Source organism: Aythya marila (assembly GCF_965140915.1).
Source record: "Aythya marila genome assembly, chromosome: Z".
In the NCBI taxonomy this organism is placed as follows: Eukaryota; Metazoa; Chordata; class Aves; order Anseriformes; family Anatidae; genus Aythya; species Aythya marila.
In genome coordinates this window covers 74,435,907-74,698,067 of record NC_139080.1, presented here as the reverse complement: position 1 = coordinate 74,698,067, position 262,161 = coordinate 74,435,907, and the positions used below count along the sequence as shown (strand labels likewise).

Here is a 262,161-nt window from a genome sequence, read left to right as displayed (position 1 = left end):
TCTGAGATCCACTAGAGTTCGTTGTGGTTCAGTTTCCTTGGACTTTTTGGACCACACGTTAACGGGTAAATCCACTCTGTTACTCAAAGTTTGATTAGCACATTGAAATTCATAAATCTTGCAGTTTGGGAAGGGAAACAAGAACAAAGGTTTAACACCAGATCAAATATTAGGCCGGCAATTTAGAAATTCTGGTATTCCTTCTGCCAGATAACTGAGACCAAAGTGTATTTCTAGTCTAGAATAAAGGTTGGTTCTTATTAGGGTTTTGGTGTTTCTTGTGGTGGTGTTTTTTCTTATATTGTTTTGTTTTTTCTCCCTTTGTTAGTACTACAGTCTTTTTCTGAGGTGGAAAGTGTGTATCTGCTTAAGCTGATGTTCTCATGAAGAATCCTTTGAGAACAAGGATCCTGAAGTAGAGAGCGAGACCCAAAATAGTCTGCAATCCACCTCAGGAAATAGGATATTGCACAGTGAGTTTTCTAATGGCAAACTCCTTTGCCAGAGCAACAAGCTTGAAGAGATATTGCTTTCCAGGTCTCCACTTGTGTAAAAGATTAGTAAAGCAGCCTCAGGGAATCACCATGACAACGCTCCCGTGAAGATTTGGAGAGGCCCAGCTCTTCACAAAGCAAAGGGGCTGAACTAGACAAAGGGAGGTAGGCAGGCTAAGAAGGGAGGAAGGGAGGTGGTGGTGGAGGGATCATTATTTTCTTTTTAATTCAGGCCTACAGATCAATGTTTTAAACGCCAGTGGAAAACGTAATTCTTGTTATCACTCTCCCAAGTTTGTTTGTGGTAGACTGCATGTAAACTTGAAACAGGGACTGCATTTTACCTTGGTTCCACAGGGAAGGAGGGCTTACACTGTGCAAGCTTCATATGTATGCATTTCATTTTCAATTAATATTTTCTGTAGGTGATGAACTTTGAAACAGTAAAAAAGATGGAAGAAGAAACCCTGGAAGCGCCACGGTGGCTGAAGATATGTGCCTTATGAGACACTGGGAACATCTGGGTGAGAAAGCAAGAGTATAGAGGGAGAGAAGGAGGAAGGAAGGAAAGCAGGACAGGAAGATACACAGATTGTCTACAGATCATAGGAAATGTCACTGACTACTTCAGTAAACTTTGACACTATCAGCTGTTAGAGACAAATCTGTCAGCAGCAAGCATCACCAGGGGGATGGCTTGTCTTTTGTGGCATCTGGGAGGCCTAGGACGGCGTTATCCAAGGATGCTCCTGTTCTCTTATCCTTTAATCTGTTCCATGTATCTGTTTCAGTCTCCTTAATACAGATACACTGCGATGGTAATGAATTTTTCTAACATGCAGACCTGCAGATAACAGATGTGTCTCAGGTAGGCTGAAGCAGTGAGTTTCCTTCTTGAAGCTGGTTACGTGTATCATGAGCAGGAGCTCATTCAAAGATGAATCTGCACTTGTAATGTTACAGAAATTCAGAACATGGCCTCAGAGGAGTTGCAGGCACAGGTAAGTATATGTGTAAATTCCCTGATGTGTACTCAAAGCAGTACAGCAGAGAGGGCCAGAGTTGTCTCATTAGGGCACTACAAGGGTCTGGGGTGCTTAATCTTTGTAGAGGTAAGTAATGAACAGCAGAAATGAGGGAGGGAACCCTCACCTGTTGGGTTTAGTTAGCCTTGAAGTTCTGCCATGACTTTACAACATCAAATACAAGCCTCTATCCTTCTCCTCTGAAACAGAATTCCTTGTTTGAGGTAGTCAAGTTTAGAGTTTCAATTAAATGTTGAAATCTAAGGTGAATGTAACTTTAAAAAAAAAAAAAAAAAAAAAAGTTAGCTTTGGCAGCTGTAAAATAAAGCAAAGGAAACATTTCTCATGCAGACATGTCCCTGCAAATGAAGGAAGCTGAACTGCTGATAGACTTGTGCCGTGGTATGTCTCAATAGTTCTGATGAAGTTTTGCAATTCGTGATGGTGCAGCATGTGTTTGGACTGTATCAAGGGACAGTAGAGAAAGCTCTATAAAGAAGCCTTTGGTCCCCAGGAAGTCACGACTGAGGACCTTTGGCACTGTTTGTCCGTCCAGGTCACCTGCAGTATTCTCGCTTCGCTCTTACCTGTGGGCTTCTAAGTTATTCTTTCCTATCGGGTATTGTGTTTAATATTTTCATCTTGGTTGTGGAGCCAAGGACTTTCCAGCTTTGCGTGCTGCCCTGCCAGGGAGGGAACAGCTGACCTCAAATGGTCAAAGGGGTGTCCCATGCCACAAGGTGTTGTGTGGGGCAGTAAAACTAAGGGGGTTGGCAGGGGGGCTGCTGCTGCTCAGGGACTGGCCGAGCATTGTTTGGCGGGCGGTGAGTAATTGCGTTGTGCATCACTTGCTTTTTTTATTCTGTTATCCTTGTTTTCCCTTCATTTTCTGTCATTTCCCATCGTTACACTGTCTTTATCTCAGCCCATGAGTGCCACCCCTCTTGGATGTGGCAGAGCACTGATGTCACAGAGATCGCTGATGCTCTCACCGACATGAAACGCTGCTTTGCAGCACTGAGGCATCAGTCCCAAGCAGGGTGGCAGCTCTGTGGGTACAAAAGCTGAAGGCTGAACCCCAGGAGTGTTGTGACGGAGCAGCGATCCACCCGGTGAGGCCAGCAGAAACCCACACGTGCTTCTCAGAGGCGCAGTGTGCTGAGAGAGCCATGTCCCCAGGCCCCCTGAAACGCCTGCTGCGGGCAGGGGAATTTGGCCTCCTGCGCAACGCGCCGTTGTTTGAGAGCAACTTCTTCCAGGTAGGGCCGGGCAGAGGTTAGACATCCTGCCTCTGAAAGCAGGCTCCCGTGCTACCAAATTGCACCCACGCAGGTTGGCCCGCGAGGGGAGATGCTTCCAGTAACAAACCGTGTCCACCTCATCACCATGGGGGTGGCCTGCACTGCTCCCAGCGCAGCGATGCCCGACACCTTGCTCCTGGCTGCCCCTGCGGCCCCTCCAGCTGAGGGACTGGAGCTCACCAGGTACCGCCTGGCCCCATAACTAACCTTCCCTGCCCTCCCTGCTCTGATGTGGGGCAGCCCCAGAGGGGCTGTGTCTGCTGCTGTGCCGTGTCCCCTTGGCACTGGGGGGGAGCACCCCAGTAACTCGATTTTCCTCCAGGCTGCTTCCGCTGCGGTGCGTAAATCTGGCCGTGCAGGAGCTCTCCGAGGAGCGCCTGCAGCTCTGTTTCCACACGGGCCACAGGGTATTTCTTCAGCTGTGCCCTGGCCCCGGTGCTCAGGGCCTCTTCCTCTGCTGGGCCATGCTGGCAGGCGTGCTCCACGCGCCCAGGGCGCCTCCTCTCCTCAACACACCCGCCGAGGGGGCCATGCCTACGGAGGGGGCCTCCTCTACGTCAGAAATAGAAGAGGAGGACAAGAGAGCTGGCATTGTCCTGCCCACGGACCGAGAATCATCATCTGCAGAAATTGACAAGACCTCGCCGGCTGCCAGCACCCCAGAGGTGAGGTCTGACACTGGGGGGGGGAGGACCTCTGGCCAGCAAGGACTGGTCCTAGCAGGCCCTAAACTTGTGCCCCGCTTTGGTTTCCTCGGCCAGGACATCCGCGAGCAAACCCGTGCAGAGCACCTCAGCAGCAACCAGGATGCCCTGCTGACCAGCACCATGCAGCAGACAAAGTTGGTCTGCCACAGGAAAGGTGACAGGTGAGTGAGTGAGTGAGTGAGTGGGGCCATTCAGCCAGGAGAGGGGTTGAAGGAGCCTGAAGCACCGCGTGAGGCCATGCAAGAGTTGGGGGGGCACATTGCTGAGGGCTGTTGTTTTTGCAGGCTGCGGGAGGTGCCAGCAGCACAGAAGAAGCCTTCCTCTGGTGAGATCCTGCCCCTTGGAGCCTGGGTGCACCCCCCAGAGCCAGGCTTTGTGTGCGGGGGGCAGGCTGTGCCCCCCTTACGTGTGCTCCCCCTCTCCGCAGGTCGCAACCGCAGTCAGAGGATTAGGGCGTTCTGGAGGCGGTGGTGGGCCCACGGGCGGGCCTCCGTGGCAGGTGTTGCTGGAAAAGCAAAGCCTCCACGGGATGAGCAATAAACACGTTTTGTAGGATTTGTGTCTGTGGTTTTGGGGTAAGGGCTGATACGGGCCTTGGGCACTTTGCTACTGCCCTGCGGTCGTTCCAGTCCCCATGATGGGCCCTGCGTTTGGGTCAGGGAAAGGGACTGGAGCAGTGCAAGTTGCCCCTGTAACCGAGACAAAACAATGGGTGAGAAAGGGAAAGATGAGAAATGGATGAGGTCTTGCCTGCTTCCAGCACTGGAAAGACCCCTGCTGGGTCTTAGTTTCACTTTCCCTGCGCAAGCTAATTCAGCAGAGCAGCTGAACCTCTCAGGGTGACAGCCTCACAGCAGGGTGCACCGTGGCATAGTCTTTTTCCTGTGCAATGACTTCTCACCTTTGGTCTTTGACCTCCTTCTAGGGCTCGACAGCTTTGCACAAAGGAGTGAAGTTGCAGCTTTCTTTCACAATGCAGCGTCATGCTTGCTCAGATGTTTGCAGCATAGTGCCTGCCAAACCTAGCATGGGAGTGGTTTGCCTTTACCTCATTTATTTTTTTTTTTACTACAGGGGAAAAAAAAAATTGGACAAATAATTTTAATAGCTAAGCCTGAGAGGATGAACAGGTGATTTTTGCTAAGACTTATTGGCATTTACAGTTAGAGGCTGTATTCACTCCCAGGTAATTGGGAGTCCTGTAATATACAGGGAATCCCAAAGCAACTTCTGAGTTATGACTGCCTTGACAGGCTATACAGCCAGGAATTTACTGCCAAGAAGTCCTTTTGAAGGAAAGTGCATATTTAAGTATTTAGGAAGTTCCTTATGCTGATGCCTGGCAGATTCCTTTGAAATGCTGTAGAAAACTGCCTGAGGTGGATCTGTAAGAGGGGACTGGATCGGATGCTGGCTTCCTGAACAGCTTTGTTGTCAGGGTGGTTGGTGTCACCGATCTACAAACTGTCCCTCTTGGCTTTTAGGCATACCCCTGTCGTTCAGTGCAGATGTTTAGATGTTCCTGCTCTAAGTGGAAATAAAGGAAATAACTACCACAGCCATATCTGCATATTAATTGTGACTGGCAGCAAGATGAACTATTAGCCTAACCCCAAATTTGCATTGGACTTGCTTGCTACTGACAGGCTTCTGAGACAATTTTATACTAAGCTGTCAAGCACAGGCTAGGAAACCATACCCTAAAGACACAAATGTTTGAGGTTATTTAGGGAAATTTGATGTTTTTACTGTAGCTTTACTAGTGTAACTTGTGCTCCCTGGAGTTTACTGTTCCTGAACTTTAATGTGAAGGTTTTCAGGTCAAGGTCAGGAATCACCACCAGCTCTTCAGCCTTTGGTATAACACAATTTTCTCAATCTTGTCTGTCCTCTTTTTTATTCCTGACCTCTTTTCCAGTTGCTAGCATCTACAGTGGGATTCCAGTTTCCACCTCTCCTTATTTTCTTCTCCCATTTTCCATCGAGTGGTGAATCTCCTTCCCCATTCTGATTCTGGGGACTGAGGTGTGATTCCCTCCCCAGAGGTGCAGGATCTGCACACAGGCTGGATCTTGGCTTTCTTACGTATGTGGTTAGTACACAAGGCTGAGATTCCCCAACTCATTCTTTCTCTACCAGCTGCTTGGTTTTATGGAAAAAGCTGAGGGAGTTTAATGTAAAGCTTTACTCTCCCATAACTTGATGGGCTAGACCAGAGGATAAGGAGGATTTGAAGGACATCATTATAAATGTCATCTTGGATTGCAATTTCACTAAAAGCTTTGATGATTCTTTTTCAAGACTATCAGGCAAATTTATTTATTTATTTATTTATGGAACTTGTTAGGAATGAGTTTAGTCTTTTTGTAGGTCTCATGGACTTTCCCTTTTCAGATTTTTATTATGGCTGGTTCTTTAGAGAAGTGATTATAGTCGTTTATGCAGCTTGTTATACAGAGAGCGCACAAAGTAAACATATTATTGAAACCCATAGGGACTGACAACAAAGACAACAAAGTCGATTCACAGTACAGTGGTTGCTGGTCTTAAAGCTGAGACAGTGGCTATGACAAGTTCAGTTCACTAAAGGCTTTACTGAACCACTACAAAATGGGTCCATTTATCCTTTAGAGTCCTTTAATCAGAGTTGGGCAACTTCCTCCTTATCAATTCATGTCTAAGCACAGAAGAATCAAGCTATCAAGAGATAATGGTGGGAAGGTGAAGAACAGGGCTGGAGCCTTGAGGCACACAAAGGAGAGACAAAAAACAGAGAGCAAGTCGTTAATGACTCAGGAGGGTGGGACAGGACGGCTGCAAGGTTCCTATGCACGTGTGGCTGCTGGCTGAGCCAGCACCACTGACACGGAGAGTCCCTGGCTGGAGTGCCATGGGATGTGTGCCTGGGTGCAGGACACGCTGCTAGGAAAAACACGCCTCGGTGCTCGTGAACATGGGAGTGAAATCAGAAATCAGCTTTGTGTTAATGCAGACTCAGCTTTTCCCCCTGTGAGCCCTGTTACTGGGCTCGCTGCGTTGTTGCTGCGGCGTTGCAGCATGATTTCGGGGGGCACAGGTGAGCACAGCAGGCACCACAGTCAAGAGCAGCAGTGGATGGAAAGGGCAGGGAGTGCTGCCTGCACTCCCAATAACAATAATCAAAGAATGTAGGCCAAATGCAGCAGCTGCTGATAAATTTCCTCTGACCTTTGCGCTGCACGCAGGGTCTGGGCGCTGCTTTCGGCCTCGCTCCTTAGCACGGAGAGCTTTGGCACGGGGCCCCGGCACCCTTTGCATTGTGCAGGGTTATTTGCACGGGGAAGTGAGGAGCAGGAGGCAGTGGAGCTCTGGGACAAAAGCATTGCTGCAAGCTGGGGCACGATGTGTGTTTTGTTTTCTTTTTTCGGGGTTGCTGGGGATCCATGCAGGAGGAGGGTGAATCACGGTGGGTGCACCAGGCTGCACAAGGTTGGCTCTGGGCCCGGGGTGAGTGGACGGAGGGCGGTGCTCCCTCTGCTGATAAAAGCCACGAGAAACACTGTCTTGCCTTCCAGGACGCCTGTCGAGGAGCCCAGACCCCGGCAGCACCAGCTACAGAAGCCTAGGACCTGGGCTTGGCAGCAGAAGACAATTTTCCAGCCGCCTCTTCCAAGTACGAGCCCCTCTTCCTCTGGCTTTGTGCATGTGCTCGCTTACAGGCAGGAGAAAGGGAACGAGAGGGTAAAACAAACACAAGCCATGTGTTTGTTTCCACGTTGCACAGAAAATGCTGGTGAGGATGTGCTCCCAGCTCCAAGCCCTGAGCTTGGCAGCCACAGAAGCTGTTGATTTAGACACGTGGGGCGTCAGCGGCAGGCTTAGTATGAAGGAGTGCTTTCTTGCCTTCATATTCCTGGCTTGCAGGAATTCGTTTCAAGCTTGTACAGGTCCAGATTCACCACTTATCTCATGTGACCAGGGCAAAATAGCAAGTTCAGCAGTTTGTTTTTTTATTTTTTTCCTTCTCTCTTTTTTTTTTTTTTGTTTGTTTGTTTGTTTTCTTTAAATCAGTGGATTTTCTTTAGCGCGGGAGCTGTGCCTCCCGCTGGGGCTGACCTCCCACGCCTGGCTTGCTGCCAGCCAGGCTGCTTGGCAGTGAGCATGCTTTGCAGAGATGTGCTGGGGCAGATGCTGCTGCAGCTGCGGGGTGCAGGCAGAAGCCTCCTGGTGTGACAGCAGGCAGTCAAGCTTGGGCTTCTGTGCTCCCTGAAATCACAAGCAGCCCCAGCTAGCGGCTTGCCACTGTTCGGTGTCTCTTTGGCAGGCGCTCACCGACTGTGCTGCTTGCTTTCCAGAATGGTGACTGCCAAGGTGTGGGTGCTGAAGAAGCATTTTCAGGGGTTCCCCAAGCCCAGCGACTTTGACCTGAAAAAGATCGAGCTGCCAAGCCTACAGCATGGAGGTAAGTGGAGCGCCATCAGCTGTTGCCTGGAGGATGTTGTGCATTTGTAGAACTGTCCACGTGTTTCTCGAGCTCAGATTTTCACAAAAAAGGCTTGGCACGGCGTGTGGCAAACCATGTGCCTCGGCAGAGCCGAGCAATTGCTCAGGGACATGTGTGCTGATGGGTTTAGTGCATTTTCAGACGTGCTGGCATCCGATTATACACATGGAATTAGGAGGCTGAACTTTAGCCCCAGCATGTGGTGGCTCTGGCATGCCTTTCAAAGTCCCATAGCACTTAGTCACACGTGGTGCCTCATGGCAAAGGTTTTCGACTCTGTTTGCAAATAAACTTTGCTGGAGAAAATTGCTGAAGTGATACACCCTCAAAACCAACCGTTGCAAGGAAGTGGAATTCGTTTAATTTAGAAGGAGAAAGAGAAGTGAACCTTGGCCACAGCAAGTGATGTAACTCTAGTAATACACAAAGATGCTTTACTGCTGTAAAATTGTCATCTGCTTTACCTTGCAAAATCCTTTGCAGGAAGCTGGGGAAGACGGTAACCTCTGGCAGTGGGTTTTTAAAGAATCTTTTAATAGAATCACAGAACGGTTTGGGTTGGAAGGGACCTTAAAGATCAGCCAGTTCCAGCCCCCTGCCATGGGCAGGGACACCTCCCACCAGCCCAGGCTGCCCAAAGCCCCATCCAACCTGGCCTTGAGCACCTCCAGGGATGGGGCATCCACAGCTTCTCTGGGCAGCCTGTGCCAGGGCCTCACTGCCCTTACAATGAAGGTTTTTTCCCTAATGTCTGATCTAAATCTGTCCTCTTTTAGTTGAAAACCATTCCCCTCCGTCCTGTCATTATCTACCCGAGTAAAGGGTCCCTCTCCATCCTTTTAGGGTCCCTCTCCATCCCTTTTATAAAACCCACTAAGTATTAAAAGGCCACAATGAGGTCTCCCCGGAGCCTTCTCTTCTCCAGGCTGAACATCCCCAGCACTCTTGGTCTTTCTTCCTGGGAGAATGAAGGAGAATTCATAGGAGAGTTTAACCTGGAACTTTTTTTGTATTGAGGGATAGTCATGGGGGCCTCCCACTGCAGTGAGAGTGGGGCCACAACTGGGAGTAGGTAAGGCTGGATTCAATTGGGGCTGGTCTTTCATTTAAAGAAGTAACAAGGGAAGTCTTCTGGGAAGATTCTGCCTGCATTCAAAATCTACTTTTTAACAATGCTTATCTATGATTGTTGACCATTGTAACAGCATGAGAATGTGAATAAAAAGAGAGAAAAAATACACAGGTTTTACATATGTGTTTATGTTTGGAAAAGGGTGGAGACTTTAGTAACTTGTTTAACGCTGGAGATGTTGATAAAAGAATCAACCTTGATTTTTGGCTTCACATGCACACCATGCTGCTCATCACTCCACTGTCCTTTACAAAGTTTACTCCAGTTTATCAGGTGTGTCAAAGAAAACTCATTAAACTGCTGATAGTACTGTTTAGGTTTACAAGTTGAAGTTTGAAATATGATCTCTCTTATAGGTACTTTTCAGCAATTTTATAACGTGTAGTTCTACAGAGTTCATACACAGTTAAGCAAAAAGAATGATGCATGCAGGTATTTAAATGACACGGAGTCATTTTGAAGAGGCAGCCTTTCCTATGTCACACAGTTTTCTTCCTGCTCACTCTGAGCTGGCTGTGGAGGAATATTTATGCCCAAATATATTTCTAGCTTATGTGAACTTGGCTGCTGCAGCATGGGCAATGAAGAGCATTGTTAGATGGAGGTGAACAGCTAATGCATGTTAAGCTACCTAGAAAATGTGTGCTTTCTGTGCAAGGGAGCAAAGTGGTGGTTATATATGACGTGCCAAGATCTCTTACCACCCTCTGCTGGATGAATCCTGAAAAGGCTTTTTATATATAAAGGTCAAAAAAGTTAGTGTTCTGCTCAGGGGTTCTGGCCTACTGAGTCTTCTGCAGAGAGAGGAGGCAGATAAAGAAAAACAGGACAGAAGAGAAGCCAACTTTCTAGAGAGACACTTCTGAGAGTGTCTTGTAAGAGCACAGTGGTAATCCAGACAAAGCTACTGAATGCCATAGCTGCTTCTGGGTATTTTTTTATGCTGATATATGGGGTTTTTGAACTTTTGGGAATCCTGAGGTTTTGTTAAAAGACTGGCTTGTGGGACCTATGCTTTATTGTACCGCTGATGCCCAGTAATTTGCTTTGTCTTTTGTTTCAGAGTTGCTGCTTGAATCAGTGTTCCTTAGTGTTGATCCGTACATGAGGTATGTCGTCTTCCCCCCCTTTTTTCTTCCCCTCTTTTTGGCTAAGTTAACTCACTTGAGCTCACAACTGAACCTTAAAAGAACATGTACTGGGAGTGTGCCACATTACCCGAGTCCCAATAATTTCAGCAAGCTTGTTCTTAAGGATACATATTCTAAATAGTCAATTGCTGATATGCCTGTGTTAATAGCCAGTAATTCCAGGAAGAGACTGGGAAAATTTACGCAGAGCTATGAGGAAGTCTGGTAGACTCTAGTCTCAGAAATAATTTTTTGGAGTCCCAAACTTTTCATAGTGGTGGACCATGCAGGGAAGATTAACACTATCCAGTCCTGGACACTTTAGCTCAGTGTGCAGTCAGGATGGGATGCTTGAGTAGCTGTCCATGGAAAACGTCCAATTACCTTGTTACCATGAGAAGATCTTTGTGGTCTGTTTGGCTTTACTTCTTATGCTGTTTCTTGGTCAGGCAGTAGCTACTACTTCACAGTACACTTGGAAGATCATTGAAGTTGCTTACAATAAGCTGTGTCTCTGCCTGTGTTACAGACCTTACAGTCAAAGGGACATGAAGGAAGGAGACGTAATGATAGGCACACAGGTTGCCAGGTAAGATGTTCAGTTCTTGTTTTCCATCCATGTGGCAGATGTCAAAGAAATGTACTGACATTTGGGACGTTGCAGCCTATGTCATGTTGTTTTTTTCTGACATGAGTCTACATACTGCTTAAACTGTATTCCTTATCTACATTGGAATGGAATATATTTTTTTCTGAAAGAACCTCTTTTGCCTTCTTGGAGGACATCTGTGCCTCTGCAAACTATATGTTATTTCTGGAGTCAAAATTACAAGGAGAGGCACAAAGTGCCAACCTTTGTGCATGATGTGAAGGGTCAACTTCATGTTTTAAAATCTGATGTGCAGAAATTGCAAGCCCCAAACCATGCATGCTTACAATTCCAGCTGTGACTATCTCAGTGTCACTTAAGATGCAACTCTAGATGTAGCCAAAAGGCTATCTGATCTTAAATCTATCCTTTTCTAATCTTGTGGTAATGATTTAGCTATACAGATGGTTCCCTTTGTCTGCTTGTTCCTGCTGCACTGCCTCTAAGTAGCCGTCTGAGAACATCTGTAGCCTCTGACTCTTGTGGTTCTCTGCAGGAACACTGAGGGCTGGGATATTTTCAGTATTTCAAGGGTGCTTACCTACTCCTTCCCAAGCTAATCTTCCTGTTGGGATGAGAAAGTGGAATTTCTGTTTTACATGGAGATATCCTAAGTGTGAACTTCTGTTATTAGATGCTGCCTTCCATCTGTTCCTAAGCAGCCTTTTGTTACCACAAGAGGTTCCCTCTTCAGGATCTTCAACTTTTAAATGAGGTGCAGGTGTTCTGAAAAGGGAACTGCTTGTTGTAGCCTGTTTGTGATTCAGCTTCTTGCTTTTCCATCCTTTAATCCCAGCATCCTCTTTCCTACCTTTCTGCTGATAGGAGCCCAGTCTGAATTCATTCCAGACTGATGCTAGTCGTTTGTCACGGGTCAGGCTGAGTTTAGAATCCTCATGTCCAACTTTCCTATGCTGATAAGAGACAGTAGCTGTTTCAGGGAAGGCATCAGAAGCCTACAGCATCAGTAGGGTATGGACTAAATGTCCTGACACGAAGTATTTATTTTCTTCTGCATCAAAGGGCAACAGGAATAAAAGAGGAGAGAGACAGTTAGGATTTTCTCTCTCACAGGATATTCTTTTTATTTTTTTTCAAACCTTTTTTCTTTGCTTGAACAGGATTGTAGAAAGCAAGAATCCAGCTTTTGCGGTTGGGGCCTTTGTTGTGGCTAATAGTGGCTGGAGAAGTCATTTCATCTCTGACGGGAAGGGCCTCCATCTCCTTCCTTCAAGCTGGCCAGAATCACTCCCCAAATCTCTGGCTCTTGGGACAGTTGGCATGCCAGGGTGAGTATTATGATCCAAAGGAAGCTGTCCTCTGGATTTTGCTCTGCAGGGTGTTTCTGATCTTTTTTCCATCATCTTTTTCTACTACTATGCAGTCTGGTCACTCTGCTTTAAAAAAGGAAAGGGAAAAAAAAAAACAAAACACAAAAAACATGTTTGTGTCAGGACGCCCTCACCCTACAGAGGGTCTGAAGTTCTTTTGATCAGAAATTTGCCTTGGATTAGGGTGCCTGTCCTTGAGGATTTGTGATAAGGCAGGAAGAGGATCCAGGAGGGGCTGGAAAGAATCAAGTCCAGTCTGGATTAACCAGAGTGGATTATTATTTATTTAATATATTTGAAATTAATTAATTCATAATTAACTATTATTTAATTAACTGAGCGGATCAAATTTCAGTGGTTTATTGGCCATTCTTCTGCCTATTGTGCTTTTCTGCTATCAATGTATTTCCAGAATTGTTGTCAAGAGACAGCTGTGTAAGGTGGAGGAAAATAGCAGTCCTTTAAATCACACTGATGAAGACAGAGCTATGATGCAGGAGAAGCAATAATCATACTATTGCTTTCTCTCAGAATCCTGCTCATATTTCTTGTCTCCTTCTGCGTAGTTTTTACAGGAGCTCAGGACTCCTTTAGTCTTGCTGACACAGGAGGCTTTAAAAATTGTAGTAGTATTCTGAGCGATGCAGAACTCCTGAGATTTCATTTTGACATCACTCTAGATGCATCTTTTTCTAGACAGCAGCAATTCACCCTTTCAGTTAGGAACAAGTCGGAAGCTCTATACCTGAAGTTAGAAAAAATTAAAGAGAAACTTCTTGGGATTCTGGGCCAGTTGATCTCATTACTTCTTACTCCTTCAACTTGTGAGCCCAAGGAAAGCTGTTTTCACATAAGGCAAACTTCTACCACACCATCCAGCTTCCCACTAGTGTGGCTTATTTTTCTGGAGTGTCTGTAGCCTTATAACAGAAGTGAATGTGCTTACAAGCCAATTTAAAAAGTTGCACTTTTTTTTTTTTTTTTTAATAGTATTTTTTAAGGAATGAGGAAAATTGAATCTTGCTCTGGTTGTGATGATATTTTGATTTATCGTGGTCAATTCAGACCTCTGTGTCTGTTTTCTTTTATTGCTTGTTGAGCATCTTTCTTTTTCTTCACAGCCTTACTGCATATTTTGGTCTGTTTGAGGTCTGCAAGATGAAGCCAGGAGAGACAGTGCTGGTTAATGCTGCAGCGGGCGCTGTGGGCTCTGTGGTTGGGCAGCTTGCTAAAATTGGGGTGAGTGGCATGGACTGCTTGTCCTTTCACCTCAGAAGGCTGACCTGGCCTTCTGAGACCATGAATGATCAAGGCCATGAATGATCAGGAGGGCAAGCATCCTGTGTTGTGAGGGCCTTTAGAAATGTTTCTCTTTCTTTCCTTGCAGGGTTGCAAAGTGGTTGGCTGTGCTGGCTCAGATGACAAGGTTGCTTATCTGAAAAAAATAGGCTTTGATGAAGCCTTTAATTACAAGACTGTTACATCTTTGGATGAAGCACTGAGTAAAGCCTCTCCTGATGGCTACGACTGTTTCTTTGACAATGTGAGTTCAGACAGAGGGCCTGGCCCTGAGCAGACTATTATTTTCCTTAGACTATAGCAGAAACTCGGTATGGAGTTTCATCTAAGTCACACATAGGTTCTGTAAAAGCTTACTGCCTCCATGTTCCCTTCCCAGATTTTTCTGCAGCTGCCTTGGGGTGGTAACAGACAGAATAAACATTGAAAGGCAAAGCTGGATTGTTAGTGCTAATTGAGGCTGAGCAGAGAGGAACAGGTCTACTCCTGGCCCCACCTTGGAACACGCAGTCCTCTGCTGTTTCTGGAAAAGGAGAGAGGATGAATGTGGTTATGTGGTCCAAGAGGCTACAAGGGTACCAGTAAACAAAGCAGTTGCAAGGCAAGCTTGTAAAAATTCCTAGAGTAGTCTGTCTATGGTTTCTCACCTCTCGCTGTTAGAACAGGTGTTAACAGGCTATGTGGACTGGTCTCAGTGGGCTGTTTGAATGTGGACATCGTGTTCTATGGGCTGGGAGAGTTTAAAAGTTCAGATGCAGTCAAACCATGTCAGTTCACCCTCAAGCCAGAGAACGAGCCCACTTTTTTTTAATTTCCTAGTATACCTGTTGTATGTATTATACCGAGCTTTGTGAAGCAGATACAGAGTTAAAACTGGCTCCCTCTGTTCATAAATAATTTTTAGAAAGATGATGTAGTCCTCGTAGGTGTTAGCTAAGAGTAAGGGTTGCTGCAGCCACAGTCTGGAGGAATGGAGGTCAACTTTCCACCTTTGATTGAACCCGTTCTTTTCAGCACAACATCTCAATGCTGGCAAGTTTTTGGCAAACAATGCCAAAGAGGGGATTTTCTCTAATGCTGCACATCCTCTGGTTTGTGTAGGTGGGCGGAGAATTTTCCAGCATTGCCATCAACCACATGAAGAAGCACGGGAGGATTGCAGTCTGTGGAGCCATCTCTCAGTACAATGACTCCGTGCCCCAGAAAGGTGTGTGCCTACTTCCACGCCTCTAAGTTTAGTTACTATTTGGTGATGGCAGAATGGGACATAGTGGGAGATTCTTGGTATTTTGCTGGTTGTTTCAGCATGCTAGTTGAGTTTGTGTGTGTGTGTGTGTATTCAGATAACAAACCACTGCTCCAGGGCAGCTGTTGTGTGACCACACTTACATGTACACGCAGTCACACTCCTTAGTACACTCTCCTATCAGATGGAGAACATCAGCTGATTAGAAATGAAGGAGAGGCTGAACTATGTGAAATAAGAATCCCCTGGGCTCTGAGCAGATACAGATCAGTGGAAGGCAGCAGGTGTGGTGGAACAATGGCATGTGCACAATGCATACTTTCAGATGAGAAAATGGATTTCCCCCAGGTTTTTCTTTAGATGCGACAGCTCAGTTTTAATCTGTGTGTATGAGTGCTTGTTTGTTTCTTTCTTCTCCCATCTCATCAGTGCTAATGTTTCATGTACTGGTGAAAGTGTTGGGAAATATGTCTGAAATTAATATTCAACAGCATTAAATTTTCCAGATTTGCATTCTAGAAGAAATGAGTGTTCTTAGCAACTGCATTCTCTATGACTTTAGACTCCCAAATCACTTTAAAAATGGGACGGGGTTTTTCAATGGGGAGATTATCACACATTTCTATTACTGAGAGAACTTTTTCTGAGCTTTAGCCAAGAGCACCAGAGCTCAGCAGGCTATCTAATAATCAGTTAAAACAGTACTTTGAGGATTAAGCTGAAGCCCCTCAGCAAATGGGATTTTTACTTCTGAATGAAACTTTTCACAAGTGCTGGGTGTTCGGCCTCACACAGCTTTAACAGCTCAGGACTTTGTTTTCCTGGGTGGCCGTGTCCCTGAACCCATGATCTTATTATTCTGGAAATTCTTTTTGGAAAGAATTGAGGCTACCTCTGGCTGGAACAATGTGATTCAGTGTCCTTCACTGGCTAAAAGCTCTCTTTATGCATTGGGTCTCATTTTAAATGAGACTGGCATCACAGGCAGCTTGGGGGTTGGTTCCTTTCTCCTACAGGACCGTATGTTCAGATTCCAATGATCTTCAAGGAGCTTCGTATGGAAGGGTTTATTGTCAGTAGCTGGAATAACCGCCGGGAGGAAGGTCAGAAGGCACTGCTGAAATGGGTCCTGGAGGTAAGAAGGGAAGGGGTAATTTTCTTTACTGTGTACTTGCACCATGGCTTACCTCTTTGCAAGGGTGGGTCTCTTGTTGTAGCTGGTGAAGTGAGGTCCTGGTATGATTTTCTTCTATCTGACGTGATCTTTGAGCCTTTTGAGGACACTCAAACCATACTGAATATGCCTGATGCCTTCCACTTCACTGAGACTTGCGATACTAGCCTCTGGTCTTAACTTAGAATCCCAGAAAAAATATAAGCTTTGGAAGAGGATCCTTCCAGAACCATTCTAAACAATTCTCTGGCAATTGAGAGTTCCTTATTTAGAGTATTTCCTCTATTTCTCCTTCAGAAAACTCCTTTCATTTCTAGTATAAGCAATTGTTTCCATTGTACTCATGTGCTTGAATTACTGGCAAAAATCAGTGCCCTTATGGAACCGGGAGCTGGGCTCTAAAGGGAGTTCCCAGGATTTTTTTTTCTTTAATTTTTTTTTTTCTAAATGGAGGCTGAGTTTAAAACTTGATTCGTGGCTGTGAAAAATATGTGTGTGTGAACATGGAAGGCTAAAAGGCTTTTTATCTTTTACAAATTGACGATTTGGGGAGGCTCGCTGTTTTGATCTGACATTTTGATTTGTAATTCCACACTTCACTACAGACAGAAACAGGCCTGGCTTTGAGGAAACAATCTCCTTGTCCATTGTTTGGGGACTGAGAAGCACTAAATCTGTCCTGGTGTTTTTTTTCAGCAGTGACTTTTGCTCCCTCTTCTGACTCCAGGCTGGGGGAGGGAGAAATCTTGCTACAACAGCAGATTCTTGTATGGAATCGCTATATCCAAACCCAGCTTTGCAAAGCTACCCTGGTGTGCACCAGCTTGCATGTTTCAGATGGAGCATACAAGCTGGAGAATATTTGTTGGTGGCAATATAGACTCATGAAGATCGTGAAAACTAAGCAGCTGATGAATGAACACTCAGCAGTTTCCTTTCTTCCTTCTGACAGGGAAAAGTGAAGTTCCACGAACAAGTCACTGAAGGATTTGAGAACATGCCAGCAGCTTTCATTGGAATGCTAAGGGGAGAAAATCTTGGAAAAGCTGTTGTAAAAGTCTGAAGGTCGCATATTCCTGGGAAGGCAGGCAAAGGAGAATGTGATTCTGTTCAGATAAGTGCTTTTAACTCGCTGTTCAAAAGGCATATTTCAATATTTTTGGTGGACGGTGGTGAAGATAACCTCTTAGTAATTGGTCAGATAACTGTGTGTGCGCCAGTGGCTTTGCTCTCGAAGAACTTGAGACTTGCTTCCCAAAGCTACACAAAAAAGCCTTAAAACTGTTCAACCTTATCAGAATTGTAACTGATTTAATAGTAGTTTGAGCAAATCTAAGATGAGTAATAGGAAGAAAAAGGCCATTCTGAAAGGTTTCTCAGCTGATAGCATATCTGATTGCTAATGTTTACCTATTGATTGGGTCCAGAACTCAGCAAGAGGGAATATAATTTTGTAAACAATATTAGGGAGCAACGATCAGGCTAACAGTGTGCAGTTGTTCCCAGTTTCCTCACAAGGCTGGCAATTAAAAAAAAAAAAAAAAAAGTAGGAAATATAGGCATCTTAGTTATTCTGGGCCTATGGAAAGAAAGAAATAATAAACCTATTAATGGAAACTTCGCTTGTGTTACAGTTCTCTTTCCAGGTGAAGAATAAACAAAGATATGGAATTTGTGGTTGATTTTTGTTTTCTTGTTATTGGTCTCTGAAGACAGACTGTAAAAGGCCCTAGAGTCTTTACAAGGGCAGAGTTAGATGATCTATCTGTCAACAGGAAGAGATCATTTAAGATTTAGAAGAACTACTAGAGGAGAGGTGCTTGTTGCTTTATAGGGGTTTCTGAAGGGAAAAGAGCACCAGTGTGTGTTAGCTCCAATGCTGTGGCTTTCAACTGGCCTCTGAGAAAATTAATACCACTGCACAGTGTGGAACAACATAAAAAAAAAAAAGGGAGTTTGTTGCCAGGAGGTTTCAAATCTTCCATCTAAGAAGCCTGCTTCTGTTCCACCGTTCTTTACTGAGAAATTTTCAGAAGACTTGCAAGTCCCAAATTACTGAATTGTTTTAAGGTCACTAATTTTGTGATCTTTTGTTTCAAGTAAAGCTGAGAGTTGTAGCAAACTAAAAACAGCCACAGGGGGTTCCTGTCCCTTGTAAAATGATTTGTCAGAAGAATTCTGTCTTCAGCCTGCTTTGTAATAAAACGCTGACCACGAGGGAAAGATACAGCTCAGCGTACAGATCTTACACTTCATGAGCTGCAGTTGATTTTGCAAGGTAGCTCTAATACAAAAACAGTGTTATGTGTAAAACAACAACAACAACAACCCTGCTCCACCTCTGAACTTCACAGGTTGAAGTTCACAAAAACTTTGCATTTTTCTGCCCTTTAACAAGGTGCCAGGGTCCCCTGGAGAGCAAAAGTACAGCTGTGCAGTGCTGGGATAGGCCCTGTCTGCCAATAAATGAGTTGTGTGCTTATAGGCAGTGTTAGCAGTATCACTGCTGTCCAGCCTGTCTTCCATCCAATTGCACAAGGACTGTGGGCCGGCAGACACTGTTTGCTGTCACTCTTTGTCTAACATTAACATTCTGAAACTGAAGATAGAAGCTTCCCGGGAAAGGAAGAGGAGTTCAAGAGTTTCTAGAAGTTCTAGAACGCCCTCTGCTCTCCTCCAGCCCATTACCTAGAGCTACCAGCACCCCAGCACACAAAGGAAAAGGCACAGGGCATTCCCAGAGTGCGTGTATAAAAAAAAAAAAAAAAAGTACAGAAACAGTCACTGCCACCTTGTGGAGACTTGCATGGTACAAACTTGTTTTCTCAGCCAGCTGCAAGTGGGAGCAAGTCCTCATGCAGCTCTCACACTGCTGCATCCTCTCTGTTTACCAGCCTGGACCACCTCCAGAGAGGAGGAGAAACACCACTTGCATTTCCCCAGTGTCACCACACAACTTTTTCAAAGTTCCCCCAGCTCTTCTGCGTGATCCTTACCAAATCTGCAGGACTAAAGGACAACAAAGTTGTTGGGAAGTTGTCTGCTATGAGGTTGGCATTAGGCAAGTATTGAACACCACGTAGCTTGATAAGGTATTAGGAGCTGTTTTTTGTCCCTGCTACAGCCGGTTAGCTATGATGAACGAACACCAAGAAATCAGAACTATTTCAAATGCTATTCTATCAAATCCAAGCCTAACGTAATCCAGGTCTGGGAAAGAAGGAAAAGGTAATGGTCAGCTGGAGCTGAAGTTAGGCTGAGTACTGCAAGAGACATGGCAGTGATGTGCTGGTGCTCAAGAATTATTTCTCAAGTGCATATCGCAGGGGGCTCGGAGCATGGCTGGAATTAAGGAGCACAGCTATTTCACCGCAGTCTAACCCTGCATTTTTCCCTTGTCCACTCCCTGTAACCCCTTTGTCTTGGTTTTCCTTTCACAGTTCCCCGGTAAAGCCTACTCATCCCAGCCACATGTACAATTTCTGTGCATGAGGAAGTATTTTTCTTCCTGTCGGCCAGTCCACTCTGAGGCTGGAAGCTACAGAACAGGCGCAAGGAAAAAAGCTTCTTGCCCTACTGGTTTGACAGCAAGGCACAGATCTCAGCCACTTAATGGCCAAATAAAACGAGACTGCAGTCATTGCCTGAGGGGAGGATAACTCCTTCCCTGGAGGAACCCTTGCTCCCAGAAGTAGCCTTTATATGTTGTTTTATTTTTTTTTTTTGCACCAAATATGTAAGAAATGTGGTGTGCATTCAAGTCAGTTGGTCATCTACTGTCTCCCCCTTAAAGGCATTTTCTCAGATCACAGGATGAAAGCAGGTCACATCCCTGCTTCTCACCAGAGCTAAATGATTTCAAGGAGACTAACCCAGCTGCTGTATGTTCTGAAATATGGTAATACTGGTCTCGTTCCTTCAAATGAAGGACAGAGCTCCGTTTAGCCAGCAAAAACCACGCTCATTGAGTTCTCACTGAGCACATTGAGGCCAGTGTTTGGGTATATGCCCCAAGTTTTCAGCGAGGTTCCTTGGAAGCACTGCATTTGGGTGGTGTGGTTTAACCCAGCAGGCAGCTATATGCAGCACAGCTGTTCCCAAACCACATTCCCCTCACCCTTTATTCCCTCTCTGTAGGACGGAAAAGAGAACCAAGAAAAAAAAGGTAAAATCTGTGGGCTGAGATAAAGACCACTTAATAGGACAGAAAGGGAAAACAATGACAAGAGAATAAAAGCAAGAAGAGCATACAAAAGCAAGAATAGAGCAATAAAAGCAAGAGTAAGAGCACGAAGCAATTGCTCACCACCCACAGCACCAATCCCAGCCCCCCTCAGCAGCATCCCCCCGTGTTTGTCCCACATGACACCCCATGCTGTCCTGGCTGTGTCCCCTCCCCGCTGCCTGCGCACCCCCAGCCTGCTCCTGCTGGGGCAGCACAAGGAGCTGGGCAGGCCTTGGCTCCCTGTGAGCGCTGCTCTGCAACAACTAAACATCGGTGTGCTGTCAGCATTGTTCTCATCCTAGAGAGGAAACACAGCGCCACACCAGCTACTTGGAATAAAATCAACTATTCTAGCACAAATTATGACACTAGGGCAACATACACATTCTCAGCAGGCTGAAGCCCATGCTCCTGCCTGTAGAAACTGAAAATACTGCAGCAGAGGAAGCTGAAGATTTGCTGTCCTTGCAAGAGCTACTTTGCAGCCTTCTGAGCACATGACATACTCACAGGACCTTCCTGATCCTGCCCCATTCCCAACTGAATTTGCCATCACTTCTGTATTACCTAAATATTTCAGAGCTGCATCCTGTTAAACACAGCATTACCTCAAATTTAACCTGATCATGATTTCTGAATAACAGTTCTTTTGCCTGCTCTTAACAGGCATTTGTCAGTAAAACAACCAGAGCAGCAGGGAAAGTATTCTGCTCCTCATTGTATCAGCACAACCCAGAGCTTACATCCACAATTCTTGATGGCTCATCCTCAGCCAGAGGGTGCGGTCACTTCTTGGGAATGGAAAAATCCTTTGAGCAGGGAGCAGAGGCAGCAAACAGCCCTCCTGAGCAGCAGGAAATTCATGCGTGCCTGTGATGTGAGTGTGATCTGAGTCACTGCTCACCACAAAGAGGCTCACTCATTCCACATTTGTGGACAGATGTAGCAGGAAGGCCTGCGTTTTCATCCGTGACAGCCTGTGAGCAACACAGCTCCCCAAACCGCTGCGTTAGGTGTAGCTGCTAGCTACAGCCCTGCTTCCTTGTTTACTGAGCCTTACCCAGGAGACAACACCCAGGCCAGCAAGAAAGATGTTTTGATATGGAGGGGACAAGGCAGTCCTCAGTAACTCTGGAAACAGCGGTTAAACAGTACACACAGACTGTCATGTTAATTAATTAATCTAGACAACTGACAGGTCTGGAGGACTGCCGAGTCCAGTTTACAGTCTAGCACAGGGTGTATCCAGTGCAGTGTGAGAATGCAGTAGATCAGTTAAGTGAAGACAAGAACATACAGATTTAAAATATCTCAGGTTTAAGACATGATGAGTTTTGCCTCATTAGTCCTTCGCCTAGGCAGTAATCTGGAACAAGCAAGTGGCCCAGCCCAGAGGCTATACGCACACCACTGCCAACAGAACCAGATCATACCCCAGTGGCAAGGCAAAATTGCAATGGCAGGAAGGCAGCAGCCCCAAATCCTACCTTACTTCCCTGGCAGAATTTGTAGCATGTTCAGGTACTTGTACCATGCTTAATACACACATAACCTTATCTTCTAAGCCTAAAATAAGGCTTGAGAAATGAACCTTTAACTAAAAAGAAGCCATCCGTATCGGTGATACCCACTTTTCTACAACTCCCAATCTGACCTTTTTGTACCTGCAAGCCAGACAGCGACCCTTCAGACAGAGGGTGGCAGCTACCACCTGGGTGATGTGCCAGCAGCCTTCTCCTAAAGAACCATCAGTGATACCTTTCAACACCCACTTCCCATGCTCAGCAGTAACCCCGTATTGGATTGTTGCTTGTCAAGAGCCTTTACACCCAGACAGTATTCCTTTAGCACAGCAAAACTGGCACCTCAGTGACATTAAGAACTTGCTCACATCTTCACCCAAGCACGAGGCAATAAGCAAAAGTGTAGAATTTACACTTTATTGTATTCATTTACATAGATCAAGAAGTTTCCACCATTTAACCTAGATAGCTTGACTGGATTTCTTTTTAAGTAGAAAAGTTACAGGCTATAATTTAGCCGAAGCAGGCATGCTCCAGTGTCCCCATGGCTGGAGATTAGACTAGACTTTTAATGGTCTCTTCCAGTTTTTCTTTATTGGCCCCAGAGAATTCCTGCACCTGTAAAGAAAGCAATTTTTAGAAGTGCATAACATCTAGTTGCGTAACAGACAGAAACATAGGTCTATTCAGCCCTGCTACCACTAAGATTTCCTTATGCCCAAAACAGGGAGCATTTTGCATGGGCTATGCTATTCACCTCTCACTCAGCTCACAAAAACTGGTGCACTCTATTAAGAATCACTTTCAGACTACCACGGTTGGGAGGCTTTGACATGTGAAAGGAAAAAACAGTTGATCCTGAACCAGTGCTGCATAAAAACTAAAAAAAATACAGGCTTGAAGGAACTCTGGGTGTCACCTCTCAGCAGATGCATCTTAAAGTTACCTTGGATCGCTCCAGACCCTTTCCTATTGTGTTCTGGAAGGATTGGTCAGAATGACCTGCCCCAGAGCCTGACTTCCATGAAAACTGTCTCTGTTGCAACGTAGACAGCAAAGACATGCTACATTCATGTCTCAAAAACACTGGCTCCTTCCACTGCCTGCTGGGGTGCAATATATGTATGGCATTACACAACAGGCCATAAGACAGCTTGCTTGATACTCGTGTCCAGAGAACACATTGATTTTTCCATTTTTTTGTTTGAAGCAGTGGAAGTTTATCCTGAGAAGACCAAAGGTTCATTATGACTCACCATTTGGCCCCATATTTATCTGAATGGAAACTCGCTGAACATTTAATGCCTGCTTTTCAAGGAGCAATTCCATTGCCTTCAGCCATGATCTTATATCAGGCATTTTTTAGTATTAGAAAAGCTTATCTTCGGCTTCCTCAAACTATAGCCCCAGATTACACATTTATCTCACACTGTCTTTACTCCAGGTGGATAACCAGCACCCTGTGCTGTCACTACCTTGCATCCCACCTGTCCACCTTGGCAGAGGATGCAGAGGGGCTCTGGCAGAGGGATGACCTCCCCTCCACAGGTTGTACAGTCTATGTGAAAGCACCAAGCAGCTGTTTCAGCTGGGTGTACATCCAGCACAAGCTAGGCTTCTGTTAGGGCTGCATAAATTCATGGAATCCAGTCATGTCTCTGCTTCAGCATGATTTCCATCCAGATAACAAATGCTAACCAAGATCAGTAAAAGCAGGGCACTGAGACAGTCTAGGACACTTAACGTGGTATCTCCTGAAGATCCACCTGTACAACCTGTGACACTCAGCTCACTACCCTGCTCAACAGGGCTTGCTTCATCAGTTAGCTGGTGGCCCACGCTACCATTTGCTGCAACACTAAGATAAACCAACTGCTCTCCTGACTGTCCCAATGCCAGCTGTGCCCCAGATACATTATAAAGAGAAAGCACACCACGTGATCTAATACTCCCAATCCTCTCTGTTAAGTGTTTGAAAGAGGCCTGCCCCTTCCAGGAAAATGAACTCCAGGAGTTTAGCCTACCATCTTTCCGTTCTTGTAGAACTGGAATGTTGGCATGCACTTCACCTCACAGTGTGTAGCAACATCCTGGAAGAGACAGAAAGCAATTTTCAGTTGTGCACATCTGAAGGATGTTCAATTTAGAACCCACTAGTCTCCTTCTGATTAGGGAAATAGGGCAAAGCCATTACTGTTCAAAAAGAAGCAAAAGCATCTGATATTAACATCTCCCTGAAGCAAACCTATCAGATCCTCTTCTCAGCATCTAATTCATAGTTTAGCAAGAACATGTTCACTATACCTGGACTATTTTTTTTTTTTTTTTAAAGGCCTCTGCATCAAAACACTATTTGTAAGGCTCTAGAGCTCTACAGCAACTCTCCTGTTTCAACCTGACGTTGTTCAAGTACTTATTGAGTGTTGCTTGAATTGCTATAGAGCAGACATTTTGTTGCTCTTAATTCAAGATATAAAAGGGGAAACAGTGCCAATGGCAGTGTAAAGACCAGACACTCTTGCAGTTGTGAGCCATTAGTTTTAGGAAAGATTGCATCAAAACAGATTAAGGCCTTTGAGACTAACACTCCCTCCCAAAGCACAGAGCACCAGTGTTTGCAAGCTATCTAATGCATGCCATGGGGGTTAGACTACGCAGACAAAGCAGCCTGAATTCTTAAAGGACACCTGAGAAGAACATTCTTTTCAGTATAGTTGCTAAGCCCCTATCTCATTTTGTTTTAGCATCTCCAAGGGCATTTAAAAGACATTCTTCACTGTCACATGCGTGGATCTCATCAGCAACCCTCTCTCAGCATACCCTCCCTGACCATACCTGGGCGTCATCCACGTCGATTTCGATGAACACCACATCCCCAAATTTCTCACACAAACTCTAGAATGAAAGAAGAAATTATGTAGTTAGTGCTCCAGGAAAGCTAGCTTGTAAGAGACATGTTCACAGAAATTGCAACCCTGCTGCTCCCTCCCCCAGTGCAAGTTGCCACATCGTCTTAAAGCAGCTATGTTACTGACCAAAGCAGAAATAATTTTCTGCTCCAATATCCGTAAGACTGATGAAACTTGTTGAAACCCATTCCTTATAGAGAAGCCTTAAATAAACACAGGAGAAATGTCTCTACTTCTCTTACAACCTTCAGCTGATCACAGAAAGGTGCTGCAGCTTATTTCCATGCATTTGGAAGAAATTACAGCCAGTATATACACAAAGAGAAACATTGTTTCAACTCCACTATTCTTGAAACAATGCAACTATTACACCCCATAGGCAGATGTGTATAAGACTTAGGAGAGCAGCAGCTCAGTGTCAGCCCTCAGCTGTATCAAAGACCAGTATATTTTACTAAATAGTAACAGAGTAGATACTTCTGCAATTTCTCTCCCTTCCAGAAAATAATGCAAATTATGCGGACAAAGGAAGTTCCCTCCATATTACTGACAAGCAGCACAAAATATTGATATATTCTTCAGCACAGCCACTGACAAAAACAGGTCTTAACAATGGTACTTACATGGAAAAATGGCTTGATCATTTTGCATGGTCCACACCATGTGGCCGAGAAGTCAACTACTACAAGCTTGTCACCAGCAGACTTCAGTTCTGTCTCAAACTCAGACTATAAAAAGAAAGAATTGAACATGTTAAGGACATTATCTTGTGTGCGAAAGGAAAAAGTCTAAACCCAAAGCTAGCTTTCCCTCAGCCTTCACACACTGATTTCCCTTAAACTAAGCTATTTGCATCATCATGCACATGCTTCTGTGTGAGTTGCTTTCATCAGGACTAGCATCCACCGGTGTCTGACTCATGTAGGACATACCACAACGCCCAGTCACCACAACTCAGTGAACTACTGAAATTAGCCTAGAAATTAATCTGGCCTATAATCCTCAGCTCATACTGAGTAGTGCTACGCTCTTAATGTGATCCTCATGATCTTGAAGATTTCAATTTTTTTCATTTGTGGCTTGATGAAAAGACTTCATTTTCTCCTGGAACACCTTCCTCTGCAGAATTTGAGGGCAAGCTTTTGCACGCTCATCCAGTTTGATACCTCTTCCAGCCAACAGAAAGTACCAAGTTGATGTTGTGTGGTTTACTCTACAGCGTATTTTCTAGAGCAACAGCTTCGCAGGATAAGTAGCTTGCTTTGCCAAGTGAACCGAAGCATAACTTCAGTAGCCAAGCCAATGCTACACATGTGGACTACACAAGTAACTAACAAGTCTGTTGCACTTGGTCACACCAGTCATTTCTGGATTATGTTCTGTGCAATTTAGGGCTCCTTATGTGCCATTAACTGTATTTTCAAAGACTGAATGTTTTACCAGAAATGCAAGACATTAAAAGCAATAACTATTTGCATGCTAGCAGAGGGCAAACAAGTATCTCAGGCAGAAGCAGAAAATGCTGATGCTCATCAGCTACTTCCTGACAGCTTCTTTCTAGAAAAAGGACAAGCCACTCCAGTATTGCTGAACTCTGCTCTCACAGCAACGCAGCCTTCAGGAGAGCTGCTGAGGTGGGCTTCGTTTCAGGTATTGCACCCAAAGAGTTGCTGCTTCACTCTCCTCAACCCCACAGGGCAGCACACTGGCATGCTGTGAGCAGAGGCTGACTAAAAGCAACATGCGTGCTGCCATGCCTGCCGTGTTTGGTCCTACCAACGTCAGCTAACTTGAGACTGGAGCTTAGTAAAACATCTCCCCACTTAAAGAATGCCGTGCAGGCAAGAAGCCCAGAGCACAAGCAGCCTAATTAGTCAGAGTTTTAACAAACAAGGAGAGGAACCCCCACCAGTATTCGTAAGCATATGGAAGTTTTCCTAACTTGCTGCAAATCCAAATACATCAGGCATCACAGCTTCCCACTGAAGCTCTCGCAGCCTCCCAGTGCAGCTATCTTCAGACACGCAGCCTCCACACGCCGAGCTCTTCCACCCTTGCACCTTGGCTGCTCAGAGCCTACCCTGCTGTAAGATCAGCAGCTAACGCTCCCTGACGCCTGCTCTCGGCCTGAGAGATGAGAGCAGTCAGTTTTCCTGTCTCTCCACACTGCTGTTCTACCACGGAATGAGCTCCTGCAGCCCAACCTCAGAAACACCCTGTTCCCACCTCCATGTTATTACCTCCACGGTCATGCATGTCGCAGTCCATGCGATCTGCTCCCTGCAGCTACTTGAGCCTCAAGTTCCTCAGCCACGCCTCGCTCCTCACACATCCAAGCCATACAGCTAGATTTTTTGGTATGGCTTCCCACACCTCTGCATTATCATCACCAGCTCTTCGCTAATTCTAGCTCCTGCACCTGCCAATCAGACCACCTTCCTCATTTCTGGTTCTTCTATCCAGTTCCATAATTGTTGTGTTCTACAATGGGAGGTCCAGCCCAGGGATGCAGTGGTCACACAGCCGCACATCCCGGGTCGCTATTGTGCGGAACAAGGACGGAGTGGGAGGACAGGATTCCTCCTGTCTGGTCTGCAGTCAGGGGTTACCCTATGAGGCACCTCCACTATCAGATGAAGCCGCTGTGGGGAGCCCAAGGAGAGACACAGGGTGCAAAGGTGCTGGCTCTCGTGAGCCAAGAGATACCAAACTGGGAGAAAGTGTTGATTCTTTCCCCAGAGAGCCTAAAGACCCTGAAGACAGCAGCGACAGAAAACTACTTGACCTTTCTGACCTGCATTCTGTGTTAACTGTGTGAATTGACAAGCTTTCATATGAAAAGCTTTGTTAACAGGCAGGACACCTCCTACTTGGTCACACTGTCAAGAGGATCTTTACAACTTCCTTAGCAATACTTTCACCTCACTGTGGGGAAAACCTCTGACCAGTTTTTTGAATATTCAGCTACAACCTCCTCCCTGAGCACATGGAGAGCCTCATTTTGCTTGCAGCCTCCTCCAGCAGAATTATGCATGCTGCATTCTCTGCTAATGAGTCTCAGTTTCCAAGGACCAGGTCAGAGAAAACAGGTGGCGATGAGAGGCCCCAGTGCAGCAGGGATTCCCAGGACCAGCAAATACCTCAAAATGGAGGCTACTGACCACGGAGAATGCTGTGAGAAGTCTACTGCCCCCAGCAGCACGAGACAGCTTTAACACAGCACCACAGTCATAAACACTTCCAACACTTATCAAGTCACCCTTGAACTTGGATTAACTCCATCATCAGCTGACTGCCAATGGCTACTACATAATTTAGTGCTTTTTTTTTTAAAAAAAAAAAAAGAACTAGCATAAACAGACCAAAGACTAAACTGCCCTATCACCCAAACCGCGAGTCGCCAAGACTTGCTGTGACTCAGGTACTAGAAGCAGCTGGCACGAAGAGGAAGGCTTCAGCAACGCCAGCTTTTTAAACAGGTTATTACATCCTGTTAGCTTCTGCTTTAAAAGGCTTGGATGACGGGGCCGCGGTGCCTGTTAGTTTCCACAAGTCATCCATCTCAGGGTGACATACTTAAGTCATGGGTGCACTACTGGGAACCTGAGGCGGACTAGCGGAGTGTGCTGCAGGCAGCCACTCCTCGGGAGCTGGTCAGGTTTTGAAGACATTTTTAGGTCACAGACCGTATCTAGGTAGGTGTCATGCTCATGCTGCTTTAAAAATCACATACAGAACAATTAAATTTTGCAAGCCGTACAAAAAGGGGTTTGAACAGAACAGCTTCTGAACAGAATGCAGGTTTGCCTCGCTGCAATTCAGAATTAATCTGTAAAGCTCAGCTGCACTGCACAATGTTTTACCCACATTAAGACCTTGTTGTCAGCATGACCCAAGTCCGTGCCCTCGGTGGACAAGCAACACAGCTGTGCTCTGAGTCCAGCTCCGTGCTTAAATCAATGCGCACAGACAGCAGGGGAGGGAAGCCCGCATTACCCTTTACACTACAGCACACTCCCCTTGCGAAACCAGGTCTGCTGACTCCATTTTTAAGCATTCCAAGACTATACCCAAACCCTCAAATCTTACTCAAAGCTCTTCTGCAGCTCCGTAGGGCAAAATGGGGGGGGGAGGCTGCAAACAAAAAAGAGGCTGAATTTCTATAATAACCCATTTTGGGGAAAATACGGCAGTTTATTGGCTTTAAGCTCTCTGCCTCCGCAGGTGTTTGAGGTATATTCGGCCACGAGAGCTGTCAGACGTCAACACCTCCGAGGTTCGCCACGGGAGGAGCGCGGCGCTTCCCACTGTACTGCAGCAGGGCGCTGCCCAGCAGGCGCGGGGGGCAGCACCCCCCCACAGCCGCATCCCGGGCTGGCAGCACGCGGCCAGCCCCACAGGACCCCTCCTGTCCCAAAAAAGACCTCGCTCGGAGGACGCTGGCCGAGCTCCGCGCCCCCTCACCGCCCCTTAAAACCTCAGCGCCCGGCTCTCCCTTGCCGCTCACGACACGCCCCCCCACCCCCACCGCGTGGCTCCCCTCAGGCGGCGCCCAACGGCCGCCCAACGGCCGCCCAACGGCCACCCAACGGCCGCCCAACGGCGCCAACGGCCGCCGCGCGCGCAGCGGCTCACCAAGCTGCCCACGCTCTTCACCATGGCGACGGCTCACGGCGGCTTCCCCGGCGGCAAGAAAGGAGCCCGAGGGCCAAGATCGCCGCGTGCACACGCGCGTCCCGGCTGCGCTGCTCCGTGCCTGCCACCCGCCCGCCGCCGCCCGCCCGCCTCAGCGCTCTGCCGCCGCTGCCCGCCCGCCCGCCCTTATATAGCCGCCGCCGCCGCGCGCGCCGCCGCGCAGGCGCGGAGGGCGCCGCTCGGCTGCCCGCGGGCGAGGATGGCATCAGGGGCGCCGGGAGGAGGGCGGGGGGAGAGACCACTACGCCTCCCTGGAGGGGGGGGGGAGGAAGGGAGAGGGACGGGCGAAACCACTGCGTGGAGGGGGAGGGGGGGAAGGGGGGGCGCATGTGGCGGCGGCAGAAAAGTGCTGCGTAATGGCGGGCAGGAAGTGCCGCGCCTCAGGGCCCGGCGGGCACGGCCCCGCCGTGTCAGTCCCTCACACTTCGCTTTATATCATTTTACTTCGTTTAATTTCACCGTGTTTTGTTCCATTTTTATTTTATTTCATTTTACCTCGTTTCGTTTCGTTTTACTTCGTTTCATTTCATTTGTTATTTCGTTTTTCCTTTCCTTTTTTTTTTTTTTTTTTTTTTTTTTAAATTTCGTTTTATTTCGCTTTATTTCCTTTTATTTCGCTTTATTTCCTTTTATTTTACTTTATTTCTTTTTACGTTATTTCCTTTTATTTTACTTAATTTCATTTTACTTTTCTTCATTTATTTTTCCTTTTCTAATCCCATTTCCCATTACTTCATTTTCCAAAATAAAAATTTCACTATCTCCCGTCATTTAATTTTCTAAATTTCATTTTATTTCGCCTTATTTCATTTTACCTTTATTTCATTTTACTTTTCATATTTTAATTTCCATTTTTTAGTGTCCATTTTAATTTCCATTTTAGTTTCCATTTTTATTTCACTTTTGAAATTTCATTTTATTTCATTGTTTCAATTTGTTTCATTTCAATTTTCTTTTTTTTTACTTCAGCGTCCATTTTTTCATTTTTTTTTTACTTCAGCGTTCGTTTTTTCATTTTTAAAATTTATTTTTATTTCATTTTATAATTTCATTTAATTTTAATTCCCATTTTATTCCCATTTCATTTCTATTTCATTATTCCCATTTCATTCCCATTCCATTCCCATTCCCATTTCATTTCATTTCATTTCATTTCATTTCATTTCATTCCATTCCATTCCATTCCATTCCATTCCATTCCATTCCATTCCATGTTCCACCGAGTCTCCCACCGCCACAAGCACAGGGTGCAGCACCAAGCACCCCTCCCACCCTGCGTGTGCCCAGCAACAAACATTTTTTTTTTATTTTTTACTCTTTATCCTCCTCAAAACCCCATTTTGACGACTCCGGCATCCTCCGCGGTTCCCCCCTTGGCAGGAGCCCAGCGATTGCCCACGTGGAAACAGCCGGAGGGGCCCCGCCGCGGAAGCGCTTCAATCTGCATTTATTGCCTCCTGTGCTTCCCGGTGCCTGCCCTGTGTTTTGGAAACACATCCTCACAGGCTGCCCAAAACACATCCTCACGGGCTGTGAACACCCTCCGCGGCCCCAGAGCCAGCCCCGCATGGTTTGTGTCTGTGGCTTGGCAGCGTTGCCTTTTCCTCCCTCTGCCCCCCTGGCAGAGGGCAGAGCAGGCAGGCCACAGAGGCCTCAGAAATCCAGCCTTTTTGTATTGTTTTTGCAGGAAAACCTGCTCCAATAAGGGTGAGTTGTGGCTTTCTGATGCACAGGAAGGCTGTGGGAGAGAGTTGTCGGGTCTGAATTTAGGTGCCCTCAAAGTAGATTAATCAGCACCACCTAGGAGTAGGCAGGACTCAGGCATCCCTTGGCCTGTACTAGCATCCAGGTAAAAAAGCATTCAGTACTAGCATTCAGTAAAAATTTGGTGCTGGGGCCAAAAGACCTCAAAAGGTGTCAGCAGCACCTGCAGGCCACAGGACCACTTCATCCATCGGGCAGGTAACCTGGTTGTGAAAGGACATGAAGTTAGATAGCCATGAATCCCCCTTCCTGAACCCACGTTGGCTTCGCCCGATGACTGGATTGCCTTTCAAGTGATTTTCAATATCCCTCTGAGTAATCTTCTCTGTTGCTTTGCCAGGCACTGAAGTGAGATCCAGCAGCTTGTGCTAACTTCTCACAAGTCTCACACTCCCCTGAGCATACCCAGGACACAAGAGTCTCCCCAAAACACCATGATATCTGCCGATATCCTCAAGCGTGTGAAGCAGTAGAAGGGACAATTTAATGGAAAACATGATTTTGGCCTTGTCTCAGGTGGCCAGGCACATCCAGCATTAAGCAATGGTGGAATGGAGGAATCTGCAGGAGGCAGTGCTTACAAGAATTAGCCACATCACATTTATCATAGGAAGGCCAGCCCCTTTCAATGGAAAGTAGGAGTGTTTCATCTGGCCCTGACACTGCAATGAAACAGGAGCCTTTAATTGCACTTTCCCTTTCCTTCCAGCCTGCTCTTCGGGAAGATACTGCTTTTGTAACTGACCCATTAAAGGCGCAATAAATATTTAATAATTAGATAGGTGTGCTGCGTGTTGTGCCAGCCTAACTCACAGAGCGAGCACGCTTCTCTCTCCTAGGATAACACACCGGCAGCGCAATTACCCGGAGTCTTTTAAACACTTGGCACAGCATGTCTGGTTGAAAGATGAGATGAGACACTGAGAGAAAAAAAAAAAAAAAAAAGGGAGGAGGAGAAGGAAAGCAGGCTGGCACACACTCTGCTTCCCAGGATCAGCCCTGCTCTTCCAGGGAACTGGCAGAGCTTGTCCCGGGACTGGTGGGTCCTGCTCAGCCCCACCACCACCTGCCAGGCCCCCTCAGCACCCTGTATCCCAAGTGCACCTCCTGTGAGTGAAGTGTCCTGGGCTCAGTGACCACTCAGCTTTCCTAAGCATGTTATCGATGAAGTGGCACCTGCATCTGGGCCAAACGCAGCATGCAGGATCCCTGTCACGCCTGGATGCTTTGCAAAGTGACACAGAGAATTTCAAGCCGTAATTTCCCTTAACTGCTTTTTAAAAGCTCAATAACAGAAAGCAAATAATCCATGCATGCTGGAGACAGGCTTATGTAGTTTCACCTTGTGCTCTCTCTGGCTACTGCCATTCAGGTGTCCTAATGTCAAATCCAGTCTCCAGGGTAGACACTTACTTGCCTAATGCCTTTTGCGGGAAGCTGCATCTGAGAAGCAGTGGGTAGGTAATGGAGCTTCAGCTCTTAATTTCACTCCACATCCTATCCATATTACTAACTGGTGTACTTTACAAACTTTGCTTCCAAGGACTTGACACCCTCCTCTTTTCACATGGCTGGTTTGCTTTGTCTCCCTTTCTCTCTCTTTAGCCTTTTCCCTGTGTTGCTTTTCACTTCATTCTTGACCTCTCCTGTAGCTTTTGTTTTCATCTTTTTTAACTCTTTTGTCTCTCTCCTTTCTGCAGGGAGAGATGCTGGCACCTCCCAGCTTTTCTTCTGCACAAGGTACAGAGCTATTGGAGGACTTGGGCCTTCAGCAGCAATGCACCCACCATGGATGATTTAGTACTGCTTGATGTGGTTTGCACGCTGAGGCTGTAGAGTTGTCCAGGGCCCTAAAAGGAGGGTGTGATATTCCCGTATCACCCTGTCCTTCCAGTACCGCATGTTCCCCTGGAGCATCTCAATTCTGTACCCAGAGACAAGTGTGCTGCACCTCCTGATGCAGTGGAAGCTGACTCGGGTTAAGAGGTGTTTGTGTGCAGGCACGCAGCTAAGCTTAAAAAACACAGAGCCTGTGATATCATGGAGGTTCAGGGACAGAAATGTAATCCTCACTGAAGGGACGTGCAGAAGCTCCAGTCCCCCAAAATTACACATGCAGTTGCATTTCTGTGTCTGAGCAGGCGGTGCTGGAGAGCCTGTGTTTACACTGCGGAAGCGCTCCAGCTGACAGGTTTCAAAGCAATTGCATTTTTGGATGTGCAAATTACGCAGCGTCAACCTGCAGAAGTCTCACACAACCAATTTTAGAGCGAGGAGCAGGGTGGGAGGATGGCCACCACATTCCCACATCCTGAAAAACCCTAGGCTCCCTGAAGGTGCCTGTAATAAAGCGTTTGAAAACCAGGGCAACCAAAATCACTAGCCAGATCAAAACAAGCTGAGGACTCGTCTTCGGCTGGGATGCCCTAAAGCAGACAGGAAGAAACACCACTACCGGCCTCATGAGACATGCACCTACTCACTTGCCTCTTCACGTGCTCAGAGGTGGCTGTGATTCATGCAATGAGGAGAAGGCTGGAGGAGGCACACAGCCAGACCCCCGGGACGGAGAGGCTCCCCTTCAACCTGCCTCATCCATCGTGTACCTCGAGCACGAGAAGGAAACAAAACTTTGGCTTTCCCCACCAAGTCTGGACCTCTGTGGCCCGAGCCATGGTTCTTCAGAGCTGTGGCAGCGCCTGAAGGAGAGAGAAGCACTGGGTCTCTTTCCAGCCTCCCTGTGAAGCTGGGCTGAACCTCGACCTCTGCCTGAGGTTTTGGGGGGAGGCTTTCAAGTTGACCATGGTGCTTGTGCTGTGTGTGCAGGGAAAGGCAGGGGGCCTTGCCTTTGTTTTCTGCAGACACCAGAGAGCCCACCTCCAAGAACAGGGCCCCCCAAAATAAATAAATATATAGATAAATTAAAGCCTTCATCTGGGACCTAACCATCTACGTGCATCACATGACCCGCCTGCGTAGTTAATGTTTACTGACTTTGTGGCTAATTAAGAGGAGCCAAACAATCCGGGTTTATAGCAGCGCAATTCTTCTCCGGGCAACACCTCAATGACTTCTGAGGGCTTTCTGAGAAATGTGACATTTATTAACAGGCCCTGGGCATCCCAACTTGACGCAAGATGCTTCTGGCTGAGGGCGAGAGGGCTGGGCACTGACACTGGGGTTTAGGTGACCTTCTCCAAGGTCTTGTGTCCTGGGATGGTGTCAGGGTTCCTGCAGGGCTTCACCTGAGTGATGCCTTGGACTGGTGAGCAGCTTTTCTGAGACCTAAGAAGAGACCTAGGGAAAGGTTCTGCACCCAGAGGTTGTCGGGCACTGGGACAGGCTGCCCAGGGCAGTGGGCACAGCACCGAGCTGCCAGAGCTCAAGAAGTGTTTGGACAGTGCAAAAAAAAAGAGAGAAGAAAAAGCTGCAGAAAGGAAATAATGAGAGCTGGTGAAGCAACACAGAGAAAGGAAATTCTGAGTTTGAAAAACCATGCTCTAATTTCGACATTTGCGAGAGATGCTGCAACAACAGAGGAGAGGCAGCACCCAGACACTGCGCTGGTCTAGACAGGCAAATTAGTTCTGGAGTCCTTCAAGCTCTTAACGAAGTTAAGGGCTCTCCTGACTCACTGCTCCTTTCAGTGCTGGAATAAAGGCCCAGTCGCCATCAGCATTCTCAGACAGCAAGCATGCTTATTGTGTGGCAGGGTGGGTTATTTCTGGAAAAGGGAAGGAACGGCATGGGACCGTGAGGAACTCCTCACTGGAGAGCCTGGCCCCCTTCTCTGGTTGCTCCCCAGCTTTGCTCCCCATCTCCCAGCAAAACCCATTTCCAGCATCACAGGACCACATGCTGGTCTCTTCCAGAGTGGCTGCTGAGACACCCAGTGGTGCATGGGCAGTGGTTGGGACGTTGATTTTGGGGCACATTTCGGCAAATCATCAGTGCTTGCATGCCTTTGCAGATTCACTTCACTTGTTGCTGTTGTGTTTTGTGATCCCTGGACCCGGAGGCTTGCTCCTGTTAACAGTGAGGCCGGTGGGCAGCTGGCTGAAGGGTTCTGGGGAAATTTGGCAAAGGAGCCAAAATGGAGAAATCAAGGTGCTGAAGGCACCCGGCTCTGGGCTGTCACCCCAGCATCACCACAAAGCTGGTGGCTCCAGCAAGACCTCTGGCCTTCATCCACACTTTCTGGCCACCAGTATGAACGGGGCAGGAGGCAAAGGCTGCTTAGAAAATGAAGGGGAAAGCAGGTGTGTTATAGCTGGTGTGTTAGTATTGCCTGCTTAGTCTCTCTACGCCCTGTTACCACTCAGTGACGGGGAAAACGACTGGCAAAAATGTTAGAGGCGCACACTGAGAGCCCCCTCTTATGTAGAAATGAGTTTGCCTGTTGGCCTGGCTCTGGACATGCCAGCCTCTTGCAGCTGATGGGGCTGCTTTACTTGGGAGAGCTGGCGACATTTCACATTCCTACAGTCTGTAGGGGGGGCAGAGATTTTTTGTTTTAATGTTTGAGACCTGATTTTGTCCAACATCATAAGTAAAGATGACTCAGCCGCTGTTTTCCTCCACTTAACCACTGCCAAACTGACTTTGGGGTTGCAGGCCACCACATCTCCCAGTCTCCTCCTGGAGTAAATGGCATAAATGTGCTTCCCACAGCCGCCAGCAATAAGCCAGCACTTGTCAGCACTCTGGTGAGCACCGTGCCTGGTGACCTCCGCAGCCCTGCAGGCTCAGTGGGGATGTGTTGGAGGCAGGGGGTGTGTATGGATGGGATGTTCTGCCCCAGGTCTACCCCCTTTAAATTTCACCAAATTTAAAAGCCCTTTTTACATCCTTTGCTCTTTAAGCACAAACACAGCTTGCAGTTGAACCCAGAGGGACGTTTCCTCTCTGGGCGTCCCTGCCTGAGCAGGTGTTGGAGCAGGCGATCTCCAGAGGTGCCTTCCAGCCGTTCTGTGGTCCTGTGATCTGTGATTTATTCTTCCTCAACATCAGTTGTCTTTGTTAGAGAAGTCCTGCACATGGTGAGCTGTGCAGGACTCCATCCCGGGCCCGCGTGCTGCGCAGGGCACAGGACAAAGCAGGGGACGTGCAAACAAAGTGCATTACGAGGAAAGATCAGCGAGGCTACCGAGGATTTTGCTCATTGAAGCTATTCTCTGTCAGCAGACTGGAGAGATAGTCAAGGTACACGATTTTATCGGGTGACTCAAAGCCAGTGTTTGTTCCTTCCGAGCACCCTTGCATCATTCTGACTCAGCAAAACAAGCCCAGTGTTATGTTTTCTTCCTCTTTAGCCAATTTCCTGAGGACTTTTTCTCTTTAATGAGAAGCCATGGTACAAAGCTCCATGCACACGCTCTGGAAACCTTATCCAGGAGCAACACCATGCAGCAAAGTCCAGTTTTCTCAGCAGTCACGGCCTCAGACAACATTTTTCCTCTGCAGTGAGGTGTCTCCTTTTCCTCTAAAGCCACCTCGATCACAGTCTGTGAGTTATTTGCTTCCTCCCCTGCTGGGTCAATATTAAATTATTCAGGGCTTTCTGTGCCATGCTCCACCCAGCGAGGAGGTCACGGCCAGTGAATGTGGCATGGTGAGATACACCAGGAGCCTGCAGCCCCCACTGGAGAGCACAGGCCTGTCGGGAGATAAGGCTGCCTTTTTCTTTCCCACATCCTCGTTTTGGTTGCTTCAAAACCACCGAAGACTCCTTTGCTTGCAGCCCAGGAAGCCAGCCTCGTGTACCTGGGCATTAACAAAATGCTTTTCTTCCCTTCTGCCCGTCTGAGGTTTAGGTGTCTCCAAGGCAAAATCCAGAATGCATAATGCACAGGGTTAGGCTCATTTCCCCCTTTGAGTCCTCACCGAGTACAGAGGTCAGCCTCTTTGCAGAAAATAATCCCTTTTGTTTCCCCAAATCCTGCTTATTTTTTATTTTTGCTTTTTTTTTTTTGTTATTTTTATTTATTTTTTATTTTTTTGCTTTAAACTTATTTTTGCTTTTTGTTTCCCCAGATCCTGCTCGAGTGTGGGCGAGCAGGATGGGGACCCCGAGGAGGACTCTTGAAGCACAGCCACCCCAAAACGGGGAAGTTAACAAGTGAAAGGAGATGAAGAACGGAGGAGCTGCTGACTGACTCAGAGAAGGGCAGTGTTTTTGCTTGGTGTTGGCTCTTCGACGTGTTCTCCAGCGGGGATTTTCCATTCCACTAGGGATGTTAAAAAAGGGATAGGGAGCAGGTGAGCTTGCTAGAAAGCTGTTTCTGGCTCCTCCATCTCTGGGAGCTCCTGGAAAGGTGCTGGAAAACAGGGAGAGGTTTCAAAAGGAAGCTGTAGGAGCGGTGTGAGGCTGGTGGCAGCGCTGTACCCAAGGCCTGGGCACTGAAATGGCCAGGCTGGGCTAGCAAAGAGGCTCAGAGATCTCGCTGCCTTGATGCCAGCAGTAGCCAGGAGTGCCTGCAGACAGGGACAGGAGACTCCACTTGGGTCCCCAAGTTACAGCCCCGATGATGAATGTTTCTCACCTGCCTCCTGTTGTCCATATTCTCCTCTATTTCTTGCTGTTTCACTACCAAGAAAGCAATTTAAAGAAAAGGCCAGCCCCTTCCTCTTTTGTACAAGGTTTGTTTTCTTCTAACTCTAAAGCAACTTGATGGTGCAAGACAGGGCACCGTCACCCACAGCCGCATCACCACTGTATTTTTCTGCAGTTATCTGAATATTTCTGGCCGGTGCAGTAATACCTCTTCATCCCTCAGCGGCAAATTCCTTTGTAAGCCTGGGTCACCTTACCCTGCTTGTACGAGCACAAGACAACAAGGCAGTGCCTTTGCATGAGGAAAAACAAGTTCTGAGCCTCTTGTTTTAGAGCTGAATGGGTTTTTGGAGAAGTGCGTGTGCTCCTTCTGTGCGCGCTCCCAAGCAAAGCCCTTCTCCGGCAGAGGGGATGAGTTTCTGGGGAAAAACCATTCTCAAAACCATTCAAAACCATTTCCTCCTGAGGATAAGTGGCTCGGCTGGGGGACAGAGGCTGTTCCAAGGAGGCGCCGGGTTATTTCTCAGGCACCTTGGCTCCAAGGAGGAGCCCCGCCGGGCGGCACGCGGAGCTGCTCTGCAGCCCGCAGATTTCCTCGTGCCCTGACATGCTACTGCTGCTCGCAGGGAGTGCCGGCAAGCTTTTTCCCCTTGCAGGAGGGGCAAAAGCCCTTCAGAAATGCGGCCGGCCCTGCGCAGATGCAGCCCGGATGCACCGGCAGGGCATTCCTGCGTGGGGCTGGGGCCTCTCCTCAAACAGCAGCTTTTTGGGAGAGCACCTTGCAGCACCCTGTCCCCGCAGCACTGCCGGCCAGGAGCTCCCTTGTCCTCGAGGCAAGGCTCTGCAGGATGGGGACGGGACCTCAGCAGGCGGTGCTGAGCTGGGAGGCACTGCCCTGGAGCGCAGGAGCAGGGCTGACAGCGAGCTGGGCAGACTGGAAAAGCCATCTGAAAAACAAAAGGGATCGGGCTGAAAAGGGGCAAGCGTGAACACCTTGTGCAAACCATCCATTCCTGCCCTGGCAGCATAGCTGGGGAGCCCCAGTCCCTCCTTGCAAGCAGAAAAAAAAGGGAAAAGCACCTACATAGGGTGTGAAAAAGCCATCACCTCTCCTGTCCCAGGTGCCTGGGGGGTGCTCAGCCACAGTGGCATGCCCCGAGCCTGCCAGCCGGACACCATCACCCCCTCCATGCAAAATAATCAGGCGGGCAGTGGAAGAGTGGTTTTGGCTCCCTTTGAAGGCTTTTTTGACTTTTTATTTATTTATTTTTATTTCTTTCCACCCCTGTTCCATTAGGGGTCTTCTTTGGCAGCAGATGCACATTTGCCATCCTTCCCCATCTGTTGGGGATGTGCCATGAGACTGTGCCAGTCCCATGGGCAGTGCTGCTGGAGGGAGCCCGAGATCCTGCCCCTTTCCTCGTGGCTCCACAAAGATCCAGCAGCCGAGAGCCTGCCCTGGCTCACAAAAGGGGCACAGCGAGCTTGGGAGCCAGCCCCCTATAGCCCGAGAGACCAGTTGGTGCTGTGAAGCCCCAGCACAGGCTGGATGTCCCCGTCTCCACACCACATCAGGGCAGATCACTCAGTGCTAGGGCATCCCTGGGCAGGCTGTCCACATCCCTCCCCTTCGCCCCTTCTCCTCTTTCTGTGAATACCCTGCAAGGATCCAGAGAGCAGCAGCAGCTTCTTCAAAGCAGAGGCCTGCCCTCACGCCTGGGGCACATTCGTTTTATTTCATTTATTTTTTTATTTTTTTATTTTTTTCTCAGGAAGCACCGACTTGTCATTCCCAACTTTAATTTCACGTCATTTCCCCCTTAATACGATCATCCTCCCTTTATGTAATTTGTTCCCGCAGCTGCTCGCAGCACCTCCCTGCTCATTACCAGCAGGATTAATTAATGAGCTGTCTATCCCTAACCCCAGATCGTTACCCCAGCTATTTAATAAAATCCAACCAGACTCCTGAGGTGAGCTGCTGGGGTGGCAAGGCCGTGTTCCTGCCCGTGCTTTCATCCAGCCCCCAAAAAAGCGATCTCAAGTCCGGAGCTGAGCCCCTGGGCTCCCCCATGGGAAAACACTCCCTGTCTGAAGGTATTTAGGCTCCCCTCAGGGCTCTGCAGGGAGGCCTGCCCTGAGTAATGACGATAATCGTGCTTAAATCTCACCTGCTTTCATCAGCAGGGCTTTGGTGGAGAAAAAAAGGGTCGTTTTTCCCATGAAAGGGGAAGATGAAGTGACAGCCCAGTGCTCGCAGGGAAGAACCGGGTGTCCTCTCCACCAGGCCACACGTGCAGGGCGAGGGGGTCACCCCGGTCCGTCCCCAGCCTATCCTGCACCCCAGATCCACATCCATCACCCTGTGAGGAGCAGCATCTTTTGTAGAGAGGTACAAGTGTCAGCAGCTCCCTCCAGCTTTTCAGCCTGTTTGACTTTCAGGGCAGGGCGAGAGCCCTGCTCTCACTGCTCCTCCTTTTACCTAGGGCTGTGATCTCTGCTTCTACGGCTTGAGAGCCCACGCGCGAGGGCAGCCCACTGCTGTTCCCACTCGGGATTATCAGCAGTATTTGGGGGATTAATGTTGTTTGTAGATTTGTCTCTTTCCTATCAGATGCACATCAGATTTTAGGGCCTCATTCGCAGCGCTCTCCGTAACCTCATGTCTCCGTCTGGGCTGGCGGGTTACGGGAAGGCTTTGAAACTCTGCTTTGGGCACTCCGAAATCTCCTCTTACTACACCCATCTATCAAAGCATGGAAAGGCTTACTAATTTACCTGAAAAAAAAAAAAAAAACACAGAACCCACACCCTTAATCTTTTCACTGCGATGTCGTATAATTGTGTGGAGGTGTGGTGTGGGAGTCACAGTTTCCTTTCTGTTATTGCACACTTTCTACCTCAATCGCCTCTCAGTCTCCGTGGCTTTAAAAATTCCACTGCCAGTGCAGAACGATGTGAGCTGAATCTCCATCTGGAGTCAGCAGTGAGTGGAGCAGGTTTTATAGCATCTGTTGGTGCCAAGGATATGCTCAGCCCCTACGGGTTTCGGAATGCACTCTAACAGCAGAGGGGATCTGAAAAATCACCTGCTAACTGCATTTTAATCTCAGGATCTGGGATAATCCAGCACACGTATCTAAGATTACTGGCAATTATTTCATCTTTTCCCCTGAGCGGAGCTCTGTTTCCACAGTGCTCGTGATCTTCCAGCAGGTTCAAAAGGGTAGCTACACATTTTTGTTGCTAGGTGCTATGAAAATAAAAAAGCGATGTTGCTTCTATATGGGTACTAAACAGGGTGCAACTTTATTTACAGTGTAAAGTGCATCACACAGAAGTCGTTTAACACACACAAGCAGTGACATAAATGACAATACAGCACAGAACGGGGAAGGGAAAATGTTCCAGCGAGTATCAAAGCATCATCAACAGCACTAATATAACAGCCTATAGTTTCAGCTACTCTGTCCTACCACCACATCAGCTTATGAAACGTATTGACTGAGTATATCCCCAAACTCCATGTACTAGTCACTAGTGTGAAGCTGCAGTGCTAAAAGCCAACCCTCAGCCCCCAAAGTCTCCAGCGATGTCCTGCCAGCTCCGAGCACCTTCCTAACCACAGCTGTCTTGCTCTGGAGATCACCAGGGCAGTGAGGGCACGTACCAGAGAAGCACACTGAAAACGGGACCACCGACTTTTTAAAAACGTGAGAGTGACATAAATAAAGATCTGCTTTTCTGGCCGAGGCACTCTTTCCCTTGACGTATCCCACGTTGCTCACTGCGGCGCCCGTTCATCCACTGTTCACAGCAGCAAGAAGGTCAAGGAAAGTAAGTGCCGACACGTGGTGGCGACTATGTGATGAAGCGTGGGTATCATTTATTAAACACCACCTTGAACCAGAGTTGTAAACGCTGATGGCTGTCGAGCTGGGAGCCAGAAGATTGTGGCTACGTGTTATCCATGAGAAAAAAGAAGCTTGCAGGAGCTGGAACGACTCTTCAGCTGGCTGCAGCTCCCACCGGGAAGGAACCTGCAGAAAAATTTGGCTCGTCCCCTTAACAACTCCTTTTCCTTACCTATTTGCTTTTCTTCCAGCTGGCTGAAAGCTGTTCCTGGCTCACAGCTTGACTTGTTTCCTCTGGGGTTTTCACGTTCACTTGTTTCGGTCTTGGTCTTGTTTGGTCGTAACAGCCATCAGTTATGTGTCAGTATTTTCTAGTGGCCTACTCCCGTAACTATTAGCTCATTTTTGTGTCATATCACATTTCTCTCATGCATTCATAAAAGGAAGGTAAATTCATAAAGGGGGAAAGGGTGGGGCAGGGTGTGCACACTCATAATCCAGAGGGTAACTAAGCAGTAATGTTGCAGAGAACAAAATTTATTTTCTTTTATATTCTTACTCCTTCTTTTGTGGTGTTGGCTGCCAGTCATGCTTTGTTATTATTACTGGGGAAAAACTGAGCTTCTGACAAATGGTTCTCAGGTTCTCACTCTAACACCTTCCTTCACAGGTCAGACTTGCAGCTATCTGATGACAATCAGCAAACATTTGACCTCAACACATGTGTGTGATTTCCACCTTACAATTTCACCACACCGCTTAACCGTGGGTAAGCCTGGGCACCTCGGTTCATTAGAGCACGACTTAATGACGGCGCTCAAGTACGCGCTGCTCTCACATGCAATGGGATCGGCAGTGTGCAAAAGAGAAATCTGACAGCATGTGAGCTCTCAGTATTTCTTTTCCCTAGCCGGGCATTCCTGCCCATGTGTGTGTGTTCAAGAGAGGCCTTTTCCAGTTCTCTGAGAGTTCTGCATGACGCAAGTACCACCCTTCTGTAAGCACATTGCAAAGTTTCGCCTGTAAACACTACTGTGCCTTCTCTCCCTCCTCCAGGGCTAGCCAAACTTCAGGCAGCTGCTAGACATGTGCTGCGTAGTTTACTCAGGAAAGGGGTGCTGGTTGCAGGCAGGGGGTGGTGAGTCCCCTTCCAAGTGGGACGCAGCGGTTTCAGCGGTCTGACCGCTGCCCACTGCTGCACCCTGGATTATCCAGCCCTAGAGTGAAACCTGAGCTGCCCGTAAATCAAAAAGCCTCAGAGGCTGTTGTTGCCTAGACATTGCCTGCCTTTCTCCAGATGAAATGATGTTCTCTCATCTCTTTTACACTTTTGACTGTTTTACCGACAAGTCTCAGGTAAAATCCACGTCAACGCCTTCCATTAAGTCACTTTCCAAGGACGTTAGCGTCACATAATGAACATTACAGCATGTTCTTATGCCTACCAGAAACTCTGGTTACAATATGGGCTTTATCAGATGTACCTCTAATTTACATCAGCGTTGAGTTCAGAAACAGGCCCGACGCGACGTTTAGCTGCCTGGTTAGCCTTACGTAACTACTCCTTACTATTGGATTGCTGGACTTCAATGTGCCGTGGCAGGTGATAAGCAGATGATTGCCACATTATTCTGTTTAATCATGGTTGGCAGTATAGTACTTTTTAATTAGCTTACTGTGTGTAAGAAATGGGAGGGACCATTCGCCATACACAACTCCTTCCTCAGCGGACAGGAGGAATCTTTGCCTTGGTATGTGCATGTGTGTATGGTGTGTGTGTAGCAGCATATATTTGATAATACTTTTGTAAATGGAAAATACAGAGGATTTCTTTTAAAATGGAGTGTATAGAAAAAATATATCACAAAAAAAAAATACAAAACAAGGGAGCTGGGGGGAAGGGAAGCAATGGATGTGATTTACACTGCATTAGATTCCAAGCCCTGGTACCTAGGTTGAAGAAAGGTTTCTGAGTGTAAAACTGCTGCTCTGCTGTTAAAAGGGATAGAATCCAGCCTTCCGTTTCCTGTGTCAAAACAAAACAAACAAAATAATATCAGTGCTGCGGTGAGCATGCAGAGGAAGATCAACAGCGAGGCATGTGGTGAAGGTGTCTGAAACTGCACCTGGGATTAGAGGGCTGTAGCTCAAGGCACTACATAGAGAGGGAAAGGGAGGGAGATGATGTCTAATGTAAACCGTGACTCATCATGGACTGGTTTGGAGCTCGTCTACTCCTGGATGCTGATAAAAGCTTTTGGCCCTTTCAACTTCCCCTTGTAAATCACACCTAGTTAACCAGCAACAGTGAATCTTTGCTATCGTGGCACTTACTCCTGTTCTGCCTGTATAGTTTCTGAGTCCTCAGCACAGTATCCTACGCTGTAAAGAGCCACAGGGAGCGAGGCCAATGTTTAACAAAACACAGAACAGATCCGACTGCCTGTTTCTGCCATCTTCCCTCATCCCCTCCGGTTCTGTGTGGGAAGTCTCCTCTCAAACAACCCTTGAAGGGGTGAGCTATTGGACCACAAGCCTACAGGGCCAATGGTCCACCTTCTCTTGGGTTTCACAATGCTGCTGGTAGCTGTGGACCTGCACAAAAAAAAAACAAACAACAAAAACCAAACCAAAAAAAAACCAACAACCAACCACACCACAAAAAAACAATCAGACAACAACAACAACAAAAAACAAATCAAAACCAACCAAACAACACGCACACACACAAAATAATAACAAGAGAAGTCCAGTTTGGTAACAGCCTGAAACTCTCAGAGAGTTATTCTCAGTGTTAAACTCTAGAATTTTTGGCAGATAAATCCAGTGAATTTGGGCTCACCTGCCTCTTATACTAAATGGAAATATTATCAGACTTTGTATCTGTAACTTTCAGCCTAAAGCCAAATACTGCTTGTTGGCAGTAAATTTAAGCTGCTTCGCTTATATATATATATATATAAGCACAAAGGAAAGCTATTCATTTTGGACAACACAATTGCTGAAGCAGGTACCTCATCCAGAGCCTTAAGATGAATGGCAGATCAGTGAGACAGGCAGGCATGGCTGGAGAGGAGTTGAGGTACAGATATTTTTGCCAGTATGTGTTTCATGGCCCTCAATAATCTTCCATGTGGGGAGCAGAGACCTCGTGCTGCATGTTGTGTTATTATATCTGATTCCTGACCATAACAATACCCTTACAATTCCTCCTGCCTTCTGTCTCCAGGGCTGTAAATGGCTCTTAATGGCAGTGTGGAACAAAACAGCTTCCCAAAGGTAAGCTGGGTCCTGCTCAGACTCCCCTGGAAGCCAAATGCCCAAACTTCACAAATCATCTTTAAAAAACAAAGCTGCAATTAAGACTTTTAAATGCTGCCCTGCATTGTGATGGCAACTCCTGGTTTGAAGACCTCCACTGCTGGCCCTGTTAGACATGAATCAGCAAACCAAAGCACAAGCACGGGTAAAATTCTGCAAAAGGCAGCATACATGAACAAGATCTACGCCCAGTCCTTGTGGCTCCTGGCACAGGGATGGCACTGTCAGGCAATCTGAGCTGGGACTTGACTCAGAGGGACTGCATTTTGCTCCACACAATGATACCACCCAACACTGAGCGTAAGAAGAATTATCATTTGTAAGGCCGGTTGCATGACCCTAGGCTTCAAGCTGAGGCATACAGAGTTCAGACTGAATGCTTGCAGAGAGCAGGCAACCTGACTTTCCTGAAGAACATCCTGTATTACATCACAGCAAACACCTCCATTTACAGCATTACAATAAGGCTAAACCTTGCAGGTTTGCCTGCTTGCTCACACATAAATGCACCATTGCCTGTGATTTCTGTATGTTTGGCAACCACTTGGCAGAGCAGTCTCTAAGGTCTTTCCAGACTGCCCATAAACAGCAAGTTGTCCAGTTACCACAGATTTACAGGATCTAGAGATGCTCTGCTGCAAAATTAATTGCAGTTCTTGAAAATTACTGCTCAGTAAGAGCCAAACAGCATAGCCATGGGAGAGCGCTCAGCAACACTTACCTCGAGCAATCATGTCCAGTCCATGATGAGGGGCAATAACATCGATTTGGCCGTATGCACTTCCCACCGTTTAAACAAGGCGACTGGCAAACAGCTGCGTACAAATGCACACACAGACTGTGTTAATGAGAACACCAACTCCAAGCTGTTAAAGAACGGCACGCTGGAAATCCAGCCTGCATTGTTTTGTTACAAACAGACTGCTCTCAAAGCTACAGCAGTAAATGTCAGCTTTGGGTTTCTTGTAAAAGATGGTTTGCTCTGGGAAGGGCAGTGTTAGAGGCTCACTTCTGCTGAATGTGATTCAAACCTCTCTGCTGCTTCTGCGGTCTGTTGCACTGTATGAGCTGCATGGAAGAGCCAGTACACGTTTTTATCTTGCCTTTAAAAATTCTGTTCTTTTTGCCCCAGATTGAGGCAGAAAAGGAATGCAAGTGGGAGCAGGAGGAGGGATTAGAAGAGAAAAGTCATAAAATCAACAGAAAAATAGGCCTCATTTCTAGGAAGAAAATGTAGATGTTTATTTGACAGGAATGTGATGGCTGAGCAGCAGCCAGGAGAAGCAGAAACCAGATGTGGTAAAAAGTCCAGAAAGAGGTAGAACAAACAGGGAGCTAAAGGTCAAAAAGCCATTTACACATCAACAGCAGGCAAGGAGTAAGAGTTCATTCACACAGTGACACCTCTATGGAGACAGGGAAAGTAAGCAGAGTGTGACAGCAAGTTCCTGACAGGCACTGGATATCCCTAAGACGTGTGACTAGGTGGTACGGGGCATTTGAACTGGAGAGCAAGCGCTAGCCTTCCTCATATGACGGTGCTGGGTCAGCTGGGAAACTGCTGCATCTGCTCCTGTGTGACAGCCAAACCCAAGGTATCAGGCAGCCAAACAGAGAAAGTGAAAGCTTCAAGTCTTCCTATCAGTTTTGAGACGAGGAGATAAAAGCACCACACAATTTACACAACAGATTCAGAGACTCTCTTAATGAGCTCCTTCCTACACAAACATTTCTAACACCAGGTTGCTGAAAAGCATGAAGTCTTTTAAGCAGGTAACACCATATTAAGAGGATAGACTTAAAGACACCAGGGAAGACAAACTTTGGGTGTTACTTCTGCCAGTAATATGCATCACTAGAAACACTGATTAGAATAGAATTACAGGAAATGGAAATGAGTAATCCCAGGAATGTGTAAAGGAGATGGAAATACTCTACTCGTTTCCTCTGGGCCAAAACACAAGCAAACAATGGCAGGAGGTTATAAAGAGGGACCATCCCTGTGCAATTAAGTGTGCCGGGTTTCTCATATTGAAAATGACTTCAGATTCTGGAATGAAGAATATGAATGAAACATCTTCACCTCTCACCTCATGTATCTAATTATTCCCGTGAGACCAGCAGGTAATCCAAATATTTCCCATTTCACTTTGCTCTGTTATGGTACAGTGTCACAACCAGGAAGTGAAACGAGAGTTGGTGTAGTAACTTCATAAACGGTGCTTGTGTACTTTGTTGAATGGATTTTGGCACAGATAGAGTTGTCCACTAGATTTTTTTCTTGAGCTACTGAAAAGCAAGTCATCCTGAACAGATTTGAATTGCTGGCCCAGAACTAAAAAAGCCATCTGTTCTCCTCAAGTACTTATGTTGTTACAGCTGCAAACTTTCTGAAATACTTGAGGAAATACAGCATTACGTGCTAGGCTAGTGTCCCTTCAAACAACAGCAGTTCTGAGTTAAATTGGTTACTCTGAAATTCTGAACATGAACATTCATTAACAATAGCATGCATTCTTCCTGGAGTTCACCCAATTAACCACTCGAAAGACCTACAGGAAAGCAGCGCCCAGCTTTCATGTCAAGGCCCTGTTAGCCTCAGTTAAGGTGCACCTGAACAACAAAAATACAGTGAGCAAACTCTATAATAATAATAATAATAATAATAATAATAAAGTAGTTAACATCTACTAATGATTGAGATTCAGTAATGATTGAAAGACATTTCAGTGATCACTCTGTCACTATGAGTTTTGTTGGCTACTTCCATAGGGATAAGCCTTTAGGAAGCTGCCTTTTATTCAGAGTTGTTGTGGAGGCAAGTATGCCAAACCTTGGTTCAAAATGTTACCCCTCATTGCAAATCAGCTTCACCTGCCCCCACACCATACAGCTATGTGTTGAGAAGCCTCAGCAAAACTTGCAACTTGCTTCTGAGTCCAGTGGTGAAATCTGTACAATGATGAGTGAGTACATAAAACAATGTACAGGCTCTTTTTGAGAAGCTCATATACTATCTTCTCTCCACTGTACTACTTTTTGCAGACAGCCCTCTTCTGAATGCTGTTTGTCCTTTCTGGGACTAAATTTCTCTGAGGATTGTTAAGACGCATCATGGACTACTCTGAAAATAGTTTGCAGCTGAGGACAGCAACGCTCAGGGAATATTATTGTAGGGCTGGGTTTTCCTGAGAGAAGCCTGGTAGTTGCTACAGAGTCCTTAGTAAACTGTGCTAAACATTGACAGAGGAGTCACAAAAAGTGTGGAGAAAAATGTAGGTAAGAGGCGTTTTACCCGTATGGCATCGTGCTCCAGTCCATCCAGCAGGGCAGTCACACTGGTAAGGAGCCACACAGCGACCTCCGTTGAGACATGGCAGAATGCATATTGCTGAGGAGAAGGGAAGAGAACCAGTAAGAATAATAACCTCTGGCAAGTGAAGAGGAGGGTGTGTAAGAAAAGAACCTAAGGTCCCACAGTGTGACATCCAAAACAAGGGAACTACACGCTGCTCGTAGGAAAGCCCTGGTCTGGGCCAGGGAAAACATGCTGGGACAGGTGACACCACAAGCCTCCCAGTCTCCAGCAGTACAAGGCATTTTGGGTGCAACGGGCTGACTGTGGCTGCAAGCTTTGGGGAACAAAAGCACCAGAGAACTGCTGCGTTATACCAAGTAGTTGATGGCCCATGACCAACCAACCCATGCTGTGCCAATGAGATCTACAAAATGTTGCAATATGCAAACTGCTTGTGATTTATCTACTTTTGTACATAAAGGTTTATGTACATAAAGGATTTAAGTACCTTTCAGTACTTGAAGGGGACTTATAAAAAAGATGGGGAGCAACTCTTTGCTCAATCAGATAATGACAGGACGAGGGAAAATGGTTTTAAACTAAAAGAGGGGAGATTTAGATGAGAGGTTAGGAGGAAATTCTACCCTCATAGGGTGGTGAGGCCCTGGCACAGGCTGCCCAGAGAAGCTGTGGATGCCCCATCCCTGGAGGTGCTCAAGGCCAGGCTGGATGGGGCCTTGGGCAACCTGATCTAGTGGGTGGCATCCCTGCCTATGTTAGGGGGGTTGGAACGGGGTGATCTTTGAGGTCCCTTCCAACCCAAGCCATTCTGTGATTTCTGTGATTTAAGGACCTTCATAAAATTACCATCTCTACTACCCTAACTGAATGGAGTACCTGTGTGAACATGCTCTCACAGGAGCAAGAGTTGAGCTGGGCCTCAAATTTGGACCCATGTGAGGCACTTGCAGGGGAGTTTTATTCTGGGAGGATGAATGGGGGCTGCAGAGGACTGATGGACACAGTTTATTCTTCTTCTGCTGCATAGCAGAGATCAAGCTGAGCAGGCACAGTCAGCTTGGGTAAGAAAGGAATAATGAAATTATGGGAGTTCACGGGGCTAATCTATATCACCAAGATTTACTCTTGTCTGTATCACTAAATGAGTAGTGCTCTGCACATTTTTTCAAGGTAGTCAGGCCCTTCTCAGGAAGATGTACCTCTCTTATTATCTGTGAAATGTACTGTGAGGTAGGAAGCGAATGAATTCTTTCCAAATCCTGTGGCCTCACCTGGGGCCTGGCCCTGACAGATCAGTGCTCAGTGCTAGCACTCAAAAAGCCCTCTGACTTCCAGAACAGGCCATCAGCACCAAAGACTAAACCTAACTTTTCTGTTCACCGCTGTACCTTGCTTGACAAGCAATAACGCAGAATCAAGGTGGCATTAACCAATTGTGGGAAGCCTCTCCTCCTCGCTACCTCTGTCAAAGAAAAAAAAAAAAAAAAAAAGTGCTATTGCCTGTGTCTGCCTGAACTGTAATCTAACCAGTCAGCTGTCTGTTCATTTTCCCCATAAAGGAAAACAGGGTCAGAACTGGGATGACAGATCAAAATGTCTAGGGGCATGTCTTCTGGTTCTGACGAATGCACTAGGTATCGTTGCTAACGTTAAGGTAAGGAAATCGGTTGTGGCATTCCCAACACAATGCTGCCAGGCACCGGGCTCAACCCCTCTCCTGCTGAAAATGCCCAACATACAGGGCCGAGTCCGCACGCTTGGCTGTGGACCTCACCAATCCTTTCTGTAAAGAGCACTGCCAAGGAAATGGGAAATATGGCAAAACCTGGCATCTCCAATGCTGCCCATAGAATTTCTGACATGCCCAGACGTCAGATTTGGCTGTTCCCAACCAGAACAGATCCAGTTCTCTAGTTACACAATGGCCCAGGCCAGGAAAAGCCGGCCCAGCGTTTGTGGGGCAGTGGAACACAGGTCAGGAAGGACAGGATGGAAAAGGTGCCCCAGCCATATTACCTGAGCAGCTATTATTATCACAGCTGTATTATCTTTTTATGGGTGTTAGAGGATGGCCATTTGTCTAGAAACAAGCAATTGCTTAGTCATTTCTAGTCTAATTTGTCAAGCAGAACAAAATTATGCTTTTTATGTTTTTGGCTCTTAGGCCTGTAATTTTCTCACTTGGCAGTAAATTCATTTGTCCTACCTACAACATCCTTAAAAATTACACTTAATGGATGATACATACGCTCTTCACAGAGACGACCCATCCAGCCATCCGGACACGAGCAGGCATTTGGTCGCTCACAGACCCCACCATTCTGACACGGGAACCGACAGACAGCTGAAAACAGAACAATTTCATGACCACCTCAAGAAGGTTAATTAGAAAATCAATAATTCAGAATCTTAGACAGATTTTTGCAGTTGTAAGTTTTCACATAGGACAAACAAACACAGTAAAGTTCAGAAGTTTAACTTGTTTTTGATTTCAAGGGCGACATCGTTTCCTAGCTGTGTGCATGTGACTAGGTACGGTGAGCAAGAGTACAGAGGGAAGCATACAATACATAATACTTTCCTCTTTATTTACCATTAAAACAACCTAAAAATGTCCTTGAACAATGACAAGAATGAAAAATAATGTTTTTAGGATGGTCTGGTAAATTATCTGGACAACGCTTCAAGGCTAACACTGTGCTTTACTTGTTTTTTCTCCCCCCACAAAAACTATTACCCACTTTTTTCCTCCTCTTGATAAAATCAAGCTTTCTTCTAACCTTGGTATGAAGCACCAAGATAATGCTGTCTGGCATAACACAGGGTTTGTCAAAAGCGAGATAAAACACTGTGGTTGCACATGGAATTTTTATTGCAGTATCATCCAGAGTAATGAGGAGTGCCCTACACTGGGTGCAACAGTGGCACAGCAAAGTGTTTGCCTGTGGAGCCAAAAGTATGATTATAAGCCTCATTCAGCATTCATGCTGACTGTTGCTCCATGGCTCACATACCTGCTAATAAATACTTGATCACACAAGGGATGAATTTGAAGCGGGCTCTAACACACCACCTCAATAAGTTGCCTGAACTCAACAGGCTTTGGACTCTATCATCATCTTTTGTACAACATTGTGCTGTGTCTTGGCTAGTATTTCCAGGAAAACCAGGACTACTTTAAAAAACTGGGTGGCAAGCTAAGTACAAACATATTAAAGATCATTGGAGCAAGTACAATCCCTCTCATGTTGATGTACATGCCATATACATAAGATCAAAAAATGTGGCTTCTAGATGGTACTACAGAACAAATAAGTAATCAGACAAACTTCTAATTAGTGGTAGTTATGAACACAGAGTAACCTCAGGAAACTCAGTCTGAACTGTTAATTGCATCCTATCTTTAATTAGTTACTAGCTGAGCAAAATAATGTGTTTAGGCTTTGAAAGTATTTCAGATCTTTTTCAATGTTAGTATTAACTACAAGCAGTGGTTTAGCACACTGGTTCAGACCTGACTTCCACACTGGAAAGAATGCAAATCTTGCACTGACAGAGCAGAGCTTGAGTCACTCTTGCAACTAAACCATGCCAAGCTGCAAGTTACAGCTTGGAGTCCATTGAAAGCCTTAGCTGAAGCTTTAGCTTTCTTAAAAACTCAAGAACTTTCCCATCAAATGTCATCTGGTAACGAGATTGGGAAGAGACCTTATGCCCTGACAGGTTCACAGAAGTTGCAGTATTTTCAGAGGTATTTGGAATGATCTTTGTTGTAAAGATATCTAAGAATATACAGACAGTTCATCTCTAGGTGTTGACTGAAGTGGAGTAGTGCGCCAAACAGATTTCTTCCGTGCAATGAAAAATTATGAAAGTTGAATCAAAAAGCATTTGAAGTTTTGAAGGCATCTGTGATCCAGAACACTGAAAAGATATTCAATGAAAGTATAATGGGATGGTAAGTAAAGGTCTGGTATATAAATTAAAAGCCAAGTTAAATTCAAGGCTGCCCCCTACGTGGTTTCTGGAATTTATTCTCTCTCACACTGTTGATGGAGAAGATGTGGACATTTCATGAGTTACAGAAGTTGCTTTGGATTCAGGATCTCAATCCGAGGTATGCTTCTATTGGATTTCTGCCAAGGACCCCTCGTTGTGAAACTCTGAATTAGTAAGTACCATGCCTAGGTGTGCTCTTGTTATACACCAGTTTACACAGAGAGAGGCTCTATGTGTCTGTAGCTGTAGGGATTATTATTCACTCAGCAGACAAAAGTAGAGAAAAGCTTGGAGTGAGAAGTTAAGCTTGGATCTCATTCTCTTTTTCTGCTTCTGTGAAAGCAAGCAGGAGAAGTGCAATCCTGATCTACTAGAGAGAAAACGGCAATCATTAACTGCAGGTTCTGGTAGCACAACTCACATCCATAGTATCAATCTTAATCTTTGAGATTCCACCCTTTATAAATCCATGCTGATAGTTATTTCCAAGCATTGCACTGCTGCAAGACAAATTTGGGTAAGAAAAGGTAAAAAAAAAAAAAAAAAAAAAAAGATTTCTGTTCTGCCAAAAAGATTTTCTGTGAACAGTTTCCTGATGCCTCTGCTGCCCCTCAGAATGCTCGCCTGCTAGCTGGGTACCAACTTTTTGGTTAGCTGCACCATGCCAGAAGATCTCTCCCAGCCAACAAGATGCAGGCAGAAAGCAAATTCCTGACACAGATTTTAGAGCATTTCAGAGAGGAGAGAGAGGAGTTAGTTCGACAAGCTGTGTGAATCTGTGAAGGCTGATGAGTCCCACAGGTGTTTACATTTGTCAGATCCAGCCTAATACTTCTCACCCCTGAAACTCAGATCAGAATCTGGCCTGCAATAGCCAAGTGCAGCTGTGGTTACAGCTCTCCCACAGAAGCCAACAGAGTCTGCTTTTTAATTACAATATTTACGTTAACTAACCTGTTCAACCGGGTCAGTATGTTTCAAGCAGGCTTAGGACATACTAATAATCAGCTCACAGAGCCAAAGAGAAGAAATGCAGGATGAATCATTGCAAAGAGTGCTTTCATGTTGCTTCTGATGTGCACCACAAAGGCTTGGGTCCTGTAGGCCCTTTTGTTAGGCAAATCCCCCAAATGAATTATAAAGCAGTTCTGAAAGATTATTTTGAAATGTGTCATGAAAACACATCAGTCCCCTCAGAAGCATCTTTGGTCCTTTTTAGTTTCCCTTTTAGGTGAAAGGGGGGAGGGGGGAATTGTTATTTTTCTCCCTTAATATACCACAAGACAGGTTTTTCCACTTCGTTTACTTGCACTACCCTGATCATCTGTCCACCTCATCACTTTGCATTTCAAAATAATTAATCCCAACACTTATTCCTTTGAATTGTCCCATGAATTCAGTGGTATTGGAAACAGGATGTTTGACAGTTTTTTTGCATATCATCCCTTTCGGTTTGTTAGCCAACAATGTCAAGAACCTCTTTTAGCAGAAGACTACAGCCCTTGGCATAAGGTAACTAAATTCTGTGTAACTAAAAACTAGTAAATAAGAATAAAAAGTAAAACTGATGATATTAAGGAGGCAGATGAAGAATGCACAGTGTTATAGTCTGGAGATAACATAAAAAAGATAAATTGCTAATAAATACCTAGCTCAGATAGAGTAGCTATTGTGCAGAGATCCCTTGAATTCTGTAGCCACCACAGTTTAGAAAGAAATAGTAAAGTACTTGGTAAGCTTTTCAGAAAGGACTTGATTGTTTGTGAGGGTTAGTTTCCAAAAGGACTTTTGGATAACTCCAGGCATCTGAAATAACTCAGGTGCTTTTACCATAAATCTCCTCTACTTGGCTGCTCAACAGCCTACACTTTGGGGCAATGCCAAACCATGAGCACATTACTAGGAAAAAGATGGTTTTCAGAAGCAGCTTCTCTATTCCTGTAATGCTCAGGAGTTACAATTCCACTTCAGAAGGCAATGTGCCTTCTCAAAACAACCTGCCAATCTGTGATTTTTTAGGCAAGGAAATTTTAGCTATTGCATTTGGCATTTTAACAGAGTGCCTGCTTTCACACAGGAGGGCAACTCAAATTATCTGGGTCTTGACATTCATGTTTTGTTGGCAGAATTCCACAACAAAAAAACACTACCAAAGGGACCCTGGTTACTCAGGCTAAGCACTGTATAGAAACCTCCAGCACCAAGGGGTTTCTGATCCAAACAGAAAGATGGCGATGGAGGAAGGAAGTATTTCTGCTTCAATTTTAGACATGGGATGCTGAGACACTTGCAAGAGCAGAGGCAGACCTGACAACTTCGATTGCGACTCTGATGTTCCCAGATCAATGTTCTGGCACCTCTTCTCTTCTGCAGGAATTCTTGAGCTTTGGGAATGTGACTTCTAATGCTCATGTTTCTGAACAGAACACCTCAGGCTCAGTTCATATTGTAATGGCTGTAACACTATCTGAGGTAAGATTTCAGGCTGTAGCTAACTCACACAGCTACATAGTGAGCCGGCAGCAGGAGGGCTAGTCAAGTTCCTGGTGGGGAAATGGCAGATGTCAAGGTCTCCTCCATGACAACTGTGTGACCTTCGGACACTTTTGCTATGCCTTACCCTTTGTTTTCAGTTAGGGCTCGAATATTCTTATCTCTGTTTTTAACTGTATAGTTTGTCTATGGTTTCCCCCATTTTCTGCTTAAACTGATACTTTATATGAATCTTCAGTGTGAAAGAGTTAATTCTGTAATTTATAGAAGTCAAGGATGGAAAGGTAAGGCACCCATTTGATCTCCTACTTGTCTTTTATGCAGTGCTTGAAAAAATGACCAGGAGTGCTTTATTTGAAACAGTCTAGCATGTCAACAAGATGACTAGTTAGTTCTGTATCCTTCTTACAAAAGATGTGGCAAAGAGAATCTAAAGTGTGGGATACAACACTGTAGGAAGAGAAACCATAGGGTTAGCAAGGACTAGAGAGAAAAATTCAGGAAGTCCTCTTTTTAACCCGGAAATAAAAAGTGACACCCTGCACTTAAAATGCCTGGGGCGAAATCACAGCTGCATTGAAACCAGCAAGAATTTGGCTTTTGTTTCTGCTGCAGCTAGGATGACACCTCCATGCTTATGGCTAGTTAAGAAATACTTTACTTCAAAAAACTACTTACCTTTGCAGGTAGGTGGTGTTGTCCATGTTCCATTTTCTAGGCAAATGCTTCGCAGGGGCCCCTCCAGCATGTAGCCACTGTAGCAGGAATAGGTGATCACGTCTCCATACTGATAGAAGCTACCATGGATGAGAGCATTCTCTATGTGAGCTGGGGGCCCGCAAGATATCTCTAAACAAAAGAAATCACCCAGAGGCTGGTGAGCTACAATGCCTGCATGACATGTTTTCCAACTCCGTGCTTTGCCCACAGGACTCAGGAGATGCTAAGACACCTCTGATGAAAATGCAGGGCTTCTCCACAGTGCAGGTACCCACAGGGTGAAACTGTATGTACTCCCACGTGCGTGCCAGCAAGCATGGAGAAGACCAAAGCATGGAGAAGACCAGCAACAGCAATTTTAAGTAATGCAACAATGACTATATCTACCAGACAGCGCAGAAACTTTCAGATGGTCCTAGGAAATACATGAGACTGGGTTTGCAGGGGGAAGTGATGCAACTAATCAATACCGCTTCTAAGAAGCCAAAAAGCCTGAAAAATGACTTCATGCCTTGTATCAGTGTCAATGAATACAATGAAGGAACACCTCTCCCTACAGCCCTTGTCTCAACATAATCTCACTGGAATCATTCCGGGTATGCAATAATCAAGCCCAGCTGCATTGCTTGCAAAAGGTAAATGGAAAAGAAAATTACAGCAGAACCTAAAGGCCAGTAGCATGAGTGCATCTAGGGCATCAATTTGTAGACATATTCTGGATCTTCTTCCTGAAATAACTCTCTTAGAAAGGAGATATAGCTCTTTTACACAGCTTTTAAGAGCCAGGGTCTCTAGAAGCAACCCAGCTCTCCATAGGACAATTGTAGATAAAAACTCTGTTCTTTATCACAGATTCACAGAATCATCTAGGTTGGAAGAGACCTCCAAGATTACCGAGTCCAACCTCTGACCCAACGCTAACAGTCCTCCACTAAACCATATCCCTAAGCTCTACATCTAAACGTCTTTTAAAGACTTCCAGGGATGGTGACTCCACCACTTCCCTGGGCAGCCCATTCCAATATCTAACAACCCTTTCGGTAAAGAAGTTCTTCCTAACATCCAACCTAAACCTCACCTGGCACAACTTTAGCCCGTTCCCCCTTGTCCTGTCACCAGGCACGTGGGAGAACAGACCAACCCCCACCTCGCTACAGCCTCCCTTGAGGTACCTATAGAGAGCGATAAGGTCACCCCTGAGCCTCCTCTTCTCCAGGCTGAACAAGCCCAGCTCCCTCAGCCGCTCCTCGTAGGACTTGTTCTCCAGGTCCCTCACCAGCTTCGTCGCCCTTCTCTGGACTCGCTCAAGCACCTCCATGTCCTTCTTGTAGTGAGGGGCCCAAAACTGAACACAGTACTCGAGGTGCGGCCTCACCAGAGCCGAGTACAGGGGGACAATCACCTCCCTAGCCCTGCTGGTCACACTGTTTCTGATACAAGCCAGGATGCTGTTGGCCTTCTTGGCCACCTGAGCACACTGCTGGCTCATATTCAGCCGACTACCAACCAATATTCCCAGGTCCTTCTCTGCCAGGCAGCTAGAGAGCTCTGCCAATACGTCTGTGCTGTTACCCTCCTGTGTGACACAGACGTGCCACCAGCCCTACAGAGGCAGACCGTGTCCTGGCAGAACCCCAACACCTGTACTTACTTTCGCACTTAGCCGTTGTTGGAGTCCAAGTCTCATCAGCATTGCAGGTGATCACAGCCTGCCCTTTCAGCTGGTAGCCTTCCCTGCACCTGATGGAGACATTCTGCCCAACATAAAAATCCACCTCGGAGAGAAGGGCGTTCTCTGGGATTATGAAAGGCACAGGGCAAGGGTTTGCTGTTCAAAGAAAAGGTGCGAGGGAAGAGGAAGGAAAAAGAGAGGAAAGGAAGGAAGAAAGAGAGAACTTTATTTCTGCAAATTTCAAAATCAGATCATATGAAGAGCAATAGAAATGGATGCTACTCACAAGTCCTATTTGTAATTTAATGAAAAGTTACGAGATTTGGGTTATAAAATAATGTTAAAAGATTTGATTCTCTGCTGTCACATGACTTTCTACATACTCTGTTGAAGTCAGTGGAAGATATACTAAGGACTTAAGTGGGGAGTATCATATGTTACAATCACACCATTCTCTCCTGTCCTTCCTGGTTATCATAGCCTTTATATAAAAAAGTGAGACCTACTCCACTTTTAAAAAGAGTCAAACTTATTCCACTCCTTGTTCTGAGGGCCTGGATCAATAGAAAACAGCATAAAATCCAGGTGTTTGCATAGAGACATTAGAGTTCTGAATTTCTCTGATAACCTTATTTATTACTGCCTGCAAGCTTGCTGAGGTCTTATTGCATGGTTTACTGCTCTCACCATGAATGTGGAAAAGGCTGGACCTTACCTGCAGCACAGATTAATGCCACATTCCTCAAACTAAAATCCTCTGAGTCCTTTGTTGTACAAAAGCTAAAATGTCTCAATTACTACCTTGAGACAAGAGTAGATCTTAGAAGTAGTTACAAACAGATACAGCAACAATGATGGCTACTGTGGCTGTGCATGCACGGTATACACGTGTATAAGATGCTGCTTCATAGAATCACAGGATAATTTATATAGACATTTAGTCCAACCTTCTTTTCAAAGCAGGACCAACTAAGTCAGGCTGCTCTAGGCCTTGTACAGCTGACATTTGAGTATGTCTGAGGATGGACATTTCTCATCCTCTGCAGGAACCCTGTTCCAGAATTTGACTGCTATCATAGTGAAAAGTTTCCTCAAACACTTAATTGGACCTTCCTTTGTTGCAGCTTGGGTCCACTCCTTCACACCCTACCACTGTGCCCCTCTGAAAGAAGTCTATTTCTTTTTTATTTACACCCTGCCAGTAGTCATTTGCAGACAACGATAAGGTCAGTCCTTGCCTTCTCTTCCAAAGGCTGAACAAATGCCTTTCTCTCACCTGCTCCTCATATATCAAATGGCTGAATCCAATCGACTCCATTTAATGTCAGCTTTCCAACCAAAGGGAGTTATGCAGAACACAGCTTGTTATTTTACTGTCAGAAAAATACGCTCAGACAAGATAATGCTTTAACATCTCTCAGCAACTGCTTCCTTTGTTCCTTTGTAAAAACAGGATGCACACCAATGTATCTCCTAATGCGGGTCAAACCAATTTTTTAAACTATGAGTGACAAATTCTGCTCATGGCCACTCCAGAAGAAAATTACAGTGCATCTCCACAAATATCTGCAGAAGTTGCTCTCAATTACTGTCGGCTTAAATGAAGAGCAACCTAGCCTTTAATGCTTAAAAGTTGAGACCTCTTTTTCATTACAAAGCAAACACACACGTTTACAGAGAGGCAAGGGATTGCTCCATCTTCCATCCCTTGTGCACTCTGCTGCAGGTTCTCCTTCCAAGCTGTATCCTCTCTTGCAGAAATATGCTATAGTACTGCCAACTGTATTGTTTTCATAAATCGCCTTCCCATTCAGCAAGGAAAGTGGAACTTTGCATCTGGTCTCTGCAAAGGAAGAGCTCTCATTAACTCAGCTTGATATCAGACCTGGACTTCCAACAGTTCCTGAGTTACTCACACAGTATGTTTAAAGTAGCAGCCACAGACTAATAAACCATGAAGAGCATTGAGGGACAGTTCAGTAGCCCCAGTAAGGCACCGCAGTCAAGTCAGGGAAGGAGCTCCTCCCAGTGATAGAGAAAAGCCACAGCCACACGTTTATCAGGTCAGCAACATTGGGCAGAGAGAGGGAAGGACACATTTATGGCCTCGTACTGGGGTTTTGTAGGGCAGAACATGGAGATGGTTCCTTCTCACTGCTAAGAGAGACCTCAGAAACTTGCAGCCCTTTGCAACCTCCTTTTTTGACAGACAAGAAATACCAGATGAGATGCAGGATGGGTTTGATGGAAGGTGCTGACACTTAAATTTCTAATTGCTCCCCTCAAGATTCTCTGCTGTGTTTCTGAAGCCAGCAGGCAGACAGCCCAAGGAAGTGAGATGAGCAAAAAATGGACAAATGTACTTCTGAAAGGAAAGGAATAGCGTGAAGCCCAGACTTTGCCTTTTCATGGCTAAAAGGCCAGGAAAGGAGAACACTCATACTTAATGATACTGGAATTTACTATGCTTCTATACACTTTATACGTTGAACAGAGTCATACAACAACAGTGGCTACCTGTTCATGTTTGGGACCTTAAGTTTTTGTTCCATTTTTATGTTGACAGCCTTGCTTCCACCAACTCTGTATGACACTCTGTATGACACAGACAGTTTTTGCTCGACACTTACTCTGCTTGGCATAAGCTACAGGACCTACCGAGGGAGCATCTGAAAGCACTAAAGGGCAAAATGGTACATCGTTCACTCACAGCATTTATTCAAGTGAGGAGAGTGGAGATAAAGGCAGAGCTGCTGATATTGTCCTTGAGACAATCCTGTTGCTGGGTTTGGGGCCCAAAATTCAGAGGAAGAATATCAAAGTAGCAACTGACTTCAGAAGGCTGCTGGGAGAAATTTCATGTCCTCACAGTCCATCAACTTTAGTTAATGGTTCGATTTTCTCAGATGATAAGCAGTGTCATCTCTCACTAAGATTGTAAAACTGCAGATGAAGACCTAAAGAAAGATGATGTCTAAACCTCCTTATGGTTTGGTAATAGGCACTGTTCCTTTTGAGATGTTTCATTTATCATGCACAATTTTTAACACACATTACAGAATTGCTTCCAGAAAGCAGCTTACTCCCTGGATTATGTGATATACATGCATGTGGGGGGAGGTACTGCTTATCCCAGATCAGAATGTGCCAGGCCACGACACCAAATGTTTACCTTCACACGATGGTAAAGGTTTACTCCAGCTCCCATTGGTAAGACATGTGATATTCTGGGGTCCAACAAGGTGATACCCAGCGCTGCACACAAAGGTTACGTTGCTTCTGTACGTGCTTCCTGTAGAAATGGCCTCTGCTTTTTCTACTGAAGGATGCAGCCCACAAGTAATTCCTATAAGAGAAGAAAAAATTTTGGTTTTATACAAACAACAAAGCCCATTCTGTCTGGCTGGCATACACTGTCTGCAGTTCTACTCACAGACTGAATTAAAGGAAAGATGGGAAGAAAGAATCTGTGAAGTACTACATGAGAAAGGTTATGTAATGCCTTGCTCGCCCTCTCTCCTGGGGTTCAGGCTGCAGACACCTGAGAGAGACTCTGCCCTGGTGTATCTGACAGTGTTGTAAGTGATCAGTGATCCAGCGACCCAGAATATTTCTTCTGACTAACCCAGAGGATGCATCTCCAGACTTCTCTGCTCCCTGTACAGTGAAAGACGATCTCAGGATGTCCCCAAGAAAAATGACAGAAGTTAAGGAAGATCTTGTCCCCTGTCCTGTCCTTATGGCACAGACCATGCAAATTGGTCAAAGCTAAGAGAAAGGAATACAGGCAGTAGGACTATGACATCACCATGAAAAGATGGAAAATAATTTATTGGTAGAAATTGCAAAATTTGGGGATTTTATTTATAACTTGTATGAAATAAGTCATAGATCCTGCTCCTGCAATTAATCACCTTCTGCTTCACAGGACCAAGATTTGATCCTAAGGAGCAGAGTCTCGATCTCCAGACATACCAGGGACCAACACATATTAGCCTTGACATTACAGAGACAAATCACCTCAGTGCATGGTGTTCAAGGCCCTGCAACCCACAGTGCAAAGCAAATGAAATAGAGCAGGACGCACTCCTCTAGTAACCTGAGCACAGCTCTATGGTTGTTCATTTTCTCATGTCAAGAGGAGCTCCCTTCAGATGGGAGAGGAGCTGCTGGTGAGAACCTCTCAGCTGGCTTTTCTGCTGGCTCCTCCTGTTACACCCCCAAATGGAGCAGGAGATCAGGTGGAAGACAGCAAAAGTACGATGCCAGTTAGTTTCCTGACCCTCCTGGGAAACTGCCACCGTGTCGCTGTGCTTGCTACTTACTCCTGCATAAAGGAACAGAGGGGCTCCACTTTTTGTCAACGTGGCAAATCCTTTGGCTTGGTCCCTGTAGTTCAAAACCTGGGTCGCAGCTGTAAAAAACCTCACTGCCAAACAAGAACTCCTCTCCCTGAACAGATCCATTTTCTATCTCCTCTGGGGGCCCACATGATACCACTGTAACATAGGAAATATACTCCAGACCCAGTGCATACAGCCTGTCCTGCTCCTAGCTCCTCCATGATTTTTACCCTGACAAACAGGGAAAGAACACTGTGTTTATATGGGCATTCCCAGCTTTTTTGCTCCTGAGTAGCAGAACAGCAGCAGAATAATATTTGGTGCTCTCAGATACTGCTCAAAGACAAAATCCATTGTGACTTTATTGGCAGGAGGCCTTGAAGCCAACAGCTGAACTCCATGTAAGTATTTCTGTTGACAGCTTCTGTTTTGGCACTGCAGGCAGAGGGAATCAGACATCGCACAGAGCTGAAGTACCTTTGAAAATGAGCATCCATAGAGATACAGTTCAGGATGTTGAGTATCCACAGCTCTGGGCAACTGTGGTTCTTAGGTTCTTAGCAAAGGTTCTTAGCAACCTGAGAAACCATGACCTCAAATGGCAGCATTGTTTAAATTTCGGATATTACTCTTCCAAGATGGACAATAATCTGTTAAAGTAATATGACCGTAATCTCTTGTATCAATAACCTGATACAAGACAACAGCTCTTCAGGTTGTCATTGCTACTCTTTTTTTGTGTAGTTTCAGAGAAACTCTGCTGTTTCTCTGAACCCCCTGTACCTCATCTTATTTAACCATGCAGTTAATAGAAAATGTTTAAACTTCTTAACATCATTAACAATTTCCATTAAACTTATCTAAAGATGCAAAAAGCTGAAACAACAGAAGGAATGTGTCAAAGGCTCCTCTAAGCATGCAGCCCTATGTCTGAAGTAAAGTATACGTAAACGGAAGGATTGAACAACAACCCCTTTGCTACCTGTTTGCCCAGCTTTCTTAGAGGTACAGGGGCACAGTAGTGGAAAGTTGTAGTGATTTCCTTAACACAGGTACCTGTGCACACCAGCAATTCTGCACGTCTCCCAGTGTGCTATCAGTGGTACTTACTGACAATTTTTAGACATATGAAGACAGTATGAGTTATAAATTGGGCAAAATGACCACAAGTGTCTTCAGGCTAAAAGCACCCTCGACCAAATTCATCAAGTGACAAACTCAGATGGAACATACTTCTGCATGCTGGCACTGTGCCACTCCAAAGCTTGTCTTCTTGGCAGGTCCGTTCCGTATCACCCTACAAAACAAGAGACATTGCTCAAAGAACAGCTTCACTTAGCAATCCTTTTTTTTTCCCAACAGCTCTGGTATACAGCAAGGCCAGCATGTCTTCCCAACGGGTACATATACCCACATAAAGACAGAATTAAATGCTTGTAGCCCAAGCTGATGAGGAGAGTTTAGGCTAGAACTCCTTCCTGCAAACTGCAGGGTACTGTTTACAAACCAAATGCTAGTGGGTCAGTCAGTTTCCTTGTCCTTCTCCCTGGAGTATCACTGTTTTTGTCAGTTTTGCCATTCTTGTTCCCAGAAATTGTCATGATAGCACGTTTTCTCCTTCCAGTACTCACTTAATGAAAATCTAACTTGCGTTCTTTTCACCAGGCATTACAGCCAATGTATTTTCTTTCTGGAGAGAAAAACACAGGACCTCTAACAAGAGGGAAACACACTGACACTAGGTGGCGAAGCTGGCCTACAAAGCACACAGATCGACCTTTTTCACTATACAAAAGCACTGATTTATTACCACCAAAAATACAGCAATTCTACATATCTGTCCTCTGTCTCTGTTTCTGTCTGGAAATTAGATTTATTGTTACCCGTGAATTCTCTAAACTCTTCTTTTTATATATACTGAGAGACCAAGTGAATGCAATCCTGTCTGGGTGTATGAAGTTTGTATTTATTATCAGTCACCACTGCACGAAGGAAGCACGATACTGCATTTTGTTTGGTACTCATGAAGTGCAGAGTTAAGAGACAGCACCTGTCACTGCTACCTCATACATCTGGACAGGATTATCCCACATCCTGCCATCACCTGGGGATGGTGAAGGCCATGCTGTACCTCAGCAATGAATTTTCAGTTCTGAACTCACTGTGATTTTGAAAATGAGGCTGCTATGAATTGGCTAGCATGAGTCCCGATAACTGGGTATCAGTAGTGCTCCAGAGCTAAGCAAGGAACAATAGCCCAATGCTCATAGTAAAAACAATAGACAGGAAAGGACTTTGTTCACATCTACACCACGGAATAAAGCTGCCATTAAACAAACTGCAATCTCTGTGTTTTATCAAAGAAGACAAAACACTTCTACATCATCTAGCAATATCACAGAACTGAGGGCAGTGCCATTTATCAGGAGCTTTGAGTTTTGAAGGCAGAATGCAGAAGACATAGAGCTTGGAATATTATGGGACTGGAAAAGGGAAGAAGATGATCTAACTGAGAACAGAGAGCGAGCTCAAGAGAGCACATGCGAGAAATTTACTCTTCCATGATTTATGGTCACAAGTATGTATAATTATGCACAGAAAAAAAAGCTGTACTTTGAGGATTGAAATAAACTTCAGCTATAAAAAACAACAACACTGAAAGGTATTTGCTGAATACGTGCCTTTGAAGAGGATGCTTATATTTGCTTCAGTTGTACTGTTAACTAATTCAGGTAATACCTCAGACATACCATGAGCATTCTATAGACAACAACAAAAGCAGATATTGAACTTCTATAGCAGCTAAGGAAATATATCAATATGGAGCAGGCATAATACGTTCTCACAGTCATTATGTCAGAACAGGTAAGAACGGACAACTAAAGCTCTGCAGTGCTAGAGATTGAGCTTGCTTACTTGTAATTCATAGCCAGGATTGCATTTATAAAGAACCACGTCTTTATAATTGAATTTGGTGCCAACCACAAATCCGTGCTCTGGAGATTCTGGGGTCCCACATGACACAGGAACACAGATGTCATCAGAAAACACTGGCACCCAAACACCACTCTCCTGAAAAATAAGCAGGATAAAAAGTGTGAATGCATCAGTCCATATGCTAAATTCGTATCTAAATGAAAAAGTTAGGAAAATTGTAGCAGAAACATCCAATAGCTGTGGGCATACTGATGTAGTTAATGTAATACTATCTGTGAAATCTTTAAAGAAACTCAGTAATATAAGTAGACGTCAACAAAAACTGGAGCTCAGTTATGAAAGGAATGCCCAGCATTGAAAGACAGAAGGAACAAAATATAAAAGGGGAAATAGAAACCTGAAAAGCAAGTTCACTTATACAAGGTCATCTAATAGTTCAGGAACCCATCAGGAGTGGAATGAAACTGCAGGTGCTCAGTTCCATGTTTTCTGTACTTTTCTCTTGGCTGAAAGTCTCCTACTATGACTAAGTGCTTCAGCTGCCTGCCCAGGTCCTAAAGAAGGTCTAATACCTGAACAGACAAGCATCAAACACAATTGCTCTTACTTCAACAAATCTTTGTAAGAGCGAAGAGGAGATCCTTTGCTTACAAAAAGTACTAATCCAGTAAAAATGATTCATGATTTACTCTCCTAAATGTGACAAAAGGAATGCTTTTCTGAAGGACAGCATTAGTTATTGACAGAAGAAGTTATTAATTTCCAGTTCTGAAAGTCTATTATGTGTTTACTGGTGAACAAGAAGGCATATATATTATATTTTGCAGGACATGCTTTGCATTTTTTTTTGTTGTGTGCAATAAAGAGCCAAAAGCTAATGAGTGTAAGAGGATGACTCTTGAATTCAACAGAGCCTGCAAAATAGAACAGTGCAGATAATACTATACCTTGCATGTAGATGTGCTCGCTCCCACCAGAGTATAGCCTTCTACACATGACAAAGTGATGTTTGCATTCACAGTGAAGTTGTCCCCAAGTACTATTACATGGGTGATGTTTCCTGGGAGTGGACACTTTCTGGGGCAACAGGAAATACTTTGAGGAGACCACTGTCCATCTTCCTGACAAGTGCATACATCCACCTCTGTCACCATTGTGTAACCTTCCAGGCATCTGCAACAGAGTATTAACACCTGAGCACAGGGAAACAGCTAGGGACAAACTGATCCACAAGTTACAAAGACATTTTTCAACATTATTTGTTCTTAAGCACACCTAGTGACTTTTCTTTTATTTCAAAGGAACCTTTCAAGAAGCATGCCTTGACTGAGTTTATTCTGTTGCAAGAGTTGGAAGTTTCAGACTTCATCTCCAGCTGCTTCATGTTGCTGAAGCATAATGAAAGTGAGTTGGTAGCTTTAGTGCTTAGACAATACCAAATGCCTTGGTGCAGTCCCTGCCATTCCCTTTGTGAGGAGGGCTTTTGGTTAAGTAAACTGTGAGTGCCAAATGCTACTGCAGCTTCTTGATTCCCGATTGCTGGATATCCCATTTGCAGCCAACAATTCTAAAGACAATCTCATTTTCTTCCAAGAGTAAACCAAGCCTTAGGCTGACCACAGATTGCTTGCTTAGAAGTTTCAGGCTGATTTACTCTCTGCCATGCAGTGCTTCACCAAGATCAACTCAGCTGGCTTGCAGGGTCTGGCCAGCAGTGGGTTTAGTTGTAGGTTGGCAGACCCCCTTCATCTTGTTAAAGATGCACAGCAATGTCTGATTCTGTTAAACCCATCCACATGCAATCTCACAGTTCTGCCTCCTACTGTTTATTGTTTTTACGGCCCAAAATCTCCCCTTCTGCCAAGGAAGTCCTCACCTTGGAGAAAAGGATCTGCAGTGTGCACCCTCCAAGAAACCAGCAAAAACCCATTTTTCTTGTTTATGACAAAGGAGTAACTGCATCAACAGCACCTGTCGACAGTGCAATGCTGCAGTACAGAAAATGGGACTTCAGGAGACCAGCCCTTCTGTGTTACATTTGGTAGCTGAAGCAGGAAGGAGAGGTAAATGGCATGCTAAAAGGGATAAAAAAAATAAAAATGCCCTACAGAGCAGAGTGTCAGAGGTGGAGAGGAGGAAAGCAAAGAAGAAAAGGAAACTAAGGTGGTGGAGGAGTGCGGCCCAACATGCTGAAATACCTTGCTGGAGTTTTATCAGTGGTCCAAATAAAATTTTTTATGGGCATGGGAATGTGGGCTTTGTCTCTCTACGCATATAATAAGGCATAACTTTTCTTCCAGGTCTTCTAAAAAGGGTGTATAAACTTCCCATCTTCATTGCTTACGAGACTCTACGGAAACAGAATGGCAGCAGTGTTCCTACCTGTACTGGACCTTGCTCCCATAGGTATGAGTGTTCCCGAGAACCTCTGCGTTGGGGACAGAAGGTGGTGGGCCACAGCTTAGCAGCTCACAGCTTGGGTATGGCTTCTTCCAGACACCTGTCTCCACACAAGTCAGCTCTGGGCTCCCCCGCATGACAAAACCTGTCAAGCAGGTGTATACGATGGTGTTCTCATCTGCAGAGCTGCTCCCATTGATAAACGTGTTGGGGATGACGGGTGGGGAGCCGCAGGAAATCTGCCCACACCGAGGAAACCCAGAGCTCCACCTGCCAGCTGCCTCACAGGTGATTTCGGAAGGCCCTAGCAGTTTAAAGCCCTCCAGGCATTGAAACTGGGCGCTTTTCCCACAGCTGAAATCTTCACCAAGGACAACCCCGTTCTGGATCTGTGGTGCAGGACACTCACAGGGGAGGCAGGATGGAAGGCTTCCACTCCAGGAACCATTGGACAAACATTGCCGTGAAGGATTACCATGCAGCTTATAGCCAGGAAAGCACACATACTGGGCAAATTCCCCGTAGGTGAAGTCTGAGCCGTTCAGAAAGCCGTGGGAGATGTCTTCAGGAGGCCCACAGATGACTGGCTCACAGCGTGGAGCTTCTGAATCCCAGGTACCATCACTCTGACAGGTAAGCGTGGATGCTCCTTGCAGTTTATATCCCTCGTTGCAGTGATACTGCACTTCCTTCCTAAAGCCAAAATCTGAGCCAATAATTCTCCCATTGGCAAGAGGCAGAGGCATGGGGCAGGTCACAGCTTTGCAAACTGGAGCAATTCCACTCCAGCTCCCATTTGCAAGGCAGACTCTACTCCTGTCCCCATCTAACAGGAAACCTTCATTGCAGCTATACTCGGTGTGCCTCTGGAATGTGTACTCCTCCCCAGACACTTGACCGTTCTCCAAAACTGGCGGTGGGCTGCAGGAAACGGGGATGCAAATCGGTTCACTGCCATCCCATTTCTGGTTCTCTTGGCACCTCCTCTCTGCGGGGCCATTTAACTGGTAGCCAGGATCGCACTCATAGTAGACAACGCTCCCATACGTGTAGTTTTCCCCCCTTATGCTCCCGTTCATCAGCTGGGCGGGTGAGCTGCATGTTACTGCTTTGCAGTACGGAGCACTGCTGCTCCACTGCCGATTTGGCAAGCACAGCCGCGTGTCCGAGCCAACAAGTGTAAACCCTGGCTTACAGGTGTACCGCACCACGCTACCCAGCGTGTTCTCCGTGAAATATAAAACTCCATTCTCCGGAGGTGATGGCATTGTGCACTCTATGGAAACACAGGAGGGGGCAGTGCCATTCCAGACCCCATCTTCTTGGCAAGCTAGAATGGGGTTTCCCAAGAGCTCATAGCCAGAGTAACATGAGTATAAAATGATAGTTCCAAACAAGAAAGTGGTCAGCTGCATTGCACCGTTCTCCTTTGAAGAGCTTTTGAAGTCCTTCATATGGCCAGCCAGCAGCATGTGTGAAAGGGAGGGACTCTCTGTAACGCCCTCCTGGTCTGAGCGTCTTTCCCCGTGCCTCACCTGCACGTACTCCCCAAAATCAATGTGAGGAGGTAGGCCACAGTCGGTGGGGAGGCAAGATGGAGTGGAGCTAGACCAGCCTGATTCTTCACACGTCTGCATGGCGAGGCCAGAGAGCTGGAAGCCAGGCACGCAGCTGTAAATGACCATGGCCCCGTAGCTGTAATCTGCACCCTCCACAAAGCCATTCTCGATAGGCTGAGGGGGCTGGCAACTTATGGCTTTGCAGGAGGGAACATCTGTGCTCCACTCTCCTGTCTCCAGGCAGCTCAGCGTTTCCTCCCCTTGGAGCTGGAAACCTCTGTCACAAGAATACCTAACAGTCTGCCCATAGTGGAAGTTCGTGAATGAGTATTTGCCATTGAGGATCTTCTTAGGCCTTGGGCATTCAATGGGTTTGCAAGCTGGCCTTCCTCCAAGCCACTGGCCATCTTCTCCACAGAGGATAGTTGTGTTCCCCATCAGTTCAAAGCCCGGTTTACAAGTATAGAGAGCTGTGCTGAGGAAGGTGAGGCCCTGCACATCAACGATGCCATTTTGAATTTCTTCTGGCTGGGGGCACTCCACAGGAATACATTCTGGCAAAGGCAAGCTCCACGAGCCATCAGCCTGGCATCTGATAGTAGATTCACCCTTCAGTAAAAACCCATCCACACAGATGTACTTCACAGTGCTACCAAAAAGAAGGGATGAAGTCAAGGGGTCGCTGAAGGGGATGTACGGAGGTGCAGGACACTGTACGACCTTGCAGAAGGGAAAGGAATCATTCCACTGTTGAGAGGGCAAGCATTTCAGCACAGGGGAACCATGCAAAACATAACCCTCTTTGCAGGAGAACTGCACGACACCAACTTGGTTAGTCACCTCCCTCAAGACTAGCTGGTTTTCTGCCAAGGGTGGTTCTGGACATTTTGTTGGCACACACTTCGGGCTTTGCTTTTTGTTCCATTTCCCAGACTTCTGACATGTCCAAGACACATCTCCAATCAGCTCGTAGCCTTCATCACAGAAAAACTCGACTTTGGAGCCCAAATCAAAGGTTTCTCCTTTGGAGTAGCCATGCTGGATGGGTGGTGGCTTTCCACAGCTGAGGGGAACGCAGCGAGGAGGTGATTCACTGTACCACTGCCGATTGGCTTGGCAGATAAAGAGCGAGCTCCCAACCAGGTGGTAGCCAGACTTGCACTGATAATTGGCCTGGTTCTCAAAGAAGCGCCCAGTTGTTTCCTGTAAAACAGATGAGACACAGACATATCTGAAATGAAGATGCATGACTGGCACACAGGGAGAACGATAGCATTACTTTTGTTTTCTCACTCTAGGTTATAGCTGGATCCCAGGCAGTGGTCAAGGCTGTCTGCAAAGAAACAAGCGTAAGTAACAGGCACAGCACATCTTGCCTCAAATACTGCACTCTGTTGTCAGGGAATCTGACCACAACATCAAAAGAAAAGAGAAAATTCAAGGCTTAAAAGGCAAATCTAGAAAGTATTTCCTCCTGCTTTCTCCCTCCCTGACCTGTAAGGTTAAAAGTTATGCAGACAGGAAGACAGAAAATAAACATATTGGGAGAAGCTGCCAGGAAACTATTACCCTCTTGCCGCTCAGGTTCCTTAGTTTACAGGTGTATTCAAGGCTGGAGCCTTCAGGTGTACTACTGCTAGGAGGCTTTTATAAGTGCCACGTGTGCAGTTGGAGGGTCCTGAGCAGTCAGCTGAGAAGCTCCTCGAAGTTGCAGGATGAGCTCTGCAACTGGTTACTTAACACAGATTGAGTAGTTTTACAGCTTTGGGCTGCCACAAGGAGATCTTTAATTTTAGGCATTGTTGCAATGCAATTTGACAGAAAAAAGGACAAGTTCTGACCTCAGTAAATAAATGTTCTTGCATCCAAAGCAGAGAAATTATCCCAAAGTGATGTACCTATTTCAAATTTGAATATTTTTCACAGCAGTAAAAAGAGCAAGGCCTGTGAACTGGCAATAGTACTTCATACATCTCCAGATGGCTCTTGGAAAGCCACCCAAGAAGGGAACAAGTGAAGAGTGAGGTATCAAGGAAATCAATTGATTGTAATACTATGCCCTGAGTTTCCTAACTGAAAACCCATTTTACGAGAGGAAATACCATAGAAGTGTCTGTGTTTTTTAAACATGATTCTTCTACAAATCCACCCATTTCTCCCTCTGCTTATTTGTTCCATCCAGTCACATCTTTCCACAACTTTAACAGCAAAGCAAAATAGAAGAGGAAAAAAAATACAACACAGTATCAATTATGAAGACATTCACTGTGCTATGCTACCAGGCAGATGAGAGAACTCATTTTATACCTTAATAAAGCCATTCTCAAGCTGGGGTGGTTCTCCACAGGACACTGGGTGGCATGTGGGCAAATTGCCACTCCAGTTGCCGGTGGCCTCACAGGTCCGCTTCTTCTCCCCCTTGATGTAAAAGCCCTTGTTGCAGCTGTAAGCCACCACTGCTCCGAAGCTGTAGTTGGCCCCACTGGCATAGCCATTGGCAATGTGGGGAGGTTCTCCACAGCGAACTGGGATGCACTGGATGCTCAATGGAGAAGGATTCCAGAGACCCCCTCGAAGGCACTCAATTTTGGCTGAAGTGTTCAGGACGAAGCCTTCCATGCACTTGAAGCTCACGATGGAGCCCGCTGCGAACCTGGCTTTGCTGACGGACTCCAGGATGCTGTATGAGACAGTGGATGGCTTTTCACAGAAATCAGCTATGCAGTGGGGCATCGTCTTGCCCTCGGGAGGCACCCACTTCCCTTCTGCGTTGCAAAGCAGCTGAGAGTTATCGGCCAGGCTGTAGCCGTCTGAGCAGAAGTAATAAGCGGTATCACCAAAGAGGCGGTGGGCTCTCTGCGGCGATGCATTTTCCACATGGGGTGGTTCATCACAGGATACTGCCAGGCACTGCTGGTGGTTCACGCTCCACTCACCACTGGCTAAGCACTCTATGGTTGCAGGGCCATCTAACGTGTAACTGTGGATAAGGAAACCACACAGGGAGTCAAAAAAGCAAGCACTGTCAAATGTACAGTTTCCTGATCCCCCTGCAGAACAAGTTTGCTAGCACCCTAGAAGATAAACAAATAGGATTCTTTACAACAGCGATTTCAGACATAAAATCCCAAAGCCAACGTGTCCACAGGTGAGGTATGGAGAATCTCACGAGGGAGAACTCAGAAGGCCTTGAGCATAATGCTCTTCTCTGGTCTGTCCATCTGATTACCATTTCTGAACTTCCCTTTTGATTTCGCTGTTACAACAAACCTAGTATTGTGCTGCGATAGTCTGTCCAACTCTCAAAGAACCTATCCCACTCAGAAAGTATTCCCCTCTAGCAGAACTGACGGGAGGAAGAAGAGACGAAAAGCCCGTAAAAGTCTTTTGGATTCCTGTTGTCAGCTGTATTGATCTATTTTCACACTTGCAAACGATAAGAAGCTCCTCGGTGAGAATCCTAGAAATGCTGTTGCTAATAATGCACATAGCAATTTTGTAACAACTTCCTAAAAAAACACTGTAGAAACTGATATAAAAGCAAATATTTTTAGTCCTGATTTAAAAAAACATATAATATTTTACAATGAAGTTCCACTGTGTGATTACTCTAAATGCAGTTACATTTATTTACTCTGTCTCTGGGATGCAGTGACAGGCATTATTCCCTGCTGCTTATCAACTAATTTAAATTCCTGCAGATTGAACATGCAATTTGTTATTTTTGACCATCTTTTGTTCAGTTTTAAATTTTCTGTAGTGTCTCTTACCAAAAGCAAAGAAACAATATCTATTCCAAAGGTCCCAGTAACTCCAGCTTCTGGCTGGGAACTGGTTGTTCGGATTTTGACGGCAACTTCTGTAAAAGTGTTTTGTCTTGTCTGCAGGATACGTTTTCAGAGCCTTGTGACTGGATTCCAGAGAAATTATGTGTCAATCCTTAATATTATCCACTCTATCAATTGTCACACAGACAGCAGTGACCCTCTTTAAATGTTGATACCCTATCCTATTTAAAATACTTGCACAGGAAAAAGAAACAGCTTTTTGAATCTTAATACGGTCAAGAAAACAGACTAAGGAGAATTTATTTCAATGATGTTTCAAATAATATTGCAAAACTAGTTTACAAGAAAAAAATGCTGTTGCCTAATCTATCTTTTTCATCAAGAAGCACAAAATCCTCCAGTCACTTACAGCCTGACCTTGCAAAAGCTTTTCCTATGTACTCTGGCTTTTGGACAGAACAGTTTCAAGAAATTCAATGCAACTGCTTACAGGCTGTAAAGATACACGTGCAAAGGTTCTTCCAGGATCAGAGGCCAGCGTTACACTCATGCTAGACCATCAAAGGGGAGCCATATCTTTGATAAAATTGGGTCTGGACTAGTCCAAGAGACTGATCTATCATGCCCTCTGACTCCTCTCCATTCTTCTTTTCTAGGGAGTATTCAGCTGATGTGGAGCTGACCACCTTAGGAAATACCTTGGTGTCCCATACTAACCTGCCAGCCCCCAAAACGTCTCCTTCACGTTTAATTTCCAGACAGTCAAGACAGGAGAAGCGAAAATGAATTCATGAGCAGTTACGAAGTCATGAGGAAACAGAGCACACAGCTTTGCCAGTAAGCCTGGGTGGACTGCACCAGTTTTACTTGTCCCATGTATTAATCCAGTAGCAAGAATATACATACCCTTCCTTACATGTGTAAGAGACCGTGCTTCCGAACGTAAAGTTATTTCCATTTATGATCGCATCTTTGATGGCAGGAGGGGACCCACAAGAGACAATGCTGCAAGCTGGCGGTGTGCTGTTCCAGTTCCCTGAAGATGCACAGACAAGTACAGAGGGTCCCTGAAGGCTGAGACACAAAGATCATTATTAAGACTGCTGTTTCAGGCTGTGTGAGAAACAGAGAGAGCAAGAGGTGCTTTGCTCCCCACTGATTTCCTGGCCTCAGTGAAGCCAAAGCGAGTCTGACTTCAGCAAAGGCCAGAATCTCCAATGCATGAAAACACACTGTTGATGCTCTCAAAAAAGCTGTTTTTCAGATATTTTGAGGAGAAAGCTGGTGGAATTCTTGTGGGGCCTCAATGCACTGTGCAGACACACACATTTACTTCTGCTGTAGCTTTGTCCATTTTTGAGATACAAAAGCTTAAAAATTCACCACCAACACCATTCCTATCTTGAGGGTTGCAATCAGGCTTAAGTCTGAGACCTGATTCACTCATGGACTTAAACACTCAACTGCAGCCTAATAAAAATGTGTTTCTGATATATTTGCTTACAAATGTAAAACAGAATAAAAGCCTAAAACAAGTAACTACTGCAGAGATGTCAAGGAGTAAATGGGGAAATTCCAGAAGATTCTTTCACCAAAGGCATTGTAAAACAATACTAAAAATAATACTGCATATGCTCCAAAGCTAATTAGGTGAATGATAATCTTTAAGGACGAATGAGAGCTTCAAAAATAATGAGAACTGATTTACAAATATTCAAAATATGTGTTAAGAGTTTAATGGTAAAAATGAAAATGTTTTTTATACATATATATATATATATATATATACATGCATGGAAGATATTGAATGGCCTTCCTGAATTGCTCCAATTTAGTATGGAAAACAGGAATTACTTACAAGATATAAAGAAGTTTTAAAAATTTTTCTTTTAGTATTCTATCTTTCTGAGCAATCATCCCAGCCTTGTCTTTTTCACATGTAAGTTAGATCTTTCAGAATTTTTTTTAAATGCAGAAGCATGCTGTCTGCATTTGACTCAGGAATGTTTCTGCATTTACCTGTATCCATTGTCACAGGTGTATGACACAGAAGAAAGGTAGGTTGTGCCATTAAGTGTGTATTTTCCATTGCTGATGTTCTGTGGGCTAGGACATGTCACCATTTCACAGGAGGGGGGAGGAAGATTCCAAACGCCACTAGCAAGGCAGACAATTTCCTTTTCACCCACTAAGCGGTACCCATCATTGCATCTGTGTGAGAAGAAAGTAAGTGTTATCAAATACAGAGCCTTTTATGCACAACCTCATTGGCCACCCCTTTCACACCCTTTTATCCACACCCTCAGATGATAGTTTTCTCTGTAGGGCAGAGAATTAGCACAGTAAACATTCAGCTTTGCTAGTGAACAGCCACAACTATAAATAAATGTCTTTCCATTACTTCAATCCCATCTTCCTCCTCCCCGTTTATTTCAACCTCTCTCTGAATTTAGATTAACTCTCATTTGTTGCTGGATGCTCAGTCATTAATAAAGCTCAGTCATTAATAAATAATATACGGAATTCGTACCTGTATATCACCTTACTGCGGTATGTAAAATTTGAGCCCCAAATGACACCGTTCTCTGGAATAACTGGGCCTCCACAGGATATAGCTGTAAAAAGACAGGATCACAGGAGAGGTTGATACAACACAAATCAAAAATAACAACGTCAGGATTTTCTTTGTTTTTACTAAGTAGGCTTGAAGAGATCTAAAGCTCTTGAAAACAGTGGGTTCTTGGCTAAGCTATAACTGACATGTAGGGCTCTTTATTTGTCTTCACCTTGTGGAGAAATTTGACTAACTGGAAACTGGCAGTTGGAAATGTTCCAAAACCCACACACTTTAGCATCAAGAGGACTCCATCTCTTCCTATGGAAAAAAATCCTTTTCATTTGTTCTTTGTAACCTCTTCCTTTTACCCTATTGTTTCACCTCATTAGCTCTGTTTCTCTAAAACTATTTCCACAATTACGCCATGTATATGTATGTGCTGTAGCCTGTCCTCCCTGGATGCTTTTTATCCACTGAAATACTGTTAATGATCTTTAAGACATTAAGTTTCCACAAGCTCCTTGAAAACAAGAGGCTGCTTGGAGAAGACAGTTTTAAAGTTTACATTAAGAGAAAGACATGACCTTTGTCACTTCGGAGAATCTGTGTAAGAGTGCCACCATGAACACGACAACTGTCAGAAAAGCTTCAGCTGGTGCTTATATCTTTAAAGACAAAAGAGACTTCAGCCTTGTGGCCCAAGACTGTTGGGACAAGGTTGCATTAGCTGTCAAGGTCTTTGAAGTCTCTCAACTCTCTGGTCTCTTCCTCTTCCAACTCTACCACAATGCATGTTACAATCAGCATTCTCCCCAGCAACTACACCTTCACAATATGGTATTGGGTGGCTCCACTGTCCAGACTCCATGCACGTAAGTTTAGTCACTCCTGTCAGCTGAAACCCTTCTTCACAGGAAAACGTTACTTCACTGCCAACACTGTAAATGTCCCCGTACAAACGTCCATTCGCTGGATTTCCTGGATTACGGCACTTCACCGGCTCTGAGAAAGAAGAGAGAAAACTCTTAATAACATCACTAAGTACCAGGTTTCATGAACAAGTTGCAGGAGATATCCTTGGGAATCTTCTGAAAGTAGGAAAGACAAACGTGGAAAATACCCACAAGTAATTTACAGGCTTGCCAGCTTTTCTCTGTCATGTATGTAAGTGACAGAAACTGAAGACTCTTGCAAGTAAGCTAATCTTGATACAGCCCTCTATAACTGAGTTTGCATTCACAGTATGAGCACTGTGGCTGCTTGCATTCACTGTCAGAAACAAATACATCTTGCAGCCATTTTTCCCCCTGTGAGAGAAAGCCCAGCCCAGCATGCCCAGCCCTCAACTTGAAATCAGCTCAGACACCTTTTATGCCAACCTATGCCAACATCTTGCAGTGCTGACACAAAGCCACCTTGCTTAATATTTCCAGCCTGATTCAGGCTAAATTGATTTGGATATGAGAACAAGCTTGCTCTTGTACCTCCCTCCTTTTAATTATTGGCAACAGTAATTTGAATAATTATAAATTATTCAGTTATTGAAATAATTGAAGTCAGTCTTCTTCACAACAGAAGACAGGATACTAGCCCATATAGACTCCTGGAAGGCTAGCCTGATGTTTTTATTTCTCATACCTGTACATTTTTTACCATCTCCTTTGTAAGGAGGGATGCAAGTGCAAACATAGGATCCATTTGTGTTAAGACAAGATGCGTGCTCGTCACAGTCTGATCCAACAGCACATTCATCAACATCTACAAAAAAGAAACATAATAAAGATGTCTCTAGGGTGGTAATTGTGATATGCATCTGCTTCAAACATCTGTCTCACTAACAGGAATCAGTTTAAATAGTATAATGAAAAATCACTCAGTCACAGTTTTGATGTACTAGTAATAACATTTAATCGTTAAATTAGTGTTTACATTTCCAGTTAATTAACTATAAAATATTATAAAAGTGAGAAAACAGGAGACAAATCCTCATTAACCATCAGTCAATACTTCCACACAAAGTACCTTATTTCCAGGTAGGGAACTCATGCGAAGACATTGTAACTCATGTGTTATTGTTTACCAGTTTTGACAGACACTAATAGGCAGTTTTTGACAGATACTAATTTAATGACTTTGCATTAAATACTTACTTGGAAAATCCTCTACACCTCAAACTTCCCAACTGCTTAGCCCATATAGGAAACATTTTGGACATAAAATACAAGAAAAGCCCCATCTTTGCTACAGAGAATTACACTAGATTAGGAAAGAGAAGAACCCGCAGTTGCCAGAAAAAAAAAGTTAAGATTAGTTCAAAGCATATCAGTTATTATAATAATTATCTATTTATATGATAACAATGCCTAGAAATGTCAACCAATGATTTATGCTCCAAGTCACTTGGTACTGTACAGCTAAAAATATTGCTGGCTCCAGATTATTTCATATCAGCTTTCAAATCCTGACTGAGCAGAAGTGTTCGTGGTATGTAAACAATGAGTAATAAATTGCAAGGATCAATTTCAAAGTATCTCATTGAAAAATGCTGGCATCAGGGATTATTCCCCATATAAATCAGACCGTTAAGAGAGAGAACAATTCTTCATTTCTAAGCCCAGCTACAGGACAGCTGTTGAACTAGGTACAGTATACAAACACATAGCTGGAGTTCTTTGCCTACTTCCAGGCAAAAAAAAAAAAAAAGAAAAAAAAAAAGCAACTGAATTAAAAAAGCAACAAGATCTTCTGAATTGGTGTGCTCATTCCTCACTGCTGAATGAGTCTGGCCAGCATGAAAGAACCTGAGAACGCTCTGAAAAGAAAGGGAGTTTCTCTCTGACACGCAGGATAAAAATGGCTCTTTTAAATCAAAACAGTTGCCAATTATGCAAGTATCAAGAGAATGCAAAGTGCTACCACAGCAGAAATGGAATGACTGTTCCTCAGTAATGTCTTGTAAAGGGAAGGCAAGGCAGAGTGGAAGGACACTATGAATCAGATTTGTAACAGCAAAAGGAATGCCCTAGAGTTGTATCATGCTTTGTTAGCACCTGTCTGAAGTGTGAATAAAAAAGGTAAAGTATGGGCCAGGGTTTTCATTTCGTTTATTTATTTTTTTCTTTTTATTTTTTTTTTCCATTTTCCGTGTCTATTCTGCTTTATCAGAGAGAAGACAAGCTAGAAGGCGGGGCACAGGGCACTTCCTTCCCAAATTACTCTCTATACTGCACAGATGCTGAACTACATGGACAGCCTTGCAGCATTTGTTTTGTGCCTGCTCATGTTTAGACCTTTGTATAAAGTGCAAAGGTGAACAGCAAAGAGAGGAACAACAGTCTGGATGGTCTGCTTGGAGGTTCTGGAGGAGTCTTGATGGACAAGATCATACAAAACAAGATGGATCCTACTCCAAAGTGAATTTTGGCAGAACTAAGAGGCTTTTCATTTTGCTTTTGCTCATCTTGACTGAAAAAAAATAAATGTTCTGTACCTATATATTTAGGAAAAAACAACCAGTCACATCAAACATAAATGCCTTGCCAGGTTATTCACGCAATTCACCCGTTAAGCATGACCAAGAGAGAAGTAACCTGAGTACAGCTAGCTAGGGGATTCCAGCAGGGATCTGCTGGAGACATGGCCCTACCACCAGCCCTCTGTATGCAGTACCATGCTAGTCTCACCTTTCCCTTCCTGTGGCTGCATCTGGTACATCAGATCCAGCTGACCAGGAGGTAAGTTATGGTAAAATTATGGTAAATTATGTGAACTGTGCCCGTAACTGCACTCCCAGCCTTCTCAAGGCTGCAGCTGCTTGCTGACAGCTGTACTGAAGTGCAGGGAAATGCACAAGTTGGACTCCAGGGCTAAATGCAAGGGCTCCAGGGCTAAATGAACCTGTAAGGAGAGAGGCTGGGAGTGCATTGCAGGCTTATTAGGTAGGAAGCACAGGATTTGGGTCTTACAAGGGGACTGAGAGAGAAAGGTGCCAGACTGGAGTCCTGTTTTGACACAGTGCTGAGCACAGGATTTCAGGAATGTGAGTATTTTGGGGAGTAATTTCTGAGATTCTGGCTAGCTTTCACAATTTCAGAGTGAAATCCCACCCAAACCCAAGGACACAGAAGTGCAAGATTGCCAGCCCATGCAGCCATATGGATGGCATGTCTCACCAAGGCAAGATGGTGAAATGCTGCTCCAGCTCCCGTTGTCCTTGCAGAACATCTCGAAGTCGCCCAACAAATAGTAGCCATTATTGCACTGATAGGTAATGGTACTGCCAGCAAAGAAGTCCTCAGCTGCATAACCCCCATTTTCTAAAGGTGGAGGCACTCCACAGCTGATTCCTGCAATGTGAGTGAAAAAAGGGCACAGGTCAATTTCAGAATAATTCCACACCAGAGCCACCACCAGAGAGATTTTCTATCCAACAACTGTGGAAGCACATCCACAAGCAGGCCCCAAATTTTTCTGAGGTAGCTAATTGATTCCTGGTTGAGTGGAGGGCCTTCATTTTTTCTCTGACAGAGACTGAGCAGGACTCTTCAGCTCCTGCTGCTCTGCAAGTTCTGGAAAAGCCATCTGTGACTAACATCTGAGCAGACACCTTTCAGTCCCAAGACACTTCCCCTGATAATCTATGATCCTAGTGAATTTTAACGAGAAAGAAAAACTAAGTTTGCATGGAGGTTCCTAGTGTCTCCCTTCACTGGAAAACAATCTGAGTGTTACTGTGTTTGACCATTGCAAAACTAGCCATGATGGAGAGATGGGAACTGACCTCACAACCCTTGCATCACTCTGCCTTTGACTACAATAAATGATCCTTGCTGATCCCAGCTGTGCCAGCAGAAGGTGTCACTGTACTTGGCTGCCGGAGGCTGCTACTTATTCTAGCAGAGCTGCTTGTATCTCCATTTCAACCAAGACAACGTGTACTTATCCCAGAGGTTACACAGCCCATCGCTGTAACCACACGAACTGTAGCAATTCCTTGCTCCCTGGGCATTTGTAAGGATCACACAGCAAGACAGTGTGAGTGTACAGAGCCCATGGTATTGGACGCCAAGTACTTGATGCAGAGGGATAGAACAGAGCCCGTAACAAAGCCAGGCTGTCAGGGGATGTGGATCTGTGGATTTGGGGGTGTGTGGTAGCAGAAGGAGGAACAGGATCCTGGTGGGTGAAGGCAATGATTACAGGGAGCTGGCTACAATCAGTAGAAGAATCTTTTCTGACCAGGCCTGTACCACACTGTCCGCTATATTTTGTGGTTCTTTCTGCAAGAAATAGCTATCTTCATCCTGCTTTCATTAATCAGGTACTCGGGGAGCAGGCTGAGAAAGGTGAGCCGGGCCCTCATTTACTCACCATTCTTGTGGCAGGTCTGTTCTAAGCTCCGTGCTCAATGGGGAAAACTGCCTGGCCCAATACAGAGCCGGGATGACAACACTAACAGGGTTCTGGTGCCTTGTCATTGGTAACACACCAAGAAAAAGCATAGCTGTCTCTGCCAGAGAAGTTATGCTCTAGTGAAAAGGGCTTGTTTTAGGTATATCTGCAATACCTACTTCTGCAGTTAACTTATGGTTCTGCTGAAATGAGAAATACAGTCAGCTCCACCGTATGCAACTACAGTCACATGTACAGTCATAGAAGAGGAGAACACAGAAAGGAGGCGACAGGACTAGGAAAGCAGGAAACAAAGAAACTTGGCAACCTACATGTATGCAGCAGAAGTCTTAGCAGAATGTATTAGCAGAAATCTTGCAAGTGCTGGAGTACCTCTAAGTGCTGGCAGAAATACCTGTCACCTTTTAAGAAACTGCTCTATAACACACTAATGCAAGAGCTTTTATTTCAAACCAGACATTCTCAGTGATACTTAAAGTTCAGATACTCTAGCATTTCCTGTGCTTCTTCCACATTCCTGGTGCCACAGGGGAGGCAAGCACAGATAATTAGTTTGCTGATCCAAATGGACTCATTTCTGCCACAAGCATTAGAAGCTGACAAAAAAGTTGGCAGAATCAGATGGCAGTAGGCTCAGTAAAAATTCAGTTTAGCTTTAAGCATGTTTGATGATATCATACCATACATATTGTATCATACATACGATATCAAACAGATATCATCTGTAACATGGGTGGTTTCAACCATATCACAGCTGAAGGGATAAACAAGCCATGAACAGTCATAAGGTCCAAACAGAAATTCATGTTTCCTAACCCTGCCAGCCCACTGAAACAACTCACTTTCACAGCGTGGAAAAGGCCGTGTCCACTGTCCCATGTTAAGGCAGTGCTGAACAGAGTTTCCCACTATCTGGAAGCCTGGGTCACAGGAAAGGCTCACTTTTGACCCTGGCTTTAAATCAGATGAAGAGGCACGCAGATGTGGTATGGATCCTTGCAAAGATGGACAGTCTGTGGACAAAATACAGGCATACAGTAAGAGATGCAGCTATGTGCTGAAAGGAACACATTTGTTAATTGATTGTTGATCTTGTATAAGTTTATCCAGGAGGACGTTTGGGGAAGTGTTATGCTAAGCTACATCCTACTTAGATGTAACCTTTCAAAAGGTTTTGGAGTCACCAAAATGCAACATCAGGAAAGGAATCGGTAGGAAAAAAGGTGAGGAGGCAGCAGGTACTTTAATACTGTCCAATTATTTTTATAAGAAAAGACAAGAAAAACTTCCTTCTGACCAAACACCATCTTCACTCTTCCCTATCTCAATTCAGGAAGCAATAAATCTTTGTCAGAGATTCCAATGAACTTTTGTTACAAAACCCTGGAATTTGAGGAATGAAGGACTGAATGTTCCAACTGTTAAGTTATCAAAATAATTTATTCAAGGTTAGTAGGGCAAAGGCTGCAAGCTAGCATATTTAACTTCAAGAAATAGTCTTACAAGATTGTTCAGATGAAATGGGTTCTAGTAAATAAAGTTCTAACCAGCACAAAATATACTCTTGTAATCTATCTTCACTCTTCCAACAACTCCTGGAAGGAAATCTGGCCAGGCTAGTACATTTCCTTTCTGGAGATCTTCTGGACAGGATGTAGCCAGAGATTTTACCTATGGATTTAAAACAGATGGTTATGCGCTGATTAAAGAACGTGTAGGAAAAGAATATTAAAAAGAAATACCTTCCATGTCTGCATGCAACATGAGAACAAATTGTTGAATGAGTGATGTTCTTCCCTCCTAGCACAAGAGGCCTTTGACTGCTTTGACTGCACTAATTGTAATTCTCTACTTATAAGCCAGCTAGATGGGGACAGGAATGTATGGAAGTAATAACTAATGGAATACTTGTCATACAAGCCAAGTATAAAACATGATTCTTGAAATACAACTGAGATTGTTAGTGTGAAAAAAAAGAAATGTATTTATGTCACAGAAAAAGGTACATATAAGGATGCAACCTGAAGAGGAAGCTTGATGTTCTAACAATTGTTAAAAAGGAGGCCATCTACTTTTATGTTCAGAGAGGCTTCTGCTATGTAAAAGCATTTTAAAACTTCTTATGAAAGTCCAGGGTTTTGAATTCACTGCATTACCTTTGCTCATTGTAACTCCAGGGGTAAAAAGGAAGCACAGTCCCAGAGGGTAACCAGGATTAAGGTGAATTAGTGAGAAAGGAATATTTTCTTCAACACCATGAAAAAAAGGAAGAGCAAAGAGGAACAACTCAGTAGCCTGGGTGCATCTCACTAGAGCTTATCCATGAATACATATAGTGCAGCTTCAGAGCACAGCTAGCTGGTTAAAACCCTCGTGTGCCTGGCTCCTGGTGAACAACTGGGAAACTGCCTTTCCCAGTAGCCTTAATTGGCTTCTGTCCAGTCTCTGTTGGATGAAATGAACTACCAAAAGCAGTGTACTATACTGCCTTTGTCAGAAGGTAAGGTGTACCATGAACCTCAGACTGAGTTATTCTCACATCACTCCTCTCCTGAACTCCAGTCAGGCTGATCAGGGTTTAAAGACAACTTAGCTGAAGAAGGGAGTGATATGCTCTGTTTATACAGAGGCTATTTCAAAGATCTCACTTCAACTGTCCGTGGTGATAGAAACAGTTACAACCAGGAGCTGCAAACAATCTGTGAGGAATCTGCAGGGAAAATTTTCCAGCATGGGTCAGGCAGGTAAGGAAACTGTCCCTTCAAAGCTGTGTAGAAGAGAATGTAGAACAGGAAGGGACCTCACAGTTCATTAAGACAAGAGGGAATCACCTCAAGTTGCGCCAGGGGAGGTTCAGTTTGGAAATGAGGAGAAATTTCTTCTCAGAAAGAGCAGTCAGGCATTGGGATGGCTTGCCCAGGGAGGTGGTGGAGTCACCGTCCCTGGGGGTGTTTTAGGAAAGGTTGGACGTGGTGCTTAGGGACATGGTTTAGTGGGTGATATCGGTGGTAGGGGGATGGTTGGACCAGATGATCTTGAAGGTCTTTTCCAACCTAATGATTCTATGATTTTATTCTACGTTTCCATGATTAAAGACAATTCATATTTTTACTGCTGTCTACTCACCAATGAAACAACCAATCTGTTGATTTAGCTGTAGAAAATAAATGGGCAAGTGGGTGAGAAACTAAAGTATACAAAGATCTCAAAGAGTGGACTTAGCCTTCCTGTTATTCACTGTACAGCATATTCTGTCTTCCTACTTTCCTTTATGGCCAAGAACAGGAAGGTAAGACTTAATGAGTAGTTCTAGCTGGCTAGTACAAAACTGATAATAGCAGAGATAATTATAGTGATTTACTATCCCAAGCTTTAAAATGAATGAGGTAAAAACCTTGCTGCAAGCTTACTTGGCTCAGTTCCCTGTCAGCTCACACACCTGTCTTTTCAGATAAACACAAATACCACAAATGACAGGCAGGATTTTCTTCCTCACCATAGCTGTACTGCATTTTGAAGCAAATGGGAATTTTACCTAGCCTGTCAATAGCATTAAACAGAGGTGAACACCAAGAAAGACTCAGAAAACCCCACTTAAACTCTTCATAAGTGTATCCTGTAAAATCATATGTAGGTTCATTATCTTCATAACTGCTGGTGCAAAAATCCCTAAAGATTTGGTTTGGCAATGCAACACATGATGACATCAAAGACTAAGAGTAGTAGTAGTTGATTGCTGGGCAGTTATGAACCTAGCAGAAAGACAAGGTAGTAAATAAAAGGAAAGAAACAGAGAAGACAAGAGAAAAAGAAAGACAAAAGAAGACAACATAAAGAAACAGAGAAGACATTTGGATGCTGTAAACAAAGATTTTGCTTTGCTTCTTTTCTACTTCCTGCTCTTTTCATTATTTATTATTGAGCCCCTTCCCCCATGAAATGCCCCTGACTTTGAACTTGGTCTTTGATATTCAACTGTTACCAACAGATACATAATTTCTTACCTTCAGGACTGAAACACTAATGACCAGGAAGAGGTGATGGAGCACACTCTCATCAAGTTTGCAAAAATCAAATGAGAGATAGTAGTCAGTATGCTCAAGGGCAGAAGTGAATCCACAGGGACCTCTACAGGTTAGAGGTGTGGGCCAACGTGTACCTTGTGAAATTGAACAAGAACAAATGGGAAGGACAAAGACCCCTCTGAATGATACATGTTGGGAAAAGCCTGGACAGGGAGCACCTCTGTGGAAAAGGCCCTAGACATTGTGGTAGGCAGTGAGCTAAGCATGGAGCAGCTGTGTGTCCTGGCAATAATGAGAACCAACAGCATAGTTGGCTATGTGAACACGATCACAGCCAGGAAGCCAAAGGAGGGATTATTCCCTCTCCTCAGCACTTATTAGACAAGATCTGGAATACTGAATCACATTTTGGGCTCCTCAGTACAAGGAAGACATTGACAAGCTGGTGCAAGTTCAGGGGAGGGCATCAAGAGCGTGATAAGCTGGAACATTTGACCTGTGAGAAGAGGCTGTGTGATGAGGGCTGGGTCAGCCGGGGACAGAGAAGGTTTTGGGGTACCTAACAGCAGCTCCTGGAGAGGTATGGGGAGGTAAGCAAGGAGACAGAATCATAGAATCATAGAATCATTTAGGTTGGGAGAGTGAAATAGTAGTCATAAATTGAAGAGTGATATCCCAGCTGGATTTAAAGACAAAATATTCACTCTGTGGATGATTGAGCACTAAGACTTGTCAAAAAGGTTGTGGGATCACTGTCCTTGACGACACCCTTTGTTCCACAGTTTTTTTAATTCTGTGTAAGTTTAGTTCCAAACCTGTTTTTTTGGTACCTGAGTAGAAGCAGTCTAATATGCAGTTCTACTGATATTTGGACTTTTCCTGGGACTATACAGCTAACAGGTTTTTCATGTTGTCTAACGTGTTGACTGAAATCCTGATGCTTCCTCTCTGAATATTTACAGTGCCTTTCCACACGGCAGGATGAGGGAACTGAAACCAGTAAAACAGGCCCTGAGCTCTTTTCATCAGGTCTCTCCCTTTCCTAATAAGATTACGAGTTTTTGTGTATGTCTTTTGTGTATTTCTCTTTCAAAGCCCCTTAACACAGAAAGGCTCAGTCAAAATAGTAGGTTACTTCAGTGTTGATTTTACCATACATACTCTTGAAGTTACTCATTACGCTAAGCACATTATACTAAGAGAGAGCTTCATCTGGTCGCCTCTGAATTCAGTGGGGACAGGGGTCTGTCCAGTAAGCTAACTCTGACTGCCTTTTCAAATGTCCATCCTATGCTTAGATTCCTCTGCTCAAACACTGAGGTAGGGACTTACCTGCTGTGGAGACAGGACATGGTCCCAAATGTTGAGCTGGCTGATAGAACCCACAAAAGATTCAGCTGGGTTGAATCCTTCTCCTTTCTGATCTTGCTCTTGTCCCAGTACAAGTGCACCACCACCTAGAATCAAGAGAGAATTGTAACAGTGTTAGGAAACACCACCTTATGGCTGCAATCCCCACAGGAAGATGAAACAACCAAACAAAACTTCTGTTGCCCTATGTTAGTAAGACTTTTACAGTATTGGTCTAAGAGATTGCTTCTAGCTCAGCATTCACTGTAAGGAGTATTACAGGGCAACAGAAAATGCAATTTTGAGCAGGTGGGGCATGTTTCACAGTGCTAGTTTGAACTTCCTGCTTTAAAGAAACCTTAGGAAGTCAGGCAGAACAAATTTGATTCCAAACCTTCAGAAGCACACAGCTGATTACAGTCAGCATTCTGACATCCACACAAATTAAATTTTTCTCTCCTTGACCAACACCACAGATTATGTGGATGTGTATTACATAAGCCACAGGAGGGCAAAATATAATTGAGCCTGCATGCTTTGTTGGGTTATGTCTCCACGATAACTCCAATGTGATTGGCAAGTATAGGGACAAGCACAATGGGCACAGACTAAAATGTCTTTTTTTTTTTTTTTATAAGGGAGTTTTAAAAAACTCTAAGTTTTGAATGTGGTGGTATGAAAACACTGTTGAAAACAGTCTAACATCAGGCCTTTCACAGCTGTTTGATCCTGAAGGTATTCCTTTTCATGTGTTCTGATATTACTGGGAAGACTGCTGACCACAATGAAAACAATGAAATAGCAAAAACCATCCTGTTAGAAAGACGTACAAACATAACTTTAAAAAGATGTCCAAGAGTAATGGGAAAAGGTTAATCTGATCAACTCTGAGAACACATTTTTAAGAGAAATGTCAGTTAACCTTCTTGTGTGAGAAACATTCTCACAAAGCCATTCCGAAAACAGTTCAACACAGGCTCCTTTGTGGACTAAACTCCTAAAACCCCAAAACAAGCTACCTACTACTTAACTCTAGAAATCTGTACTTGGCCCTCAAAAAGGCTGAGGGAACTGTCCTCATGAGCAAGAACAGCAAACAAGATCCCTGCCTAAATGTTGAAAACATCCTAAAAACACAAGAATAAACATTTATTTGTGGGTACATAAAATTCTGCAATAAAAACAGAGTAAAAACAACAGATTTGGTGCATTATAAATAAATCATACCAGGAATTTTTGAGCCGACAGAGAGCCCAGTGCCTCCATCAGACAGCTTTCCATCAATGTACACTCTCCATGCCCCATCTGTGCATGTCCATGTGACCGCAATGTGATGCCAGTTACCATCATTCACTGCAGGACAGTCTGTGATCTTCTCTTTCCCATTTACGTAAAGAACCCAGCTGCGTGGAAGCAAGTTGAAAGCAGACTCAATTGCATGAAGCAAATTGAAGAGCATGGCTAGTCCCGCATAACTCAAAGAAATATTATTTGCTAAACAAGGCAACTTTGTCTTCATCTCACAAGAAATCTCTCTTGAAATAATTGTACTTTCTGAGAGAACTTGGAATTTACCACTATCACATGCAAAATAAAATGAAATAAAGTAATGTGTTCCTGTTCCAAAATGTGAAGATTCAAGTCATGCCTGTGTAGTGGATTCCTAAAGTTGTCTCTTGAGTCAATCTCTGCTTTTGGCATCACACTGCAAGTACCCTGAGTGCTAAGCTTCAATTCTATCCAATCATCGTTTCAACGTGTCATTTAAATATGATGTAAATGTAGTCCAGACAAAAATATTCTGCTTCTTAAACTTCACTGATTTCTTGCAATTACTCTTCTACTTGGCAACAAAGCAAGGAGAAATCAAAACAATAGGGAAACTCCAGTTACATCCAGATTTTGGATGCAGGTTTTCCTATTCCAAGACAGGCAAAGCTGATATTCAGACTTTTGGCCCGTGTTTCTTTTCTTTTCTTTTTTTTTTTTTTAAATCAGTTCCAAGACATTTGTAAGCCACAGAAAAGCAGAATTGTGATTTACCCATTGTAGTCAGTCAGAAGAAATGCATTATCACTTCCGTTCTCCACTGCATAAGAAATGGGAGTCCCATAGTTGGTGGTGTCAGTGGATTTCATCCAGAATGTACAGGTGATGTCACCAAGTGACGGGAAAACACCATCAAGAATGACATACCCGTAGATACCAGAGACTTCAAAATCAAGATTGAAACCAGAGGACTGTTCTGCAACAAAGACAAACAGCTTTCAGAGTTCCATTCCTGAAAACACAGAGACAGTATTGAATTGATTCTAACCAAATGTAATAAAATGAACACATCTACAAAAATTATTCCCTTAAAATTGGTCAGAACTAGAAAGAATGTACAGCAGTTTAGCATCAGCCAGAATACTGAGCTTTCCAAGGCTAAAAAGAGGAAAGGATTTGAAGAAACACAACTGAAAATGAAGCTGATAATCTAAAAAAGAACAAACATGAACCCTGCACAGCACTGGATATGCTTTTCAGCCATCTGCCAATGAACTGACATATTCATCTGCCACCCAGCAACCCAAAGGGGTGATCAGCTGGTGCCACTTCACCTACAGGAGTCTCTCTCTCTCTCTCTATATATATATATAAAGATTTCTGTTGTTCTGAACTGAAACACTGATTTAGGACAATTCTGTGCTGCTCACAGTCAATGCGGAGTGGCATGTATTATCAGAATATTACATGAAAATATACCAACTGGAGCTCTCCTGAAGTCTGGGTGCTATTTAAACTCGAACATAGGATGTTGTCTGAAAGACCTGTATTGTCCTCTACTGTCTCTGTAAAACCAACACAGTCCCTCAACTTCTGTTTAAAGAGTCACCAACTAGTGTAACAGTACAATTTTAATTGTTCAACTCAAAGACAAATGGAGTTGAGCCTTGTGGTTGTGTAGTGTAAATCCACCAATAACCAGGTGGAAATTGCACCAGGTGTTATCCATTTTGGCTGACTGTAGGGAACTTCTAAAACTGAGCCTACCAGACCCTCATCTCTAGCTCTGTGATGCAAAGTCTTACATAAAATACAAGAAACACAAAGAGCTAGTTAACTAAAACACACAGAGCAAACACAAATTACATTTGACAGACCATCTAGATTGCAAAATGGTAGACTTGGGCCTTAGAAAAGAGAAATTCATATAGATATGACTTAGCACACATGGTGTTACTTGTGTGCAATTACATTTATTGTAACCTGCAGTCACAGGTTCCACTCAGCCTTTCAGAGTCCCACCACCCTATCTGCTTTCTGGGAAAGCTGTATGAAATCAGTTCAGTCAGTGCAAATCTTGCCCACTTAGTCAAGCCACCTTTTTCTGACACTTGGTCCTGTGTACCTGTTTCACACCTGCTGCCTGTAAAGCCAGGGGGACATTTACAAACGTACGAGTTCAAGGCATCCACACAGGTGGCTTGGTTTAAGCAGGGACTGGAGTCACAGTCATTGATGTTCACTTCACAGTTTGGTCCTGTGTACCCTGTCACACACAGACACCTGTGGAAGACAAGAAAAGCACACTTCAAATGTTCCTGCTGTAATTACAAAAAAAAAAAAAATGGCCATGAGGCCAGGTCTGCCAATGGGAATGGCATATACTGAAAAATCAGCAGAAGAGATATTGCAGAATTAACAGAGTTTTGTTTTGGTTGTTCCTTTTAAATATGCTAGTATGCTACAAGCAGATTAGACTGCACCAATTTAGCTCTTAACAGGGACAATACAATATTTAAATACAGTGTCTGCATTTCTTCATATGAAATTGGGGGATGCAGTCATTGAATTCCTATGAGTGAAACATGCCTTCTAGAGTCTGTAGAATTATAGATAAGAGGCATTTGACTTTGCAGGCACAGAACTGCTTACACTGATGGAAAACCAAGATATCTGAAAGGCACCAAAACTTCTGGGACTTCAGGGAGGGAAAGACTTGTTAAACCCAGACAACAAGAGCTGTCTCTACAGTGATCCAGGATATGACTTTCTTATTGGTATTCATAACTTCTGATCTAAGCTCAGATACCCTAAAGCATACAGAAGTATTTGGAAGATTCTATCAGTGTTAATGTGTTAGTATTTTCCCTCTTTATTCCTAGCATGTATATCTCTCCCTGTTATTCAGGCTCCAGAGAAGTAGTCTTACCAGATAATATAGGTACCTATTCTAGTGGAAAGAAAGACAAGTGCTTGAGGTTTGGGAAAGTGGATTTTTTGGGGGAATAACAATATTCACACCTGTTCTGGTTTTGGCTGAAATAGAGTTAATTTTCTTCCTAGTAGCTGGTATTGTGCTGTGTTTCAGATTTAGGATGAGAACCATCCCACAGCACAGTGAGGTTTAGTAGATGCAGAGCAGTGTACCTAACTACAGTGTAACTACAGGGCCAAGCTTTCCAGCTTCTCGTGCTGTCCCACCAGTGAGGAGGCTGGGGGTGCACAAGGAGCCTGGAGGGCACACATCCAGGACAGCTGGCCCCAGGGATGTCCCTCAGCATGTGGCATCATGTGGGACAATAAAACTGTGGGGAAAGAAGGAGGAAGCACAGGATGTTGACAGTTATGTTTTTTGTCTTCTCAAGAAACCTTCATGTGGGATGAAGCCCTGCTTTCGTGGAACTGGCTGAACATCTGCCTGCCAACGGGAAGCAGTGAATGGACTCCGTATATTGCTTTGTTTGCTCTTGCAGCTTTTGCTTTACCTATCAAATTGTCTTTATCTTAAGCCATGGGTTTTTGCACTTCTTCCTTTCTTACTTTCTTCTCTACCCCACTGAGGGGAAGTGAGCAAGCAGTTACAGTGGGCTTAGCTGCTGCTCAGGGTTAAACCACAATGAAGCTTTCACACTCTACCATATTATGATCCCAGCATGCTTATACATCAAACTGCCTATTTTCTTTGCTGCCTTCCTTGGAATTAAAGGGTAGGGACACTAGGATTTATTTTTTTCCCTTTTAAAATCTCCTTTTAGTTGACCAAACTGCCAAATCCCTTGCTGAAATCTAACGAGTCCAAAACACCATGACAGATCTGACTTTCCACACTGACAATCATATCAATCATGTATTTTTCACCTGAAGCTGTTGAGACCATCTCTGCACGTAGCCCCATTCCTACAGGGTCTGCTGAGACACTCATCGATGTTTCTTTCACACAAGACACCAGTAAAACCTGGGAGGCACTTGCAGTAGAAACTGCCAACTCGATCTTCACAAATAGCTCTATTAAGACACGGGTTTGAAAGGCATTCATTGACCTCATGTTCACAGTGAGCACCTGAGAAGAAAAGAATAAAGTAACAGCTCCAGTTTGATTTAACCTGAAAAAGATCACTGGCCCCTCCCTGGTTTCTAAGGACTGCTGCCTGTTTTCTGGGAAACAGCAGACACCACGGGAGCTAAGCAGGATTGGGTTTTACTCCATTAACTGAGGTAAAGCAGGCAAAGAAGGGTTACAGGAAGCATCTTTGCATTCGTAGACATTAACATTAATGTTGGGAATCTAAATGGATATTGCTCACTGTGTAAGTAATTTGTGCTGAATAAGGAAATCATCATAGTAATTATTCTGATCAACTAATGAAAAGCTACTACAAAAAACATTAAGCTGGAACCACAGCTCTCATGAGAGAGCTCCATGTTGCAAGCACATGAGAAAGAAGAAACTGCATGTGATTTTATAGTGGAGTTCTTTGGCAACATGACAATCAACTGATAAATCTGGTTGCTAGAGACATCTATGAAAGCAGTAGAACATAGGGACTGGAAGTAGTTTTAATATAGACCATTTAGTCCACTGTAACAATAATATGAAAGTTTTTGAAAATGAAATTAAAATTAACAGTTCATATACTTTTAACAGTTCATGCAACCCATGCAAATTGCATTATTGTTTCCTCAACACCATACAGTAAGTTAATGGCAAAGAAGACCAATCACCTGGCAGATCTACTGAAACCACAGAGTTGCACTGCAAGGACATTAAGAGATTACATGGACCTAGAGAAGCTAATACACCCAAATCAACAAACCGTATACATAACATACAGCAACAAGGTTGAAATACTTTGGCCAGGATAGGAAGATATTTCTGGGGGTCAGAAAGAGTGAAATCTGGCTTTCACAAAAAATGGTGTACCTGTGAACCCTTTTGCACAAGTGCAGTGGTAACCGTTCTTGTCATCAACACAGCGGGCTCCATTCAAGCATGGACTGGAGCTACATTCATTTATGTCTTCCTCACACAGGAGACCTTCAAACAGCAAGAGTGAAAAGGCATGATCAACACGCAGTCAAGGTCTGCATGGTGTGGTGACTGAGTATGAAAGGCAGAGCTGCACCGTAACTCTTGCTGAGATTGGGTGATAAACTCCATGTTTGACTGCACTGCTTCAAACATACACAGAGATCATCTGCATTATATAGCTGCTAGAATGTGAAATGTGGTAAGTCCGTGGTTTGTCTTTATGAAGTTTTAAAAATAATCAACAAGTGTCAATAAATGTGTAGAAAAAACCATAATGGAGTCAATTTCTGATGGAAAACATCAGGCCTTTTTAAAAAAGCTGCTCACAAAAGGATGTCCTCAACAGTTTACAACATTCAGAAATATGGTACTGTTTTGGCAAAGTACTTAAGCATGTCAGTTACCCATATATTTCAACATCTACAACATGCATGCATGTGACAGTTAAAAAGACTACTGAAAAAAGTAAGCGAAGAAAGTATTCTCTAACTCATAGGGATGCAGTAAAGCAACTCCATAAATGCTCTGTCTGATCAGGTCATATTCAGTATCATAAGCATTTTTCCTGTGAGTATTTACTAGTTCCCTAATCTTCATTCCCTTTTTTTCCAGAAAAGTAATATCACAGAACAGAAGCACACGCGTACACATACTCACAGAGACTGTCTTTTTATTTAAAAAACTATTCACATACAGTGGAACTTCCCTCTGGCCTGTAGATCAGATGGCTTTCCTGTTAAAATTCCATGAATTTCAGTGAAATAAGTAGCACAGCCCTTGTGTTTTATCTACGTAGCACAGAAACAATGCCTTTCTGAAGAAGAAACAATTAAATTACCAGAATAGCCTGGTTTGCAATGGCAAACAAAGGTCCCAACGCCATCTTTACACAATCCATTGTTCTGACAAGGAGATGATTTACATTCATCCATTTCTGTTTCACATTTCAAGCCTAGAATGAAAAATAAAGGGCAGAGAACACGGAAACAAAACATGGAATTGTTCAGAAACACAGAAGTCATGACTACTTAATGTAGCAAAACATGACTGATCAATTGAGTATGAAACCTAAAGAAAACCGGGATGTCTAGTAGTGTTTTAACACAGACCTGAAACTAAATGCTGTTAAAAAGGTATGAAGTGTATCAGACAACAGTCTGATCAGTTCCAGATGGTAGCACTTAATATTCTGTTTCAAATAACACAGACCAGCGACTTTTTGATAATAAGTTGTCTGCTTGTTTTGGAGCAGCTATGAAGCTGACAGAGAAGAGTAAAGGAATATCTGGTGGAATTAGCTGTTTAAAGTGCAAATTTCCGTTTTTTGCTAATCATAAATATGACCAAGAAAAAGATTTGAAATCCACAAAATGTTGCCCAATGCATTCTTGCTCAAGTCCTTGGAACTTAACGTAATCACTGCTAAATAAAACCCCACTCAAAATTCTTTTTTGTCAAAAACTGTATAATTCATCAAGAACACAAGGAGTTATTTCTTTTTTTTTTTTTTTAATGGTTATGTATGGGAAATCTGTGATGGATATTCCAATTAGTTAGGCTATACTCTTGCACAGAAATGTTCTGCTCCTTTATGTTTGACCATGTTAAAGGCATAGAGCCTTTAAAGGCATTAAAGCCATGTTAACTTCTCCACCTGCTTTTCAGACTTTTTACCTGTATATCCAAGAGGGCATATGCAAATATATCCAGTTCCCAACTGTTTACATGTCCCATTGTTGCGGCACGGTTCCAGGAAACACTCATGAAACACCTGCCACAAGCAAGAATAACACAATTACAGTAAATGTAGAAATACCCGTGGAACAAAATACTCTCATTTTAAACTGCACACTCTATAGTCACTTTGGAAGACTGGGAACAAAAACATGACTGGCATTAACTTTTAGGGCTTCCTCTTTGTCTCCTCTGCATGCCAATCATTCTTATTTCTAGTGAAGAACAGCAGCAGTATGAATGACTATTTTTAAATGACCTTTTAATTACCAGCATATGATCATTGCAGCTCTTCCCCTAGAGCTTTCTGAGCTATGATTGAGAGGTCATGTTTTATGCTATGCTGTGTTTTATATTTTTTATATTGTTTTATATTAGAATTCTCTGCTTTGCATCCTTTTACACAGGCTAACCACTTCCTGCTACTGGTCATTAGATGAACTGGTGGGGGACTTCACTGTATGGCATTATGCTTTCTCAGGTAGCAAATCCGAATTAAGTGAAGTCCTTGAGTAAATAGTCAACTACAGTCATGGGAGATCAGTCTGTCACCTGTCCATATGTTAAATAATGGTTCAGGTCAAACTTATCATCAACTTTGCTCCAGTAACACAATATCTTAACTTCATATTCATACAAAGAAGCCTTCTGTCAGTTACAGACTGGGTGGGGGGAGATGGTACCAATGAGGCAGCATCTATGGCAAATACTGTTACTAGAGGAAGTTTCTATCATGTGAGGACTTGCCCATACTCCAGAGTGGGTACCCAGAGCAGAAGAAAACTCTGCTCACCTCTTGTCAAGTGTATCTATATTGTAATAAGCAAAACAATGATTTTACAACTGGAAGTTGGATGCCTGCTGGCATCTTCTGGAATCCACCAAATGGAAGCCATCAAACGACTGATCACAGTCAACCTGCTTTTTATGGATTGCGTGAGCCTCCTCCATAGAGTTTGTATGTCTTTTATAATTATGACAAATATTTCATGCATCAGGTGAAGACTTCAAGCCCACAATTTAAGATTGTCAATAGCTGATGCAGCCACTGTTACTCAGCTGAACATCTATGATCATGAAGAGAGTTTGAGGGTTCTCCTCATGACTATCACTGTCATTTGTTCAGGAAGTATAGTCAGCATTACAAGTACATTTTAAAAAACCTTAGTCATTTACTGCTGGCATAAGGCACTCATTTTCTTTCATTAGAGGTAATGTTAGTAAATATATCTTGTCCTTGCCTGACTGCTAACTTTGTACTGCTTGCTGATATTTTCTGGAGAAGCTGGTATCATCATCACACTTTCTTCAGCAGCTGAGAAAGTAGAGCCAAAACCTAAAGAGGAAAAATATGAAAATGTTGTCAATAATTCTGTATGGTGAGGTCCCTATTCTATGAGGGCATCACAATCACATTTTAACAACTCATCTAAAGAGATGCTGAAAAAAGTGGATTTATGGGAATAAAACCCAGGATTTACAGTAACCACATAGGATTTTAAATATATATGTGTTTGTACCCATATTTTATGTGTATTTATACATGCATACACAGACACATACATACTTTTTTGTGTATACATATACACTCTGTACACATACATACGTTGTGTGTATATATATACATTCATGTACACACATGTATACAAGGGTATATATATGTACATACACACAACATACTCTCTATATTTATACACTGTTAATAAGCATTGGTACATATCAGAGTTACTCCTTCCATTTAGCATAGAGACAACACCAGTTAGCAAAAATAAAAGGGAATGTCACTGCTTGAAAGGAGAGTTCTGCATTTGTTCTGAGAGTGAACAGGACGTTTTCTGTTAAGTTTAGTGCTGGCCACCCTTTAGAGGTTCCCTTTATTAACTTTCTTCAGGAGAGATAGTTTAGCTTACTTGAACAATCCGTGATGGATCTGGCACCGATGATGGTTGTTGTTCCATAAAAGGGGCAAGACAAGCAGTAGGACTTTCCTGGGTCTGGCTGATAGTAGTCTCTGGGACAAGGGTAGCAAGGTGTCAAACCTGTGCGAGAAAACTCTCCTGCAGGACACGGTACTGCAAGAGAAAGAGGACATTTTTCAGAGTGATCGCTTCTCCCATATTTTCTTTTCTTCCCTCACTATTCCTTTATAGACTTCAAATAGTAGGGTGAAACCTACTGGTAATTAACAACCCTAAAAGAAGCTGACTTAACTGTGCTATTAGGTGAAATGTGGTTCTCAAAGGACTACAAAAATATCTGGAAAGTATTTCTTTTTATTTTTTATGCTGCTGTGGAGACAACTTTCAAAAGCGACTTCCTTTTCTCTCTCACACCTTGTTTGTTTTATTTTTCTTGAAGAAGGAATAAGGACAAGACAAGCCTTTTTTGTACCATTAATCCATGCAGACTATTGCTTCTGTGGCTCTTTCTGAAAAAAAAGCTTTCCAAAGACAGTTGTGGACAATTTCTTCAAAAAGTAAATGACACAAACTGTGTCAAAATATGGAGATTTTGTACAGAAACTGTGGAAACTATTCCTGAAGTAACAGTGACATATATCCTGTCATTCCCTTTCTCTTCTGTAAGGAAAAAGTTTTTATTTATTTTCATATAATTATCTTTCAGTGAATTCACTTTATTCATCTTTAGATAAGAATCCATCTTGGGAATTAGAAGGAGGGCAATTCAAACAAACAGAGTATCAGGAAACAGCCTGAGATTTTGCTGGGAAATGCTGCTGATCCACATTTAAACAAACGCTGACTTATATCTCAGGCTGATGAGTTGGATTACATTAGCTGATGTTCAAACAGCATTTTTTTTTTTAATTTTGTTTTAGAAATTTTACAGCCCCATTAGTTACACACCTCCACAAGCTGAGACATCTACTGCGCCTCTTTTTACTGTTGTTGTATCTTCTGGGCAAGAGATGCAGTTCCTGGATCCAAATGCTGGCTGATATGTGCCAAGTGGACATGTTTCACAGGTCTCAAGACCATTAGATGAATATGTGCCCTGCTTGCACTGAGCTGTAAAGTAGAATTCATAAAGACTAAGTGATGTCCAACAGGGAACATGGCTCCTAACCTCTGGAAATGATATTGAAATCACAGTACATATCACAGACTTTTTATACTTGTTATTTCTAGAGTTTCCTCTACTCTGAAGGGCTTCATGGTTACAAAGAGAAAACAAACAAACAGAAATTTCAGTAAGTTACTGTTAGTGTATTTGTGAAATACTAACTAACCACCTTCACACATGATTTAATACAACTCAGTTACTCATTTTTAATGAGCAAAATTAATGACAAAACAATAATCAGGTGACAAAACTCATAACTTATTTTTCAGAACAAATTGGTTGCAAAGAGTTAGGGGTGCCGAGATGCTTAATGCCAGAGCACTGTAGTGTGGGATGCAAAAATTTAATCTTCCATCACCATAGCATGAGGGGGGTTGGTAAAAACAAGAATGGCATCATCTTAAGTATACTAGTCCATGCAAAATGGGCTCATAATTTCACAGAAGAGAGAAAAAAATGAAACAAAACCTTAGAGGCCAGCTCTTCCTACACTTAAAACATCTGCCAGGGCATTCTGCATACTACATATGCTTTTTTTCATTACACATGCATCAGTGGGCTATTAGGACTGCTTTTCATTTCACAGTTTAATTTAATCCCAGCATTCCTGTAATGAGGACCAGGCACTCAGAAGTGGCTTTCTGAAGAAGACAAAGTTCTCACCTTTGCATTCTGAGATGCTCCTGGAGTGTAGATACTCAGTATAGCTACCAGATGGACAACTTTTGCATTCCAGCTGCCCTTCCTCATCTTGATAGGATCCAGTCCAGCAGCTTTCACAGGCGTGATGCTCCAGGGAGTAATAGGTACCCAAAGGGCAGTTGACTGTAATGTTGTAAACACAAGGTTTCCCTCAGAATGCGCAATTATACATACTCGTCTTGCTCCTGGAGCTCCCATTTAATCAAATCCTGTTTATATGAAATGTGACTCTGTTCCTCAATAAATAGGCTTGCATGTGGTGTCTGTCTGGAGCATCGTGAAGACTTCACTGTGTAACAGTGAAGAACAGAAACAGCATCCAATTCCCTATCTCCTCATCAACAAGACTAACAAGTAGGTTTAAAAGACTGCATATCAAGCACTATTTTCCTGAGTATCACCAACTGTGTGGATATGCCTGATTTCCCCATGGGAGTGGAATCCTGGGTACAAAAGCATTCTTTTTCCACAAGTCTTGGTTAGAAACATAAACATCCCCTGGAAGTCAAACTGCACAAAGCATCTTTGCAGTTTATTGTTCTGGGAGATCACAAGCATTGGACTGTGTCAAACCATTACCTTCTCAAGTATCCTCTAAAACCTTGCTTTTCAAAAGGACTCTAAACACGTATAAAGAGCAAGTCCTCTGTCTTACCACACATTCTCCCCTTCAGTACAGAACCAGGCCTGCAGAAGAGGAAGGCCTTCTCCGTCTCCAGCGAGTTGCTGTCAGCTACAATGAGCTCGGATGCAAACTGAAAGGAATACATGGGTTCCTTATTGAGGGTCCTGTTCAGCCTGTTTGTTATGGTCTCCAGAGTTTTAAGAAGCCGTTGCTGGTTTTCCAGTTCCAGTGTATCATTCCTTTCATCAGGCAGTGGCACGCTAGCTGGGATTTAAACAGAGAACACAACAAGCACACACACTTTACAGTCAGCACTTCCATTGTACTCTGAAGTGTACTAAGAATGCAGCATTCAAGCTTGCCAGTTCAAAGCGGAAAGCAGGCATGTACAAAATGGGGTTCTGAATGTCTCTGGAAAAATGTCATCTGCATCTCCAGCAGGCTTTGTGAACTGAAGTTGAAGTTTCTCTGTATGTGCTAGAAACAAGAATTTTGTAAAAGAAGTTACAAGAGAAGGAATATATTTTACTTCTCTTACCTGTGATGTTAAATATTAACTTGATTTTGTGGTCAGTCATTGGAACATTCAGTTTCTTATGTCTTTTGACTCGAGTAGGTGCTGCCTTTGCAGAAGCAGAGAGATGCTTGGATAGGTCTTCTTCCTGTACCGTGTCAATGAAATCATCATAGGAATAACCCAGCTGGTTTGCTGCTCCCCAGCCAGCAGCTCCTGCCAGGAGAAAATGTGGAAAATAAGTGCCTGTCATATTTATATGTATTTCTAAAGTACATCCCCAATAGAATGGGGCCTGTCTGAATCTCTAGACAATGTATGCTATCTTTGCCTCTGCACAAGTGCCTACTGTACCATGATTCCGACTAAAGAAAAAGTTTCACTCTTGATACCATAGAGATCCTGAAATCCATGTATTTAGTCAGAGCCTTACAGAAATTCTGCTACAAAAGTTACAAAAGAAATTACTGATAAAAACAGCAATTCTCTTCCTCTCAGTCTCCTCACCTGCCAGCCACATCTTAAAGCATTCTTCATTGCTCTCTCTCTCTTACTGCTCAATTACAGCTAGCATGCCCTTATCAGGATGTCTCCATTACATCTCTTTCTCACAACTCCTAAAAAAGTTGTACCATTGTCTGCCTTCTCAGAAAAGGCTGATAGCATCACCCTATGTGTTCTGTCACCCAAGACAGACATTTCCTGTTACACACAGTGGTTTAAGTTCACCCTCTGCATAATGTTCTTCATCTAGAACATGATTTCAACTATCTTGATCTGTAAGTAATTTGCCTATTCATGACTAGAATTAGAGGTACATAGTCTATTTCATTAATCTAGCTCTTTCTGAAAACACACAAAGGTATAAAAACATTTTGCCAATTACCAGGTAAATCATCTAGATTATGCTTAATATACAGTGAAAACTAAGGCAAGTTAATTCTATGTGATTACTCAATAACAGATCTTCTAAACTGTTGTCTCTTGACTGGAGGAGAGCTCTGCTCCCCAGCTTCCCCAGTGTAGAATCATGAGAAACATCAGAAAAACAGTATCAAAGTTATTCTGAAAAGAGACTGACTTGACCAGAAGAGAATAGGAGCCTATACCTCATTTCCATAATACTGTTTCCACCAAGTGACTTTACAAATTAGTTCTAGCTGTCGACAGCTTTTTCCCTGATGACAACTGCAAATTGAGCCCTGAGTTCCCTGCATCTGATTACAAACAAATGTCCTCTCAAACTGAGTGAAGCATGTCTAAAAGGTGAGAGTAAGCAGGAAGCTGTACCAGAGTAATCCCACTATGAATTTACAAAAAAGCCACAGTCCTGTAAAAGACTGTATTCTGACGTTGATCTGCCAAAACGCCTCATGCTAAGATGACGTTAGCTCACTATCAGCTTTTAGCCTTTATGCTCTAAGTAGTCCCAAGGGACTCAGAAAAGCCAAGTGAAACACGGATGCTAACCTGTCTGGGATTGGAATGAAAATGACAACTTACTTGGCGAAAAGTAAAGTGGGAGCAAGGAGTAAGGCTGCTACGGCTTTCACACCAGCATACCTACAGTCATCCTGCAAAAAGCTACCCTTGCTTATGGGAAGTTATTTCACAGCTAACTTGCAAATTTATGCTTTGACTGTACACTCTGAGGGCTCTGTGTTGATTGGAACCAGCATGAAGGATGAAAAGGGTCCTCATTCTCTTAACAATCCCTAGAATCCCTGTTGTGTTTTTTTTTTTTTTTTTTTTTTTTTTCTTGGTTTGAAACTGCTGTATATTTTAAACAAAGTTGCTTTCTTCCAGGCTAACCAAGCAAGGTTGTGGCATTCCGCATGTGCATGTATGTACATGCTTTTCTTCCTACCATGAGGCATCTCATTAAACTTTTCCTTCCCAGAAAAAAAAGTAAAGAAAGAATAGAAAGCAGTACTGCAAACAGAGAGCACATAATTCCATAAGAAAGTCTATTGCTTAATCGCTTAATATTTTGAATGCTACAATTGTTTTCATTAGATATTCCACACAACACACTGCAGTATTTCAGAACAAAATAAATTATACTGCATGAAGCCTGGATGGCTAACAACCTATGCAATGGGTAATTACCAATGGCAAATCCATTTTCGTAATCGTAATTGTATTCCAAGCAATGTTTCTGTGTCTGCTCTTCCAATCTGCAGTCAACATCATCAACATCATTACAGAACGATGGGACCTTCCAACATAAAGAATAATAATGTTAAAAAATAAAATCACATAGCTCATCCCCAACTTAAAGAAACTTTGTTACAATATAAAGCACTGGTCTTGCCCTTTCTCTGACACTACACATCTCCTTTCATGTCTCTTACAATACTGGCAAGGTCTGCTGAAACAAGTATGTTCTATTTATACAACCAGGAATTAAAATGTAAACTGGAGGCATACATTTTTTTTTTCTTTTTGGTAAAAGGTCTATTCTATAAGTGAAATTGTTGGAGCTGATGATCCTTGTGGGTCCCTTCCAACATGAGATACTCTATGATTCTATGATTGTCTATGTCCATGGTGTTAACCACTCTTGCATAGGTAACCCCAAAATCCAGCAGAAAGTTCAGGCGTGTTTCTTCTTCTCAAAAATGGCATGTGCTCACAGGTTTGAAAACACCTACAGGTTTTCCAGCTAATGTAATCTGTAATTCTGTCAGGTTTGCAATAATGCCATCACTTTGCTTCTAGCTTTCAAACCTTATTTCTTCATACCCATCTCTCCTTGCCTGTGGGAAGGTACTCAATGTATATCTCCAAGAGATCTCAGAAGACAGAGAAAATCATCTGTGGAGGACAGTCCTTCAAATAGGATATAAAAGTAGTTGCTCAGGAAAACTGATGTAAGCTCTGGATGCCTGCATGTGATTTACTTAATTTCCTTTTCTTTCTTCCTGGTCTGGGAAACCAGTAGTTGCATACTGCACCACAAACTGAAGGCCATAACTCAAAAATGATTTCAAAACCTTGGAAAAGCTCATCCTGAAACATACTATAAAGTGAAGAAGCATTTCTGGTTAAGCAAACCATTCAGTGGTGAGAAATACGGCTGCCCATCACAGTGTTGAAGAGTTCTGCTGGTGGGAAGTTGCAGTAATTAAGGCCTACTCTTTCTAATTGCTGAGTTTTCACTGTGATATAGCTGGAAACCACAGCACAGAAAATTCACAATACTGGAGAGGTTTCTGTAGAGCTTCCTCTCTCCACAAAGGCAATGGACATAAAATAAGAACAGATGAATACATTGTTCTTGATAAAATCTCTCTTTCTTGCTTTTTCCAGAATGATTTCAAGCAAGCTGGGCTCTAGTATGTGTTCTGGGATTGCTTTTTTTTTTCTTTTTTCTTCTGTATATTGTTTTCCATTGGAAAGATGGCTCCTGCTAATTTTTCCCCCTTTTAAAACTTAGCAAATTTTTCTACTGGAAGAGAACAAACCTGAGGTAAGGCAAGAAAGTAACAAATATTCAGGTCGAAGTGTATAAGATTATTGGAAGTTTCATTTAAGTTTTGAGCCTTTTGACCAGGGTTACTGCCAGGAATTCTAAAGTTGCAGGAGGCTGCCCATTAGCTGGATGTGCTAATAATGCTTTTTAGTTAGTATCGAAGCTTTTAGCATACAGGCCTTGGCCTGCAAAAAAACTGTAACTGTCCAGTGTTGTTTTCTGGAACAATGCTATCATGCTAGGCCCAGACATCAGCTCCTTAGACCATAGCTCAAAGGCCTGCTGCTTCTGCTTTGCAGAGGGAGAATTGTAACGTTGAAGTGGAAAGCAAGAGACACTGCAGAGAAGAAACATGCTACCCCTTCAAATTCATCACTACGTAGTTCTTACTAATAAGAGTTAGAATTCAGAAACTAAAGTAAACCTGAGAAAATGATTTAAGTCACTAACACTTAAGTGCCCAGACTTGGGCACAAAATGTGGATTCTATCTATCTCTATACATTTATATCCATTTGTATTATCTAAATATATGCTATACATATTATGTACAAAATGAGGATATTTTATCATCACTTTCACAAACAACACTGAGGTTAGGGGACAGTTTAGTGGGTTTTTCAAAATGCACATTTCTCTTTAGAATCCAGCTGAAAATCTATTGTGTATGAGGTCCATAGGCTACACAGACACTTCTATAAATTCTGTCCTAAATAACTTCACATTGAAGACTAAACTGAGTTACATTAAAATGGCAGTGCATCCTCTTTATTTTTAAAGGAGACTCGTCATCTTCTGAAAAAGCACAGATTTCATTTCCAAGTTGCCACTATATTTTCCATGTTTGAAATTAGTTAGCTGGGAAAAGCAACAAGAAATTGTATTTTTTAATAAAAGTATGTAAAAGGAAGTAGTATTTACTAACCTACCATTTTACCAAGTGCACTCTGGAAGGCATCAGAAAAGCCATTTAGAAGACTGTTGTCATCACATCGTGTTGCTTTGTAGAGCATCTCAAAGGATTTGAACCCATGATTTGCAAAACGATTTACTGAAAAACGTTGCAGCAGATTTTTTATTGGTCAGCACAATAGTTTCAGAGGACTGGCTAAAACTGGAATATACTAAGCTAAGAAGCATTATCTTCAAATCAGCAACTCAAATTCACAGTATATATACATGAAAACATGACTGTTTCCCTAAAATATCATACACATCTCAGCCAATGCAGACAAATATGAAAATACACTAATTACCCCTTGACAGACATCAAATTTCCACAATGGCTTAATGGGAAAGCTGTAAGATATTAAAGGAAAATGGCATACTTTTTCTTAATGGAAATTTTCTTAAATTTAATTTTCCAGCATTTTCTTAATGGAAAAACTTGTGAGCTGTCAAAATCCTAAACTGCACTCTTATTTCTATAGAGAGAGAGAAAAAAAATATTGAAAGAACTATTACTAATGCTGCAAGGCTAAATATGAAGAAAGGAGCAAAGCTCCTACGTGTCCATGTTATGCATCTCAGTTGATAAATAGCTATGAAACATAACTTCCATTTGCTCACAGCTGAAACACTGCTATTTGCTGGAACCAAAGAATCCATTCTGATTGAAGTGGATGCAATGTGATGCCAAGTCTAACTTCATATCTAGATCTCATATACTTATTTTTGGAATGTCACTGAAGCTGAGACAGTTCATAACTAAAGTTTTGTATGTGTTCCTCTCAAAGGATAGACATACAATCTTCTGATTTGGTGGTAAGTATGCATGTAACTACAGCATGCACTGATTTTACAAATACATTTGCACTGCTAATTTGCAAATACTGTTGAAATTCCCGTTGAAAAGGCACTGTTAGTGTTCACAGACAAACTATTGATAAGCCTTTTCTGCTTTGCCATCTTTGTTATCTTGTGCTTTCCAGGATACAAATCGACTATTTTTGTATTTTAGAAATCTTCTGAAGTAATAATACGTTTAGGGACTTCCATGCATTCATTTTCAATGCTTGTAACAATTTGGAAGCAGAGAAGATTAGTTATCATTATACAGCTTTATCATTATCATTATACATATCATTATATCATATTACAGTTGTAATTTCTAAAACATTTTCATTTACTTCAGCATTAAACACATTGCTTGATAAGATGCAGATTCATTTCAAAAAACACAGGCTAAAAATAACAACAGTTAGACTTACAAGAGCAGTCAGGCCACTCTGGAGAATAAGGTGGCTTCCAGACACCATCCTCATATGCACAGTAGTAGTTTTCATTTGATCCTTCTGAAAAGCTGTAACCCTCTGCACAGCGCAAGGTGCAATTAACACCTTTTTCATCTGATGTGCATGTAAAATCTCCATTTGTGGGCTCAAAAGGAATTTCACAGGGAGAACCTATGAACAGTAAAAAGAAAACAAATAAAAAAAATACGAAGATGCTTATTGATGAATTTGGTGAATTAAATAAACACATGGAAAAACAGCATTTCCAAAAAGTTGCAGTTGAAGCCTGTGGTATTCATTACTTCCAAAAAAACCCGAATCAGACTACTACTAAATTATTCTCAAAATCTGCCTTTGAATTTGAAACCAGAAACGTGAAAAATTAGAAAAAAAATATTGTGATACATATGAGAAATTAAAAAAACCAACTCCATAATGCAAGACTCAAAATCACCTGTACTTCAAATTTGCACACTCAAGTACATACCCACTGAAGTAATAAAAAAAAAAATCTAAATTTGTACATGAACTGTCATATAATGAATTATAGTAAACTGTATTGCACCCTGAATTCTAAAACTGAGCACTGTCCATTCTCCACTGTTGCAACAACACGCAGACTTATCAAAATCATCTCAGGATTGACTGACTACAAAACCTGTCATGGTTTTGGCTGGGACAGAGTTATTTTCTTCATAAAGGTTCACATGATATTGTGGTTTGGATATTTGATGAAAATACTGGTGATAGCACACTGATGTTTAGTTGTTGCAGAGCAGTGCTTACAGAGCTTTGCCCAAGGCCTTTCGAGCTCCTTGTGTTGTACCACCAGGAGGAGGCTGGGGGTGCACAAGGAGCTGGGAAGGGACACAGCCAGGATACTTCCTGCACTTTTACTTTTCCAATACTTTCCTCCATCCCACCCAGGGAGAGCGAGCAAGTGGCTGAGTGGCATTTAGCTGCCCGCTGGGTTAAACCAAATCAAATCTCAGTTCTAACCTATGTTCAGTCCAAATTTGAATGAGATTGTGAACATCGCAAAACATCTTAGGAGCACAGAGACCACAAAAAGTCTGGTGTGGTGCAGACTTGAAATAACACCAGTTCTACAAACTGGCTTGTCCTTGCTAAGAGTTACAAAAGCAAATCTGCAAGTAGCACAACCATTTGCAATTTACCTTTTGTAAAGCTATAACCAAAAGTCCAGTCTACATGATTTTAGACACTCTCTTCAATACCATTTGTTTATACAGATGTTCAACTGAAACATAAGCACCAGAGGGCAGAGAGAGAGTCCAGTTTTCATTCTTTATCTGCCAAATTACTGATGTGTTCTAGAGAAGAACGTAAACTGTGGGGAAAAGCTGTCTGTGCAAGCAACACAAACATGTAAGTATATATATAGATAAAGGAAGTTTCTAAAACCTAAAGCATGTTCTAGTGTCTGCTACAGTATTTGTAGGTGATTAGAAAAATATTTCCAATCTTTTTCCTTTTTAAGTACGGATTTCAAGTTAGGCTTCAGTAACACCTATTAATTCATTTCACACTGTATTTGTCACTTCTGGATCCATTACCAGAAGTTTTACTGCTTTAATTAATACTAATTTCATCGCTTTTACACCTAATTTGAACTTATAGGGCTAAATTCACTGCTTGCTGCTTAGGTAATTTATTCACAGGTACTAACTGATATCCTAACTGCTTTCAAGTTACTCCCACAGAAACTAGGAATACCCAAAAGAAAACTGGAGACTGAATGAAGGTTGGAGTTGACTTGCATTGTTTATGATATTCAGTTACAACAAAGCCATACACTTTTGCTGGTCTGAGAATACCAAGCTGTAGTACCACATCATGACTAATGCGTTATTGAACTGTGCCAGCAGGCAGAAGACAACAAACCTTTGATGACAATGTGAATCTCACATGTCCTGTTATTGCCAGAGGAATCCACGGCTGTGTACTGAACTGTTGTCTCTCCTATTGGAAAGAGATCTCCAGGTGCGTGACTCCTAGCAATAGTCAGTGGAGCACCTAGAAGAGTTAAAAGACAACTTAGAATATCGGTGAGCTAAACATGGTTGCTCACACTCAACCTCAACAAATGGAGAAAGAAATGGTAGCAGGTCTTCTCTTCCAAATGATGTGCTCTTAAAAATAAATAATAATAATAAAATCACAAACTCCAAGAGTGAGCAGATTGAAACTCTCTACAATTTTACAGTTGTGTGCGTTTTTTGGGTGCACTATCTCACCTGAATTGTCTGAAAATTGTGGTTCTTCCCATGTTGCTGGGTACTCCTTCTCTACTGCCTGTATGGGTGGTGGAGATCTGCATCTGTCAATTACAGGAGGTTCTGCATCTACAGAATTTGAAGGGACAGCATGACATTAGCTCACTGAACTGCAGCCACACTCAAGTGAAATGTATAATCAGAAGTCATGTAAAAAGCAGTTTTAAGTTTGCATCAGAAGACACAATAAAGTTAGGTGTGAACCTGTGAGTAACTGCTACATCTCATAGACACTAAGGGAATGGCACAGCAGTAATACAATACAATTTCTTTGGCTGAAGTCATGGTTTCTGCATTCTGTTTGCTTTCTACATAGCAAACTTTGTTTAACAGGACTGTGGAATAACAAAACTGTCTGGCAAAAATACTTGAACTATGATTTGCATCAGCAGTGTGCAGGAACCATGGAAATTCTTAGAGTCTTTCAAGAAGAAGAAAAAAAAAGACGTATATGATAAAGGCAGTAAGCAGCAGCACAAAAAAAGCATTTCATATATCAGTATAAGGAATAATCTTAACATTCACACGAACAACAGAACAAAAAACAACCCACACTGAACGTGTGGGAGCAATGACTGCATGCTATGTGAACTGTGGCCCAAGATCAGCAATGCATTTATGGAGATGGCATTATTTCTGGATTTATCCAGGTACACAGAAAGGCCGTGGTGATCCACCATCTTTTTCTGCACAGAATGAGAAGGTTTCAACCATGACAGACTCTTCCCCAACAGTTTTTAACAGCACTTACCAATAACCTTGACACTGAATGTACAGCTTGCCTCATTGCCTGACTTATCAACTGCTGTGTAAGTAATGGCAACTTCGCCAATCGGGAGGAGATACGGTGGTATGAAAGCTGGGGTAACGTGCACTGACACCTTTTATAGGAAGACACTTGTTACTTAAAAAAAACACAACAACAACAACAAACAAAACAGGCCGGTATTCATAACACTCATATGTTACAAGAAATGGGCATAAAATGGTATCCTTTAATGTTGACCCTGCTCTTGCATAATGCTAATAGCCTCTTCAAGTAATGAGAGTGGACTTTGCAAGAGAGTGCCTTTCTTCCCTTCCCAAGACTACCTTCCTTATAGCAACTTTACTCAGTCAGGATTTGGACCCTGATCTGCTGAAGTTTGCAGCACTGTGCAGTAAGACAGTCTGAGACAGGCTCCTGTCTGCCTCCTTACGCTGCACACAAACTGTGTCAGCTCAGAACCTGCTTTGTCTGCAGTTCACGTTTCCAGCAGCAAGGGCAGCAGACCTGGGAGATGTGTGGGGCAGACGGTTGTGTGCCGTGAGTACTTGCAGATGCAGCTTTAATTTACATATTTGTATGAGTTAATAGCCCACAGATGCTTCAATACATTCCAGTACCGCAGAAGAACCCTGCTTTTGGAGTAATAGCACCTACTTGCTGACTACAGCTCTTTCATACGGGTTTGAACTGCATTAAGGAACCTCTCTTGAAGAGAACTGGCTTCATCTGAGCCACTGTGGCTTTGACAAACCAGCTACAACTGTAGGTGAAGGCACTTCAATTCTACAGCTCAGTGAATGACTCTGGGTCAGCAGAGCTACAGTATCTGACTATGGCTGTGCTGCTCCAAAACCTGTGGGAACTTAAACCTCTTTTCCTGGGATTGCTCACAGTTTCCAAATGCAAGAATCTCCTGCGTTTGCAGCAAATTCAGGGCATACATACATACAGCCACTCTTCCTCTGCTGACTCATGATAATTCATTCACAGTTGCTGTAACTTGATCATGTCTGAGCCTGTAGGGAATGTTACTCTTTATGAAATAGCTCTGGAGCAAATTTTCCTGAACTCCATTCCTAGACCTCTGATACCCATAGTAGCCAAAGGCCCATGTCTGAACCTTGCATAGGATAAGAAAATGGGATTTTTCTTTCTCATTCGGGAAGCTGAAATGCGTTTTTACTTATCACAGTGTGCTCTTGTTAGCCTTTTAGATTAATGAACTGGTTTACTTCCTTTTGAGAAGCATTTATTAAACTCCTTCACATTCTAAGAGCTAATTTTAAAGCAGCTGTCTCCATTTTATAAACAAGGGCACATTCCTCCTTTTGACCACATAAATCAACCATGCAGAGTGTCCTGTGACTACATAATCCTAAACGGGACAGAAAATGCTGAATTCTCAATATACAAGGTTTTCAGCAGATTTGTCTTCTACTCCTGCTTGTCACAAGAAAGAAATTCCAGTGGTTCAGAAAATTAATTGGAAATAACTAGCTAAAAAAGAATGCACCCAGACAAATGTAAAGGTTTTAACTTGCCTCATCTCCAGAGTTATCCTCAGCTATTGGGATCTGCCAGCTGATATTAGCAGAGTTCTGATGTTCCAGGGTCTCAGTCTCGATGTTTTCTGGACAGCGGATCCAAGGAGCTTCAATATCTGATCCAGAAGACAAATATTTTATATGTGGTATTATAGAAATAAAATCTATGTAATTGTTAGACTTCAAGTTGTTATAACTACTGCTTTTTTGTGTTGCCTGGAATATATACACGTTTTTGCAAAGGTACTGTCTCTGCCTCTTTTTAATTCTTGCTTACTGGCTCTTATATAAACAGTAAATTCTACATGAGAAGTGACTGTTTTGTTTTATTTTTGAACATCACCTAACACAATGAGATTCTGGTTTCTGCATACAACCATAAAACAAAGCATAAATAAGACAGAATTAATTGTTTCATTATTCATCTATTCATTACACACATCTACTCATTAAGAAGGAATGGCTTCTCTATCCTTTCACTGCCCACACACATGACACATACAGATGTAAACACTTGTTTCTGATCATCAGTGACATAAAGAAAATTATTTCTGACAGGATATGTACCATGAGCAAGCCAGTAGTCACTCTCAAATGCCCCGTAACATAGTGTGGAACTGACTTGAAAGAAGCACTAACAAGATTTCTGTCAACAGTTACTGGAAATGTTGTTTAATAAATGCTTTCTACAAGGTACTGACTAGGACTAATGAGCTCTTATTGTGACATATGTGACAATGTGGAATGATTTCAAAGTACTGGTGGTACGATATGGGTAACATCACCACCAACATTTAAGCTTCAAAGTTTCTCCGACAAAGTATTTCTTCATCTCCCTGGCACAGGGCCTCTCAAAACATTTGTGGTCAAGTTATTTTATTGCTGTAGTATTGTTTGATAAATGGTCTCAAGACTCATGAGACAAGGACAGCATTCAGCTCTGAACTCATCCATGCCCAGGAGGCTTTAAAACAACTCAGGACTGATACCACTTACATTTTTATTACTACATAGTTCCAGTAAAGACATAAGTCAGACAATTAAACCCCTGTAATTAAGAGTGCAAAGCAATAAATACAAGTGGTTTTGCCTTCCTCTGAACTCATTCTGATGAAAATTTTAGTAGAAGTGAACTCTTTTAATAACTACCAGTTATAATTCACACTCCCCTGACCACAGCCTTCAGGCTGGAGCAAATTCCATTTAAAAGTGAAATTTTGTAGAAAGGCTAATAAATAAGTCAGAAGGAAAATGGCTGTTTTGAACTGGGAAAATATTTTGGCAGCAAAATAGAGAGAGACAATAATAAGACTGAAAGCAACCGAGAGGCCACTGCTCATTTTTACTAGAGAAGAATAACTTTCAGAGATTCTTGGTGCCTCTTACTTTAGGGTTTTATGCACTGGTAATATCTAAAAGCTTGAACCCAAGCCATGCTGCTTTATCTTGATCCAAATGCTTCAGCTCGTAGCCCTGTGCTGGGATCCCATCAAATATTAAAAACTGTGGTTTGGCACAGGTTTACACAGAGAGTCAGAAAAACAATGTGGTACATCACAGAGTGGGAAATGATATGTTTAAAGGGAAGGATAAAATCTCCTTGGCCACTGCAGAGGAAAAAGTTCCCACCTCAGTTTCTGTAGTGACTTGGCAAGACGACTGCCATAACTGTTTTCTGTCCTGTTCTTTCATGCAGTGGCTGGTGAAGGCCCCTGTTTGGGGTGGAAGCATTAGCTCTAGGAGCACAGTGGTTCACAAAGACGTGAATAGCCTATTTCCAGACAAATTACACTTTCACTTGTGTCCTCCTGTAATCCAAAGCCAAACTCCTTCCAACTCAGTGTGCATGCATGTAAGAGAATAAATAACCTTACAATGCTAGAATTAGGCAAACACGGCAGGACCCTTCAAATGCATGCAACGATTTCCTGCTCCTCTATAGACTCTGTGCACTTCTTTCCGTCAGTTTTGGCACTGACTCTTGTGTGCTATTATTACTGAGGACACGTCTACAGCTGTAGTCAGGTCAGAGCCAACTGAAAAGAAGCATCCTTCCATACCCTGTGTATCAGCCAGGACTTGCACAGTCAGTACAGGTCTGCTCAGACTACAGTGCTTACATAAGTCTGTGCTAAATCACTGGAAGCATTACTGTTACTGCTGTTTTAATAGGAGTGTGGGTTCCACTCTGACTATGTTTAAGCTAAGATCTTTCACTTTTACTTTGAAATTTCAAATTTATCTTCACATCAGGCCTTTTAGCGGGCAGTGTCCCCACACCTCATCCTTCTTGTACTTCTCATCCAAGGAGTGACAGCCAACAATGAACGCTTTTAAGAATGCACTTAAGCAAACTTTGTATTTCACATTAGTATTACTAACTCAAGTAAATTTGAGAACCAAGCTATAATGGTATGGACAACACTTCTTACATACTGCTTAAATCATGCTTTCCCCAGTTCAAATCTGTCTTTTCTCAGCTATTCCTGTTTCCCTTCAATTCTGCGCATGTGTACACAGAAGTATTTTGTGCTGGTCTCTACCTTTACAATGAGCCTCCTGGATGTTTGCACTCCATCTCCCAAATGAAATGCACCTTAGTTCTTCTCTAGCTCCAGACAAGAGGAATCCTTGGGGACAGCTCAGTTGGCACACAGTCCCAGAAACAGCTGGTTCCAGCCCACATCTTGGAGGGAAAACTGTTATTCCTGCTGGTTTCTGGAAGGTGGGGCAACGCATTTCTACAAGAGACCATTAAGACATATCTTTTAACTGACATATGTAAAAAAGTACATTCCAACAAATCTGCAAATTAAGTCATATGGCAACTCAGAGGGAACACAAAACATACAGACCTTTAATTCACGAGTCTGCATGCACTGTGAGTGTATAAAACAGTAGAAACTACTCAAATTCTGTATTCCAGTGCTGACTGAAGTAAACAGCATCCAGGACGCCAGGTCCTGTTAGAGCAGGTCCAGAGGAGGACCACGAAGACAATCAGAGGGCTGGAACTGGACAGGCTGAGGGAGTTGGGATCCAGCCTGGAGAAGAGAAAGCTCTGAGGAGGCCTTAGAGAGGCCTTCCAGTGCCTAAAGGGGGCCTACAGTAGAGCTGGGGAGGGACTCTTTGTCAGGGGGTATAGGTGCAGGACAAGAGGGAATGGCTTTCAACTAAAAGAGAGTAGATTTAGATTAGAAATAAGGAAGGAATGCTTCACGATAAAGGTGATAAGACACTTGGACAGGCTGCCCTGAGAAGCTGTGGATGCCCCATCCCTGGAAGTGTTCAAGGCCAGGCTGGATGGGGCCTTGGGCACCCTGATCTAGAAATGTCCCTGCCCATGGCAGGAGGGTTGGATGAGGTGAGGTTTAGGGTTCTTTCCAACCCAAACCATGCTATGATTCTGTGTTTCTATGATTTTCCTGCTTATGCTTTTCAGTGAGACACAAAGATATTCTTCATGTGGCTCCACTATATTTCGCTCTCCCTCCCCCCCAGCCACCTTTTTTTTTTTTAAACAACTTGATCTTTCATGATTACTTTGAAGTTGCATTCCCTTGCTTTCTATGGAAATCAGCTCTTTCGAGCAATGGTCTTGCATTTGTTGCCTTCTTGTACAGCTTTTACATTAAATGAAATAATGTAAATAAGGATGAGAGACAGAAAAGGACACCATGCCATGAGCTGACCTGAGATCAGAGATATGGCATGTGATTTTGCCTACTGTACTTCAAACTGAGTGAAACTAGGATTGGTCTTGACTGTGTTCAGACCCAGATGCAAAGATTGAGGGTAACAATAAAAGGCAGCTGAACATCCCTCCAATGTTAAGAAGGGATGATGATTGCTTTGAGGCTTAGAATTGAGGTTTTGAACTGTTTTGTAACTAGAATTCAATACAAAATCTGAAGAATATTTGCACTGAAGTGTAAACTTCCAAACAATGCAATGTATGTAAACATGTCCAATTCTCACAGCCTTGTTCAGTTTTGAGCTGTTGTTTTTACCATGTGAGACAAGGAGTATTATTTTTACTTCAAACATGCAGTCATTAACAAACAGGACAAAAATGTTTATCACATTAATTCCGATAAGCAGAATTTCAGGAGTGATTCTTCCAACAGGTAATGAACAAAGACACAAGAAAAATGCTTCATTGACTATAGCAAATGAGAAGAACTGTAACTCTTTAGCTATTTGGTGAAGAAAGGAGGAAAGTTTCTACACAAAGGCACACACACAGAACAAAACAACACAGCTACAGAAGGCAAAGCTCTGTTCATCTCTTAGCGATGGTTTAATGACACAGAAGTGATTCACATTCAAAACAGTACATATCCCTTTTCTTTCCCAAAGAAGGGGTATATATTCTCCCCAAATATGCAGCAGTCACTGAAAACTGGTTCTTCTGCATGAAACAAATCTTAAATACTCTAAGCATTTTAAGTATTTCCTGTCCTCTAAACTCGCAATACTGAAAATGTGTCTAAGTCTAAGCAATTAATAACTGCAACAGGCTGCAGCTTCAGAACAGATATTTCAACAGGCTGCAAAGATTGTAAATGTTAACACATTCACTGCAGGTAGATGCTTTTGGCTGTGAAATGCAGAACAGCTCCATCAGAAAAAAAATAAAATCTAACCTTTGGTTGGTCACCATGGAAGGATACTGACAAATAGAAGAAAGATCACGAACTGGAAAAAAACAATGTCTGAAAGGACAAGCTAAAAGCATTAAGATGAATGGTACTCAGGGAATAAGTAGAAGAAAGGCTGTAAAAGGCACAGTGTAGGAAAAAGAAAACTACAGCTCTTGGCTAAGTGGTAACAGTCCTGATAAAGATGTTTCCAAGTATACTAGCAAGACCCTAGCAGAGCACAATCCTGAAATATCAGACAAAGTTTCAGGATAACCTTTGGCATATCTAGTCACAGGGAATCTGTTTAAAGTGGGACAGGTTTTTACCAGAAACAAACAAACAAACAAACAAATAAGCTGTATTATTGTTGTTTGGCTTTTTTATTTGTGCTCAGTTACATGGTCTGATAAAGCTGACCAGGAAGTCCGGACTCTGAGGAACAGTGATGGTATCTTTCAGGGTCACTTCCAACCTGGGCTGGTCTATGATTCTAAGAGACCAAGATGATTCAATACAGTAACTAACAAATAGATTACCAAGCAAATCACGCTTCCTTCCTTCAACCCCTTTACAAAGACATTTCAGGGAAAGTTATCGGTCAACTGCTATTAGAATTGTGGAGTACTAATTTTTTTAACACTAGGTGGCATCAACACCCTGGATGGCATCCGGATTTTATCTTTCTTCATGAACACTTGAACAAAGCAAGGGGAACGGTATCCTGCAAAGTTCATTAATTTTAATGTGCTTAATATTAGGCCTTCATCACAGGGTGAAGAAACACAAGAACATGACTGAGGAAATATATTTTTTTCAATTTGGACAGAAGATAAAGCCTTTCCTTTTAGCAAGTATTTCGTTTTTAAGCAGTCTGTAATGTAATGCAACCTACGCAAAGTTAACTAATTGCAAACACCATGAAAAAAAAAAAAAGACTTAAAAATACATGCAAATAGCAAATAAACATTAACTTCCACTCTCTTGGAAAAAAACGTATATGAAACAGACCTCACAGAAGTGCCTGTAAACAATCCAGATTATGTGATGACACTGTGGCAATTATGTTTACAGATAGTTGTAGTACAGTCTTACAGAGCTAACTTTTAAATCTGGTAAACTTTGCATTGATGTCCACTCAAACCGGAAAGCACTCAGAAAAACAGCTACAAGTGTACCCTGCGATCCAAGAGATCTGTTCCAAGGCAGGAGAGTGACCCTAATCCCACTTCATTTTGTCAACAGAAGGGTTGGAAATAGATAAGTTATTAACTACATATGCATAAATACACAAGGATTTTTGGTTTCTTTCATCCAGCAGATGACAAATAATAGTTAGAAACTGCTTGGATTAAAAATAAATAGGGAACACTTCTATGATAATGATGAACGTTCTGAAAATGAGTACGAAGGATACGTTTTGAAGGGGACATGCTCTTAAGAGTCTCCTCGTTTATATCTTTCTCTGAATGAAACTCCACACACCAGTACTGAGAAGGAATCTCAGGAAGCCTGATGGCAGAGGCTGTTTCTAGCTCACACGTTTCCCTCTGGGACAACCAAAGCTTACTTTTATACTGGATTTTCAGATTCAGCAAAAATAAGCCATTGCCAAGGGTAATCCGGGCACGGAAGGAAAATTGCATGGTGTGAAGAAATCTCATACAGGGAAGAGATGGATTTTAATAATCAAAATGCTAAGCTAGGAAGGATGAGTTCAACTGATGAATATAGTTAATCTTCCAATTATAATCTTCCAACAGGATTTCAGGGTCCCTTCCTTTTGAAGTTAATTGAAGTTTTTACACTGACTTCAACAGAAGAGAGATTAGGATCTCTTAATGAACTCTCCTGATAAATTAATACTTTTTGATTTTAGAACACATATCTACAGTTAGAAATTTATTCTTGTCTCAAGCAAAGTCCACATCTTTAGGACTGTAGTTCAAAAATAGTCACAGGTTCAACCCAAATTACCCCGCCAGCATTACCCTAACTGGAGCCAGGTGGCATGTACTTAACTCAAGCTTTAGTCGGCACCAGATCAGCTTTTGAAATGTTGGACTTTTAAGCTTGTGCTCTTTTTCTTGCAGTCTAACCTCAGAAGTGTTTTAGCTGCTATTTCTTCCTCTTAAGCTTCTAAGTGAATTCAGTACCTGTCAGTAGTCTCGACTGGGTACGTCAGAAATCTACCATCCTTTATTTCTCTGTGTAACTGAAAGTGTCTGAACAGCAATATATGCCTACCTACTGCTGCACATTTGGTGTGACCTCTGAATTCTGCCTTAGTGTTTTGGTTCCTAATATTTCTCAACTTATTTCCTGCTGTGAGTTCATCACAAACAACAGCCACAACTCTGTTTGGCACTCACAATGCCTGTCTGACACACCTGAGCCTTTAGCTTTAAGAGGGTAACTCAAACCTCTTTTTTCACAGTTAATCTGTGGTGTATGTCTACAAGATGTGTGTTTCTTACAACTTATCACATCACAGTGACTCACCAGATTCAACAACCTTTTGGCTATTGGTTGTCTGTGCTAGATCTGAATGTTAATCTTCCTGCTTATTCCATTTACAAATGGTTTCACCCCTCCCAAACTTTAAAATCTGTATGAAACACCCATAAACAAATTCTCACTCTCACCTTGGCTTCATCAGCTACTGAAATTGTTAGAGTTTCTCACTTACGACAGCACATCAGGAAAGGCTTTGCTCTGACATGAACAGAGTGCAACCAGATACCTACCCACACACTTTGGCTCCTTTGAATCCCACTGTGAGGTTCCCAGGCAGGTGAGTTTGGCATTTCCTTCTATTTCATAGCCTTCATTGCAGGTCAGTAAACATACTGTCTTATAGGAGACGTCAGCTGTTGAACAATTAATTTGACCATTTTCAGGAGCCCGAAGTTTGGGACATGTCCGAACTGCAAAGGGGGAAAAAAAAAGTTCACTCTGCAACACTGAGAACCCAGGGAGTAACTCTAGTCCTAAGGTTTTCAGGGATAGGGAAGGTACTGTTTTGTACACTAGTTACAGAAGTTGGAACAGAGTTAGGGATTAGGGCTGGAACGATTGATGCCTTCCTTTTCTTGAGAGAGTGTCCTATGTAACACATATGAGGTTAGGAACACAATTCTACACCATCCTAAATTCTGATGTAAGTTAGCAAATTCATTATCCCCAGGAAAGTTCCCAACCTTTGGAGACATTTGGCACCAGGTAACCTATGCTAGTAAAGTCTATCAGCCTCCAGGATTGCATGCAAATGCAATCCTATGGAAAATTTTGGATCTTTCTTATGTTTCTAATTCCCCAGCTGTGCCTGACAGTTTGGGAAATTCCAAACTGCCAGTCTGGTATGGGCTGAGGGCATGCCAGGGAAGAAGCTAAGAGCTTAACAGAGCAGATGGCTGTGTCCCAGTGCTTGGGAACATCCTTAGGCACTCCTTAATTTATTGATGCAGGCACTGGTAAGGCCTCGATTTATTTTCTTTATCTCCCCTTCTCCTCTTCAGCCAGTACCTGGCTCTCTCCTTTCATCCCCTTGCTACCCTCTGTACATACACACCTTTGGGGTCACCTGCGTTGAACAGCTGAGCCATACACACCCATTGACTGGACATAATTATACGATGATGATGATAATATATATACATGACAGGGTGACAGCAAGCCGAAATGAGTAGATAGATGCCTGCTGAGGTCCTACCGTACCTTTCCCCTCAACAATGCCTCTCTTCTCTAACTAGCTGCTGATTTTCCAAAGCTATGGAAAACTTGTATCATTGAAAACCATCTTCAGGCAAGGCTGGAGGGTACTGGTTCAAAAGTTATTAGTGGGAGAAAAGCATACATAAAGGCAAACAGTGTGGCTGATCAAAAATGTAATCAAACAGGCTGCAGCTCCCTAAACTATTCTTTTCTCAGGACTATTTCTACAGCTTCTGTTGACCTTGCAGGCAGGGGGCAAGCTCTCACAATGTATGGCTTCAGAGCTGTGGATGGCTTCTCTGCTGCGGTAGGAATGCCAATTTTACCAAGTAAACCATCCTAGCTGCTGCTTGGTAGGAGGCAGACCACAAGCTCCTCTCCAAAGACACTTGAAAGTAAGCCAACTTGGCAACTTTCTCTCGTCTTCCCAGTAGTTGTTTACTGTGCATACTGATGAGACAAGACATGCCGGCAGCTGGACATGTGGACTGAACTGAGCACGATACTCCCTAAAACGAATAAAAGGGGAAATATGCTGACCTCTCCTTCAAATGAAATCATGTGTACAAATGGCTATAACCACAAGCCCCTCAAAGCTGAAAAAAAAAAAAAAAATTCATTAAATAATGTTGTATGTGAACATAGCTATAGGAAATCTGAGTGAAAAAAAAAAAATCTGCAGGAATACCTAGGTATATTGGATATAAAAGAAAGGAAAAAAAGGCACTCAGATGCATCTGATACATCTTCGTATTACCACTGTCTCATCTTCACTCTTTAAAAATACTATTCCTCTCATGCACACATACAGACAGGCAGTCACTAGAGAGTGCATGAAAGAGTATAAAAAAGACCTTGAAATTTCCATCTTGCTAGTGACACTCAACACTTCTGAGCAGCTTTCTAATAAGCTGCACCTTAACTGCAGTGCAGTGAATAGGAATGACATTTTGCAGCTGAATCACATATGCTTCACGCAGAAGAGAATAGGCTTTCTCTTTCATTGTTTCTATGGAAGCATTTAGTAACCAACTTGTGGTACAAGGAAGCAAATACTACCAAGCCCTGAAGCCCTGTGGTTATTATTGAGGAAGGCTGAATGAATTATGAGCACTGAGGAGGAGCACCTCAGCAACGTAATGTCTATGGAGAGTGCTTCCACCACTCGGTAAGCCTAGTCACCTCTTCTGACTACGCTAGCTGTACTCCCCAGTGCTCCTGCCTCTGCAGTGTTTCTGTGTTCACTTTCTTTCAGAGTTTCAGTATGGCTCTGCTGGAAACTGGGAATTGAGCCCACATTATCCTGGTTATGTTTTCATGTCTTAAAACAACAAATCCATCCTCTTGTCAATTAGGCACTTTCCATGACCAGTAAAAATTTCCTTAAAGTCAGGGAAAACAACAACAAAGGTATATTCTGCTTGTGCTGTGTTTTCTCCTAATACATTTATCAGGATTACATACACACTTCACAGGGCTTTTTATCATGGGTCACAGTTAATTGCAAGACATAACTGCATAAATTGCTTTCCAATAGCACAGCAGATTTTAGTTAGCAGAGCAATTGAGGAGTGTTTAATGTCAAAATCCAAAGCAGTGCGAAGGGATTTTCCTTTAAGGTCCCGTCCTAATTTATGTGATAAAATTCCCCTGGGATTAACAAGACAGCTATAAACCATGTCTTTGATCTTGCTCCCTTCCATAGTTTGAATGAATAGAGAGTAGCAGATCCAGCACATGTAAAGGTAGGATTTTTTAATATATATATTTTTTAATTGGAAGTCTTCAGGATGATGGAGGGGCATGAGAAAGGCAAAAATATATCCTTTCAATGTTTCAAATGAAACTGACTCAACATCAAGACAATACCTCGAAGCAGTTTTTTCCCTTACTTTTCCAAACAAAACCCCAGCTAAAGGAAGATCATGCACCTACACCCAGCAGGTGTATATTTTTAGTTGCTCTAGAAGCTTTCCCAAGTACTAGAGAGTTCCAGCTGAGTAAAGACAGTGAAGATAAAGGATCCTTTCTTTGTCATTGACTGCAGCTTTCTCCGCTTTTCTACACTACTGTGCAACAAAAGCTTTGACAGGCAGGAGCTATTCCCCAGTACCCAAGTCTACCTAAAGTGGTATGAATCTTCAACCCGTGTTTTGATCTCTTTGTTTTTGCCTTCTTAAGGCACCCTAGAGGTACAGGACAGCAGCTTATTTTTTATTTTAAGCTTATCCTTTCTGTCTTCTGTTACTGGAAGCTATATAAGAAGACAGTTTTCCCAGATTATCTGAAGAACAGCCCTTCAATGTAAGTAGAAGTGAACTGCTCTAAGAACGTCCCAAGGAACTGCACCTCAGATCCTTACTTTCAGAATCATCAGTTGCTGTTTCCTTAAGGGCTGCAGTGTTGGTAGTAGCATAAAGTGCTAAAGCCTCCAAGAACCTACTCCACTTCTTCCCCAAAATTCATGGCCAGGACAAGAGTTGTAGGAGGTGATTGCTTCTCATTTACTAGGTTCTGGTGTGCAGACCAATATCAAGTGTATGCAACTTGAGTTAAACATGTTAAACTATGAACTGTGGTTGTTGAGGAGATGAAGGCTGCTACTTGCTTTTTCAGGCCCTCCTTGGGGGAAATACCAGGCAGGACAGCATGAGGATGCACCTTCTTCTAACCAACCGAGAACCTCAGGCAAAAGCAAGTGATGAAAAAAAACAAACTGTCTTCCTACGTACTTGTAAGAGCTCTACAAATAAAGAATGCTTTTAAGGATGTTCTTTCCCATGTCTTCTCCCTTTCAATCTTTCTGTTTATTACTTTTCCAGCAGATGCTCCCTTACAGCAAACTCCTAGGATACTGTCAGTCGTTCCCCTGTGAAACTCCACTCAAAAATCTTCAGAGGACTACACTCAAGGCCTTCCTACTTTAATTCTTCATAAGAAGGAACTGTAAGCCAATGCCTGGCTATGTGAGAAGACTGATGGCCATTGTAAGACACTTGTGTGGCAAGGTCTTGCTATATGTTTGACTAACTACCTAGTAAATAATGCTCTACGTTCTCTTTTGTAGACATCCTCTTATCATTTTAGGAAGGAGGGAAACAGAATGACTGAGGTGACTCTTTCATCTAAGAGTGTCAGACCTGCACACCTAACCAGGGATCAATCAGAGTAAATCACTATTAAGAACAAACGATCCCAAAAGAAAATGACTTTTCAAGCACACATCCATACCTCTGCAAGTAGCCTCTGATCCAGACCACTGGCCATTTGGCTGACAAAGCCTGATGCTGCTTCCCACGAGATCAAATCCTGCTTTGCACCGGATCCCACAGGCCGCATTAAAGTAATTGTTGCAGACATTCTGGACAAAGTAACCATTTTCAGGGGGCTTCAGTTCAGGGCAGTGAACAACTAAATAATTAAACAACCACAACAGAGTTATCACACCAGCTGGAATGTAGCAGGCTACTGAAGGAAAACATTTTTTTTTTTCCATTTCCAATTCTAGTTGCACCTTGGTACTTCTGCTGTTTTGGAGAGACACACAAAATCTTGCATGCAATTTGACTTGTCTTTCAAAGACAAATAATGAAGCTGTCCCAGAACTGCATCATGGATTACAGGACCATTCAGTTTCTGGCTAGAAACACTTACCTTCACAGGTTTGTCCTATGACACGATATCCCTCCCGGCATGTACAGTCCTCAATGGAGGTGCTTCCTGGTGGAGAAGTATGATTCTCGTCGGGACAGGAGATGCAAGTACTGATTCCACCTGGTGAACCTTCAGGCTTGTATGTTCCTGGGGGACAAGCTGTTGAGCAAAATAAAACAAGAAGAAAAGAAGTTCAGGATACCACATTTCACAGCTTGTATTACCTCTCCAATGTGTTGCTTTACATTTTTTACATTCCTCCATCCTTCCTCATAGAGCCAGTCACTTAGGGAAGGAATGTTCTCAGCTTAAAGCCTGTAGAGTTGTACGGAGATGAACTAAAGCCCACTGAACCTGTTGAAGGTCTCTTTAATGTCTGATTGAGGACTGAGGTTAAGTCCATGAATTATCCTCTTCAACAGATGCACAGTCCCAGAAGACACCAGATTTCCACCGATAAAACCTGCACTGACCTCATGAAGACACTCCTGATTTACAGCTGTACAAAGTTACCTCGGACAAAATCCTAGCCTACAGAAGAACTACACCAAAATTTAATGCACACAAATTCTTAGCATCAAACTAGCCAAAGAAGCTCACAAATATGCCTGCCCTTGATTTACACATTATGATTTATAGATGATCTACACACTGCTTTCAGTAATGTATGAACCACAAACAATGAACCAATTAATCAAAGTAACTGCTCCCAGATGCTTTTCTATACATTTATATCCCATTTAACATTTGTAACTCTGTGTTACTCCAATGCACAAGCCTTAAAGAGATTTACAGATATCTTCAGAGACAGGGAAAATGCATACAGAAAAGTGACCTCTCACATGAGAATTTCAGATGGGTGGGATAAGTCTCTCTTTGTTCTGAATTCCATTATTCAGGAAATTACAATAATTATCTTTATTTATTTTACAAAACTGATGTGAGAACAGGAGAGTGACTATTTACCAGGTGCTAATAAAGTGAAGTGCTGACTGGTTAGATTGCCATTTGACACAGAACTCAAAGGTACTTGAGCTGAAAAACATATCTCCCGATGTAAAGTTCAGCAAATATTTTGAGGTTACTTACTAGTGAACCTCTCACTTCATTAATTTCATTGTCTATAAATTTTTCTAATGGGCATACGTTCACTTGCAGACTGCAGGTAAGTCAGTCTCTCATTTCCTGCCCTAAGTGCAGACACTTTTCACCGTCTGAGGAACCTCTGCATGGTACAGACAACTGGCAATGGACAGCTCCACAGCCATCAGGTGACTGAGCCTGACCATAAATGCCTTCAAGTGTCTTCTCCGTTATGTGGTAAGATGTAATCTGTCTCTAAAGTTAGTTTCTCCTGTTGAACTACATTTCCCAGATTTCAAAGATTATGGCATTATCAGTCTTGTATTTTGGTAGATATTGGACCAGCTATGTTTGTTTTGTAAACTATGTAACTATATGCTAAAATACTCTGACATTTGTCTTAGTAATGAAAACAGCATTCTGCTTTCTTGGCAACTGAAAAGGAAAAAAAACAACAAAACCAACAACAACAAAAATCAGCCCCCCAAAACCAACAGAAACTCTAGCCTCCTTTTCCTCAACCCATCAAGGGAGATTCAACCATAATAAATCAAATTTTCTGAATGATGTCGTAAAGAACAACCTGTATGAACAGTTAGCACTTCTTTCCAAGAAAAGCATGGTGTTTTGCATGGCTTCCAGAGATAATATTTTTATTTCACTTTCAGAAAAATTTGCAGTTTTATTTTGAAGAAAGCAGTCATAGTGGTTACAAGTTAAGGGGTGACCATGAGCATTATAAATTGGCTTCAATGTTACAGATATGTATTTTAAATACACTTTTAAAAAAAGTACAAAAATGCCCCAAAAGTAAAGGGTATAAATAGAAGTGACAGCTTTTCAGGAGAAAAAAGGGAAAAGTATCCAAGCAGAATTAGAGCTGGGAATTCTTAAATTTTCTTCTGGGACTTTCAGTAAGGCATTTGCAAAAAAATCCCCTTCATACAGTTCACCTGTTCTTCCCCTCAAAGACATTCCTCTTGGACAGTTACTACTCTCCTCTCTTCGGTGCAGGCATCTTCTCCTTGCATACAATGATGCGTTTATCAGCAAGAGAAAGAACTTGTCAGGGAACCTCATCTGAAGAATACAAGTGGTCCCATTTGTGACTGATCGATCGCACATGCACCTCTCTGGGGTTGAGTAGTGCCAAATTGTCACAGAATTCTAGTTACCAGTCTGCACTCACCAACGTACCCTCTATACCCACAAAAACTGCCTGAAGATCACCTTTCTCCAGTGCTAATCTGTAAAAACAATTACATTTTTTATTAAAGGTTGCTTTCCCTTGCCAACAATACGATGGTGGAAAAAGGTTCAAAACAGTGTGTGGACGTTCCCCAGTGTAAACAAACACTGATCTGGCACCTTCAAGAATGACAAAAAAGGCAGGAATTTTAGAAATGTGGAAACAATTTTAACTGTATCAGCCATTAAAGGGAGAGGACACTCATGAAATGTGCAAATGTGCACATGCACATGCACGATATTCTCAACAAAAGATTTAAGTACTGCCTACATGGGAACCATGTTGTTCTTTGTCCAGAAGCAAGGGGAGGAACAAGAAATTGCCTTCTGTTTAATCTAATTCCCTCTTCAGACCAGAACAATGAGTACCGAGTAACAGCAGAGGATTACGTTTTTGTTACAGGAATGAAAGGCTATCTAGTAGCAGGGATTAGTGTGATAACTCAAACAGGCACACATCTTACACTTCCCAAGCACACAAAGACGGCTCACATTGAAGTTGCCATCAACAACAACCTGCTTTCAGAATATGGTGGACATTTGCCAACTATATGCATTTTCTATTGTGGTAATGTCAGCGCATTCATCTTCTCATAGGAAATGAGAACAAAATAATAAATGCTTACTGTAGCATGCCTCCTGCATTATCCTCCTCAGTTATGCTCTCCTGAGTTATACAACTAACTGAAAAAAAAAGTAAGAAAATCCGGTACTGTTCTGTTCTGTTCTGTTCTGTTTTGGAATATTATACGGCACAATGACTTAGGCTACCAATGCAACACACTTTATCTCTTTATATATCAAAAAATATATTCAGTTGCATGTAGAAGAGAATCAGTAGAAAGCAACTATGACATAGGCTTGCTAGAAACAAAAACCTACAGGGCAGGCATAAAAACATTTCAGTCAATGGAGGTGCACGGACAGTACAAAGATATGTGAAGGCATTGTGTGAAGCTGAACAATGGATGTGGAAGGTTTGGGAAATCCTCAAAAAATCAAAAGACAGATTTTCAAATTCAGTAGGAACTCTGCTCTGCCTGTATACAATAATGACTAGTTTGATATTTTAATCTTCAAGCAGGAATTTAACACTGTAAAAGTGACTACATAGAACGAGGTACATTTCAGAGCTTCACTGATCACTTAACATGAAGATCTAGTTTGGCTTTTTTTAAGCAGTGAATACTAAAACCAGAGACAAACTTAAGCCAACTGATATTGAACCCACAGAGTGGCAAGAAGACTCCAGCCAGGGTTTAAGCAGGTAGAGATCATATATTAAAGGGTCACAGTCTGTGACATGGGGTCATGATTCTTCCTCTGAATGTATGAGTAAAAATTTGAAGTGCAAATAATTTTGCCTTAAAAATGTAAATCTTTTAAAATCCTGGGAGAGCAGGCAAGCTCAATTTATTCTCCAATTATGCTAGTATGTCTAAGTCACTGAAATGGAATTATTCTTGATTTATCCCAGTGTAAGAGATAGGAGAGTCAAACTCCAGGTATTTGAAAGATTAATTTGAGGGATTTCATATTTTTCTCAATGCATAATTTCTTCCACTAACTACATTTAGTAAGTAATCTCTGGCTTGAGCTGTTTTTTCCACCCTTCATGCTAATGAAGGATCCGATTAAGGATTTATCTTCAGCAGGATACGGCAGGAATCAGCCAGGCTATATCCTGCTCTCTCCCACATCAACCTGAGCTCTATTTGTATACACTATTGCTCTATTTTCTATATACTGTACTGACTGTAGTTGTAGTTCTCATTTTTCCCTGCATATGTAAAGCTTAAATGAAATGATACTCCGATGCAAATCACAAACACAAAAATGACTTTAGCTTAATTCCCGAACTTCCTAAGTGAAGAAAGCAAACCTAGTTTTCCAGTTCCATTGGTTGTATGCCACTGTAATTACTTTTATGACACTGTTTATACGGATAAGTATGAAGCGTAATGAAGTGCGGAATCAGCCCCAGAGTCAGAGTATACCATGAACATCTATTTTGATTTTGTTCTGCTGCTGTCTAATAAAAGTAATGCAATCATATGTCACAGGATCTCTCAACAGTGATCGCTGGATGTTTATACGATTTTTTTCCTGTTTCCTCCATTTTTGTTACTGAACATACACAGGAGATTTTTGGTTATGTGGGCCTTTGACCTGGCACACAACATCTTGCATTTTTATTCGTTTTTTGGAAGCTATAGGGAAAATCCACTGTGTGCCTAGAATTACTTTTAATTACAGTCCACAACACCAGGACAACGTAAAACTCAAATTAACTCATGTTTACGCCTTTGGAGGAGAAGAACTTCAGCCTGAGCATGTGGGCCACCCCTCACTGCTTTACCTAATCTAAGATTCTTGTGCCCTGGTGATATCAAAATGAACATGAAAATTAAAAAAGTTGTCACCTTGACTTTCACTTATGAAATAAGTACTGTGGTAGCAATATTTGGCATCATTTCTTTTTTAAACTTGGGTAGCATGATAAGGCCTCACTATAAAGCTTAGTTATTTTACTAAATAAAAGTCAAAACTTTCATGAAGAAGCAAGTATAAAGAATTCACAGTGTATCATCATGTACTGAATCTTTCAACACTGGTATCTTCATCTCTCATCACGACTAAGTACTGTCTGACCCAGGCACAACCTCCATTAGAAGAAACAATGGGAACGAAGGGCTGTATGTCCCTTGACAATGGCCTGCCAAATAAAATATGCTTTACTAGGAAACGCATGGCGTCAGCTTAAGGCAGACAACGAAGGAAGGAGGTGCCTAGGGCTGCAATTCAACCTGCGTGGAGTGAATGGAGATCCCTGTTCCACACCAAACAGAATTCCTGATGCTTTCCCACCACCTGCTGCTGCAGCAGATCAGGTGTGGGATGTCTCACTGGACCAACACGTAGTGCTACCTGGCCCTCCATCCGTCCTCCAAAAACCATTCTGCTGCTGCTGCATTTTTGAGTGGCTCCTGCAAAGGGAGAACATGCATAACAAGGGAGGCATATGATGGGAGCCTTGACGGCACAGAACTCCCCAGTCCCCTGCCTTTTCCATATGTTTTGCAGTAATCTTTCTTGCCTGCTCTTGTAACCAAAGTATTCTGCAAACTCAGGGCACCAAAGCCAGAGATGTTGTCATTTTCAGGTCCGTTCTACTAAACCAAACAATAAACTAGGGTTGTGGATTTCTTTCCTTGTATTCAAAAATGTTTAGTTGGGCTACTATAAAAACAGACTTCTCTGGACATTGAAATGTACCTCTCTGAACCTGTATACTACGATCTTTAAGCTTGCTTCTCAAAGACTTACCATACCCTGCATCCCTGTCTTGGAGACTGGTCCTAGAAGTTGCAGCTTTTGTTTGTTTGTTTGTTTTTTCCTTTTTTCTTTTTTAATATCTTCCGTAAGAAAGGTATGTCAGATCAGGCACTTTGTGCCCACGAAGTGCATTTGGAAAGCTAATGAGTCATAAAAAATTGAAACCTTTGGCAGATATTGTAATCCACTCTTCTGCATTTTGCAACACGTATGATGTCAAAAAAAGGAAAAAAAAAAAAAAAAAGAGCCAGTAGCATGCTAGTATTACAAGAAATATGCAAGGAAGTGGCTTTAGTTAAACATTTGACATGTATGACTTGTACAAAGACTGCAAAAGAAAACCTTGTGCTTACCTTTAAGTGTAGGGATCAGAAAAGGATTTCTACTAAGTCTCAGTGTGTTCTCCAGCTCTAATACCTCCTGTTATCCTCAGCATGTGCTCTGCATTAATTTCAGACAGCTCTGAACCTGCTCATCCATCTGCTCTTTGTCAGTATTCCTTACACATCTCTTCTCATAGCAATGTGATTAGCAATTTAACAAGCTAGATGTCTTCTCTGTTCTCATTTGATGTATTTTGCTCCATCTCTTTATAAGATTTACAAATTTCCTCTCATTGAGGGAAGCAGGCTGAATCAAGTCCAAAGTTCAGCTACTTTTACACATCATACACAGGGAGCAGACAAGTTCACCCAAACCTTTTAACTGAGTTTAAGAGACATCAGAAATGCAATACTGCACTACCAAGTAGGCTGCAGCATCTGGAATGAAACTTTGTGATGATCTAGCTCTAGATCTTCAAGCACTTCAAACAGCCCTAACAAAGTTTCATCAGAAGTAACTTGTTCACAATAAAAATGAGAGTCTTGGATCCTCTCCCATAGGGCAAGAGAACTGGAAAGGCGCCTGAAAGAAAATGCAGTCCCTTGGGCTAGCATCCCATCTCAGCACCCTGACCATACAGAGCATGGGGGAATAATCTCCCTACTGAAGAATGAAAGCTCAAGAGCGATAGCACCTTGTAAAAGTTATGATGCTTACAAGGATCTACTTCCACAGGGAAGTCTGGCCCTGGGCCACAACAGTGCTGAGCATCCCTGCATAGGCTCAGGGTGAGCGTATTTAGATAGGATTACCTCAAAGCAATGTTTCTAACTGCAAGATATCCTACTGTAATAGCAGTAATACCGAGAACATCTAGAAAATCCATTCTCATCCAGTTTAAAGACATTTTTAGATCAGAACAATTATCGTAAGTCAAAAGCAAAGTAAATTCATATTTGAAGAATACATGTGCATTGCAAGGACACAGCTATTAAAAGTGTTTTAAAACATTTTACGATCATAAAAATAAAACTGATTCCCTCCAAAGTTAAAAATAAAGACTGCCATATATACAGTAACAGTAACTTAGTTGTCTCAAAGCATGTGGCTTAGCCAGGAATACAAAAGAAAATCTTGATTCTGCCTTGCAACTTATCTTCAAAAAGAAGCCTACTTGTGCTTCATTCAAGCTACAAGTTCTCCAGATATATGAGACAACTTGTGCAATCTATGTAATTTTGCAAGAAATTCCATTTCACACACTTTCACAACAGAAAAGTCCATTTAATCTTTTTGGGAAACACTAGAACACTAGTGCATAGACACACTGCTGTGGTTTCTACAAACCCGTTCAGCAATGCAGGGTGCATTAACAGTCACTAATCAGCATGTGACATAACCTGTACTGAGGCAGCTCTGCTTTAGCTGTGGTAGAAGACAGCCTGCATTTAGTGAAGGGCCAAACCAAAACAATCTACAGAAGCAGAACTGTGAGCCTAAGCTTACAGAGGTAAGGTAAAGTTAATGGTGAAGCTTAGGAACTTTGCTGGTTAACTACAAACAGAAATGGCATTCATGTGCTAAAATAAAGCTCTTTTGGTCGAGATCTGAGTGGCATTTTAGACAGTTGTCACAAGTTTGCCATTTGTATAGACATCAAAGAAGTAGTCTTGGTGATGCATTTGGAGAGCACACACAAAGCCAAGTATGAATGTACCTATGAGGTATGGGTATCAGACCATGCCAGCTTCTGACTTACAGAACGTGGACACTGATCTATGTCCTCATGCCCTGCACATTTCTAACACGTATCATGATAAAAGCGAACAACAAACCCCAGAAGTACTAAAAAGTTGCTGGCAAACTGAATCAGTTGATTGTGTAAAGTTTACCATGTGAATTATTTATGAAATCATTTCTGTGCAAGTGATAATTTTGTGTCCAAAACTCTGCACACAATCAAACTTAAAAAGGGAGATAATAGCAGGTCTGAAAATGATTCACTCAGAACAGAGGCCTCTCTGGACATGGTCTTCACATAATCACAGACACACATTCCTCAGTAAAACTTTATCACTGCTGATGTGAGAGCACAGGCTACTGTAAGTGCCTGTTCTAAGTGCCCTGGTCTCTGGATAGCTTCCTACTATTTAAATTAATAAACATTGAAAAGGAACATTATCCTCCTGTCCTGGGTGCACTTATTTGCCATTTTGACGCATGTGCTATGAAGTTGTACCTTTGCTTTTCCAAGCTGTAAAGAAGTACAAACCAGCTGAAGTAAAGCAGGTTCTGTTAAAGGAAGAAGAAGAAAAAAACAAACAAGCAACAACAACAAAAAAATCACCACCACCAATAAAAACACACACACAAACAAACAAACAAACAAAGAACCCCACATTTTATTTAATTTCTGCTACAAACAGGTGAGCAAATAACTGTTTCAGAGATGTAATAAATGTCTGGTTTGAAGGCACTGGAAGCCCAGTTCTTCCTAGGCTTGGTCTACCCATTAGACAATATATAAAATAAATCCTCTCTTCACTTTTTTGACAGAAAGGGTTTTGGGCCAGAAGGCAAAAAGGGATGATCAAGATACACTTGCAGATGGGGATTAAAATCAGATGCAGGGAGAAAAGTCACTCTATATTTTTGTTACCTTTCCTTGTCATTGTACCAATACATTTATCAATCTATCACTTCCCTAATAAGGATTAATAAACAGGTATTAGGTGCCCAAAGGACCAAAATTAGGCTTAGACCAAACCCCGAGTGATAGTGGAAATATCAGAGCAGTGAAAAAGCTCTGCCTGGGATGCGTTACATTCTGCTCCGTTAACTTCTGCATGAGAAACACGCTGGAAAGCACGAAATAGTCTTCCTTTATGCACAACTGGGAAGAGGGAGCACTTGGAAACGGAGAAGCCTGACCTGGGGCTGTGGAAAAAAAAATGTTTCCTTAACAACTCCTGATGTGCTATACCCAGAAGAAGCTGAACCAAGCATCCACTCCAGTGCCTGCGGCTCGTGGGACATGCTGAAATCATCGCAGCTCAGCCAGCACTTGCTCAGCACAGCCTACACTTTCTTCCAGAAGCAGAGAGCAAGAGTCTCATGTTACACGTTACAGGGCTAAACCAACAGATCACCTTCTCCCGGGATTTCTGAAAGGTAATTTTAACTAAAATAAGGGCTTGGGATTTAGACGCTGACAAAACATGCACCCCGGGCTTCCCAGAGCCGGTGTCTTTCTGTAGTGAAGAACACCCCTCGTGGTTAAAGATCCATTTCCACTGTGTTCACCTCCTGACAGTTTTGTGTTCAGTTATTCTTCAGACTTAAGAGGATGATTAAAATATGACTGCTCAAACTGAACAAGCCAACTGGCTTTCCTGAGAGCTGCAAGCTGCATAAGGAACCCAAGAGGAGCCAGAGACACCAAGTCCTCAGCTTTTCTCCTCATACAGGCAGAAATCACAAATTTGCTTCACAGTAAAATATATTAACAGAATCCTGTGTAGTCCTGGGTTGTTTTACTCATCCAGTGTGAAATGCTCCCCTGTTGCTGTTGTCTCCAACACCACTCCCAGCAGTTGTTGCTGCATGTGATCATCAAGGAAAAAAAAAAAAAAGACACCTATTTCTGTCTCCTTTGTCTGAAGATCAGAGTAGCTCCAGCTGCTGAATCACAGATGGGGAATGTAGCAAGTAAAAATTATAAACAGGAAAGTGAAGCCATTTCTGCCCAGACCTTCAATAAAGTGTCACTACTACATTAGGTGCCAAATTTGGCTTGTTTTCTACATCCCTTATTTTTATCATTTAAATACACTTTTCAACAAAAGCGATTATACTCCTATTAAGTAACATTTCTGAGCAGAGAAGATACAGCACGTGACTGTGCAGATGGAGAACATATGTCACTATTTCCATGTTTATTTACTTAGCAGCCCAGGGTGAGAGTCAGACAGCTTTTGGTTAACTCAAGAGAACTGAAGCACATGCAATGGCTCAGGCCAATAATCAGACAATAAAAAGTGATGTTTTTGCCAATTTTTTTTTCCACATATTGTGAAACAAACCCAGCTATCCCTGTGTAGAGTTCAGCAAAGTGCCGTACCCCTAATGTTAGAGTTTCTACTTAATTCCTGGAATTATTACCGGTACCCGTGATTTACTGTGAAAAATACTATAAATTCCATTGACCAATTTTCGTGCAAAACTCTTATGGACCCCCTGAATTCTTTCAAAATGATCTGAACTATGTAGATCAAAACAGAGTCTTGTTTATGGAACATGACAGTGCTAAGAGAACAACTACATAACTTTGTATTAACTGCTGCTTCCTCAGAAGATATTCAGAGAAAAAAGAAGTCTTTTCATCCCATTTTGCCTATTTTTCCTTGTCCCTCTCCACTCTTATTTCTATATGAGATAGGAAGGAAGTTCTTCCTTAAGGATGGATCTGACCCTTGCTGAAGCATTTGAACTGAAGAATTGTGTTTTAAGCACTTGGTCGCGTGCCCCACCAACCAACTACACTTTACTACCACAAAAGCTATGGCAAAAAAAAATATTGTTGCAGTGTGTTGCACAACCACATACACAGCCTCAGCAATCAATCTTAACAAAGCTCTGTTCTGTCAAGAACCTTCACAAAGCCACTTCTGACCACCAACTTTGCTTTTCCTCCCTAACCAGCACTTGCCTGGTCTCTGTCCCTTAGCCCCTCCAGAAAAATGTAACCCTCTGCAATGTAGGAGTTCTCCCATAAAGCAGAAATCCCTGGATAGTGAGTTTATGTGTTTGTAAGATCCCTTCTTGCCATCAGAGCTAACCAAACACGTGCTGAAGCAGCAACCTGTAACATCTGGAGGCTTTGCTGAAGTGCAGTTGTTTAAAAGAGCCTGACACAGCCTGTGGCTGCTGCCAGAAGAGGAGCAGCCAACAATGAGATTCTTTCAAGAACTGCCTGGTACTCAGTCTGTCTGTGCCTGAAAGTGAAACTGTGCTCTGTATCCTACTTCTCCAGCCTCTTCACTGTTTCAAGAGTGTTTTTACCACCTTGAGGAAGTAGAATCACTGGTTCCCTTTCTAAAGGACAGCAAGGTCCAATGTACATTCTGGGAGGAAAAAGGTCTGCCATGCTTCTGGTCATACCTTCCTTACTAATTGCATGCTCTTTTTTGATAACTTTTGCCACAAACAAGGCTATCTGCACATTGGTGAACAAGAATTCTTAACTGCAATCTGAAGCAAAAAGAGAAAAAAAAAAGGCATAAGCATGATTACTTTGCTGCTTAATGGACCTAATCGACTTATGATTATTACACCACTGACTGTAAGCCGCAAGATCTACTTCTAAACAGCATTTGATTTTAATTAGACAAGTTCACATAATAATCAATGCTATCTAAAAATATCCTGTTGTTTTTTATGAGTTGAAGCCAAGTGTTCTGCACTAACGTCTTGCACTTCTGCTGCACATGAACGACTGAGGGATCTAAGTGACAGACAGCAAACTTCTTCTCTGGCCTAGGGATGCATAAAGCACTACACCTTCTATTTCAACATGGGAAGCTTCCCTAAAGAGACCCTAAAAGTAATGAGAATAAATCAATTCCTAACATCACTGGAGGTGAATTTTAAGACCTTACAGACAGTTTTGTGAATGAAGTATCACATTACAGATTTTGGACGTGTTACCTTTAATACTTGCCTGTATTTCAGTCTCAGGGGAAAAAAACAGACAAGTAACTGCTGTAATCCATCACCTACATCTTGAGGGACAGGTAGTAAAGAGAAGTAGGGGGACAAGAAGACAGTAAGGGGTTCTACACAAACCCTTTGGTCACCATGGCTAGGACTGCCATTACAGTGCACAAGTATGGAAAGGAGCATCCCTGACATGTACTAGAAGAGACAGGAATAGAAGTAACCCCCAGCTACCTAATATACTTCAGTTTCATTAAAGGGATGTTGTCAGAGGTGTAAAAGTCAGTGACTCCATGTGATAAGAACGGAAGACCAAAAGGAACACCAGCTCAACTATACGTAGCTCTTCTGATGTACATCCATGAGGTATAGGAAATTTTCCTTAGGTTCTGTGTTGACACCAAGACAGAATAAGGCTATCCAGCCTACCACACTCCTTGTACTTAAAAAAATCCAATCCTGTGAGCTGAGTTACTTGAAAGAGCAATTTCTGAAGCACCTCATGCTCTGGGCTTGTCTTCTATGGTGTTAAAGTACTGCAGCAGACCAAAGTTCACAGGCCTATGCAGGCTTCACAGGATGTTCTGCAGGCAGCAGATGGGCACGGCATGAAATGAGGGTCAGGAAGATAAAACATAGTAAGAGGCCAACACTTTCATACAGAGCTCCAAGGGTTTTTATGCAGACATTAAACTCAGAATATAAATACACGTCTTTAAATTAATGTGACATAAGGTGTTCCCAGTCCACAAAGGTGTAGATGTTTCCATGTTCCAGTTGAATGCTGATGTTTCCTATCTCTCCCTAGATAGTTTTTAATACCACCTGTGCGTATTTCCAGATAAGAGTTTTTCTGGGAGAGCACAGTAAGAATGTCATAAGCACTCTTTTGCCATAAAACCAGGAAAAACGTAGCTGAAGGGAAGCCTGAATTCAGGATTGGGAACATTACACTGTGCACTGTTCTGTGAAGCACTCAACCAGCACACAGACTGGAACTAATAGCAATAATTGCTGTGAAAAAAAAGAACATGTGGAATTAACAGCCACAGTGTAGGAAAGTTCTCATACTTTATCTTCTGGTATTCTTGTTTGAGTAACAAACTGTAACCCACAAGGAGATGGAAGCTTTGCATGGGTGTTTACTATGGCATTTACAAGGGAACATCCTTTGTTTGAACTTCATGGGCCTAATATCCACTTATTTTTTAGCTGTCCTCATAATGTTTCTTTTGCTGTCATGGAAAAAAAAAAAAAAAAAAAGAAAAAAGAAGGAAAAAAAAAAAACACACAAAAAAAACAATGGTAGATTTTCCTCATGGCCAGGAGAAGGAGACAGATCTTCGTTATTACAAGGGGTGAAGCTTTGCACAGAATCAGTGCAGCTGCACACACCTACACAGATGGAGATTTTGTCAGTCTTATACACTTGACACTAATGAGTAACTGTAATGTAGTGCTTGATGATTTTTTTCTTCAAACTCGTCAGTTTCAGACTCTACATAAATCACGTAACTACAATCAGATTACATAGTTAACTAAACTTCTATAAAAATAATCTTGCTCAACTTCACACCCCATATACACTAAAAAATAACTTCATTCTTCTCATTCTTATGAAGGTGAGTAAGAGAGGAAAATGCTTCCTAATTTAAAAAAATTCAGACTGGGGGAAAAAAAATCAAGTGTTCAAACTACCTTCAGATGTGGTCCCTACTAAAACATCTGCACTGGAAGTGTGAGCTGCTGGTCTGGCTTTGTTTTGCGAGGTAACAAATTAAACCCAAGGGTTTTGGCCTGAAGAGGTTCCCACTTCTGTGGAGAGTCCTGATCTTTGTTTTCATCAAAACACCAACAAAACCAGGAGAAACCAGTTTCCTGTTTGATGAAACTGGTCTGTGTTGCTGCTTTCGCGTTCCCCAGAGGCCCTGTCACACTCCTGCATGCAGTCAGCACTGCTTCTGGGTGGGAAGGTTGGGTCATCTGCAGCGGGTTTTGGGGTGACGGAAGAAAACAAAGCAGCTTACAAGACAGCAGACCAAACTTCCCATCCGTTATTGGCTGCTGATTTTCTGACAGACCAATTAAGCCTATGAAGTGTCTGCAACCTATTTGCCCTAATTCTGCTCCAAGTTAAGTGGGTTTTTACCGCTTTTTATCCTAGAGTTTTTTGCAGCACACTCTTCTTGCTGCCAGCTGCCTTTGTTGGAGTGGAACCAGAGCATGGCTGAAGGAACAGACAATGTGCGCAATGGGAAGAAGGCAGAAGCACAGCTGTGGAAGACATAGACAGAGGATTTCTTCCCTGGAAGTGGTTGTGAAATGAGTTGAGGAACCTGCCAGATAACTTTCCACAGAGACACAGAGCCACTGGGGCAGGCCTGAACAGGAGAGGCAACAGAAAAGCCATCCCATCTCTTCTTTCCACTAACTTTCTTCTCTTATGATGGTGGTACTCAGATGCAGAGAAGACAGTGGGAGGAATGTCTCTACCACTTTTTGGGTAAATATCCCCCGAAAGACTTTGTTTATGTCAAAATCTGCAAAAAAATGATTTATTTAGCTGTGTGTTATCACTTGATGAGCTTTGTGCAGCTTTGCTTTTATATTTTCTTTTTCCTGTTAGCTGCAACTGGGTAACTGCAGAGCAATTATCAGAAGACCATTTCTGAATACTTGCACAATGATTTGAACTACGTTTTAGACAATATATGAGCTTAATACTGCAAGAGAAGTAGAAAATATTGGTTAAAATGCTACAAGGAATAGTGCTTGTTGTTACAGAATACTTTTCAATATTCACTGGCCTAGGTACGGTGAACATCAATCACAGTGCAAGTCAAGACAAGGATTTAAAAATAAAATGAAAATATTCCCACACTCCATGTTCTATTGGAAACTCATTCTGAGAGCTAAATGTCAAATTCATTTGACCAAGTAACAAACACACCATATGCAATTCAACCAACTTCAGATCCGGAGACACAGAGACTGCCCGATTTTGTCACAGTAACAGTTCTATGTTCTAGTCTGGTTAAGTGAATCAGTTTTGGTAAGGCTTTTCCAGAGCAACTTAAAGATGCTAGGAATCCTGACACCTTGTCACAACCTCACAGGTACAAAAACTAAGGCTAGATCTCATGAGTAACTTGTAGCACAATTAAGTCCTGGTAATGTTCCAAGTACTTAAAAGTTGATGCTTCGGAGCCCATTTAACCTAGGATTTTTTCCCACCATAAAATCTCCAACAGTGAACAGTGTAAAATCAGAGTGGAGGTAAGACAGCCTGCTTTTTATACTGTCTAGGGACTCATGGCCATGCCTAGGCTTAACACTAAAGCTTTTACAGTCTTTTAACTAAAGGATAAAGCTACCTGTGCAGTATTTACACTTTGGAGCCTTCATTGTGACAGCCACCTGTATTGGTTATACTGTGATGAGAGGACAGCTCAGGCACTCCAGAAGCAGCCTAAGCTGGGGCAGCACAGAAAGCTGGAGTCTATTTCTATATCGTGTCTATTCAGAGCATGGCTTCTGCTCTTCCCAAGCCCTACATATGGCAGCTTTTTCTCCTCTAATTGCATGTAAAACTTTGGCCAGAGATTTTATTTGCATGACATTCTGAGGTGACCAGGACAAGCCACTTCCAAGGTAAGAAAAATAAGGGAAAATTGTGCATTGCTTCCCAATTTTCTGCCACATGTATTTCAGAAATATCTCCATACTCAATACAAAAGAGTCTGTTTTGAATTTGAAACTTTTTTTTCTAATGCCTCAGATGACAACTAGTTGGAAAGGTTGATACATTTTTAATGTTGTATGAAGACTTAGAAATTACCTCTGTTTTTCTGATCTGTACAAGCCAAAATTCAATTGGGGGTTTCACCTTTACCCTAAAACTTCACATTTAAAGAACTCCCTCAGAAACAAAGAACACTTTAAAGTTGGTGGGTTTTGCTTAGTTTTAGGGTTGTGTTTCTTTCCTACTGTTCAGTTGGAAGTGCAAAGGAAACAAGCTACGTGGTGCAGAATTAGAAAAATTATGTACCAATTAATCACCATTATCCACACTAGCTATCGTGTTACTTAAAATTTTTACTTTTGCAAAACAAGATTTATATAAGTCGGTACCTAAGACCTAGGGATGAAGAAAAAAATAAGTCACCCACTTCTAAGGACTCAGTCCCAAACTCATTAACATTACTGGAAATAATCCTAATTAATTTCAATAAGTTTATTAAAACTGAACATGGATAAAATGCACCCGTAGCTGCACAGGTTACTTGTTTCACTCAAAAACCTTGTATCAAATTGATCGAGGAAAGCGCCCTTTTTACACAGTCATTGGTTAGATGTTAAAATTTTCCCATTTCTACAGTGGGTTGGAAAGCTCACTGTCTAACTTAAGTGTTAAAGAGTTTTTCTGGTGGACTGAATCTGGGTTAAAATTCCAAATTTTTGCTACTGTTTGCCTTCAAAGACATGGGGAAAGCAGATCAAAGGTTTTTTACTACTATAAGAATTAAATAATTGACAATAATAATTGACTTTATAATTGACAAAACCTGTTATCACTTCATACCTACTGTGTTTTATGAACCTTTACTGTATCTCTGCAGAAGGACTGAATTCAATAAAAGAAGCTTCCACTGCCCTACATTCATGAAGCACGTTGTACAGGTCAGAAATAAACTAGTTTGGTGCTGGAATCCACGTAAAATGCAAACCTACTCTACCATCATGCAAGACACTATTCATCTTTGTTGGAGTCACTCCTACAAAAGAAGCCCCTCCTGACAAGAATTTACTGCTGTAATGCTTTTAAATTACCTAACCAAAGTACTGTATCTCCATTGTGTGCTCCATTCTGAGAAATCTTAGAAGATTTCAATCCTTTCATCCTCAGCCTTTGCTTTGCTTTGTACCATACCAAGCAGGAGAATCTGCATTTGAATTTCCAAAAGCAAAGCAGGAAATACTGGACTTCAGGGGCAAAAAAATTGAGAAAGAAGATGTTAATGTTAAAAATTCTAAAGAGCATGACTGCATGCTTCCAGATTTATCTTCCAAATAAATTATCTATAAAAGCCATTTCTTTTAGTCTTTATGTAAATAATAACGATGAATGTTTTTACATTATATTCTGGTCTTAAATATTTTTTAAAGAAAATTAACTTCTTAAACTTTCATATCATTGCCTATAGTACTTGTTGTTTCCTAAATCCACCCTTCTCTTCCACTTGTCTTTCAGCAGATGTGAAGAACAGATCCATTTACATTTCTCTTGTAGTTACCCATCACGATGTTATGATACCTTCAATAGAAAAACAAGCTCATTTACTTTTCTTCTGTATTTATCCATCGTGTTGTTATGCTCAAATTGTTACCCATAAAGAGCCAAAAAAGGTTCATAACAAAAAGAAAAAATATACAGAATGCCAGCGAGGAATAGTTTTGCCAGTATTAATTAAACATCAATTCACTGTCGCTTAGTCATTGGTATTTTGCAACTTTCCCTTGTTTTAGATCCCTGCTTTCTTGTTTTCTCCTTTCATGACAGCCAGTGATTTTAACACAATATACTCACAGCGGAAACTCTGCGTATTATCCAAGGCAAAAGAGGCTGCAACAAAAGGCTCCACCTGGGAGAAGTATTTTTTAAAGAATAAATTACAAGTTACAGAGTAACATACACGAAGGTATCCCATCCCCCATAGGTGACAGAAAGGGGATTGTGATTGTAAGGTAATAATTACAGGAGCATATCCCTGACAGCCGTTACACTTGGAGAAAGGATTCTCCAGACCAGCTGTTCTGTCTCTACAGTAGATGAGTCTAACTCCAAGTCTCTCCAAACTGTCCAGGTTTTGTAAACATTAATGAATGCTTTATTAAGCATGTATATCTCAACTTCTTTACCCAGCTGTAATCTCAGTTCCTTCAGCTCATCTAGTTTAAAATGTTTGCTTCTTTTTACTTATGCAGATTTACAGGTTTATATGGCACAAGGAAGCACAACAGCAGCCATATGACATTTCCCTTGATGAGATACTCCTTCAATTTGTCAGTTTTCATTGGGCCTCAGCAGAAACTTTCAGTGTAAGCTATGCTAGAAGAGTATTTTTCTGATTCAGAATTTAAAAACAAAGGAGAGTAAAGGAACCAGAACAACATCCTATCTGTTTTAAGACACAGGTTCAATGGATGACAGAATGAAATGGCACTGCTGTGTGAGAGAGCAAGAAACTAAGTTCTAAGATGCAGAAAATCTGCAGCTCTGTCAACTTCTAAAGAGAATTTCCACACAGAGTACGACAAATGCAAGATGGCTTACAAAGATTCATTAAGCCAGAACACCTGCAGGATAGCTAATGAAACACTTCAACAAAATGAAAGAGGAGAAAGGGTGACGCGACTTCCAGGCAGGGAGAAGCTCCTAACAGAAGGGAGGTAAGAAAAACACATAATGGCAGAACAGATGTTTTGCTTTCTTTGAATGGACCATTCCAATCACTACTGGAATTACAGTTCTTCCTATCTCACTAAAAAAAACAACCGCTAGTAATATATTATGCACAACTTGTGTTCTTTTCTTTCTTTCTTTCTTTTTTATTTTTTTTCCTAACTGGAGAGCTGTCCAACTCATGAACATCAGGTTTTGCTTTGCATTCTCAAAAGGAACATTCTGGAAATCTCATGAAAAAAAAAAAAAAAAAAAAAAAAAAAAGCTCACATGAAAATAGGGTCCAAAATCCAAGAAATCATAAAATGCAAAATGTAGACCCCCTGCCTTGCTGGACCTCCTGCATTTTTTTGAAATTCTTCTCAGTCTTTTAAGTGAATGTGTTCTGAGTTAAAATTTGGAAAAAAAAAAAGAGAGAGAGAGAGAAGAAAAAGGTCACAGTTCACACGATTTCACATTTCCCTGGAAAAGTTTTTTACAGATCTAACTGATGTCCTGTTTTGTAAGCAAAACTGCTGGCCTGGTGGCTATTCAGATGATAACCAACAATACTATATACTCATAAAAACTGCAGAGGCCAGGTAAGCTACTGAATATTTATATATATGACGAAATTCTACATTTCAGTAATTATAGACATGTAGTGGACCAAAATTAAAGAAAATAAGGAATAACTAGCATACCATGTAAGTACTGCATTTACTAATTCTGCCCTGCCAACTGTAAGTCATCTTCATGAACACATTGTGCTATAAACTATGTGGTCCATGTGTTCAATAAAGGAAATGACTGGCAGTTCCCTGCCCTCCCTGATACCTGTGGTTGTCATCCTTTAGTTTCCCCATCATGAATCTATAAGGTCATTAGATCCATCAGACCACTTGCCAGAAAAGAACCTCGTTCTCTGGAGAGTATCACTGAAAAATGTGGAAAAAGGCTGTGTAAAAGACATATTACCTAGCTTCCTAAGACAGAGAAGATACAAATGGACAGAAGATACATCTGGACATTTTAGCTTTCCATGGACCAAGCAGTTACCTTTAATAGCTCATCTTTTTATTGATGGAATGGAAGACCATGAAGGTCACATATGTTTTTGCTGACATCTGTATTTTTGTTTGGTTGCATTTAGTTTGAAACGTAACATTTGTAAGCAAAGAAAGGAAGGAAAAAAAGAAGTGAGGGCATTGAAGAAAAGGTGTTTATGTACTATACAATAATTGTGATTGATTATGATACGGTCTCTGTTCTTCCTCTTTCTCCTTTTCTGATAATTGTCACAGATGTCCCTGGCTGCATAAGGCTCATAATATGGGCCAAGAGGTTTTTGTTTGGTTTGTTTTCTAAAGCAGAGAACAGTCACTCTGTTCTTCTTTCTGTGGCACATCATCAACAATATTGCAAAGAACAGGAGGTGGTCACTGAAGCCAATTTCTGCTCTCCAGCACAAAGCACGTGGCTCCTATTTTATTTTATGGAAGCTTTCTAGGGTGTTTTTTTTCAGGTAATGAGGAAATTAAAGTCCTGTTATGATTTGTACATAGCTATTTTGGTGCTTCACATTTAAAACCATAAACATCAATAAAGTGGCATAACGCAAAAGCACAAGGCCATACAGAAAATGATGACAGAAAATAACTAATATAGCAAAAGAAACAGATATACTACAGAAGAAGAACAATTTCCCACTTTAATGAAAAATCATTTAAAAATATTTTACTTCATTAAGTAAACATGGGCTAGTATGGTATCTGCATGTTTAACCAATCAAAAGTAAGTTCTGTCAATGTAAACTTGCCAGAAGTCCTCCTGCTCATTATACACTGCAGAAAAGTTAAGAGGCATTCTTAAGATTCCTTGTCCTTTACAAATCCACAGCTATCCTCAGCTGGGAAATGTTAAAAAAATGGTTTGGAATCCTTTTCAGAAAAGAAGATTTCAGAATGTCTTTTTTATTTAAAGAACACATGTTGCCTTTTGTTTCTGTCTGTCTTGAGGAAGAATACAATAGTTGAATTGATCAGACATATTTAAAAGAACAAGCTTGAACTACTCTGGTCAAATTCTCCACAAAATACACATACGCACCTTTTATCTTCACACAGAACACAAATGGCTGCAATCATAGTTTTATTTCAGTGTATCTAATACCAATCACCTTTAAAAACTTAATTTAAAAAAACCTGTTGATTGTAATAAAATGAAACTTTTCTTCTGCAGTTGTCAAATATCCATAAACATAAGTCATACTTTTACCATTTCTAATGGCACTCAAAAGGTAAGCTTACCCCATCAGAAGTTCCTTTTGTATACAAAGGATAACATTAACTCTAAAATGATAGTCCCTCTGTCTTCAGGAATAGCTCAGAACAGTATTTAATGACACAGGCTATTGGTAGAAGCAGAAATGCTGAGTTTATTTTGTTCAGTAGGTTACTAGGACATTCAGCTAAGGTGAACAAAATGGACTGGAATTCCAGAAGAAACTTAAAACGAAAATTTGACTTTATAAAAAAATAGAATTAGCTCTGAAAATAAGCAGAATGTAATAGCTTATCTTTGTTCGGAGTTAAGTGAACTCACTAGTAAACTCTATCACTTACATAAAGCAAGATTCTGATCCAATGTGCCAGTGACTCTGCTAAATTCCTCCGCTCATCTTGCAATCAAAACCCTACCAATTCCTGAATACTTACCTACTTCATTTTTAATCAGAAAATGGTAAAGATGACCAGAGGCACAAGGAAAATTAACAGTTACCTTGTGATAGTCCATAAGGAGCAAAATAAAACCGATAAAACTTCCCAACACAAACATTGTAACATCTCAGTCCTTTCTTGCACTGGTGGCTGGCAATACCTTTTCCTCATTGTATGCTTAGGTGTAATCTTGATTCCCCCAGTGTATTCGTTACTACTCCTAGCGCAGGAATACAGCCATCACAGCTCCCATTGAAATGTTCCTTGAAGGCATTCCTCAGCTTCTAGTCACAAACCTGCCTGTGTCTATTGTCTGAGCAGAGCTATCAGCTCTTACAAGTTACATGAAGAAGCCCTCTGCATGTGATGAAAATCACATTCAACGTAAGTCGCACAGCACTCAAACACAGCCATACAACCATGATCCATAGATGATGTGATTATGCATGAAGCGCGTTAAGTGAGAATATGAGGATGTAAAATCAATGTAAACACTGTATTTTGTTTGTAGATGAGAAATATTTGATTATACGTACTCCTTTTATCCAGCTCACAAAACAAATATAACAGAGTTCAGATATGCTGACAGTTTTGGCATTTTTTTGTCCCATATGCATCAATGGAGTTGGACAAAACCTGCTTATCTTTTCCTACGAGCACAGCTTCCCTTCACTTCTTATAATCACTGCAGTATGTGAACAACTATTTCATCAGATTATCTTGACTACATGAAGGCTTTCAACTGAACTCATAAATGTCTGTAAAAAGAAACTTTATACTGAAACCTGATATTTATCTGTTTATCTGTATTCTTATTAAACAAAGGCATCTGGTATCCCCCAGAGCTGAAACACAACTCCACTGAAGACCAGTGGCTCAACTTTCTCTGCTACTTCCCTAGGAAATCCTATCTATTAATAAAATAAATAAATTAGCTTGAAGTCATCTGCCTAGTAATATAGCCTTGCTTTCACCTTTCCTATGAACAACTTTTCAGGGAACTCAGAGAGCCAGAATTTTGCCTCCATGTTTTTATCCTGGCATGCAATAAAGAGCTGTAAGATGTTGTTTTTTCAACTGTACACTGTAAATGAATATTATTAAGAAGACTGTTCCAAAAGCAGTAACAAGAACAATCTTAGCGAAATTTGATGACAATTTTCTGTTCAGTGACTGAAATGCCTTCTTCCTCCTTAGTTACTGAAAGACAACATGAGAGAATTAAAGGACATTTAATTGACTGTAGTATTCACCAAGTATTTATCCTGCACAGATGCACATAGACAGCACCTCTCCAAACAGGAAAGTTTATGGAATTTCAAAATGTGATCAGTAAAATTCATGATGGAAAAAGTCACCAGGAGCTCTTAAATGCAGAAGATACTACTTCAAACTCAGTAAATCTGCAGTCAAAACATTTTGGTGATTACCATTTTAGGTATGTTTTAATGTGTCCGAACATTTGACCTACTCTTACCTTTCCTGGATATCTCTTTTGGCTGCTGCTGGAGGGGAGTTTGACTGCTACAACTCTTATACACCTTTAGCCAGAAAGTCTTCTAAAAGCCAGAAACCCATTCTGATTCAGGTTGATAATCATAATCCCCCAAAGAGCTGGCCTCCCTAGACTGAATTAGCTACATATCCAGGGCACACAGAGAAGAAACACAAGCACTGAGACATGAGACTCACCTGTGCATTCATGCTGTAGTCCTTTCCCATAGTATCCTTTTTCACAGATGCACTCAAACTGGCCAGTATGAGTGCCACATTTACAGCTTGCCATGATGTCACAGCAGTTTTCATTTGCCTCACAGAGATACGAACAATGTGATATATCTTCTTGGATATAACTGCCAGAGGGCAGGTCTGAAATTATATCAATTTATTAACAAAAAATCCAACCCCAATTACCCCCCCAGTGTCACATTATGTCATTAGTGTAATATTTAAAAAACAAACAAAGAAAAAAAAAGGTTCCATGTCCAGTTCTAAACTGTAGTGATGGCAGCATGAAGAACATTTATTGACATAAAATGTAAAAAAAAAAAAAAATAATAATAAAATTAAATGGTGTTCTTATTCTGCAAAAATGCTCGCTGAAACCAGTGATGCAAAGATCCCAAATTTTTGCTTGATTCTAACAGAGCCAGAAGGCAGCCTCCTCCCCTGCAGTCTTTCCTTTCATGCATTTACACAAAAAGTTAAACCTTAACTGGAATAAACAGAACAGCAGTAAAGTGTACTACTTATGTAAAAGTAGCATGCTTTTAAAAATTAAATACTGCAAATAAATGCTAGTTGGTAGTCTGACGCACGTGTTATGTCTCATTCAAGCAGGACTGGCTTACATATGAAGGTCTACTCATTTGTTCTCACTTGCTAAATTTCTTCTGCTCTTCATGAGTAGAACCTTCATTCTACTTTACAATAAAGTAGACTGAAAAAGGATAAAAGCAGAGTTCAAACTCTCTTTCCACCCCTTGCTTGTTTCAGTGTTATTGAATACGTAAGGCTGTTAAAATAAACTGTCTTTACCTTTATAAACAGGGATCTGAATTATTTCTGAATAGGCTAGCTTTTGTTGGTGTGTAAAATACACAGTAGGTAGTAAGGCTAGTCCTAAGATGCGTATTGGGGGCCTCTTTCAGACAACAAGGTTCATCTATTCAAAGAAAAGTTGCACTGTGCCAAGACCATATTATGTTCTCCTTGGACAAAATGTAGAGTAGAATTGAAGTATGGATATACCAGGGAAGAGAACTTATGTTACATTTTGCTGATGGTTAGTCTAACTAATAGTTTATTCTTTCACCTGAGGAATGGACACCTCTGCTAGAAAGAGGAAATATCAAAAAAAAAAATGGAATCTGCACTACATGCAACGCAGTTACAAGGCAGTACTTTATATTCAGCCCTGTGCTGTCTGTAGGACTTTGTAGGTTAATACCTTCGTGAAGAGCCCTGCGTGCCAGTGCTTCAAACTCAGTAAAACTGTGAAGAAGGTAACAGTGATCTTCTTTTGGATGGGAAGCCATGTCATTCAGTTCTCGGGTATTCCCCTGCCATATCCCGAAGGTGAAGATCTCCACTCCAAATTCACGCAAGGATGCTGCAATGGGTCTTGGGTCTCCACCGTTGGAATATCCGTCAGTAATGAGAAATATCACCTTTGTGGAATTGCCACGCGCATGCCGCAGTATTTGCTGGAAGAGAAAACGAAATGGCACACCTCAGCAAAGTGTTAGCAGCAGTTAATCTACTTTCCTCCCTGATTCAGCTCCTTTTAGTTGGTTACACAGCTGGATTAAGTCTTTGCAAGACTACTCACCATTGCAAAGAACAACCACCTGCAAGCAGAGGCTGTGGTTAGACAACACCAAACACTGACTCACACTTCAGATGGTCAGTGTCTTCCCAATAACAGCTGTGAAATCATGACATGATCTGAAATGAGACACTTTCACACTGGCTGATAAAAGTCATCCATGTGTTAGACAGCAACGATACTGATCAGTGTTTCAGCAACTTTGTTCAGACTGCAGTTTGAATAGATAACACGATGAAAATCTAGTCCAAGACCAAGTCCAAGAACAGAAGTTCAGACGCTACCAGCTGTCTCAGCACCATGGAAGTGATGTAGACACATACCAGCTGGCAGTGTGGTCAGTGTTATCTTTCTGTTCAGCATATGAATGCCACTTGGTTCCCAACTTGCTTATTTTGACAGAGACACGAATCTCTCACCAAGCCACACCTTGAAAATGTCCTGCATACCACGGCACACCCACCCTCATTATCATGACTTTCAGTATGTGATATATGGAGAAATCTTCTGCAGTTTGTAAGGGATAACTAAGAAAAACAAATATTTTACTAAGTGTTATTTTGCTCAAAACATGCCCCCCCCTCCTCCCCCAGTGGGTCTACTAGAAATCTTGTAAGGATAAGCATATCAATGAAAGTTGAAGACTTGGCCAAAACCAGATATAAATCTTGAAAAGAGCTCTCACATACAACAGCAAATTTTCACATGAATAACCTATGAAAGGTTAAAGCTTCCACTGGAAATTTTGTCTTCCCACACATTCCCTTCCGCCCTTCCTCTACCATTTCATTGTCTAAAAAGTGAAATCCACTGAGTGTCTGGAAAGCAAAACAGTGGCTATGTTGTTTTCTTCCTACCTAAGGCAGATGAGAAAGACTGATTTCCCCAATAAGCCCAAAAGCAATTTAACAGTGTACACATCAACGGAGAACACACCACAGAGCATGTACATACACAGGTATGGGTATGAAAGAAAAGATAGCGAGACCAAAGAGATACTGTCAGAAACAATAGTCTTGAAAACAAAGTATTTTGGATACCTCATGTGCAATGCAAAAATACATCTATAGCTAATGAGGCTTCGTAAGTCTCCCTCTACGGAGGAGAGTTCCAGATACAGACAAAAACCTGGGACTGGTCAGAAACAAGTTCTTAGTCATTGACAAGCTAGTAATTAACAAATAAAAATGAAAGAATATGGGTACAACTGCTGTTAAAAAAGTTTCAAAAGAGTGAACATACACAGGTGGCTTGCTTTTCTAAATGCACTGTCAGTGTGCCCCTGCAGTCGGGTACAGAATCCTCACTACCAGCACAACTACACCAGCAAACTTAAACCTGGAGAAATAAGCAGTCCTTGAAACTGTGATTTTATCAACGGAAAGCAAAAGCCCAGAAGTGACAATAATCACTATACTGCCATACATTTAGGAGTTGAATGCCAAGTCAAAGACAACAAACAGCTATGTGGCTTAAAACAAACAAACAAAAAACAACAAACAAAACCAAACAAAAACTACACCAGTATTCTTAATTCTGTGCACACTGCTTGCTCCTAAAGGATCAAAACCCTTCCACATGTACCTCCCGCAATGGTAACTGCTTTCCTGTTGGTGGTCATTTTTGCTTTGCTTTCAAGTGTGAGGTTACAAATATGATTTGACATATTTTAATGCCATCTTATTATGTTATGATCCACAAAATTGTAATGCCCACTTCTGATTTATTGCTAGCCTTTCCCTAACAAGCATTCGGACTGCTGGTTATTTCCACTCTAGTGTAACATGCTATGTTTGTCCCTGTTGAGTTGCCCTTTTCTCTCTTACTGGTTTGCCAATAACACATTAGCTCATCTCTCACAGCCTTAAAAACTGCCCACAGCCCCTCTCACTGTGCTGCAATCCACAGATTGAAGGATCACTCCCTAATACTTCATACAAAGCACTCACAACAATACTCAAAAGTGCCTGAGTGAAAACATGCCCCGCAGGCTCCTGCCCACTTCACCCTTCCAGTTTGACTGTGCACAAATGGTAATTTCTACCCACCCTATGCTTGTTCTTGGACAACAGGCAGAGCATCTCCAAAAATGCTGTGCTAATGTGTCATGGACCAGAAACCACCCAATAGAGTTACCAGTCTCGTACTCAGCCACAGACTGTCAGAGAGTAAGTAGATATGGGACCACCATTAGTTTCTCCCGGTGGCTGTCTGAGGCCCTAAAGCAGGTGATTCTGAAGGTGTATTCTCTCCTTTCTCTGTGAACTTAGGTAAAAGTAGGGATAAGTGATTTTCAAATTGGTAGCATGCAAATTGCCAGTTCATTTCAATAACATTCTACCATGCTATGATTGATAAAACATATCCTGTATGGTAAACCTTCCAACGATATCAACAGCATGTTCCAAAACCCACGTCATCATATGATGAGCAGTAAGTGTATTTAACTCACTCTTGCAAACACGCATTCCGAAAACGGGGATGAACTGAGATGATAGGACAAGGAGGAAAGTTAGGAGGAAAGGAGGAAATTTTTCACTCTGAGGTTGGTGAGGCCCTGGCACAGGTTGCCCAGAGAAGGTGTACCCCAACACTGGAAGTGCTCAAGGCCAGGCTGGATGGGGCTTTCAGCAGCCTGGTCTGGTGGGAGGTGTCCCTGCCCATGGCAGGGAAATTGGAATTAAATGATCTTTAAAGTCCCTTCCAACCCAAACCATTCTATAGTTCTACCATTTTATGATGTTTTATTACAAAATCTTAAAGTAAGACTTATAAAATGAAACTTGTCCAGATTCCAGTTCACACATTAGGCCAGTCCAAAGAACTTGCAGAGATTTTACAACTTTCTCACTAAGCCAGGCCAAATTTCAGAACAATTTGATTTTGCAGGTCCTTGATTTCAGGTAGATTTTTAAAGCAAAACCAAACACATGCATGGTAAATCAAAGCACAGACCACTGGCACTGCGGTCTGAAAAACTGCCAGGTGAAATGTTGCTGTTGGGCTTGATTTTATTACTAACTGTATGCAAAACCCAAAGGGAGTGAAACCAAATTCTCTTGCAGATACAATCCTCTGCAAACCAAACCCATTGTTCTTCATTTTCCTGTGTCATAAGTGAAAAACAAGAATGAAGTGGAAAAGTAGAATGAAAAGAATCAGGAAGATAAGACAAAGCAAAAGACAATATGAAGACCACCAGTAAGAAAAAATACAAATGCCTCATTTCACAATGTGTTCTGGAAGAGCTGCTCTAAAACAAGCAGTGTTGCAAGCAGAGAATAATGCAGTGATATTTATAATTAACACTTTCAATTAACATGTTGAGTATAAACTGCTAATTTATAGTAGAACATAAGCAACTTAAACTTCTATCAACCTTTTAACTATTCAGGCTGAAATTTCCCCCCCAGGATGTTTGTCTTAAGCTGTTTCAGTAAAAATGTCTCTTTTTTCTGAAAACAAGATGAGAAAAAACATATGTTCCAACCATATTTACTTTTTTTTTTTTTTTTTTTCCCAACAGTAGCATCTCTAGACAGCATGAATTTTCAATCTGCCAATTGCATTTATAAAAATGAAGGGCCTCTATCACCCTCATGGAAAAAAAAAAAAATGTCCCTAAGCTTGTATAAGTGGTGAAATGTGTGTAACTGGGGAAGAAACCACAACTTGCATAGGGTTAAGAGACATTCTGGAGGCTGCTAGTGCAATTCTCGGAAGATCCCACCTGCATGCAGCTTGGTCTAGCAGAGTATCATTTCAACCCACGATTATGTCATAACATGCACAGAAGGGGGAACTAAGCTCAGTCTTGGCAGGACCTGCCTTTTAATTTCAGTAATATCATTTCAGCACCGTCTCCCTCTGTGCAAAGCACAAAGCTGCACAAACTGCATATGAAGGTAGCAGATGGCATTATACACAGCACCACATTTTCGGCAAGTCCTGCTCTTAAGAGGTAGCAACCAAACCTCTGTATTTTCCCCAAATTGAGGGACATGTGTATGTGTGTAATAAACATGCTAGCTTGACTCCCAGTATTACAGCCAGGGCAACAGGTATCTTAGAAATGACTACTTATCTAAATTAGCAAGGATCTCTGCTCCATAAAACTACACAGCCATCCTCTGAAAATCCTGTGCTGAGTACACAAAGGTTCACGGGCTGTAAGTCCCATGAGCAATAGCTTATCAAGCCCTCTTTAAAAATGAACGTTGTGGGTTACAGTAAGTGGGAAGTGTCAGGAAAAGACCATTTACTACGGGTCAAATGTCCCTTAGCTGTATGAGCCTGAGATATGGCAAGCAGCCAGTAGCTCTTCTGTCCCCCTCATCTGAAAGGGCAACCTCTTCTCTGGGGCAGCACTTCTGTCACACGCAGAGCTGGTGGGTAAGGGATCGATGAAGCTGTGCTGATGCTACTGGAGGTACTAAAGCATTCAGGCACCAACGGATTTGAGCAGAGGAACTGAGCACAGGAACTGACAGGCAGGGTTGCTACATATTGACCCCAGAAATCAAAACAAATCAAAGCCACTGAATAGCTTGGCCCACAAGTCTTGCAGCTGTAACTCTAGATACATATTCCCTGCTGCATAACAACAGAGGAAAAGAACAAGAGAAAGAAGCATTCAACATTTGAGGAAAAAAAAAAAAAGAGATGTCTTTTTTTACATCATTTGTATACGACTGGTGGCCCAGATGGTGTTTTGTTTCTCCCTGAGAATGTACAGTGGCATAAAGAACAGGCCACCATCCAGAGCAGCTAACAATCCAAGTAGAAGTTTGTTGTCACGTCTTCTGAAAAGCCTTTGCATTATGCACAGTCACTACAAAGATGCATCACTCGCCCCCTCTCTCCAATGTCTGTGTGGCACTCCACATTTTTGCTTCCTTTAAACCTTACTTTAATACCTTCCTCTATTCTAAAACACCTCTACTCTTTCCTCTCCGGAAAGTCCCTTTGAAACACATTTTTTCTTTTTATACAGAAATTTCATCTGTTTTTAGATTTCTGTTCACTTAACCCCTCAACTTTCAAGCATGCATGCAGTGGCTCCACGTATTTAGCCAGTTCCCATCAACTTCATGGAGCATATCAATGCAATGATGCTTTTCTTGCATGACCAGGCTCTGCAGGCCTTTTATACATTGTCAGGTTTTTCAATAAGTAAAGCTTAAGAGCCCACTGAACAGTACTGGGAGGTTAAAAGGATCCTGGAAACCTGCTTCTTCGGTATGAAGATCCACATCTGCTTCTGATTTTAACAACACTGATCACCAGCCATAACTGGAAATAAAGTGCCGAATGACCTTCGTGATTGAGAACACGGCCAATTTTGATCACTACTACAAATCAGCATTAAGGGATAAGTAAAATCAAAAGAAAACAATTAATATTCATGATGATTGCAAAATGGGGCCACTAGAAACACCTTCTCTTTGATTGTTTTAGTACCCATTTTCCTGTCTACACCTCCTTCAGAGGACAGATCAGTCAGTTTCAGCAGTCCTTCCAGATCTTAAATAAAACATTCTTTTCACATTAGCAAAAAGTTATTACCATCTGTATTGTATTCAATCTGTGCTTAGTGTGTACAAATATCTGGCAGACACACCATTTCCTTTGTGCCAATAACAGCCCTTAGAATTAGAAAACGAAGTCTTGTGCAATAAAAAGTTATCGTACAAAATCCTGCTGTAGAAAGTCACTACTCCAAGGCAAAATGAAACTCTAAAGCTACAGTCACGAACACCTCTAAACCTCCAGTTTCTGTGCTTCTAATATTAAGTTTGTAAAAGCAAATCAAAACCAAAGACTTCTTCAGCCACCTAACTGCCACAGCAATGACAGTGTCGAGGTTCTTTGTTACTGCCTCAATTACACGTTCTGCATCTAATCCATAAACATTTGATCCTGGGCCTAATCCCCATCCTTATTCGGTATTTGGCTTTTAAAGAGGATTTTAACCATACAGAATTTGCCGTTAATACATCTGTCTACAGGGAAACAAACTGAAATGGGTTAATCTGTCTCACTTTACACAACTAAGCCGTTACTAACTGATAACATCAGTCAGACCCAGGATCCTTGCCAGGAGGAGCTTGCCTTAAAAGGTTTAAGTTGGAACCTAGCTTTCACAATCACATTATCCAAGATTAATCACAAAAACTACGCTGCTCCTTGTACACCGTGCAGGGAATAACCTACGTCAGGTCTACAAAGGGAATGTTATCTGTTGTCGGACAGGAAGAACCATCGCTGTGCCTCAGAAGTGAAGCAGAAAGCCCCTTATCACAAAGCCATTTATCTCTGCTGTACCAATAGACCACTTACATTGTATTTGTTTTCACCCTAGGAATTACAGAGAAGCCACAAACCAAGGGATGAGAGTTCAATAGGACTAGATGATTATTTTTCTCAAAGGATCACTTATTTACTCTAAAATACAAAAATTCCCATTTAAAAATATTACTAACTATATACAATACAATGTAATCACCATTAAATGTATACTAAAATAAGAAAAGTATTCTTTACTACAAAAACAAACAAACAAATAAACAACAAAAAAACCCACACACAACTGTACAGATTTGACCTATAATTACAAATACAAAAATGTCTTAATTTCTTAGGGATGGGTTCAGAAAAGGAGCTGTGTATCATTCACAAAGGGACATGGTAAACCTAAATCCTTCTGTGAATCTCACCATGTTTCAAGCTTCCTTTGCTTTCATTCTTCCTGCAAGAAGAAAGTCCAAGCCCGGCAGGAAATTTTATCTAAATGAATATTCTGAAAGTAAAAAAAGAATCAGTACCATGATCAACCCTAGTTTTTGATGGAGCTGAGGCATCTCATCACAGAATCCTAAGGAATCCCAAGTTGGTCATGTCACAGGAGTAATGCAGACCTAGGTGGCAACATAAACATTGTCCCCTAAATCATGATACAGATATTGTTCCTCTACACCTCCTGTGCCCCCTCTCTAAAACAGCAAACATCTCATTTCACCAGCATCTCTTTAGGTCACTGGACACTGCTACTTCCATTGCTCTGCTCAGTCAAATCCTATCCTCCCTTTAGCTTTTGTTACTTCTTTCAGGAGAGGCACTAAAAAAAATCTGTAGTTAGAGATTTTGCTTCCCAGTTGTACATTTTGCCACATTCTTCTGCACTGCTACACAAGCTCTAGAGAATAAGCTTTTACCTCCATTTAAGAAATTATCAGAAAAGGTTTTCTGGAATATTTGTCTAGCAGGAACTGCATCCAGAGTTTAGGGAAAATACATAACTATACGGTGAATCTGGATATTTAAATAGAGTTAAAACTAATAGGCTGATGAAGAAAACAAACAGACCAAAAAAAAAAAAAGTTATTTAAATGCAGTGATTTTGTGCTGGTCTAGTCTTGCACTTCAATGTTTTTTCCTTCAGTGAAACAATATACTAGAGCTATCAATTATTTTCTCATGATTCTTTTAGGCCATAATTGATGGGTCATCAAAATCATGTGTGTAATCTATGCATGCATTTTTTGTCTTTCCTATCCTTTTTCACCCTGTCTTCAACTTTCACCTTTTCTTTACGCACTGGGTCACTCTCATGGCATGCAGTCATCTTTCCTTCATCCTTTAAACTTCTCCAGCTTAAATGTGTTGTTTGAGTATCTGAGAATGTATTTTGTAATCTCTCGTCAATAACACACTGCAAGAATCTTAACAAAGGAAGTGGTGATCTTAAACAGATCTTTGTAAAAAAAATAAATCTAGTATTTCTTACCCACAGTACCTAACTCCCCAGCATCTCTAAGTAACTGGCAGGGTATGAAGTCTGCAAGTCTCACAACAGTTCTTCTTAGAAGTAGCAGTAGGTGCAAACAACAGGCAACAGGCACAAAATGAAATACAGGAAATTTCACTAGAACAGTGGAAAACAGTATTTTTACTCTAAAGGTGATCACACAGGTTTCTCGGAAGCATTTTAAGTTCTCCATCCTTGGATGTATTCAAAACCTAAATGGACACAGTCCTGAGTAACCTGATTTCGTCTTTGTATAAAGACTATTTCTTCCCCCTACCATCCAAACAAAACCAAAAACCACAATCCACAAACCACCACTGCTTGTGCAATCACAGAAGCCACCACATGCAGTTTTTGACCTAGGTTCAGCTCTACGCAAGTGCTGGGACTGTTAGGTCTGATGACCTGGACATCTGGATGGCTTGCAGCTTTGAGCTCCAAACTGTAGCAAACACAATACACCTGTTCTCCCGGAGACAGTAACTAATAGACCTGAGTTTCATTTGAAAAATGTAGATTTTCCTAATGCTCTTTGTCTTTCAGCAATTGTCACCATTAATATAACCAAGATGTTACTTGATTTCTCTGGTATGCTCCAGTCTTTTGCTGGTAATTAAAAAAAGGGACTCCAAAATATTTTACTGAATACATAATTAATCTTCGGGTATTTTCAGACAAGTATTCACACCACTATTGACTGGTGCATCTGCCAAATACTTTTTTGAGTTTGTCTTAAACATTAATTTCTCTAAAAATACAGCAAAGAAGCTGAACAGAATAACTAATACCAAGAGGACAAACACATTTCATGACCTATCCTATCTACTGCCAGCTGTCACTGCTTAATTATCTTCTGAATTTTTGCTTCAGGACTGCTGGAATCAAGCAACATGCACACAGTTATCACTGGTAAGAGCTGTCTCAGCCCAACGGGGTGTGTGGGAGTATTTGATAGAGAAACAAGACAGACAGCTAGACATCCTGCTTCACTGTTTATACTGTGCATGCTCAGCAAATCAGCACAGACCCGCATGTTAAAGCTTTTTATAGGCTGCCCGTCAGATTCACGGAGGTTCTTCATCCTCTCGGTTGAAGTTACCAGGTGAGACTGGGAAACAGTCTAATTTTAACATGAGCTTTTCTTTTGAACTGTGTTCACTTCATAGAGAAGTAGCTCAAAAACTTGAGTAGGGCCCATACAAAGCCTACGCTTAAGAATTTGAGCACTCCAGTCTTGGTGTACTGGGTCTTACCCCTGGTCTTTCTAGCGAAACAGCCTGGGGGAAGCAGGAAGACAAGACAATAACAGCAGCAAATAGTAATTATGTCCAACCTCATCTCTCTGTTAACAGAACATCTTTCAGATTTTCTCAAGGACATGCTTCATGTGAGCAGAAGGTTGCTGTTGCTATTAAAGAGCAACGCTGCTTTTAATTTCTGCAGCTAGGACAGTCAGAAAATTCCGAGCCATGAGCATTCTTCTGTCCTGCTTGTAAAATCTAACTTCCAAATACCAGTAACAAGTGGAACTAGAGGAGAGAGGCTAAAAGTGTGCCACAAAACATGCAAAATGTATTACAAACAGAATATTAACGCGGAGGTTCATGTCAGGAAGTACTGCTACAAATGATGTATTTTGCTAGAAAGACCTCTTGTAAGGCTGGGAAACGTATTATAAATAAAACAACTTTTTTTCCCCTTGACCTCTTCAAAATTATAATGTTTTTCCTATCCTAGGAACAAATCACTTAGTAATGTTTCTGGTTTGGCTGTGTCTCTGGAGAAAAGCACATAGTAAAACTAATTTCTCTGTGAAGCTGCTAACTCTAAAGGAGTGTGGATCAGAGAGTACTAAGTGTCAGGCCACTCCAGCAAAGTCTCTGAGAGAAAAGGACAGAAAATGTTTTTCTCAGGAAAAGTAACCTACTCTTGAAACGTTTATGAAAAGATAATTCAGATGCTATAGCAATCAAAGGTTTATTTAATTGCCCTGTTACTTCTGCTGTTGTATTAATGAGACTTGTGCCGATTCCTGCAGCAGTATCTCATGTGTCCTACCTTTCTTCCACCTGTTTATGTTGTTGCACCAGGCAATGGCTAGAGGCTGTAAACAATGAGTCTGCCTTTTAAGGGAGGCTTGTCTTAGCAGACAAGCAACACAGTGGGTGTTGGCACACCTCTCTTTGCATTCCCAAACCTCCTCTCCTCCTCACTTACCTAGAGGGTTGACACAACACAGTTCAGGAAAACCGCTGTACACTGTGCAGTGCAGGTCCTTCCAGGCAGGGACATTCACCTCAATTCTTAGAAGTTATGACAAATGTTAAATGTGTCCTGATCACGAGACATTGTAAGGCTTGGAGTTAGATCAGCTTCTGCAGGGAATCCAGCTGAAGCAGGTCCATGATCACAAGGCAAGAAACAAACACCTAGTAACGTGGGTTTCTGCTCTGGTGGTGCCAAACTCCCTGGTGGTACTGACCCAGCAGCATGACAGAACACCCTTCTTTGTGCTGAAATGAGCACATTCTCCTACGGTTGCCCACTTTTTTAAGGAAAGTGGTACTTTTTTGACTTTGTCTTTTTATGCTTAGTACATAATAACTAAAGAGCATCAACAAGACTAGCATAAAACAACACTGGTGGAATAGGTAAAAATGAAAGGGTCTCTCACAGAAACAAAAAGCAGACTTCAGATGAATAATATGCACCACTTCAGCAAAATCTGTATCATTACTAAAACATACTGGTTATTTGCACAGTTCCCTGGGACCTCTCTTAAACACCATAACCGTTTCTCTGCTTCAGAAAGGATCCAAGAGCAAGTAATCCCCTACTCAAAGCAGATGAGAAAGTCATAAAGCATCAGCTCATCATTCACCTCTACCCTATGCAGCACCACCAAGAGGCACACTTCAGAAATGGAAGTCACAAAACACTCTATGCAGCCAAAGGAGTGATGAAGTGATATACCCATAAGGGTCTTTTCCGCCTTAAAACTCTATGAAGGACACTCAGGAAACACAGTCAACTGGAAACTAGTAAAAACTGATGTGCTTTCCATGGATTTTCATGAAGCCTATGACTTAAGACTAAGTATCACTCGGCTTCAAAGTTTTTCTTTGTGCTGTCTATAACCACAAACATCTTTGAGTACCACTGCCCAGACTCGTAGCAGTGCACCAAGCAAAAACCAAACAATATTCCACAATGAGCATCTCAAAATCAAAGAAAAAGGGGACTCCAAATTCTTTTGTGGACTGGTGTGCCATTCTCAGAGAAAGCTGTGTAAGCAAATTTCTAGGCCAAGAGCTGTGCAGAAGTGTAAGGGTAGATGGAAACTTTCACACTTTCAGGCCAGGTTCTGGTAACAATTTATGTATTTCTAACATTTTGCACTGCTGTTACTTACCCTCTAATACTTTCATTAACTTGCAATACTTGCATGCATTGGTGGAGTATATTCAAAGCCACAAAAACTGTGATTTGGAAGGGCATGCAGTTCAAAGGATTAAAGAGAACTGGTAAGTGACTCGCACGCTGTGATATACAATTCCTTGAAAAGCAGTGAAGAACAGAAGAATGATCACTAGTATTTTTTGCTGCGGGTCAGAATTAACAAGTTTATTGCATTTAGGGATAGTGGAGAGGGAAGATCATGGAGAATAAAGGAGAGGAAGCAGGTGCTTACATCAGTTCAGAGTCTGGAATTACATGGTCTATCTATACACCTGCAGCTATACCCAACGGAGAGGGAGATGCTGGAATAAAAGAGCTTCAGCAATGCTGTATGGAGGTGCTGCTGGTGGGAATGACCCTGCGTTCTCTGAAATGCCTCTGTCGGGATGTCAGACTCCCAGGCTTGAGTCTGTGCTGTAAATCAGGCTGCCTCTCTTCTGTGCCTCACACCAATCAACTCACTCCACCTTGTCGAACTGACGAGGCAAAAGCGTAGGTAGTAGTATCCTTCAGTGCTTCTTCAAGACACTTTATTTTAACCTTTTAAAAACAAATTACACTTAAAGGGAAGATAATAAATGTCTAGCCTGCTAAATACCAGACTTGCAAACCACATGTTTCTGGTTACACAGAAGCAAAACTCAATTCTGGGAGCAGAAACAGACCAATTTCTGACAAGTAGGTTTCCACCAGGTAATTCCACTTAGCTTCATAAATGATGTTAAACGTTGAACTTTTTGCCAGTCCTGGCCAGTAAGGCAGAGAGAAATGTAATTATTTCATAAATTTCTAAGGTAGGCCCAATTCAGGCTAGGCCCACAGACAATGAACAGTGTGCAGATGTGTGTCCTGACTCTGACCCCACTGTATTAATCTTGTGAGCAAAACCTACGCGAGACTGCAGTGTGCAGGACAAGTACTTTTCACAAACACCACAACGATTAAAAGTGGTGATTTAGAGCTGACCGTAATGCTGGCTGACAGGAACTCCACTCCCAGTTTGCTCAGTAATTGTTAACAACCAGCTCAGCAATTTCAAAGGTGGCCACAGAGGTAAACCAGGTTGACTTCTGTATTTTTTACCATAACCTTTAACTCCAAGGCTGTATTGGGACTCACAGAGGCCCACTGCTGTTAAACAGTTTGTCAGCTCCATCTGACCAAAGCCACCCTCTCATCTCCTGCTCTCATTATCAGCTGCTGATTATGAAGAGGTCACTGGAATAAAAACCCATACGCACATTTTTTGTGAACTGACAACTTACATGACTCTAAATGCAAGTCTTCTCAATGAGATGATATTTTTTCCACATAAAAAAAATATACATACCAGTTACAAGGTAAGACTTTTTTTTTTCCAGTTCCTCTTGATTCAACCGTTTTTAATTTCAAAATGAGATATTGAACCTGAAAATGCATTGAAATTGTAGGCCAACTGTTCTTAGTGGATAACAATGCTGCATCTTGTGCTCTTGTGCTTCTGACATATAGAAGAAACAAACCAACCATTACATATTTAAACAAGAATTAAATAAGCATTAAATTTGTTTATCTTAAATTGATATGTGCTTACATTCTTTTGAGGGTCATTTTTTTTCATGTTTGTTAATTGGATGATAACAGAACACCAAATCTGTGATACTGGTTGGCTGTTTGTCATGCTCCCTTGAGATCACGTTAGATACAAAAGCCAGATTTTATTTTTAAAGACCAGATGCAGTCAGAAATAGAAAACGTGTCACTTGAGTCTGTAGGTGTTGTGGCAGACCTTCCACTTACATATACTACTGACTTCAGTGGTGCATAACTGAACTACAAAAGCAAAATGCCCAACTTTTTAACATAACAACTGTCACAACACAGAGCAACAACCAGAGCCTTTCTCAGCTACTATTGCCCAGCAGCTTAGAAAAATTAACTTGTCTATTTAGGGATGGCTATGGGCACATAACCTCTGACTTTAGCTTAAGGGCACTGCAGCTTACAACTTCCAAGTCCAGTTTTGAAGAATTGCCATCTTACTTACATCAGAAGACAGAACACGTCCTGTCTTCTTAGAATAAGCTATTACTATTTTGTCAAAAGGCTGCTACATGGAGTAGTTTAAATCATTTTTATTTTAATCTTTTTTAGCCCATAACAACCAGTGCAGCTTCAGGCCATATAAATTGTCCAGCTATAAAGCCAGAGCCCTTTTTTTTCGGCTAGTATGCATGTAACTGTGACTATGGTTAGGTTCTTGGGCACTGGGGACATACTATTAAGTTCCTGCTCCAGTATGATGGTCCCATTTCTATTTCATGATTGACCTGGGAAGAAACACTTTCATGTAATCATGCAGGGTGTTGAGATTTTGGAATAGGGAGTGTTGGGTACCTACATCTGGGAAATTCAGCACTTCACACTAAAGGGAGCTCTTTGGGCTTTAGATTTATCCCTTCAACAGCAGCACGACCACTTCCTCAAGCCTGCCTGCTTGTACTTGCTTCATTTCTGCTTCAGCTATTTCCTCACTGTCGCAACAGCCCTGCAGCGTTCCAGAATGCAGAAAGCAATCTGCTTAACATCTGCTGCAAGTGGTTTGTGCTGTCCCATCAACTCACGACGAGAAAAACTGGAGCCAAAAGAGTTTTGAATGAGTGAGTTTAGTTTCTTCCCCTTCCTTACACTATTTCTGGTTACATACACATTACAGGAAGGAGTGCCTCTAAGTTCATACCTCTAAATAACTGCTTTAACAGATATTTTGTTATGCTAAGTCTGTTTTATAACTCAACATTTGTTCTTCTTAAAAATGCACAGTCTATACAAATAAGAAAATGAGTCTCAAGCCACATGTATTGATGCCCTTTGAAGGAAGTTTTGTTGATCTTAAAACTGAACTTTGAATGACTTCATGCCAGAACTCTTTCCCTGTTTTCGTATTAACTACTCTAGATATCACACAAGACATATACATAGGGCAAGCCACATTTATTTGATTGCATAGATGATAATGTTGAATACATTTTCAGTCTTCAACAAGCTACAGCTTTCAGCCATAAGGTGAGGACTGCAGCATCTTAAATTTCACAGTCAGTGCTAACATCTTGGGAATGCAAGACGTAGAAAAATGTACCTCCAACAAAGCTGTTATTTACTCCAACTGCTTGAAGCAGACCCTGTGTTATATCAAAGTAGATGCTCTCTCATCATTTAGTTTTAGAAGCAGCATACAGGGGTTTTGACTGATTCTTGCCAAAGGTCCAGATTCAGTACCCAGCTTCCTACTGTTCCTTCTTCTCCTGCTGTATATGCTAACAATGTTAAAACTGCAAACCTCTTATCTGTAAATATGAGGTCAGTAGCCAGATAAAAAGAAGAAAAATATACAGTATCTGGAAGGTTAGCCTGGAGGCCACCGCACTTTATGAGCTAGTAGGAAGGTGTAAGAGTATTGCTTCCTACAGACGTAGAAAACTAAATTTAAAGAATAAAATTATATTCGAAAACATTTTAGTGTGTGTGCAGATGAACACAACACTGATAATGGCTAAGTAAAACTCACCTTGAAATGTTATTAAACCAGTCAGAATCCAAGCCTGAAGAAGTTGCCTTCACAGGGGAACTTTAACCAGCAAGCACAACAAACATACCATCAAATTCCTGCAATCTGAAGCTAACGTAAGATGTCTGTGGTACACGTAATTGCAATGGATTAACCTCTTGGATGAACTAAAGATAGGACAAAATAGATTGTTTTTTTCCCAAACCTGCAATTAAATCCTGTCTCTGGAGCTCTGGAAAAAAGACCATGGCAACAGAAACTCTGACACCTTGATCACTGAGAAAAGGAACACAAATATCAGGCTTTCTTACATCAGTAAACGTATCTAATGCTTGCTAGCTCAAGTGTGACACGAAATCCCGAACAGGGTCGCAAAACTAAACACTGATAGTAGCTGCTGTCTTTTGTGGTACGAAGACGCATTTTCTACGTACCTTATACGATTTGTATTTAATCTGCTGGCTAGGAATTTTGTTGAAGTTTGGTCAACACAAAAGCATGGACAGCTCTGAAAAAATGCAGAAGCTCTTCAGAGAAGTTTATTGCAAAGCACCTCTAAAGAGGATACAAACTGCAGAGCCAAGGAGAACCCCCTTATTTTTTGGCAGAAGATGGACACTGAATGAACGTGCAACATTTGGTGAAACCGAGTAGCTCTGCATTCAGGGGATGTTAAGTGAAGAGTGTTGCTGCCACGGGTTCTGTTACAGTAAATATTAAGTATATCATGCTCCTCTTCATTTACTACATCCCACTCCCAGGTCTGCCACTGATCGGCCTGATGACCTTACAGAATTCATTTATCCCTCTCTGTGACTCATTTTTCCATAAAACTGTCATGGACTTGAGCAACTCACTTTGACACCTACCCATGGAGAGTAAGTGCCAGGATTATAGCAGTGATGCATTTTCTTAGTTTTCTGTTACTACAACACTTAACTATTTGTTAGAGTTTGCCATGCTTTGCAGATGCTTTTGGTTTTGGAAAACAAGCAGAGAATTCTGGTTAGAAGCAGAAGAAACCCCACATTAAAGTATAAGAATAAAAATGTGACATTTTAGGAAAGTGAAAGAAAAAAAATAGTATCAATTTTAACAAAAGACAGTTAGAAACAAAGGACAGCAGTATAAGAGTCCATAGGGAACACCAACTTTGTAATACTTAAAATACTTCCCTAAATTTATTCCAGCAGTGGTATTTCAAACATAGAACAGCCGTTCTCTGAAGAGTCCTAGAAAGGACAGTATTCCCCGAAGCTGCAATTTGTCTCACATGAAGACAACACACTGAACAAAACCACAGGACAGCATCTTCAACCAAAAGTCAGCAAACCGTGCAAAATTTAACCGTGTTACTCTATCTCAATTCTCTCTGCCATCATGTGAATGTTCTTCTTCCCCTGTTCTCCTGGGACCACAGTGTAAAATGACAGCGATGCTGTGGTATCCACAAAGCTTAGCTGTGCTCATAAAAATAAATTGTAGGTTTCTGAACTTTTGTTTGTTTCATTTCAAAGGTGTAATTAGTCAGGACCACATGCCCAAGAAAGCAACATTTCCTTATGTTTTGTTTGTAGCAGCATTTTTAACTTTTATAATTAACTTTTTCCACACAGCATCCCTGAGATGGATACGCATCAAATCTTGACTCCAGAATGGAAGATCTAACACAGGAATGTCTTTTCCTAAAGCACGTTTTCCACGTGTAACTCAGGGCACACTGGAAAATGGTTTTCCTGTCTGCTGCCAAATTTGAAGAAGAGAATAATCGTTTCCAGCTTCATAAACCCAGCGCTGATGGACATCTTGCAGCCTCGCTCACTAGCTACAAATGAGTGCCTAAGATGTTTCAAGATAAATACAACTGATGATCGGCTACAGCTCACTACCAGAAATTACACATAAAAATACAAAAAAAAAAAAAAAAAAGGACTTGCTTGGGAATACTCTTGCACACAGAGGATAAACGGCCAGGATCAGCACAGTTTACCCTCATAAAAAAGCTTCCAGAGCAGACTAGCTGTCCACCAGAGTCTACTGGGAATCCTCCCCAGCGTGCTCAAGCGCCAGCACATGCCCAGGAGCTGCCCTGACCACACTTGTGCAGTGGGACTGAGTAACAACTTAACACCACAGACGGTGCCATTCCAGCGCCTGGAAACGTTCCTGGGCATGCTTCTATTTATTGGTAGGCGACACACAGCCTGAGGGCACCTATGTCAGTCATTAGCAAGTGAAACAGTCACCTGGTGACAGTATGTAGACATCCCTGGCTGCTGACAGCTATCGGGGAACTGGATCCCACTGCCAAGCAGGGAGGCAGATGCCAGACTTGCCTCGTATGTATCTCTGTCACTTCTGAAACCACGTCCACGCTCCTTCAAAGAGCGCATTTCATGCGTTTATTTGCAACTGCAACCGAGAACAGAGGACCTGCAAGCGCAGGCAGCATGGAATAATGGTGACAAGTTGCCCTGACCAGACTACACCATGTCCCACGCCACCACGTAGCTCTGCACACCTCGACACCACACCACACGCAGGACCACACGCCACCACAGCATGGGGGATCACACACTACCACCACTACGGGGAGGACCATACTCCACACCACCACCACATGGAGCATCATACCCCACACCACCACCATCACCATACACAGGACCACATGCCACCACCACATGGAGTTGCTCCACCACCACCAGTGCAGGGAAGATCACATCCCACACCACCACCACATGCAGGACCACAGTCCACCACCACCACTGCAGGGAAGATCACATCCCACACCTCCACCACACAGAAGACCCCATGCCACTCCACATGCAGGACCACTCCCAACACCACCACCACCAGAAGGAGGACCCTACGCCACACCACCACATTTAGGACAACAGTCCACCACCACCACCACCACCAGTGCAGGGAAGATCACATCCCACACCTCCGCCACATGGACGATCCCACGCCACTCCACCACCACCACATGCAGGACCACTCCCCACACCACCACCTCCAGAAGGAGGACCCTACCCCACACCACCACCATAGGGAAGACCACATTTCAGAGCACCACCATCACATGCAGGACCACAGTCCCCCAAGAGCACCAGCACAGGAAGGACCACACTCTGCCAGTACCACCACGGGGAGGATCACGTCCCACACCACCACCACATGGAAGACCACACTTCGGAGCACCACCACCACCCGCAGGACCACACTCACACCACACCCAAGCCCCACCACGGGCAAAACCCCACTCCGGACCCCCAGCACGGCCAGACCCCGGCTCCCCACCAGCCCCACCAGCATCCTCCCCCGGGCGCTCACCGCCGCCTGCTGGAAAGCCCCCTTGGTGTAGGTGCCGCCGCCGCGGTAGGCGATGCCGGGGATCTCTCTCCCCAGCAGGGCGCACTTGTGCTGCTGGGGCCGGCGCCGGGAGATGTAGTCCACGCGGGGCGCCACGTTGCTGCGCGAGGAGAAGGTGACGATGGCGACACGCGTGGCGGCGGGCACGACGGGGAAGTCGGAGAGCAGCTTCTTGACGAAGCGCAGCTCGCTGGCGAAGTTGGCCGGCCCCACGCTCGACGACTCGTCCACCAGGAACACCAGCTCCAGACGCCCGCTCCGCGCCCGCAGGCGCCGCACCTGGCGCTTGAAGGCACGGCCCAGGCGCTCCACGCGGCTCCCCGTCGTGTCGGGCAGCGCTGCTGCTGCTCCTACTGCTGGAGGGGCAGCCAGAGCCGGCGAGGCGAAGGTGGGCACCCGGGGGCTCTGCGGCAGCGCCAGCGCCAGCCCCCCCAAGCAGCACAGGGCCAGCAGCGGCCACATGGCGAACGCCGGCGGCTCGGGCGGAGGGCGGCCGGGCGCCCCCTCGTCGCCACACCTCCTCGCAGGGCGGCCCCCAGCAGGTACCCGCGCCCCTTTAATCCCCCCCGCCCCCGTGGCCTCCCTCCCCGGACCGCCCCGGACCGCCCCGATGGGTGCCGGGGGTGGGGGGGACACGGGACGGGGCGGTGGGTGTGGGTGTGTTTGGGTTTGGGTTTGGGGGGGGTCCCCGCTGCGTGCAGCTCACTAGGAGACCCCCCCACCCCCTGCACAGCCCCGGGGCCCCCCGCCCACGATGGGGGCTCGGGGTTTGTGGGGAAATGTCCTTGTCCGGGTTTTTCCTTGCTCGGTGTTTTGCCTCCCCTTGCTCACTTTCCTGTCATTCCCTCTGCTTTTTTTGCTTAACTTCTCTTGCCACTTTAACGCTGTCGCGGGTTCCGCAGGAGCAGCGGCACGTCTGCGAGTCAAAACCCCCCACCTTTAAACTTAATTGAAATTTTCCGCCTCTCTTCCGCCGACGGAACACCCAAATATCGCTCCTTTTGGCTTCCCCCAGCGCCCAAATTCCCCTGCAAAACGGCAAGGCGCCGCGCGAGAGGAGGCACCCTGCGTTTCGGGAGGGAAACGATGCGACCGATGCGATCGATGTCCAGCACGGTGCTGGGTGTGCGGGGCGGTCACTCCGGGTGCCTCGCAAAAGACGGGTTTCCGAGGTGCGCTTTTGCCACATAGTGCTCGAAGAGGAGACAGCAATCAGGCGCTGCTGGAGGGGCGTGCGGAGAGGAGTTTTGGTCCCGAAGGGTGTGCAGGTGATGGAGTGGATCAGTAAAATTTACTTACTTACTTACTTACCTACTTATTTATTTATTTTGACAGTGAAACGAGGCTGCAGCATCACGCCTGGGCTGCTCTGCCGTGCCCCTGCTGTAACAGGCAACCTTCCTGTCTTCAAGGGGGGCGGATGGAAGTCGCTACGACCACCAAAACCCCGCAGCAAATGGCTTTACTCCGTTGCTCTTTAGAGGATGAAAGAGATGTCGTCCCAGTTGCATTCGGCGTGGTCTGAGTAGCACCAGCAGCATGCCTTAAAACACTCTTCAACTAAATTATACCGGGCTAGGGACCGTGTCAGTCTCTGTGGAGCCTGGAACGGAGGATGGAAAAGTATAGCCAAGAAGAGGAGGTGAAAGTGGAGGGAAAGTGTGGTTTCTACAAGGTGCTCCTAACTAAAGTGGATGATTGCAGTTGTCACGTGTTCCTGTTAGTCCTGAGTGTTCAGGTCATAATCAACAAGTAATTTTCTCTAGGCCAATTTAGTTTGTTGGCAAGGTAACTGTCGGTTCCCTTGTTTTCCCCATGTTTTTGTAACACTAATCAGATTCAGATTTATAATGCGCTGTGGGACTCAGAAGCAAAGGAAAGGAGGATGAATTGGAGACATGATTAGCAAAGGAAGAATGATTCATGTTGATGGTCAGTTTTCATATGCACCTCCTGTACTGCCAGCAGGACAGACCACAGTCGGGAATGACCGAGTGTGAAAACACAGCAGTTCATTTCAGTCTCATCAGTCTCATTGGAACTGACACCTCCCTCCCCCAAATAACAGGGCAATTATAAATCAGCCCTTGATACACAGTTTGTGAAAATGCATATTCTCCTTGGTTGCGGGGGTCCTGCAATCACTCTGCACAGAAGCTCTTACTGGTTCACCTGAAAGCTGTATTTGCTGTATAAGATGCCCTTATAAATAAGAGTAGCAAAGTGAAGTCATCAGTTCAAGATGTAAACATATTTGTCACACAGTCAGTTCAGAGTAGAAAATGAGTAAACAGGTGAAAAAAAGCTAAGCTCTGATGGGATGCAAGTGTCAAACCCTCTCATGGTACTGACATGAAGCAAAATCCAGGAAAATTGAAGTGGTAAAGGAAAATTTCCTTTAGATACATGGATTATTCGCTTGCCAAAGACTTCAAAAAGAATCACTGACCTGTAACCTGTGAAAAACTTTCCTCGTGTGTTCTCCCTTGTGTATGGCACAGGTAACTCCCTTTAAAATCATTGGGATTCAACCCTGTTACGCAGAGAGCAGACACTGAATAAATATGTGATACTGTGAAACACCAGCATCTGTAATAAACATGATCTAACTGTATGGGGGAAAGACTGAGGACGCAGCGTCCAGAGTATTCCAGCGCGTTCCTATCGTGATTTGAACTGAGAGAACAAGAGACTGATTTCTGGAATAAACTGAATTTTGCAAAGCTTGGATTCCACCTCCGATATCCTCAGGAAAGTATTTTGTCCAAGGGGTTGTGCGTGTAAGAGAAAAGGTCATCTTACAGATGATGGAGGAGGGTGTGTGTGTGTAAGCAGCAAGAATTCTGTTCACTCTTATGTTCACTAAGCTTTTCTGAAGCCACCATTTCCAGTGGAAATCTCTGTTGTAATGAAATTGCTTTCTCCAAGCCTGCCTGCCAGTTCTTTACAAATCCTTTCCATGTTGATACGCTTAAGCTCTCTGCTTTTGATGGTCTTTTCCCTGTTGTATTCATGCATATTATTTGTGCTTTGGTTCATGCTGATCTGTAGCAGATGGGGAAGTGGAGAGCAGAAGGAGTTTTTCCCACTTCGAGCGTCCCTGAAGGTCAGAATATCTGCTTTGGGCTTCTCTGCCTGAACAGATAACGCAGGTTTCGTGTTGCTTCTGGTGACAACGTGCACGAGAAGGCGGTGTTGGGCTGTGATTCTGTTCTATTACAAAACAGCAGGTAACGAGAAAAATGCTAGATCTTGTTATTAAAGTGCCCTTGCCATGTGGCAAAGGAGGGCTGACTGTTCCGGACAAGGCAAGTTTAAGAGCTGAACTTCAACTACTTTTTACAATCACATTCCTGTATCTCTTTAATTGTCTTAATAAAATCCACAGACTTCACGAATTCCAGTAATTCTTTGCTGTCTCCCCACAAGATCATATGGTCATTTAACACCACCCTGCTTACTAAACAAAAGGGAAGTCTTTACCCCCAGTTAAAAGCCCTTCTGCAAACAAACAGTCTGAGGACTGCTGTCCTTTAGCCAAATAGCTTTTTGGTTGAATTACTCAATGAAACATGGCCAAGCATCTTTCCAAATATGGAGAAAGAAAGCATTATATTCCTCCCCCTTTGCGTTCCCCCAAATACAGCTGGACGGAATACATCCCTGTGTTCAACCCACACAGAATTCGTGCCTGCAGAGGCAACGCCACAGTATCACATACCCTACAATTTTTGGAGGAATGCAGGTCACTTTTGTTTTTACTGCAGTGATGTTCTGTTAGTGAGTGACTTCATGCCACAGTGGAAACACAGCCACAGCTGAAACATTAAGTCCTCTGCAGGGAACTTGCAGCATTCTACATTTTATCTAAGCTAGAGATAAAATGACAGCTTTAGAACAGAAATAAGAACCTGATGTTACTTCAGCTTATTCTGAGTCTCCCTTTGTGCTCACCAGAGCATCCATCTGGGGAAACGTCACACAGTATGGAGCCAGCAGAGCCAGACACCCTTCCATTTCAGCCACAGGCAGGGTTACGGGATTACCCTGTACTGTCCACTTCCCTTGCAGATGCCAGGAAGTGCTTCAACTTGGAGGTGTTTAAGACTGCGTGGGAGGAGCAAAGCTAGAAGGAACAGTGCTTATAGAATGGGAAATACTCGCGTTCTTAGAAAATGTCCTCTGAAATCTGCCTCCCGGGGCACCGTTAACTCAGTAACAGAAGTGCCCTGTGGGCAGTCACTGGTAGGTGGTCTCCAGCATCTTTCTGGTGTGGATGAGAGCAGCAGAGCTGTTCTGGGAAAGGTGGAGGAAGAGGAAGAAGGAGCCTTGGGAAGTTGCTTCTTTCTCCTTCCTCTTGTACCTTTGGGAGGAAGGGAAGAGAGGTCAGGTCCAGCTCCTGAGTGCAGAGAAGTGAATTCTCTCCTCACCCCTGAAACCTTCCCCTCCCAGAACCACTGCTGCCAGTGGCTTACTACCTACAGCCCTAGTTATGGTTTTCATTTGCTGTCCCCAAACTATGACAAAGAGCAGGCAGGAATGTGGTCTTGCAGAGCAGAGCCTGCCCTTTAGCTCCCTCCAGTAGGATGTGTTGCTGGCACATGCTGCCTCAGCACTTCCTGACCATCGGATATTTTTTTAGTGGTAGTGCTTAAAAGGAGTGTGGAGGAGAGATCAGGATGTATTTTACATTCAGTATTGAAAAGAAAGCTAGGAAATAACAACTGAGTGATTTTTTTGACATTTTAGGCCTCAGTCTTTGGCTCAAACAGAATATGAATAAACACGCATGGAGAAAATGAACGATTTTCTGTGAAAATAATAGTGCCCTCAAAAAAGTAAAAGGAGGAAAGAGATTCATCTTTTAAATTATCTCTTGTCTTATCATTAAAAAGCTAGGATAGATACTTTGGAATTCTTTCAGCAAAAATTCATTGGCTTAAATTATTTTAGGATACATTGTTCAGGACTAGAAACTTGGAGTTCAGACTTCCCACATAAATTGTTTAAACACACACAAATTGAGGGTAGTCAGTTTTGATTTATGCATGCAAATCCCATTGACACCTCTGGGAGTTCTGACACAGACTGAAGAGAGTACATGGCCCTTAAATGAGGGCAAAGTGTCTGTCCACATGACTTTGGAAAAAGATTATTACGTAGGAGGAGAAGAGTCAGTCTGCCAAAAGTTTCTACTTTCAGGCAGAGGTCTGTAAAGGAGATGGGTGTTTTAGTCTTCAGCAGAGCAAACAAGCGTTTGAGTGATCCAAGCTATGGGTTATGAGTTCAAGCTACAAAAAAAGAAAAACAAGATTCATATTGCTTTGCAGTATTCAGACAACGACAAAGTTTAGTCATAGGAATCTCATATTCACTTGTGGACAAGCCCAGTGCACACTAAGAATATCATATGGCGAGCTTCCAAGATTTTTTTTTTTTTTTAAAAAAAAGGTAGGCAAAATCAAAACATCTGCTGGTCTTCGTCTGTGCAGCAGATGTTGAGTACACTTCTAAGCTAATCTCACGGGAGTTCATGAAACATGCTTTGTCTGAAGTGACTGAATTTTAGCATATTCTATACCCCAAAATATGTGCATGATTTTTCTAAAGGTCTAGGCAGATATTAAATGTAAGGAACTTGTGAAAGACTTCTTTGATCATAAAAGGCAGGTTCAAATAGAAGGAAACTGGAGGCTTTGAAAGTTCTAGTGTGGAAGGACAGAAGATACAAGTAAAGTCTGTAGGGCAATGGTTGCTTAGGACTTTTTTTTTTTTTTTTTTCCTAAATAGTTTAATACTGTTAAAAATAGTTTTGGTAGATAGACTTTTAAAGGTTATTATTTCAAAACTTGCTGTGTATTATAACCTTGAAACACAAAATCACTGGCAGTCTTTAACTCTGCTTACTTACAGTGTGCAGTTTTGGCTCAGCTACCTCACAGGGTATTCTGCACTAACCCCACAAAACAAGACTTTGCTCTAAAAGGATCAGAGTAAATTTCCAAACTTTCTTCGCTTTCTCAAAAAGGGCCCAAAGAGCTTCAGAAATGGTCTTGAAAATGGTCCATGTTTGGAAAGTGGTTTTCTGAAGGGGGGATTAAAGCTCTGTCATTTCCAGAGGTGCCAAAGATTCAAGGAGAAAAGGTTTGGGGTGTGTGGAGCAGGTCTTCCCTACCAAAACTGAAGCTCAATAGCAGAGAAGTATAAATTTGTGTGGATAAGAAAGAGGTCCAGTCTTCAGGGCTATGGCTTCCTAATTAAAATTCACACAATATTTATCATCACCCATGAAGATCAAATACGTTAGACGTGTTTATGGTACTGTGATAATCATGAAAATTCCCCTCTCAGACAAGAAAAGATCTTTAGCCTGGAAAAGAGATAGCTGAAAAGAGATTTGATAGGCTAAAGAATTTGACAGATGGTAGTAACTCCTGAGAAAAACAGAGGTGATGAATAGGGAGTGACTCCACTGTTGCTTCCAGTGCAAAGATTAAGAGGAATTACGTGAACAGGTTGAGGATGTGTTTTAGAAGGAGATGCTTTGCACCACAGTGTGTACCTAAGCCGTTGAAGTCCAACTCACATAATGCGATGGATACCATATTTTTAGTTGTAGAAAAAACAGTAATAAATATATCTAATTTATTTAAAAATACCATTGAAATAATTCAAGGTATACATTTTCAAGCAATTGAAATTTTATGCATGGAATAAAAATAAATCCAAAGCTTAAAAAATGTGAAAAAGCATCAACTTCCACCTCTGAAAACTTGGAGTTACATATCCCAGATTTTAAGAGAGTATTAACGTGTCCGTATTTTAACTGTTCCCTAAAATGTGTCAGATGGAGAGAGGGTTCAAATGTAGACAGAGCCTTAGTCTAGTCTGGCATGGCTCATATTGAGTTCATACATCACTCTCCCTCAGTCTGAGAGCTTGTGTGCATGTTACTCAAAATATTATTCTGAAATGAAGCCAGACCAGGACTGAAGACATGAGAAGTAGAAATATTTTCAGAATTACTGTGATACACATCTAGGACAAAGAGCCCTCAAAACCACAGCACCAAGGGGAGGAAAATAAACAAGGCTGGAGAGAGAGCGTGTGCCTACAGGAAAACGCATGACTTCAGGGACAGCAGGAGTAGTCAACACTGAGCACAGTGTGCTGGAAGGGGAACAGGAAAGAACTGAAGTGAGGGCAAGAGCAGTGAGAAGGTCCAGCTACGTCTTCCTTTCTGTGGTACTGGGGACAGGAGTGGGACATCCCAGCCAGCGGTCATGTCACAACACTGGGACAGCTGGGAGAGCATCAGGCTCCCTTCTCTTCCTCTTCATGACATCTGGTGCATCCTTTCTGTCCTGACAGCAGGTACTCAGTGCCTCCAGAGCCTGCAAACCTTTTCTTGGACTTACACACACAACCCTGCCACGTCCACTTCAGCAGCCTGTCAGGAGCACAGACAAACAGAAAGGAGGACACACTGTGTTTTGGGTTTGGCTCCCTCACCCACTTGAAATCACACTAAAGATATTTGCAGCAGTTAAACCAGAAAGGTGTTTGAAGTAAGCTTAGTACTTCTTTTAGCAGTCTGACCCATTTGACTCATGTGAATTTGTTTCTGGTTGAAGTGACATTTAGCGTATGTCCTCTAACTTTAACCATCCAAAGTGTCTGTCTCCTTTCCTGTATGATTAACAAAAGCTAAATAATATTAAAATTTCAGCAAAAAAGAAACAAACATCAGGAAATTCAAACGGAGGTTGATTGTTCTGGACTTAATCCTTCCATGCATATTCAGGCATAATTCCCATCCATTACTGATGGGAATTTTGCCAGAGTAAGCGCTAAGTAAGAAAGAGAGACCCCCCAAATTTGAATTTATTCTGGAAATCAGTGAAATCAGTGAAACCAACGAAGCCATGGCAGCTGACACCATTTCAGAATTTCAAATATGAATCTGAATGAAATCATCTAAATGTTACAGCTGTTTTCTGTTGTGTAGAGTGAATAATTGTCTTTCTGTCCTCACACAGACATGCCCATGTATGTGATGGCCCTAAGGTGCATGAAGATGCATCTGCACCATGACTAACCATATGCTTTGCATGCTGCCTCGCTCTTTGTCTGCATTCTGTAAGTAATCATGTCTCCCTCTATATCTTGCTGTTTACCTTTTCTGTGGTCTTGTATTTTGTCTACTTGTCAAAAAGATTTGCTTGAGCTTCTGTGAGCAAATCAGTATTGTGTGACCACAAAGGAGGCAGAAGTTGGGTAGACCTAGTTCAGTTTATGCATGCTATCATTGCTTTTGTTTTAGATTTTTGCTATTGGATGAACTTTCTCAAGAGGAAAAGCAAGATCCTCAGCTAAAGCTGACAAAGAAACTGATCATTATTTTTTTTTTTTTTTGTATGTTTTTATTCTATTGAAAATCCATGTATACTTTACATTTTATTACCAACTGCTTTTCCTTTAACTCTTGTATAATTTGGAAATTAATTTGTAATAAGAGTTCTACTTTTACAGTTTCATAAAAAAAATAGATAAAAGGAAAGGCCTCCTCCATTACTCATAATTTTCATAAAGGGACATCCAGGTGTTCTTTTTCTACATGACTCCAACTTTTCCTAATCCAAAACCTAGACTTTACCTTTTCTTGCTATAGGGAATGAAATTAGGTTAATTACGACAGGAAAAAGCAAACAGTTAAGTACATTTTTACAGAGTATATGGTACAAGATAAGCATTGCAACATTGGCCAATAGACCACTTGCACTAAAAGCTGAGGTACTACTTTGAAAAAAATGTAATTACAGTGCTATTGACAAATATTCATTGACAAATCTTGGGGAAAAAGTCATCAAATAAATATGGTGGGTATACTCTATTGTATCCTATATAAAACCTGTTTTTGTTATTGTTGGGAGTAGATCAGCTTTATTATTATTATTATTATTATTATTATTATTATTATTATTATTATTATTATTATTATTATTATTATTATTATTATTATTATTATTATTATTATTATTATTATTTTCCTTAAATTACTTAAGGCATGCAACTATTAAGTCATGTTGGAGAGTCATGTCTACCAACTCAATGCTCGTACTCTTCCATTTTGTAAAGGTGTTCTACTTATGTGTATGTGGTGTTCTGTTCTTGTTGGAGAACTGAAACTGTGGTTTTAAGAAATTGTGATTTCATTGTGGCCTTCAGTCCTCTGTTCACTGAAATTTATGTGACTTCAGACCCTGCTATGCTTTGCATTAGACACCAGGCTTTGGGATAGATTTCATGTACGGTTTTCCACTCTTCTTGTGATGTGGTCATTTGTGAAGACAAAGGTTGCCTCTGTACCAAGCACTGTGGAGAAGGAAAGAGGCTTGAAAAGGGAAGAGCTTTGGGTGACGGCAGCCAGTAGAGAAAGCCTTCATTCTGCTTCAACAGTCTTTTATTCTTGTCCATACCAGATTACTGAACTTTTATGGTGTCTATGTGCTAAATACTGCTGCATGACCAAGCGAGAACCTACTGCTGCTTGCAGCTTTGTTATCTTCATCATCAGTTTCAGCCCCAGTTTCTAGATGACTTATGGTGGGTCCTGATAAAAGTCCCACTGGCTTCTAAAAGAACCTATCAGATTCAAGTCACCTGAGATCAAGCCCTTTAATATCATAAGAGTGGAGGTTTAAGCACCTGCTTTTACTAGAAACATGTGATGGAATCACTCAGTGCAGTGTGGAGAGGCTTTTTATATCCAGCAAGATATAAATATAGTTTGTAAATACCCATTCAAACACTGTGGGGGAGAAATGCCAGGGCTGATTAGTAGTCATGAGGTAGGGACAGAAGGCCTGGATCATGCACTGTGTAGAAAGAGGTACTTTGGCTCTCTTTTGCTATTTTCTTTCCCACTAGTTTGTGGTTTCAATTTCCCTTCCCAATGTAATGTTTATATTTTCCATCCTCATCATTTGTATGTACACATAAAACATATGCTCTTAATTTTGCCCTTCCTGTTAAGCGTATCAGCGTAATACCCTGATATCAGTACTCAATAACCAGATTTCAGTCAGTACTTTCAAAGAGCTCTTTGAGATCCCCAGACACCAGGAGGCATCTCTACAGGTCTCTACCCATATTGGCCCGAAGCTACACTTGTATTTACACCAAACAACTGGGAACACTTTCTGGATATCTCTTTAATACACCAGGATTCACAGAAGGAGACAACAAAGTAATAGTAGGATTCCTAGTTAGATACAGTCCCTAAAACATCTTCGTCGACATCAGCAGAAGTGTCAGAAGAGAACATAATTGGTTTGTAACCTCTCTTCATGAACAAAAAGAGCAGCTCCTTTCACCCCAACTTAATTGATGTTTTACACCAAAAAACTTCTTGCTTACACTCTTTGCCTATTTTTATACAATTAATTGCAAGTAATTTCAAAATTATTCCATGAGAGATACATTCTCTAGTCCAGAATGCCAAGAATTGCTTCTTTTTAAATTTTTTTTTTCCTACATTGTTTTGTTTGTGCATAAGCCCATGAGCCACTCTTGATCAACACAGCTGGTTAAGGTGTTTACAGTGTGTATCACATCCTAATGTTTCAACAGGAAAGAGTAGTATTTTCAGAAATAACAATTCTATTACTTAATCCTTAGTCTATGGGTATATACAGTTTTCAATGTCTTTACCTTCAAGAATGGGCAGATATCCATCAGTGACAGTCCCTGCCCTTCCAAATCAACATGGGATATGTAAACTCTTTACAGCTAATTGACTGACTTTGTATGCATAGCACCTAGCCATGTATGTAAACCAATTACCTTTGAGCACACCAGGTTCACTAGGGTTTAGCCACAAAATGGTGCTTTTTGCTGAGGATAAATCCACTTTTTTTCTCAGCTTCCCTGGGACAGAGCCATGCTAGCAGCAGTTTACCTTCCCTCTCTCTTCCTTTCCTTCTTTCCATATTGTTGATGAGGATGAATGAGACATGGGGATGTGGATCAAAAAAATCAGAACAGATCCCAGTTACTTAAAACGACAGGAACAAAGTAAATGACAATTAAGTGCCAAACTATTTCCAGATCTCTTACACAGTCCTAGAAAAAAAAAATCTTTCTTTCCCTAGAGATTCCTTCTCATGAGGTGTTAAGCCCTTCAAAAACTAGAAAGAGTCAAAACCTTTTGTTCCCTCTAGGAGTTTTCCCATTTACATGACTAGGAAATTTTGCAGGTTTTCCTGTTCCACTTGCAGATGTAACCAGATTAGCTGTATACCACTCTTGTGTTTAGATAAATACAAGAAAAGGGAATAAAATGTATCACAAATATACATTGTTTATTACAGCTTGAGAAATTTTTAATGTTAAAAACAGAAGTGCAAAGTACATTCTCATGCTTTTTAAAGTATTGTCTGAGCTTCTAAAATACTGAAGAAAAAAAAATATAGACAGGAGGGAAGAGGAAAATTCTACTGCTCCATGAGCTCTAAAAGCGCATTTTACTACTGTGATGTCCTTAAAAATGATTGAGTTATGGTACTGCACATGTTTCTTCAACTTCTGTAGATCTGTGAATACCAAATTTATCAGTTTGTCTTCTTTCCTTTGTTCTGTCCTATGCAATCTTGAGTTGGCAGCTGAAGGAGCTGCCAACATGCCGACAAAAGTAATGAAGGAATTGATATGCATACAGTCATTTAACGCTCCAGTTCAGATATGTAACCCTGGTCAGGAAAGACATGCATGACAAAAAAGCTCTTTTGAATGAAAGCCAAGTTCAGTGACAGCTCAAATTCTCACTGAAGCCAATAAAAGGTTGGATTTAGAAAAAGAATGGAAAGTTCCAACTCCTTAAGTAAAGTTTGCAGAACTAGAGGGGAGATAATGATGGAAACTGCTTTTTGTCCTTCATGAAAGGGTGAAGGATTACGAAAGTGTTCCTTTCCACAAAAATAGTAGTTTGAGGTATAAAACTTTCTCATTTCAAATACTAATATTTATGGATTTATTACCAGCTGCATATGTCACAGACCAGCAAGCAAGAGCTTTCAAAATAACAAATGTAGTTAATGTCCATATTTAGAATTAGTATTCTTTTCTTTCTCCATTAAATAGAAAGAAGAAAATGTAATTTCTTCTTTCACCCATCCCTTCCCTTTTATTATTTATTTGTTCTTCTTTCTCCTGCAAGCACATTTACACATTTACAATAAAGGTTCTGGAGTTATAACATTTTGGGTGAAAACCCCAAATTGAGCAGCTCAGAAAAAAACAACACAGAGTAGAACAAGGACGATGAACTCCTGGAAAGCTGTGAAGAGGTAAAGAAAACAGCTCCCTGTAAGGGTAGAGGCTAGTTTTGTTTACTCATGATGATAGGAAAGAAGGGAGGCTGCTTTTCTTGTTTTAAAGGCTAGGGTCAACCGTCCTCTTTGGTGTTGAATATACAATTATGTGTAGATATAAATAATGAATACTGCTCATGAACCATCCTATAAAAAGCAGCAGGAGGTACTTTCTAATGTAAATACAGGGAAGGAAGAAAATGAACTGAAGTATCTGTTACAAAAACAAATACTGGTGCATTTCAAATCACGTTCATCCTCTTCCTGTCTCTTTGGCACAACTCCACCTGCACAACTGGAGTGAAACGTGCTGTCCACTGCTGTACATAGGAGAAAAGTGTGGTGTTTCCCTGTCATCTAACCACTGATACATCTTATTGATCTGGTGTGAAGAAGGACCTGTTGGTTTCTCGTTGGATTTCAGATCTTAATGAGGCCACCAAGCTTAGCAACAGCAGTTAAGATAGAGCTTGAAGAGAGCTGGGAAACAGAAAGGGCTAAGGATTCTTTTTTTTTCAACCATGTAAACCTAATTGTGGAGGCTACAGAGGTGGAAAAAAAAAAAGAAAAAAAAAAGCAAGCACTACACTATGCTTAAGCAAAGCCAGATCAATTGCAAATAAAGACAGATGAACTTTATCTGAACAAAACAAGAAGGGATGGAGGGATTTGAAGCTTATCTAGATAAATGGTATTTTGGTGATAGAGCATGGCTTTTCTCATGGGCATCATTTATTTTAATTACCCTACACAGGAAAAAGAGGATGCTTTGGACAGAAGGAATTTTGCTCAGACATCTTGACCTAATTAAGAGTACACTGACATTTTATATTTGAATTCTGTCACTAACATGCACATGACCTTGGAAAATCATATTGGTTATTGTTTCATGAAACAATCTTAAACAGTCACACAAAACATAATGGGAAAGCGCATTTATTTTCCCGGGCTTTGAACGTGGACGGATTTGACCACTTACACATAAAAATGCTAAAATCACTGCAAAAACATGCCTAGAAAATTCAACTTCCTGGGCCTGGGTTGTTAAATAGTCTGCATAGTTGTGGCAAAAGGTTAAATGGCAAGGCACTTATTTTCACCAGCAGAGGTTCTGGCACAGAACATATGAACATGCAGAACATGCAAAATGCACTGCGCTCCTGCACTTCAACAACAGATAAGGGCAGCACAAACAGCATGTGTCTTTCTGTAAAGTTTATGGCTCTGCTCTTCTGACATGAGTTTTCTACATGCTGTACTCAGCACAGGATTTGTTTGTTTGTTTTGGGCAGGCAAGGAGAACAGGGAGAATTGTATTCAGGCTATAAATGTACGGCTAGACATTTAACGTAAGGAAATATTTCTTTAATTAATAATGAGTGTTGTTATTGCCATCCTGGACTTCGGGTCAGGGCTTGTGTGGTGGCGCATTCCCCACCTTGCTGTGGTTCAGCAAGCTGACACTGGGATTAGAGCTGAGAGGTTTACCCAAGGGCTTTCAAAGAAAGAAAAATTCCATCCTCATTTAAGAAAACATAACTTTTTGATTAAGTCTTTCACAAAATTCAAGAGGATTCTAGAACCAAACATGACAAATTTTCTGCTGAGAGGTGGGGAGTGCCCACCCTGGGCTTCTGTGTCTGGGGAGGGCCATTTGGTCATGATTCCACTTCCTGAAAGCATTGGAAGAGCTTTGCTTTTCCTCTAGCACACATCGAAAACAAGTTTTGAAACCTTGAGGGCTGTTGTGAAACAGTCATCCTCTGGCAAGCTTCTCTACTTTTGCCTTCCAAGTATTTTTAAATTTATATTGTGTCTAGCACACCATTTTTCCAGGGAGTCATGGGAAATATGCAGTCTGTGTCTGCTACCTTAATCCTATATTTAAGAGTGCTTGAAAAGCTTGAGGGATCTGTTCAGGTTGCAAAAGCTCTGTGGCTAGGAAATAACACGGCTCTGTTGACCCTTTAGACACAACAGCTCTCACTGAGTGCGGAGCAGTGTCGTGAATAAGGTGTGCTGGCTTGGTTCCATAGGTGCACATGCCCATGCAAATCCAAATGAAAACCTGTACCTCTCACATGGCCAGCTACTCCATCCAAGTATTACTGGAGGCTTTAAATGGACCAAGAACTATTCTTAGTAGTTCAGCAAACACTTATCTAGTGTATCTGTTGATAGAAACAGGATCAAGGAGCTTACGGCACTATTGCCTTCATGCTGCTCTTCTGAGCTTGTTTATAAACTTCTCTTTGTGAAAATGCAGCTTCATGTGGATGTCCAGAATCCCTTAAGACAACCTCAGGCTGAGAATCAGGTTTACTGTCAAATGCCAAACCCACTGTAGTAAGTGAGTGTTTACTATGGATTTAAAAAGCCATCAGATTTCAGCTCCAAATTAGGAAAGGGATCATCATTTTTTGCAATGTTACTGTTTTGAAAAGAAAATCCAACAGGAATAAAAGAGGCATAAGAGAGGTAGCATCTCATTGCCATTCCACAAATCAATTAATTTTTCAATAATTACTGCAGACAGTTGTATATATAACGCTATGTGCTACTCAGATAAGCTTCAAAAGATGTGTACATTTTGGACAGGAATACACCCATCAGTGCAGCTTTCTGTGCCTGCAGTAGAAAGAGTACAGAGTCCAACATCAGAGAGCATGGCCCTTGCTTCTGTGTGTTCATGCCAAATGCAACTCTGGTGCACACCAAAAAAAGCAAATTTTCATAATATATTGCCTGCAATTTATTTACAGTAGAAATGCCAATACTGGAGCCAAAGTAGAACTGCTACTTCTGAGCACGGTCTGACACCCACATACATCAAGCTTCCTGGACCACTGTTTTTTTCTGGTATTCTCAATTTTCATCACAGGTTGAAAAGGTGAAGTAACACCCACTGCAGCTGACGTAGGTCTTGCAGAGTGTGTTTTATGGCAGTACCTCTGGTTTTGTCTGAGATGGTTGTCTTTTTCCTGCTTACTTAGGAGCCTCATGAGCCAACTGACTCCAAAGGGACAATGCAGGAAATCCTGTGGATCAGTTTATTACTCCGAGGTGTTTGTTTATGTATGTGGGGCTTTCGCTATCTCTGGCATGCTGGAACAGCCTTACTTTAAGGACCACGCTGATGCCAGTTAGCAAATAGGTGAATCAAGTTGTCTGTTCTGCTCTCTTTTGTCTGAAATGCATCTGAAAGAACCAAGACTAGGTGAAGCAGGTGCAATCCAGGTCAGAGGTCCAGCAGTTACTCATTAAAGCTGAGTTTCAAAAGCTAATGAGCCAGCAAATCTGTGACAGCTTTGCTAGCAGGGTGCAGTCAGTTTAGTAGGGTTTAGATTTGGACTGGTTGCAGCTTATATTGCAGGCAGCATTCCTGGATGGGTGAGTGAAGAACTGAGCCTGAGCTGTACAAGAAATGAAAATCCAGGCAACTACCAAATCTGTGTCTTGATATCAAGTGTAATTTCCACCTGTCTTCCACTGTTGTGGTCCAGGTGAAGATCCAGTCTAAATGAAGAGATATCAGAGCACACTACATGCTATCTTACACTTCTTGAATTTTAAGTCCCTGCATATGTTGAAAAAAAAAAAAATCACTAAAAAGGACTCATGGAATCATTCAGGTTGGCAAATACCCATAAGATCATCTAGTCTAACCTTTAATCTAGTACTAAAATCCTTTCAGCTTCCTCTTAGAGAACAGAATAAAAAGCATTATTTCCCTGTGTAAACCTGTCATGTATCCACAACATTATTATCAGATGTCCATCCTCCTGTCTCATTTCAAAGTCAAACGAAACAAAAGAACAGAAAAATCATTAAATATGCGAAGTGACTCTTGCTTCAGGGAAAGTGATGGCTTAGAATGCAACTGTACAAAGCGTGAGTGCAGGGCATGGAGAATTTACTGTTGTTAATACTTCAAGTGCTAAAGGCACTAGGCATGAAATGTTAGGCAGCCAGATTAAACCAAAAGAAATAAGCTCTTTCTTCTTTTTTGACATCTTCTTCACTACACACGCTGCAGAAGTTAAACTTCAGAACTCACCTAGCATGGGATATTTTAGAGGACAATATATAAATGGTTAAAATAGGTTCAGCAGATCCAGCGGAGAGAGCTATGTATGGCTATTAAAGCCTGTTAAGCTCAGTACTTCGGGTTAAATTTCAGTAGTGGCTATGACAAAAAGTTCTTGTGCTGTTGGATGCTGGAAGCTGAGACATTTTACAGGATATTTTAACTTGTCCAGCGGCACCATTTTCTGAAGCTGTCAGTAGTGGCCAGTGTTGGGAATGAGCTGCTGCTCAAAGCAGTGTTTGGCCGCACCCAGCATGGTAGTTTTACATCCTTTGAAATGCATTTTCAAACTGGTCATGGGAAGTCTTCTCAAAGCATTTTGATGGCTTTTACAAGAATGCAGTGAAACCCCCCGGTACAGTGGCTGACAGCTGGTGACTGTAAAGGAATCAGTTTGCGTGTTTGGAGGCAGTAATGGGAACACCACACACAGAAGTTAAGTTATGGACTAAGTTAAAGCCAGCTTATTCTAGGAATGCTGGAGAAAGAAAATATTTCCCATCTGTTTACATAACTGGAATGTTTCCCCCACTTGTCAGCAGGTCAATACTTTTACAATGGCTGTTCAGCAGTGCCAGGATGGAAAATCTTGCTTCCTTCAGGTGCCTCAAACTACTACAAACATGAGATAGAGCAGCTTTGCAGTTTATCAAAGAACAGGGCACTTGCTAATTCAGCGGGACATGTTCTGCTGTGAGCCCTATCTAGCTTGTCACTGTGGGAGTTGTGTTCTTGAGTGTGTTTGTGCATCAGGCTAACCTGGACAGAGTCAGCAAGAACAGAGCGCTGTGCATATCTGAGAGCCGCAAGTCTGTTTCCCACCCATCTTAAAGATGGACAGAGAAGGAAAACTCACTCCCAGAGGCGTTGTCTAAACATAACAATTGTTAGGTCAGAGCCTTGGAACAGCAGACAGGCCTAGAGATACCACCCAAGTGATGGGATAGCCTGAGAGCCCTGCACAGAGTGGAAAAGAAATTTGGAAATGTCTGGCAGAAGAGGAACCCCACCCAGCTTCCAAAAATAACGCAGAACAAACACCACTATGCAAACTTATGAAAGGTTTGTGCAGCATGTATACAAGTTCACAGTAACCTGAAACTGGCATTGTTTGTATTTGCAGGGGCATTTCTTGATCTTTGCTCCCAGGTCATTGATTTGAAAAAAAATTCCTAGAGAAGCTTTCTATTAAAGATGAGCAACAATGAAAAGTACATGCAAAGAGGATGTTCAACATCCTTTCTGAAGAGATGAATTCTTATATATGCAATGCAGACTATTTCTGCTATGATAGCTCTTCATTATGCAAATGCTTGCATCTGATAAGACAATGCACATGCTTAGAGTGCACATTAATACTAAATGCTTGGCTGGATCACAGCCATGAGACCCGACTTAGAGATTTTGAGGTGCCAGAGAACAAACAGATTTTCACCATGCTAGTGTCAGTTAAATCATAAAGTATCTTTGCATAGATTTAGCTCTTTCTGTCAAACTGACAAGGATTTTGCAGAGAAAGCATTAGCAGCGCTAAGGCAGAGGACGGCTGTGCAAAATCCTGTAGATTTCTAAGGCCATGTTACAGTTAATACCCAAGATGAGAACCAAGGGCTACCACGCTGCAGTGTGTTCATCCCCCTTCATTTGCAACCCAGGCGAGGCAGCTGATGGGCCTGTTGCTTTCTTCGGCTGTAAAAACAACCTAGAGTCTGTTGTGAACCTCTCCATGAATCACACATATTTTTATCAACTTCAGACGGTGAAATTTCAGTTGTAGTGGGTGTGCCAACTTAAAACCAGGGCCTTATGTTAAAGAAATTCACCAATACTCAGGTGATTTCCATTTTCCACATGTACCTGTGTAGCTACCATGTCCCACCTCAGGCTACAATAGCTACAGCCAGCTCTCCTGACTAAGCTTGTGTTATCAGAAGCAGGTTTGAAGTCAGATCAGCTTGTTGTTTTCATGTAATGCATATAAAACAAAGCATTTAATGGCTTTTGGAGCCTAATTGAACTGCGAGCACTCTGGTTATAAGCAGGTCAATAATTAATTCTAGCACTGTGTTTATCACCTTTTCAGCATAAGGAAACTAGGTGCGGGTGGATGCACAACGTGTGCATCCCACGGAGACTTTGAACCTTAGGAACAACTTCAGCCCTTCATGCCTGAGCTTTAGAGAATCTCAATGGCACTAGCAGACAGTGAGTTACTGTAAGCTTCCTGGGAACAAGCAGACACTGGGAGAAAAGACACCTTAATGAGAAAAGATGCATTTACAAGCTTACCCTTCACGAGACATCAGAGAAGCCAAATTGCACAGTAAGAACCCTCAGCAGCTGAATGCACATGGTGTTGGGAGTGGGCATTTCTCGGGTGCTGGTGAATCCCTCCAGGAGTTACAGAGCATGGGGTGGTAGTTCTTTGGCTCATGAAGCAGCTCATTATATGCACTGTGGCAGTACTGCTAAGCAGAGCCACAGGTCACCAGTATGTAAAAGCAATGCCACGAAGGGTGTGATTTAATTCACTCCATACAGATGCATGTAGATATTTACCTTCTGCTTGCTCTAACTAGTAGGAATTCCTAGAGGGCATGGGGTTTTTCTCCTGTGATATGTTGGTTTATGAAGTTTCCTTGCTCCTTTCTCTTAGAGAAAGAAGTCAGACTGGCAGGGAAGCATCAGAACATGGACAGTAGTTTCTCCCTGTGGGGTCAAGTGCAGAAAGGTTGGAACAAAACTTTTGTTTCCTGTCATTCATCCAGCCAAAGTCGTCTGTCTGCCAGAAAGTGCATGGGGTGAACTAATGGATGGTGGTTGTCTGGGGCATACATAACCTACTGGGGAGGCCAAGGGCCTCCTGTGCATCACGTTGGCTGCTCACACAGAGGCATCTGAGATCACCTAAACAATGCTAAACTTTTCCTGTTATATCTACAGTTTAAAAATAGTATTTCTCCTTCCTATTTGTCAACAGTTTATCCCGGAATGGTTAGGTCAAATAAGATACTTCACTTTCACTTGAGTTCTTCAATTTTTGCGTCTGTGTGAAATGGAGTATGAAGAATTCTCCTATTTTGGTCACAGTCAAAAGGAGTTTGTACTTTACCAAGGATGATGAGCTAAAGTATTCACTGTTGTAACCACTACTGCTTCAACAACCACCCCCCTCAAGGTTACAGTGCTGAACATGAGACTTGGTCAAATATGGATCTGACTGCTCCGTCTGAAGTCCCTGGGAGGCTAAGAACAAATCAGACATCCTCACTTAATATCAGATGCCTTGAGAAAAAAAAAAAAAAAAAAAAAAAAAAGCCTGTTTTTCAGAGGGTAATTGTATTTTGTGAAGTATGTGTGTTATCATGTACATGTATTCCTTAATTCATCTGTGAATCAAGACAGAAAAAATACTACCAATACACACTGATCAGATTGCTGTATAAAAAGGAGGTTATCACAAGTCGAGAGACTAAGGACTGCTTTTCCAAGAGCCCAGCTAGCCCATAAACACTCTGCATTAAAGTCTAACACATTTCATGATGCCGGAAGTGAGCACATTTAATTTCATCTGGTGTACCATTCCTTCATATTTTTCCAGTCCATCAATATACTGTCTAGGTTCATGTGTCCCCCACATATTCATATCTACTGCCATCCAGGCTCGATTTCCCTCAGTCCTAAATGGTGTGTGGCCAGTGTAGACTGAAGTAAGATTTTTGCCTTATTTCTCTCTTGAACATGCTGCCAGCACAAGATCTGCTCCACAGATGGGAAGTCTATAGAGCAAAACTTTCTCCATGCCACGGCCATGTTACTGAATCGATGGGAGGGCAGTAGGAGAGATCATGGGATAAGATGGAGTCTTGGCAAGGTACCGTTTAGTCTTCAGAAGTTGTACTGAAGCGGGCTGCCTGATGGAGGCATTGGCAGGCTGTTTCTTGCACTTGGTCTGTGTGTCACTCAGCAAGCAGAGGAGAACAAGTCTCACTTCTAAGCTGAGTTGCTTCTGATTAATTCAGTCAGATCTGACAGCAGAAAGTAAACAGCATTTGGCAGAAGCCACTCTTAATTACAGTGTCATTAAGAAATTCACTCCACAGAGGATGTGCACACCCTTTTCTCTCTCTCTCTCTCTCTCTCTCTCTCTTTTTTTTTTTTTTTTCCTGAACCACCGCAAAATAAATGGTCACAATTTGGGTTTGTTTTCCTAAAATTACGATCCTCATTGCTATCACATCACAGATTTACCAGAAAAGTCATTTCTGCTTCCAGCTAAATGAAGCAGGGTTTTTGGACACCTGCCCTGCTTGGCTGCTGCGGACATGTGTTGGAAATAGACCACCAAGGTCTGATCTTAGGATACCCGAGATAATGTCCCTTGCAGAAGAAAGGAGGAAACAGACAGAAGAGAGCTGGAAATACAGACTAGCTCTGGAAGTCTGCTACCACCCAGGCTTAATTACCCTCAGCATTAAGTAGCTGGGTGGCCATCTCGGCTGATCATACATGGAAAAATACCTTGTTTAGAGTACCTTGAGTACAAGATTGAACAGTAGGGCTAGGGTGTGAATTGATGAGCAGAAACAATGCTTCAGTTAAATATGCAGTTAAAACTAAGGAAGTATTTTTCCCCCTTGTAAGAGCTACAGCTTCTATTCCTTGAAATGGTTACAGCATCATCTAGTGGAAATTTACCAAAAACACTCATCTCATGGTTCTGTGAACCAGCTGCCAAACACCAGTTCACATCCATACTGATTTTTATATGGGGCAGAAACTATCGTCTCCTTTTCCCCCACGAGCAAAGGTTACCGAGGAAGAACAGCAGGACTAAGAAGCTGGACACAGCCCAGTGCAGTAGCTGCTAAACCAGCTGTGTATCTCAACCCAGGACAGCCCTTTCTTTTCACACAGAGGGGATTCTCTGTAGGATGCTCCCAGAACGCCCCCAAATTAAGCCCACAAAGGCAGCAGCAAAGAAACCCATGCCACTGCACCTATAAACATTGCTATTCTTTATTAGTGTGCCAATGAGTGGAAAGTGTTTTCAGTGCACCTGGGGGACATATATGACTCTCTTTTGCTCACTTACTTACTCTCTTGCATAGAAGTACTTTGGGGAAGCCCCCAGAGATCATCAGTGCCTAGAAGAAAACAAGTCTGTACTGATGCGTAGAAGCATGCACTTTGGGGCCTGATTGAAGTCATGTCCAAGCAGCAACTATACAAAGCAGTGGCAAACTGCATCCTGGAAATTAACATTTCAGTAACTGCTTTCCATGAAAGCAAGAATGAAATGTGTAGAAGACAGGTTCCTATTTCAGCAGATTTGCTCTTGAAGCTGGAATATCGGAGGCCAGTAACTGCTATTGCTAGATGAGAAGAGTGAGTCCAGTCTTCCTGCCAAATCTAAATCTGAGCTGTGCTGCACAGCTCCTACACAAGAGAAAGCTCTAATGGTCTTCTGATCAGGTTTTAAGTCTCACGTTGTCTTTCAAAAGAAAAAAGAATAAGGACAGATAATTAATATCCCTTGTGGATCAAATGCAGGGCAAGACAATCTATATGAAAGCTGCTGCAACCTCCAGGAGCACCAACTGCAAAAAGCTTCCTGCTACCCTCTGGTGATCCTCTGATGAAACTGCATGCAGCTCACAAGCAGCTGAGAGAGTCACAAATACAGCGGCTCTCAAAACACGATCACAGACTAAGAAAGACCAACTTATGTGATTGCCAGCAGTCATCTGGTTCGACTGAACATGCATAAAACTAGTGCTGAAGATTGGTTAAGGAGTAAGTCAGAGCCTTGCAATATACCTGCAAAAAAGGGCACTTTCCAAACTTTTGTACACGTTGTTTGATCTTTCTGCATATCCAGGAGTCAAGGTGTGGAGGGGGATCAAAGAAAGTCAGCGATAAAATTATGCAGACTACAAATATTTGCATACTCTAGGTGTGCTTACATTTGAAAATGCTCTAGTGCCCGAAGACACCGATCAGAAACTGAGTAGCTACAAGTTCTGGAGGTGTTCAAAGAATGTGCATTTTACCCAGAATTTATTTGGAATAAGCAATGCACACACACACACACAAAAGAGGGAAGTCAATAAGTCAAGCAGCCAGTCACTTCTGCCTGCAAGTGTAGTCTCAGTTCTTGCTATCATTTGGGACGTAGGAAAAGCCCTGCGCTGATGAGTAGGCAATGAGAAGTGGCAGTTTTTTGATGAAGTCTTTTTTAGAAAGAATAGTCTATTTTGAGACTGCAACAAGGAAATAGATGGCTTAGAGCAACTTTCTTGGAAATGCCTGATATTAGACATTTCAAACTGTTCTATTCAAATACTTTATGTTTATCTGCACAGACTCTGACTCCATAAATACACGCTTCTGTTTACAGATCATTGAGATCTTGTTTCTGTTTCAACCAAATATTACTGTTTTTCAGAAGCTCTTTTCCTCTCTGCCTCAGGATGTCAGGAAAACCAGTTTGTCATCTGAGAAGGCAGGAACACAATATTTCATCCATCTCTTTTTCCATTTTCCTTTCTGTCTGTCTGGTTCCAGTGTCTGTGATCATTTCTGTCACAACTGAGCCATGAGGGCCACAGCTCAGGACGTGGCCCTGCAGTCGGGGCCCTGGTAGATGCTCGGGCAGGGACACTGATCAGAAATGCTGGCGTCACAACATTTTGGGTGAAAGGACAGAGAGACATGTTGAAAATCATGAGGACAAAATCTAGTTATGAAGGGCTGATGCAAAATCTGGTTGAGGTAGATGAGAACTTCTCCCAGTCCTAACTGTGTGCATCTTCTATTTTCTGCTCTTATTTTCCCCTTGTCAGGTCAGGGCCTTACAAGTTGAAACAACAATTTACCACATTTTTATTTTGATCCCTTCCCTCACAGGCCTTTGAGGTCACTTAGGGAAGGACAGCAGGGTACACTACAGAGGTGAGGAGAACACCTGAGAGACTTGAGGGAAGCAAAACTTGCAGGTCAGCCTCCTCACCCAGCAAAGTACCAGATGCCCACAAGGTTTCTTTCTGGCAAGAGCTAAAAGCTCGACATTTTTTTGCTCCCTCTGTCACTAAACCTGCCCGTCATACAGATCAAAGTAGCCCACACATGGCCACCTTTGCTGTGGGTGGCCGCATGTCCTGCCAGGGCCTCTCCTGTGTGGATGCCATTAACGTTCAGCCAGACATGGAGGAAGGCCAGGAGGAGGGGCTGAGGTGGATTTTATGACACGTTATAAATGCAGATTGTAAACAACGAAGTCTCACACGTTTTTGACAGAAACCTCCCTGTCCTCTGAGGGCTGCTCACAGGGCTGCTCACATCTTCTCTCCAAGCCTGAGAGTTCTTGTGCTCTGATGAAAACCCAACACAAAATACTTAAAATTCAGCAGGGCTGGTGTGATCCGTGGCATCGCTGAGGTCTACAGCATGGGTCTTCCTTGGAGCAAAACACACCTTACAGCTTTGGAAAGGCTGGTGTACAGAGAAATACACACTACACATTATCAGGAAAGACCAGAAGTACATTCTCCAGACTTTTCCTCTTGAATAAGCATATTTTACTTTCTGACCATTAAAAGTTATTTTTTTTGTTGTTGGTTGGATATTTATTTTATTTTTATTTATTTTTTTATTGCATTTCCAGGAAACTGAAGTGCAAGCAACAACTCTTCCCCTGTCACACCACACTGAACAACCACTTGGGTTCATGCTGTTTGTCCCTGCACCACGTCTGCTAAATTGGTAATATAAGCTGTGTCATAAAAGGCAGGGACCTGGATGAAAATTACAGCCTGAGTCTCAAATCTGTCCTCCTCTGTAACTATCCACAAAGGGTAGCTTGGCTTTAGACAAGGAATTACTGTACGTTTGGATGAACAGGAATGAATACACCGTTCAATACTAGTTTTGAGCTGATAACCAACATGTTGTTCACAGGGGGCTCAAAATGTATTGCAGACAAAGAAAAGAAAAGCATTTTCATATTGCATTTTTAAAATATAGGCACTGCAGTGTCTCCTGGACCAGCTCGCTAGCATAGTTAAGTAGTATCAGTACCAACAGTTAGCTTCCTCCTGTCTCAAGCAGAGAGAGGATTCAGAAATATCTGCCTGTTCCTAGATGAGCACTTTTTGGCATTATGTGTTTCAAATATCATTTTTCTGGGGTGCCAGTGATGGAGGCTGGCCAGGTCTGGGCAGTGCTGCAACCTGTGATGGCTGCACTGTGCCCCATGGTGAGTAGCTGCAGGCTCCTGGGCTTGGACTTGGCTAGGCACTGCAGTTCAGTCACACAGGCATATCAAATGTCCAAACACACCAACTCTTGTAATAGGATCATAAAACAACAGAACCACAGAATCGCCCGGGTTGGAAGGGACCTCAAAAGACCATCAGGTCCAACCTTTTGTGGGAAAAGGAGGCATGGCTGAGATTATTTAGCATGCTGTCCAAAAGCATCTTGAAAACCTCCAGTAATGGGGATTCAACCATGTTCCTGCAGAGGTTGTTTGGGTAATGGGTTCTTCTCACTGTAAAAAATACATTTCGTCTATCAAAATGAAACCCCTTGCCTTGCAGCTTTTACCCACTTCCCCTGTCTTCTGCATGTGCCTCCTTCTAAAGGGAGAGCCTCCATTCTCTTTGTAGCCACCCTTTAGGTATTGGAATACTGTGATGAGGTCCCCCCCCAAGCCTTCTCTTCTCCAAGGTGAGAAGTCCTACCTTGTGCACTCTTTCCTCACAGGGCAGATTTTTCAACCCTTTGATTTTCTTCTCAGGTCCAGAGCACGCTGTTGACTCATGTTCAGCTTGTTGTCCACAAGGACCCCCAGGTCCCTGTCAGTGAGGTTGCTCCCCAGCCACTTAGATCCTAGCCAGTACTTGGCTCTCTGGTTATGTTGTCCCAGGTGCAGACCCTTGCCTTTGGCTGTTAAACCTCATGCAGTTCTTGCTTGCCCACTTTTCCAGCTTGTCAAGGTCTCTGTGTAAGGTGACTCTCTCTTCTGATGTGTCCACCTCACTTAGTGATGACCCGACTTAGTGTCATCAGCAGACTTGTTCAGGGTGTCTTAAATCCCATCATCTAGATAAATTATAAAGACGTTGAACAGCATGGAGCCCAGTATCAATCTCTGAGGGACCCCAAATGTGACAAGCTGCCAGTCTGAGAAAAAAAAACAACATAGATCACTACCCTCTGAGTGTGGCCGATTATCCAATCTCCTACCCATCTCACATAATACCCACCCACCCAATCTGAATTACGTCAGTCTGTTCAGGAGATGGCTGTGGAAAAGTGTCAAACACTTTGCTCAAGTCCAGCTAAGCATTATCCACTGCTCTCCTCATGTTCATAGAAAATAGTCCTTTGTTATTGAAGGCGATATGGGTAGTCAGTCAGGATTTACCTTTGGTAAATCTGTGCTGCCTTCTTCCAGTCACCTGCCTCATTTGGTTTGTAGTTGTTTCTAGTACTTGGCCCATTACTTTCTCAGGGACTGAAATAAGATGAATGAGCCTAGAGTTTCCTGTGTCCTTTTTTTTATTTTTTTATTTTTTATTTTTTATTTTATTTTATTTTTTTTTGCCTGTATTTGTAGATGAGTGTGACATTGGCCCCTTCCAGTCATCAGGGATATCTCCTGAACTCCTCAGCTAAATGCTCCCCGGGGCTGTGGCATTTCCTGACCCAGTGTGGTACAGACACTCACAGACAAAGCTTTTGTTCAAATCAACAATATATATTACAATAAATAAGAAACAATATAGAAAGAATAGAATAAAAATTGCAATATCTATAGCAATTTTTGCAGAGCTCAGAGCTCCTGGAGTGAGTGGACACTCCCCAGGAGCCCAGATGGTCACTGTCCAGGTGGAAAGAGGAGTCTCTGCTTCAAGCTTCCCTGCAGCGGTGTCTTCAGCTGCACGGGCTGTGCCTCCCCCAGGGGTGGTTTTGCTGTGGAGACGACATGGAGGAGCAATTCCCAGCTGAGCAGCATCGTCTCCATGGGCAGCGTGCTCAGCTCTGGGGCATGTGGCAAGCAGGGTGTCACTCCTTCAGCTTCGCAGCCACCAAAATCATCGCTGGTGAAATCCCTCCTGCGCGTGCTTGCCACGAGGATGGTGGTCAGGTCAGGAGGTGGGTGACAGCGGTCGTCGAGGCACGGGTGGCAAAGTTGGTGCCTACCAGGATACAGACACAGAGCTGCAGATGTCGGAGGTGGAAGGTGTGCCGAGCATGCTGAGGTGTTTCCTGAAGAGCATCTCTGGCACAGCGCAGCTCTGGGGCCAGCTCGTGCTGCTGCAAACGCCGGCCTCTGACTACTGGAAGGTCAGGTAGGTGTCAGAGTGGTCCTGCTTCACCCCGAGCATGAGCTCGACGGAGAGGCTTTCGTTGGAGGCGCTGGTCAGCATGAACTTGCAGGAGCGGGTGGAGGGCAGCATCGTTAGCTGCAGCTGGGCTGCCTGAGGCACGGCCCCCCAGGCTTCTGCCACCAGCTCCTGGAACCACTTTGCTGTCTTCCGCACATCCAAGTAGGAGCCGCAGCAGAGGGTGTCCAGGAGGCTCGGGTCCTGGTTCTTCAGCTCGTGCTCAGGATGGTGGAGGAAGCACAGCACATCGCCCAGCATCCACTCCCGTGTGCACATGCACTGCAGCTCCACGCGGAGGCAGGAGTTCCTGGCCAGCCTCTCCCCTTTGGTGCCCAGCTCCAGGTGGAAGGCATGGCCGGGCGGTGGGTTCAGGGGCACGAGCAGGCGGTAGATGGTGTCCCGCTCAGTGGGACCGGAGGCGCTGCCCACCGCAATGGCTGGCTGCAGCCGTGGCATGAACTCGTTCCTGGGGAGGCCCTGGCAGGCGGCGAGCAGGTTGTTCACTAGTTCCTCCATGACCTTGCCCGTTCCTTCCAGGTCCCTCACCGGCCACTGCAGGCACTCGTTGACGACTCTCCGGGCATCCAGAATGTCCCTGGGGTCTTCCTCGCAGTCGTCATTGTCCTTCCTTCCGGAGACGCCTTTCTTGGTTCTGCTGCGCCGCTCACGGCAGAACTTCGTGAGCATGTGGCAGAGCACGAAGAACAGGACGATCTCTCCGGTCAGGACCCAGAAGTGCCAGTGCTGCAGCAGCGACAGGAGCAGGGTTCCCACATGCGCCCAGCCGTGCTCCTGCTCCCTCTGCTCGATTTCCAGCAGCAGCTGCATCATGCGAGCCTGCAGCTCCTCTGCACGCTGCTGCATGCGCGCGGTTGTAGCCGCATCGAGTTCATCGCCAACTTTCTGTGGGCTCTGAATTAAGCCCAGGAAAGTCAACTCGAAGAAAATTTCCGAAACCATGGTCTGCAAGAGTTGAGAGAGAAGGGGGTCAGCTGGGTGGGAGCTGGCTGGCGGCCGAGGGAGCCAGGGCAGGAGCCACAGACCCCCGGGGTCGGGTAGGAGAGGGGGTGAGGGAGCTGGGAGGCTGCAGGGACTGCAGCCAGAGCTGGCGGTGACAGCCACGAGCCCTGCCCTGAGTGGCTGGGCCCTCGCTGCAGGCTTAGCAGCCCTCGGGGGCTGGTGTTTGTGCCCCGGCCCTGGCCCAGCCCAGCCTTCCCCGCGCTGCTTCACTCACCTCGCCAGTGGCTCAGGACAAAGTGAAGCAGCGTTGCCCGCAGCTGCCTTTGAGGCAGTCTGCCCATTGTGACATGTGCCGGAGCTCCTCGGGCTCCCCTTGTGCGGCCTGTGGGAGCCCCCAGGGCCGTGTGTGGAGAGAAATTTGGGTAATGGAGCCCATGGACGCTGTGCTCCTCATGTGCCACGATGGTGCAGTGCTTCGGAGGAGACATTTCTGGACGGGGATGAGGCTGTATGGGAGGGGAGGTGCCCGGCACTGCCGAAAGCTCATTCCTGGAGTGCCTGTGAGAAAAAATGTCAATAAGTTTTACAGGATCACAGAATTGTCTAGGTTGGAAGAGACCTCAAGGTCATGGAGTCCAACCTCTGACCTAACACTAACAAGTCAACTGCTAAACCATATCGCTAAGTTCAACATCTAAACGTCTTTTAAAGACCTCCGGGGATGGTGACTCCACCACTTCCCTGGGCAGCCCATTCCAATGCCTCACAACCCTCTCGGTAAAGAAGTTCTTCCTAAGATCCAATCTAAAACACCCCTTGCGCAACTTTAGCCCCTTCCTCCATGGCCTGTGACCAGGCACGTGGGAGAACAGACTAACCAACCCCCACCTCGCTACAGCCTCCTTTAAGGTATCTGTAGAGAGCGATAAGGTCGGCCCTGAGCCTCCTCTTCTCCAGGCTGAACAAGCCCAGCTCCCTCAGCCGCTCCTCGTAGGACTTGTTCTCCAGGCCCCTCACCAGCTTCGTCGCCCTTCTCTGCACCCGCTCAAGCACCTCGATGTCCTTCTTGTAGCGAGGGGCCCAAAACTGAACACAGTACTCGAGGTGCGGCCTCACCAGAGCCGAGTACAGGGGGACAATGTCTTCCCTAGCCCTGCTGGTCACACTCTTCCTTATGCAACCCAGGATGCTGTTGGCCTTCTTGGCCACCTGAGCACACTGCTGGCTCATATTCAGCTGACTATCCACCATCACTCCCAGGTCCTTCTCTGCAAGGCAGCTTTCCAACCACTCATCTCCCAGCCTATAGCTCTGCTTGGGGTTGTTGCGCCCCAGGTGCAGGACCCGGCACTTGGCCTTGTTAAACTTCATGCAGCTGACCTCAGCCCATCGGTGCAGCCTATCCAGATCCTCCTGCAGAGCCTTCCTACCCTCAAGCAGATCGACACACGCACCTAACTTGGTGTCATCTGCAAACTTACTGAGGGTGCACTTGATTCCCTCACCCAGATCATTGATAAAGATATTAAAGATATAAAGATATAAAGACGACCGGCCCCAGCACCGAGCCCTGGGGGACTCCACTAGTGACTGGCCTCCAACTGGACTTGGCTCCATTCACCATGACTCTTTGGGCCCGGCTATCCAACCAGTTTCTAACCCAACGAAGCGTGCGCCAGTCCAAGCCTAGGGCAGCCAGTTTCTTGAGGAGAATGCTGTGGGAAACAGTGTCAAAAGCCTTGCTGAAGTCAAGGTAGACCACATCCACAGCCTTTTCCTCATCCACCAAGCGTGTCACTTTGTCATAGAAGGAGATCAGGTTCGTCAGGCAGGATCTGCCTTTCATAAACCCATGCTGACTGGGCCTGATCGCCTGGTTGCCCTGCAAGTGACGTGTGATGACACTCAAGACAATCTGCTCCATGAGCTTCCCTGGCACTGAGGTCAAACTGACAGGCCTATAGTTTCCCGGGTCTGCCCTCCAGCCCTTCTTGTAGATAAGTTCAGCTCTTTCAAGATCCCACAAAGCAGCCCTTCCTCCTCTACTGAGTGCTGACATGCATTGTTTTAGCTACTTGATCCTGTGATCTGGGGTCTGGCTACTCCCGCGAAGACAGTGAATAAGTTATTGAGCATCTCTGCCTTGTCAGCGTTCTTTTTTATTAATCAGTAATAGAACATTAATAGTAATATAAACTATTACTAATCTGCAATAGTTTCCTTGTCCTGTTGAGCAAGGGGCCTATGCCTTCCTTGTGCTTTTGCTTTCATATCTGAAGAACCCTTACTTGTTCTTGACATTGTTGGCCAATTTCAAGTCTAGATGAGCCGTAGCCTTTCTGTCTATATCTCTGCATGCCCTAACAAGGTTCTTGTAGTCCTCAGTGGGTATTTAGCCACCTTTCTGTAGCTGGTATGCTTCTGCTTTGCTTTTAAGGAACCTCCCAAAATTTTTAAGATAGGGTCTTGTGTTTCCGAGAGGTGTTTATTTTATTATTATTATTTTTTTGAATAACTATTGTGCATAATGTCTAACTGTGATATCTGATACATTTTCACTGCTCAATAGAGCTAGAAATTGGTCACATAATCATTGCTTGTGTAAAGAGCATCCCTGGTCCCTTCCTTCCCCTCAGGGCACCCACCTGCAGGGCAGTTTAAAACTTGTCTCCTGTGTAGGACAGAAAACACTTCCCTCTGCGTGCTTCAGTCCCTTTCCTGACAGCAACACCTTGGAGATGCTTTCACTCCATGTGAGATATTTTTTACAAAATACATGAAATAGGAGTACTACTGAAAGCAAACAGGGCAGCTTATGCACCTCTGCTGTTCATTCTCCCTAAAAAACTGATATATGCTGCACAGCACAATCTCACAGGCTCTCTGTGCTAGACTTTCTTCCTGGACTAGAGTTTATCATATAATCTTCTTTCTTTGTTGCCAGATCTCCCTGACTCAAACAACTCAGAAGTTCTACCCCCTGTAATTTCACTTTCTTGCTTTCATGCGTTTTGCCCCCTCCTGCTGCCTGTGAATACCACTGTAATGGGGCAAAACTACACTTCCCATGAAGCCGGCAAGTGATAGCTTACTTGGCTGAGTTGGAGAAGCTCCATAAATATCAGTAGTGAGTGAATGACCCCCCACAGCTAAGCACAGTATCTACAGTGCCTTTTAGCCAGGCATTCTTTCCTAGGTCTTTGCTGAAAAAACCCACACCAAACTGCCTACAGCACAGCCTCAAAATCACTCCAACCCTCCTTATCCCTCAGCAGTGTCCTGTCTCTGCTGATGTCTGGCTTCATGGAGAAAGCAGACATGGCACTGGTGGTCTTTCTCATTTACCATGAGCCTAAAACTCCACTGTGGCCCCTAAGTAGGAGAACACGCTACCCTCAAACATACATGAGATGACCAAGGACCAGCACCCAGGGTTAAATTTGCTTGAAACAGACTAATTAACTGATATTATGCAAAAAGATTTTCCACAGTGCCCTTCACCAGACATTTAACACACCTGAGTAGAGTTCAGAATCAGGCACCATTTTAGGCTTTTTATGTCTCACACAGAATTGCTTGGAAATAACTATGTAAAGATGACTTATGCCTATATGTGGAGAGGTATTTTTTTTTTTTTATAAAGTGACATTTCTTATTTCTTACAATACAATAACAGCATGGCATTGACTAGAATTGCAGAAAACTCAACAGTTAGACATAGTTAGAAGGTTTAGTACTGGGCTATGCTTCACTAAAAGGCTGAGTATATTTGCTGGGAATATATATAATAGAGTTGTTGAAAAATCTGAATATTTTTTCCTATCAGACAAACAGTTAAAGTTCAGAAAGAACCTTGCTTTGGGCAATGCAGAAAGAAAATACAGGACATCTTTCAGGTATGCAAAAAGTATTTCAGGTATACCGAAACAACAACAACAAAATACCAACAACACATCAGGAGTTTCATTTATATCTGGAACCTCCTAAAAGCAAAACCAAAACAAAACTTCAAACACCAAGAATAAACTTTGTTAAAAGCTCCTTTCTGGAGAAGATAAGGTTTTCAGTGGCAAAAGGGATCAGTTGTAGCTTGCATTTCACATGTGACTCAGTTAGTTGTCTTTTGTCTTGATTCAGCCAGCTTTTTAGAAATGCATGCTGGCATGAACAAAACTGCTCTTCTAAGCGTGTGTGTTCACACCAGTGGCCTGGGCCAATGCACGTGTAAGTATATACGTAGGGATCTGTGGAGAAGGACAAGGCTGGGTCACTCTGAGTCGACATCATTACATAAAGACTTAGAGTATCTCTTGCAGAAGCTCATCTTTTGTACATGAACTCTTTTCCTTGTAGCAGAGTTTCAGATGCAACCAGAAGATGTCAGTATGTTCACAAAGAACAGCATCAGGGGTTTCAGGCAGAATAGAGCACGCTAAGGAAAAGATGCTTAGCCTTCCATGAGAGGTCAAAATTTGGGCGAGATCTTTTATATATGGCACGGCTTAGGAGAAGGATTATTCTCGGAGAATTAAAATTATTCAATATTAACTCAGGGAAAGAACTAGAAAGAACATCAGCATCTGTGTTTTACTCATGGACGAGGTCAGGCAATGGCCATCCTACTTCCAATACACAATCATTTCTTTATAGCTCATGCTTAGTGAAAGGGCTGCATGCAAAGATAAACCAGAGGGCTGAAAATGAGAACTGGTCTTTACTGAAAATGCTCATGACCTCTAGGTCACTGGCTCACACATGTCTCAGATTTTAGTGGTGGGATGTAGTTAGCATTCAAAAGCATTTGGTAGCCTTTGAGCTGATGATCTTCATGCAATTGCTCATGAACAGGCACCCCTTATCTCATAAATCAGTGCTGCTAACAATGTCCAAAGCAAGTGTTTCAAAGAAACCATGAAGTGATGGCCACAAACTGCTTGGTTATAGGCAACTTAAAGAAGCAATAGAGACAGTCTTGAACTTATTCATGCCTTAGTCAGCCCTCCCATTCTTTATCACGCAGGAGAACCTTTTCTAAGGTAATATGTTCAAAGGTGACAAATAGGACTAAGTTATTTGCCTAGTCAAACTTGCAAGCATGCTGTCCTTGACATGAATCACACACTAAATAGCTTTCAAAATGTAATTCAATGAAAACAGTTATGCAACCCCCCCCCCCCAACAAAACAAAACAAACAAACAAACAAATAAAAAAAAAAAAAAGAAAAAAAGAAAAGAAGTAAAGCATCTCTGAAAAAAAAATGTTTCAAGAACTTTATGGACTGTCTTGGGCTTCATGTCCTCACCTCTGCTTTTTGGGCCTATAAGAGTGACTAAACCTCTCTATGTTCAAAGGAAGCAACATGATGCATTACTGAAGAAAATCTATTAGGAGCCAAATCCTCTTTGTCTTAAAGCTCTTGTTGCAGTCCAGGCCAAGACAACTGAAATCCTCTGTGATCTATGGGAAGGATCCAGGTTTTCTCATTTAGCTTAGTTAAGCAAATATTCATGAGTTCATGGAGGCACACTGTCAGCCTCCATCACCACAGTAACATAGCATTTGACCTGCCGTGTGTCCAGATGCTAAAATGCAACAACTACTGAAACAAATTCACAGCTTTCCTCCACTTCTGCAATGTACTGTTTTGCCAGATCCATTCATTTAGGAAATGTTACGTGGGTGTATGCTGTGAAAACCATGGGTCAAGAGACCAAAGGACTTAAGGATGGAGGATACAAAAGAGCCAGGAGATGACCCCTGTTCAAATTTTCTACCAACTGCTTGCCATCTTGTTTAAAGTAAGAAAAGCCCTTTCCGGTCTTAATATATGGGTGCTGGGAAAGCCATAGATATTATCCTGACACTGTGGTGACACTTCTCTTGGGCAATGATTAGAGAACTTTTGTGCAGTTTTGGAAACAAACCCCCAGATATAAATGTCTTCTGACAGAAGTGCATTTAATGAAACTGCTGCTGTGGCAGAACATCAAACCGACCTCTCTCAGCCTCGTAGGTGAGCGGTGGTATTTGGCATGCTCCAGTCTGTGTTCCCCTCCTCCAGTCCTTCTCTGATAAAGTTATTCTGTCTGGTGCAAGAGCGAGCCTTGTTGTCTATCAATATACCATGCTGGTAATTAGTGTTCTGTGTTTTTTTTTTTTTTTTTTTCAGGTCTTAAATATGTGCCTGTATTGCTGCAGTGCTAAAAAGCAGACACCCATGGTGCAGCGAGGAGGATGGTATAGTTTGCCTACGTTATGAGGGGGATATTATATTGTTTCACGGCTTATGGAATATGCATCAGGCTCACAGGAAGTCCTGTGGAAGGAGTTTCACAACAGGATCTGGTTTCAAGAGCTGAAATTTCACCTGAAAAAATGGAGTTTTCAGAGTTGGAAAGCCTACTGTTATTTCCTCTGTGCATTGTCAGAGCACATCCTGGGCTAATGAAACATTTATGCGTTGAGCTCTATGTTCGAAGCAATGAAAAGAAGTCTGATGTTTCCTATGTCCGCAGGCGCTTTCGGGGGGGATGCACATGCCCTGTGTGCAAGCTGCGGGGAGAGCAGGGCCAGTGCTGAAAGTGAGCCATCCCCTTCCAAAGCTGCCCTGTCCATGGAGCAGTGAAGGGGTCCTGGGTGAAGCGAGCAGGAGGAGGTGTGCTGTGGGCTGAGGCCTTGCCCCTGCAGCACAGGGCGGGACTGGTATTGGTTACGGCTCTTTGCTGGTCACAGAAAGCAGACATACTTTCCCAGGGACAAAGCTAGATTCCTGCACATGTGGATGAGAGCCTCAGGCTTCCTCAGACCTCACTGCTGGAGTCTGTTTTCAAAAAAAAAAAAAAAAAAAAAAAAAAAAGTCAATTTTCATCATAAGTCTAATTTCTTCCAGCTTTTCTGACTGCGTCACTTTCAGACATTAAAAACATCACAAAAATCTCCAAAGTAGGCTCTCCCAACCTACAACATATTCAAGTTTCAGTAAAGGCTAAATTTAATATATAAAATAAAATCATTTAGCAACAGAGAAAGGCTTCTTTGAGCTCTGAAAATGAGAAACAACTCGTCAGTAGAAACTGTCTAGCTCTAGCACTCTACTTATTCACCTTTAGAAAGAGAGCTTGGAAGCAGATCTGGAGAGTGCCAGATGAAGTCAGCTAAGTTTGCAGCTGGCTCAGAAATTATCCACACTGGGAAATGTAGGTTATGCCGCTGGCTGGGGGCTGAACAGGCTGCTGAAGTCTGGGTGTACTGCAGAAAGGGCTGCACATATCCTGAATAACAGCAAAATGGATGCACAAGCAGAACAACAGGCAAGGGAAAAGTGAAGAGGCATTTTCACTTTATTATTTTATTTTATTTTATTTTATTTTATTTTATTTTATTTTATTTTATTTTATTTTATTTTATTTTATTTTATTTATTTTATTTTATTTTATTTTATTTTATTTTATTTTATTTTATTTTATTTTATTTTATTTTATTTTATTTTAATTTATTTTATTTTATTTCATTTTATTTTTATTTGTTTTGTTTTGTTTTTCAGAGAAGAGAGGAACAAAAAGCCCTCATATGGAGGGCTGGTCAGAGCCTTTGAAACACCGTGAGTATGCTAAATCTGAGGTAGAGAATAAGAATCCTGTTCTTCATGGAAACAAACTATAACTAACAAACCAACCTTCCAAAGAATTAATTAACTCATGGAGTAACCGTAGAGGGAAGGGACTTCTTGCTGTCCAACCCCCTGCACGCAGCTGGTCCTGTTAGAACAGGTTGCCCCATGCCGTGAACAGTCAAACGTTGAATATTTCCAAGGTTGGAGATCCTAAAGTCTCTCCAAGCCCCTCTTCCAGTGAGACTAACCACCCTCATGGTGAAAAACTTTTCTTAAGAGCTAAACTTTTCTTAAGAGGCTGAAGCAGCCCTGCACCTTCTGTCTTCCTTCATATTTCCCATGCTCCAGCCCCAACCATTGCAAGGACCTCCTGCCATCACCAGGCAGAACATACGCCCTGCCCTTTGCTTACTCTTTATATAGTTCTGCTGTATCCAGTTTTTCATCAAGAATCCACCGAATCACAAGAAGGCATCCCCGAAAGGATGTATCCTCAAAGTCCCCAGGAGCAAAGTTCTTTGCAAAGGCTGTAAAAATACACCTTTTATAAGCTTGAAGGAGTCCAGAGCCTCTCTGTGAATTTCAGAGGTGCCTCCACCAGGGCCTCAGTTTTCACACAACTGTTCCATTACCTAAGCTAAATGACATTCAAAATGCCTTGGCCACGGAGTCAGCAGCACGTACAAGGATGTTCAAGCATGTTTTTGGTTTATTAGTTCTGCTGCAGACGCGCGAGCAGATGAATGTAAGAGGAGAAACTGGCTTTATAGTAAAGAGAAAAGAGACCTACAGCAGTGACAAATTAATTTCCATCCTGTCATGACTCATGAGACAGCGCTACAGTAACATTAACAAAACGTCAGTTAAAGCGGTAGTAATTATTTCCATTGCTAATACTGACTCTGGCTTAACAACATTTACAGGCTTTGTTACACTGTCATAAAATAAACACCAATATAGAAACAAACCAGATTATCCGCTTGTGAAAGAAGGGACTTTTTTTTTCCTGCCTGTGCCCATGACAGAATCGTGCCTTGTGAGGGAAGTCAGGGAGGGAGGCAGGCTTTGAAAGCAGCTCGTGAAGAGACTTTCAGCAGCAGTATTGGGTTCAGAGTCAGAAAGGCCGTGCTCCTGCTTTGCCCAGCAGACTGCAGGCAGCGATGGCAGGAGCAGGACCCCGACAAGTCCCATCCACTCCAAGTCAACCCGGTGACTTTCCTCAGATGGCCGCGTGTGCCTTTATGTGGCAGATTGGCAGGAACTGGTGGACCAGCAGTTGAAATTCTTGTTCTGCTGTTGCACGTCTTGAGTTGCCTTCACTTCTCACAGTGCTACCAAGTGTGTCCTGGTTCTTCAGCCGCTAGGAAGAGCATCATCTGCAGCATCCTGAGAACACGGGATCATGCAGCAAGACGTTAAACAGAACGTGCCCTGACAAAGAAGGTGTCGTAGGAAAACATATTTTTCTTTAGGAAACTTTACACTAGTGACCAATTCTGACACCAAATATACTCACACCAATATTTTAATAGTTATGATTTAATTTGTGTGTCCCAAGACACCCGATATTATCCAGTTTCCAGGAGGTGGTTTCTAGGCAGTGCTTTTGGGCAGAGAATTGGACCTTCAGTGTGGGACTACTGCAGGGTATTGAAACAGTTTGTTCAAAACCTAGATTTGTATCACCCTCTAGACTGTGTAATTTCACATCATGGAAAAATATTTCTTAAGGGCTGCGATCATCAACAGAGGGCAAAACTATGACCAAGCCCCAGCCTTCCCCCATGAAGTGTCTTGAGGAAGCTCAGGCTTGACTCTTTTGGAAATGGGTGTCTTGTTCTCTGGGAGTACAATGAATGCTGAACATTAATCAGTGACTAACCCTACTATTTTAACGAAGGGTATGTTCGAACAAAGTGGTTTATTCCGCATCTATGTCTTCAGTCCATGCAGGGGCACAGACAGGAACTCAAGCGGTAATGATTTTTTTGGGTGCAGACAGATTTTTCCTTCTAAAATGACCCTATTGCACAATTTAACTGCTCACATAACTTAGACTTGGTGACAACCCCCCAAAACTAATCCTCAGCTTTTCTTAAAATGGCATTTAGCTCAGTGACTTGTGCTTCCTCAACACACGGCTTTTGTGGGCTGCTTGTGCCTGCGTCCCTAGAAATGCAGATACCATGAACCACAAAAATGCCTTGCTGAAAGAGGTGGGACACAGTATTTCAGATGTGTGCCTGAAATGCTGCCTTGTTGTGGTGCTCAGAGTGAGTCACTTCAGTGCTGAACTTCATATCACACTCGCCACTGCCAGGGATTAAATTTTAGAACCAAACCGCAAGGCATGCTGCGTTTTATACCAAGCAAGGGTATTATTCATATCAGCAAATGGACACTGTGCCGCAGAATCCCATTCTTCTTGCATTTCCTCAGACCTGAAACCCCAATGCAGATGCCTGAGTAGTCCAAACGCAGCTAGAGTTGTACTACCATGACTCAGGCTGTAATTAAATCAAAGGAAGATTATCTGTGGACTATGCCTATGAATTATCACTAAGTTGAATCTGACAGAGTTTTTGTGTGCCAAAAATCTCCTGGGAATTAGTCCCAGACTGTATTTTTCTTTTTAAGGCCTTACTTATTCTTCCTAGTGTTTAGGAGAATTTAACTTGGCAATGCTTAATGATCCTTACTATCTGACTTAGAAAAAGTAATGGCTTTTATATCAGATCAAACACTTCACACAGTATTAAGGAAAGACTCTCTGAAGCCTGGACAAGGATCCAACTGAAAACCAGGAGACTTTCCTTATATTTTCATTGACTGCCAATTCCCTGTGTGAAGATCTACGGGACCAATATTCAGTGCATAGAAATATTTCTGTAGGAAAACACTTCTCTAAATGACTTTCAGTGGTAATTCAAAGCCTCCTGATGTTAATGCATATCTCTGAAAAAGAAGTGGAGGAGATCTGCGTAATTCACTTTTAAAAAACTTATCATTTTTGATAACATTTATTACTTAACTTTTTGAATATGCTTATAATGCATGACTTCATCAGAATCAAGGTACTTCTCCAAAACAAGAATTTTGGTGTCCTGGCAGCTCCTTTAGGTCTATCCAGAAATTCATCCCCTTGTCCAAGTGCCAGGGTTTGCTCACTGTGAGTCCTACTTTGTCTGCAGTACAGCTCCTCCCATCCTGGGCAGCACCGCAGGGCTTCGTACCCCTGTGGCCACACTGCTGGTGGGAAGCACGGCCCCTGGAAAATCACACAGGAGGAACAAGCCATCCAGGCTGGCTCCTGGGTCACTGGGTAGCTGCAACAGGGTTAAAATCTGTGAGACCTGCTCAGTCCTGCTCTATCCTCTTGTTTGGCATCACTGTGAGGGTTTTATGGTGAGGTTTCTAGCTCCCTGCCTTCTGTCCAGCACTAAAACGGCTGCTTGCAACATGACTTACGCGACTGCAGCTAACAAATGGGGAAGCTGTTACTCTGGCAAGATTTAGTCACTGCCTCTTTGACTGGCTGCACAGTCACTCGTCTGCTGCCAGTGCCGAGTGGTGGATATGGATGCAAACAGATGAGGGATTCCATAGCTGAGCAAGGGTTTGTAGAGCATTACTGCACTTCCCAGCTGCAGGAGAAGGGGACCGTCAGACTGCTGGCACAAGGCAGGTGAGAAAGGCACAACAGTTACTGTAGTTTGTGCTGTAGCTGACTTTCCACTGATTTCAGGTGCCCCTGCTTAGCCCTTGCTTTCTCAGCCTGAGATGCCTGTGTTATGCTTTTAAGCGTGTGGGTAGCAAACAAAAGAATTTTTCTCATCTCCTGCTGAACTTTTGCTGAGAAGAGATTAAACTGTTATTTTTGCTCTGTAGTGTTCAGCATGAATTTCTTATCTTTCCCCGTGCAGGCAGCACTGGAAATGTGAGGTATGAAACCAGCCGGTGCTTTTTGTAGCACAGCAGGCAGGTGACATGCCCTGGTGTGGCCAGGTAGCAGGACCACTTGCTCAGCCAGACATCACCAAGCACTGATCCCCTCCACTAGCACGATCCTCTTTGGTCCATGAGACCTACTTCCAACCTGCTAAGTGGCTTCATCTCTCAGTTCTGTCTTCTGCTGATCCCCAATCCCCTGGCTGAGTGCAGGTCTTCTAGAACTGCCCCTTCTTCATCTCCTACAGCTAAGCTTCTTGTTCCATTGCTTTTTTCACTGCTGCATGTGCTGACCATGTAGGGCTTGTAAGCTATGCCACTGGAGGTCGTGATGGTGTACTCTCACACCCAACTTAATGTCTAGTTACAAGGTCCTGATCCTGTCCCCCAACACCAATGCTGGGGTCAAGAAGTTAGAGGATGGAAGCTAAAGAGTGTTTGCTGCCCTGAATGGCTGTCACTAAAGTCTGTGCATTGCAGCTACAGAAAGCATCGGGATCATTGCCTCAATAATGTATGTGAGAACCCAAGTCCTGCTATGTCAGAGGACAGGGTTGATGGACATAAGGTCTTGGCTGGCACGCAAGAAGAGCCACAAATCTTTTACCAGGCCTCCCAGGAACTCGGACTGGGACAAAGCCTGTGTCCTTTGAGCTCACACGAGGATGAGGAAAGTCTAGACATTACCACGGTTGCTCAAGTATCAGCCACACAGAAGAGATTGTGTAATTTCGTGCTTCTGACAAGCAGGGAGCAGCAGACTGGGACAGCTTCAGCACAGAGTGCTGTACTGGCAGCACGTTTGCTTTTAAGGGCAAAGTCTGATGGTGAAGAAGTGCACCCCTTTTCTTGGAAAATGGGTATGTCGCTCCATCTTTTGTAACAGGGTTGTGGCCAGATGCAGCATCACTTGGTGAAGGAATGAAGTGCACTTTCTGGAAACATTGATGCACACGTTCTGAAAAACATCCTGTAAGTTTTTCAGGAAAAAAAAAAAAAAAAAGAAAGAAAAAAAATGTGACATATGGTAATTAACTGAGAGTGGGTGGATCTGAGGGGGTAAATGAAAGGTCTGGCAGAAGATCACAGCTGCCTGTGTTCCAGGTAAAGAGACATGTGGGTGAACATGATGTTCAGGGTACGTCAGTATTTCTCCAGCATGGAATTGTTGTCAAATACAGAATCGTCCCCAGACAGATATGGGGACTGTTTCTCCCCACACAAAATGCACAGTGACATCCTCAAAGACTAGGAACGTGTCCCAGGTCCATCATCAGCATCATGGTGAAGAACCAGGGCTCCCACGTTGTCTCCCATACCCAGGGGCTGGTTGGTGGGGAGAGCTCTGATCCGTGCTAGGGGAGGCTGGGCAGCAGCGCGGGTGAGTGGTGGAAGTGTCAGAGACTGTTTTTTTGGTTTTGAACTACATTTTTTTTTTTTTCAAGAGGTAAAGTTGTTAGTAAATAAATAAATGCTGAACGTTGTCTTACACATGAAGGTCACCACAGTGTGATACACAGGGGAGAAGATTTAGAGGAACGGGGTGCATTTATTGAAACACAGTGGGACTCATCTCAGCAGGTCCTCTGAAGCTCCTCACTTTGTGCTCGTTAATTTGTCACTGCAGAAGCCTGCCCCTCAGGGCAAACTTCTCTTCTCTTATTCAGAGAGGCTTTTTCCATTGACTGGAACAGGGCTGCCATGTGCCAGCTCATTTCTGACAGCCACCATCTGGAAACTGCAGTCTGGGACAATTATGGCTGTGAGTCACCGCACCAGAGCAGGCTGCTCCTGGATGTGGGCTCTTGAACCAGGTCCCAAACCTGATACTGCTCGATATTGCCAGCACTACACAAGTTAGGTTTTTGCTCCAGCGTTTCCAACTGTTGGGATTTTATCACATGATCTGAAGTTCTGCTTAATGCCTCAGCCCCTGGGGCTATAAGATTATGTAAGAATCTCTGCTTTTATTACAAAATAAAGTTCATTTTCTAGTTTTTCCAGAAGAACTTATAAACATGACCCTTAATAGTGCAGTCAACGTAAGGTTACTAGCACCTCCCCCCAAACTATTATATTTGAGCCAAAGATTTTTTATTTTTTAAGACCTGACTCATGATTTTTGAATGCCTGAGGGACACTGTAGTGTACTTTCAAAAACACGGCTATTGTTCAGCTTTCGAGCCTGATTTTTTATTTCCCTATCCTGACAGCATTGCCTAACTCAGGGATTTTTGTTTCCCTGGATGTTTTGAGCGCTGCAGCTCTGTCATGCGTTTCTGACATTCCAGAAGTGAGCCCCCGGGAGCTCTGTCATGCATCTGCTGTTGGAGGTGCTGTAACAAATGTCCTACAGCACGTTTACAGTTTCAAAATCATGCTTGTCTGAAAAAAAAAAAAAAAAAAAAAAAAAAAAAAGTGTGGTTATATATATATCCCTTCTGGCACCATTTTCTAGATGAAACTTTGTTTAGGATGCAAATTCCATTAGTGCTGGGGGGGGGGAGATCTTTCTTATTCCAGCACCTGAAAGGACAGGCACATGGGCTGTGAGGCACCCACATGTGTATTTTCACCCTGGTGTACAGCCATCCTGCGTGCTTTTTTACGGGCACAGTCAATCCATCCTTTTCCTGGCACAGTCTCTTGGGGGAGGAAATTCTCCTACTGCCCAGGGAGCATCTCCTGCTTGCTCTGAGGTGGCTCCTGCAAGAAAAACTGTGCCCCCTGGTCTGGCCCCTGGTGATATGGGCCACTTGTAATCGCTGATGGCCTGTGCAATGCTTCTGAAAGGCACACTGGTGTGAACGAGGGCTAAGGGGATGTGGCTGGATGCTACGTCCCTGTAGATTGCAGAGCAGCTGGAAATGCTCCTCACACCAGAAAGAGCTTCCTGGGCCGTGGTTTACAAGTTCTTTGACATTGTTTTGGGTCAGTTATATGAATTTTCAGGGGTGGTTTCATGGTCAGTAGGGGTCCTTGTCTTGGTCAGGAAGCTGACCGCCTCATCCAGGGAACCAAAGAGTTCAGCAGTGGCAGTGTGGGCTGGTGCTGACCTTCTGCCTACAGTGATGTTTGGTGTTACAGACAGAGCCTTCTCACTTTGTCAGGGCTGCTGTGGCCTGGTGAAGAGAAATGGCATTTTTCTCACAGGTGGGATTATCGTGGCACAACAGATTCAGACTTTTACCAGAAAGTTCACATTCAAATTGCAGAGTCTGGCTTCCCAGTGTGACTTGTTATACACCCGGGAGGATACACCCACCAAAGCTGTAATTCAGGTGCTACACAGCCTGTGGGGTACAAACCTTCATGGAGCCTTTGTTTAAAATGACCCTATGGTCTAAAACACTTCTTCTTCAGCTGGAGATAAGGCACGGGAGAGCAGAGAGGTATACAAACCATAACAGCTGCACAGTGTGGGTGAGACAAGCAGCTGAAGTCTCGGTGATGTTCAGCAAGTCTTAAGCACAGACGCAATTCTCGACTGAGGGCAAACTGGCAGAGATCCACTATTGCCAAGGGAATCATAACAATTTACAGCAGCTGGAAGTCTGCAGATGTTTTGTGGAAACGAGAGTCCATCCTGCTTTTTCTGTCTTGCATCCTCAACAAGCTGACTGACAGCAGTAGGAATTTGTCTCCCACTACCAGCAGAAGTAGGGAATGGGAAATCAAGCCCCAGTGTATGTCTGCTGCAGCCAGAGGAGACATCTCAGGGATGGTTTTGGTCCAGCGCACTTTTTATTCATCCAAACACTCCGGAGCTGTAGCTGGTATGGAAAAAAGGCAAGTATTATGAAAACACTCTAGCCACAGCTTGCCGTGGAAGCTGACATTTACAAACAACTGATCTCTAGCTGTTTTGGGGGCTGGAGTTCAGTGGTTCTCGCCAAGTGTGATGGCTGGGACAGGGTGGAGCCTTGGCTGCTGCTGCTGCAGAGATGCTCAGTACCTTTCCACGCATTGGGAACGTCTGCTTTGCTAAAGCAGCGTGGGTTTCTATCACTCTCCTGGAGACTACCCACCTGCCGCTGGTAGGGAGAGGAGGTCCAGGCTGGGAACGTGCTGACGTGGTGTCCAGAGAGCCCCTCTGCAGCTGGGAGGGATGGAGGAGGTGGCAGGGAGGAAGGACCCTCGCCCATGCGATGTCCTCAGGGGACAGCACGTCAGGGATGCACCAGGGCAGCTGTGGTGGCTCTCCGAACAGGCTCAAAGCCATCTTATGGGTCTCAGCCTCTCGTGATGCTATCAAGGGTGGCTTCTGCGCTGCACAGTTTTTGAACAAAAGTATTTTGTTTTATGACCATCCTTTCAGGGCATAAAGAAAGCTCTCTCCTTTACCACTCCCTCACCAATAGATGGGTGTTGCGTTGAGAAACAGGCACAAAACAATCTCAGTTTAGGTTTTGCTAGAACTCCCTGCCCCCATCTGTCTCACCTCCTGATGAGCTCTGCTGCTGCTCCACCATTCACAAGTCATTCACAGTGCATTAATCGCCACAAGGACACCATCGTGACCAACCTCTTGGGCTGCAGTGCCAGGACCACAGACCACGGACACTGCCCTTGCTTCAAACAGAGGTATGTCCACAACAGGCCCTGATGGGAGCCTCAGGCCAAATTCATGCAAGTAGAAGGGACTAATCCTATGGGTTTTCTGGAGTTTTCAGTGAGATTTTATGTGCCCTAGGTCTTTTTCAGAAACAAACAAACTCCCGTGGAAAAAGCACTGACCAAGGGGATGTATCCACACATAGAGCTGTGTCCATACTGGTGCTTCCAAGTGATAAACACCAGCATTGAAATGACAGCCAGTGAGACACCGGTAGCAGCTAGACATTGGGCTGGTCCAAAACCCTATGGCCAAGCACTGGGTGAAGTTCAAACCGGGACCTGATCTCTGCAGTTCAAGCCTCCTTCCCATAGAAATGACTGGGATGTCACCACGGATTATGGCTTCAAACGAGCAGCAGGTGAACTCCTGAGAAATGAAGATCAGAGGCAACCTTCTGCTCTCAGTTACACTCCATTGACGTCAGTGGGGTTGCCTGGGGTTAACTGGGAGCAGAATTTAGTGGCTTGTATGCAGTGCGTGCAGTGGAAGCCCCCCAGAACGCTTTTCAGCAAGGCTGCGGTATGGCACGCCACCAGCTTCTGCTGGAAGAGCTCTCTTCCTATCCAAGTCACAGAAAAAAAAAGCAGCTTGTCCAGAGAAAGCGTGAGGAGCTCTTCCTCAGGGAAAGGAAAGGGGATAGGGCAGCTGTGGGACTGGTGCGCTGCACACCTCCTGTCAGGACACAGCAGCTCCATCGCAGGGCTCCTGTTCCAAGCTGCTGCATGGCTGCAGGCCTGTCCGAAACCTGAGTGCTTCCTCTCATCATGCCCGTGTGCCATAACACCTCCCAGATCCCGCACGGCTGCGGAGAGCTGCTGCAGTGTTCCAGAGATGCTGTAGTGGTGGGTGGGAGACGGATCTGCAGGCCTCTGGGTACAAGTTGCTGGGAAAAAATAATTTCTATGCTGTGCTCCTCTGTCTTTCACTCAAAGCCAGTTGTGCTAGGGACTGCATGCTTTATTTTATTTTATTTTACTTTACTTTACTTTACTTTACTTTACTTTACTTTACTTTACTTTACTTTACTTTACTTTACTTTACTTTATTTTATTTTATTTTATTTTATTTTATTTTATTTTATTTTATTAAGTGAGTCACAAGAAAAACTCAATTTGGACCATAGATATATATATCTCTATATATATACTCCTGCTTCTTAGGTTTGGCTCCTCTGCACTCCAAAATAGCAAGCAAGACCAACAAGCGGTAACAGAAAAAAAGTGAAAAACGTTTTTCAATCTGACATGAGGCATCGTTGTACGTAAATTTGTCTCATTGTGCTTTTCCTTGGTACTAGTTTTGATTATTTTAAAGAGGTGGGGAGTGACAGGGGAGTGACATGGCAGGAGAGTGAGGCCTGGGGGGCTGGAGGCAGAGCCCCACCGGGGAGGGGTGGCAGGGGCTGTGATCACACCACTGGATGCAATGCGTGGGCTGTTCTGCACCACAAACGGTCCAAGGATAATGAGCTAATCTCTCTCTTTTACCTTGTCGTGGAACTGAAGGATATGGAAATGCTTGCACCAGCTGATGAAATGTAATTTCCTGATACAGGCCTCATGGCATTGAGGTGTCACAGATGGCTGTGGAGGAAGACTTTTCGCCTCCGTGGGGGCTGATCATGAACCCCAGCCACACCAGAGGTCATCATGATGGGTGACAACATTATTACAAGAGTGATATTGCAGTCCATGTAACAGATATGTTGGACAGTGATGGAATAATCTTACGTTCATTATAATCAATCCAAAATGACATTGTTTCACTCTGTGCACCACCCGTGACGACAAATTGCAATTGCAGGGAAGAATTTCCTCACTCTCCATGCCATACGTACTGGTGCATAGTTAGCTAGCTGCATCACAACATGTCTTACCCTTTCATAACAATATTTACACTATTTCAGTGCAGCAATTACACTGCATTAAGCTACATAATTTTGCCCCTCTGCAAGATGTGAGAACAGATTAGATTGGCCTTTGTCAGTACCAGCAGACCCTCTGAGCTGAAAAATTCCAACAAAAAAAAATAAAAAAAAATTAAGCACAGCTATTGCAAGAAATTAAATCAAATTTTAGATTTCCCAATTCCCCAACATTTCAAGAGAAGAAAGGAAGAATATATTAGATTCAGGCATCAGAACTCAGTAAGTGTGGAAATATTAGGATGATCAGAGGATGGTCCAGATGTCTGAGAGCAGAGGCCAAGTCAAATGCTCCTGAAATCCTGCAACTGAAACGTGAGATGCTAGGATGGGGCTGTGTTTCTTAAAGAACTTCGAAGCAAAGTCATTCATTTGGACAATTCAGAGGAAAACAAATTGGTGCAGGGGTGGAAAACTGACCTGAGTAGCTTACTTGCAGGCTGCAGTGCTACATGTGGCAGAAGTACACCCTCCAGTGTACAGGCCTCCAGGCACCACCCCGCCTGTAAACCCAACTTAAACTGCAGTGTCTTCAAAAAACTGGGAATTTTGCTCAGCTCTACGATGAACACCTCCACAGCACAGAAAAATCACCTGTGTCTTCTCCCCAAGAACTCCCCAAGAACCCAGACTTCTCCCCAAGCCACTCAGTGCCTCCTAGCCGTCGTTTTCCATTTCCATTGTAGGTAGCATTGCCCATGTCAGCCTCTGTTCTTTTATTCTCTGGTTTTCCAGTGAGACCATGGCTCTGGCTTTCCTCATGGTGACATGCAGTGGTAGTTTGCTCTGCTGGTCACAGCAGCAGCTTTTATTCAATGAACTGCCAGAGCAGCAGAGGGAAAAACAGAATCCGCAGTGTGGGAGCTTGCTTCCATACACAGTTATGATATATATTTCTTATTCAGTTATTTGTGTTAGGAAGGAACCTGTTACATAACTGCTGTCTCAATCTAAACCAAAGGAGAACATCTGCTTTCAGGTGTTTTCCTCTGCATAGTGCTGCTCATTACTTACATATCAGACCATATAAGAGTTACTATTTTATTTTATTTTATTTTATTTTATTTTATTTTATTTTATTTTATTTTATTTTATTTTATTTTATTTTATTTTATTTTATTTTATTTTATTTTATTTTATTCATAAAAATGAGACAAAGAAAAGTAAGGCCATTTGACTTCGCATCAAAATGCAGACATGATAAACTGGCTTAGTGCTGACTGTGTTTGTTAAAAATTACTTTACAAACAACTTGCAGAGGCAGAAAAAGATGAATGAATATTACAACTAGATGAACGAATATTACAACACACCTGGTCTTTGTGTTCTGAACTTCATGTGTGGACTTCCTGTGGAGTCCTCTGCAGTGCAGAGAGCTCAGCTGATGGGTCTTTGTGGGAATAAGGCTTGGACTGCAGTATCTGCAAACCAGGGACTGCTTTTCATTAGGGGCTGTGCAGAACCTCATCTCAGCAGAAGCTTACCAGCATGACTGAAGACAACAACAACAATTAGCTGTATACTGAGTGTATCTCAGCTTTGTTAGGGGAAAAAAAAAAAAAAACAAACAAAACAAACAAACAAACAAACAAAAAAAAAACCAACAAAAAAAACCCACCACACAAACAATGCAAAGCAAAATAAAACATCACACTAATAACTACTCTGAGTAAAAATTTAAAGAACATTTTACTTTGATAAGCTAAGCCTGAAAATTTTCTTGGATGCTAAGGAAGTCTGGTGTCCCCAGTGTTTCAGTTCCCCTGATTTCACTCTATTCAGTCTCATCTCCCCTTGCATGGAAAGAAGAAACTTCTTTCCTTGATGGACCCGGATGAAAAACAGCTTGCAGCATGTATTATCCACCAGCCATCCAGCTCGTGCAGCTGGAGAAGAAAATAACTCCACCCTGCACAAGTGTATCCTCTCTGCTCACATTTACAGTGTAAATGCAAACCCTTTCAGCTTAGAGCAGCTCAGCTCTCTGGAGTCCTTTATAAAAAAAATAAAAAGCAGAGGAAATGAGAGGTTAGAAGCAATTTGTATCAATATGTAACAGCCACCGCTGCCAATGTCATTTCTAAATGCTGTAATTAGCCAGCAAAAGTCAAAGACTAATTCTTGGACTTGTACAGGACGGAGCAGTTTCAAAGTTCTTGCAACACAGCCCAGCAGGAATCGGTGGTGTAGAGGTCCTTGGTCAATTCCCTCTATGGAGAAAACTTTGCCATGTAAGAAAAAAAATATAAATAAAAAATTGCATTTCTACAGAGCAGATGAATTGGATGTGACTGAACTTAAAGAAAGTGAAAGAAATGTTTTTAAGTTCAGCCATAAGTCAGGATTCCTCTGTTTTCTGGGTAGGATTGTTGTTGTTTCATTGTTGTCATGTTGTTTTGCTTTGTTGTTGTTGCTAGCTCCAGATTTTCTGGAAGACCTGTAACATATGAACATATGGTTCTGCTTTTATTCAAGCTCAGAGGTGCACTTGTCTGGGGATCCTTGTTCTTAATCAGCCACTGCATGCCCTTGAGTTAATGTTGCCATTATCATGTAATATCGAACTGCTGGGATTCGCGCACCTTTAGCTCTTGCCAGCCTTACTCATTTGCTCCTCACAGGGGACACCCCTGAGCTGTGCATGCTCTTTGCAGAAATGACTGCTAGTAGGTGGCTGAAACAGAGGGGTTCATCAAGTAAAGGAAATTCCACAGATCTCAGAGCACCTTTTACTGTGATATGACTGCACATTCCCTTTCCTCAGATGAGGCCTTTTAGTGCTTTGCAGAGCCAAGCTCACATCCGCTCTGCTGATAACATGATGAAAAGTATCTGGAGTCATGTTCCCAGGGCATCATCATCAATTAGATTCTCCCTAGCTAATTATTCATCTTTTTTTTCTTCTCCTGATGCAGATGTTGCCCCCACATCAGCCTTTCTACATGGATAAGACTGATTGCAAATGCTGCTCATATAAATATTTACAGAGTAAAAAGATGGACCACAAAAGACATTTTTTAAAAAGACCATATGATGCATATGGGATGGGAACAGGCAAGACTGAGTCAGTGAGGAGATCTCCTCAAGACTAATGCTCCTTTAAACCCTCCTAGAAAATAAGCTCTGACTCTCAGTCTTTCACTTAAAACAGAGATGGATGCAAAGGTATTTCTGACGGATTAACAACACCAGTAGCCAACTTGTGTATTTTCTTCCAGCATTGCCTCTGCCTGTGCCCAAATCCCCTGGGAAGCTGCTGATGTTGAAGTGGAATACTCCTTTCCTCTCAGGGTACAAATGCCACTCCTTCTGTGGCTATTCCCTTGTTTTAGTCTGTTTCAGAACAAGGATCTGCTTCCCCAGTGCTCTGCAGCAGCTCCCAAATGGGGACAACTGCCTTGGCAAAGGAGGGCTCTTACAGCTCCCCAATGCCAACCGCTCCCGCTGCAGTGAAGATATTTGTTAAGAAAAGAAATGCCATCAGCAGGGCAACAGGTGGTATATATTGCAGCAAATCATGAAAGGGTTATAATAAGACAGTGTGAGAGAGAGGAGGAAAAAGTGAGAAAGAGGGGGCAAAGCCGAAGGAAGACCCTGTGGCAAGCAATTTTTCAGCCACAGCGTTTACTTGGTGCTGAATGAAAAGCCTGCTAATTTTACAGCGCTGGGGTCATGTATGGCCCTGGAAATGTGCTCGCCCATTGTACTCCTCACTGTTTGCTTAGAAGGAATTCAGAAGGGATTTGCTTTCTCTTGTTTCACGAGCCCCACATTTCCACGCTGCCCGAAGTGGATACGCACCAGCTGGCCACGTCCATCACCACTGCCGGGACAGAGAATTCCTGATTATACTTAGAGTCACAGACTCGGCTCCGTCATTAGCGGGGGAGCACAGCTCGCACACTGCCATCTGAAATGCAGCTGGGGAGCTCCACTCGCCTGGCCTGACAGCGCCAGACACTCTCCGGACCAAGGATGAAAGACCTGCTGGTGGTGCCCCTTGGGCACGTCCTCACCCTGGCAGCCCTCAGCCTGGCCGAGACACTTCAGAAAGGTTTGCTGGGAGGGTTTACACCCTGCTCTGCTCCTGCTGAGGGAGGTTTTGCAAAGGGGAAGGCATCTCTGTCAACGGTGGGGTGGGTAGTGTTCCCCCAAATGGGCAAAAATGTACTGGTTTTGTCTCTGTCTGGTGGTCACTTTGATGCTTTTTGGATAGCAGGGAGAAAAATTCATGTCTCTCACTGATTGCTGAGGAATAGCAGCGAGACCTATTGCATTGGGCAGTGGAGAGCTTTGGGTTCAGCGCGGGTGGGATGGATGTGTCCTGTGTGGGCTCACAGGTTTCCACTGCTGGGGGGATGCAGTGCTGCTGAGACCAGGGCTGGTGCTGTCCCGCCTGCCTATGTCTGCCTGTGGGGTACACAGCTTGAAGATGACGCTTTAAGGTCTGTATGGGGCGTACGTATAAATACAAATAAGCAACTTGTCTGTTGCATGCAGCAGGGTGTTACTACACCTAGTTTCTCTCCTGCACAGACATGCACACACACACCTTTAGCCAATGCATGAACTGAAAAATAATACGCTCAGAAAAGTCCCTGAGGTACAAAGGGGGACACTGTTTTTCTGGATTTGCCGTCTGGTAACGCTGTGGACAAAGGGATTGATTGCACACTGTCAGGAGACATTCTCAGCATGCCAGAAAACGCACAGCTTCAGTAAAAAAAGGCAAAAAAACCCTACCTGAAGGAGGATATTGGTAGTCACCAGGTAGGCCCACATTGCTGCTCTCATCCAGGTGTACGGATGAGAAAACATAAATACAAACAACAAAGCTGGAAGTCAGGTTGGCCTAAAAATGGGGAAAAAAATATTTCCTTTTAATAAAAGCTTTTGAAATCAATATGTCAGCTTCTTTCCAAGGCAGTAACATACGTTGGCGTACCCCGCCGTTGTTCCAAGTGGTGATAGCGTGGGACTGGAGGGACAAGAAAACCAAAGAGGGAGGTGATTGCTTCCCACCCTGGCGGCACAGTGCAGTGAGGAGATAGGCATCTGTTCCTAAAACATCACAGGCAGCTGCATTGCCACGTCCCTGGAGAGAGGCTGCGTGTGCGAGTGCAGCCCAGGGGTACCCCACAGAGGCCCTGCTGGAAGCACCCCTGAGCATGGTTGTAGGCCAGAGGAGCCTGTGACGCTGCAGGGGAGGCTTTGTTGCCTCGGCGTCTCTTGTTTTAAAAGTGTGAATTCAGACACCAAACCAAATAACCTGGTGGCTTCTGGTGGGTGGGGGGCGGTGTGGGATTTGGCTTTCCCACAGGCCCCGTGACTGCCCTTTGGTTCATTTTGCTATCTTGGGTAACTACAGCTGACATCCAGAAAAATGGCACCAGAGCGGCTTTGCAGATGTATAGCTTAATTGATTTTCGGTGTTATCTAATCCCACATGGCTACCTAAAAATGTCAGAGAGCCCCAACGCACGCACACGGAAAGGTCAGGGGCCACTTCTATATACCGATAAATATATATTGTACTGTTTTGGTTTTATTTCCCTGCATTAAAATCTGGTCGTAAAGGCGTCGTAAGTTTTGACTGCTCTCCTGAGAAGACTGAGAGCGACGCCAGTACCTGAGCTTTTCTGACGCCTCTTGTAAGGAGGCAGCACCTCGGCCATTTTGGGGCTCCCTTGCTGCAGGTTGACAAAATGGCGGTGCGCTCCACCGCTCCCTACGCCCTGAAGATACACCACGCCACACAACTTTTGGGTTTCTGTCCCACTCCCATCGCACAAAGTGAAAGGAGTACTGCCTTCGCCTTCCCTGCTGGCCCCACATTTTAATTTTAGGATAGGAAATGAAAAAGATGAAATGAGAAGATTGCACACTGCTGTTGTTATCACGGTCATTCTTCGAGGCCGTAGAGTTTAGGGTGGTAGGTGTAAAACAATGTTCCTTTTCTGTTTTTTACTACAGGTGATAAAGGATTGTGAACAGTGCAAATCTAACTTTTTTATTCAAGTGGCCGTTCTCATTGTGACAATGCAATTATAAAACTGGTTGCTTTGAATTTTAGTTAATGTAAGAATTTACATTTCTCAGGGTTAAAAAAGCATCATTCCTAAGATCAAGGCATGTGGACAACAGCAATAAAAACATACAATATAAAATTAGATCATAAAACTCCATTTCAGTCAGGCTTAATTCCACCAAAACCTCATAAAGTCTGTCATGAAATAACAACATCTCCTTTGAAGTAGACAGGATAACCATCGGTGCAAGTTATTCTCCTAAAACAGCTGCCAGTTACAGGAAAATTTAGGCTTTCTGAAAATTTTCCACTTGGTTTTGCTAGAGTGGGATTCATCTGGGATGACATATAGATACTACTTCTATCTAGTGTGACCTAAAATGACCCAATAAATTGCAGCCTGTTACAATTTGAGACAGTGATCTCAAATAGTGAATCTGACAGAGATGTGTTTTAATTAACATTTAGATAGTATAATCATTAGTGCTACGTTAACTGTAGCTTTAAGATCTTTCTGTATAAGTACAGCAATTACCTGCTTTGCAATCTGAAGTCATATAATCTAGAAATGATTATTGAGACATGTTTGTTCTGATGACAGTTCAAAAGTGTCAGGACTTTTGCATAAACCTATTACTGGAAGTCCATAATTTTTTGCCCTAGCTTCATTCCAAATGAACACCAATGACAATCTAATTTTACCCCCATGATAATTAAAAAAGAATTAAGGTAAATGCTTTCTATTATTATCATTCACTTATACTGGAATTCCTTTTATTTAACCATTTTTTTAAAGAGGAAGGTTAAATTCGGTATTTTTTTTTTTCCTGTACCTAAATCTTGTTTTACTGAGGACAGTCAGCAGATACAGTATCGGAAGGATTTTCCTGTGAAAAAACAGACTGTATGCCAGATACTGCTACAGGAAGAAAGGAACAGGAAGATTCTTGCATCCGCTGAGCATTTGCAAGGTGGTGTTTCAGGGACATGGTATGAAACTAGTTCATGTCAGCACAGCTGTCAATGAAATTCAGCCCAACAAATATTGGATGCATGTCCCTTGAAGCCATACATTAGAAGTCATTCATGTGTCTTGGGATGCAAAGGCTGCAATGCATACCATGAGCAGGGAGAGTGATTCACTAGGCATACCCTTTGATCCTTTGCAGTCCTGCTTGGAGACTTTTACCAGGGTGATGGAAAATGTTTCTAAAGATACATTCAAATAATGCATGATGACAGGTCTGCGATAATAAGTGTCAGACACAGCTATTGCACTTTTAACCCTGGTGCTACTTGGTTAGAAAAGGTGAGAAAAAGACAGGGTGTGCAGTAGTCATGCCATATATCTGGAAGAACTGATGGGCCTTTAAGAGTCTGGTTTTGGAAAAACTCCCATCTTGTATACCAGGGTGTCTTGTACCCTGTGGGGAAAGCAGAGGGGAAAATGCAAAGCATGCGGTCAATGACAGCAGACTGCAGGTAGCAAAGGCAGGGGGACCTCAGTTACAGCAAGCATGTGAAGGCTGCATGAAGCAAGGAGCCATCTGGTGACCTGCAGGGACACCTCTGACTTGGCCACCTCCCTCTGGGGTCAGTGGGAGGTTTTCATATTTTCTTCTCCTTTGTGCAGCCCCCTTTATCAGCACTCCCCTGGAAACTGTGGACGCGCTGGTGGAGGACGTCGCCAAGTTCGTGTGCGTGGTGGAGTCGTACCCAGAGCCAGAGATCACATGGACACGCAACAGCATTCCCATCAGGTAGGGGGCCGCCTGGCCTGCTCCAGGGTCTCCTTCCGAAACATGTGGTGCTTTTTTTTCATGACAAAGGTGGCATTTGGAGGTGGGTCTGCGGTGGGGGAAGAGGTCTGTAATTATTAGTGAATCTGTGTTTCTTAAGGAGTGATAAGAGCACTCTGGGGACTGCTCAGGCATGTGGTTGGCAATAACAGAATGAGAAATCTGCTGTCAGTACTCAGGGCAGGGAGCCTGAGCTCTTGCTGTGCTATGTGCTTTCTTAAAGTGAATGTGAAAAGCCATTTTCTTGGCCACGTGGGCTTGTTTTCAGTGTATCTGTGTCGATAACAGTATTATGTGGCCTTGAATTTTCTCTGAATCTCAGCTCTGGTTATGTTTGAAGTATCTGTCCTTTGCAGCTTCACACTTTGAGTTGGAGACAGTCGGTTTCTGCTGTGAGTAATGCAAGGAATTTGTTCTTCAGCTGCTCATGGTGCAATTCTCTCTCTGTTCCTCAGTTTGCTCCTTTACAAAGGATGCCGTATAATATTTAAACGGAGCATCGTTGCCAGACTTGCTGCCTGAGTGTCTGCAGTGCGCTTGGAAACTGCACAAGAGGGGTTGTATCATGCCATTCTTTGCTTCTGCATCTCTGTGTTGTGAACTGCCAGATGTTAATGTCCAGGCATTGAAGTGCCTCTGAAAAAGGCAGCCTTGGAAACATGTTATGGAAGTTACTACCATTGCTGTAGCCCCGTTGCTGAAGACAGGCTCAAGCAAAGCAAACTGCACCCAGTCTTCCAACTCTGAAACCAATTCATTTTTTTTGAATTGCCAGATGGCTTCACATCAGTTTCTTCTTCTTGACTGCTGTTAGTGACTGTCTCTGTAATGGAAAATTACAGAATGATCTCTACATAACGCAGTTCTGTTCTCCAAAGCTGATCTCCATGTAATGCAGATAGTCACCTTCAGTATGGTTCCCCCTGTTGGGGTTGCAGACCAAGAGCACCCTTCAGCACAGTTCAGGAGACTCCAAACAAGCCATCAGCAGGAAGAAGTTTTGCTGCTAGGAAGCCCATTTTAGAATAGGAAAAGAAAAAAAAAAAAAAAAAAAAAAAAAAAGATTTCTGCATGTATTGCCTTCAGAAATCTGATTTATTGCCTGCAACAGAACCTCATCAAAGCCCTGTTCCTAACACTTTTGATGTAGGGTGGAGGTCCAAGTTTCCACAGATGTTATTTCCACATTAGGTCACATTCCTCCAAATTCCTTTTCCATTCATGACACCATGCCTGAAAATCCAAACTGGCAGAGGAAGCCATTCATGCAGGACCATGGAGATGACAGGCCTTTTTAACCCCATGACCTTTAAAATTTCACTCTTCTGTTGTAGGATCATATGAAAAAATGTTAATTTTTGCCCCAGTCTGCACTTCCAGAAGCCCAACACACCTTTCTAAATCCATCCCATTTTCTCTGAGACACAATGGCTCAATAGCAAAATACCAATCAAAAAGCTCTCCTGGAGAGCCCAGCTGCTTCATTGCTTTCCCACATTTGAGACACCATTCTGAAGCAACATGAATAGCAACAACGACATCACTTTCCCAAATCAGTGCTGGCATTAATAGTTGGTGCTAGTGAATACACAAGCTTGGGCCAAAGACAAGGCAATATCTATCTTTGTTATTTTCCAAAAACGTGGATGAAAGTATTTCACAATAGCAAAAGATCAGATCAGTGGACTTTTTTCTTTTTTTTTCTGGAAAAAAGTATAAATATATTTATGTGTGTGTATCTGTCACACTTCAAAGGGGCCAACTACAGCAAGCAATAAATAACTGATAGTTATTTTACTTATGAAATTTTCTTCTGTTGCCAAGGTCCAAGCACCGCGAACAGACAGCTCAGCTAACCTTCAAAACAATGCAGTGTGTAAACATTCGGCTTCAACGGGAGTAGTGCCAGGACAGAGGCTATTGTCAGCACTATTTTTCTGGAAGCTCCTTTACATGTTCCTTTTGGTGTCAAAACTTGTGCAAGTAGCCTGGTGTGTCCTGGGCTGACCTCAGCCTGTAACACAGCGAGTGGCACACGCAGACTATGCAGTAGCTGGTGTTTATGTTTTTCAGCAGTGAAAGATGAAAGGGGACATCCTTAGGCTTCAGGTATTTTATTTGTGACAGCTTGGGAGACAGTCCTCTAGTGATTTTGCTACTACTTGTTGGAGTGAATTGCATGAAAGTCCTTCCAAAAAACAGTGATGGTGTGAAAGTCAAACATGGAGGAACTTATGAAATATTATGCAGATTTTCTTCCTCTAAGGTTTTACTGTATTTTTCCAGTTTTGCAACGAAAATCAGAGAGCAGTCCTCTGCTTTCTCACTATCTGTGCTTCTCTCTCTCTCTCTCTCTAACATGCACATGCACACACAGCATATTCTCATTTAGAATTTGTCTTTGATCTGTAGATTTCTCTGCAAAATCCCATACCTTTGCTGATCAGACTTCAAGGCTTTTCTGGACTTCTCAGAAGTCCCTAGGTTAAATCCTGCTGTCGTTAAATTATAGGTATCCTTACATCTTCTAATCTTTAGATGGATTATTTTCTTCAGTACATTTCTTTCTTTCTCTCTCTCTCTCTTTTTTTTTTTTTTTTTTTTTTTTCCTCCATAACAACAACACTTCTATAGTTTCAAACAAATAAGCAAAAATGCTCCCAGACACAAAATAGACAGACATAAAAATGCTTGGGTTTTGGTTGCTGTCTTTTCTTTTTCACAAACAATCAAAATATTGCCAGAAAATCATGCCTTTCACGGAAAACAAAAATTCTGAAGAAAGTTTCTTTAAAAAGCTTCAGCCAGAGCCATTTCCTGCACAGGCAGTCCTTCCTTGCACTGGGTGATTGTACCTAAAACAGGACTCACCTGGATTAAGGTTACTTGTGCCAGATAGGGTGCCAGAGAGTGAGCCCTCCTTGCTTTCCCAGACATCTGCTGGAGGCAGCATCGACACCATGCTGGTGTCCATCAGGAGCTGCATGGCCGAGCGAGGACCAAACCAATTATTAAGCCCCGTCTTGATGTTCTCGGTGCTTTTATTTGTCTTTATTTGTCTGCAAATTATTTTTATTTGTCTGTAAATGGGAGGTACAACTTTGTGATGCCACCGGTCTGTGGACACAGGTGCAGTGCCCTCTCCAACCACCCATGCTGTGCCCCGCAGGCTGTTCGACACCCGGTACAGCATACAGAGGAACGGGCAGCTCCTGACCATCCTCAGCGTGGAGGACAGCGACGATGGGGTGTATTGCTGCACGGCAGACAACGGGGTCGGCGTGGCCGCCCAGAGTTGTGGGGCTCTGCAAGTGAAGATGCGTAAGTGGGAAGGCAGCGGAGCTGACAGCAATATCTCCTCGCCAGGATCATCTGACTGTGGTGCTCGGCCTATGGTTTGGGGGAAAAATTGCAGTTCTTGTGCCTTAAAATATAAATTCACCTAAAGATGAGGACGAGACAGCTGGCAGCAGGGGAAGGCACAGTGTGAAGGTGCAGCTGAGAGCCCGAGCAGAGCTCAGGGTGACCCACCTTCCACAAAGGGCTGTGCATGAGCCTGGCCAGCTGCAGGCCCCTGGGGAAAGACATGGCATGTCACACCATGTCTTTGGGACGTGCCATCCGTGGCACTTTGAATGGCACCAGAACTGTTTGTGTAGCAGGGGATTAAAAAAAAAAATAATTATTTGATGAACGCCTGTTGAACAAAACTTGTAAAAGCAGCACAGCTTGATAGATTGGCCCTTTGTTGCCACACTGCTTAAATCCCCTGTGAATTTTAGACACCAGATGTCACCAATCAGATCTGTGGCTAAGGATGGTAAAAGCGAGTACACACTGTTCAGATGTTCTTAAGTGAAGTCTTGAAAGGTCTGGAGCATCATTGTGTAAATCTCATCATCCCCTCTGGGGAGCAGGGGCCTGGTTTTTGCAAAAGGCCATGCACGCTTTGGGCCTGGTCAAGCTGAACTCACGTGACTGTGTTCATTTACACAAATGATGAACCCTCCACAAAGGAGGGCTGAAACACCTGTTTGTATAAAAGGGCTTGTTTGTGCTTGTGAGCCTGATGCTCTGGATTGGGCAGTCCTGAGGCTCTCAGCCCCCAGTCGCCTGCAGGCAGGTATTGCTCTTTGAAATATGATTTTCTGCTGGTATGGTAGTGCTCCAGAGAAGCAAAACTCAGATCTCCCAAAATGCTGAGGTGGAGATCTTTTTTACTGTAAACACAGTCTCTTTGGGTAAAAGAAATTTAAATTTGCCCCACATTAACTTAAAGGGAGGTTTTTTTTTTTTTTTTTCCTCTCTGTAAGGATCCTTTCTGCTTTTTACTGGCATGGTCATTAATTCTTCAGTTAGCAACATTGAGTTTACATGCCCTTCTTGGTGACCTAGAGACAATGTCAAATTAAAACCATTTCAAAACCAATTCACCCCATATATGAGCTTTCACACAAGGCATTGTTTATGCTGAAAAAATGTCAAAACCTGGAATGCAAACATTCTTCAATATTGGAAATACTTTTATCTGGATCTGGATTTCAGCCCAGACCCTAATTCAAATGACTGTCAAACTCCACTCCTGAAAACAAATGACCCATGCAAGATAGGTGCTTTTGAGTCCATATACTGACACTCTGAATGCTCCACTTAAGAAAGCTTTTGCTTGTCAAAGCAGCTCATGCCCTACCAAGGCCTGTCTATCCTTTAGCTACAGCAATATACAGAGAAAGCAATAAGAGATTTTGTTGACATTTCTGAATTTGACCTATTCTTGTATCTTTTACCTTCAGTTCAAGTTTAATTTTTGCCTTTTCAAATTTTAGGACCAAAAATAACCCGGCCACCTCTGAATGTGGAAATCATAGAAGGGTTAAAGGCTGTTCTTCCATGCACAACAATGGGAAATCCAAAACCTTCTGTTTCATGGATCAAAGGAGAAACCGTTGTAAAGGTGAATAGAGAATGAAATTTCAGTATTGCTGGCTATTTGCTAAAGGTACTGTGATAAAATATTATCATAACTTGCAGCTTTTCCAAATTCTACTTGCTGGGAAGAAAGCATTTGGAAAATACTTGGCTCATCTCATAAATGCCAGCATTCACCATAATTCTGTCTATAAACAAAATATTTTCAGCGTCTATATTTTACATTACTTTTATTACTACTAAGCATGGCCAAATGCTGCAAAATACATTTGTGAGTATTTTCATAAATAAGATCTAGGGAGCAGCTTGGCTAAGATTGAGGGCCCTATGAAAGCTGTAATTTACTGGTCTGCAAAAATAAGCACGGGCCAGTATATTGTAACAGTGCTGAGCGGGAAGAACTGTCCCCAAATTCTTCAGTTGCAGGGCAGCACAAATCATTTTTATGCACACAAGCCCAACCTTTGCAAGTGGACATTTGGTGCTGTTTGTGGACAGGATGTACGTAAAGCCCTCACCTCGGTCCCTTCTTCCTCTGCCAGGAGAATGCTCGCATTGCTGTTCTGGACTCGGGGAATTTAAGGATCCACAATGTTCAGAGAGAAGATGCGGGGCAGTATCGGTGTGTAGCCAAAAACAGCCTCGGCACAGCCTATTCGAAACCTGCGACAGTGGTCGTGGAAGGTGAGTAGAGCTTGCACCGGGATCCAGCTCTTTGCACTGACCTTGCAAGCATACACAATTATCTTGTATGAAGCTGAAGTACCAGCTTGACGTGGACAAAAGCACCCTAGGGTGACTCAAGAGGCAGAAGAAGGGAAAGGAAAGGAAATTACAGTGAGAAACAGGAAAGTTTGTCCATTGCTGGTGGATGGTGAAAGAGTCATTGGCTATGGCTGCTGTGGCTCTGGTGGGAAATTTGCCTGAGTAGGGACTCCAAAATCTGTCTACTGATTTTCCCTTTGGACTGAAGCTTTCCAAGAGGGCAGCTTGTTTCTTGTTTGGAAGGTCTCACCAGAACTGTCATGGGTTATACACTATGGCTTGTGGATTGAACTAGTAGGAAGCTGATGGCTCTGGAAACTGGCTGCAAGGAACCTGGTTGGAGCCAGCTGCAGCTCCAAACGGTGCAGCTTTATGTGTGTGTCCCTTCCATTTCCCTCTGATTTTCCATCTGAATTGGTTGATTCTTCACCTAAACAGAGCTGTTCTTTTTGAGGACTTACACATTTTCTGCCCGCTAAACTGAACACCAGATTGATTTTTCAGTTTCTGGTCTTTATGTGCTCAGTATCCTTATTTTGTTTACGGAAGATGTTTGCTCTCTGGTATAAATCATAGCCAGTTTCATAGTGCTGAGACCAATGGATGGCAGGGGCAACCAAATGTAGGCAATGAAGCATTCATGGTTCCTGGATCCTGAAAGAGAAGTTGGGTTAAGCAAAGTTTTGCAGAGTGGGAAGAGGAATGACCAAGTCAGTAGATGAACTCTTTTTTGTTTCATTTTCAGAATGAAATAATGCAAAAAGTGAAGAGAAGGTCTGTTTGCCTAACAAGCTTCAAAAGATTGTTATGGTTACATTTGGCCCGAGACTATCAGAGGTTATTCAGGGCACAATCCCGTTTCTAAAAGGACCATTGACATTCTTCTGGAAGGAGGGTCAGGTGTATTAGATCTGTCTACAAATTACTGTAGACTTGCTGTTTTCCTAAAGAATGCATTCATTTTCCTTTCTTTTTCTAATATTTACATGTACAGACTTCAAGTATGTTCGAAATTCCTTAAATAGCTAAATACAGGAAGGTAGCTGTTCCTAATCTAGATTCAGGACTGTGTTTCTTCCCAGCTCAGAGTGATGAGGCAGGCAGACGGTACTCAGGTGTGGCTCAGTACAGCCTTGGACCTAGGTTCTGATTTGGCTCCACTGCTGAGGGAGTGGCCGAAAACTAATCAAGAAATGACTAAGGAAATTGCTCATTGCCATGCTGGTAGGCCCCCCAGTTCCATGCAGAAGAGCCACAGGCACTAGGGCTTTATTGCTTGGATCTGCTAGACTGGGTAAGGGAATCTTAAAGTGGGCTGGAACTGCACCGAAATATGGCCTGTGAAGGTTGATACCTTGTTTTGTCCCTGTCTCCAGAATTATACAGACGAATGTTAATTCAAGGAAAGGTAAATTAATCCCCCAAATATCCTACTTGCAAAGGAGAGTCTGTGTGTGCTCTTTTTAAAAGGAAAAAGATTAGTTCTTAATTAATCAATGGCATCTCAGTGCTCCCGTACAACCTATCCCTTCATGTTCCCTCCATGTGTTGTGTTCACAAAGCAATGCTGTTCTCTGGGCTCGCCTTGGTTTTTCTGGTAGGGCACCCATATAATACACCTTGTTTCAGGCTACCACCCAAACTAGACTGATGCATGTTTGTTTTACTTTTTTGGCTCCCAAAATCCAAAGGTAATAATCCTGACTACAGCTTACTGTGTACACAGATCTCTTCCCCTCACGGTATTTTGGATCAACTCTCATGAATATTTAAAATACAGACCTACTCACATAACCGTGTATGCATGCGTGTGCACACACACATGCTCAACCCCTTGCACACCTCTTTTATAGGCTGGCTCACCCAGGTTATCATTATTTTTAGTATTCCTTCCTTTATACCCCCTTAGCATCAGCATGTTAAAATAGATCCATGTCAATAATAAATTAAAACAACTCAATGCAGGAAAATCACAGTTCAGTTGGCCTTCTCTGAGCATTCATTAGGGCCCTGTTTTCATAAAACTTAGGAAAACACACTGTTTTCTGCTTCTCTGTAATAGCGCTACAACACTTTTCCTTAAAACTTGCTGTTACCACTCACTGGAGTTACCACCCTGCATAGTGTGGCTTCATATTAAAATAAAATGACTTACATGGCTTGTTAACTATGAATATTTAATCCTGAAGCAAATGCCCATTCAAAGAACTGCGCAAATATTTACACCTAGCTAAATCAAGATCAGGCGGGCCCTGATTTCTGAAAGAAGTTTCTAATTTTCTGTTGTGAGCTTCCATTTTAATGAGTTCAGCTCTAGTCCTGCAATTAGTTCAAAGTGTGGAGGCATCCAGCTTTGGCAAGGCACCCTCTGTGATCACAGGTACACTCTGACATGCTTTTAAACGACTTGGTGAAGCAGTGCCCAGAAACAGCAGCGAGTCTCACATATATGAGACCCTCTGCGCTGGGTCCACCAGCTCAAACAGCTGATGACAGCCTTGGCCCCCGTGTTTGCACTGGTGAGGTGCCTTGCAGTCCTGCTTCTTGGCTGGTTTCTGCAGCCCAGGGCAAAACAGCATGAAAAATGCTACTGTTTTGATTTCCCAGATTGTTCTTCTCTCCATGAGGTTTTTCCTCAACCTTTGCAGTACTGGCCTCTATTTATTACTTTTAAAGCAAAGTGGAAATACTTTGAAAGCTTTGTTATTTTCAAAGCGAAGTGTAAATAACTTGAGCAATGGTTTTAGGGGAAATTTCTGGTGTGGCTCTGGTCACAAAATGGAAGGCAGTGAAGGGTTTTCTTAGGGGAACTGATCTTTTGGTTGCTTCTGATGTCAGCCAGGGACTGGGAGGGAGGCGAGGGTCCTCTGCACTCTTCCTGATCCCAGCAGCCTGCTCCCTCTCCTGGAGTGGGCTTCGGGCCCCTACATTCATGTGACGAACCAGTGAACTCTCATCATTTAATGAGCCTTCATACCCAGAACTGGGTCAGGATTTTAATTGAAAGGGTTGAAAAAGCCTGTCCATTCAGACTTTTTTTTTTTTTTTTCTTTTTTCTTTTTCCCTCCTTTTGCTCCAAGTTCAGGGCAAACCCATGTGCATTTGGACAAGTGATGGTGAAATGTTTTCTCTCCTTAAAAGGCAAAATCCATTAGGGGCAGAAACATGAGGACAACAGAGGTGGCTGCTGACAGCAGTGAGTGGGCAGGGGAGGAGGGGACCATGGAAGCCTTCTCCACAGCACTCTGTAAAGCAAAAGAAATGAACAATGGCCTGTTTGCTGGCCCTGTTAAAATTGGCATGTGAGGATGAATTCCTGTTGCTCACGTACATTTGGTGGTGGCTACAAGAGGTAACATGTCCACTGAGATAGAGGAGCGATATTATCATCTCGGCCGCTTGCCAAGAAATGTGTTTTTAATTTCCTGGAGACAGCATTTCTGGCCAGCAGTTTTGTATTCATTTTCTAACTTAATCATTTTTCTAACTAGCAGTTTAATCGCTGCATTATCTGTTTTGATAACGAGCACTTCTGCTAACCCTGGAGTAGAAGAGCATTTATATACTGCAGTATATAAATGAAGTAGTAGCTTGCCAAAGGACAGGTCAATATTTATACAAATTTCCTGTTGATTGCTGTACCAATGAATAAAATGATTCTGTGGCCGAAAGGTTGCTGGATGAATTCAGGATTCAGGGCTGTGGTAGAACAGAAGTTTTCACTTGCTTATGTGACTCGCAGTTCCTTCACATATTCAGAGGATGAACCTTATTGACAAGATGTTGGCTGAAATAGCTAAGGGGTTTTATCCAGCTTTACCAAACGATCTCTGCTGTGGAAATAAATAGGAGAACAGCTATTGCCTTCAGCAAGGTTGAGAGTTGTCCTCAAGTGCAGAAATTCCCACTGATGTCAATGAAAGCTAAAGGCAGGGTGCAGTCTTAGGCTGTGCCAAGAATGTATTTCTTGGCCCTTGTTGGAGCATTTGACATCTGTGGGGTCTGCATGGTAGGCAACATTAGTGAGACGTCCATGGTTTTTCCCTTCATGTACTGCACAGCTGTAACACACGCTGCAGAGCAGGAGGAATTTTCAGTTTTCATTGGTATTTGCTGTGACATTGATCCAGGCCATAAATAGGACCAGTCCAACAAAAGCTATGTGAGGGCTCATCAGGTTCAGCTTCTGGGCTTACTGCCTAAAACTGCACACCCTCTGCAGTCCACATGGCTTGCCATGTGTAACAATGATATTCTCCATACCCATTGTGGATAAATTGCATGTCACTGAAAGGATAAATTTAAAGCTACAAGCTCTTGACCAGTGAGAGGCATGAGATTATTTCCATTTGGGCACACTTGTCAAACAGAGAGGGAAGCTGCATTTTTTCACTTTTATTTTTATTTTTATTTATTTATTTATTTTTTTATTTTATTAACACATGGAATAAATTCCTCCAAATGGTTTTGCTTTACTGTCTTGCAGTCTTTTTCAGCTGTGGTGCTTATAACCATTATTCAAAGTATATATAATTCCTGCATCAATTAAGAAGCCTGTATGGCAGAACAGCAGGGAAACTATACATTTTGTGATGAGTTACAGGCCAGTTGATCTGGCTCTGTGTTCTGGCAGTTTTTTGCTCTGTTTGGAAGAATGCTTACTGTTCTCCTTGGGAGAAGCAAAGTGTCACTTCATGAATAGGTAGAGAGGACTTCTCTCCTGCATGGTCTCCATTCTTAAAAGCAAAAGTTTCAAAACAAAATTGAAAAGTTGACCATGAATTATGTGCAGTTTAGAAGGAACAACTGTTTTTAGAAAAGGTGTAAAAATATAAACCAGATGCTTCTGTAACAGGCTAATTTATTTCTACAGCACCAACTGTGGAAAGAGCATCTTCTGGAAGCGAATGGTGTCACTGACTTTAAAATGTGCAAAGGCTTGTGGTGGATTATATACTGACTGAATTCAAGGTTGAGTGCTCTGTGGAGAGGTGTCCATCCATTCCTACAGCAGCATGCATGTGGAACTCAGGTCTTGTAGGAAGGTGATATTGGTTCAGTTAGTTTTTTAGCCTGGCATAGTGTGTTTTTTTTTTTTTTTTTTTTTTTTTTTTTGTGTGTGTGTGTGTGTGTGCATAATTTCTGAAAAAAAAAAAAGAAAAAGAAAAAGAAAAAATGTTTTAAGGTTTTTCTTCTCCTGAAGGTGAGCAAACCTTCCTTACCTTCCTGTAGTGCCTCTCTAGGTGTTGTACCCAGCTACTGAAACCTCCATTATTCCCAGTTTGCTCAGTGATGCCTTTTCAGTTTGATACCCTGAATAGAAAGGAAAAAGGTCATAAATTCATGGACTGTCATGTAAAAGGAAAGATCACATGGGTGGCTCTGGTGGTTGTATACTGAGTTAGATGTACCTCCATCTTGTGATTTGTGTGAAGTTGATGTTGATCTCCAGCCTGTGGCACCAGAGAGTCATGGATTTTTGGAGTTTTGGAGTATACTGTGTGATGAGGTTTAGTTTTTGAAGTCATCACTGCACAAAGGCAAGTCTAGAAATCAACAACCTTAAATCTATCAAGAGAGAAAGGAAGAAAGAAACAACAAAAAAATAGCTAGAACAAGTGCAAGAATATCCAGTGTGCTTGTCAGGAAACTAACTGTATCCTCCAGAGACTTCATGATATTTTTGGATCTAATCTTTACAGCTTCCAGTTGGCATTGATTGAGGGCTACCGATCCTTTATCCAGGCAGTCTCCTTCATCCCTCTTTTGAAATGTTCCTACACAAAATGAAATGAATCAAGAGCAGAAGCGATGCTCCTCAGGCTACCCTGACTTAGATATTTGTTTTTGTGTTCTAGCTCTGGTAGATAGAAGTCTTTTCCTGCCCGCAGCTTATTGCTTATTACTAGCTACTAAAATAATACTCTGCCACAGGCCACAAAAATGTTCCCCTATAAGCCACTTGTGAGAGCTGCCTGAGCCTTAAAAATAGGAAGGTCTTCCTTGGAGAATCATCCCTTCAAAGGGAAGGATCTACTAGAGCATGTGTAGACTCAGTCTAGATTTTTTTTTTTAATTGTTTAATTATTGGGCACAGTGAGGGGACAGCAGTGTATGTGCCAGCAGAAAGCAGTTCCTTGGCTATATATTTAACAGGCTGCCCTCAGTAAGTGTAACACACTAGATTCCTTTAGCTGTTTTGTGCATCTCTTCTGTAGCCTTGGGACAAATTTGCATCACCTGTAAATCAGCAGATGAAAAAGTTACATCGTATTTCACGTCACAAGGAACGAAAATGTGCATTTAGTCTAAAGGACCTCTCAATTCAGAGGGACCACAGTCTGGAGATGGGTTTGATTTTAGATGAGAACTGACTCTGGATGTGCCGTCCAGAAAGCTTTCTACACTTTTGTGTCGACACTTCTGCGCTTGGGTCAGAGGAGACAGAAAAGGGAGGTACCAAGATATGACCTCAGCAGCCGGCTGGGACATTTCAGGTGAGGTGGAAGTCGACCCATTGCCAAGAAGCAGACTGACAGTGCAGAGCTGACATTTTGTACTTCAACACTGGGCTCAGTTTCCCCAGGGAAGCTCTGATACTGATAGGGAGAAGGAGCAGGCAGGGTCCCGTGGCAGTAAATGGGGAATACTGCAGGTCATTGTTAGCACTGCGAAGGGTCTGGGGGGAGGGAGCACTGCAGGGAAAGAAAACAGAACCCAGCTGGCCTCTAATTGCACCAGAGTAATTGTCTGGCCTCAGCGGGGTAGTGTGGGTGTAACTGAAAGCCCAGAATATCCCATTAAACCTCCTCCTGCCTGCTGCAGTCACCGTCGTCATCCTGAGGTTCTCAGATGCTGCAGATACGACCATAGCCCTAATTACAGGGTAACGGGGCAAGCCACAGGAGAAAGAAAACAGCCACAGACCTTCTGGAAAGGAACACGCAAGCACGAACCATTCAGCGTGCTCCTACTCTGGTGTGGTGTGGGCTCAAGGTGTCTCCCACCTGCCTCCCAGTACCTTCCAGTACCTCCCAGTGACTGTCAGTGGCCTCCTCCGTGGAGGAGATGCAAGGCAGGCTTCCTAGGAGCATTTGGTTTTAACAAGTAATGTACCAGCAATCCTTCTTTAATGGGCTGTTTCCTTCTGCAAAAACCTCTCTCTCCTAACAGCAGACCTCTGAAGGACACTTTAAAGATACATCAGTTTCTCATATAATGGCATGAATTGTGTTTTAATGAAAAAAATTAAAAAAAAAAAATCCCTCTATTCTGCAGGCTGTGTTGGGTAGCTGGGAAGCACGCGCTTCCTGCACAACAAGGAGAGTCAAGGACAGAGAATATCCACAGCTGCCAGGTAAAGGGGGGCAGAGCAAACAGAGACGATTGTCCTGAAGTGACTGTCTTTTCAAAATGAGATAACAAAACACAGCTGAAGATACAGAAAGGAAGGTTTTCCAGGCAGTATGGAAATTTTGTAGGATCTAGTTAAATATCTACTTCTGATAACGTGCCTGTGGGCCAGTATCCCTTTTACTCAAGGCTGTTGCCCCCTGTCTCCCAAGGACCTCTCCCACCTTTCTCATTCAGGGAGCCTTGTGGGAGATGAACGCACTAACTTTTTTTTTCCCACTATAACTGACTCTTCCAGATAGTGCAGCACTAGATTTTGGTCCTAGCCAATTCTAGAGTGTTCTAGTTTTTTTTTTTAGGGTGCCTAGGTTATGAAACAGTGTGCCGGCTGTTGTACTGCTGTGCAGAAATGGTCCCTGCACATCCCCCAGACTGAATGCAGTTCCTTCTGGAAAGGACATCTCAGACTCAAAGATAAGGAACAAGGATAGATCTCTGTATTTGGAGGATCCATTAGAGTTTTCAGCATTGAAACCCAAACAGATGTGAGAGGGAGAGTGCTAGGATCATAAACACCACGGATGAGGTGAGCAGGCCATTTGCTGCTACCCGCAAACGAGAAGCATCCTAGCAGCCAGCATGAGCAGCACTTTAAGACAGACAAAAGGAAGTACTTTTCACATGGCATGCAATTAAATTTATGGCACTGCTGTTACCCGCCGGTGGAGACCAGATGTCAGGACGCTGCAGGGCTTATCTCAGCTTTGGGTATCCCAACAGTGCCTGTCATTGCCTGCTGCAGGAAGACTTTTTTGTTTTGCCATGGAACTGCCCGAGGTGATCCCACTAGTTGTTGCGGAAAGGCAAGCACCTCTTTCCCTCTCTGGACTGGTGTCCAACACAAATGGGTGGACAGAAGAGCTGCTGTCTGATTCAGGAGACCAGCAACTTCTGTTCTGGTCTTGCAGGCAGCAGCGGGTAACGGCAGAGTTAAATGGCGCGTGGTGTGTCTCGATATGGTGGAAAGCCAGATCATGGAGAGATCTGGAAGGGTCTTTCCTTCAGAGAAACCAAACACATCTATAAGACGAGTACTGACATGAAAAGAATTTCCTCATTCATTTCCTTGGGAAGTAATTTGAACACATTATCCCCGCTTGTCCTTGAATCTGGTGTTTGCTCTGTATATAGAAAAGAACACTTGTACAGAACAGGTTTTATATAGTTACACAGGATATAAGCTATCTATTTACATTTTACTCCTCGTTATTATAGCTTTGCATATTTGCATGGTCTGCTTCTAGGATTCCAGAGACATCCACATGCGATGCAAAGTCTTTCAGAGATGAGAAGTTCGGGTGCCGGCCAGTGCATTTAACATTCAGTGAGTCCTTCTGCTGATGCAAATTGTCCCACTATCCATAAATCTTGGCGCTCACCCTAGAATAAGGTTACCTTGGAAAGCTATTGCCTTGCTAAGAAAAACTTGCTTTGATATTAGATACCAGAGCTGAGAGTCTGAAGGCATATGCTTCAGGATGGAGATGTGGTGGTTTCCTCCACCTCCCTGCTATGCACATCTCAAATTGTCCTGGCCGTCCACCTCATGGGGTTGTTGTACAGCCTCAGGCCCAAGGTTGCACGTCTGTACATTGCTGTGCTGCCTGGCCTGTGTTGCACGAGGTCCTAGAGCTACTGCAAGCCCCAAACCTCCCAAATCACACATCAGGAGCCAGAACATCTTGGAGATTTCAAGATTTTGTAGAAAGTGTTGAAATTTCAAATGCATTGGTGTTCCTGTCCCAGATTAGCATGATAACCAGCTGAAGGGCAGCAGTACAAATGGGGCGGGCTGATGAAGCACTGCTTGCTTATGGCTCTATGCAGGCTCTTGTGTAGGGCCAATGCTTAATAGTGCTGTTGCTTTAGAAATAATATAGGGGTTGTATGCATTTCATACAGCATTCGTTCTTTTTTTTTTTTTTTTCTTTTTTCCCCTTGGATAATTTCTATGCACATGGTTCTCTGGCAATAAGCATATTTGGATGAGGATTAAATAGAAAAAGGTAAGAAATTTGATAGAGATAAGTGGAAGTGTCTCATATCAGCTTTGCCTGTGGTGATTTGTTCCTCTTTGTAATTACTTGGTAGGCTTGCAACAAGATAAACTTTGCAGGGTTTGATGAGAATTTCTCAGAGATCAAAGCGAAACTGACCTCACAGTTATCTTGGGGTTTAATCATCAACCTCTCAGCTTCGGTCGGGGGTGGGAGGGTGGCAGCAGGCTGTGAGCAGCAGCCAAGATACACCATGAGCTGTTCCTGTACAGAGGTGTGTGGTGAGCCGTGCGTGGAGCCCGCCTCTGGAGCCGCTGCTGGTGCCTGCTGAAAAATTTGTTTGTTCTCTGAGCTGGGATCCAGCCCCACCGTGTCAGCTAGCAAGACTGTGCCTGGCTTGTTCAGCCCGGTGCCTGATGTGCCACAGGCTGCAGCACACAGAGTTCATCAATGAATGCAACGTGCAGTGGGTTTTCAGGCCTGGTATCTCAGGAATTGTTGGGATTTTGCAGGGACTAATTTGAAATGTCAGAAAATACAAATGCTGCGGCTTTCTGTGTATTTATAAACATATTTTCAGACATCCCCTTATCTCTCGAGAGCGGGAAGGAAACCGTAGCCCCTCTGCTTAGTCCTGCTCCTTGGCTGTCTGGCTTAGGTTTGTCAGGAGGAGTGAATGGATATGAAAGGAAGGAATCTGGATGGAGATTTAGACAACTGGCTTTCTTACTGGCACAGGCTCCAAGCATGTTGGCACAAGCTTACGGTCCTGCAGAGCACATGGGTGGCAAGCACAGACGATTTCATGCAGATTAGCAAGCAAAGTTCCAGCCTGGAGAGCCCCTCTGCAGGGAAGGAGCTGTTTCAATCTGTCATGCTCCAGGTATGAAACAACTACAGGAACATTGGCAAACAGAAACGAAAAAGTGCTTACAGACTAGTTACCAGGTGTTTACATGTGAACAGTGCGGAGGACAAAGGATTAGTGTGAGGGAAGTTCCCAAGGTGATGTATACCACACCAGTTCTCCCAGCAGCATGGACCAGAGGAGAACGCTTTTAGCTCATGGGAGCTGCCTTAACCCGCGGCATCGTGCAGCACAGCTGGCAAGACTTTTCAGCATGTGGCTTCCGTAACCACCGCTCCCAAGGAGTGAATTCATGCCCGTATTTACAGGCTGGGTTAATTCACGTAGGTTGGCAAATACTGATTGTGTTCTCCTGGAAGCCAAGGCTCAACCAACACCGGCGGAGGCATGAGGAAAGCACCACCACCTCCAGCCCCTGTGCTTGGCGGGGCCTGGTGCATCACAGCCAGCATCAGGGCCTGCAAAACCCACCCACGGCGGGTGTCCTCCCACGTTGGGCCTGGGGGTGAGGGTTTCCGTGGGCTGGGGGCTGTGGGCATGGCTGGGCCCTTTCCCAAAGGCGTCTGCCAGGCCTCAGCCCACCCGTGCTGCTGCTGGGGTGCCAGTGGCCCGATCCAGCCTGCTTTAATGGAAAAACAGGCCTGACCCAGGCAGGCGGCGGCATCTGCCAGGACTGCTGGATGGGGCTGAAATCCCCTGGAAATGAAAGACAGCTCTGCCAAAGGCAGAGGGAGGGCGAAGTCACCTGGAAAGAGTTAGCTGCCCAAAGTGGGGGGACCCTGCTTTCATCTTTTTATAGCACCAAAAATTTCGTGACTGGGTTAAAGCCCTACTGTTTGGACTGGATGCTGTTACCTAATTCTCAGAAACGAGAGCAGCTGGCCAGGGTACAGATACCTCCTAGCAAGCCCCATAGCATGCAGCACATCATTTAGCAGGGCTGTAAAAGAAAGGACATTTATTAGGGGGCTTGGGAGTGAAACTGAGCGTGCTGGCTGGGCTTTTAGCTGGCCGTGTTTCATTTCCAGCTCCTCTGAGTGAGGCGCTCTGTTTCACTTTCTGCTAAAATAAGTAAGTAAATAAATGGAGCACTCTCCTCCTGTCCTTCCCACCCCTGTTTTGGCATACCCTTGTGTAAATCCCATGCCCAGACCCTGGGAGTCTCCACATGGATGCTGTTAACCTTGTGGTGATGCTGCTCAGTGGGCGAAGGTCCGGGCGAAACCCACATTCAGGAGGATCCGAACAAGGCAGGCTTGTAGCCGAGGTGTAAGAAGTCATCTGATTGCTGGGGATTTTCACTCTGAGGCACAGTGAGAACAAAATGGTGCCCCGAGCCCAGCAAATAATGTGAATTTTACAAGCATTTATTGCCATCCCCTGTTCCTTCCTCTTCCTGCCTTTCATCCGCCTATGCCTCCTTAGGTTGCTTAGCCTGGCACCACCAGGGTCCCCACTTCTTCCTCTCCTTTGCCTGACTTCCTCCATTTATCTACAGGACAGATTTTGTCACTGGTGCAGATGCCACCATGGACCTCGAGCTTGTTCTGGTGGCCGTGCTCTGCTCCTGGTGGAGTGTGACACGGGCTGCTCACACTCAGCCCACCCTGTTTTTCCCATGGCACCTGTGATGGGGCTGCAAAATATGGTCAAGGGTCCCACCACATCCCCTGGCTGTCAGCGCAAAGCAGTGGACGCAGAGGGAAGGAGGAAAATGCTCAAGGCTTTTGTTTTTTTCTTGGTGGCTTCCCAAAGACAGAGACCTTTAGAAAACGTTTCCCTGCGTGTGCCTGTCAGTGGTGCTGGAAAGGCTGTCAGGACCTGAGGAGCACAGCCCTTGCCCTGGGGAATCTCTGATGAATAAAATAATGTAATTTTCTTTTTTTACAGTACTTCTGTTAAATATCTAAACCTTAAGTAAAACACTTTAAAAAAGCAAGTAAATATAAATACGTTAAGTGCTAAATTATGGAATTTATAAATTGTTGTAACTACAGAAATGCACACAACAGTGCTGAGGGAGCTTCCAGCCTTCCAAGCCGTGGAGATCAGCCTGTTCCTCTGTCAGCCTGCCTGCAGTCAGTCAGCCCAAAAGCCATCCTCCCCGTGCTGGGCAAGACACCTCTGGTTCTTGTACGTACCACAACAGAGGCAAAGGGCCAGAGGCCCTTTCCAAGCCATCGAGGTGCCCAAGAGTGGCCTGGGGGAGAAAACCCATCCAGGGGGAAAACACATCTTTAACAACAAGTCTGCTTGATGTGCCTTAGCATAGATGAAGCTGACACTAGAAACACATTAATATATATCTTCTGTTGCGATTTTTTCCCCCCATATTTGTTCCTTTAGGTTGTAATGGTGTCATGCTTTGCCTCCCCTATGCTCAAGCCACCAGTGCCTTGGCTGCTGAGACAAGTACTGTCCTCAGTGCGTGCCTGGGAACCAGAGGAGCAGGATCCAGATTTTTGCCATCCCCCCCTGATGGGGACCACACTTGATCTTGCTGTGGCTTTGCTCCCCATCCATAAACCTTCCATGTCTGTTGAAAGGTGCCTTTTTTTTTACTGTCTGACAACTCCATGCAGATTTTGGGAGAGCAGCAGGTACAGGGGATAGCACGCATGCCAGCATCAGATAATGGCTAATGGAGTGCTGGTAACTTTGGCATTAACGAGGCTGGATCAGAGCAGCAGGATCAGAGCAGGCAGGGTGCTGGTGACATGCTGTGTGTGTAACAGCAGCATGAGAAGAGCATGCAGGGCCATATTCTGGCTTTGGGATTTGATGTGCTGGCTTCAGCAGGAGCCATGTGCACGTAGCCGCTGCCAGAGGACTGGCCAAAAGTTTAGTGTTTCTCCAAATGAAGTATAAAAGTAATTATGAGCTTGGCCCACAGCGCTCGGGGTGGAATTCACAACCATCTGGTGCTAATGGCCTGGAGCGAAACCTTGGGAAAAGGCTTCATTTCACTTGTTATTCTTCAGAGGAGTCCCTGGCCATGCACCAGGTAAGTGGCACCTGTGGGGCAGTGTGCAGGGGGAATCAGGGAGCTGAGATCAACACGTGTCCTCCTGCCCTTTCACTTCACCGATGCTGAATTCAGTCTTCCCAAAACAGCCCTGCCCACTGACTGAATGGCTGTGCTTCCACAGAGGCAAAGTTTCTAGGCTGACATGTATTCCTGGTGTTGCCCATCCACTAAAAGAAGCTGGCTTTAGGAGCTCTGTTAACACAGAGCTCAGCTTTGCACAGGCCGAGGCAGGATGGAAGGAGTGTGTAGAAAGTGAATGCTTTTTTCATCCCATCTGACATTTTGCAGAAGAAGCCTTCCCTGCTGTTGATAGAAGACATCCCAAAGGCAGGGACAGACTTTCAGTCTGCCAGGGGACCCTCACTTGTCCCCTCACTGCTCTGCTTTGTAGATTGGGCAAACAGAGACACAAAAGAGTGTGATGTGGCCAGGTATTTTGGTGAAAGGAGCCATACAGGTCGCAGAAGTGGCAAACAGAATATAATGCTTGCCTCAGAACTCCAGGAGAACCTCCCTTACTAAAATCTCTGATGGAGATTTTTAGTCATTGCTGTGCTTCCCAGAAGGTAGGGAGAGATCATTACTCACTAAGCATGAGAAACTGGAGTAAGAAATGGCACAGAGCTATTCAGCCTGCTCAGTCTATACAGACTTTCAGGCATCTCTATGAGAAATTTTGGGTCAAAACTCAGATGTTCCACATGGGAAATGCCTCTCTTCTCTGCTTTCCTCTATGTGGTCCAAATAGTGCATCTGAAATACAGCTTGTGGAGGCCATAAGAGCTGTGTTTCTGGATTAAAACACATTTGCAGCAAAAATACTTAAGGTCTTCTCCTCAGAAAAATAAAAATAATTAAAAAATAATAATTTTCTTTTCTGGGGAGGGGAAAGCCTTGTCTTCAGACTCTCCAGTAACCATATTGCCATAAAAGAAGCAGTGGAGGTGCAAAGTGACTTTAAAAACCTTATTCCTCCCTGCAGTCTCAGCTTCCCAAAGCCTTTGCAGGTTGTGCCCCCATATGATGGATGCTCTCCCCCCAGGACAGGCACTCATGGCATGGAAAATGCCAGGGTTTGTGGGTATCCACCGTCAGTCCTACTTGCCACGACCATACGGAGGAGCATGTCTGACCCCCAGCCTTCACATTAAGTGGCCACCCTGGTGGTCACCCTGGGTGCTTTCGAATCGTAACTCACCTCATATTCAGCTTTCCCCTTGGTTTCTGCACAATGGGGCTGTGTATAGATTTCCAGAGGTAAAGTTTTGTCTGTAACGTGTGGAATACAGCCACATTGCCCTCTTTCTTTCTCTTCCTCATCCCCCTCCCAAGACTGTCGCTTGCTGGGAAGCCTGTGCTCTGCTCCGCTTTTATTCGCAGGGATTTGGCCTACTTCAAGGCCTGCTGGGGATGAAACACCCCCACATCAGAACACCCTCAGCCGTTCAACTTGGTGCCTTTGTCTTCTCCCGCAGTTTTTGCCAGAATACTGAAGGCTCCCGAATCCCAAAATGTCACCTTTGGCTCCGTGGTGATGCTGCGGTGCACGGCGGCAGGCGCTCCGGTGCCCACCATCACTTGGCTGGAAAACGGGAAAGCTGTAAGTCCTCCTTTTTTTTGGCCCTCGTTTCTGCTCCTGCCTTTCTCAACACTTGCTGTGTGATCATGCCAAGGCTGCCTTGTCTGCTCTCTGCAGTGTTCTCGCCTGCGAAATGCTCTCCCTCGTACCCAAATGTTGCACAGGTTGATTCACTGGGATCTGGAAAGCCAGAGATGAAGGATGCTTGAGATGCTTGCAAGCTCCTCCTGTGATGGGTGTCCCAGAGGACTTCATAGTGGGATTAAGTTTTTCTGCAGCCACCTTTCCTGGCCTTTCTCCTAACGTGCTAACAATAGCATGACAAAATGCCTTATTTGACAAAATCACATAAACCAAGGCAGTGAAGTAGAGATAACTTCTCTTGAGCATACTGCCTTTGGCCTGTATGTGCCCACTGCTTCTTACAGGGAACTGATCCGTGGATTAATTACCCTGACCATTTAATGTGGGTGCCTGCTTTGAATTTGCCTGGCTTCAATGTCCATGTGTAGGCCACTTGGCACCTGGTATTGCCCCCCCAGGAGTGCAGCTGCCCACCACCCTCACAGCAGCTCTCCAGCAGGAGGACACTGGACTCCTTCCAAGCCCCTCTTTGCCATGAATTTCCTCTAGTCCTCACATGATTTTGGTGGTTGTGCTTTATATTCTCCACGTTCCTCCAACAGCATTTTTAAAGCTGTGTGGCCCTGAGGCACAGTGCTGCAGAGGCAGCTGTGTGCCAACCAGTGATTTACCTCCGCTCTTTCTCACTGCTCTCCCCACAGCCCTGGATCCTTCTGGCCACCGGCTGGCCATGGCCATTCCTGGTGGCTTGCTTGTCCAACAGGACCAATGAATCCTCTCATGGAAGTACTTTCCCTCAGGAGGGTACCTCCATCCTGTCCCATCTCTCCATGTATGAAGACATGTTATTAAGGAGCCTGGTTTACTATGCAGACTCTCTCACCTTCTTCATCTCCACTAAACCTTATTGTATCTTCCACTCTTATTAGGGGTCATTTTCTGTATTTTAGCTATTGTAATATAGCTAGATAATATTCTGTATTATATTCTGTGCTCAGACTTGCAGGCAGGTCCCTTCCCCTGCATCCATCCTCCAGATATCCTTACTCTCCACTGCCATAGTCCTCTGGATTGACTACACATGTCCTTGAGACCCTTTTTAGCTGCCAACGACTATGCCAAAGGACATGCTTCTGTTTGTAGTCTTCACAGTTGCCGAGAGAACAAGAAAGTTGAAGAATTCAGTGGTCTCTTTCTGGAAAGCTGGTGAAGGTCTTCTACCCTTTCTCTAAAAGGGCCTGAATGCATTGAGGACCTGTGTTTTGGGACAGCTTGTTTTCCTGGGGTTCTGGTGGGGTCTGTAGAAGAAAAGCATATTGGATGAAGGGGGAGGAATCATTTCAGACCACACCAGGCACTGCTCAGTGCTGGCGAGGTTCTGGGGAGAAAAAAAAAGTAAAAATAAATCCGAGCAACTCTACAATTAAAACAAACAAACAAACAAACAAACAAAAACATTCTGAGTTCTCATCCACCTGAATTGACTTGACATAATTGGCATAATTGGCATAATGTAATGTGTAATGCCAAAAAATATACCTAGTCCCCGCATTTGCACGGTGACCAGCATACCACCCATCTCTGATGCCATATTTACAATAATGATGTTGGTCTGTTGATTAAGGGATTTCTTCCCATGCATGTTCCCTCACCCCACATCTTTGAGTAAAGCTTGATTGAGGCAGAACAAATGCATTACTTTATTAATATGTGTATTTTTGGAGACAAACCAATGTGCTTCCTAAAGACATGACACAACACTGATACATCCTTTCTTACTTTTCAGTTATCGCCACTAATACCTTTGGAAGCAGATACAGATACCATTGAAATAATTTCTACTAGCTTCCAGGAAGGTCAGGTTAATCTGTCTCGTCTCTCAGCTAGATGTGTCAGTAGAGTGCTTTGCTAGGATGGATCCAGTGATGCAAATCTCAAGTGTCCTTAGGGCCAAATTGCACCAGCAGCATCCATGGATGACCACATCTCCTTTCAGTTATTCCTGCTGCTTCCTACTGGTGTGAAGAATAGAGCAGGCAATGCTGCTTGGTGCTACTGTATTTGCAAGGCAGAGTCTTTGTGTGCCCTGTCCTCTGATTTAATTTGTGCCAAATGAGCACGAAGGACTTGAGGATAATACCAAGTCTGTCTAGCCAAAGTCAGCAGGCTCCAAGCTCATTCATGTAGGAAAAGAGCTGGCCAATGTCACCACATCTGCAGCCCGTTCCACATTTCCAGGTGTGAGATCAGAAAATCTGTTGGGTATCTGCTGGAGTGTGGGAGCCAGATCATTTGCTTGGCACACCACTGCTCTGGAGGTGTGGCCGTGGTTGCGTTAATCCAGAATTAATGTCTTCAAGACTATTTTCTTCTCTCCATCCGTAGACCCAGCCACAAAGCCATGTTGTGTCCTTCCTTGCTAAGGCATGAGTAGGCAAACAATCTGCTAGCAGAGATCCTGCAGTAAGTAGCCACAAAAATCTGAGACCTTCGGAACTGAAAATTAATTGCAAAAGCATTGTTGAAGCGTGGACTAGGTGAGGTCGTCAACATTTGCTTTTGTCTGCGAAAGCTATGAAGGCAGCAAAATGGTGCCTTCTGGTTCAGCTCTCTGCCACTTCCATCTGCTGGCTGCGTCTTCCTCAGTCAACCTCCGTGCTTGGGGGTGGGTCCCTTGGGTGTTCGCTTGGTTTGCTTGTCTGCCTTTGAGGGAAACACCACCGCAGGGGGGCTTTTTACTCTCCTAGGTTTCCGCAGGGTCTATAGTGGAGAGCGTCAAGGACAGAGTGGTTGACTCCCGGCTGCAGGTGTACGTCACCCGACCTGGGCTGTTCACTTGCCTCGCCACCAACAAGCACAGCAAAACCTTCGGTGCTGCGAAAGCCGCCGCAACCGTCAGCATTTCAGGTGTGCTGGGAGGGTGGGGGTCCTCCACAACTTTTCCATTGCCCTAGGCTCTCCTGCTGGGGGCAAGCAGAAGGGGCGGGAGGTGGAGGCAGAGGGTACGGCTTGGTGAGCTAATGGCTCGCAGGGGGGGCTAAATTTGAGTACCAGTGCCTCCCCCACCGGGCTATTTCCTCATATATTCTTACACCCCGGGAGACTGGCACAGCTGTCGCTTCCTGAGTGCTCGGTGCCGCCCCGTACGCCGTGTCCCAGAGGCGCTCGGTAAGCCCATCCATGGGGAGGAAGCCATGGCCGCGGCCCAGCGTCGGTGTCGCCTAACAGCAAGGTGAAAATAGCTTTCCCAAGAGGTCCTTAGCTCCTCAGGGGGGGTTGCATCCCTCCCGCTGTCCCCACACAGCTGCCGTGCCCAGGTAACCTCTGCTGCTGGGACATCTCCTGATGGGGAAAAGGATGAGCAGGGGGAGAAGCCCCAGCCACCCAGCCCCGCATGGGAGCCCACTTAAAGACAGAACAAGGCCTCCCAGGCATGCAGAGCCTAAGGTATAAGGTGAAGGTACAGGATAAGGGTGCAGAAACCTGCCTCAGCAAGGTCTGCAGTCAGTGGGGCACCTCCTCACCTCCTCTCCCCACTGCCTTTCTCTTCTTCCCTACAAGAAGATGCAAAACACGTGAGCTGCGCCCTTTCCAGACAGCTTACAGCTCTCAGACAGATTTCCTGCCATGGAAATCTTAGTTACCGCAGAGGGTGCAATGAGATGTCACTGATGATTTTGCCATTTCTTCTTTCTCCTGGCTCGTCACCATTGCTGGATCCGGTGCCCCCCTGGCAGAGTGGAGGTAAGGATGGTTTGTGTGGATCCCTAGGGGGTTTCTGTGGGCCGGGGAGAGGAATGATGTTGAAACAAGGCTATTTGGTGAATATTTTGCTCAAATAAAGGGAGTTGGTTTCTGGATGCCAGGCATGAGGCTCACCTGAAGGCAATACTGAGCTCTTTATACAGCATGCTCAGAGCCCACGCCCATGAGATCAGGACGCCTCAGGGCCAAGCCAGCTGTGGATCACACATCAGTAGATTGCTTAAAATACGGCAGTGTGCAGAACACTCTGGGGTGAGTTCTGTCCACAGTCAGGCTTCATCAACCTCACAAATTCACAGGAGCAAGCTAAGCTCCTGTCTGCACAGAGCCAATAAGTGTGCTTTGGTACAGTGATCACAATATTAGGGCAAGAGGGGTTTAGGTATTTCTTCGAAGCAAAGTTGTGGATGGGTAAAGCTACTTTTCCGTGATCAGAGGTGCACTTTTGCCAGATATTTTCTGGAGTGCTGAACGATTAGGCTGGCTTTCTATTTCTGGAGCCCTAGCATATTTCTGCATGTGGCACGGGCAGATCAGCCTGGAGGGAAAACGCGAAGGCTCGCCTGAATCTGGCGGTGCTCAGAGCAAAGAGCAAGGCTTAAGGAAATCTGAGCAAACAGCTCTGCTGTGCTGCTGGCACGGGCTGCCTGTGAAAGCTTGCCTCCTTCAGAGCGGCGTGTGAGATCCTTGCAGGGTGTTTGCAAGGGATTTTGTGGCTCTGGCGCTGACTGCAGACCTCGGCGTTGCGCCATCACCCGTGTCCATGTGAGGGGCGTGGGTGCAGTGCTCCTGATGCTCCTCTTTTGCAGTTGTTCTCGACAGCTGCTACACAAAATCCCCTCTCTGTGGCCGGGCCTTGTGAGAAACATCTCAGCGCTGCTTCTCCCACCCGTGTCACTCTGCAGATAGTAAAAAAAAAACAAGGAAACACACGACGCCAGCACTGGTTGTGCTGGTAACGTCGGCATCCTGCCAGGCTGCTGCTGCAGCTCCCCAAAACCAGCAGCACAGCTCTCCCACGTGTGCCCGTGCACTCTTCTGGCTCTCGGGGCATGGCGAGGATGCACCTTGCACAGGAGGCACAATGGGTGCTGTGCAGGATGCTGGGCACCATGGGCTGTGTGGGACCAGCGGGGAAGCAGCCTGGTGCCAAAAACAGCTGAGAAAAGGAATTAAAAAAAAAATCAATTGAACCTAAAGCAGTGCAGCTAAACTGGGGTCAGGGAGTGTCACCTGCTGAGTGCTGCATCAACAGCAGAGATATAAGCATCCTCTGAACTCCCTTGCCCATGTAAGTCCAGCTTTCCTAAGAAAAACAGTGAGAACACCCCAGGGCATTGACAATGGGGGATTATTTGGGCAGAGCAGTAAAAGGCAGGGATACAAATAGCTCTGCTGGCTGCTCCAAATGGTTGGCATGTTGAGAACTGAACTCCCTGACCCCAGTTATGCGGGCGGGCTGAGCAATGGGGACAGCTGCACCCCCAGCTCCTCCCGCTCGCTTTGGGGCAGTTTTCCCAGGTGTGCCCCAGTTTCCCCGGGCTGGGGAGCATCCTTTGACCCTGTGCTGGGAGCTGACCCCCCTCTGGTGGAGGAGGGATGACAGCCACACCAGGCTGCATGCAGAAAGCACAGGAGGGATAAATGATCGGCCCCAGAAGGAGCCAAGCCTGCTGTGCTCTGAGTGGTGCTAGCTCTTCTCAGCTCCTGTATCCACACACCCACTTCTCCTGGCCTTTAGTCTTACACCTGGCTACCTAGGTGTAAGTTGCAGCTGTGTGAGGCTGCAGGTTAACCCCGTGTGTCTGCTCTTGTTCCCGACAGCAAGCTGTACAAGGGCGATGCAGGCTACTGCAGCACCTACAGAGGCGAGGTGTGCAGCGCCATCCTGGCGAGCAACGCCCTGGTTTTCTTCAACTCCTCCTACTCTGACCCTGAGGAGACCCAAGAGCTGCTCGTGCACACTGCCTGGACTGAGCTGAAAATGGTGAGTGCCTTCTGCCGACCGGCCGCCGAGTCCCTGCTGTGCAACTACATCTTCCAGGAGTGCAAGCCCTCGGGAGCTGGGCCAGCCCCCAAGCCTGTGTGCAGGTAAAGAAACAAGAAATGTTCCCCTTTCACTTTTGTTTTGCGGGGATGGATGCACAGGAGGCTGGAAATAGCAAGAATTTACCTGGCTTTGCAGTAGCACTGAGGGGAAGTGGGCTCCCTGGGCTTGTATGAGCTTTTCCTTTCCTCTGCACTCTGTATACACCCCTTGGACCTGACACAGCTCTCCTTGTGCTCAGCGGTGGGGTTCAGAGTGGCTTTCAGGGGTCTGTGTTATATCAGGCTTTCGGTGGCAGGTGTTGAAAAGGAATATTCCTTTGAATGACATGACTGATCTAAGTAATTAACACATTGTTATCAGTTAAATCTTGCTAGGCCAGTGTGCACTCACTGCTGCTATCAGAAAGTCATTGCTGGTTTGGAATTTTAACTAAATATGGGCACAGAAACGTGTGGCTGATGTGGCCAAGGTAGGACACTAATCACTCAGCACTTCCCACCACCGCAATGATGGGATAGAAAAAGACTGTGCTGGAGACACTGCCAGCGTAACTGCACCTGCTGAACCACACCAACCTCCCTGCTGGCACACGTGTCCTCGCACAGCCAGAGCAATGTGCAGCCAAACGGGGCTGGCAGGGAGCAGAGCATCCCGTGCTGCAGCTAATCCCCTGCTGACAGGTGCCTGTGCGGCACGTCCCAGGCACAGGGGCCGTGCAACCCACCGGGCAGCCCTCCCTCATCGCACCCTGTCCTCCCCTGTGGCCAAGGAGAAGAGCTTCCTCGCTCACAGCAAGATTTTACGAAGCCTTCCCCAGCTTCTCAGCCTGGAATAAGCCAGCTTTCTCCAAGCTCTCCCCATAGGTCTTGCTTTTCAGCACCGGAGTAAACCCCTTGTAAACCTTGTAGGGTGATGCTTTCTTTTTCTGGAACCATAATACTGAAACAGATTATTCAGATCGGGGTTTGCTAGGAGAGAGGCCCCAATTCTGGTGCCTCGACTGAAACAATTGTTCTGTCTGCAGAACATGGCAGCGCTACCCCAGCTGGACATGGGCCAGATGTAGTCTACTGGAAATTATTTTTCCAGTTATGCAGGGGCTTTTTAGGACAGTCAACAGCATGTTGTCTCCACAATCAGGGCCTTTCTGATCACTCCTCCTTCCATAGCTCCAAAACAAAGGCACAGAGGAAAACCCCGGGCGTGAAGGTTGACAGCGGGTTGGGTTCTCCACTGGGAGCCTGTGCTGCTCAGCGCTGCGTAGCCAGCACAGCCGGGACATATATCCTGAGAAAGAAGTGTGTGTGCAAATACCCACAAATAACCCTGCAGACAAGTGCTGAAACTTGCCTTTTGTTGGCAGGCTCCTCCCCACTGCCTCGCTGCGCTGCTCTTTGTCATTGTGCCCTTTAGCGCACGGTCTCCCTGCCTATTTTCAAGATGTGTGACAGTATTTATATCGCAGCCACACATGCACGGCCCATTTATCAGGGAAAGACTTTGCACAGTGCTCCACATGACCTATCAGTAAGGACTGGGTACGGGGCTGGCTTCATTTCCCCCCCCTGCTCACAAGTGGGCCTGCAGGACCATAACTGGATTTGTGAATGGAGATCTGCTCTCCCTGGGCGCTTCTGAGTGGTATAACTCATCATGCTCTCTGCACCCACATAAGACATTTAGCTAGCAGGCAGAGCCTTGGCAAATATGCCTAAATCCTAATGGACCACTCTGGCACCATCCCTCAAACCCATGAGCCAATCTGCAGATACATCCATTTTCTTTTCCCTTTAATGATTTTTTTCCCAGCGATTTTACCATGGATTTAAATGTGTCTTTTTTCACAAGATCCCTGGGATGGTGTCCCTCCAGTTTCCTGTCCCCATAACTCATCATCCCAAAGCCTAGCTCCATGCCCCGTTTGGTAACTCAGGCATCTAGTACGTCCTTCTGAACAGCTGAGACCCCAGGGGGCTCTTGAACACATTTTGCACAGTCTTGGTGGCTTTCCAATTATCTTATCTGCTTTCTACTGACAGCTTTATACCTCTCTGCTGAAATTGGCTAGGCAACACCAGTTTTCAGCTGAAATGCTTCATGAGTAAGAATTTAATTATCCCAGAGTCTGTAGAAATCTCCTGTTTTTTTCATGAACAGACTTCCCTTGTTATGTTTCTATGTGTTTTTGTCTTGTTTACTTACTCACTGCAACATTTCTTCTCTCCCATGAAATTTTGGTTTGAAAGCTAGTTAGCTAGAACAAAAACTGAAAAACAAGCTGTGCAGAACTTTTATAAAAACAATTAGTGGGCAAAACAAGATAAAGTGGAATGGCGGAGAAGAACATGGTAAAAACTTCACATAAGTTAAGATGCAATTTGATTAGAATTAGAACTTTCCTGTTTTTAAGGGAAAGTGATGTCTCATCTCATAATTCTTGATTGCTCCTGGCTTTTGACACAGGCTGCGTTTGTGATAGCAAGGGACAATCCTTCTGCTTCTCTTCTGACCACTACTGTTACGAAGCGTCTAGCTCCAGGGAAGAGTCTTGTGTTGGAAAGCTCTTCCCTTTGTTCTGTGTACATCCACCTCCTCTTCAACAGTGCAGATACCTGTCCTCCTCGGCTGCTCCTGATCTTTGTCTCCCCGTCACTTACATTACATACAATTTCTAATAATACCCTGAAGTAATCTTTGCATATGATCTCACCCAGCCCTTGCTGCTGGGGATTAAGGGCTATAACAATGGCATGACCTCAGCTGCAGCAGACTGACTCTCCCTCCCTCCAGCAGCCTTGCCATGCTCCCCTACCAGCAGTGGTGGCTGGTGGGTGAAGACAACCTGCCTTTAATGCTGTAGCTTGCTGAGGAACGTTTTTTTGGCTTTTTTCTAGTTGCACACTTAATGTGGGGTGTGTTCAAGGATGCTCAGGCTCCGGGAGTGAAGGCAGCTAATGCAATCCAGGTCTCCCAAGTGTTGGACAGTGGAGGCAAGGTTTTCCCATTTCCCTAGCTAAGCATTTCTTACTTCAGAAAGTCATTCCTGCTCCACATGTTGTTTAACGTAAAATTAAAATATTACACCATCTGGATACATTCTGGCTGTCATGGAAGTGAGGAAGGAGCAAACCAGCATGGGCTAAAACCACAAGCAGGGCAGCTGAGCCTTCAATGGCTTCAGCCTGCTGCTGTGGAGAGCATTCATTGCCATTGCAAAGAGCTGCTGCCCTGGTAAAATTCCTGGTGGCCTCCATCCTTCAGGTGCTGCAGAAGGTTTGTAGTGTTGGTGGCCATCACTGAAGCTTGTGGTCATCTGCTCTTGCCAAAGCTGTTGGTAGACAACAAGTAAAGAGATTGCATCAGCCCACCAGGTGGTGAAATTGGCTAAAGCCTTTACCACGGATGCCAGGAGTGTTTTCCTGCATTGCTGTGTTGTTCTGTGGTGGTCAGGAAGGACATGCATCCTCAAAGGACTGCAGCTGAGTTCAGCAAAAATCATCTCTGCACATGACCTCAAAGCTGGTTTTGCAACTCAGGCTCTCAAAAATGAATGATTGAAAAAATAAATGAATCACTGACAAATTAAGAAATAGCAAACACTCAAAGTTTCCAGTATGGTACAGTCTTAATTTTAATTTTTTATTTTCCAGAGCAGATATTTCTGTTTAGGCCTTATTCACAAAACAGCTTCAGATCTAAAGAATGTTTAAACATCCACAGCACCTCTTGACAGTGAATGTTTCACATTGTTAGGGAGGCCATATATTAGGTAGGAGGCAGTTTGGTTTCTTATTTCATCAGGCACTGTAAAGGTTTTGCTGCAGATTGCTAGCAGATTAAAAAAAAAGGAGAGAAAGGTGAGCTTCTTTTCTCTATTGAGAAGAGAAAAAAATGCATGGCTGATTCTGTGAGTTTAAAGATGTAGGCAAATATTTAGCTTAGAAAAGTTAAGAATTTTTGCTCGCCTGCTTTGAATAGATGGTACATTTAAGTAATATTTATGGAAGACATGTAAGATTTTAGAGTATACCAAAAATGCTAAGATAACTCCCAGACATGTTATTATTAGAAGATGGCAGTGAATGTGTAGGAAAAGATGGGAGTATACTCACAGACAGCGATGTGTGCTGTGTCTTGAGCATAAACCTGCTTCAGTAAAAATGTAGCTTTGTGGGTTTCCTAGAGGAAGCTGTTACATTTTATGCGGAGTTTCCTTTATGGTTTATGAGCCAGACAGACTGGCTTAAAGAAGCGTAGCCCCGTTAATGGTTTTCTGTCAGCCTGCATAACCCCTGCACATCACTGCTAAGTGCAGCAGCTGTTATCAAGCCATTGACCCCTGTATTTCACTGTTTTTTGCAAAATGATGTAGAGAGAATTGCCTTGCTGTAAAGGATCTCTACTGCTTTAAGGAATGGCTCTCAATGGAGGAAAACTCTCAGAGGGGGATCTACAAGCCAGGGCTGATGCTGCTCGCCCTTCCCGAGTGCAACAGGCTCCCCAGCCTGCACCAGGACCCCAGTGCCTGCACCCGCATCCCTTTCTTTGGTAAGAGGCTGTTTGCAGAGCTGCTTTCTTGGCGAGGGAGGGGGGCAGGATGCCACCCACGACCTGCAGCAGAAGCAAAGGCTGCGATGTGGGCACCGTCCTGCCTGCGCCCCTGCGCTGGTGTGTTCCCACGGCCACGCTCCCAAGTTGGCACCCAGCTGTATCACGACCCTTCCTCATGTCTTGTCTTGTCTTTTTACAGATTTTAAGAAGGAGAATATAACCAGTAAGTAGACTTCTCCAGGCTCTGTGGTTCCAGAGGCTGGGCATGGTATTTTTGTTGAGGATGCAGCTTGCACAGCGCTTCTGCGTTTTGCTCTGGTCCTTGCTGGCTGTATTTGGGTTGTTAACAGAGGATGTATGAGCTTCCACATCCACAGCATAGGGAAACACATTTGCAGCTGTACAGAATTTAGGGAGAGGGAGAACATAGACTGGTAACTTTTGAAAGTGGTTAGATAGGGATGGTACTTTTAGGTGGTACACTCCCCTCCAGCTCTTCCCTCATCTTTCTGCCCATTCCTTCTCCTTTTGCTGTACCCGTCTTTGATATTTCTGATACTGATAGCAAAGCTGTCCGACCCTTACATGCTGTTACTGGTATGGTTACCCACATCCAGCTGCCCTTGCAAGACCTTGTTCCCCAAACAGCCCCAGCACTTCCCTTCAGCTGTCCTTGAAGCCTTGACATTTCTCTTGTAACCCGCTCCGAACCACCCATGAGACCCAGCTGTCCCTCATGGTGACTTCTGCCAGCCCCTTTCCCTCACTGGGGGACAGAGCAGAACCAGGGGGTGCCAGCAGTGTGGTGTATTCATGAGCTGGTTTCAGCCTCCTCTTGGATGCTCGCTAGTCCCCAAAGCCTTGTGTAAATGTGCCACCCTTTTGTTTGGCTTCCACAGGATGTCACCAGGGTGGCGTTGCTCAGATGTGTACTGCACAGTCATGAATTGGGGAGACATAATGGTAACAATTTATTGAGATTGTCCCCTCTTTTTGCCTTCAGAGGCCCTGCTGGATGTGCTAAGCTTTGAGGAAAACAAGCCAAACCATTTTCTATCTTGCCAGCTGAGTTATAAGACCATTATGAGAGCATCTGCATTTTCCAGCCCCTCAGGGGCACAGGGATGCTTCCCTAGGGTTGCCTTTGTGCCTAAAATTCTCCACATCTCTCCTCGAAGATGTCACACTGATACTTGTTTCAGCCCATGCAAAAGGTGTTTTTCGTCTTGCAGGTATAAGTGATAATATCAGCCAAAGTACTTCAAGTCAGAGCATTTTACCTTGCAGTTGTGATGGACCAAGTGTACTCACGGAGCCCATGACCATTCATTCGTAAGCTAAGGAGCTTCCACACCTCAGGCTACAATGGGCTTGATCCATGTTTGAGCTCACCCACCAGGAGCAGACATCATCATGGCTGTTTTTCTGCCTACAGCTTGGTACCTGGTGAACATGCAAAAAGCACGTTAAGGGTCTGTAAAAGACATAACAGCCAAAATGTGTGGAGTGGGTGATGCAAGAAGAAAAGAGCAGGCCAGCATCATGATGGGTTTGGATTTGTTCTAGAATTGCTCTTTACACGGGTGCTTACTGGAGTGCTCAGGTGCTCTAAGTGAATATCTCATTAAAAGTACATCCCTACAAAAAAAAAAAACAAAACAAAAACAAAAACTAATAATCTATATTTCTCCTACAGGAGAAATAGAACAATCTGCTAGGATAAATTAAAATGCATAATTTTTGTCTCAAACTTGGGTCAAACCTTACACAAATCTTTCGTGAAGTGGAAAAGGATTTGCTTAAAAATACTTTGTTTTAGAAAAAGTCAAGTTTCGTCTTTTTTTTATATATATATATATATATATTATTTTTTTTTTTCCTGAGCTGTCAGTTTAGTGCAGGAGAAGAAAAGTTATGATGACAGTTTTTGCTGACTTACTGATTTATCTAATAAGGTTAATAACGCAGCACCTAATAAGCGAACCCTAACGCATGCCATCACCAAAATGCTCGTCCATGGTCAGCAGAGCTTCCACACAAATAGCTGGCAGATATGATGTGTGTAAGGCTGCATCTCCTCTGCTGTCCCTCCTGCTTCCTGGGCTGTACCGGCACGCATTAAATTCTCCTGTGGGGAGAGGTGGTGTCCACATTTTTGTCTTGAGAACTTATTCTGGGAGTGAAAATCTCCTCAAGATTTCCCGCTTGCTTTTTCTTTTTTTTTTTTTTCCTTCTGCAGTCAGAGTAGGCCCTGTGTGTGTAAAGTGAACTGCACATTCTGTTGCGAATAACAGTGTTTTATGCTGATCTGCTGCTTCAGTTCTTCGGTTCCCTTCGGTGTGTGTCTTCCACGTGTGCTGGGAGCTGCAGTCTGTGTCCGAGAACCCGCTGCGAGGCAACGGGCCCTGTGCAGGCCCCTCACAGGGCCTTGCTGGCCACGGCTCTTTTCTAAGGACATGACCTTTACTCTTGTCAGTCCCTGCTCCAGGGCATGGTTTGAGGTGCCTTGTCCACACCTATTTATTTGTTTTTTCTTTTAACTCCCCAGGGACTTGCTACAGCGGCAACGGCCAGTTTTACCAGGGCTGGGTCAATGTCACGGCCTCCGGCATCCCCTGCCAGAAGTGGAGTGAGCAGGTAGGCAGCAGTGTGAGACCCCCCAAACAGGGAGCTGCTCTCAAGGTCTGCGTCTCCGCTGGGCTTCCCAGAGCCAGGCAGCTCTGTCCCATTGAAGGGCTGACAGCCTGCCTTCATTCTTGAGTCCACTGCTGTTTCACAGCCTCTTTGTATTTCAATCTGCAAGTCCATCCTTCCTGCCTTCCTTCCTTCCTTCCTTGCTTCCTTCCTTCCCTCCCTGCCATTTTCCTTTGTTTTGCTTCATTTTGTTAATTCCAGCAGCAAAAATTCTACTCAAGCACTAACCCAATCTCTTTCCTGCTCCAAGGCTCCCCACTTGCACAGAAGGACTCCTCAGGTCTTCCCCGAGCTGGCTGATGCTGAGAACTACTGCCGCAACCCAGGAGGTGAAAACGAGCGTCCCTGGTGCTACACAAAAGACCCGTCTGTGACTTGGGAATATTGCAGCGTGTCTCCCTGTGGAGATGGTAGGTGACTGAATTTATGATTTCTGCCACTGGGTTTGTTTTGGGAACATGTAAGGTATTTGCATCCTGAGCATCATACTGTGGCTCCTGCAGCTCCACCAGTCTGTTTTGTCTTCTTGATTCAGCCAGCACCAGTTCTTCTCATAGATGCATTCAGCATCTTTAATCTGAACGTGCTATAAACACTTTAATGATGGGAAAATGTGGACAGACATATTAAGGACCTTGCTCCAGATTACAGTAAGACCAAAAGATGAAATCAAATTTCCCGTGGTATTATGAGGAATGAATTGGCCACACTGTGGTCTGAGGAGAAAGTAGGTCTTACGGCATATTTTCTGAAGCTGTTTTGCTTCTGGTGATATTTTTTCAATAATAAAGAACAGTTATATCTAAAAATGATTCTGAATAAGATGGAAACATTTTTGCTTTGTGGAGTTGCAACTAAGTTGTGGAGGAGTTGCTGTGTTTTTTTTTTTTTTTTTTTTTTTTTTTTTTCTCCGAAGAGTATGTTGAAAAGTATTTCATCAAAGCTACAATTTTTTAATAAACATATTTTTTTAGAATCTCAGGTCTTGGAAACAAGACAATTCCACTTGCAGAGAGAATAAAGGCACTGGGAGCATATAGGGGAATACAATTTAGTATCTGTTTCACTGGTCTTAAAAACTAGTTTATATTTCTTTCTGTTCTCAATCATTGTATATATGCACATACAGATTAACATCTTTTAGAATGGCTCAAAAAGTACTTGGCAGGGGGCTACTTGATTCCCCCCCCCCCCAAAAAAAAAAAAAAAAAGAGCTAAATATGTTTTACACTAGTTTACTGTATTAGACCCATAAAGACACTGATATGCAAGCTGTTGGAGGCAAGGTATCCAGGAAGGTATCAATGTGTACTTGCCTTGGTCTTACACTCCTCTCTGCAGATTTGTTCTAGGATGTGTGATATATTGTGGCCCACAATGTGGACCTTTGCTCCTTCCCAACGCAGACTTCAGCTTATTTGAACACTTAGACACCACCAGTGCATCTCCCATCTGTAATTCTTTCTAAGTGTCTGATTCCTTACTAAAATTGGGTTCCCAGCTCAATGGGAACTGTATCTAGGCCTTTATTAGGTCCTGGACTGGACTTTAACATCTGGTAAGCAGTAATGTGCTTTGCTTCCTGTAAACCAAAGTTCCCTAGTATGATATACAGTCATACTGCTGTATCCATGATGTCAGCAGAACTCCACAAGTACCTCTTAAGGGAAAGCCCCAACCCTATAAAACTGTCATAATCTTCTGATTTTGCTTACATTACAGCGTCCTTATCACTAGGAACAAGAAAACCAAATGGAGAGATTCCAAACCTCCCCCCTCCTCCATCCTTTTCCCCTACATACTCCATGACTGTTATCATCTCGATCATCTCCAGCTTTGCCCTTATCGTGATCCTCGGCATTGTCACCCTCGTTTGCTGCCGTCGACGAAAGCAATGGAAAAACAAAAAAAGGTAAAACTCAGGACTTAATTCAAGGCAACAAATGCTGCTTTGAAACACGGCTTGCCTGCTTCTGAGAGCACAGTCCTGCAAATGCCTGTTGGAGGGAGAAGCCCTCCCTATGTCTGTGGCTGCACCAGTGCAGGCTCTGAGGAGTGCCTGTGTCAGAGCAGAAGGTGGCCTGGTGGCTATTTTGGGGAAATGATTTGAGACCCTGCTGCAAGGCTCTTTCAGCAGCCCTGCCGTACCTCCTTTTTCCATCCTGGAAGAAACCCTCCCTGGAGGTGCAGATGTTGATCTCCTGGTCGGGGGCCATGCACACTCTGACCAGCAACTGCTCCGTTGTTTCAGAGAGTCAGAAACACCAACGCTCACCACTCTGCCCTCCGAACTCCTCCTGGATCGGCTGCACCCCAACCCCATGTACCAGCGGATGCCCCTTCTCCTTAATCCGAAACTGCTCAGCCTGGAGTATCCAAGGAACAATATTGAATACGTGAGAGATATTGGGGAAGGAGCATTCGGGAGAGTCTTCCAAGCAAGGTAAGCAGCCCATATGTGAGTCCTCTCTATCTGAAGGTATCTGGGAAAAATCAGCATTGGGGCATCCATTTGTCTGGACGCAGAAATCCTTTTTTCATTTACTCAAACCAAAATTGGTAGAAGGGCCCAACAGTTTAACTGAGGCTTGAATAATTGTTTGTCTTGTCCACTGCTTTCCACTCTTATCTGTTCACCTTTGTCAAGAATGAGTCTCCTGTTCTTCTCTCTTAATTCTCTCTTAATTCTCTTCTCTCTTAAGAGAGAAGAACATACCAAAGTCTGGTGTGATAGCTTAGCTAAATTTATCATCCCTATTTTTTCTTCCCCAAAGAGTATTGCCTGTGACATGTGACTTATTATGAAATGCTTGCACTTCCCAGTATGTGCAAATTGTCAGTGTGTAGTGTCCTCCGTTACAAACTCAACACCGGCCAGTAGTTACCACAGAGGGCAATGTGTCATGCTGCAGTTAGGTCCTGACCCAGTTTATGTTTGATTTAGAGGCAAAACCAAACCAAGCCAAACCAAAAATCCCCTAAAAACCCAACCTACTTAAGCCAACATCCTTTGTGTGTGTGTGTGTATGTCCTTTGCTTATTCAGACTTCATTCTTGGAAATCACAGCCATTGTTGCCTGTTTAAATTTAAGGCATTAGATGAGCCATAGATTCTGTTGAACCTCCTGGGAGGTGAGGTCATGCTCTTCTTCACATGTGAAAAACATTTCATGGAGAACCCAGAGATGAACCCAAACCTGCTTAGACTGTGGTGGATGGAAGGCGTCTTGTTACCCTTGACAGTCTGCAATGCCTGCAGGACAGCATTTGGCCTGTTTGCCCTTCTTGGAAAATCCCAGCCCAAACTCCTTGAAAGAAGGCAGACGGAGTGTATCGTTCCATTTTGCTCAGGATGGGTTTTGTTAGTCCTTTACAGTTAATGTCTCTGGGATGTAGCTCATTTTGTCACTGTATCTGGAGTCGTGTGCGATGACAAAAAATGCCAGGGACTGTTAGAGTCCTGATGTGCACCATGGCCTGCCTGGTGAACTGCTCCCATGGACTTCACAACCGAAGGACTCTCCGTGCAAAAAGCAGCCATTAGTGCAGGTACTTTCAACATTTATAGTTATGCTGTGGATGTATCCACTGGGAAATTAGTTATGGGCAGGTTAAAATGCTGGTAGAACAGGGAAACCACTTCAATAGGTGTGACGGATTTTTTTCCTAATGAAGGGATGTGGAAGAAATGCAGGCGTACTTTTATTTAACATAGAGGGAGCTAAAAATAACAAAGTTTAAAGGGCGCAGAGTGGGAAAATCACAGATGCTTAGCCTGTGATTGATTGTTAGCCTGGATGGCTGAGCCAAACGCATCCGAACCTGAGTTGAGGGCAAAGTTGCAGTGACTGAGTCACAGCTGGTGCAGGCGAGCTGGTGCAGGTGCCCGGTGCTCAGGGCATCCCACAGACTGCAGCCTTTTGTGGAGCATCGCCTGCACCAGCACCTCCAGATAGCCTCCGTGCTGCCCAGAGCCTCCTCAGCTGGAGGTGTCTCTTCCCCACCTTGAGCAGGACCTCTCGAAGGGCACTCAAATGTCACTGAGGTGCCAGGTCAAGCAAGTGTTAAAGTGGTGTAGAGAGCTTCCACGTGGATTTCGTCCACCCCAGCGCTGTAATCCCTTTTAGTTAAACCTTTTTGCTATTGTCAGTGGAAAATGGAAGAAAAAGGAAAAGAATAATAATAAAAAAAAATACACCACAACAACAAAAAAGCAAGCAAGCAATACAATCTTCTTAGCCAGCTTTTGCAGCATGCAGAGTACCATACCCTCAGAAACACACGGTGGGAAGGAGCCCCAGAAATATTGTTTCTGAGAGGCAAATTTTTTATTAAAAAAAATCTCAGCCAGAAACCACTCTGAGGCGTTATATTCCCAGGGAAAATTCCATCCCCTGACATTCCTGTGCACCACTGGCAGACCATCAGAGACTGCTGCGCTGACGTCCAGTAGCACCAGCTGCGCATCCCTCCAGGTGACGGACACCATCCCAGCTCAAATCTTTGCCTTCCCGTCGCAGATGGATAACATGTACTTGTCTTCATGTGTTAAATGGACATCTCAGGCTAAGTTTAGCAACCCTTTTACTTCTCCTGGTCTCATGTTTCTCCCTCTCCTGTAAACACAGCTCTGCGCACGGTGCCAGTGATGCCTTTGCCAGTTGGCTTGCTGCGAGTCCTGATTCAGTGTTTACTCACTCCTGGGTCAAGCAACATGTTAGGACAGGAAGTGTCTGGCTATCATTTACCAGCTCCTCCTGAAAGGCTGCCATGTCCGCTTGGGGCTCGTTCACATGGGAAGGGGTGAGGAAGTGGCCAGTTACCTCAACAGATGTCTTCAAAACGAGATCTGGGACCTGGCTCAGGTCTGTCCTAACCAGGCCGTGGGGACCAGTTCAGGATCTCCTGCACCTGGGAGGACCATGTTGACATCTGCACACCTCCAGAGCACCACTCCTCTGCAGGACGATGTAGGTGAGCGTGCAGATTACTCCCAGAGGTGGAGCTGCATGCCCCAGGCTAAGCTTGAAGGCCAGGGTTGCCCAGTGCCCTGGGTGTGGGGTCTTTGGCAGCAACGAAGGCTCGTAGACCCCCACTGCAAAACCTTGTGGGTCAGCTTGTCATCTCTGAGGAGAGAAGGCTGCCCCAGGAACCAGGCTAGAGCTGTGGGCAAGAGCTCAGAGATCGAGGTGGCAGGAGTTTCTCCATCACACGTATCCTCATATTCTTTCAAGTTGTTGAAAAACTTTCAGAAAGTTAAAGTTTCATTTGGTTAAAGAAACCAAACGAAACAGTTCCCTGCCCGTTCTGAACGCTGTGCTGCCCCGTCCCCCCCCCAAATTTCCCTCCAAAGGAGAGGGCAAAGGTAGTTCTCCACCTGCCTCATTAGATATTAATGGCACCAATTAACGGCCTAACAAGCTGCCCAGCTGTGATGCTGAGGAAGATGTGGGACAGGACTCAATCTCAAATACAGATTCAATCTGCTCCTCTTTTATTTATTTATTTATTTATTTTATTTTATTTATTTTTTTTGACAGTTATTGTTCTGGAAAGGTCTGTCTACAAACCTAAAATCAGGCACCCTCTGTAGGTAGACCGGGGGCAAAATCTCTGTTTGCCTTGCTGGGTGGTCCTTTAAACTGCAGGTACCTAAAATGTTGCCAGTGTTGCACAGATCCTTTGGTGGTTAAGAAACTGAGGACAGCTGCTGTCCATCCTGTGCACAGTATCTCACCTATTGAGGGAGTCACTAGAGGGGAAACCCAAGGTAATTTCTGTTGATGCTCCCTATGTCTAGAAGAAAATTACCAGTTTTCTATTAAACACTCCCTATTCTCTCCTCAAGCCCGAATTGTCCTGTTTAATTACAGAAGTCACAGCTGTCCACTGATCACGTGCACCCATCCCTTTCTCCTAACAGTGTCTTCTGGGCACCAAGGATTTCAGCTTCAGCAGCTCCCTGCCACGACTGCACACGGAGTCTCTCCCTCTTCCCACTCAGCACAATTTCCCCAGATCTGCCAGAAGTGGGCCGAAGGAGTTAACACGAGTTATTGAGAGGAGCCGCTGAGGGTGGAGCTACGTGCTGTAGCCTGAATGCCCAGCAAAAGGCTCCCTGCAACTTAATCTCACTTGGGTCGCATTTAGGTTAGTTTACACTACAGGATTTCAGCGGAGGGCGGGTAGATGGGTCTGCTTCAGGCTTTGGCCCGGGGTGAATGTCTCTCTCCAAAGCACGCAATATGAAGCTGTTGGCACTGAGCTATGTCTGCTAGCCAGTCGTGAGTGGGAATCTGCAGCGAAGTTGCTTGGATGAGATACATGCCCTCCTCTCTTTACTTTTAATTCTTCTGCTGGCTTCTTCAGGGCATTGCTGCTACTTTCTCAGGCAGGGAGGCTAGGCAGAAGCAGTGGGTGTGTGAGAAGACATCTTCTCTCCTGCTAGACTGGAACCTTGCTGCCAGCACAGGGTGAGAAAAGGAGGACATTTTGCAGTAGCGGAGGCAGCAGCAGACAAATGCGGAGCCTGCTCCTCCACCCTGGCATGCTGGACCTCCTCACCCGAGCCCTTCAGCTGCGATCTGGCTGCCTGTGAAATTCCTCTCTAGATGGGCATCCTGCCACCATCTGACATTTGACATTTATAGCATCCGAGCGCATCTGTTGCAAGTGCCATATGTCTGGAGTAGATGACAAGGAAACTGGAAGTTTGCTTTGGAAATTGGAACCTCCTCCTGGGGCTACTGAGCAGGAAAGTAACCTGGCATTTGAGCAGCAGGAGGGCAGTCAGGCAGGAGCACGGGACATGACGGGGTGCCGCTCTCCACGGGCTCTGTAGGCTTTTAAGGAGTGCATCTCCACTGTGGGACCCCTGGGCAGAGCAGGAGCGGGCAAGGAAATGTGTATCCGAGGTTTGACCCGGGTCTGAAGTGCAGAATGTTGCTGTGCTTTGGGAACAGCTACCCCTGCATCTTTGGCAAGCCTGCCTAATCAAACTCGGTGAGGGCAGAGTGACCTGAGGATAAGAAGACTAGATGAGCCTGTGCTTGTTCCAAGCCAGGAAGCTCTGTTTCCTGACTTGTGTCTCTTAAGCTGAAGATTCACCAGTGTTCAGCATGTATTGGTGTGTGAGCTCGTTCTTCAGACACGACACGTCTATTCTTTCTCCCTTCTGTCTCATCACCTGTTTCCACAAAACTTGCAGGAGCATAACTGTGTGCTAATATATCAGCTCCACCCTGTTAAATTCAGCTGAAATTAGCTAATGGGTTCAAAACTTGCTAAATTACAGGTGTACTCCACCCACCCTGCTCCTCCTGAACAGTGGCAAAAGGTTATTTTCCTTACAAAACCTGGGGAACGTACTATAACTACTATTTATTCTCTGATAGTAACCAGATATGCCAATGCCACCACCGTGCTGCGTGTGGGAAAGGAGGCTCTTTCAACATTTTCATATAAAATATCTTTATTTTTCACTCCTGGTGAGATCAATCCTTCGGTCAGTGCCGAATGCTTCCACCTTGTTTTTGTCTCCATCATTTCACACCAGAAACAGAGCCTGCATTTGGTGTGCTTGCACCTTTTACCTGTGTTTTCCTCTCTCTCAGGGCCCCGGGGCTGCTGCCGTACGAGCCTTTCACCATGGTGGCAGTGAAGATGCTGAAGGAGGAAGCATCCGCGGACATGCAGGCCGACTTCCAGAGGGAGGCAGCCCTCATGGCTGAATTTGACAACCCGAACATTGTCAAGCTTTTAGGTATCTGAACGAGGTGCCTGTGTATGGGGTAACCCATCCTGCAGATATGCTGGGGTTTCTCTAGGGCCACAGGGGCAAAGACACGTGCATGACCAGCCCAGAATGCAAGGGATCTCTTCTGCAAGAGGAAATGCCTCTTGCAAAAGGGGTGAGCTTTTCTGTGAGCCACTGCATGCTCTGCTAAATTCTCCACCAGAGCAAGTCTCAAAATGTAGGTCTGACCCTGCTGCTTTTGCAGGGTGGTGTGTTGTAACAAACCCTCTTCGTCCTGTGCTAGAGCATGCTGCTGACCATCGTGCTGCGTATCTCTGCTTCCAGCTTCGTAACATCAGGGCAGATGTCTTACAGGGAAGACGTGAGCTTCCTGGATCTGTGATTTATTTTGTGGGTATTTAAAAACAACAACAACAACAACAAAAACAGGAACAAGTCTTATTAGTTTTATGGGTCCCACTTACTATTGTCATGTCTGAACACTCACCAGCATTGAAAAAACAAAGTGAAGCAAACAAACAGAAAAGCCAACCACAAAAACAGTCTCTTCCTTCCCCTCCCTTCTCGGCTGAAAGGAAACTCTGGTTTATTGGGCTTTTTAGAAAACCTTGGTGCCACAGCTTGGCCAATAGTGCATTCCTCTGTAAAGAAAGCTGCTGACCAGATTCTATTTCAATAAATTTTCAGTTTCTGAATGAAGTGGATGTTGCCAGCCACCTTCACCTGGCAGTCCTACTTGGGGTTCAAAGGGTTTATCCCTGTCAACAAGCAGCTGAGATCTTAATTTATTTCAACAGGAAGCTCCACAAAATTTGGAAATGTAAAAACCCCAGGTTTAGGAAAGCTGGGTTGATTAGAAGTACTTTGGAAACGGAAAAGAGCATCAGGAAATGCCCCAAATGCAAATAAACATCGTGTTTATTGTCAACACACTGTAGGTCAGGAAGCGGCGAAGGTACAGGAACAAACTAGTCTCACATCAAGTGGGCGTGGGGAAAAGAGCCGCATTGTTGAGCACAGCTCAGATTATAAAGCTCTCACATACGCTCCTCATGCTTGTCAGATCCCGATTTTATCATGCTGGGAACAGATATCTGTTTTTTCTCAAAGATTCAAGTGTTAGGTCATCAACAAGAACTTCGGATTTCGCAATAAGTTGGATCACCAATTACTAAGTGAATGGCCCTCAGGAAGCAAATCACATACACTTCAAATGCTGGCTTTTGCTAGTTGGCGAGTTACTAGCAGGCACACAAATATTTTTGCCTACCTCTAAAACTGACTTTATGTCCATAAAACTGGTTAAAAGGTTGGATTTGGAAATTTGTACATTAAGCTGTTGATCTTTGCACACACTGGTTCTTCATCTGTTAGATGTGGCAGATCTCTGCAGATCTCTTCTTTCTGATGTCTGCCTTTTCTTTGTCTTTTTTTTTTTTTTTTCCATATATGTGTCAGTCATGCCAAAAGTAATTTCTGCAAACAACATTTTTTGCATGTGCAGTTTTCAAACAAACAAACAAACCAAAAACAACAACAGAAGAGTATGGAGCAGGAGTGGTTTTTTTTGTTTGTTTGTTTGTTTTTTAAGGTATCCCAATGAACTCTTGAACATGTCCCTGAAAATGCTGTTTTGTGACTACATCTGAAGTCTAACTATATATGTGTGGCCTTTACACACACACTAGTATAAATGCAATAACTAAAACAAACAAACAAAAAAATAACCTGTAATTGGAACTATAAAATTTATTCTTGAAAGTATGTCCTTCCAGTTGCAGCTGGGAAGAGGCAATACTCCAGTTAATGCCAGTTTAACCAGGTTCAGGTTCTTAATTAAACCTAGCTCCAAATACGTATCCTCCTCCTTGGATGCCCAGAGAAAGCAGGCAGCTGCATGACTTGTTAGCATCCCCCACGGAGCTCAGCATTAGATCCCTGATGAAGGAGCTTCAAAGACACGAAGGGACCTGATGCAACCGGGCAGTATTCGCATGCTTCACCTTTCCCTCTGTCCCCACACGCATTCTTGAAAATACTTACTTTGCGTAAGTATTTTTGGATGTATATTTTTTTGGGGGGGGGGATGTTTTGCCACAGCAGAACCTTTCTTTGCTCCCCGAGTGACCCGTCTCTCCTCTTGCAGGCGTGTGCGCTGTCGGGAAGCCCATGTGCCTGCTGTTCGAGTACATGGCCTACGGGGACCTCAACGAGTACCTGCGCGACCGCTCGCCCCGCAACCTCTGCAGCCTGGCTCAGCAGGGCGGCCTGGAGGCGCGGGTCTGCCTGCCCGGCCCCCTGGCGCTGTGCTGCACCAGCCAGCTCTGCATCGCCAAGCAGGTGGCCGCGGGCATGGCCTACCTCTCCGAGCGCAAGTTCGTCCACCGGGACTTGGCCACCAGGAACTGCCTGGTGGGGGAGAACATGGTGGTGAAGATCGCCGACTTCGGCCTCTCCAGGAACATGTACTCGGCCGACTACTACAAGGCCAACGAGAACGACGCCATCCCCATCCGCTGGATGCCCCCCGAGTCCATTTTCTACAACCGGTACACCACGGAGTCCGACGTCTGGGCCTACGGGGTGGTGCTGTGGGAGATCTTCTCCTACGGCATGCAGCCCTACTACGGGATGGCCCACGAGGAGGTCATCTACTACGTGAGGGACGGGAACGTCCTCTCCTGCCCAGACAATTGCCCTCTGGAGCTCTACAACCTGATGCGCCTCTGCTGGAGCAAGCTGCCCTCCGACCGGCCGAGCTTTGCCAGCATCCACCGCATCTTGGAGCGCATGTACGAGAGGGCTGTGGCCTCCCTGCAGGTCTGAGGGGTGTCCCGCACCTCCACACACCTGGGTGGATGTGGGCAGGCCTGAAAGCTCCACTCGAAGCTGTGTTGTAGAGGAGAAGAAACACCTTGTTCCTCTGCCAAGCAAGAACCGTGTACTGCACCCCGCTGGGGTGGACTATGTGTCACAAAGTATGGGGATATCTCCCAGCCACAAGGCTGGGGCTCTTTGGGTTGGTGGCCGTGCTGGCCGTGCTAGCTCAGGACCTGTGTTAGGCATTTCCAGGAGCACAGGGCTCCACAGGCAAAGCAAACCAACCTCTCGCTGGCGGCACTTCCCTTCCTAACAGTTCCCTCCACGTTCTCCTGCGTTTGTGCACTTGGCTGTTACCTTTTTCTTCCCTTCCCTTCATGTTTTCAACCACTACCTGAAAGAAATATATATATTGCAGAAATCAACTCTATTTTGGATTCTCTTTGCATTTTATTTCCACATATTCACTTCCTTTCGAAGAAAAAGGACATTTCTGAAACCACAGTCCACTTCCTTTCAACTTCCACCTTCTCTTTGACACCCACAAACACAACATGGACACAGTGAAACCAGGAGCCTGCAGGACCACCATCAGTAACCAGTATGTCATGTTACAGAGACCAGCAAGCTCCTAAGCAACACCACAGCTCCTCTTTTCCAAAAGAGGGAAGTCTGCAGGGAGGGCCATTTGGTCTTTCCTAAGGTCTCACCCAAAATTTTGTCTCAGGCATAGCAGCCAGTCTTCCCACCTTCTCCCACAATAAAGCCATTGGGTGCTAAGGCACAAATTATTCCTGAAGGCACCTGGCTGGTCTCTCAGGTGTGTTCATTTCCCTCTGCTGTGCAGTGCTCCCTGTGCTGAGAGCAGGGAGAAACGCAGCCCCTGTGCCCAAAACATGACCTGATGTCACGCTGGCTGTCACACTCGTGTCTCTGGGTAGGAAAACATACTCCCCTGCAGAAACATGGCAAGTTGTGTTATGTATTTCTCTTTCTGTCTTTGCCCCATTTCTGGTTTTCCTTTCCCGACAGCACCTCCTGAGCCCTGCAAGCCCTCCATCAGCATT

General features: G+C 43.6%; 4 protein-coding genes across 8 annotated transcripts; 2 read left to right on the top strand and 2 right to left on the bottom strand.

Annotated features, from left to right (window-relative positions):
* The first annotated feature begins 6,824 nt into the window (after positions 1–6,824).
* Positions 6,825–17,644, top strand: PTGR1 (prostaglandin reductase 1). Of its 4 annotated transcripts, XM_082784075.1 has the most exons (11): positions 6,881–6,910; positions 7,082–7,179; positions 7,831–7,968; positions 10,206–10,251; positions 10,802–10,861; positions 12,043–12,210; positions 13,374–13,491; positions 13,640–13,795; positions 14,653–14,758; positions 15,814–15,932; positions 16,924–17,644. In XM_082784075.1, coding segments are annotated over exons 1-11 (1,122 nt in total). In that variant the 5' UTR covers positions 6,881–6,908; the 3' UTR covers positions 17,035–17,644. The 4 variants fall into 4 exon arrangements, with proteins under 4 accessions (XP_082640200.1, XP_082640201.1, XP_082640202.1 ...); XM_082784074.1 differs by having other exon boundaries at positions 6,825–7,179; XM_082784076.1 differs by lacking the exon at positions 6,881–6,910 and having other exon boundaries at positions 7,061–7,179; positions 7,862–7,968; positions 16,924–17,591.
* Positions 17,645–22,122: 4,478 nt separating this feature from the next.
* Positions 22,123–29,417, bottom strand: TXN (thioredoxin). Its single transcript, XM_082783812.1, has 5 exons — positions 29,264–29,417; positions 25,252–25,356; positions 24,555–24,614; positions 23,744–23,809; positions 22,123–22,337 (listed from the first exon to the last, which is right to left on the bottom strand). Exons 1-5 carry the CDS (start codon positions 29,285–29,287, stop codon positions 22,275–22,277), a joined length of 318 nt encoding a protein of 105 aa, XP_082639938.1. The 5' UTR covers positions 29,288–29,417; the 3' UTR covers positions 22,123–22,274.
* An 11,507-nt stretch (positions 29,418–40,924) lies between these two features.
* On the bottom strand, positions 40,925–163,575 carry SVEP1 (sushi, von Willebrand factor type A, EGF and pentraxin domain containing 1). Of its 2 annotated transcripts, XM_082782918.1 has the most exons (49): positions 163,015–163,575; positions 144,491–144,746; positions 143,233–143,409; positions 120,673–120,831; positions 120,250–120,429; positions 116,052–116,231; positions 111,208–111,405; positions 108,662–108,780; positions 107,103–107,232; positions 106,313–106,420; positions 105,960–106,091; positions 104,031–104,225; positions 102,750–102,871; positions 100,456–100,564; positions 98,371–98,562; positions 97,863–98,096; positions 97,169–97,330; positions 96,289–96,450; positions 95,332–95,493; positions 94,663–94,757; positions 93,362–93,458; positions 92,526–92,639; positions 91,580–91,693; positions 90,517–90,718; positions 88,784–88,941; positions 87,433–87,634; positions 86,617–86,792; positions 85,372–85,496; positions 81,562–81,685; positions 80,857–81,027; positions 78,775–78,948; positions 76,241–76,360; positions 75,428–75,604; positions 74,576–74,660; positions 74,065–74,256; positions 72,952–73,119; positions 70,565–71,237; positions 66,681–69,460; positions 65,246–65,471; positions 64,278–64,433; positions 62,595–62,658; positions 60,191–60,364; positions 58,688–58,861; positions 56,998–57,174; positions 55,305–55,475; positions 50,383–50,478; positions 48,111–48,206; positions 45,537–45,630; positions 40,925–43,520 (listed from the first exon to the last, which is right to left on the bottom strand). In XM_082782918.1, exons 1-49 carry the CDS (start codon positions 163,513–163,515, stop codon positions 43,490–43,492), a joined length of 10,884 nt encoding a protein of 3,627 aa, XP_082639044.1. In that variant the 5' UTR covers positions 163,516–163,575; the 3' UTR covers positions 40,925–43,489. The 2 variants fall into 2 exon arrangements, with proteins under 2 accessions (XP_082639044.1, XP_082639045.1); XM_082782919.1 differs by lacking the exon at positions 58,688–58,861.
* A 49,368-nt stretch (positions 163,576–212,943) lies between these two features.
* MUSK (muscle associated receptor tyrosine kinase) lies at positions 212,944–261,489 on the top strand (the record flags this gene model as incomplete). Its single annotated transcript, XM_082782936.1, has 16 exons — positions 212,944–213,022; positions 216,630–216,756; positions 219,965–220,116; positions 221,622–221,749; positions 222,267–222,408; positions 237,271–237,395; positions 240,206–240,384; positions 243,048–243,314; positions 247,646–247,821; positions 248,024–248,047; positions 250,373–250,461; positions 250,769–250,928; positions 252,241–252,430; positions 252,770–252,961; positions 258,132–258,280; positions 260,421–261,489. The coding sequence occupies 16 exons, from the start codon at positions 212,944–212,946 to the stop codon at positions 261,098–261,100; spliced, it is 2,859 nt and encodes a 952-aa protein (XP_082639062.1). The 3' UTR covers positions 261,101–261,489.
* Between the last annotated feature and the right edge of the window lie 672 nt (positions 261,490–262,161).

What these genes read in the sequence shown, in the direction of transcription:
- PTGR1 (XM_082784074.1), top strand. Translation starts at nt 6,909, where the DNA reads ATGTGTGTTTTGTTTTCTTTTTTCGGGGTTGCTGGGGATCCATGCAGG. An exon ending in ATAGGCACACAGGTTGCCAG is followed by an intron (nt 10,862 to 12,042) that starts GTAAGATGTTCA and finishes TTGCTTGAACAG; the next exon opens with GATTGTAGAAAGCAAGAATC. An exon ending in TGACTCCGTGCCCCAGAAAG is followed by an intron (nt 14,759 to 15,813) that starts GTGTGTGCCTAC and finishes TTTCTCCTACAG; the next exon opens with GACCGTATGTTCAGATTCCA.
- TXN (XM_082783812.1), bottom strand. Translation starts at nt 29,287, where the DNA reads ATGGTGAAGAGCGTGGGCAGCTTG. An exon ending in TGAAGAGCGTGGGCAGCTTG is followed by an intron (nt 25,357 to 29,263) that starts GTGAGCCGCTGC and finishes TTCTTTTTATAG; the next exon opens with TCTGAGTTTGAGACAGAACT. An exon ending in TCGACGTGGATGACGCCCAG is followed by an intron (nt 23,810 to 24,554) that starts GTATGGTCAGGG and finishes TGTCTCTTCCAG; the next exon opens with GATGTTGCTACACACTGTGA.
- SVEP1 (XM_082782918.1), bottom strand. Translation starts at nt 163,515, where the DNA reads ATGTGGCCGCTGCTGGCCCTGTGCTGCTTGGGGGGGCTGGCGCTGGCG. An exon ending in CGAGCACATCTACATGCAAG is followed by an intron (nt 64,434 to 65,245) that starts GTATAGTATTAT and finishes CTTATTTTTCAG; the next exon opens with GAGAGTGGTGTTTGGGTGCC. An exon ending in GGGTCGTCTCTGTGAAGAGC is followed by an intron (nt 48,207 to 50,382) that starts GTATGTATCATC and finishes CCTTCTCCTCAG; the next exon opens with CAATATGCATTCTGCCATGT.